This window comes from Amblyomma maculatum, chromosome 11 (genome assembly GCF_055883805.1).
Source record: "Amblyomma maculatum isolate TAMU_Amacu chromosome 11, ASM5588380v1, whole genome shotgun sequence".
In the NCBI taxonomy this organism is placed as follows: Eukaryota; Metazoa; Arthropoda; class Arachnida; order Ixodida; family Ixodidae; genus Amblyomma; species Amblyomma maculatum.
In genome coordinates this window covers 8788989-9068187 of record NC_139354.1, presented here as the reverse complement: position 1 = coordinate 9068187, position 279199 = coordinate 8788989, and the positions used below count along the sequence as shown (strand labels likewise).

Here is a 279199-nt window from a genome sequence, read left to right as displayed (position 1 = left end):
CATGCTATTACTGATAAGATCTGCTGTCACGAGGCATGGTTGTGCAGGCCAGGTATGGGGAGAAGGCAGATCAAGTGCTCATGGTATTTTAAGTAGTTTAGCCAGAAACTTGTTGACTTCCTGCACACATTGGACTTATTAATGGTTCAAAGTCCATTACAAAGCACGGGCTTAGTCCAAGCTGCCCTTTTATTTAGACTGTTCACAATCCATCTTAGTGTGAAAAAGAGGGGCCATAGCGGAGGACTCTGGAGTGATTTCGAGCACCTGGGGATCTTTTAATGTGCACTGATTACACAACACACACGCCTCTTTGTTTTGTCTTCGTTGAAATGCAGTTGCTCGCAATTGGGTTCAAACCCGGGTACTCCGGCTCAATAGTCTGGCATCTTAACCACTGCGCCACCGCGGCGGGGCAGCTCATCTGAACTTGCTTGTAGTAATCCTAACTAGTCGGTTGTTGCATGGTGGGAGTGCTTTGAAGAAACATGCCACTGATTCAGTGGTTGCACATAAGCAAAATAGTGTAGTTAAGTTTTTGTGGAATACTAGTACAACAAATTCCCTTTTGAGGCAAACTTGAAGAGAGAAGAAAATTTGTTTGTCTTGCCATTTAGCTTGACTTCATATAAGTGCCCCTAAAAAGATGCGAGCATGCTACAACACGTCCATGTATATATAACATAAAAGCAATGAATAAAATAGTTTTCAGGAGAGAATAACGGCACTTTTACATGCATGCAGTCAGCCAATGCCTGAGCATGAAACAAGCTTCTATGCTTGCATGTAAGCGGCTTCTAATCTGTGGGCACCAGCACGCAGCACCTGACATGCGTGACGCCAGAGATCTCGCTATGCTAGACCTGGATCTTTGCACAAGCTATAGAGCCCTGCTCTTTCTGCACAAATAGGGATCCTTCGCCCCAAGAATGCTTCTCCGCAGCTTAGTGCAAAGGTGTGCAGAAGCCGTCTTGTGAGGGTGCGCTATCTTGTGTAGAAATATTTCAAGTACATGTTTTCTTTCCTTAGTGCCGCTTGGGTGCCCCGTGAGTGCTGTTATGCAGGGTAGCTGTGCTTAGCGTTCAATAAGTTTGAACCGAAGCACCTGCGGAACAGTTTGTCTCAAGAAAATTTTTTACTTGGCGCTAGGGAAAACTAACTAAATCGTGCGACATCATTCATCTCATCCTAGAATTCTTAACCTGGTTTAATGGGTGTCTACTGTATTGGTAATATTGCCTTTCGTACTGGTGATGAAAAAAAATTTTTCATTTGGCACACCTGTGACCAATCCATGATTGCATCACAAATACTGTCGCGAACTTGCCAGCCCCGCAAGTCAGAACTGACCAATACGAGCAACGCAAATTGATCGGTTTGTGACATAATTGTAGCAGGTTTGTGACCTGATAGTTGCAGGCAGAACAGTGCAAGCTACACAGGTGTCCCGCAAGTCAGAACTGACCAATACGAGCAACGCAAATTGATCGGTTTGTGACATAATTGTAGCAGGTTTGTGACCTGATAGTTGCAGGCAGAACAGTGCAAGCTACACAGGTGTGTTGTTTTTCCTTCCGTTTGAATGTAATATTCTTTATCCCGATAATCACCATCAGACTAATTCTTTTCAAATACCAACAACAAAAACATGAAAAAAAAAAACCGTTTGCCTTGAACTCTTAGACTGTCAGCTCCTTTAAACTATAATAACTAGCCCCTCGTTTCCCTTTCAATTGTCTGCATAACAGGAACAAGAAAGGAAGACGAAACACACACACTTCTTAACATACATCTTCCTTTCTTGTCCCTGTGTAGCTTGCGCTGTTCTGTCTTGAGGTGAACCAACTAGCCTGCGATGTGTTATTCAAGTTCACCTGATAGTTGCATAATGTGGACCGTGCAAGTTTCTAGTGCAAAACCGGTGAAGAGATTTCCAGCACAACAAACGGAACAGTGAATAGTTATTCTTAATTATGCTTAAATGCGAACTTGAAGATTGTAATGAAGATAACTAAAACATCATTGGGCACACTGTAGCAATACAACCAACTGTGCGAAAGGTGGCCTTTAACATGTTCACTATAGTACCACAATTGTTATGGAACATTTTGATCATATGGTAGGCCTCGACCATTTTTCCAATGTGGCAACAATGTAGGTTATGCACTTTCATAGTACCGTAATCTCACCACACTCTGTGACTGCATCCTTACAATTGCTCTGGATGTCGCAATGCTAGTAGTCCTTAGTGCTGTACTAAGAATGATGGCAACCTTCAGACATGCACAAGCACAGCTGCATATCTTAAGGCAACCTTCACAGGACTGATCTGTTTACACACACCTCGTAACATGACGGATGGCTCTTGGTGCATTTGTCTGGCTCGTATATGTGAATTGCGCTACCCAACGTACTCTTCATGCTATCATGGCAGCCTATATGCAAATTCCATCTTCACTGTAGTGTGCCAAAATTTTAGCACACTTTCGCTTGCTGTTTCCGTTCTTGCCCCAAATAATCCTTAATATCCGCTTGCTTTGCTTGGATTCCAGTGGCCTTATCCTGGTTCACTTAGATATTTTACATTAAGACAAAGCGATTCTGAAATGGCATTTTGCACTTTTAACAAATGCTCAAGCATGCAGCTCTGCATTGTTGTCATGTTCCATCCGGAACAGCATGATAGCTGGTGAGAATTTGAGACACTAGGCACATGCGTGGTCAATGCGGAAGGTGGATTCAACCTTCCGTTGCTGGATACAGCGGTCTCCTGGCTCTTGCCTTGTAGAGGTGCAATATCTGGAATGCATAAGCTGAACCAAAATATAAACATTTTACTCACTACTACAAAAAAGAATTAATTTCAATATGTATTTCTTTCATTTTCAATAATTCTCAAGAAATTTTGCCGCGTTACGGTGGTGGTAGAAGAGAGACATCGATCTCTATTTCTCTTCCACTTTCTGTTCTGAACCCATGATAACAACCTCCTGTTGTTGCTTTGGGGCGATCATAGTGTGAAAGCCTAAACAGCAGGTCGGGGCTTTCTTCCGGCTTTGTGCCTTGCTGTGTCACGGTCACACTCGGTCAGTTTTGTACTCGTGGTAAAAAGAATGTGTAGTTACATTAAGGTGCATGATTATGCATACTAATGTGTAATCAATGATCATGTCATGACATAAATCAATAATGAATTTGTTGCTGATGATTGATGCTTATTTGAACATGTCGCTTCCAGTTAAGACCATTTCCGTTAGTCGCTGACTCATGCTATGACATGATCAATAATGACAATGCATCATATAATATGCATAATCATGCACCTTAATGCAACCACACATGCCTTAATTTCTACTATGAAAACAAAAGAGATGAAGTACTGACAGAGTTTGACCGCAACACAACAAAGCAAAATGCAGGGGAAGGCCCTGACGGGCTGCTTAGGCTTTCGCTTCATGATCGTCCCACTGCAGCAACAGGAGGTTGTTGTCTAGGTTCGGAGCAGAAGGCGTACGAGAAATACAGATGTCTCTCCTCCACCATCTCTGTAATGCAGAAAAACTGCTCAAGAAGAACCAGAAACAAAAGGAGTATACATTGAAAATATTTGTCTTTTTATGTAGAAACAAGTAAAATGTCGTTTATATTTATAGTGACGCTTTCGTGTTCAACATATTCCACTCCCACAAGGAAAGTGCCAAGAGAGTGGCAGTCGACGCAAGGTTGACTTCACCGCTACTACTTTTGCACTAATTCATACTGTTTAAGGAAAGGGGCGCTCCAGTGAACGCGGCGGCCATGCTGCGGGATGCTCGCTTTAACGGTGCATATTGTACATAGGCATTTGTGAAAGTGCAAGGCCGAATATAAATATGTATACTGCAGAACCAGACAAAAGTTGGCATACCCTCATGCCCATCCAGTCATCAAACTGAATGTTGGCATTGATAATATCACTATGAGTGAGCAAAATACAAGCAAGTTCTAGACTAGCCACCCTCGCTCAATCTCTTTGACAAATGCTGGCTCAAAACAGCTTTATTTCAGAAGAATAATTGCTCGCTTCACCATCCCTCCCTTTTTATGTATATATGAAAAAAAATAAATAAGTAAGGGACACATCAGAGCTATTCTGCTACGTTAAAAAGAGGTTTGGTGTTTTATTTCAGAGTATGTTAAAATAAAGATGTGATTGATTGAACTTGAATACATATGAATTCGAAAAAATTAGTTGTGGTTTAGCTCTGATTAACCCTAGTTGGATTGTGAAAGCAACGGCGGAAAATTCTTTTGCCTGCTACAATATTCCCCTATGTGCCTGCATGCCGTAGGGGTAACGAGAATGCAAACGGTTCTGGCAGGCTGATTCTGATATCACTTCCCCGTATGAAAGGAGCGACCCGAGTTGGCAGCTCCTGCCCGTGAAATAGGGGTAACGTGAATTCAAACGTCATGAGGGATCACGGACACAGCATACAGCGACGAGCGGTTAGGCCTGGCGTAGTATTGCTTTCGCAATAAAACTTTAAACCTTTGTGGCTGATTGTGATGAGCCATACTCAATCCAAGCACGAGTATAAAAGCAAGGGTAAGAAACACATGAGGCTGATGGTCACATGCAGCCCTTGTCACTAATCTTTTACCAATACTCTAGCTCGATGCAGTCTAGTTCGGCAAAGCATTGTGTCGATTAGCAACAATCTGTAAAAGAGCCATTCGTGTCAACTCCGTGACACTGGAACAGAGACATGACATCACACAACAGGGGTCAACTTTTCAGGCTGTCTTGTGATACAAACTAGCCTTTATTTTACTATGATGGCATCACTAGGAAACAGCACACTACACTCAAATATATGTACAAGGTCGCGACAGAGGTGGAAACAATGTCCGTCGAGTGAACGCTTTCCTAGAGCATGACACTTGATGCACACTGTTTGTCTATATACATGATGGCATTCTGAAACCGGACTCACTCAGTCCAAATGATTTTCTTCTTTCCGCATGCAAGTGCCATCATAAGCATCATATCCTTTCGCATTGCAGTGCCGAATGTGACACGATTAATAAAACATAAAGCTGTCACGCTTATAGTAACGCTTACGGGACACACAACATGGCACATGAAAACTGTTTCTGCGACATGCACATGCGACACACATGGAAAACCAGCGTAGTAGAGTCTTATACTTTTTTTGGCAGAGCAGTCTTTTTCTTTTTGGTGTAGTGACATCTCATGAATAGTGAAGTAGCGGAAGGACTGCATTTTATCTAAATTCTCTGTAGTGCTTACTTTGTCCCTAAGCCTCACATAAAGTAAAAAATAAAGTGAATCCCGAAACAGCTTTCGTAGTGATATGACAAAAAAAGAAGCTGTTTTCCTTCTGACATAAGGTTCAGTTGTTTAAAACCAGTTTCATTAAAAATGCTTCAAAGGATCAAAAAGAACTACGAAGCACTTACTAAAGTATTACAAATTCCTGTATAAGAAATGATATGGTAGAGCTGACAGTAGCTAATCAACTTGCTGGGAACCAAAATTTGTTCAAATTATATGTAGTTAAATTGACAGGAACCTTTCTAAGGCACCTGATGTAGATGTTGATCATCAATGTGAATAATGGAAGTTAAAATTAAGGAAGTTAGGATTTAAAAGAGCTCATGGCATATGAAGAAATCTAAAACCAACTTTAGATAAATAATGGGTTGCACGAAATGAAATTACAATTTGTTCATCAAACTGATCACCGACTGCAAATAAAAGTCGGAAGAGCATAAATTTGTACAGGAACCTTGTGGAAATGCAGAATGCAGATTTCTACAACCACACTACCGCAGCACAGAAAATGCTCAGTACAGAACACACTTTTTGAAATGCAAGTGAAGATGCTGAAAGGCTATATAACAGGTAACACACAACGAAAGGTGAAATGTGTAATACAGGCAGAATAACTTAGAAATGGAGAGCTGGTGCTCAGGTTCTGCATATAAATATAAGGGCCGCAAATAGCGGCAACTAAAAACAAAACAAAACAAAGCAGGAAAAAAAATTTTCTAACAGCCTTTTTTTTTTTTTTCGTAAACAGACAACATAACACAAAGTATCTAAGCAACCAAAACAACATACCCTGGAGGAAGCAGCTCTGTATCCTCGGCTCCCCCCGCCCATTATGAAAAAATACGTACTCTACAAATCTTTGATTTGTGTACGTTGTTCAATGCCTGTGACCTAATTTAACAGTCAGATCTGCATTACTGACTCATCTCTAATCTTAACAGGCTAAATGTGATAAAACCTAAACAACACAAATGACACAGACAAATATCATAACTAACTTAAACCTAAACCTTTCTTGGAAAAAGAGCAGCTTTTCATATTTTGCGCTGAAGAGGCAATGAGTGTGTACTCAGAGCATAGAAAACTCTCGACTCTGGCAATAAACGCCACAGTGCTCTAAAATCACATTAGCCGTGAAACGCTGCTCCACAATCTTGTGGCCTGTTTTCAGAACTGATCGTCATGAATCAGGAAGCTGGAGTATAAGTTTTGCAAAGTAGTGTGATTACAAAGCTCTGTGAACAAAGTAGGCAGCTTTAAATTTTCCATTACACAATAAACAGTGTAAGAGGAAACGACAAAGCCGTGGTTTTTTCAGCGTCTGACAACCACATTACAGCCACGACATGGATGGGATGCAGGCAATGCACTCCAGTCTTTTTTTTTTTTTTTTTTTCGACACAAAACAGTCCATGCATATCATGAAGACTTCACAGATCTTGGCAATTTGCTCTGTCAGCAATGCTGTTTACAAGGCAAGCATATACTAAGGCTGCACTCTGACGAAACGAGGAAGAGATTTTGAACACCGGCATATTTGTTGTTTGTGCATTACCATGCTCTTTTTCTCCCATGGAAGTCACAGGCAAGCATGTTAAATAATATCAACAAGCCTGTCAAAGGCCGAAGAACAAGGAGAGGACCAGAAAAATAAAAAGACCTCCCCATGTCTTTACCAATAACTGTTAGTTTGCTGCTAATTCTTCTGAGAGTGGGCAAATAAAAACTGTGTCAGCAAAAGTGTGCAGACATAAATGCTGCCCTTTTCTTTCAAAAGGTCTGAAAAACCCAAACCTAAAGTCATCTGCCAGCTTACTTCAGTAACTTCTCTCAGCCTTGAGTGTTGCTTAAAAAGGCCCTGACAAGAGATTTTTCAATGTGCTCCTATTTTGAAATGCCACATGCTGTCACTGGCAAAACATGACTAGGGGCATATAGTGTAACGGTGTTCGTGTACCCCGACCAAGGCATGCACAGCCGTCACGATTTTTAATATGGCACAAGCGTCAACCAAACTGCTGGCCAGCGCCTTATAACGGCGATAAGCGTGCAACACAGCTAGAGATAGCATCATCTGCTAAGCTCTTCCGATCACGAGGGCACACACCCTGCCACAATACCTATTCGCGAAAACCCGACGGACAACAGAGCGTATGCGTAAGAATAAGGTGTGACAGATGTGACTTTTCTTTCTTTTTCTGATTACAGCAGGCCATGCTGGCGATTTAGAGTTAAGATAAGAAAAAAATTTAGAAAGCAAATACACCAGCACCCAAAAAACTTTGCCTCGAATGTGAACCTTACGATTTGAGCAGCCCTCTGTTAGGTGGAACATGATAAAAGAGGCAACAAACAACACACGTGCTCTACTGGCCGACATTTCTTTTCTGGTTTTTGGTTGGTTTGTGGGGTTTAACGTCCCAAAGCGACTCAGGCTATGAGAGACGCCGTAGTGGAGGACTCTGGAAATTTCGACCACCTGGGGTTCTTTAACGTGCACTGACATCGCACAGCACACGGGCGCATTGCTTTTCGCCTCCATCGGAAAGCGGCTGCCGAGGCCGGGATTCGATCCCGCGTCCTTGGGAACAGTGGTCAAGCGCCGTAACCACTGCGCCACCCCGGCGGGGTCATTTCGTTTCTGTTCAATTTTTTTGCGAACAGATATTGTGTCAGGGCGTGTCTCCTCGCGATCGGAACAGCCTAGCAGACGACGCTCTACCTTCGTGTGCGTGCACGAACTCTAGCCATGTTGCACGCTTATTGGCATTATAAGGCGCTGACCAGCAGTTTGGCCGACGTTCGAGCTATATTATTAAAAATCAGGACGACTGTACCTCACCTCCACCCAAGTGAGAAATTTTACATGAGAAACCTGTGCTGAATCCATTTTTCTTTTACGAGAAAAGTCCGAGAAATATATGGTTCAAATGGCATTGCCCTCCCCGTCACTGTCCAGACTGAGAAGGTTCAGAAATGGATCGATGAATGTTCCCTTCACTTGATATGGAGAGGTGGTTAGACACATTTTGAGCCATATTGAACCTTTGACCAGTAATGGCACCATTAGAAGTTTTGATAAAACATAAAGGGGGGGAAGATGACATCATCAGCTATGTTTGATTTCAACACAGGATTACAGAGCTCATAGGCCCTCATACGACACGTGAAAGATTGTGTCAAGATTCCTTCAAGCAGTTTTTTGTCAATGCTGAACTGTTATCCTACCCAATTACAAGACAGTCAAAATGTACAGCCGTGGACAAAAGTGGTATACTCCACGCGAACCGCAACGATTGCATTTTTTCAGTATAAAAAAATGTGCCACACAAAATTGCTTGGATAATATGGAAAGTATATCAAGGAGGGTACGTTATGCATATCTCGGAAATAACTGCTTCCCTGTCTGGCGGGCAGATTTCTCGGAAGGCGTGGAGTATACCACTTTTGTCCACGGGGGTACATAATCCTTTCAAAATAAAGCCTAGCCATAATACATGACATAGCATAAAAAAACACCCAGTCTTCATCAGGCACATACCGCAGATACATCCAATTAATGATCTGTCAACAGCACTAAGGAAACAGTTGATTAAGACATGGAGCCAATTCAAAGGAAAATTGAGGACGAACTAAAGCTGGCCTGAATCATTTGACTACAATGCTCTAAAGGAACGGCTACAGTCGCAGCAAAGGCAGCTTTAACCAGCTAGAAAGGAGCAAAAACTGAAATACAGATGTCATCACTCCGGGTTGCTTTCGCAAGCAAGCTGCAATGGTGTTCCAGGTGTTTTTTTTTCTTTTTCTTTGTTTGTTTCTGGACTTCAAAGTGAGACCATCTGAACGTTCACATCTACCCAGCAATAACAAAGTTCCCATGCTTTTGATCTTGCTGTCAGAGTCACAAGTTTGAATTAAGTGATGAGGGATATAAAAATATTCGATTTTCATGTCCGAAATTTTCAATAATAACTATGTTCTCTCTACTGCACCAAGGAAAGGCAAATAACTAAATTTCTTTTTAAGAGCAATAAGTGGAAGCAGCTGCCTTCAGAGCCTTCGATAAAATAATTTCTCCCCTTCTATAGTCGTACTGATGACACACCCTAACCAAAACGAGTAACACATGACAACACATTTCCTTCTAGAGTGAAATATATGTATCTTTCTCAGGTGGCACATGATAAAACAACCTTCTTTTTCTCTTCTATCACCAGACAGGTGGCTTTCTGGGTATGTCAGCTTCAAACCCAGGTGCAAGGTTGAAGTACAAGCGAGGGCCAGTTCAATAGCAACGCGTCGTTTTCCTGTTGTGCTTGAGCAGGATTAAATGATCATTATTAACCGTTCTGCTTTGTGCAGCTATATCAACAGGTCAACATATCCTAGAACGTTTGAAAGTTCAAATCTGTTAAGTGCAACATAAATGTGAGTGGCCAATTTCCTTAGCCCTTTAACCGCCAACCCCGAGCTGTACTCGTCATGGCAGATCGTACCAAAATCGCCAATGACGAGTTACACTCGTCCGGCCCGATATTGTGGTGCTGCCATCTTGAAAGACGAGTTACGGTCGTTAATTGCATTGGTTGCGATTTTGAACACTAGAGGGAGATAGTCGACCATAAAAAACGCATTTTGTGCTTTTGGCACCTAATTGAAGGCTCAAAAGAGTCAGTTCACAACGCGCATGCACTGTGGGAAAGCGACCCTCGTAAACAGCCTTTTGTTTTTAACTTTCAGTGTTAATTTTAACCACAAACCATCAAAGCAATATATTTTCAGAACCATAATTACATGGAGAAAATTATGGTCATTAAAAAAAATTGCCGATTTCGGTACGTTTTTCTAAAAATAAATTGGTGGTTAAAGGGTTAATGTGAAATGAATCAATGCATCAATGCAAATGATTATGCTGCACAGAAGAGCAACGTCAACATGCTGAAGATGCCTATAAAAATCATCCCAGCTGAAATTACACTGCTCTGCTTCTGTTAATTTTCTTGATTCAGCTTTAGTCAAGCTTGACAGGAATGTGGGCTTGACAGGAATGGGGGAGCACTGGGCAAAAACTCCTTTTATTAAAGCAAAGAACACTAACTTCTCCCCTCTCTAAATAAATTTTAACAGCGGTCCCCTTCCTGTAATCGCCCCTCTAAAAGCTGTCCATAAATCTGGCCCTTAAAATAAATATGCTTTCCTCAGCTCCTCGCAGAAATAGCCTAGTTTTATTGCATAGTTTGTGTAAATGTACAGTTACACATGCAAGATTAATATATAACGTATAATTTATGCCACCACTACAACTGGGCTACAAGCAAGTGCCAAAGCCACCTGTCTAGCTACCAATGCTCGCCTTCAAGAGAAGGAAAACCAAAGGAACACAGCAGTATTGCAATTGGCGAAGCAGAGGAACTACAAGCAGAGCAGAACACAGGCTAAGATATCAGCCAACAAAACAAGCCCAACGTTATCTACAGCTATTGCCTGCAAGCACACCTCCTGATAAGAAGCCATCTGAGCAAGTTACTACACACTAGGAGGAACACTCAATTCCAATTTCACATTTAAAGGAAAAAACAAAAGTCCTGCAACACATCACAACTGTCAGATGCTTGGTGCTACATAAGTGGTGGGAAAAAAAAAAAAAGAAAAACGGTTTGGTCAATGCATTTTCAGGTGCCGCCAGAATGTTTGTATAAAAGTATGACATGCATCAGCAAAATTGAGTTATGCTTACGGCTTTGTCAAGGTCTGATTTCATTCTCATTTCCACACATTGCAGTTATATATGATGTGCTGGTCTTGTAACAAAGACATACACAGCCATGCTAAATAGGCAGACAAGGAATGACCTTCTCGTACAGACTGAAAAGGATGAAAAAGTTTCGCTCGTAAAATGGTTCTAGGTGAGAACATCAGCACAAATCAAGCAACACTGAGCTGCCAACAACAGAGCACACTGCAAACAGCCACAATGACAAAGCTATCGGTTCCTGGGTCTCCCAAAAGACTTGGTGTACCCATATGTTCTGCGTGCTCAATCCAAATTGAAACCATGGAAGGCTAGGGACATTCATCATGAATGCAATGTGTTCGACCCCTGTGACTCTTTGCGTCTCAAAACGACAAGCTGCATATACAGTACACTTTCTAAGCTTTCGTCCTTGGCTGAGAGTATTTTCTGACCTGTGTTGTGGGCCAGTCACACGCTGATGAGAGGGCTTTTAGGGGAAAGAAGTGAATTAAAGTTACAACTACACACAGCTGTGTACATGAGCTTTAAAGTGGCGACCATCTGTGCCTGGGAATGCGTAATCTTTTACAGGGAGCCTCTGCAATTTTGGAAATTCCGAACACCCAGGCACACAGCCCACCAACAGACCTGCACGGTAGAGATCCGTGTCCACCATTGTGTGGTTCTTGGGTCGTACCACAATGCATGGGCAAAACCACTTTTCTGTTTTAAGGAAGAAAAAACTGCGTGGAGCTGTCAGATAGGCAAATATTACAGCAGAAGACAGCTTGATGGCAAAGGTGATGAAGAGGAAAGTGTGGATGCTCAAAGACATGCCTCAGTCAATGCGTGCCCCCTGGTGTTGAAGCACTGCATGAAGCTTCTCACTCTTTTGACCTTGACGGAGGTGACGTGCAGACTGATGATATTGCATTTACCATAGTTCAATAGAGCACTGATGCTGTCGCTGCCTTCTTCAAAGTTCAGCGAGGAGGTTTCTTCTTTTTTTTTTTTTTCAATGTACAGGACATGACAACCACTGCATCTGCCCAAAGGAAGCAACAGCTTCATGAAAGCTGCCGTGCAGTTTTAAAAACCATTTGGAACCACACGTCAGTAGACGAGTTGCTTACCACCCCCAACACTTTTGCCGTGCTTGCGTGGAAGCGCAAACTGTTTAGTCCGGCACAAGATCACCTTCGTGTCCTCGGTGTGCATGACGCGCCACTGGACTTTCACGAAATCCGAACACTCACCTTCTTCTTCCTCATTCCAGTCGTAAACATCGAACGAGGACGAACCACCTCCGCCGCTCTTGGCCGCCTTTGGCGTCCGTGGAGTGTGCACCGGGGTTGGAGGACTCATCAGTGAGGAGCTCTGTTTGCGTGCCGGCGTGAACTTCAACTTCAGTCCGACACCTCGCCGCGTCCGCTCTACGGTCCATCGGTTGGGGTTGCTCTCAGACATGCCATTACTGGTTGCATCTTCATCGTCACGGCTATGCCGTCTTCGTGCCGCTGTCTGCTTTGAAGCTGATAACGACGGTGCCTCGGACGGAGTATGTGCAGTCAGCTCAAGTGGCGATGAAGATGAGTTCTCCATGGACGGCTGTTGTTGACACCTCGTGTTTTCTGCTACCATGGATGCTGGTTCCGAGTACGGCCACGCTGGATACTGCTGCTGATGCTGTTCCGGCTGAGGTACTAAGGACGTAGGAGCAGCTGCATTCTCTGCTGCCTTTTCCAAGTTCTCCTTGTGACTTTCAATGCCCCGTGAGCCACCACTTCTTCTCTGGTTGTTCTCATCTTCAGCCTCGTCGCAGATGCTGTGAAGGAGGTTCTGCAAGCCAAACGTGAAGTCTGGCTGTGGGAGCTCACTTGTAAACATGGCGTCCTGCTGTGGGGGGTCAAGAAAACTGAGGTTTTCAAGCGGCAGGTGGTGGGAACTGGACACAGGCACCCCCTGGGAGTGGTGCGACAGGTGTGGTGGGGGAGGAGGCATAGCTGCTGCTTGACCGCCGCTGGGATCCATCTTGGCACCTCCTCCTGCCATCCAGCAAGACTGTGGCTCCTCAGTCTTGTCTGGAAGGTATGGTGGATGGGGAATTAATGGTGGAGGTGGCGGACCCTGATGGTGGTGGTGGACATATTCTCGTGGGAAGCTCTGGCCACAGATCTCTGTCAGCTGGCTTGTTCGTGAAAAGTCCAGAGGAACTGCCGCACTGGCCTCACCAACACCGGAAAGCAGTCCTGAATGATGCACAGTACTTGGTGGTGAGTCGTCTTGTGGTTCCTGCTTTACCATCACTTGAGTGGGGTCAAAGCTTGGCCGTGTTGGGAACGGCACAGGCGGTGGCCGATGGTAGGCAGCAGCGGATGCCTGCATACCTGCTGCATTCAGCATGGCAAAGTGGTATGCTGAAGGATGCATGTCGCTCAATGCCTTGTCCACAGCATGGTCGCCATTGACCACAAAATCGTCCAAGGTTGGGAAACAGTCAATAAGCTCCTTAACACACTCGAAGTTGTCCTCGCGCAGCGCAAACTCGCGATGATGCGCCCCGTCCGGCCCTATGTGCTGCTGGAGGTTGAAGAAGTATGCGTTGCAACACTCACAGTACTGGTGCTTGGCTGGTGGCGCCGCGGCGGCAGGTGTTGTCCCCTGTTGCGGTTTGTCAGCCGCCGGTGCAGTGAGAGCGGGCTCTTTTTCGGAAACTTCCGAATCCGAGGACGAACCTTTGTCGGACTTCTTGAGTTGCACGTACCGCTCCTGGACCGCGGGATCGTCAAACGGGCTCGACGGGTACAGAGGATTGACGTAGAGCGTGGGGTCCGACTTGAACACTTTGTACACGGGTTTGAACTGCTGCTCAACGTCCTCGACCTTGATCAACGGTCGCGGCAGACGCGAAGACTTTCGCTTGCGCGACGACGGGGGCTCCGATGCCGGAGCAGGCTGGATGTTGAGGTGCACTTCAACCCAGCGCAAGAATTGGCTAATGTTCCACAGCCGAATGCGCGCCTCTCTCACCCTGTCGATCACGCAATCTTCGGCGGCTCCGCCTTCAGTGGACTTGTGCGCGCGGCTCAAGATCAGCTGGCCACGGGTCAGCGGCTCGCCGAGGGGCTTGTGCGGTGCCGCTACCTTGGTCGGATCCTGGTCGGTCACCACGAAGCTGACCGCCTCGTCGAGAAACTTGGACACCCGGCCTCCCAGCACCTGAATGTTGCGCAGGAGCTCAGATTCATCAAGTTTGAGCCGCTTGATCCAGATAAAGAGCGTGGAGCCCAGCAACGGCTTCTGCTGGTCCCGGTCCGAGTTGAGCGATCGCCAAGAGGTCCACTGTATGCCGTCCCAGACCCAGCCGTAGTCGCCTACTTTGAACGTCATTTTGCGGATCGCGCCGCAGCTCCGTGCTCCATTGGGACCCGCGGGGGCTCGGTTCGAAGGACGAACCTCTTGGGCGAGCTGCCACGGGCGTGCTTTCTTCACCAGTGCCACAGGCTGAGCCCGCCGAGCATCCCAGGCGACGACGCGCTCCCGCTCGACAGCTCGCGTCGCTGGCGGGCGCACATCACGACCTGCTGCTACTGCCGCTGCAGCGACGTACTGACGGGTGCGATTTTTAAGCTCCGGACGGCCACTCGGGCAGGTTCAAACGGCACTGCTTCATGATCTGGACCAGGTTTTCTCTGATCGAGGCGACGGGACAGGCAAGGAATACCAGCCGAGGGTGCGAATAAATCATTTTTTCGCCTTCCCTTCTTTTTCTTGTTTTGTTGATTATCCCTTTTGGAGCGCTCTCGCTACTACGGACTCTGAAACACAAGCGGGTAGCGGAGAGAGAGCTCAAATGTCTCCCGCCGACGCCAAATAACGCTGCTGGCCTGCGGTGCTGCAGATCGGGCGCATCTGTGGGGTCCGCTGTGAACAGAAAACACTTGCCTCGTCGAAGATATCGCGTCCAGCGACGACGTTTTCACGAAAAATTTTAGCCACCAAGCGATTAATGTAGAGGGGAGGGGAAGGCCTGAGAAGCCCTGATACGAAACCTGACAGATTCTGCGATGTACGAGTAGTAGCGAAGCGCGCTCGGAGAGTTGCGCGCTGCGGTAATTAAAAACGTAATTTAGCGCTCCGACATTTTAGCGGTAACAGCCCATGCAGAGAAAATGTGGGCGACATTTCAAAACATTATGCCAGCGCTGCTGCAAATCGACGGCTGTTTCTTTTGACGCACAGGGCAAGTGATCGCGTCTACTTCCGGCGCTAGCCACACACGCACACACATACACACAGGAGCGTATCGAGGTCTGTGTGTACGGCTGTACTGGCTGTACTGTCGATCATACCGTGTCTTGCAACGGGAAAGTAGTGTCAGCGGTGTCTAGTCTCATTTTATTTCAGCTCAGTATCGTCGACAACGGTGTGTCGAGTATGGCGGATAACGAGCAAAAGGCGATGCAGCTCGTGGCCGACGCTGAAAAGAAGATCAAGTCGGCCCAGGGCTTCCTCGGATCGTTATTCGGGTAAGAGGACGGCGAGAGTTTCGAGCTAGCAAGGGTTAGCTGCCGTCAGGTGTTGCCTATCGCACGATGTTTTGACGGGTTGCTAGCTCGCCCACATTGTGCGAACGAAACTGGCAGCCTGGTCGCCGCATGAGACACCGTTTTTTTTTTCCTGCAGTGGGCCTTTGGCTACCTTCCCAGTGTGGTAATCTTCGAAAGGCCGCTGGTTATTGATGCTTAAGTACTGTATTCAGGCTGCATCTTCAGCTTAAGCTTTGGACATTCCGTAGGAGAGCTATCTTTGCAGGTACGGGCAGATGCTAACGTTAAGGAAAACCCAAATACACTTATCTAAATTGGCAGCAAGTTTCGTTCGTAGCGCATGCGAACACTGCTGCAGTGACATCCGCATTCTCCGTCGCTTGCTTAATCGCAGCATGTATCAGCATTTGGCGCATTGCAGCCCAGAAATAAGGCGCTGTTTGAAAACAAGCAAGTCGAAGTGGTGGCACGACCTTTTGATTTCAAGGAACCAATATTGACGTCTTGGAAGCATAGCTGGACTTATCGCGCGGTGATGAATGTTGAATCGGCGGAGATCATTCCTGATAGTAAGGCGGCGGATATTGGGATTTTGTCTCGTAAGTGTTGTATGTGCCACTGTGCGGCGAGGAACACTACTTGATCATTGTCGGTAATAAGGCTGGAGGCCAAATCGACAGTGCCCACCATCGGATCTGTTGTCTCGTGCGTCGAGAATGTGTCGCCTGATCCATCAGCGGCATTTTGCCGAACAATGCGCGATTGTTTATTGCAGGCGCAAGCCAGTTTTTACCTTTATTTTGTACTTCCAAACCCAAGTAACGCCCCCCTCACGGTGTTAGAAGTAGCCCCCTTATGGCTTGCACGTCACATCGTACGAGAATTGAGTCTGTTATCGTCGGCAAACCGCGCGTACTTTGGGCTGTATCGCAAAATATATCGCATGTCTAGATTGCAGATGATGGCACACTGTTCGGTTAATGTTCTGGAGGGAGTAAGGAAGTTGAAAATATATAACCTTTAGCCTTTTGCTTGTTAATTGTGTCAGCTTTGTTTCACTGATGTGTACTTCTAATGAAAGTAAAAATGATCGCTGCTCACTGTGTAAACGTCATGGCCATGAGCGTTCTTATTCAAGGACATCTATCTGTATTGTAAAACTTCAACCCTTTGCATTAAGGTGCCAGAAGTTTTTATTTTTTATTTCTTTCATTTGTTCTAAATTTTGTGCAGGAGTTCATCAAAGATGGAGGAAGCATGTGAAATGTATGCACGTGCTGCGAACATGTTCAAGATGTCCAAGAAATGGAGCGGTGTGTATAATGCAACTTTCTACTATTTGTGAAATTAATGCATCTTATTTCCTGCATTGGCTCGTGTTTATGAATTGCTGAACCCATGAATTTGCAAGTTTTCTAAATGAACATAAAGCTTTAAAAAAGGAAAGCTAGCATAAAGCTTAGGTTTTTTAACATACACTGACTGCATGCCTGCATGCTGTGCAATGTCAGCTCCTGTTAAAGAACTTTACAGGGCCTAAATTAATCCGGACCATCTGACTGCAGCGTCTTTGTAGCCAATATGTTTGTTGCTTTCGAATGTTGAATCCCATAGCCAGCAGCACATATTTCTCCGCCAGTGTACATCAATGTTACAAACATGGAATATCTTCACATATTATTTTTCTACACTGATAGCTTCTCTGTGAACATGTAACATTTATGTTTAGTTGTGCATGCTCCATTTGTCACTTCTGCGAAATTGCCACTAGCAAGTGCACCACTGGTGTTTGTGGCACCTCAGTGAGTTAAGTTTGAGGCCCTGACCTTTAAAAATCATGTTCTTGAAACATTGTTGCTTATTTTTATTTTTTATTTTTAATGCCTTCACTTGCAAGTGCTTCTACTGCACTTTTAAACAGAAAACTTGCAGGAAGAACAAGTTGCTTTGAATTTGAACACTTTTTCACATACATATTAATCTTTGATGACAAGGAAGGGCTTTTAGTTTGCAGTAACAGCGGTAGTTTTTGTGGAGATGAACAGCCTTCATTTCAGAACGGTTAAGCTGCCAATATTTCTGTGAGGATACGTATGGGGACAGGAACTGCACTTCCTTCAATTTGGCAGTATCTCCTGTTAGTTCATTATATTTGAGGGAATAATTGGGGGGGAAGGAGGTAGATTTAAATACAATTCAGCCAAGCCTGAGCATATTTAGGGAGGGAGTATAGCGGAGGGACAGTCATTGATGGGGGTGTTTGCTCAATAGCTGGCATATTCCAAAGGCATTGCATGAAAAACTGTTTATCGATGCAGCGGCGGGGAGTGCTTTCTGCGAAGCAGCCAGCCTGCATCTCAAGTGTGGCAGTCGTCATGACGCAGCGTCCTGCTTTGTTGACGCTGGCACGTGCTACAAGAAGTCAGACCCTCAAGGTAAAGGAGGGTTCACATGTTTCATGCACAACCTTGCAAAGAAAGCACATTTAGCATGTGGTCACTGCAATATAAGTAATGCCTTTTATGCTTATGTTACGAGAGCACAAAAGAAGAAAACATGAAATGCTAAATGCCCATGTGTGCACTGTTTGTACTTTGCAAGATGTAGCTTTTCATATAATAATACTACTCACTGTGATGACTTAGGATGGCGGGTTATGCTCTTGGAGCATAGAGTTATCCCAGAGAAACAAGGTGTAACAAAATAGTTCAGTAGTGAGAGATGCGAATGGCTGAGGCTGATGAAACTTTATTGTGAATAAGGGTGGAGGATTGAGGGCAGTTAGCTAGCGTGCCGCAGGCCGTGGAGACCTTTGGCGACGCTGGCCCATTCGACAGCCTTGAGCTGAATGTTGGGATCATTGCTGGACGTTAGCTTATCCCAAGCTTCTTTAGAGAGATCGGGCAAGATTTCTGAGGTAGCCTTATGGACTCTGCACGCCCAGATCATATGGTCGAAGTTGTCTTTCTCGCCGCAAAAGCAGCAGAAGGGATTCATATCCTTATTTATGAATTTTGATATGTAGTTTGGGTTGGGGAGGGTTTCCATCTGTAGCCGTCTCCGTATGATTTGCTGGTGTCTGGTCAGTGTTTTATGGGGTGGTGGGAGTGTTCTTCATATTGCTTTGTAATGAACAGTGAGTTTGTGGTGTGATATGACTGGCTCACCGAAGGGTTCCGGTTCCTGATTTTGCACCACCACTCGGCCGGCTAATTCTCGAGCGTGTTTGTCTGCACTGTTAACTTTCCACTGAGGGTCACTGTAAGGGGATGAAGAATCTCAAACTAAGTTTCAGACATTGCAGGCTAACCGTGCTAACATTCGCGTACGCATTCTTGTAGATATGGGTCGCAGGACAGTCCAGACAAGCAGGAGTGGCTTGCATGCCCAGGTTGTGATGTGCCTGAGGGAGCCTTTGAGCCCTTTGCCCTCTGTGCTACCTTAATTTTTATGCAGCCTTTCAATTTAAAGCGCCATCTTAACCATTACACGTTGTCACCTTGCATGTAGAAATCGCAGATCATATGCTTAACCTCGCATTGTTTGTGTCTGAAGAGGTCAGCTAACGAGGAGCCACATTTCAAACAGGTGTTTTTGTTTTCTTTTTTAATTTTTATTGACTTCTCTTCATCCAGAGGCCATCAACTGCCACCTCAAAGCTATTGAGATCTACACAGACATGGTAAGTGTTCTGAAAAGACAGGCAAATGGGATAAGAATAATAATAATAAATAACAAACAAACATTTTGTTGCCCAATGCAAGAGAGGGATGCCTATTGTATTTGTCCGGTGTGGGCTTTGTTCACGCTGTAGATTGATAAATTTGATAATGAACATGGGGACCTACACAGTTGCTACAAATCCTTGCCTTTTTGTGCATGAGCGCATCTTCTACCATTCTTTGTTTCTACTTGTCACATTTTGTTGTAAGCAGCAAATTATTCATGTCAGGTGCTCATTGTTCCTTTCCTCTGTTCAGGAAATTCCACTTTTGATTAAGTTAATTTTTTATTTTTCGTATGGGGCTGCTTGTACAGCGGGGAAACAAATGTTTCCTTATCCTATTGCACGAAAGGGAAAAAGTTATTGTAGCATTGCGTTGTTATGCACTTGGCTGATATTTTCTGTAGCAGCTGGTGCACGCATGTCCCTTTGTACTTCTTGGCTTTTTAATGAGCTGATTTGCTTAACTGTACAAAATAGTTTTTCCTTCTGTGCACCTGCATTCAGTAAATTTTATTCCTGACTGTAAGTGTACAGTTCATTATTTTATGTTTGGATTTTTTGTGTGTGTTTGTGTGTGCTTGAGGTGTAACTGCATGGTAAGTGTATGACACTAAGTACTTTATTAAGATGTGTCGTGCAAACCCGAATCCTAGCAACATTGCAAAAATACACTGGAAATATGCTAGGCATTTAAATAACCATCGCCACTGTTATCTTGTCAATAGCACGCCTTGTTTCTCAAAGGATAAGGCAAAAAGTGCTGATTTTTACATTCTGTTTGCAGGGCCGATTCACCATAGCTGCAAAGCACCATATGACCATAGCCGAAATATACGAGTCAGAGGTAGTCGACATTGAGAAGGTGAGCAGCTTGATAATACTTGCTGGGAGGATAATTGGTGCATGTTCACTTGATGGGGTTGTAGGGCCAAAAAAGACAGCACACAGATAGATAGACAGGACAAGTGCAACAAAGGATGATGTGAATCTAAGGCCAAAGAATCAAGATATAGAGGAAGAACGGAATGATGCACCCGACAGGTAGGTAACCTGATCAGCACACGGAGTCTAGGCACGCACTTGTCTCACTGCGTTTTATCTGAAAAAGCCCTTTCATTACTGTGCATTGCAATAGATGGTGCGCTTACACAATCACTACCTTTTTCATTGATACAGCGTGCCTCAAGCAGTTCCTGGGGATGGTGCACTTACACAATCACTACCTTTTTCATTGATACAGCGTGCCTCAAGCAGTTCCTGGGCTATCTTATCCCTACTCCTGTGTCCTGGATCCCATGGGATCCTGCCTCATTCTTCTAATCGAAGCGCAATTTGAGATCTCATTTAGCGCACCACTGTAAAGCCTGCGGCAGAACAGGTAACTTGTACGAAGCCAGGCTGAAGGAAACAAAAATCTTTAAAATAGTAGTAAATGCATTTTTAGATAAAACGCAGTGAGACAAGTGCATGCCTAGACTTTGTGCGCTGGTCAGATTACCCATTCCTTGCGCACATGTTTTGGTTCTTCCTCTCTTAGTTTTTTACCTTACATACACACCATCCACTATGAATAAACAGTCGCAAGTTGCACCTGTTCTGTCTGTCTGCCTGCGTGCTGTCTGTTTTGATGCTACAACCCTTCAAGTGCAGGTGAGCAGCTCTTGTTCCTGCATCTTGCTCTACAAGGAGATGTGTTCAGGGTCCGTGAGGTACTTCTAGCAGAGTCCACTGGGCGGAACTGAATGTTTTCTTGCATATTCAGTTCAGTTCAGTCGTGTCCGACTCTTCGTGACCCTATGGACCATGTCACGCCACGCTTTCCGGTCTCTCACTATCTTCCTAACATCACATAGCTTCATCTGCAATGCCTCGAGAATGCCATCTAACCATCGCGTTCGCTGCCTACCCTTTCTCCGGCGACTCTCAACCTTTCCCAACATCAAATCTTTCTCCAGCGACTCCTCTCTTCTCATCAGATGACCAAAGTAGCTGAGCTTTAACTTTAGAATTTGACCCTCCAGTGAGCAGTCAGGGTTTATGGTCGACAATATCGGCTGATTTGATCTTCTGGCAGTCCAAGGAACTCTCAAGAGTCTTCGCCTTACCTTCATATTACCTTCGCCTTACCTTCGCCTTCCTTGCATATTAGGCTTGTGTAAAGCTGGCGTAGGCTTGTTTGTTATTTCATGCTTGCCTTGCCACCAGTGTGTAGTTTTACTGTGGACACTGTTGTGTCATTGGATCATTGCCTTCCAAAGTGGAGGCAGCATTTATGTGAAGCATAGAGAGCCTCTTGTAAACTTTTTGACTGGAGCAGCAGAAGCTGCCAGGCGAAGTCAGCTGAGCCACAGCGTCAACTTGCGCCAGTTGAGTAAGAAGTTAGGGCTGAGATGTAGTCTACTCATAACATGAAGTGTCTTGTGAAAACTGAAGAGCTATGCTTGTAATGTTTACAACTCGGTGACTTTAGCGGAGCCGGAACTACATACTGATGTTGGGCAAAAATATTCTTGGAGGTCCTAGTGTTAGTGGTGATTGGGCACTTTTCTAGCGGACTCCTCTTATATAATAGGGGACCTAATGAAAAGGTTATGCGGTTATGCTGTCTGTGTAAGTTTATAATGTATAAAAGAGGCTATACAAGAATGTCACAAAGTATGAATAACCTTGCCTGCAGAAGTAATTTTTGTCGAGGTAAGTTGATTTTCAGTGTAGTCAATCAGAAAAAGAAAATAAATATTTTTATTCTCTTTTTAATGTGTTCGCATACCTTGTAATTTCTGCAGCATTGCACATAGCTGCTCTTATGATATAAGCTGCACATTTCTTGAAACTCAATGCATATGATGTTAATTTTTAACGTTTTGCCATAGTATGTAGTCTTGTTGTGTGCACATTTGCACTTGAAGTGACCGGAGTGCATTAGTGCTGAGGCTGCCATTTGGGGCAGTTGCCTTGAGCATTTTTCTTCTGCTCTTTTCTTTCTTATAGAAAAAAAAAAAAAAAAAACCTTTTTGATGGCTGGCATGCCCAGCAGCTATCTGGGAAACTATTGTTCTAGTATTTGGCAACCACAGCCATTGTGTTTTTAGTTAGACTGATAAGTTTGCTCTTTGTGACTCTGTCTGTGTATTGCTTTAAAAAGTTCACCCTGTTACCAACTTGCATTTGAAAACAGAAAAAGCATTAAAACGGCAGCTTTATTTTGTTTTTAGTAATTAGGTGTGCAGTTATTTGTTGCAGAACAGTGCAAAAATTTTGTGCACAGCTTTGGTCATTTTATCATTGAGGCTTTCCCACTGCATGGTTGGTGTTCCTATCGCTTCTAGTCAAGAGATTGATGAAATGTTACACCAGGCTTGAACATGATTTTTCTCTTTTTTTTTTCCATTTCAGGCTATGTCACACTATGAGCAGGCAGCTGATTATTTCAAGGGTGAAGAGTCCACAAGGTACGTAGCACATCCTTGCCTGAAGTGAATAAAGGGAGATGGGGCCCTGAATGAGTAACGTGAGTAACGTTTAATTTCCTTGGGACCATTTTTTTGCGTTCAAACTTGTTGCAGCTGCTTTTGCAGAACATGCAAACTGTTTTTTTTTTTTTTTTAATAGTATTGCTGCATTAATTTCAATCGCTCTTGCAGCATGTGTGATGAGTGTACGCATCCAAAACAAGGGCGAGAAAGTGAGACCAGATCTCGCTTTGCCACTCAGTGTTAGCCAGCTTGGCTCTCTCTGTGGTCGGTTCTCTTGTCAAAATGCTTGTGAATGGATTCTAGGTTCCCTTTCATCCTTTGTTCATGTTTATCCTTCAAGAGCTGCCTTGATTTCTTTCTTCTGCCAGAAAACTGCATCTGTCGCTTGATTATTATTCAGCTGGAATCCAAGTGCCAGCTTGTATCTTTCCTTTCATTAGATTTCTTTCTCTCTCTCTCTCTCTTTGCTATTAAATCTTAATCTCATGGTTTGTTTTAGCAAACCAGAGATTGTCCCATGCTTCACTGGTCAGCAAAAAAAAAAAAAAAAAAAAGGTTTAAGGCAATGTTGGAAAGATGGAGGGCAGCTTGGTTAGGGTAGGACTGTGTCGTGTAGCGTGCGAAGTGTGTTCAGATAAATGAGGTGGGTGGCCTCGACGGTGACACCTGGCAGCCTTGGCACCTAATGATGTGGCCATTTTTCGAGAAATATTATGTACTCGTATATTATGTCACTTTCTTGGTTTGAGCTGGGCACGTGATATAACATGAAGACTTGGTTTCGGCGACGATGAGGGGTATATAAAGAAAGTAGTAGCACCAGTGAGTTTCAGGTTCTCTTCTCTTGAGTGATTGCTCTCTTAGGGGCGTGTTTGTGAGTGTCCAAGTTATGAGATGGGAAACTTACCTTCTGGGTATGTTATGAAGGGTGCCCTGCTAAACCTTTAGTGTTTCTTATAATCTACATTGAGCATTTCGGTGTCCCATTATATGTGTAACATGGTGAGCGTAACGTCACACCTTTGTTTCTAGTGTTGAGTGGCTGTGGTTTAGGAGTAGAATTTTATTTATTTATTGATACTGTCAGCCACTTAGGTCGTGTGCAGTTTGTCAGGCTGTGTTCTGTCCGTGCAGCTCGGCCAACAAGTGCATGCTGTGCGTTGCCAAGTACGCCGCTCAGCTGGAACAGTATGAGAAAGCGATCGATATCTACGAACAGGTGAGCCTCCATTTCATCACTCAAGGTCACTGAACCTGATCGCGGTCGCAGCATTGTGCTTGGTATGATGCTGAAGGCAAACGCTGCCCCAGTGCTGTGCGGTATGGACGCATGTGTAAGAATTTTGGGAGGTTGAAATACTCTCCAGATTGTTGCCTTGGCACTTGAGAATCAATTTACTGTTTATTGAGGTGCTCGGGTGTCGCCTGTTAAAACTGTTCTTCAGTTGAAGGCTGATCTTTCTCTCCTTGCACGTAGGTGGCAGCATCATCGCTAGACAACCCACTGCTGAAGTACAGCTCGAAAGAGTACTTCTTCCGCGCTGCACTTTGCCACTTGTGTGTCGATGTCCTCAATGCACAGGTGAGTATGAAACCCAGTCGGCAAGTTAAGCAAGCATTGGGAATGGCTGGGGAGATAAAGATAGAAGAAAAATATGTTCAGGAACAAACGCCATCGTAACAGATGTAATTTGTTTTTAAATTTAGTTTCATTACATAGATTGTAACCAAAACTCACCTACTAACTTTTCACTTAACACTTGCCTGTTTGGTGCTAATGGGGAATTCCAAGCCGTGGACAAGACAATGCCATTTAAGTGCATGAGTTTTGCATGAGAAAAAAAAAAAAATTTCTTGTCATGCCTTTTCTGCGCAAAATTGAAACTGAACGCATTGGGCTCGATGATGGAAACAGCGAATCTGCTAGTGTTGTGTTGCAGAGACTATGGCGTCCAGTTATGAACAGCATCTGCTCTTGCTGCATGTCACGCTTAGTGCAATGAAAAGTACAGCGATCGCCAACAATGGTCATTACCTTTGCGAGCAACAGAGTGAAAGAAATTGGGTAGAGCAAGCGAATCAGATTGGGCACCAGTTGCTTCAACGTGTCATCAGCGGACATGCTGTTTCCATTGAGCTTCCTGTGTGCCTATTACACTCGGTTTAAGATTGGATTTCCTCGCGCTGTGGGAGTTGAGTTTTTTTCTTTGTTTCAAAAACTGATGTGTAATTGTGTTGTCCATGGCTTTTAAGTCCCCATTGGCGCTGACCACCCAGTTATGTCCGTGCCAGGGGACCGTGAAAAGATATTTACTGAGGCAGGATTGTATGCTTGAATGATTGATATTCCACCACTCGTCTTTGCAACACAAATCTGTTCGCTATCTTCGCCATCACCTATAACATTGTGCATAAAAAATAATGCTCCCCCCCCCCCCCTCCTCCCTTAACTGAACAGATGCTGGCATGCAAAAACTAAAATAAAGAAACCAAATTGAGATTGCGCTGCACCTCACCCCATTCCACCAGCGTCACTTGAGCCCACTTTACGCCACTGGGAAAGGCCGGTTAAGAACTCGTAGTGACATATCGCCTTAATCGACTGCAAGCATTCGTGAGGAGCAATTTTTAAAAATTACATGTAAATTATGGTGTCCATGCAGTAGTGCTTTTATATTTTACTCGAATATACTCACATAAACCACCTCTACAGGTTTGTTGTGCTAGGATACGACTATATTCAGGGTCCCTTTAACAGAAAGGTTAATCAGCTGGGTAATTAGAATAGCTTGTACAGTTAACGCCTGCCGTCGCTGAGGGTTTTTGTTTGAAAATACTCTTCTAGTTTGAACTGCCTTTTTTGAAAATGTGCACTGAAGTACCTGGTACTACCATGAGAGGGACTAAGGAAGAGGCCATTCTCAATGGCATATTAGGGCTGCAGTGTCCTTTTGGCATTACTTGCCAAACAATATAGGGCTAGATTAACCGTGCAGCAGCTGAACATCGCCATGGAAGAAGTAACGAGAGGCTAATGATAGTGTTTACCTAATTTTCATAAGCTCATAACTTTACGAGTTTTGATGGAAAAAAAAAGGGTGGCAGGGTCTTAGTGCTCCCCTCTCCCCTGTAAGTATGCTAACTTTTGTGTTCTGCAGAGGCTGGAGTGTGGCTGTTCCAGCAAGAACACTATTTGTTTAGTATTAATATTTGTATAATTCTCGTCAATTTTACATCATCAGCCGAGACCCAAACATTTCCCCCCTTTTTTATGTTAACTGGGACCGTTCATGTGACCAACATAAAATCAGTCTTTCAAAATTTGGCAAAAAGAAGCGCCGATGGCTTCTCTGCTTGTGACGGGCCCCAGAAATTTTATGGGGAGAAGAGGGGCTTGAAACTGAAGTAAAAGAACAGGATAGTGTAGAGAAACTTTCAGGAAGCTAGCTGAAGATGGGAATGAAGTCTTGTTCTCAGAGACAGCTGTTGTGCAGTATTTTACCTGGAATGTCAGCATCTGTTTTGGAGAGTTAACTTTAATCCTGACAATTTGTGAGGGTAATTTTTCACATGGTAACTGCCATTCATGGATAACACGAGTTTATAGAGTGTTTGCGCTACTCTCGCTCGTATATCTTACTCTTTCCTCATGCCGTTGTCAATGAGGAGCAAGAAGTTTGCGGAAAAATAGGAAAGTAAAGAAAAGGGACGTATTGATTGTCGTGAGTGCTTCACTTGACTCTGAGAAGATGCTGCAAATAAAGCATTTCATTTATTATGCTTGGTTGAGAAACTTCACAAACCTAAATGTGAAGTCAGTAAACTGCAGGAACCAACACAAAAAAAAGTGGGAGGTTCTTTTAACCTCCAAGCATGCTGGCTCGAATTGGACGTCTGTACTCGCATCATGGACACTGCATTTGAATGCAGCTTTTGGTTCTGGGTTGCGTGTTTATTTATCAAGCTACCTAATTTGTTTTTGTGCAGTTTGTACGGTATACATCTCTTTGTGGATTCATGAATTCACAACAGCATAAGTAAATAGTGTGCACTAAAGGCCCCACTCCATGGGGCTCACGAATGGCACACAAACACGCACAAACGTATGCTGGAGTCGGTCTGCATGCGTGAAGCGCCAGGCGCGAGCTGGGGCGCTCGCTGAGCAGATATCTGTCCACGTCAGATATTTCCGCGGCGCTCGCTGCACGCTCACACTGGCACCGGTAGAGGCTCACTGGTTTTTGCCTGGCGTACAACGATCAGAGGATGCAGTTCTCCTGACTTCCACTCCCTCAAGGTGGAGTAGATTTGCAGTAAGAGAGTAATTACTCATTGTCATCCACCCAAGCACAGCCGTACGGCTACAAAGGAAAGCTACACAGCATTCTCAGGAACTTCGTAGTTAAAGAAAAATTGTCCTGGTCCGGGGATCGAACCTGGGTCCACCGCTTTTCGGGGCAGTCGCTCTACCAACTGAGCTAACCAGGACGCTCAGCAGATCAGATGGTAGGGCGCGGGCGAATTGATCAATAACTCGAAGTGGGAATGTTGTTGGTGAAATATTTAGGGGAATCCCCCAAGGTGGAGTAGATTTGCAATAAGGGAGTAATTACTCATTGTCATGCGGTGTGATGTAACAAAGGTGGTGTCTTTATTTGTTATAGCTTTGTTTAAGGATTTTCATGTGGAGGTTTGTGTGTTTACTGACACTTCTTTTTCAGCATGCCTTGAAAAAGTATGAAGGAATGTGCCCCTCGTTCATGGACTCACGGGAATACAAGCTAGTCAAAGTGAGTGTCCCCTCTGTCCTCACCTGCCAAAACATGGACGTCCGAGTCCACATTTTGCAAGCATGTACTGAGTGAGCACATCCAAATCTGCACGGAAAAGAAGGGGAGAGCAAATTCCACCGCTTTAACTAGCTTTGCAAAACAGCTTTCACTGCATTTCAGTCTTATACAGCTGTCCATTTCTGCTCTCTGTTGCTTGAATACTGAACTGTAAGGGTTGATATTGCAACTTTTGTAATATTCGCTCCATTGCTGTAATTACTGATGCAAGCGTGCAACTTTGAGATGAGATGATGCAGCTGGAAAAGTGAGTTATTAGTTGTCATCACTGAGCCATTGCCTCCACATTTTGAGGTTCTTCCAGTAGGTGTGGACGAATTAAAGCCCCACGTGTTTGGAGACTCATTAATTGGAGCCCTGATTGGATAGAGCTGCAGTAATTCTTTAGGGTTCCTGGTCTCTCTTGGAAATGCTCAAGACAATTGCAGCCTATTGTTTGGAAAAAAAACCTCTTGGTCAGCTTGAGAATTTGCTAACTTTGATTGGTAGTTGTGATTGGAGGTGTATCGTGAACCAGCAAAAGGAAAAGGAACAGATATTTTATTACGCTGAATGTTACTAATTACTAGTAAGGATTTAACCCTTTGTGGTCCCTAACGTTTTCCCGCTTTACGCCCATTCCGGTCTTAAACTATTTTCTCATTTTCGGGGCCCCGGAAGGAAACAAACAAATGGGCAAGAACATTGTCAATGGTTTCTCTTCCTGCCCGAGACTCTCAGCGGTATTTTGGCAAGGTGTGGTATCGCTGGAAGGGTTTTTGATGACACGTTTGGTAGAAGAACACCTTCTCCTTCCTGCCCCCTTTGGCTTTGCAGTCACTGCAAACCGCACAACCTGCGAGCTTGTAGATGAAATGAGGCCCACCATCTAGTCTTTCCTCATCGTCCAAACGAACAGATGGGGCCCGTTTTTTTAGCGCAGGCCCTCATATCGTCGACCAGCTGTTTGATGAGGTTCCGGCGGTACTGAAGATGACACTGCTCCTTTAGGTCCTGTTCGAGCTGCTGCTAGCGCATCAGAATGAAGCTGTTTACGATTGAGATTTCCAGGAGCCAGAAAAACAGCTTCCTCCACCATTTCATGGTCTTGCGGGTAAAGAAATAGCTATAAGCCGCCACTTCTCCTTTCTTCAGTTACGGCGGCATTTTTCTTTCTGTTAGTCATAACAGTGCCAGTTAGCAGTACGCTCTTCTGAAGTAAATCTTCTGCATGAATAGGGGAAGTGTAAAACCTGTCGGTGTAAAGGTGGCAGCCACTTCTCGGCGTAGCTAGCTGCAATTTCTCAAGCAGGTGCAGAACAATCCTACATGTGAATGGGAGCTCTGGACGGCAGAGGCTGTCAGTCGTCATGCTTCCGTAATAAGGCTAATTGCAGAAATATAGCCCGTTTTACAGTCGGCAAGTGCATAAACCTGCATGCCCCATTTCGTTGGCTTGTGTAGATTATAGCACTTGGAACAAAATTCACCCCTTGAAGCCGGCGGTGCTCACATCAATACAAATTTTTGGCCCGGCTCTGAAATGCTCTCTGCATTTTCCATCAATGTAGTTAACAATGTCCCTCACCTTGCTGCCGCAAGTTGGTCGGTCGGGTGAGACATCTGGGCTTGGTGAAACGTGCTGCATCCAAAAAATCTGTAGAAACCACTTGAGTTTGAAAACATGAAGGAAAAAGGGCATCTTCTTGAGCAGGTACTGGCTAAAGTACTCCTTTATTTCGAGCTTTGGATGCAGTGCCATGTTGATTATTACTACAAAAAAGGCTTGAATTTCTCTACGGACACATCTTCCCACTCCTTCCAAATTGAATGTTCCGGAAGAACTTCGGCAGTCGAGATTTTCTCGCATGCATAGCGGTTTGCCTCGCGCACAATGTCCTCAATCAGTTTGTCCGTAAAGAACAACTGAGAGTAGTCCCTCTCACAGGACAGGTTAAAGGTGCTTACTTGAGGTCCCGGGTTCAAGACACTGAACGGAATTGGTGTGAGGTGTGGAGACCTTTCCATGTATGCTTGCCAGACTGCTACACACGGTCTCGTGTCACCAGAACCACCGGCTCCAGCGCAGTCATCGTCATCACCGCTGGAACAGATAAGCTGTCTTCGTCATCTGACAGGAGCACATACTAGTTCTCTTCCTCAGGAAATCATTGTCACTTTGAATGAAAGCTTGACAATTTTTGCCATAGAAAGCACTCAGCGGGAATGCGGCCATGGTATGCTGCCAGCAGCATGTAAACAGAACGACGGAACTCTAGCACACTTGCTTCTGCCAAAGCTCCAAAACACTTAAGTGCAAGCCAAAACTCGTGCAATTCAACTATAGAAAAAGCTTGTCGGGGCCGTGCCCGACAGCAGACCGCTACGGCAGAGTAGTGTTGTCGGGCGGGGCCTGACTGAGGACCACAAAGGGTTAAGTGCTGTGTTAGTGGTAATGCAGTGCTGAGCTAAGTGCTTTGTCAGTGATAATGCATTGCTGTATGATAGCAATCTTAGTAGAAGTTGTTCAGTTGCTTTGTTGTAATCGGAATGCTTTATGTTAAAGAAATGTGATCCTAATAATTTGTCTTATCGCAATCGGCACGCTCTGCAGTAAGGGAAAGTGGGGTTTACTTTGGAAAGTTCACTTGCATTATTATACTCCAAATGCTTCATAGCCGTGGAACATAGAGTAAGTGATCCCCGTAGGAAATTTGATTCTTTCGTGATCAACGGCTAACCTCTAGTTACTGGGTAACAGCTCCTTTTAAACAATTTTGTTGTTGATGGGAAGTGGCTTGCACAAGCAATACTCTGTTCCTTCTCTGCCTCGTATCTTCTCATTTCCTTTTCACTTTTGAAACGCCCTGCTTGCAGGCTTTAATTGCAAAGTTGGAAGACCAGGATGTTGAGGGCTTCACGGACACAGTGAAGGAATACGACTCGATCTCCCGGCTCGACCAGTGGTACACGGTCATCCTGCTGCGCATCAAGAAGTCCTTGCAGGAGACACCAGACCTACGTTAGAAAGAAGAGGGAGTAAAAAAAATTTTCAGAGAGTGTACGAGAGACACCGAAAAGGGTGTCGCGACGCACCCTTTCCAGCTGCCCCATTGTTTCTTGTTTGGCAGTGTGTCACTTTTGTTTGTAAACCACTTGATTTTTGACAAACGAGAAACGGCAACGAAAAATGCTTCTCCTACTTGCTTAGTCCTCATTGGGTGCAGGTGTGAAAGTACTAATGTGCATGTGGTCCGCATTGTTTTTATACCTGTACATGCACGCAGGTGGAATGAAAAAGCTCATTGGCTGTAGCGAAAAAGGAAGAAAGAGCAGTTTGCTACTATCGAAAACCTGCAGAATCAAAAAATTTAAATTTTTTTTAAACATGGCATCATTTGTAAGAAGCAGCAGGGTTGCTAAGAGGCTTGTTATGTGCTTGGTGGACTGTTTGCCAAGTTCAGAGTTCTGAGAGAGCCACCTTGGCAAAGTTATCATCCAAACTGACGTTCCTTGGACTGAATTGTGCTTTGTGCTAGCTCGTCTGACTTTTTCTTTCTTTTTCTTTTTTACCAGCAGGATGTAGAAGAACTGCTCTTAACTTGAGGGCAGAGCCTTGTGGATGTTGGTATTTTTATTGGACTGTTTTCTTGTTCATCCACACTGCGACAGGTTTTAACACTGAAGTGCGACGCTCGGACTATGAATACTGGCCTGTGGGCAAATTGTGTGTTCTGTTTTAAGTTGCAATTTTTCAGATATCCGGTGAAGCTCTTATGTTTGCAGGTCACCTGCTTACAGACCGCATGTGATGATGCTCTGCATCTGATTGACATCAGCAGTAGAGAGGGGCACACTTTTGAAGCCCTTTGTGATGCTTTGTTAATGGGGGGAATAGTGCTGTTTTGTATATTTTCAGTTCCACATTGTAACCTGAGAATCGTTTGGTTTGCTGTGGTTTATTTCCACCAGTGTTCATCCATTTGAGTCTGTAAACTTGCTTACAGTCTCTTTTCAATACTTGGCCTGTTAGGCGAGAAAAAGCAGGCAGGTACCGCCCAAAATAAAGAAACATTCTCTCTTTAAACACGGCACATTTCTTACCTGCCTTGTGTGCATATTTTTTTAACAGAGTCCTTTTGTCGTTGCACTCGTGGCTGTATTTATGGTGGTATTGGCAGTCGTAATTAGGCTGGCACTGTAAATCATCCTTAGTTGTGCAGAGTTTGTTTTCTCGTGATCAGGGTATCATGATATGAAAAAACGAAAAACAGCTTATTCGCACAACTTGGCTTCACGATGATGTACAGTACTCACGGATTGAAATAGGACACTCGGAGCGCGTGGCCGTCGCTGCATGCAGCGCCGCCCGGGGATGCTCATGGAACCAAGGTGCTGCATTGTGGTATAGCTCGAGGGGGAGAACATCTAAGAAGCAGAACTGCTCCTTCCGGTCGCCAAAAAGCCGGCCTGTTTACCACACTGCCTTGCATTCAGCGACGGCCACGCACTCCGAATGTCCTATTTCAATCCGTGAGTACTGTACTTATAACTCAAAAGAAAGAAAAGATGTAACTGAGCATGTTGAGATGCCTAAGAGTGGTATAGTCAAGCATTCTTGCCCTACATTTGTTGTACAGCCTGTGTACAACACTTATATAAATTTTCTCCCATGCAAGATCGGCTGCCACTTTTTAACAAAGAAAACAACTGTTGACACTTTTTGCATTCCAAACGCAAGTGCGGCTGGCTGCTTGGGGAAAAAAATTGTGGACAGAAGTGGTAACAGCATGGCAAACAGTATGTATGCTGTGCTGTGCCAGAGAACAGATAATTTGCCCCCGGTCATTAATAGGTTCAAGTTATAGCTACATCACCTGGAAATGAACAGAATGGGAGAAACATAGTTTTCAAGCTAAGTGGCATCATCCCTTCGGCAGACTAGTTCTCTGCCATACTAGACTTCACTAGTACTGCGAATGACGTGCAGAATGTTTAGTCTGCACACTTGCTATGATTTAAGTTTAGATTTGCCTACAATGTCTGCACAGTAGCTATTAGCAAGTATTAGCAGAAAGTATCAAAGTGCTTGCTTCATGTTTCAAAACAGAAAGCCACTAAAATGAGGGTTAATATAGTTTGTTTGTAGTTTGGGCCCTGCCTGTGTGCATAAGTTACAGTCAACACTTCATGACACCCTTGAGGGAAGGGCAGTGTCTGTCACAAGCTGACCATTTGTTTTTGTGTTGTACAACATGTTAGCGTGACACTTGTAGTGTGTGCCCTTGTGCTGTTCTCAAAGACTGCACAGAACAGCACTTGCTGGCCACATCTACGCTGGTGCTATGGTCAAATTTCTAACTGCAGCTATATAGCATGGTTGAGAGACAGTGGAAAGATGGTCAACTACACCTGTTGTGTTAACAGGAAGAACAGTCAGTCAGTAATGGGAAACTATTGTGCCATTTCTGCGTAATGCATGAACACTGCACATTGATGTCAGACATCGAACCAAGCCGACTGTGTGCTATGGTGCTTGAAAAAGCAAGGGTCTCCACTCCTTCAGCAAACCACACATTTTAGTTGTACACACTGGGATTGCGTCCAAATTGGCGACATTTCCGTACGCAAAATGTTTACCGCTTTACACCTTAATTCCATCCGATTGGCTTCACGGTCATTTGAATGTCAACATGAATGCCGCCAAGCAAGCGGTTTGCTGCACCTACTATTTACGAATGTTGCTCATCACGCTTTTGACAACACGATCTCTTGGGAAGTTTCCTCGTCTTGAAACTTCCAATCTTGTCACCCTGTTCCTCTCTATTACAAATTGTCAAGACGAATTTGTGCTAGATTCACGCAGTCAGCTTTTGCAGGTTGCTTCTCATCTCGTTAGCGCAACCGTGACCATCGACTGTCCTAGAATGCATGGCCACTGTGGATAGTTGGACCAAGAGCGATAAGATTGACTGGGGCTGGTGTGTGCAGATTTTGCATCCAGCCAGCCGCATCATAAAAGAGTCGCACAAAGATAACGAAAACCGTTTTTTGAGAATGTGCGGCAGGTTTTTTAATCTTGCGTCATCTGTGTAGTGCTTAATTAAGACTTCTTTGGTTGCATCCGCTTGTGTATATGCAGAGCTTTAAATTGGATGCACTGCTTGCTCTGGTTGCACGAGACACTGCATGTAATGTCATTGTTGTTCCTAGCTTAGTGAAGCCCGAGCCTTCAGCAGTTTGTCAAGCGACTGGGTGAAGGCTATACCTATTAGATGGAAGCCCGTTTAATCCAAATGTACACAGAGCGAATGCTGTGCTTCACTTTTATCATTCAGCCTCATTGTATTAGGTTCCAACGATGTAAATAATGTACAAAAAGAGCTCTATATGCGCATATGATTAAGCGTTGGTGTGTAATTTTTTCTTCTCCCGTTCCCCCCCCAATTCCCTCTTGGTGTCCGTAATCTCGTAAGGACAATTTGCCAGCATTTTGTTGTACTTTTTCAGTCACTCCGAGTGCTAATTCACCAGTGTTTACTTCCTAGGTGTGTGGCGGCTTCCAAGTTGAGCGTTGTTTTTGTCAAGGTTGTCCAACAGTCCACCTTTTTTCACACATGAAGCACCTCCCTTGAAGAGCTTGCGCAGCATTGAGCTTTTGAAAATATTAACGAGATGAAAAATTTAAAAATTGAACTATCTGATGATCCATACTGTAGCATTGGGAGTAACCATGTGTGCCACCCCGCGTGTTCAACTTGCATGAACCAGTTTCCTTTCCAACCGGCATGGGGAAGGGAAGAGGCATGCATGTACAGTGATGCTGTGTGAAAAAAGGTGGATTTAGTGGCTCAGAACTGCACGCAGGGAAAGGTAATGGAAAACATTAATTTCCCCCAGCTGCATTCCATTTAAGTGTGGTTGCATCGCCAACGCTTCCTTACAGAGGTGTACGCTAGGATTCAATAGGCTGTCCTCTGGAAGTTTGTTGAAAGCCATGAAAAGTGTATTGTCGACTGTAGGTCAACGTTTTTGTAAGGGCTATGCAGGTCAATGAACACCACTCTGCTTTCACAACCCCCCCTCCCCCCTACCTTTCAGATCTGCTTGTTGTGGCTGACTGCTGCTGTTTGATGAAACGCCCAATCTGGCAGCTGTATGCAGCTTTTGACTTTGGGCATGTATCGATATCTATTAAAGAACGTTATCTCAAGAATGGGATCAGCCTGTCTTGCTGCTCCAAAAACATTGGCATCAATGCACTGTGATGTTAAGGCAAAGGCCTTACTTGGCTATATTTGCAAAAATGTGTTCGCAAAACATGAAAGCAAACCAACGTGTGATATGACGTCACATTAAGATGAGACTGGTAGTCGTGAACAGAGGTGGGCGAATGCCCTCATTTTGGCCTTTCCTCCCTCGCCCTCAATTTACAATCGGCAGCCCTCCCTCACCCTCACTTAAAAAAATTATTTGCCCTCCCTCGCCCTCATCCTCACTTAAAAAATATTGCTGGTCCTCACTCACCCTCACCCTCATCTCATTTGCCCTCCCTCAACCTCATGCCCAGCAGTTTGAATATTTTAGTTATTTTTCATTATTTTCGATCTATGACAACGTTACAGCGAGTCAAAGTAGGCGCAAACTATTCTTACCTGCGTCTGTTTTCGGCAGTGTCAAGCCGCGTTGATCATTTAGCAATCCGAAGTTTCGAAGCTAACAATGCACTTAAATAAATGACGGGGCTGCGTTCATGCTGTAGCGTATCACTGGCAAGAGCGATCTGGTACTTGTTCCGACAGTTGCTGAAATTAAGATATGCACTGCACATGGAAACCAGAGGCTGTGAAAAGTGCAAAGAACAATTCTTGCAGTGCCCTAAGCATGCCAATCAAAGGCGAAACTTCGAGGAGGAAGGAAAATAACCACTGCCATAGTTTACCGGGCAAACCTGCCCATCGGTTCACACGCCATGTGTTTGAAGGAGATAGAGTGATCAAATACATTTACACAGCGCATGAGGAAGGAGAAGGTTCTAACTTCTAACCAGCCGCAGACGGAAGGCATGAGGCATATACGGCATATTAGACAACAGAACAATGTAATCTAATTCAAGTAACAGAAAAACGCTATCACACAGGAGCGTAAATTTCGAGGGAGTCAGGGGGTCATGACCCTCGATCGCTTCGCAGAGGGGGTTGGGATGGGGGGACATAGCATGCGAGCCCGGGGCCGTGTGCGATAATTCCAGACATGTACATGTAGTGTCATTTGGGAAACGCCGCGTAAAAATGCGGTTGTTAGGACACGGCACCGTATCGCATCCCACTTTCGTCCAAGAACAAACTGAAAACGCAAAGTGAAACACGTACCTCTGTTGCGCTTCTGGTTTTCACGAACGCCGCCTCAGTATTGCATAAAATCTTTTTTTTTTTTTAATTTCTATTAAAGCTATACGAGAATAGGATCAGACAGCGCCTAACTAGAACAGTACGATGTGCAAAGTGAACAGGCCAGAATTTCATGCATAAGGTTTGATTATGCTTCCTGAATAGTGTGCTTAAATCTACGATCACTTATGAAAAAAGCAGTGCTTATAGAACGGGAACACAAGAGCAACACATATGCGCCAACTAGCCGAAATCAGCACTGTGCATTAATTCGCCTAAGTTCACACCTCCATAGCTGATCTGCTTCATTCCGGACAAACCCGCATATGCAAAAGCCGGAAAACGGATTGTCTGCACTGTGACGGCAAGAGCGGCAAAAAAAAATGAAACTCACCCGGAACCTGCATGACGTCCTACACACCTTTCACTTGGACCGCGCATTTCCCAATAATATCCGAGGACACTGTCACAATGGAAACTTATTCGCGCACATAGTACACAGACGTCCTTGAGCATATAGAATTTGCAACAGCGCACCAAAGTGTTGTTTCAACAAGCGTCAACAACTTGAGCGGTCCGATCGAAAGGACACAGCAACACAAACTGAAGGGCTTCCCCAACCATTCCTGCCGTTCGCTGTTTCTTTTCTTTCTTTTTTGAAGGGGGGGACTGAGCTGAAGGAAGACCCTTTCTTTGGACAGAGCGGGAAAGGACAGCGCTGTGGTGGACGCGTGTGTATCCTTCCGAGAGCAATGCTGCCACGTCCATCCATGTCTCCACCCGGTGCCTCAGGGAGATCTGATAAGACCAGCCACAGCCGCCTTTTGAGCCCAGCCGTGGACCAGCGTGCGTGGTCTGCCCACCGCTCTGATATTTTTTTTTTCTTTTTTTAACAGCTTTCCTAATGACAGCTGCCCTCGCTATGGCAGGGGGGGGGGGAGTCAAGCGCCTGTCGTCGGCGCATTGCCACATGGTGCAAAGCTAGGCGCACACTGATTGTTTTGTGCGTTATCTGTCGCCCTCCCAAGAGGACTTCAAACGAAGCGCCGCTAACCAAAGCTCTCGGGCATGCAGGCTGAGGTGCACCCCGGCTAACAACGTTCCGGCTTACAGCCTTGTGGAATACTGTATACCCCGCCGAATGGAACATCTTCCCGCGGCCTAGTACGAGCAGTGGAGTTCGTTGCTTCGTTCGCACTTCACACTGCTTCGAACCCATTCTCGAACCCGTTCACTGCTTCACACGAGAAGCAATCAACCGCTTGCACAACAACATGGGAAATCCGTGGAAGAGAGGAGGCCTCTTTCCTTCCACAGAAATGGCTAAGCACAATCAGGTGCACAAAAGTTAGGGCTGCCATAGTTTCAGCCTGCCAGCTGGAGATCCTAGGACATACCACGACTACGCGGAATTGGGCTTACTTTTATCTCAGCTGTCTGGTTTATTAATCAGAGAATAAAAACCAGCCAAGGGACGAGGACGAAGAAAGACGATGTACACACGGAAGCTGGAGCGTCTTTCTTCGTCCTCGTCCCTTGGCTGATTTTTATTCTCTGACTATGTACCAACTGACCCAGATTTCAACCCTCCTTCATTGGTTTATTAATATTGACTCAGTCTAAGAGTGAATGTGGGACGCTGAAGATGAGAGGTAGTGTTGAGCGTTCGAGAGCAGGTATCACGCAAACCCTCGAAGCCTTCTTCCCTAAAGTCTTCCTCTTCTTCCGACCTGGTAGACGTTTTAACAGTATGCGAAACAGGTACTCTCTGGTGCGACTTTAGCCTTAGCGGCATGTATCTCAGCTGGTCATCTTTATGTTAAGAAAATGTAGGGACACTTATTAAAACGTTCTCATAAAGTCCGAAGCTTTGGCTTTGAGGCAGTGGGTCTTACTCAAGGTCTAAGCGTCCTGGAGGGCTGGAATTCGACGTCACCCTCTCATCGCATAGGTCAAAAGCACTCAGTGCAGACCTCTATAACCAAATGTGAATTGATGTTTTGTAGCTTTCCTGAAATCTAAAACCCTGCTTTACGTCATTTAAAAATTCCAGTTCAGCAGTTGCCCTATTCTGCAGCATTGAGCCTACATCACTTTTTCGCTTTATATCGTGACGTACCAAGCACAGTAAATCATGCTTTGGATAAGAAGGTGTTGAAAGCCGACATAAACGTGGTCCACCCCTAGAGTGAAGCTGATCTTGGCAAATTAAGTAATGGCAAAGTAAGAACACTGGCACGTTGCCGTACGTGCGACTCCTTAAGTTATCGGATAAGGCGACGGAGGCTTCAATTGCTAACACAAGTGGTGAATTCCATCTTAATGTAGTATGCTTCGTATACTTTTCTGCTTGTTTCGGACGCGAACTTCTTCAAGATTGTCATTTCGCAGAATGGAGGTGCACGTTTTTGGAACAGAACCATGACACTGACGACATAGACGGCCAGTTCCCCACCACCCCGCCAGTGCGTCTAATCCTGCGTGGAGCTCTGAAGTGCGACGTTTCTGCAACATCCAATTTGTTCTGTGTAGCTTCTGACACGGGAGATTGGTATATGGTAAATGACGGCACTCTCCCTCGGCACGAACCTGCCTAAGTGTTTGATACTGCATCCTTAGCTGCTTTCTTTCCTTGCACTATATTGCACAAGCTAGCCAGTTTTTCGTGTACAGTGATGACTACCAATACGTCACCTTTCTGAGCCATGTTTTTTAAGCGGTGGGAAATTTGATAGTTATATGGAATGACAACGGATATTGTACCTTGCGCTTCTTCAGCGCAGCGGCGCTGCTCTACATCCCTAGCATCCCTGGCAAGGTCCTCTAAAACAAAGGTGACCACCTCAGAGGCAAATCTTGCACTGGTCAGTGTTTTCAGCCAGACATCCAAGCTATATGTGCCATTCCCCGTAGGCAGGATTTGTCAAGAGCGGCATACAGGTAGTTTTTAGCAACGCTCTTCTTAGGAACCTTTGAATGAGCTAACTGCTGGCTTAAAATACCTTCTTTTTTTATAGCGAGGCTGATACCTCAAGCATGGTTTGATTTTGCGAACAGCAACACATGTATCTAAGAACTGCAAGCACCCTTGCGCACCCAACCCGAAAGCGCATTCGGCAAAGAATTAAACCTGGTACAGTATTGTCATATCCCCCTCATGCGTGAGTCTATGACAGCATTCAGCCTTACGATCGTCGGGCATTCCGATGCATTAAACTCATTCTGAATACAGAACAGATGCTAAAATCAAAGAGTATTAAAGAACCTTCTCTGGTGCAGGGCTTCAACAGGTTAGCACGAAATGAGAACACTCAATAGACTTTGGATACTGGAAATGAAACAACTCTTTCGCGAAATTGTGCTCAATGCTCACACGCTGTAGTTATTACTTTCAAATCGATGCTATGTTAACACCCATCTCAAGAAAACTGTCTTAAGAAAATAGAAAAAGTAAAACTTAATGCTATTGAAATTGCGGAAAAAACAATGCGCTGTAATTACGAGCCGCACATATTAATGAACGATTTGACAATTTTGATAATTCACAAGGAGAAAATCGATAAAATAAATAAGAAAATATTTCTTGTTCCTGCAAACACATGACAAAGATTGCAATGGATATTGAACTGCGGTTTATTTTATTGCAGCTATTATCAGCACAAATTCAATGCTGTTTGTTTATTTCCGTTGGTTTTGTTGCGAATTGTAATTTACACAACTTATGAAAGTTTTATGTAAAACCTTGCTAACCAAACAGTCAAGTAACACTGTCAAGAAACATTTCGCATGCGTCGGCTACTCATGCAAGCTATCTGGACGAGAAAAAAAACATGTGGCAGGGTCCCAGCAGATAAGATCACCCCACCTCGGTCTTTTGTGTTCAACGTTTCTCTGCACGTCCCCTCTACTTTAGACGCGTTTTTTTTTTTTTTTCTGGGCGTGTTTTTTCCTAAATGGCAAAGAAACGTTAGCAGTTAGAAATGGGGGTCCTGTGTATTTTGCCGGTCCTGTCGTGTTCTGTGAGGCTGGAAAAGGCGACATCGTTCTCGGTGACTTCCTGGAGCTTCCTAGGGTCGTTTTTAGGCTTTTCTTCACCACGAGCGCCGGGGCAATTTTGTGGTTTTCGTTACGGCATCTTCTATAGCTGCAGCGCCTGTGCCCCGTTCCATTACATCTGTTTTCTATACAACACATGCCCAGTGGAGGAGAAGTGTGTTGTCCCTCATGCCTTTCGGGTTGCCGCCTGTTTTTTCTTACTGCAGAAACTACGCCTTTCGTGGAACATTTGCCCTCGCCCCTCAAACTCTGTATCTTTCCCTCCCCTCACCGCCTCTGCCCTCCCTCACCCTCGTCCTCACGAATTTTTCAGCGCCGATCCTCCCTCGCCCTCACCTCACCGAGTCAGATCCTCACGAGGTGAGGGTGAGGACGCCCTCATGAGGGTTCACCCTCGTGAGGATGCCCATGTCTGGTCGTGAATGTGTATGTAATGAAAAGTGGTATATAAATCTCATGTCATGCGAGTCATAGTTTAACCATAAGTCATAGTCACTTGTCATGAGTCGGATCAGAGATCCAATCCGCAAGACTATGGAGTCTACAGCTTGTGTAAGTCACTCACAAAATGGGGCCTCGCAAGGAATAAAAAAAGCCAGTCATGACTATGACTAGTGTCTAAACACTGGGAGCTACTAAAGAGTCGCCAATGCATATGCTTTTACATTTCTCCAATGCAGATCTCTGCAGTGCTCTCAAAAGTTTTTTGTCAAGACTGGAAAGCAATACTAACAGGACCAAGCTTGGTTAACTTGTTTCTCCAGCTGAACGTAACAAGGCTGGAACTGCAAGTTATCGGAAACTTGCAGCAAAATTAACTCTGTAAGCATGCATGCTACATGTGTTTCTGTTTTGAAGCATGTTAGTATACTTGCATAACCAGTAGCTGTTTTAGTTGACACAATGGCAAATACCCAAGCGCAACTTTTCTTGCAGTACAGTCAACTACTCGCGAGCAGAAATTAAAAAAACTGGGTGTGCATTAGTGGAAAGGTCCACTTCTCCTTGGGTGTCACTGGGAGCTGTAGCAGTATGCTCATGGGTTTTAGCTCTCCACTGCAGAATGCCTACAGTATTTCTTGGGCATTAAGAGCACATTCAGCATTCAACAGGCATGAGTGCAGGTTTACGCCATACACTCGTTTCTATCTCAACGGAAATTTACATGTCGCAAAAGTGTTTAGTGAAAATGGCTTGGAACAGTGGATGAAAACTAGATCAATGTGCTTTTCTGGCAGTTGCATCACAAGCAATTGCCAAGACATTTGTGTTCCTAACCGGCTTTCAGACAGGCACACATCAGCATAAACTGGACCCTTCGTTCCGTCGCATTTATTCCTAAATCAAGAGCCGTAAGAACCCAGAAAGGTTGATGCCTTATAAACACAATGTACAGTGGGGAAGACTGTGTTGCCTCTGGTCAGGTCAGGTTCTTGGAGATGGCACTGGCAGTCTGCTTGATGTGTGGACCGTGAATCTCGGGCTCGTACGTCAGCAGCACGATCATGACCCAGAAGTGCATCAGACCCTGCAAAGAGTCGTCACATTGACCGATTGCAACTCTAAGGCTTGACATGCACAAATTAGCTTATTTGGCCAGCATAAGGTGACACCACCACAGCCAAGTAGATGTGGTAGGCACAACTACCATTACTGCGTGGCATGTCCACACGGACATAACATGAAAAAGGCACAGAGTTGCCATTACAGCATAGGTATTAACTTGGAGTAGGGCATCAAACTGGAAAAACCTGGTGGCAGGCATTTGCCGCCGCTACAATGCTTGATAAGCTCCACATAAGACTGGGATCTTACAGTGAGACATTTGCTGACGGAACACTCTGCAATGACAGAGTGGGCACAGCACAATACATTAATGGAATGGACACAGTGCAAAAAAAAAAAAAATAAAGGATTACGACATAAAGCTGCAAAAATAAAATCAGTTCCCAGCCAACACAAGGCTTAACAGACATGCTTTTTTAAACATGGAATATAATGCCATTTGAGCATACGCGTAATTTTAAAGTTTTATCATATGAGCTTACCATGTAGATGAGGATGAATATCCGAGCCAGCGGATAACGCCTCAGAAATAATCCAGCGCGTATGCTGCACAGAAAATGAAGGCCAACTGTGATTTGCTAACACAAACACAAGGTGTTTCGTTTCTTGTTACTCTTGTAATTAAACCCCTACAACTCGACAGCTAACCAATTTGAATGTTATTGTGAATGTTATCCGCAATTATTATCGCCATCATTCATCAGCCTTAAAAAGGAGCAAAGAAAAATCTAAGCCAGCCTGCGTCCATTCTGCACAGTCCTAATTACAAACAAACCACTTGCACTGAAAATGGAGCTTTACAAGTTAGAATAAATAAAGGAACAAAATACGGGTGTCGCTATTACAGCCAGACTTCAAAAGCAAATTGCATGAAGTGATGCTGCTTTTCTTTTCTGCTTACGTGTGGATCCATTCAACATTCACCTGAAAACAGCAGCAACCAATTCTTTTCGGTAACAGATGTCATGAGTTTCAATGCATTTTTCTCGCCAATAAACACACCTTTTGCTGCTGAGAAGATGTCAGCGAAGCCAGAAACTACGCAAGAAACCAGTTTTACTGACAACAATTGTTGGCTGAAGTTGCTCTCAGTGTCACTTTAGAAATCATGAATTGATGCTGCTTTTCTTTTCTGCGTATGTGGACCCCATCATCAACATTCACCTGAAAACAGTGGCAACCCATTCTTTTCGGTAACAGATGTCATGAGTTTAAACACACTTTTTGCTGCTGAGAAGACGTCAGTGAAGCCAGAAACTACGCAAGAAACCAGTTTTACTGACAACAATGGTTGGCTGAAGTTGCTCTCGGTGTAACTTTAGGAATTGCCCATGGGGCCATAGCATTAGGGGCAAAGAAGACCAGCATCGCTCAGTGACCGTGTTCAGTACGCCAAAGGTTGCACTAAATATTAGCAGCTGATAAGTGCAGCATACTAAGAAAGTTATACTCGTGGACAAGTTTTTCTGGCTATGAAGCCAAGGCTACGGGGGCAGAGCTTTAGTCATGATGTTACTACACCATGTAGTTCTGGCATATCTGGCCTCAAGTACGGTTTCGGTTTCAGTTCCTTCTTTGCTTGAAATAATGGCTTCTGAGCCTCCAACTACGCAGAAATGCCTTCCTTTTGACTACTTAAGGTCCAAGCGAACATATATTCGCAATTAATGAATATCACACGCTGCGTATGTTGCCGAAACAAGCGCATTACGAAAGTGCACAGAAACCCGACGGGTAGACGTAGCAGCAGCAGCCGACGCACACTTCGGGAGATTCCCAGCAGATGGCGCGGCCATTCTGTTTGCATGGTGTCCTGTACTGATCTTAAAATGCATTAAAGTTGTACTGGCCTATCTTGTAGTACAATCTTGATGTAATGACAACATAGGCATTTCCGTAATGATATAATATTACAGAGAACAATTCGCGTAATTTATCAAGGGACTATACCCTGCTGCGCAGTGAGCCGATGCGTTTTGGCTCTGTAGCTTTGGCTGCATAGCCAAAAAAACTTGTCCGGGAGTATAGAAAGAACAGGCAAATGGCATTTGCCATTGCTAAGATTTAAAAGGCACGCGTAACGTTTATGGCTTCTTTTTTGTGAATCTAGCCATTCAAAGTGTCTCCACAAGCAAATAACCAAAGCTTAAAGAGACTGTGGGCTTATTCGACGAAGCCCCTGCCGGGTGAGATCACTAGCAGACCACAATGAGCAGCTGCGGTTTAAACAGTCTTAAAGGGATAGAACACTGGAATTTAGGTCTCAAATTTTTTTGCGCTGCAATGTGAAGATTGATGTCTAAAATGCTCGACTCCAAAGCCGTTTTGGTAGAAATGGTATAGAAAATTTTTACCGAGAATTTTTCGATCAGTGCATGCACCCATTTTTATGTAGTCCGATGCTGGAAACCATGAGCAGCGATCGCGACAATGAGTGGTGGTCGACATAAAAGATGTACCGAAAACAAATATAAATTTCTCTCGCCAGGCAGTAGTTCGACATTTTTTGCTTAGAGTAACATCCTTTTCAGTTTCATACTCAAGGCGGTTACGGCACAATAACGCACGCTTCGTTAATGAAAGTTTTAGTGGGCACTAACATTGCTTCATTTACGGAATTCTAAACACTGTGACGACATCTAGTGGCAAAGCCTGAAAGCATTGTCTTGCAGTGTGAAAGGAGGGGTGGTTTTTTTTTACCAGTGCAGTGGAGAGAGCACAAAATGTAATGAATTATGACAAGCATTCCTAGAAGAAAAAGAACAGCGTGCACTTACAAAAATCAACAATATTTTGCTGACATGTCGCGGGGTACTACACTGAAAGTAATAAAGTTTCTCCACTAGATAGCGCCTCAGTTGTTTTATGCGATTTTCAATGGCAAATTAAAATTGCAAAGCCTCTTTTCTTTGATACTGTAGTGCTCAAACTGTACTATATGAGGCAAGGTCTTTTCTTCATCTCCACCATAATCTCAGTGTTCTGTCCCTTTAATGATACATATCCTCCATATGCCAAAATGCAGGTAAAAATCTGAGTAGGTACCTATCTTGCTGCCATCTCTTGGGCCAGTTCATCCTGATACGTTGAAAAAAGATAATAAAAAGAACTGCGGATTCATGCTAGACTTGAGATATACTAACAGCAGACAGCAGTGCTCGTGCTGTCCACTTCTGTGTCCCAAGCCTTGTGTGAATTCTTCGGTTGTTTTCTTCTCAAGAGCTGTTTCGAATGTGGTCCTGAGCTGCCCTCAGCGGTACTCCGGGATAACTATTTTGTAAGCATTTTACACATGCAGACAACTTTACTATACAAAGTTAAGGAAGAGTTTTGATGATCTAAATATGTTCTCTGCCATGTAGGACTGCAGTGCCTCTGGTGGCCACTGTGCAAATCGATGAGCGAGAAGGCGAAAGTGTGACAGCTACTAGTCTTTAATCATGATGAGGCCACATAACATACAAGCTCTATTGGAAGCGCTTAATGCACATTCAGTCAGTATAGCTAGAGATCACTGGTTGAAGTCCAAAGGACTTACTTCAGTACTGCCATGGGCCATCCTGCCTATCGCTTCGGTTTCTCCCAACTTCTTTTTAAGGCAGCTTTGAACAGACCCGGGGTCAAGCTTCACTTACAAGTTGCCTTTCGTTTAATTGAATTCACTCCTCTCATAACCCCCAGAATGCAGCCTTTTAGGTAAACCACCACAAATTAGGTAAACCACAAATTCACGCTTTATCGCAGTCACAATCGCGAAAGTCGAGCCCCTGCCACTTGCCTGAAGGAGTCAATCACACCATACGCCCGCTTGACCTTACGGGTCATGCTGCCATCAAACGGTGATTCGACGAACATTCCCGGAAGGCGGGCCCTTGGATCTGTCATAAAAGGCACGGGGAGATTAAAAAAAAAAAAGGTCGACTATCTACGAGGGGCACGTCTAAAGTGTAGTGGGTGTTTAGGCTTACCCGAGTCCTCGGCTGAAATGACAACAGCAATGGGAGGATACAAGACTTTTGTGAGTTGTCAGAACAATGAGACAAATCTCTAAGTGCAAGCTATTACTGTCGACATTATATGCATTTTTGTTTGTGCAGGTAAGCATAGATTTTAAGTATGGCGTGTTAACGGTTTGGGAACCATGCCATTTAGGTGTTGCGAAAAATAATACATGGCATAACACGTCCATAATATAGTCTGCAATCAAAGCCTGCTCTTTGATTGTTCTCAAGCAAAATAAAACCTTTTTTAACTAAAAAACACATTTGCTACAATTTGCAATATCTGCACTTCGGCTGTAATTATTACTGAATACATGCCACCTACCAAGTTATCTGTAGTTAAAGCCGGTCAAAATGGCAGTGCAGATAAGCGTAGCAGTTAACCCACACTGCACCTCAAATTTTCAGCAATAATTTTGCTCTCATTTTCGAAAGAAAAGTACCAGCAGATTATTTCTGCCTGGTAGCAACAATGTATGCAAGTATCAGGTGGCTTAAAGAATTTTACTAGTCAACTTTTGTTACTAACCTTGCCAGAACAGTACACAGATTTGCATTCTGACTGCCTGCGCAAGAGAAGTTAACTGAAGTGCACTACGCAGCAAGTAAAAACACAGCATTCATATTAACAACTCATTTTTCAGTTTTGGCAAGGCTCTCTTATTAATGTTTTTTTATGCTTGAGGCTACAGGCACACCCACATAGGGCCACTCTGAGCCTTAGGAAGAAACACTGCTCAGCAGAGTAAACAAGTAAACAAGTTGATGAAGCACACGAAACTAACAAAAAAATTGACATGTGCATGGCCAGGTATGAACTGTGGGGCAATACTTACACTCATCCGCCTGTCCAAATCCGGCTATCGCCGTGTGTGGTTTGGAGCTGTGACTCTGAGATTCTTTCAGCTGGCGCTGTGAATGAGGCAATGAAAGGACACACAATGAATACTGCCAACATCATGGATATAAATGTTTTCAGCCTCTATACAATCATTTTTACTCTATATTATAATAGACATCTCTCGTAGCCTGAGTCGCTTTGGAACGTTAAATTTCACAAACAAACATTGTATAATTACTACTGTTAATCTTGGCAGGCTTGGACAGCTCAGAACTGAAATTTTCAGAGTGCTTCTGCTTTGCTGATAATAATAATAATTGCTTCACAAGAAAAGAAAGGCACAGTATCTGTCACACTTGTTCTGTGGACCCCTGAACCCCACCATAAGGGAGGGGAGGAAGGTGGGAGTGAAAGAGGAAAGAGAGAAAGAGGAGCCATAGTGGAAGGCTACAGAGTAATTTCGACCATCTATCGCACAACACAGGTACACCACTTTGTTTCGCCATAAAAATTGCAATACCTGAGTTGGTCCCGGCTATGTTTTCAACACATCTGGAGTAACCCACTTAACATAGAACCAGAAACGAAAACTTTTCGCATTGCTTCTGCTGAAAGCAAGCAACCTACGTAGTCGTTAGAATTAAAGACATACCGGGTACGCTTAAAGGAATACTGTGAAAATAATGCGTGGGCAACTTTGCCAGTGAGCAATCTAAATTCAAATTTTCACCGAACAGGAACAGGGTTAGCTGTCATTTCTATGGAAAAATGACCAAATACCATACATCAATCATGCAGCATTTAATGTGGTTTCGATTATGGCCGATGCAGCAAGGTATTTCCAGATTTCCGCGTGTTGCCCAAATCACAACCTGTTCGCAGAATTTCTGCCACTGTAACAGTTAACAGACTCTCACTCATTCAATGCGGTAGTGACAGAAGGATTGCATCTTCTATGTCTTTACTGATTGCTTTGCCTGAAGCTCTGGAAGATGCTTCGTGTACAAACGGATGCAGAGCAATCTCACAGTTACTGATGCATCAAAATATCAGTCACTTAAATGAAGAAGCCAGTAGATTACAGTTGTACCTCTAATCTCTCCAGCTGGAGAACAAGCGAGTTCTTCTCTGTGCTCAGGGCTTCGACCAGGGTTTGCTTCTGGATCAGGCTTTCCGTTAGGGCGTGAAGCCGGGCTTCGAGTTCTGCTTCACTCGTAGAGCTCATGGACTTGGTCATTATCTGCAAGAGACAGGAGATGGACACACCAGACTAAGAAAATGAACAGAAGGAAGAGGACTCCCTTCAAATATGGGGCACAACCAGATGGGACAAGGAGATAGGAAGGCAGGACGAAAACTAAAAATGAAAGGGGTGGCCATTTACCTGGGCACAGAATGCATGAATGACAAGGTTTTCTCCCCAATGACAAAATCAGACACTGTGCCATTGTGTGAGCAAACAGATTATCTGATGCTCTCCCCATTCACATTATGACCTTTGACTCCTCTTTTTTCTTTGCTGTAATACCTTTAAAGTAAAATAAGAGGCATGTCACCAAACGTAACCAATTAGTACTTGTATCACTCGCCTTTTGGATCTTCTTCTAACAATCACAATGCTGAAGTGACCAGTTTTGTTTGGTCCTCCCATGATGTGTCATACCTGGAATCGACACCCAGGACACTAACCCTTTTGCTTCCCCAGCATTTCAGACATGAGCTCTGTCACTTCCTCTTGGCCAACTGTGGTATGCAGGAAATAATAATAATAATAATAATAATAATAATAATAATAATAATAATAATAATAATAATAATAATAATTGGTTCACAAATGAGAGCTAGAAAATATTTGAAGATTTAGAGATACTGCCAAAAAAAGGTGTGCAAATATGAAATTTTTGATGGCAAAGCAAATACTATAAATAGAGTATAGACTGCTTATAAAGTAGGTCGCAGGGGCCGCAAAAATCCTCACTAATAGCCGCTAATAATAATATAACCAAAGAATATTTTGTCCAGCTCAAAATACATGCCAGAAAGGTAGCTTCCCTTTCAGAAATGATTTGTTTTGTTTTTTTAAATCACTGCAAAAAATGCAACTCACTAAGTTTGGCACATGCTTAGATTAGTTTCAACATAGCAAGTGAAAAAAGCATTACAGGGTCATGGTGAGAAAACATGGTGTGACCCAGACAGGTGGAAAGAAGGAAAATGCAAGAATGGCAAGAGGGAAAAGCATAGGTGTTATAAAATCTTATGTAAGGCAAGAAGGGGGAAGAAACGAAAAGTGCACGCACATGGAGCTGCAATTGTGTCGTGCCCATGCAATGTGATGTGCTGCACCATGCAGGGCTCCGTGCTACGCAGGAAATCACGCCTGCTGTTCCATGATGCCACCGAGCGGACTTAAAAACTGCACTATAACCGGTATTTTACTTTGCACGTACACATAATAAGCAGTACGGCTTTACACTCAGTCCTATGAGAGGCAGATTGGGGCCCAACAAAACCCGCTTCATAATCGGTCCCACTCTATAAGCAGACACACTGTAAGTGGTATCCACTGTAATAAATATTCCCATTCGTTGAACAGCAGTACTAGCATTAGGGGAAGTATAATTGAATTCTCACATGCTGCCATGAAGCAATGTAAAGTGGCCAAATATGTCTCTTCAATGCAGGAACAGTTAATTATCATCCGCAGTTAATTATCGATGGGTCAAGGTTCAAATCACTGTCAGCATAACGCAACAAAATTGCTGGCAAGGTGGACAAACATTTTGCTGCAACCTAAGCTGCAACGTGAGTGGGACAAGTGGGACCATCCTTCCCATGCTTCCTGGCAGTGCCAAACACAAGGCCAAGGCAAAACGCTGGCTGTGGAATACTTCCCCAAATGCAACGTTCATGAGGGCATGTAGCCTATTTAGCCCTTGTGTATCTGTGTGGCCAGGTAGCAAGCACTGCGATGGACCCAAATTTGTCATAAACCAAAGGCATTAAGGTGAAACTATGCTGCTAGATGTCCCTGGGACCAGTGCAACATCTTGCCATTTTAAAATGCCATGATGTTTCACCATGGGTTTAGATGAAAAAGAGGTAAATTCAGAACGTTTAGAAGGTTCAAATAGTGAAAGTGAGAATCACACTGAACAGTAAATATATTTGTAAAGTATTACCAGTTTTGAATATTTTCACACCCTTAGACTCAAGTAAAGCTTTCAGTTCAGTTCAGTTCAGTCGTTCAGTCGTGTCCGACTCTACGTGACCCTATAGACCATATCACGCCACGCTTTCCGGTCTCTCACTATCTTCCTAACATCACATAACTTCATCTGCAGCGCCTCGAGGATGCCATCTAACCACCGCGTTCGCTTTAGTAAAGGTTTAGGCTAGTTTTAATGCGCCATTAAGATACACTATTCACTGAAACCAACGAGGTCAAAATATGTGGTAACGCTATCTGTTAAATACCCACAGAGAGAGCATGAATTCAGTGAATATAAGCATAAAATAAAAGAAAGAGAAGAGAACCAGCCTGCTTCCGCAGCTTCTCCAGTTCACATTCCCGCTCGCTCAACCTCTGCTGCAGGGCTTCCTTGTTGCGCCGCAACTCTTCCTTCAGAAACGTGATTTCCTGCGGGAAAACAAAGACAAACGAAATTAAATTCTGTAAGTGTGAAAAGAAGCGCACTGCATGACAAGCCAGAAATCTCTGCAGTTACACTTTTGCAGCCCAAACCTCAGCACATACAGCAGATGCCTCCAAAGGAGGGCACTGCGAGTGTTGGGAAATGCAGTTGCAGACCGGCTACCACCTCTCTGTCGACACAAAGTATGCGACCACATGCGAGGAGGAACCCGTCCCCTCAGTGCAACTGGCTACTGTGCCCTTCTGAGACTCCTTTGGATGTCCTAACATGTGAAATCGCCAAATAGGCAGAAAGACGCATTAACAGACGTTAATGAATAAACCCAAGAGACCCACATTAATAAACACTAGGTGGTTGAAACTAGAGCTTTAGCCTGGAAATGTGGATGGTGCAGCATAGCTCTCGCCAGCTCTGCAGAATTTCAATTTTTTTTTTTTTTTTTTTTTGCAATCATACTTCAGCTTGCAGTCCCTATTGTACTCCTTAACCCTCACACAGTGGGAACTAATGAAATGAGATGATTCTTTGGCCACCTTAGTGTGAGAGATATACTCGGTTTTGGTTGTTCTTTAAACATGTTGAAAGCCATGCCTCTCACTTCTGCATTCCTGCAAGAGCGAATGTGTCCAGTCCTTGAAACTTCAAAATGTTACGGGGATTGCGAAAATTTGCATCTGTTGCTTGAAAGATTTAATATGCTGTCAAACACAGCTCACAGGCCGGCAGCTTCATTTATACTTTTACTTTCTGTTCCCTGCTCTAATAATCATCAATGAGTTTACAGACAATCATGTATTTGAACCTTACCGGAGCTGTGTCTGCAGTTGTAAGCATGATCTGAACGCCATCAAATTCCTCATATTACGAGGTGCATAGACCTCCAATGCAGACACTATGCAATGCACTGAAACCAGACACATATAAAGTTGTGCGCGTGAAACAAATGTAAATATTAGTTTTTAAAAAAAGGCACCACCACATTTTACACCAGCTCTGAAAATTATTCAGGAAATTCAACTTTCCAGTTGCTTGTTTCGTAAGCACAAGTGCTTTGTATGCATGTGGTTTAGCACAAACAAAAGAAAGGAACACACAGGGCAAAACACAGGTGCTACTTACAACTGATTCGTCAAAGAAAAGTGGAGGGCTCCGGAAATTTCAACCACTTGCGTGTGTTTGTAGTAAATGAGGTCAACATAATGGCTGAAAATTGATCAGTTAACTCTCCGGAAGTGCTTTACAGTGCCACAGCCGCTTGATGGAAGCGCGCTAGGTGCGGCCTGCTGTGTCGCCTGAAGCCGGCAGGAGGCACCTACTTCCCATCACCACTGCCACGGTGCCACTGCTCAGGGAGAGCCGCGTGCGGAAGCTTCACCGCTGCGCTTTGAGTGAGGCGTCGGCATGGTCGGAACATGCTATTTTAAGGATTTAACAGCTCCGTTTCACAAGATTTGGCAACACGAATTCGTATATACTGCCATGTCTACTGTGAGCATGTAAGCAATTAGTGTTCGCTTGGCAAGAATGTATACTGGTGTGTACATAGGAAAACTTAATGTGACGATAGTTCAAGGCCACTCGATTGGAGTGTGCGCATATCGTGATGTGCATTCAGGTCAAGTTGGTTGTCACATGAAAATGTCACCCAGCTGCGAATTCGAAGCTGTTCAGCGGCCACGGTAGCCTAATGCATAATCCTTTAAATCACTACATCGCGAATTCCGTGTGTGTCATTTTTATTCCGTCTGCTCATTCCTGCATACAGCTTGTATACCCAAAATTGATGCAAACCTGTTTGAAGCTTACAGCACTATCCGATAAAAATGTGGCCCTACTGTATACTGTGAGCAACCTCCGCGAAAGTGCAATTTATAGCCAACCTTTTCAAGCCTCTCATTCCCTGAAAAATGTTACGGTGGAAATAGGCAGACTGTCGTTAGGTAAAATCTAGCTGATAACCAGGGATCTTTGACTTTGTTGGAAATCTTAGGCTTTGCTCATCAGAACGATATCCGTGATGGCTGCCCGCAAAGCGTGCTTCCATCGTGCTGGTTGACTCAAGGTACTACGCATATGGGCACAAAGCTTTTTATTCCTATTTTTATTTGCGTCTCGCAAACCCACATCATTTCAATTTCGCTGGTTTGTAATTTTCAATGGAAGAATGCGCATGTGTTCCAGTTCTGAAGCTAACTTACTGCAATCATAAGAATTGCTTAATTTTTCGCTAATATTCAGCAGAATTCGTGGAACATCAAGGATGCAAATTACTATAAGTTAGAAAATATACATTCAATATAGTGAAGCTGTGAAACGTTTCTAAGCGCAACTACAACCAAATATGACCACAAACTGCTTCAGCGAGCAGCTAGGTATGTTTATTTGCACTGTCACACAAGAAAAAGAAAGAAAAAATTCAGACAGAGGACCTTCCTTGAGAGTGGTTTATGCCATAGCCTTAAAAGTCACTCCACTGTTGAGTTGACATTTCCGGCCCAGTTCACTAGCGCAGTCATTGTTTTCATAAATTACCTGCGGGCACTACGTAATGTGCGGACACAATGCTGAAATCAAGTTTACACAGCTTGCTGCTTCGCCGGACCTCTTGAGGTTAATGAAGGTGCAGGTAAGCTGACAAAGCTTGATTACTTTGTTAACCCGTAAACTGGTCCTGCTGGCTCTGGCTCCTGCAACAGGGTCTTGACGACTGGCATGACACATGAAAACTATTACCAGCTATCGCATAAACCAACAACTTGATAGTGGAAAAAAAAACTAAGGGTACTTAACTCCCCTTACGGATCCTCGCTAGCGTACCCTCTCTTTCACCACATCCATTAATTACCACCTCTGTTGCATACTAATTAGATTACAGCCATAAGCAACCACATAATGTGAAATAACACCTGACACAGATAGAAATCCCCTCTTTATCTATGCGTTATGAACGTGCGTGCATGCCTGGCTTGGGATCTAAAGGTCCCGCTAAGGGTCGACGCTGCAGGTCGCAGGGGAACTCTGATGCTTTACAGTGAGGTCCTTTATCACGTTTGTGTCGCAGAGCGGCACACAACCATTGTGTGGTATTACGTCGTATGAGTGAGCCTGGCCATCACACGCGAGCACAGTAAAAAGCCTGACACGAGTACAGCACAAAAAGCAAACACGTCCTGTCTCGACGAAAACGTGCCTGCACACGTGCAAACTATACAGCTTGCGTTGACCATGCAGACACGAAACGAACACATCCCAACAGGAAGCAAACTGCGTGCTCAGAGCCCGCGATCCCAGCGGCGATGGTGGCCTCGAACTGTGGTGCCCTCAACAGAAACAGCAGGTGCAACTGTAAACTCCTCAAGGACGCACATCTATTGACAGCGCCGCAACGCAACAGGCCGCACCTTGTGCGCTTTCATGCGTAAATATGCTAATTTGCTTACATATGACTTCAATCAACAGTAATCAGTCAAAAGGAATACAACTGACACCTTGAAAGAAATTCTGGGTGGCGACATGATTATATATGAGAAGCAGGCAGGGATCGTACAATTAACTGTTCCTGAAAATTTTTATGATGCAGCTCCAAACAAAATCTGAAAACTTTTCCCCTCTTAGGATGAAAATAAGCACCTAGAACGGTTAAAGAAAAGTCAAAACAATAATACCCACCACCAGTTACCCCGCCTACGCAACGTGAGATTAGCAGTTATAAATGTGCCCCCTCTTTCGAACACCCGATTCTCACTGTGGTGCTTAGAGGGCACCATTCACTTGTCTTCGATGTTACTTCGACGACACTGCTGCCCCAGAACTGGGAACCAGGCCTTTGACAGCTATCGCTGTAATAGGAGGAAAAAAAATGGGAAGGGGCCTGCACTGACCTCGGTAGCTTGGCGTGCTTCCAGCTCGGCCTCCTGGCGCTGGTGCCGCTCCTGTTTGACCTCCTTGAGCAGCTCTCGCTGCTGTTCCTGCAGCGACTCCAGCTCCCTTTTTCAAATTAAAAAAAAGAAAGTCCATAAATACAATGCAGAAAGACATAAGCATACCCTGGAGTAAACAATATGTGGACAAAAGCAACAGTGTGTGCACAAACGTGTGTAGCTATCTACTCGTAATCTACCGTCTTCCTCCTTACAGTGCAATGAAATGACACAGATGAACGAAGTACTCATTTTTCGAGTGCCACTGAAAGAAACAAGAGCCAACCAAATTTCCCAGCTGTCAGTTCTGAGTTTATCTCATCCCAGAAAGCAGGCATTAGCATGATAAGCTCAGATGGTTCAGCTTGGCTCTGACTGGTGTAAAAAAAAAATATATATTTAGCCACAATATACTGCATCCCATATCAGTGCTGTACAATTCGGCCTCGGCTTCTACAGCAGCATTTCTCTAAGCTAAAGTCATTTGTAATTCCCAGAATCTCTTTTATGCATGCGTGAAATGGCTGCTCATGACCCTTCCATTTTAATTTGACCTCAATAGTCTCACACAGGAACCGCACTTGAGCTACTAGGTGCACAAAGGCTATTTCAGTTTTGTTAATTTTACTACTTAGAACCTGCAAAACATTCAAGCATAAAATGTAAGAAAACAGTGGTTGTGTAAAAACTAGAGCGTATCATGCAGAAGAGACAAAAAGAGACAAAGAGAGTATTTTGCATCATGGTACATCTATATTTACCTACGATACAGAGAAGTGAAATATACTTTTTCTCAAAAACAGCAGAGCTGACAAAGTTTGTGTAGACTAGGATTTACAGTTGTTGTGTCCGATTACATTTCCTAGTTACACAGTATATTTAAGAGCTCTTCAAGCCAGTAACATGTAGAGCAGGATCTAGATGATATGATCACGAACAATACAAACTTTTTAACACTCCCTTGCCAGACCACGTTGTGCACTATTAAAAGAACTGTTAAAAAATGCGTGCAGAAGTTAAAAGGGCGTTTGCACATCTTAGCTACTGTAATAACGTTATTGCTATAGCACGAACTCAAGAACCACATAAACATACATCTTGAGCACAAGCTTCAAAGTGGAAGGTCTGCAAGAAAAACCTCTTTTGCTCTCATCGCCAGTAAGGCCACTAATTTAACCGTTTGGTTCAGTATACGAGTCTTGACATCCCACACTAACTCGGGCTATGTAAGCGCTGCTGTAGAGGGTTCTAGGCATTTGGCTCCATCAAAATGCGGCCACAATGGCTAGGTCTGAACACAGGTCTTCTGCCTCGATAGTTGAGCATCACAACCATTGAGCGACAAGCCCCAATTACATGAACCCGACAGCAGAGGATCGAGTTGGAGAGTTGAGCTGAGTGGACTCGACCCTACTGGGTTCACATGAACCCGATCCAACAAGCGCAGAAACGGCTCTGGACGAGCGGCAATTACGATGGCATCTCACGTCGAGGTGAAGAACCAGCAGACAGCACCCGATTCCGTTTTTCCCCCCGCGCATCTCTAGCGTTTTACATACTGTTATCCTCTCCCACTGTGCCCTGAATCAACCCGACAGCACTTACGTGCTTACTGCAGCGGGGTCGAGTCCAGTCAACCCACCCCCTGCGCGGGAGTTGACTGGACTCGACCCATCGTCTTCTCAATCCCAACCCAATGGGGTTTACATGAACCCGGTAACCCGTTTTCGACCCGATAACTCAATTCAATGCACTCCTATTGGATCCATGTAAACGCCGCTACTGTGGCGAACTGCCAATTTCAAGATAAACTAGGGCACTGCGATGGCGGTCCCTTTAACCATTAACAAAGCGAAACGAGGCACCTGCGCAGAGAGCTCTCCTGCTCGTGCATCTCGGCCGTGAGGGAGTCTGCGTGGGCCTGCGTCCGCCTCAGTTCGCTGCGCAGGTGTTCGCACTCCTGCATCGCTGATTCCAGTTCAGCCGCAGCGGAGGAGGCGCTGAACCGGCTGCCATCACTGTCCGAGACATCCAGAGGCGATCCATTTGTGCTGGCTGCATCCTTCAAGCTAGCAATGAGCTTATCCTTTGACTGGGGGATTAAAGGGAGAAAAACAAAGAGAAAAAATTAACTCCCAGACTTAGCATTGGTCCCCAGCACAGAGATGGGGCTAAGTTGGCTATTTGGGACAGAGATTAGGCGCCAGTGGTCATTAAGCCTTATAACTTACGTGTTTATGGCGTTTTCTTTCTGTTTGTACAATATTAATGAACAGTGGAGAAGCTTTGCTGCTAAGATTTTTCTGCTAGTTATTATTGTAAAACGGCCTTCATCACGTTCACAAAAGGAAACATCAGGGATACTCAACATCTTTTTCCTTTGAAGTGCTTGTGCAAGACAGCATTTCTTTTCCTCCGCTTGAGCAGCTTCTTTGACAGTTTGGAATTCATCATTTCATGCAACTTGACGGAAACAATGCTGCATCATCAAATTGTTGGATATGCAAGACGGCGTCGTTGCTTACGTCACGAACAATGTTAAAGCGGCCAAAAAAGACATGTTGTACATACATACACCGAGATATCACATGCACACACGCGCACACAAACACACACACACACCTTCGTTGCAATCTGAATCTGCACACGCCTCTGCATCTTGTGGTGAAACGCTAACAAGACATCCCCCCAGGCCAAAAAGGACAACAAAGAGAAAAAGCATGCATTATAGTCCAAGAATTCAAGATTAATAAAGTAGACTTCCATTGAGACAAACTTGGTTAATAGTTGATGGAAGACAATACAACGGCAACACACTCCTGCTCCTGGAACTGAAGAAATAAAAGTGGTCAACTAACTTTTTTGCACAACCACTAAGATCTGAAAAACATAACCATGTTGTACTTGTGGTCAATCTACGCTGATATACCATTATGGCATCATGTATCACATTTCGCTCTGTATAGCCCACAGCAAAAACTGAGGATCCATGACCATAAAAAATGTGGAGGTGCAACTTTTATCTACACAAATTGCAAGAGGGGGAAAGGAAGGTGGAGATGGGTTGGCTTCAAGGTGGCTGATACAGCATCTGAAATCCCCACAGAAAGTGATGCATGTCAAGTCGAGGAGCCACCAGCAAACATCTGTAGGCTGACGGACTTCATGGTTTCGCACCAACTAGATGCTCCGAAGCCTATGCATTGCCAAAGGATCATCAATGCATGGGACAGAATCCCAGCCGACATGGCGTCCAAAAACTACAGTAAATGCGCAATTAGCAAAGCCTGGATGAATTGGGATGGTCTGGATCTGAAGTAGTTGGTTCATGTCAAAAAGGAAACTACACCCGAACGGGAAAACCACAATAGGCAGAACATAATACAAAGGTGACTGCAAACTTTGGATTATGCTCAAGAATGCCTCGAGCCTTTTTTGACAGGTTGACATCACCAAAAACAACCAAAGGACTTTCTGCCACACGCCACCGTCACATTCTCTCTCTCTCTTTCTTGCGGTGTTTTTCACGCCACCGTCACATTCTCTCTCTCTCTTTCTTGCGGTGTTTTTCCGTTCGGCTGTAGTTTCACCTTTGGATGAATTGGAATATGATGCCATTTTCCAGCAGTTGCAGCGATAACAGAAAGTGATGAACTGAACGTTGGAGCAAGCGTCTTGTTTGGGTTAAGGAAAAAGAGAAAGGAGCTGTACAGGGAATTATAAAGGTGCCTAGTTTAGCTAAGTGCACAGGTGGTACAATGTTACATTTGTTTTTATAACACGAGTGTTGAAACTAAGGGTGTGGGTTATGGTAAGTTACCTTTGAAGCCATTCAATGGCAATGAAGCTACAGACAGCTATAATTATAACATCTTACTGAGCTTAGAGAAATATGCTGTTCAAGTTCCACAGTGGCATGGCTTTATGACGACAGGAGGAACACTGTCTCACCCGTTCAAGAGAGTTAAGATAGAGATTAACAGTGCAGCCACCTGGAGAATTCGCTGTGCCTTCTGCTTGTAATCTGCCAGCTCTTGACGGGAGAGCTCCAAGCTGCAGCGATAAGATGAGGCCTGGCTACTAGCTTCCTTCGAAAGTGCTGTTCAGAAAATAGAAAAAAAAAAAAAAAACAAAGAATAAGCACACACCGTAACTGGAACCCCTTACCAGCGAGTTCGACACACAATACAGATCCTGAAACATCTCTGCAGGTGCCTTTTCTTTCGCATTGTTCCACAAAACTGTTACGCTTGATCAAACAAAATAAAAAAGGTTTCAGCAATTTTCCCGTACAAAGCACACAAAAGAAGCAGAGTTATATGCACTAGCAGTTCTATGAGTAAGTGTACTTAAGTTAAAAAAAATATCTGATTTACTCACCCAGAAAAATTATCCATTTGAAAAAACAAAAAAACAACGCTCCAATCAATATAAATCTTTGCATCAGTATCTGTTGCTTGCTGTAACACAAAGTTTGCCAGAAAACGAATTCTTTCTTACCACACCAAGAAATTGAGCGGCCAGAAATAATCACCAATTAGGATAACCGAGAATTAAACTTGCACCCTGACTGTAAAATAAATCAGTGGCACCATTAGTTATCAAATGTCCAGACTGAGAGCCTTGTTTCTGAGCACTGTTTTTATTACTGCCACAAATTTTGATTCTCAATTGCACCTCTGTTTCGTGCTGCGTGTTTTATCTGCTATTAGAAACAAAAATGTTTTCCATGGCCCTTTTGAGCTAAAACAAGAAATACTCCAAGCCTACTCCTCAAAAACAACTTTGTCGTCCTATACAATTGTTTGTCTATTAGCAAACAAACAGATTAATAATAACGGAAATGATTCTTGCAACAACGCTTCGGTCCGCAATACAAGAACACCGCATGGTTTGCAAAAAAAAAAAAAAAAAATGTCTATATGTCTCAGCTTGCACGTCCAGGTAAAAGCTGAAGCTCCAAACCTACTTTTTTGCTCGGCAAGCTGCTTTTGAGTCAATGTCAGACTTTCGGAGAGGCTGGCTACTTCTTCCTCCATCTTGAGTCGACGTTGCATGAATTCAGCCTAAGAAAAAAAAAACGAAAAAAAAAAAAGGCAATCCTAAAATGGCCGTCATGCAATGACACACATAGATGGAATCTAACACAATCCAGTCGAATCCAATCTACCCGAGAGGCCTGCTCATGACACTTTTCAAAGCCCTGCAGTATTTCCAGACTGCCTTCATCAGCTGTGAGTAATTAATTACTCTCTTAGTATAAGTCAACTCCACCTTGGGAGATCCTTCCGAAATGCTTGAAACCGATTGAGATGTGCCAAAGCCCTATTTGACACGGGATGTCATGGTTTTGCTTGGCATTTTAGCATTGACAGTCTTTAGTTAGTTTGGCAAAGAAAAGGCACACTATCTGTCCCATTCCTCGATGCTCACCTGCACTTAGAATAAAAAGCATACAAATGAAGGTACTAAATATGTCGTTGGTCCAAATCCCTATAGGAAGATAGCCACCAACATAACCAGCAGATGAATTATAAATGGGAGGAGAAATGATATGGACACCACCCTGAATGCTGAAAAAAAAATTTGGTCGCGTCAGAATTTTTATACGAAATCATATTATATTTTTGCTGTCATTTCCTGTCCACTCTATCTGTGCACACTTCCCGCTCACGCCACTCATGTCATTCAGCTTTTAAAAATAAAATGTCAGACCTCTTCCCGTCATTATCTACACGATCTCATGCTATGAACCCGGTTGACGCGAATTTCGGGATCACACAAATTCGCAAAATTCTTTGGCCGCAGTGCATTGTGTGTGAAGAGCAGTGTTTTGGATGTTCTAAATGTTCACCCCGCCACTACATATCAACCAAACAAGGGACCCAAAACTGCAACCAAAAGCACACAACCAAAAGCACGAAGCACAGCCCACATGCCTGGGCGGTGGAAATTACCTACACCCACCTCACTACGATGTCCTTCACTGCCTGAGTCGCTTTGGGACGTTAGACCTCAAAATCTTATTCTCATTTTCTTTCAGTTGCTTTCATTAATTGCGTTCCAATCTTGACTTTTGTAAATTCATATTATAGGGGCAAATGAATTGTACAACACATAGTAGTAGCTTTTTTTTTGCATTTGTGTTGAACCTGGGAAGGTGTAGCATAATGGGAAGGGTAATAAAGGAGAGCACAAAAATTATTTCTCACCTGTGCTAGCCGGTGGCTTTCCTGTTCCTTGTGAAGGGCTTCCTCTACTTGGGCCAGCTTATCGCGTAAGGTGTCCACTGTCTTGCCCTGGACTTGAGAAAGGTCAGTCTGGTCCCTCGTCAGCCTGCACCCAAGGCATAATGTCTATGTCACCTCTAAGACTAGATACAAGTGTTAAATGCTCATCCCTTGTCATCACCGTATCATCCGTCGTCAGCCTGCACCCAAGGCATAATGATGTCAGTCTATGTCACCTCTAAGACTAGCTACAAGTGTTAAATGCTTGAAACAATCTCGGCTTAGTGTATTTGCACTGTCTCCTCTCTTTCCCCTTCCATAAACCCATCGTATATCTGCATATTATACGCAAGCTAGCAGCTCAAATTTTGTGGAAATATGCAGTATTTATTAATAGCCATAACAACCTCAAAATGACACGAAATACTCTCAGTGAACTGCTTTTCACCTCTACCATAAAGATGTGCAAAGAAGCTAGCATGCACCATGTTTACCCACTTATAAACAGACCCACAGCACTGACCATAAAAGTATAAATGTTTACAAATACACTACAGAAAACAGAATACATGCCCACAATGCTTTGCAAGAATTTGATCAAGAAAGTGCCTTTATTTCCCTAGTAAATGTGATATTTCACACTGGCACGTGCCCACAGTGAAGACACCACCGTGGGAATCCTTTTTCCTAATCATCCCTCTTTGGTTAGCCATATACTATTCCTACACTAATTAAATTTCTGTCCAATTTCACATCTCTAGCAAGTAATTGAGCAGTACCCAAAGAGCTTGGACAAGGCCCTGGAGAGTACCACATGGCAATAACACCAAAAATGACAAACTCTGTAAAGCATCAAGCCGACATGAATGGACCTGAAATAAGCACAGCCCCACAAGCCATTCTAGTATCTTCTAGTTTCTGGCACCTTTCTTCCTCAACCTTAGTCAAGGCTACATGCACAAACATACTTGTACACATGCACGCACACACACACGCACACACATTTGCACCTCTGGTTCTCCTCTCTGAGGTCTTCTACCAGGTGGCGCTTGGTAGTCAGCTCTTGGTCTGCTTCCTGGAGCCGGACTCGAAGCACGGCCAGCTGCGAGTCCTTGGCCTCCAGAGCCGACGTGAGGTCCCGCTCGCGTGCCTGGAGCTCACGGAAGGCAGAGTCCGTCGCCGACACCTGGGTGCTCCAGTGGTCCAGACGATTCTGAAGGTGCTTCTTCTCTGCACAAGGTCAAATGGATGACTGCCTTCAACCTCCGAATTATCGCCCAACAAGAAAATCTTTAGCATATTTGACAGAAAATAATGACATTTCGATATATTCACACCTTAATTTAATAAAATATAATTTCACAGATCTTACATCACCTATGGGGCCGTTTCAGCCCCATAGGTGAGTACAGGTAAGATGCAACTAATGTATACTTTTCTTTTGAGCGATACCGTGCACATAATAGCTAGCGAATCTGCTGAAATAAAACATGCACCTTGCATAATAGACATGCCCTTTACTCTAGTTGGCAGAAGTTGAAAGACCACTGCATAAATTTCCTTCAATGTAATAAACATGCCTTCCAATGGCACAATTTTTTTCTAATAGTGAATTCACTAAGCGAGTAAATATGGTACACAAAATTGAGTACTTATTGAGCGGAGGGACAGAAACTTCGAGGTAAGCTCACCTGCATCTGCGTTCTTAGCCCTTTGCAAAGCGGATGCTATTTCTTGGTTGAGGGTGGACACTTCCTTCCGCAGCATCCTGTTTTCAGATTCAAGGCCAGTCCCGGCTACTTCAACTGCGTCACTTCTCCCTGGTGGCACAGCTGTCTGAAGCTGCTCGTTTTGAAGCGAGGCTCTTCGTGAGCCTGATCCTGATCCATCCACAGTCACCGAAATGCTTGCTTCAGCTTGACTTGTGTCGACCTCTGGTGTTGGCATCATGCTGCTCTGCACGGGCATTTTCTCATCTGCATTGGAAGGAATCGGGTAAGAAAGGCCGGGAGTTAAGCTTTGTTTACAGGAAAGAACAGGAGAAAGAGATTAAGCCTGAAACACTCATACTTAACAGGAGAAAAGGCTGGATAAGAAGGAAAAGAGAACAATCTACAGAGGACTAGCTAGACCAAAGAAGTGAACGGGGGAGCTTCAACACGGTCAGACACCTTATTGCTTTGTTTTTTATGAAACATTTCCTTGAAGAGCACCACTGAAGTTGTCATGTGGAACCTGACGCAATTCTAAAACTGTCTCACCAACGTGGGAAATGAGAAAGACGAATGTAGCACAAATTCAGAGCACCAATGTCTTAATCACTGAGTCAAGAAACATTGAATTTTTCCGGAACTGTTTTCTTCACAGACAACAAGAGCTCGGTAGAAACTTGAGTGCTACGTACAACACAAAATCCCATTCATAAACTGAAAGCTGTTAAGTATAGCACTATCGATGCATTCCTGGTTCTTACATTTTCATGGCTGCTACTTTGCCCAGGCCCGAAACAAGGTTCACAGACTCTGATATAAAGTATTCTCACAGTACTAAGCCACAATGTTTGCCGTGTATTAAACAGAATTTTGGACAAGGAATTTTATGGCGCATACCAAGTACATAATTTGTAAAGGCAAATTGAGTAATGCATTAATACAACCCAAGCGGGCCCTGGGAAAGCACCTAAAACGTCGCAACCAGCCATAGCGGAATTCAGTGCAGACAATGTGATAGCCAGTCCACCTTGGATTGATGACAATATGGGAATTGTTTTGTTTTGTAGCCTTTAACTATAAGTTCGAAAATATAAACAATGCTTTAGTTAAAGTTACCTGTACTGCCTTCATTCATTATAAAGTTCAGTTAACTCCTGGCTTTTCCTGCCACTCAGGACCTTACACGGCGTGCTGAAAAATTGTGTAGGCAAGGCTCTATAAAGTACAAAGCTTAGATAGCAAGTGAACATGAGTGCCAGTATACCAACCACAGAATGGCCGCTGTGTTTCAAGAGAAGCAAAATGCAAAAAGCGCCCGTGCACTGTGTGATGTGAGCACACGTTAAGGAACACCAGGTGGTCTAAACTGCTGCGGAGCCTTCCACAATGACATCTCTTAAAGCCTGTGTGTTGATTCAGGATGTTACTCTACATTTTACAATATGCACAAAACGTGGCAGCTGGATCTGCAATGGCCAGCCCATCTCTTGAAAACCCCTTTCTCAAAGATAGTACTGCTTAGCTTCACAAAACGTGGCAGCTGGATCTGCAATGGCCAGCCCATCTCTTGAAAACCCCTTTCTCACAGATAGTACTGCTTAGCTTCCTTTCGAGCAACACCAGCACGTGTTCACTTTCTAAAAACTGATTGCTGACAAACCAGACAATAATGCATCCCTTGCACGACAAGAGATGACACTATGGCTATTCTACAGCAAAGCTCTTCATTTCAAGTCTAGCAATGCTGTGGACAGCATTTTCTTTTATTTACATACTTTGAACAAAGCAGAAAAATTACAATACAATGAGGGCTTTAAAAGAAACCTAACACTTAGCATAAGTTCTATGAGAACTATAACTTTGCAAAGCCTTCTCAGCAGTGGCACCGAGACCTTTTTTCTTTAACACTGCAACATTTGGCCAGCGCTCTGCTGAAGACTGCTCACCTTGGTTTGTGGATGAAAAACCTTCATTTGTTCCAGCAGCCTCTCCTGATGAATCGGGGGCAGTTCTCTGCTGTGACGAACTACGTTTTGGAGCCTGCGGTGCTGGTTCTGAGCTGTTTAGAAACTCCAACAGTTTCTCATCACTTGTTCGAGCTTCGGCTTGCTTCGGCTTTGGGCTAGACGAGCTGCTGGCCAGAGACAGGCCTCTAGGTGGCGACTTGGTGCTGGTCGAGAATCCACTAGACAGTGGCGGTGGACCTGCGTTGGGCGTTTCGGGCTGGGTGCTCCGGCCAGGGCTCTTGGTGTATGACATGAAAGTGTTCTTGGCATGGGGCAACAGTGGCTTCTGCAGTGCCGAGGCAGCCGTCTGGTCAACTTTGGTGAGGAAGTCCTCTGCCCGGCCTGCAATGTCGCTGAACCAAGACATCACCTCCTGTTGAAAAAAAACAAAACAATATGTTGTCAGCAAAGGATAGCCAGGACTAGGAACACTGTGGCAATGACACAGCAAGTTGCATTCGGTTGTCCCTGTCGCACACAAATGATTAATGACACTTCTATGCCATATAACAGTAATCGATGTCCAATGAAGAAATTCGGGCAAGTTGGCACGAATTCATAATTTACAAGAACGCAGAAGCACGGACAAGCACAGAGAACAGACAACGGGCTCTCACTTCAATTACTTAAACCCCACGAAGGAATGTACACATTACAAAAATATGCAAATAAAAATAGAAACACAAATATACACACACAGCAAGCAAACATAAAGCATAAAATAAACATATAATAAACACAAGAACCATAAAAATTTTAAAACCCAACAACAAAACCCAGCATACCCTGTGCAAACTGTCACTTATAAGTGTCTAACACAACAATACTCATGTGTCCACCACACAACACATTCTCCACAACAGACAAAAAATCAGTCCACATCTTCACAATATCAGCCGAGATAGGCAGCCTTAAAAAAATTCTAATTTATTCTGTGACACCACCAAAAAGGGGAAACTGACGCAATTCTCTATGTAAACGCTTCTCTATGTAAAGGCTTCTCTATGTAAAACACTTCAATAATTTCTTGTGCTAACTTATCTTTATGGCTCTTCTATTTCGTCTAGTGATCTTGCCAAGCATCGTCATTTGTCTGGTTGTAACCCTGTTTTCTTTAGTATGGTAGTTCTTTTTAGCCAAAAAGCTAACTTAGCATGAAGAATAACGGAAGCGTTTCACAAAGAGAATTCTGTTGATATTTGCATCAGTCACCCGTCTGTGATGGCCTCACAAAATGAGCTACATTTTTTGAAGATTGCCCTTCTCGGCTGATAGTGCAAAGATTTAGACTCAGTTTTTTTCCCGCTGTGCAGAGAGCGTTGTGTGGTAGATACGTTAGTTGAAATGGACACGTGGGTGCTAGTTCTCCCCGTGCATGCCCCACTTTATTTTCGGTTTTCTAGGTTTTTATAATTTTCATGTTTACTTTTGTTTTCATATTTATTCGTGTATGTAAATTCTAGGGTGCAGCTCTTTGGCACCAGTTCCTGCGTTTCGTGGCGTTGCCGTCGGCGTTGTCTCTTGTAACCAGGTTCTGTACTGCGCATGCGCGCGCTGCTGCGGAGGGCTTACTGAGTGGAGCAGAAAAGCATCTACAGGCACCGCAAGCTCCCGGCATAAAAGTGGATTCTGCCAAGAATGCCGACGAACTTTGATGCGTTCAACGGAATGCTGGTTTTGTTCGATGCAACGCTCGGTAACCCGCACCACCCAAGCCGGAATGCATAGCTGCCATCATTCGCAGCACCGCCTGCCTATATAAATAGTTTATTCTCTGCCAGTTCTTTCTGAGCCATGAGCGAGGCAACCAGTGGAAGTCCTTCTTCCGCTGCTGCGTGCACAGTTACTCCACCTAGTGCCACCGCCGCCTTTCCTGTTGTAGCGCAGGCCATGTATGCGTTAATCAAGAACTGTTAGTGGAGCGCTTCTTGAAGAAGGAATGTGTGTGAAAAATAAATAAATTTTCTGTAATTGTACATGCATATCTTGCTCGAATTCCTTGCCTCCATCTATCGAAAAGCTGGAAAAGCTGATGAGCTGCGCTCAAATTTCATATTAGGAAGTAACGCAATCGTCTGCAATTTTTTTGTTTTATTTTTATTTGCATTTTTTTTTTTGTAATGTGCACATTCCTTCCTGAACTAAGTTGAAATGAGCTACTGTTCTGTCCCTTCTCTGTGTCTGTCCATGTTGCTGTGATCTTGTAAGTTATAATCAATGTCCCACTACAAATTCTAATAACATTATGGCATTCATGAATTACGACCACTTCATATACAGGGTGTTTCGTATTTATCTGTCTCTGTTGTCAAGAATTCTCCTGTGCAATATACTGAACTATTCTGGCTTAAACGCCGACTACAAGGTTAACTTGTGATAGTCTATGTTCTTCACTAATGTAATTTAACATCTAAATATACTTGCATTTTCCGGACAGGCGAAAAACTGCAGTCATCTAAAGTGTAACTTTTTTGTGTGATGAACAGATCAGCTGACTCGACAGGCTGTGCTATCTGGCGAACTGCGAGGTCCGCCCCGCCCGTCGCACTGGCTGATCTGCTTGCCACAACGAAAAGTTCCGCCGCAGATGACTGCAGTTTTTTGCTGATTCTGGAACATGCGGGAAGTTAATGACATTATCAAAAAACGTAGACCATCACAAGTTACCCTGTGGTTGGTGTTTCAGCCAGAATAGTCTAGTAGCTTGAGCAGGAGAATTTTCCACAACTCAGACAAATAAATATGAAGCACTCTAATGAACACAATGAATATCACACGGACATCAGAATAACACACACAGGGTACCAGCTTTCAACATTATTTTGGGACAGCCAGGCATCATACTTATATACACACAAGAGCACACAACGATAAATGCAGAATAGACGCAGAAGAGTGTTAAAAAGCAAGATAGACACATGGGGACAGGAGGTGTGATTAATAGCAGCAAAAGACAACTAAGCGCAAAGACATACAAGAAAAAAGTAAAATCATGAAAGGTGAAGATATAAGGTGAAGATATTGGCTTGAGTTTTTCGCCAAGTTGATGCAGGCAAGAACAAAAGTCCAAGAACGAGTGAGGCAAAGAAATCAAATGAGCCTGTGTCAAGTAAGTCAACAAGAAATATGACGAAGAGTGAATAAATAACTTATCGTTGTCTTGACTGTCTTGACATCAGTCCATCATAAACAATCTCTCCATTCTTTTTAAAAGCTTTCCATTTTTATCATAAAAAGACTTTTCTCTACAAATTTATAATCTGTTTTAGCAACTTTACATTTCCATCAACAGCAAGCTTTCTGATGTTTGCAATATTTTTATTCATCATACTTTCCTTTGCAGTCTTCTTTCTGTGTTCACAAACATTGAGAGAACTGCTATTAATCTCAGAACCATAAACTTCAATAGTGGACGATAACTGAACAGCAGTCAGTATTGTAAAACAATCTGCTATCAGTTGCCTGATTATGCATAGTCTTGCATTCTGTAGTGCTTTATGATGGCTGTGGGTACTGTTTTAGTTACGTATTTCTGGTCATTAACTTTTACGATATTGTAAAATGAAACAAATACAGACACTAAATGCAAAAGGTAACGTAACTGAGACTGTCGCGTGCATGACATTTTAATTGAATGCATAATAATGCATACTCATTAACACAATACCCAGACACAAGTTTACATATACAAGAGCTGTCTGCTAACCAGTTCTACATGAAAATTTTACATGTTTCTTAATATATCAAATTCACAGGCAATCGACGAGTCAACCTGAGGGTAATGCATGAGTATAGCTCGCTACCACAGGTTGCCAAGCATGCTTTCCATTCCCATAGGTACCTATGCATGTTCTGGCTGACGGCTTGACTCCCAACCAACACAAGCTGCAACTAGAAATTCTGTGCTAGGTCTCACACAGATTCGAGTGCAACCGGTCCAGCACTTGCCTCGTGGAACATTTCTGATCAGGAACTCTCACCAGGCATGACAGTGGGCCTCCCACTGTCTACCCTTTACACTTGGCTGCGTGCGATTGACAGACGGCTGTCGCTACATTTCTTCCCAATGATCCTTCGAATGATCATGCATTAAAATGCCAATGAACACCAGGAAAATAGTCCACAGGATGAATTGCGCTTAACGACGTGCCGTTATTGGTTTCGGCGAATGCAACGACCGAACGTCCTCGAGGGTTGTCACCCATCACCTATTTACGCGTCAAGGTTTAAGCAAAATCATACTGATCAGAAAAATGAATGGGCGGATCGCCAAGTCCGCACTGCTGCGATGAAAGATTGCCGTTCCGTAACTGCCCTTTTATTTTTCAAGATCGCGGCATACTCCTGCATGTAGAAGAGATCACAAGTGTTTCAGGTGATTGATTAAGCGTGCTGACACACTGAACCGAAACTCCATCCCCGCGCCCCGACATCTGTCGCTACCTAGCTCACAAAATTCCAGCACCGCTCAGGATTCGTAGACAACCGACTTTTTCCTTAATTCAGGTGCGCGCAGTCGACGAGCTGATCATCGCACTGCTGTGCATCGGCGAACACACAACTCGTTTCGGAGACGTACTGACGTTACGATTATCGTCGTATTCATGCTCAACCGCAAAACCGTGGGGTATTGCAGCAGAAACTTCCATGCAGTTGAAATGGCCGACAGAAAGGGAAATGTAGGCGTGAAAACAATGTAAACAAGCAGCGGCAATGCGTCGCATACCCGGTGGGAAAAATCCTCGGAGCTTCTTTATCCTTGACCCGATCTCTTGACACTTGGTACGGATATGTAGAGAAAAATTAGACGTCCCTACCGGGCACTCTGCAGGATGAAATAGTCCAGCGACATTGTTAACTGCAGTAAGATTTCAACAGGAATCAAATAATCCCATGCACGGTGGTTGCACCCAACGCCGAATGAGAAGAAACTTGACGGACATCACATACGTGTCGCCTTGGCGGTTTCGGCAAGGTCTATGGTCCTATGGTTTCGGTCGGCGTTTCGGAGTGCACAATTCGCCGTGAAGCACGAAAAACAAACAAATTACCAAAAATAAAGAATAGTGGTGTCTTTGTAATGATACCGCGCTTTTTTCTTCAATATGTCCAGCAAACGTTATTACTCCCTTTTTATTGTTGAAGCGAACAAGAAAGCGCTAATCTCGTCGCAATCGCAACTTATGTTTGAAACGCTGGCATTGTCGCCATTTTTAAAAGGCGCACGCACGCACGCACACCATGACGCACACTAACTCTATGACACACACACGCTCGCACGCATATGCGCACGCAGTATCAACAGAACACGCGTGTGTTAGTTTCGTTAGCCGGTTAAGCAGATGGTTTCCCTTTTGCGGTTGTGACCTTGCCTGTCCGTACACGTTCGCAATTTCTAGCTAACATTTAACACCGTAACTGTACGGTGAGCGTATCAAGTTTGTCTGTCCGCTGCGTTAGCTGCTGAGGCGCTGGTTCAAAACGTCTTCAGCTTTGAAAAGCATCAGTGACATTCGCCATGAGAGTGTTGGCGTTGGTTAGGTAATTTGCAGCATTATTAACCGTCCTGTTTCATAATATGTCAAGACGAATTCATACCAGGCTAATAACGCTGTTGCGTTTTCATCCTAGTGGCGGCAAAGACAGCTGCTTCAACATGTTGAAATGTGTAGAGCATGGTCACGACATCGTGGCCTTGGCTCATTTGAAACCGAAAGACAAAGGTGAGTACAGCTGATCTCAGGATCTCATAATCTTCGCCAGCTTTTATTGCTGATTGCGGTCCATTATAAACGCTAAGGTCTTTGCCTTTGTCACGTAGTAAAGAAAAGTCCTACTTTTAAATAATAGAGGCCAAAGAATGTGTCACTGTCTCGAGCTTTTTGAATAATAAATACTGTAGATGTGTTGGCCTGCAACGCCTATAAACTGTCGGACGTGACCGTACTAGCGTTAAAAAAGAAAAAAAAAAAAAACGGGATGGTGCAGTAGTAAGACACCCGACTACTGTGCCGGAGTTCCCGGCTTCGAACCCGACCATGGCGGCTGCGTTTCTATAGGAGCGAAACGAAGTGGCGTCCGTGTGCTGTGCGATGTCAGCGCACGTTAAAGATCCCCAGGTGGCCGAAATTATTCCGTAGCCCTCCACTACGGCTCCCCTTTATCTCTTTCCACCTTCACTCCCACCTTCATCCCTTCCCTTATGACGCGGTTCAGGTGTCCACAGAGCAAGTGTGACAGATACTGCGCCTTTCCCTTCCTGTGAACCAATTATTATTATAGAAAACGGCGGTTGCTATTACGCAAACTTAGCGTATTTGCTGTTACTAATTTAGAGTATATAGTGCATGTGGAGGCATTGTGGATTATATAGAAATTATATAGGATAGCAAAAGTTATTGGAGTGTGATTGAAGTAAAGAGTTGCACTATTGTATGACCAGATGACACCGAAGGAAAAAAAAATGAGCAGAATAAGTGATAATCCATGCAACGCTATCACCAGGAATCTTGGTCCTAAAGTCATAATGAATGTAGCAGTAATGAATACAAGAGTATGTGTAATGGCAAACATTACACATACACATTACACATAGTACTGCTGGTTACGGCATCCAAAAGCTATAGACTTTGCTGTTTTCTGTGTACGGCACCTTGCAGACGAGCTCGACAGTTACATGTACCAATCTGTTGGCCACGAAATTGTTGGCCACTATGCGGAAGCCATCGGGTTGCCATTATTCCAGGGTGAGATTGTCGGAAAGCCATGCAACCAAGGAAGCACGTATGAGGTTACAGAAGGGGATGAAGTTGAAGATCTTTTCAAGTTAATGTGCAGAGCTAAAGTAAGTTGAAAGTGGATTGAAGCCCTTTATGTTTTAATACTTGTCTTTCCCTTATATCTAGGAGCTTGCAGGGGGGATACACTCCTTGCACGCATTAGTCACAGCTTGTATGTGTATTGATAATACAGTCGATGTCACCCTTGTGTAGAGCGCTCAAGCAAGACATATCGGGCTACAAAAGCCGAAAATAGACTCCAGCTCCAGACTTCTGGGCTAGGTGCTAGTGTCTACCTTGGCTGCGGCTATCTGTGGCACCACTTTCACTCGAGTGTTGCTGCAAGAACCACCAACTGCGGCGATATCTGGCCGTATTTACAGGGACATGTGTCTCCTGAGTGCTCTACACAAGGGTGATGTCGACTGTACTTACTAGATGTGTGTAACGGCCTGTAATGTGCATTCAAGTGGGCACAGAGGATCAGCCACACTAGCTCCTTAGTTCTTTACTCTCCTCATTCACTGATAACTTTGGTGATTACAACAGAACAATCTGCAGTCATGTAGTACCTGTGTGCAGCCATCATAAAATGCGTGTAGAATGCATCTTTGGCAAGGAAGGCTAGTCTCTTGGTAAGTGGAGAGCATTGCTTGTGACTTGATAGTGCTCAGTGTGGTTATTCTTGTGAGCCTTCATGAGAATTGAAGATCGTATAATCTAGGGATAGCTAAGAAATGGAATACAAGGGCTGCCATTGCTGGCTGTTTTGAAATCAAGCTCTGACGATGATTTCAAGTGCTTTTTTTTTTTCATTTGCTAACCAAGGCTAGACCGCATGGCCGTCCACTTCGAGCCAGTAGTCACAGGGCCCATAATTTTGTCGACGCTTTCATCAACATTGCTAGTTTGTTAGTGGCAGAAAAATTTGGAACCGAGAATTGTCAAGCACTGGATTTGTTCTTCACTGCCGAGAAAATGCCAATTCCAGCATAGCCACAAAAAAGCCAAGGAATTAAATTTTATACTGGTTACAAAAATTTTATGGAGTTTTTTTCTGTGTCCCTTTAATTAACATATTCATCATTCTGCATGCAAAAGTAAAGGACTGTAAAGTAAGCCCTTGACTGGCATATAGATAAAAATTTTCGAACTCCTCACAGTGAACACTCTATGCTGTAGCTCAAATTTCCCTGTTTCAGCCCAAAAATTGTTATTTTGAGCCCTTTTTTTTCGTGCAGCAGCTTGAAAACTCTGCTTATTTGGTAGAAGTTTGTTAACGTTTTCTGAAAGTGAAAATTTCAAGTATTTAGGTGAGATTTCAATCATCAATTTCGCTAAAAAAGAGAAAATTCCCTAAATGAAACATTACTGTGTCCACTCAGGTCTTATAAATGTGTCTGAAATGATTGCTCATGACATATTGCTTTTTTGTTCTTGCCCTTTCCCTTTTCCTTATTGATTGTCTGTTTCACTAGGAGGCGGTAAATTACGAGGCTGTGTCTGTTGGTGCCATTTATTCGGACTACCAGCGTGTGCGTGTCCTTAATGTGTAAGCTCCCTATGTTATTACCATTATTTAATGCTCTGAGTAACTGTAACTGTTTTTTCCTGGCTAATCATCTTGTGTTGATGTGCTGCTATTCAGGTGCACGTGGGAAAACCTTTCCCTGCTCTCACATTCTTTAAGCTTTGACTGCAGAGTCACAAAAGTTAGGTGAGAACTATCATGTCCCCCATGCAGGTTTTGGGCATTTTCCATGACAACTTTTCCCTTTTCTTTAACATGCTTGTCTTAAGTTTGCAGCATGGTAGTCTCTACTCGTTTACGTACATAATGAATGAAATGTAATGAAACTTATTGTAGCATTTGTCAGGGTATAAATTTTTGCTAATATTGTCACGCTAATGACGACGATGAGGGATGGTGATGGTGAGGCAGAAGAAGAAGACGAAGCGTTGGTGCCTGGGGCTAGTAGGCTTCACCTTATCCCACTGCCATATCACTGTAAATAAACACCCCTTTGCTATTTCATCGTAACAACTTGGTGGAAGGTGCTCCGTTCGATCCCCAAGTACGGCGCAGCAAGAACCACTGGAGTTTCGACGTAGTCGCCGCCTTGCTGGACTGCCACCGCTTCCAAACATCATGGACCAGAGCGATTCTAACCGCGCCGGCCGCGACGCTGCAAGCCAGGCTGGTGACAGGCCTGCCCCCTCCAGCTCTATTCCCTGCCAGCCTTACCGGGAACCACGACCTTTTGCAGGAGAGGAAGGTGAGGACGTTGAGAAGTGGCTACTTCATTATGAACGAGTTAGTCGGTACAACCGGTGGGACCCTATCACCATGCTCACAAATGTCGTCTTCTTTCTAACTCACACGGCGATGACATGGTTCGAGAATAACGAGGACAATTTGACAACTTGGGAACGGTTTGCCACCGAGATCAAACAGCGTTTTGGTGACTCTGTACCGAGCAAAAAACGGGCTGAGCAGACCCTTGCCCAAAGAGCTCAGTTGCCGGATGAAACTTGTACCACTTATACAGAAGAGATCCTCCGATTGTGCAGATGTGTCAATTCCAACATGCCCGAAGAAGATAGAGTCGGCCACATTTTGAAGGGTATCGCGGCTGACGTATACAACTTTTTAATCGCCAAAGACAGCCTTGAAACCGTCTCCGATGTCATTAAACACATCCGCGCTTTTCAAGCTCTGAGAACGCGTCGTATTGTGCCAAAATTTGGGCGGCTGGCCAACGTGCCTACCGTGGCCAGCCTTGATGACCACGCCCAACTAGATCTTCCGTCGACGATCCGGCAAATCGTGCGGGAAGAACTCCTGCGGCTCAACCCACTTCCCCTGCACGAATCTGCTGAGGTCTCTGTCCAGAGGGTATCTAGACGGCCGGCTCCACCACCACAAGCGATTACCGTTCAGCCTTTCCCACAAGCTCCTGAAGTTGCAGCTTCCATTGACTATCCTCCTATGCATTTCGCCAACCGGAATGCGTCGGTGCCTGACGCCCCAAGGTATGACGTCGCCTCAAGTGCCCATAGATCTTCCATTCGATCTACCAGGATTCCTGAGCAGTATGAGCATTCAGACAGACCTACGACGCACCCAGCTGTTCCCTGCTCTTATTCGCAACAGCATTTTCTACCTTCTCCGCCGATATGCTACCGCTGCGGCGTCGAAGGTCACATCGCCAGATACTGCCGCAGTAGGTTCCCACCTCGCTATAACCGTCCGGCGCTTCCAACAGTACCCAACAATCGGCAATACAATCCCGTTTTTCAACAATCAAATACTCAGCGTGGGTATTACCGCAACATCCATAACCAGAATATCCGCGACCACTCCCCTGCATCTGATAGAAGTGTTACTCCACCACCCGCCTTCCGTGCGCGTCGTTCTCCATCACCACGACGGCGCCCCATGTCGCCTCAGCATCATCAGCAGGAAAACTAACCAGCGCGACCAATGGGGGTGAGGCCGCTGGAAATGTGCTGTGTGCCAACATCCCTCCAACTATAATGCTCAAAAACAAAATTCGTGTGTTTATTGATGGTGTGTATACATTAGCTTTGGTGGATACGGGTGCGACTGTGTCTGTGATGAGTAATCAGTTTAGGCGCTTGTTGGGACGCAAAGTGATGTTTGAATATGACCGTGCTTCAACGTTTTGTGGTGTGAGTGGAGAGGCGTTGCGGCCACTGGGTGTGTGTAGTGCGCAAGTGTCTGTGGGTGGTGCAATTTTTCAAGCCGAATTCGTAGTCTTACCCCACTCTACGCATGACATCATTTTAGGAATGGACTTCTTGAAGTTTTGTGGCGCTACCGTGGACTGCCGCAGTCAAGAGGTTCATTTTGATGGCTCGCATCTGCCGACACTTTTTGAAAGTGGCCGTGATGAAGAAACAGTTTTTAGTATTACCGAAGACACAGTAGTTCCACCCTTGTCTGCCATGTTCGTCCCCGTGTCCGTTCCACTTCTTGAGAAGGTTTCATTCCAGGCCATGGTGCACCCAGTTCACTCAGCATGCCTGAAGAAAAATGTAATTATCCCTCACTGTATGATATCCGTGCATCATGGTAATGCCTCGTTATGGACCATCAACCCATCGTCCGAGCCCGCAGTTTTACCAACGGGATTGAAGCTTGCCTCTTGTGGACCCGATGCGCCCCACGTCGTTGCTTTGGTCACAGATGCTACGAGTGCCATCGTACCTTTGCCTGCTGATGAAACTTCAATCTCCCGCATGATCAGCGCCGATCTCAGCTCACCTCAACGCCGTACTCTTGTGGATATTCTTCTACCTTTTTCGCCTATGTTTGACTTTTCTGAAACAGATGGACCAACCTCTCGCCCTGCACATCGGACCCATCATAGCATCGACACTGGTTCGGCTCGTCCCATTCGTCAAAAGCCATATCGCGTGTCCCCATCTGAGCGCAAAGTCATTCATGAGCAAGTGGAGGACATGCTACAGAAAAAGGTGATACAGGAGTCATCTAGCCCCTGGGCTGCCCCTGTTATTCTTGTACGCAAGAAAGACGGTTCGTGGCGATTCTGCGTCGATTATCGGCGTTTAAATTCTGTTACGAAAAAGGACGTCTATCCTCTTCCTCGCATAGACGATCCCCTCGACTGCCTCTCTGGTGCGTCCTATTTTTCTTGTCTTGATCTCAGATCTGGCTACTGGCAAATTCCAATGGACCCTGCAGATAAGAAAAAAACAGCCTTCGTAACGCCAGATGGCCTTTATGAGTTTAATGTTATGCCATTCGGGCTGTGTAATGCGCCAGCTACATTCGAACGCTTTATGGACACAGTTTTGCGCGGCTTAAAATGGGACATTTGTCTTTGCTATCTGGACGATGTCGTGATATTTGGGAAATCCTTCCAAGAACACAATGACCGTCTAGTACGTGTCTTGAATTGCCTGCACAACGCCGCCCTAATTCTGAACTCCAAAAAGTGCCGCTTTGGAGAGCGCCAAGCGCTGGTGCTAGGACACCTTGTCAATGGTGATGGTGTAATGCCGGATCCCCAGAAAACTGCCGCTGTTGAGTCTTTTAAACCCCCGCAGACAGTGAAGGAGTTGCGCAGTTTTCTAGGGTTGTGCTCGTATTTTAGACGCTTTATACATCGCTTTGCTGACGTTGCTTACCCATTGACGTGCCTTCTCCACAAAAACTCTACTTTTAACTGGACACCAGACTGCGACGCGTCATTCCGTCAACTGAAGTTTCTTTTAATATCGAAACCCATCTTACGTCACTTCGATCCTACTGCAATGACAGAAGTACACACGGACGCTAGTGGAATCGGTCTTGGTGCAGTCCTTGTCCAACGGCACAATGAACGAGAGCATGTTATCGCGTACGCAAGTCGTACCCTGAGCAAGCCGGAGCGAAACTACACAGTCACCGAACAGGAATGCCTAGCTGTAGTTTTCGCTGTGCAGCGTTTCCGTTCATATTTGTACGGACGTTCGTTTACTATCGTAACTGACCATCATTCACTCTGTTGGTTGCGGAACCTTCGAGACCCATGTGGTCGCCTCGTACGCTGGGCCCTCCGGTTACAGGAATATGACTTTGCCGTGGTTTACAAAAGCGGGAGGCGTCATGCAGACGCAGATTGTCTTTCTAGGATGCCAATGGCCACGACTGGACCTGAAAGCGACGATTTCGACAATTATATATCGACCCTCGAGCCAGCGTTCCCCGACACGAATGTTTTCAAAACGGAACAGCAAAATGATACCAGTCTGCAGCCTCTCTTTGCCCAAGCCAACGTACCTACAAGCCGTTTTTGTGTGCATGATGGCCTCCTATGGAAAAAGAGTTATTCGCCTGTCGGCCAGCGATACCTACTCGTAGTTCCCAAGACGTTGTGCACGGACGTATTGCGTGTTATGCATGATAATCCAACTTCTGGGCATTTGGGATCGGTTAGAACACTCCACCGTGCTCAAGAAAGATTTTACTGGCCCAGAATGCGCTCGGCGGTTGAACAATACGTTGCCAGTTGCAAGCAATGTCAACGCCACAAACGTCCAACTGCAACTCCGTCTGGCTTGCTGCACCCTGTGAAGACCCCGACAGCACCGTTTGATCAAGTAGGCATTGACCTCGTAGGTCCGTTTCCGAAGTCCGTGGATGGAAATCGCTGGATTGTAATCTGCGTGGACTATCTCACACGTTACTGTGAAACCGCCGCTCTTCCATCTGCTACGGCGCATCAGGTGTCGCTTTTCTTGCTGCACTCAGTCATCTTACGACACGGGCCGCCACGAATTGTCATCACTGACCGGGGCCGACAATTCACTGCTGATGTTGTTGAAGAGCTCATGCGTTTATGCGCCGTAACTTTCCGACACTCGACGCCATACCATCCCCAGACAAATGGCTTGACTGAGCGCGTCAACAGAACGCTTATCAACATGCTAGCCATGTATGTGGACGCAGGGCATAAGAACTGGGACACCATACTGCCCTTCATCACGTATGCGTTTAATACCGCCACGCATGAGACGACTGGATACAGTCCATTTTTTCTGCTTTACGCCAGACCGCCACGCTACTCTCTGGATACTATCCTGCCCTTCACAAGCCGTGAAGACCCCTGCCTGGCTGAGACCCTCTGTCTCGCCGAAGAAGCTCGGAGAATCGCCCGATTACGGTCTGGTGCTTCACAAGAACGTTCCAAAGTGCGATACGATTCCAGTCACCGGCGGGTCACGTACTCTGTAGGTGATTTAGTCTGGCTATGGCGTCCAATTCGGCGCCATGGCCTACATCAAAAACTCTTGGCCCATTATGACGGCCCATATGTGGTTATCAAACGCCTTAGTGATTTAACTTATGGGATAGCCCGCCTGACAGCATCGGGTCGCCGGTCTGCCAAAACCGAACTGTGTCATGTTGCCCGCTTGAAGCCGTGTCAGCCTCGCACGACTCACGAACACGCCCAGAGGGCTTCGTCTGAGTAGGGGGGAAATGTCACGCTAATGACGACGATGAGGGATGGTGATGGTGAGGCAGAAGAAGAAGACGAAGCGTTGGTGCCTGGGGCTAGTAGGCTTCACCTTATCCCACTGCCATATCACTGTAAATAAACACCCCTTTGCTATTTCATCGTAACAATATATTACCTTGTGTAATAACTAATAAAGAAACTTACTAATTTTCTTACTTACTTACTAAACTTACTAAACTTACCAGCCCTTATAACCAGCCCTTATACATAGCATACATAGCATTCATTGATTACGAAAAAGCATTTGACTCAGTTGAAACCTCGGCGGTGATGCAGGCATTGCGAAATCAGGGGGTAGACGAGCCGTACGTGAAAGTGCTGGAAGATATATATAGTGGCTGCACAGCAACCATAGTTCTGCATAATGAAAGTACCAAAATTCTCATAAAGAAAGGTGTTAGGCAAGGAAACATAATCTCCCCAGTACTATTCACAGCTTGTTTAGAGGAAGTATTCAGAGTCTTGGAATGGGAGCAGTTAGGGATAAGGGTAGATGGAAAATACCTCAGTAATCTGCGATTTGCTGATGACATTGCCTTGCTAAGCAAGTCGGGGGATGAACTGCAAATAATGATTGATGACCTAGACAGAAAAAGTAGAAAGGTAGGCTTGAAAATCAATATGCAGAAGACTAAGGTAATGTTCAACAGCCTCGGGAAGGAACAGCAGTTTACATTAGGTAGCGAAATACTGGAAGTAGTAGGCGAATATGTCTACTTAGGACAGGTAGTAGCCGCAGATCCGGACCATGAAAAGGAAATAACAAGAAGAATAAGATTGGGATGGAGCGCATTTGGCAAGCACTCGCAGATTATGACTACCAGCTTACCGGTATCGCTCAAGAGGAAAGTATACAACAGTTGCATCTTGCCTGTACTCACCTATGGGGCTGAAACGTGGAGGCTAACCAAGAGAGTTCTACTTAAGTTGAGGACAACCCAGAGGTCTATGGAACGAAAAATGGTAGGGGTAACATTAAGAGATAGAAAGCGTGCAGAGTGGGTCAGAGAAATAACTCAAGTTACCGACATTCTAGTTGAAATTAAGAAGAAGAAATGGACATGGGCAGGACATGTAGTGTGAAGAGAGGATAACCGATCGTCGCTGAGGGTAACAAACTGGATTCCAAGGGAAGGAAAGCGTAGCAGGGGGCGGCAGAAAGTTAGGTGGGCGGATGAGATTAAGAAGTTCGCAGGGGTCAAGTGGATGCAGCTAGCACAGAACCGGGTTAAGTGGAGAAATATGGGAGAGGCCTTCGCCCTGCAGTGGGTATAATCAGGCTGATGATGATGACTAGTTTTCTACAACTGTCTTAGAAACAAAAAATAAATAAAGAGAACTCGCAAAGCGAGTAAACATATGGTATTGCACGTCCCTGCATGATTACTTTTTTGGGCATACATCAACTCATATTCCTCTTTTCTTCACCTTTTTAATCAGCTTTAACTCTCCATAATGGGTAAAGAGAAAAATAATGGTCGCCTGCTATTTTGTATATATCAGAAAACTGCAGCTTTTCTTCTTGTTTTGGCCAGAAGCTCTTTAAATATCGCTTTGCATTCTTTTTTACATGCGAAAAAAACTTAATTTTCAGTGACTAAAAAAGAAAAAGAAAACATCAGCTTTAATATCAGTGCAAATTCCCAATATGTTTATGAGGTCACAGTAGTTAACATTGTTCCTTAAAAATTGCTGCATGTCATTGCTGATCACTCCTTTTCATGCAGATTATTGTGTTGCTGCATTACTCCTTTTTATTCTTATTTTTGCTGCTTCTTTTTATGTGGGGTCTGTGGCTGTGAACGCATCATCATGCTGCACAAGATCGTTCACATGTCATCTGGCATCAGGGCACTCTTCTCATTTGTGCCCTCAAGCGCACGTACAACCTGACGGAACCACCCATTAAGCACTGTTCCTTTCAAACCTTGTATAGATAGCTTTAAATTTTCTTTTTTTCCACTAACTATTGAAATTTGAAATCGATTGGATGGCCCACTTCGCTCATTGCCAATTAAGAAGTTCGTTGTTCAGTTGTCTAACATTTTTAACTGTTGATCTGTTTTGAATACTTCTATGTTATCTATTTCTATGTTACTGATGTTGTTTCTACTACCTATTGTATTTACCCACTCCTTCTATGTCTCCCCTCCGAGACAGCAGTATTTGTAAATAAAAGTGCCAATTCGCCATTTCAGGTGTGACCGTCTGAATGTCACGATGCTTGCTTACCTGTGGCACCGCGACCAGGTTCAACTTCTGAGGGAGATGGTGGACAGTGGCATTCATGCCATCCTTATAAAAGTTGCCGCCTTGGGTGGGTCGAGCCTTCTCAAACCACAGCTGCTTGGATCGAATGCACAGACCCCGCTATGCACGCGGTCTTGGTGGCTGTGCTCAAACATATCTGCTTGTTTTGTCAATGAGGCTGGATGTTTGCTCAGTAACACACAACGTTCAAAAGTCCAGTACCATCTCCTGTTGGACAAAGAACTCCAGCTTTTCTACCTCTTGGAGCTTCTGCATTTATGCTCCGACTCCATGAGTCGTTGGCTTGACACTACTGGTTACAATTTCTTTTTTTTTAGTGATAGCCTTGCTCAACGCAAAAGCAGAGTTTCATGTTGTACTGGGCATTTGACATTCAGTCAACCTCAAGGTCAAACCATCAAAGTTAAACCACAGTGACATCTGTGTTGACCCATTGCCATGACATGTGACTTTGACCTTGACCTTTGACCTTTAAGTGCCAGAGCCACCGCCAGGTCGTAGTTGTCAAACGATAGGGTCGTGCACTGATTAGTAGATGAGTTGTGTGGCATAATGATACTGCATGCTGTCACAAAGTTGGTAGGAGCTGCCAACTAGGGTGCTCGGGCTGTTCATTTTAGATAGGAGGATAGGTTAGGAATCAACATTCCAGGACTCTGGCATGCAGAGTTAGGCATGTTACTCCCAAGCCATGCCGGCATGTTAAGTAGGGCATTGTACCTATGTTGGGTGGTTACTTAGAGTTGGTAGCTTGATAATGTGGTAGTTGGGGACTGTATGCTAGCGCCACAAGATCACAGGAATAGTTTGTGTAGAGAGACTGCCTCACTAGTCATGGATCAGGAGTCAAGCATGTTGGATCATAAAGCTCGCAGTGCTGCTAAACTTCAGTGTCCTTAACTAATACCAGAATCAGATCAACCAGCAGATATAGCTCATTGAGAAAATATTGGTGAAGCAACAATAGCAAAAGCAAGCTAATAGAGACTGCAAAACTCTAGAACAATGAGACACATGATGTGCAATTGACTGGAATTGAACCGATGAATGCGCGTGGAGCACACTGCAGATGCCTTTGCTCAAGCTTGCACCCAGGTATCTGATGTTGCCAATGAATAGAAAACCTAGAGCATAACTACAAAGAGCTATCGCTCGACCTTCCATTCAGTCAAGTTGAACCACTGGTAACTTATTTTGCTGCTGCATACGCAAAACTTTCCTTGTGCTACAATGGACTTTCGTTATTTCAAATTCAGTTGTTTGAAACTTACATTCATCATTTCACATTCAGATGCTTAACACCCTCCCCTCTGCTGGGTTTTAAAGTTTCATGACTGGTGTAAGGAGGTGTTTTGTTCGCTTCTTTTTTCTTTACTTTTATCAATCAATCAGCTTCACTTTTATGGTATAATCAGTTGCGATTTTCGTTCTTTTTATTAGTGCTGTTTCATGCTGCTTTTGTTGTGCGCTGTCTTTTCTTTCCTTTTGTAGATGCATTTCTGTGTTACAGACCTGCAAGCTTTTGGTGTAGTTAGTAGTACTAAAGACCACTGGTTATTGGTAACTGTTGGTGTATTCATTAAGCAACACATGATTTCATGACCTAATTTTGCGGTTTTCAGAGGTGTTTGAAGAACAGAACAAGGTTCTATATCTAAATTGTGCTACTGTCAAAGTTACTTCATAAACAGCTCTTAGATCGATGACCTAGTTATATTAATATTTGGGGTATGATATGTTCGAAAGTGCAGTACTCTGGCTTAAAATTGTGGCACTGAAATTCTTACCTCTAGGGACAGCGTGATGACTGAAATTTCCGGCAATTGCATATTTTAAGGAGAGTGTTCCGCTTTTGCTGGAGCAGTTATCGAGAATTTACCTCTTAGTGCGAGCTCAGTTCAATGCTAAATGCATAGCCTCACCTGCCATTCAGTTAAATTTTGTTGTTGCTTCAGTGACTTCCAAGTGTTTCATTTACTCTTGTAGCCTCTGCTAAGGACACCTATAAACCAGGCTGCATTTTTGAGGAATGTTTCTTAGCCGTCCATTAAGTTTCTTTTTTTTTCGCTCTCTTAGCAAAACCGGCTTTCGGTTTGCAACCTCTTCAGCTGTTGCCTATTATTTGCAATATAAAGAAATACTCTTCTTGAATAGTGTACCCGCACCCCAAGAAGACCAATCACTTACTTTTCCTGTGTAAAATGCCAAGGATTAGTTTTCTGACAAGCGTATGCACAGTTTCTTACCAAGTGCTATGATGGTTGCAAATTGTAACATCAACCCTCACCGCAATGGCTCAGTGGTTAGGGCACTGAGACTCAGGTTTAATTGAGCCCATGGAGGCCGCATTTTGATGAAGGCAAAATGAAAGGTGGCCATGTACTGTGCGTTGTCAATGCAGATTAAAGAATGCCAGGTGGTCAAAATTATTTAAAGCCCTCTGCTACACTGTTCCTCATAGCATGAGTCACTTTGCGGTGTTAAACCCCACACACAATAAGCCATGTAACATCAAAAGGCTATGATTTGTTGAATAAACCCCCAACGACCTTGAGAGCCTTTTTGAAGGTACAAAGGACGCTAGAAATTCAGAAAAATTTTTTTTTTCACTTGGCAAGATTCGTCGGCAAGAAAATGGCGGAGTATATGTTATTAAGCTCACCGTTTAAAAAAGCAATATTTTATGCATTTGTCAAATAGCTTAAAGAAGTAACGTGTTTGTGATATAAAGGATACTAGGTTCACCTGAAACAAAGATGTCAGTACCCTATGTAGCATATGCTCATAAAGATATTGAGATTGCTAGGTGGACAGTTGTGCACTCAGTGCGTTAAAAGCACAAATTCAGATTACTGTTTTGTAAAGTTTTATCCAACATTTGTAATGTTGCACTTGAATACCAGTTTTAAGTAATTTTCAATTTTATGGATGCTATAGCATCTTAATGTATGAAATTTTTCAGGTGAGCTCTACTGAAAGCCCTTTGATGCACTGCTTGCTGCAGATGACCTGCACGCAAAGCTTTTTTTTTAGATGAAGCTTTAGCTTTTAGCAATGTGCTTGGCGTTCTTTCTTCAGCTGTTTCCGGTCATGCATGACTGACTTTCGAAGGCAATAAATTTTGTTGGCTGCCTAAAGTAAACAATATTTCACTTTGTGCAATCTAGGTTTGGAGCCTCACAAACATTTGGGCAAAACCTTGGCTGAAATCTACGACCATATGGTTTTAATGGTAAGTCCACCCATTATTTGGCTGGGTCAGGATAGTGCCATGATTCATAAAAAGCGAAAAGAAAAAAAAAAGTAATTTTTTTTTGTGGACTTTTTTTTACAACCACTGCACAGGACTTTATTTTTAACAGTATCCTCAAGTTTTCTTCTCAAAGGAGGAAAACTGTTGCTTGCTGACATGATGATGCTCCTTTTGTGTCTGTGGTGCCAAATATTTTGTGTCTTTGTTTATCACTTCTTGCCAGGAAAAGAAGTACGGTCTGAACGTCTGTGGAGAAGGTGGTGAATACGAGACTGCCACTCTCGACTGCCCACTCTTCTGCAAGCGGATTGTCATGTACGTTTGAATATTCACATCTGCCCTTAACACTGTTCCCCTACCATAGTTCATATTGTTCAGTACAGTCAACATTTCTGCCCTGTTTCTTTTTCAGAGATGAAAGTGAGGTTGTGATTCATTCCAATGATGCATTTGCACCTGTCGGATATTTGAAGATAAAGAGATTACATCTTGAAGACAAGCCAGGCTGTGTAGAAGGAAAAATTGCAGCAACCTGAAGTGTTGTTGCGAGTTGCAGAGAGTAATGACAAATAGTTACCAATGACATGTTTTCCATCATCCATTGCTGAGAGGGGATGGATGCCGAATGAATCAATGGCCATTACAGATAGACAAACTTGTTTGCACCAAGCCTGTGCACACTTTTTTGTGCCTGTGATAAACCGTTGTAGTTACCGCCAAGAATGATCCTGTTGACGGTGACATGGGAATGATAATTAAAAAAAGAATATTTTTCATAGTACAATCTTCTGCCTTATCTTTTTAATTCAGTGAAAGGTTCTTTAGGGTGAGGTTTTTAGTGTCAAAAAGGTAAGCAAGTCTTCTGCCTTGCTACATGTATATATAGTTCCCATATTGTGGTCTGAATGAAAGGCCTCTTATATTAAGTCACAGAAAAGCATTTTGAAAGACATGTCTTCAAATAAATGTGGCCTACCTACCTTTAAGGTATATATACATCTTCTAATGTGTGGTCTGTAAAAATTCATCACTCAAAAGCAGACCTTGGCAGGTATTGTTGGCATCAGTTCTGTGTCTGAGGTCTCAACTCTAAAATATAGCTCTAGTTGGAACATGTATCAACTAGACCTAAGCAAAGTGTTTTTATCAAGATACTTGTCTTTAAAATTGTCAACGTCTATTATAAATGCTCAATAGAATGTATGATTGGGTGTATGCACCTTAGTGACCTTGATACTGTAAATAGCTTCGAGAAAGGAAATAATGACGGCTCTTTTTTTCATAATGGGTAGGTGTAGTGTTAAAGTGCTTTAAGCCCGAAGTTTTACAGCGTTTTGACAGTGGTGTAAAACTACCCGTTATTAATGTGTCACAGTGACTTTGCAATAGCATAAGATAAGCTGCTACAATGTAGAGTTCTTTGACAAATACACTTATTTTGGCCAATATGGGAAAAAGCCTAGGTGGTAGGCCAAGGCACTGCCATTGGCTGGAGGTGCGCTTATCATTTTAACACTCTATTGAATACTATGAGACTAAAAAATATTACTACCTGTTTCATTATAGAGAATAGATGCATGAAATGGTTATGATCATGGAACCATGGCGTCATCATTGGGAATGGCACGGAAGCCGCTGTTCCATGCAGCACCCTTTTTACCTCAGAGTGGCCTTCTTTTAAAGGCCTCCGACAATCGGTGGATGATAATGAAGTGTACGGTGCCATGTATCCACCATTATTTGTTAACAATGTTATTAGAAATTTTGACATTAAAATTCAACGTACCTTAAATGCACACATTAAGTGCTCGTTCAACGAACAAAGAAGAAATCCGCCTCGAAAAAAAAAGAAAAAGCAGCAGCTTTGCGTGCAGATAACCTGCCACGCACAGTGTCTCAAAAGGATTCACTACAGCTCACCTGAAAAATTTCGTACATTAAGATGTTATAGCATAAATAAAAGGGTAAATTACTCAAAGTTGTATTGAAATGCAACATAACAGATGTCTGATAAAACTTTGCAAAGTACTAATCTGACTGGTTTGGTTTGGTTTATAGGGTTTAACGTCCCAAAGCGACTCAGGTTACGAGACGCTGTAGCGGAGGGCTTTGGAAATTTAGACCACTTGGGGTTTTTAACGGGCGCACAGCACACGGGCGCCTTGCTTTTCGCCTCTATAGAAAAGTGGTCGCGACGGCTGGGATTCGACACCGCATCCTTGGGCACAGAAATCAAGCGCCCTAAACACTGCACCACCACGGCGGGGCAGATTTAAACTCTAAATTATGGCATGCCTGATTGTTGAAAGTGGTTTTATCAGACGAGAAATTCCATTAATCATTTACAAGGAAAACATATACTTCGACATTCTGTGCTTCAAACAAATTTGTGCTCCATAATATAGTGCACAAAGCAAGATGGAACATATCGAGGTGGCAAATGTTAGGACAAGTGAGATAAGGTTACAAAGACCTGAATAACGTGCATCAGTGCCAAGCTGCTTCACCAAGTTCTTAGTGCAATAACATTAGCTCTTGGGCCAGTTGGTGCTGCAGATGCGCATGCGTCGGATGTGTGTTTTTTGCGCAACAATGTTTCTTCAATAAACCACAGTTGATAGCCCAGCGTCTATCAGTGTCTACCTCGTTCTTGTGTACGTGTCTGTGTTTTCGCTGGCATCCCTGTGATTAAGTTCTCAGTGGAACTGTGCTGCTAAAGGCCCCTATTTATCCCTTGCTCCTTGCAGTTCTAAATGTATTTGTTTTATCAACTTGGACACGTCTAATAATTTATATTTCAACTGAAGAGTTGTTTTTTCCAAACAAATGGCAGCGAGGAACCACTGAGAACCACTGAGGCAACTGAGAATGACAGCAATTTTCATCAGACTACAGTACACCATGACAACCGTAACAAGAAAAAAAAAAGGAGCACTATTTATTTGGAAGAGGTCACATAAAAGCACAATTTACAGCGCGAACAGGGGAAGTTGCAGCCTCGGAACACACACTTAGTCACTGTCACTTCCACTGCCAAAGATCTCTTCTTCGTCACGACGTTTCTTCTCATCTTCCTCTTCTTCCTCCTCTTCACTTGACGAAGAACCGGAGGCGGACGATGAGGATGATGATGCTGCTGACTTTTTCGCAGCTGATCCGGCTGGGCTCTGTTCTTCGTTCTCGGCGCCACTCTCCTCGGCCTCTGACTTTTCTTCGGCCTCGGCCTCTGATTCTGCCTCTGCCTCCGACTCTGCTGCGAATGGTGGCACGATAAGCACTGCCATGAAGCACAATTTGCGACAAACACTCATCACATATACTCGAATGTAGTGTGTTCTCTCTTTTGTTTTTCCTCATTACGAGAGGGAAAACCATTCCTTGACTTATAAATTCTTACTATTAAATAACTAAATTACTTTTTCTTCTTTTGCACAGACAAAAGTGATCCGCGCATTGCAACGTTGTGCTACATTAACTGAGGGATTAGAAATGGATTTTAAAAAATGGATTAGAGGGGAAAAAAAACTAAAAAAAAACTGTGAGATTTATTGAGAAAAGATTTTTAGAGAATAACTAAATTTAGACAATTCTGATCATTTCTGGGTGCTTGAGGATGATAGAAAACGAATCTGGTCACAAACATGCATGTGCATGGAGTAAATAATAATAATAAAAAAAAAAAAACAAAGCACTCCATCAGCTGCTAATGCAACATTATGACCACAGAAATCTCGAGGTGTTTTGAAGCTAGAGTTAGGTTTCACATGGATTTAAATTTCAGCAAGGTTATTGCATCTCTCGCATCTGATACCTTGAACTTGCTTTGGTAAACTTGAAGGAGAAGGCCATTCAAGATCTACAAGCATGTTAGCAATGTTTCGCAAACAAACGTGAAAAGTATCCACATTTTTACAGTCCATACCACAGGAGATATGAGGGTCTGTACAGGGCTAAGGCAAAGATCGGTCCATTGTTGGCCCCTTAAAATAGCCTCAAAGCTAGCACAAGTGCTTCAATACCACGTTTCAGTGATTTAAAAAAGTGTGCTGCTAGGCTATGACCGTAATAGAATATGTTCAAAATGCAAAAACAACAGGTGCCCACAGATGTGCAGACTCAATCCCTTCACAAAAAAAGATAACTGGGTCAGGCTGTTGCCCAGCCTTAACTGACAGAAACTGGGCAGCCTAATAAGCAACCATCACATTGTTAATGGCTTGCCTCTTGATCACATCCTTATCTATAAATCTTTGCCAGTTGTGCCTTGATTACATACCAACATGAATCTCACAGTAATAAAAGGCGTTTGCAGAATTGACCTCCAGGCAGCATTTTGACAGGTTATAAAGCTGCCAATCCACTTTCGCTCCAAAATTATATAGGCTTGTGATGCTTCTCTTTAAATTCACCATCAGGTTCAGATAACTGTGCTCCTCGCATCTCAGGTGGTACTTTTTTTTTATTGAAAAGTTACTCAAAAAGTTCAACCATTAGCTCAACATCTTAAATGATGGGCCCAAGGGTTGTTTGAGGTACAACATGAAAAAATGAATACATAGACACATAACCCTACTGGTCCCTACAAGATTTACAAGAGCAGAGGACTAAAGCCTGTTGACAAAAAACACCACTGAGCACGGCCCCAAACTGACCTTTGTTTTCGGCTGCTTCCTCTTCCTCCTTCTCTTCCTCCTCTGCCTCCTCCTCTTCTTCCTCTTCCTCCACCTCTTCCTCCTCCTCTTCTTCCTGTGGCTGGTCCAGTTGGGTCAACCTGGCTTGCTGCAATGGGCACGGAAAAAATTGGGGGACACATATGGCTCCCGTCTATGGCTAGCATTGTGAATTCTTGCTACTTGCTTAGTCATAATCACTAACCACTTAAACTCAGTCTCTGCTCTTCACTAGGCAGTCAAGGCTAGCCATGGCTCTCCTTCCCAGAAACAGGCATCTCCTAATTCAAATCAATTAAACTGCACCTCTAATAATAACCTTGCACATACCAGCACACAGTTGCAAGCTACCACTCGTGTTCAACATCACCTGACACGGATAACGGATACGAATCCCCGCTTCAACCAAGCCATATGAATGTGTCTGCATGGCATAGTGATAGCATATCTCAGGATCTAAAGGTTTCGGGGTTTCGGGCTCGATTTCCATCTCAAAGAAGCCAAGGGCTGGCAGCTCTTGTCAACTCAACAATGTCATATGGTCTTGTGACGTCACACAACCAATTAGTGCCTGGCCATGTCACCTGCCAGAGACATGCTTGCAACTTTTTTGGTCGCAACGCTAATAACGCTAATGCCACTAGATTTTCTGGAGAACAGAGCATTTAATGCTACCCCGTTCAAAAAAAAACAAAACACCGGAGCAACCCACCTGTGTCTTGTGTTCGTTTTCGTTGAGTGGCCGGTGCCGTACCACTAGCTTCGAGTTGTTTGGCTGAACTCCGGGCTTGAGTCGGCGTTTTGTCAGCCGCACCCTGAAAGAGGCATATTGTCCTCAAATTGCCGGAGGTTACTAAGCCAGTAACACCGTTAAGCTGACACCACTAAATACATTCTGGAAGCACAGCATAACTGGTGCTAGAGCGCAATGCCATTAATTTCTTACCACATAGTATGCCCCTCCCTTATTCTACTTAACTACGAAAAACTCTAGAAAGCGTCACCCTAATGGGTATCACCAATCAGCTGCTACTTATTGAGGTTTTCCCTCCAACCTTTAAAATCACAATGGTTTTACACAATGGTTAATGGCAGGGAGTTTCCACATACCTCTGTTCAAAGTTGTTGGGCTGTGACTTAATGTAACAGCTGCATTACTCTGTATGTCATACATCCAAATGCTTTAAGACTAAAAGCTTGCAATTCGAATGAAAAATTTGCTATCTGTAGCAATGCTTTATAATCTTTGGCTTTACACAAAGTGGCAAGAATGCTCAATCTATTGTTTCAACTTTTTAAGCCATATGTTTACACTAATCCAGCACCAGGTTGCGTTAGTGAGAGAATGTACATGGACCAAAATGCATTTCTAAATATGTTAATGGCAAAACATAACAATGAACTCGGCACACACTTAAGCAAGCTAGGTAATACTAACTTAATAAAGATCTTAGGTTAAGTTTTTCACAAATTACTGCAGGGCATGAACAAGTTGCACATCAGTTTGAATGAAGCTAAGCTGTTAAGTCCATTTCCATTGCTTAGCTGCAACTGAGGAACTTGCTCTAGGAACTGAGTGCTTGATGAGAAAAACAACAATACCTCGTTTCAAGCTCATTGTAGTAGACTCCATCCTCTCGGAAGACAAAAAAATAATTCTCCTCGTAGCCTTTCGACGCCTTGTTCTTGACATTCCAGTTGTACTCACGGGCCATGCGATATTCATACCTGCAGGTGAATAATCATAAACAGTGTTTACTAAAAGGACACAGAAGAGAAATGGCAGGTCAGGTTGGACTTATAGATTAGCGGCACACGATAGGAAATATGCAGAAAATTGAAGGGGAAATAAGGGGCTCGCTATGATACATGAAGGAAACAAGCCAACAGTTGGCGAGGCCAAGGAAAGTGTAAGGGATTTTTTTAATTTTATTTTTGCTACTGACCTGAATTAGTACTGCAGTCAATTTAGGATGAAAGATAATTAAATACACAGAAGAAGGAAAAACAATGTGCCGATGGTGGAAAATGAACCCAAGACTTCCGAATATCACGTCAGTGCTCTTACCAACTGAGTTATACATTGACTCTGGGGGAGTATTAAGTGTATTAATTCGGTATTAATCCCGGAGAGTATTATATCCATCTTGCGTATTTATATATTATTCTCTTTAGTGTCCCTTTAATGGAACATTGTGGGCAAATAGAAGTTGGCCTAGACCTGAGACCTCCTAGTTTCCTGCGAAAGTATGAAAAAATATGGGTTGAAGTATTTTTCACACACCTGTACGTTAGCAGCCACAGTATATTTTCTAATGCCATTGTTGTTACAGGGATCAGCAGTTACGACAGTATGAAGGAAAAATTACTACTTGCCTTACTTGCATGAATATAGCATAAAGGGGGAGTCCATGAACTCGGGAGAATATGCAAATAAATACGACTACAAAACAATCTCTAAGCTGCTCAGGCTGCCCGCTGCTGCTGAGGGCACCTCTCCCTTTGTCACTGCGTGCACATCACAGTTCACTGAAATGAAGTCTTTGGCACTGTGATGCATGCAGCCTCCCAAACAGTCATCGTTGGCACCGATGTGCTGCCGTTACTCGGTGTTTCGAGGTGCTCAGCTTTGCATCCATTTGCCTTTCTTCCCTAGCCATACTCTGCTCAACTCTTTCCGTGCGTTCTCTTCCTCAAAATAACCTGTACCACTTCTTTTTTTCCATATCACCAGCATCCTTCTTCTTTGAACTTGCATACTGTGTGCTTTGCCGCAAGTTCATTAAAAAACTGGCCTTTCCTATTGGCTCTCTAGGCTGGTGGTGAAGGTCAATTTAGTTTACCTTACATTTCTTTTGCACCATCATGGTGGTGTAGCGGCTAGGGTGCTCGACTTCTGTGATTGCAAATGTGAAATCGAATCATGGTTGCGGCGGTCACTTTTCAATGGAGCCGAAAAGCAAGGTGCCCGTGTGGTGTGCGATGTCAGTGCACGTTAAATAACCCCAGGTGGTCTAAATTTCCGGAGCCCTCCACAACGGCGTCTCTCATAGCCTGAGTCGCTTTGGGACGTTAAACCTCATAAACCAAACCTTTATCTTTTATTGATGGTGGTTTGGGGGAGTGTAGGAGGTAGGAGGAAATTGAGGAAATAATTCACACTATATATTTGTACTTTGGTTCTGCTGCATATAAAGACAGCTGCATTCTACAGATGGCTTGTTCTCTATTAGCAGAATTTAAAATTTTTTGCTGAAAGTGAAGGGCCTTTTCTAGATCGATCGATCTACACATTCTAGTGAAAAACACTGACAATGAGGCTCGTAAAAATCTAGAAACAGAAAAAAAAAGTAATATGCACATCACCATCGCACTGCATGAGCAAACACCAATGATGTCAAGTAATTTTTTGTTAGTAGATATTTGAAGCTAAGCCACATCAGCATCCACTCAGCAATAATAAGTACTTTTCCTTGGCAGATCTCAGAGACTAAGCCATGCCAGCATCCATTTCCAGATAGTGATCACAGAGTCCTTTATCCTGAACCTTTACACTAAACCGAGTGGCAGGAGAAATATACCTTCAACTACGAACTTCCTACCAATAAATGGAGCCACAAAATGTCATGTAATAGAACGCTACTTAGCGCAAAAACAGAATGAAGTTGTCCTCAATGTCACTGCTACAATTATGAGAAGTGTTTCTCAGTTAACAAAGTTTATATCAAGGTTCATAATATACCAAAATGCATTTCGAGTTATAACTATCATATCAGTACTGTGGTATGACAAAAACAGAGCCTGCACACAGCAAACACAACAAGAAGATTCCATCATGAGCACTTTGTTGCATTTCAGGTAGACCAATCCTGCAAAAAACTCAAAGCCAACTTTAGAGGACTCACTCGTCCTCGTCCATGTAATCCACGCCTTCTTCAGCATCTCGTTTCCGCTTCTTGATGGTGTCCTCTGTCGGCAAGAAGTAGGCGACAAACTGCTCGCCGCTTTCGTCCATCACACCCCTGTGTTGCAGAAAGGCACATCAAGTAAGGTCAGTGCACGCAAATAACAGGGTGCGAAACTATGTTCATGCAAAAATGTGCCGCAATCTGCTGTAAACAACTGCATAACTTTGTCTGTCTCTCGCATGGGCTTATCGTAGAGCTGTTTTCTGAGTCAATAATTTGTGCAGATATCACTTACTGGAGAATATTTGTACATAACAATTTGTTTTACCTTATATATTGGCATGAAATGCCAATCAGAAGGGACCCATGCTACTGCATATAACCTTTATCCAACCAACAGGAGCGTACTTTAACATACTGAACATCGGTCAATCATGCCTTGTTATACGACCACTCCAGATTTAAATACGCCACAGCCCCTAAATTTATAAAAACTGTCGAATGTGTAATTACAGCAACCCCAAGACATGCATGTCATGATGAAGCTGGCTTCAATGGCTTCAAAGACTACTAAATCCAAATGAAAATCCACACAACAGTGTGGCAGGACGTGCTAGCTCACCTGATCATGGCTTGTGACATCTCTTCCAGCTGCGTGATCGGCGCAGGGTCCGAGTCAAACATGACTTGAGCAAAGGGGTACTTCCATAACTGCACAAAGGAAGCAAACAGCACACCTGCGTATCAGCAACTCAATCTCTGCCATGTAGTCATCTGTCACTTACCCCCCAGATCTTAGCTGTAAACGGTGTCAAATGGGAACCATGCCTTTTGAACCTACCCCTTTAATATCCCTGTCACACGGCCGACTCGGAACTACCTTGAACTTCCTTGGTCTAAAGGAGCGCAAGGGAGTCGCAGGGAGTTTCACCTTAAAGGAGTTGTCCCCGTGTCACACGGCTTGCAACGAGCTTCTCAGAGCAGCCAACAGGGGGCCATTAGGCGCTGTTTATTTTGCACAAAGATATAAAAAATAATGTCCAAAACAAACTGAAATATTTTTTATACTACTATTTTCCTCGCAAAATGCAATTAGCTTTAGTCATATCAATATAAAAGAACACACATTTGCTGAAAACAACGACCATGCTCTAAACATAGCCATTTTTTCCGCTCTGCTGGACACCATGCGCGGCGTTGTGCAATACGTGGTGCAGTCGCGACAATTAAACGCAACTAACCAAGTTAGAATACAATTTTATGCAATAAAAACTAATATATTTAGGAGTAAAAATTACATTATTGAAGAAATATGTTATTTAATGACTCGGAAGCAAAGCACATTGGAAACGAGAGTACTCCCTTCGCCCATCAATGGAGATTGTCGATCTCCTTTGCTTCAAAACTCCATTTAACTTCCTTCCATAATAGACTGCCGTGTGACACGGCACGTATCTCCCTCGAGGTAATGGCTACCTTGGTTGAAGGGAGTTGAAAGGAGTTCAGCCGTGTCCGTGTGACAGAGGTATAACACAACTTTGCCGCAACCAACAGGTGCATGTTAAACAGAACAGATTCAAGAACAGTGACAGCAAATGCACAACCCCTGTGCTCATACAAAACAACTTGTGTTATCCAAGTTGCAAGCTTGATAGATCAGATACAGTTTCAGACTCCTCCATAGCTGCCCAAATGGATTAAAACATAATGAATGCATTAGAAAGAACGAAATTACGCTTTCTGTGGCGCAGAGTTTGCAGAATGGCCCAGACACACTAGCAAGACAACATGAGCTCACCTCAGAGTCTGGGAAAAGCGGAAGAACCTCCACTGCCTTAACATTGGGCTTGCTGTAATGGGCTTCGATCTAGTTGGGACAAGAGGAGGCAGGGTTAGCTCACAGTGCACTGATGCAAAGGTAGCGGCAGTTCTAAAAATGTTACTATATTGTTGGAAAAAGTTTGCTGGATATTGGATTTCGAAAAAAAAAATACTGCTAGCGACCCAGCCAGCCTGTACTGCTTACCATTAGAGAGAGCATGCACGTCCCCTCATACCTTCAGATATTTTAGATGATCGGCTTGTGTGACTGTGCTGGAATAAAGTTTCTTGGACACAACAGCACGTCAAATGTTTGAGGCCGATGGTACAGTACACACATGCATGTATGGAAATAACGAGAAGCTCTTTCTTTTAAATTGTGGTCAATACTACTACCAAGACCCCCCCCCCCCCCCAAAAAAAAAGAAATACTTTTTTTTAATATATTTTTTAATGCCATATAAAGCACTTTAATAAGCTTATGCCAAATACTGCTGAATAAAATGAGGTGATACCGACACCTTAACTAATGCAATTTCATTACTCTAACTAAGGAACTAAGGACAATGGCATGAAATACAAGAAAGCAAAGTGAAACTAAAATGTACAACAGTAACTAGCAAAGATACACCATATAAGAGAAAAAAGAACAAAACAAAAATATAAAAAATAAATGTGAGCCTTATAATCGGTACAGGTCCTGCCACAAATTCTGTAATACAGCCATACAACAACAACAAAATAAACGGGCCAGTGGCAGTAAATAGGCAGGGTGTGGTCAACCAAGTGAAAAGGATGTGATAATGTATGGAAAAAACGAAAAAGAGACAAACCGGCTTCTGAGCTTCTTCAAAGGTCTTGTTGATGGCATTTATTTGACTCTCCCGGTCCATATACAGGTCCTCCTCCTTAAAGAGCTTCTTAACGTTGTAGCCAACCCTGTAGGAGAGAGAGAGAGAGCACATCATAGTTTTTGCAGGCAGACACCACTATCTTGGATGCTGGGCTATATACACTAGACATCCTTTCACCGCTGCATTCACTGCATCAAACATGGTGGGCAAAAGACACAGATGATATGCAATGTGCAGAAATGGGCTGGTAACTGCCGACATTCTATAAAAGGAGTTTCATAATAAGTGCCGGTATTTTATTTAAGCTGGCAACACTGGGGAGTCTGTTTATAATGACCATCATCATCCCCCAGTTATGTCCATGGTAAGACAAAACATCTCCAAGTAGACATTTAGAAAGGCAGCCTTAAAAGGCCAGTTAAAACTGCAAACATCCAGGCCTCATCCACATATCAGGCTTTGTGCCACCCCTTGGTATATTTGCCTTCCCTTGAAATTCACTCCAGTGACTTAAGAAACCATCATTTATCTCGCCTCTGTATTGTATGCCCCTTTCTCCAGTTGATGTATACCTGCACAACACAGCAAAATTCACAACGAAGACAAGTAGGCATACAGACACTGAAGTGTCTACGTCCCTAAGCTTAGCAAGTCTAAGCTAGAAGAGTCAGAGATTGTCTGTCCGCTAGCCTTCTTTGTCTCGTTTGCTGTGTTGCACTGGTAAAGTACATCATGGAACACCAACAAGCTCGCTTCAACATTTTTTGGAACTACTGGAAGGTTCACACAAACATTCTGGACTATACACCGCAGTCAGTCACCTGTGCCTCGCGTAATAGTACGGAGTGCCACTCACTTTGTCTCAGTGTTGACGCCAGTCTGACCATATCGACTGAACTCGGTGGCAATGTACTCAGTCTTCTTCAGCCAGGGCACAACCAAGTTGTGATGCCTCGACCTGTAGCCAGAAGCAGAAGAATTGAAAAAAAAAAAAAAAGAAAGGCAGTCACAACACGTATAAAATTCTATTCTTCAACAGATACTGGCTGCATTTAAACAAAAATATGAAGCCCTGATACCATCAATAACTTGCTGCAGTTGCATCAACAAAAATTTGTGCTAGGGGCAATAGTACTGTGCAAATCGTTTTTTTCTTCCAGCTTTATTTTTTTTTTACCAACGTGCAACTGCTTAGCTGCATCAATGGAGACAGCAGGCGGCAGTAGCTAGACATCAGGCACAACTCTTGGCTAGATGAGCTGCAAATGAAAAACATCGTACCACTATCATGATTACCTATCATGATCATGACCACTATAATGATGAGAGCAACAGTTCATGCATATTGCAGCATGTTTGTGACAGCCCGATATCTACTGGAGCTCTTCCTCACTGAACTTTCTCACAGAGAAAGCAATTAAAAGGTGCTATTAAAAAGAAATAAAAGACAACGCATGAAGTGATATTTTTTGTCTTTTTTTTTTTTTTTCCTTTCTACAAAAGTTTTTGTGTCAGGTCTGATGACCCAGTATTCCATATACAAATGACAGCAGTACCGTTTGGAGTCTTGAGGTGTGAGGGAGTCTTCTTCAAGAAGTTTCTCATCGTCCGGATGCAATACAGCTGCAGGCAAAATCAGGGGATAAAAAATGTTGATACTACGAAAAAAAGCGAAAAAGGATGTTGGTAAAATTCCCTCTTTGAGAAGAAGCGGAATACTGGACGTGGTGACCATGCATAACAGTAGGCTCAGTGCATTTTGTGGAGTTCAATGTGTGTAGCTTGCGATATCGTGCAATGGAAGTACTGTGCATTGTATGACAAAAGCATACAAATGTGCTGGTCTGTCGCCTCAAGCTTACCTAATGTTCTCCTGCACAGGCTTTTCTTTTTTTTTTTTACTGTGGCTTGAAAAGTAAAATTATCTTTAGCACTTCTTTGTCAACAAAATAAATATATTATGATGGCATCATTGTTTAACACACTAGGCTTCAGTAGTGACCATTCCGATTCACAATCCCCTGCATAATCACAAGTAATCATAGAATGAACTGTTTGAAAGTGTCCGCTTTTGTGCTTGTACTTCAGTTCTATGCTGCATACTTAAGCAAAATGTTTGGCAGACTAAGCTTAGCTTTCGATGGCCCTCAATTTCACTTTCAAAACATTCACACAAAAAATTGATTCCAGTTGCACATCCATTTTTTAACAAGAAGTAGGATGGACAGTTGGGCGAGTTGGTAAAATTGCCGCTTATGCTTCTTGTGTCTGTGCTGTGCTGCTTGTGTCTGTTGTGCTTCTCTTCTTGTGTGTTTTGTGTCTTTGCACTGTTCCAACCACTATGCAATTGTAACAAGAAGCCCCAAACAGATTTTTATTGCATTGCTAATACTCTTTAATCAATTTCTCCACAGACATACTTTTTACATTTTCCACGAACGACCAGGACCTTGCGAAAATTTGGTCCTACAAATAATTTAGCAAAGGGGAACTCTGAAGAGGAGCTCTCATCTATGTTTCATATCATTCAGCGCCCATAATATATACCGAACCTACAACATTACCTGAATTTATAAAATACTGAGCTCACATAGGGCAAGTTGTTTGCAGTACTTCCTGCTACTCCTGTGTTCCAGAATTCAGCAGGAACTGGTCTTGGGTCTAAAGTTGGAATTGATACTTTCCCTCCAGCTTTCAATCGCAGTAAAACTGAGGAAACTTACCATTAGGGTCAATCTCGTACGTTTTGGGATCAATGAGGTCAATTGTGACACCAAGGTCGTGCTCGGTAAGCAAGTCATGCTTGTAGTTCCGCTCAAGCGAGGTTGCTTTGTAGGACACAAACCTGGTGGAGAGGAAAATGTAGCAAAAATGTAGGCAGGATGGTGACTGTAATGTTGTGAGTAAGTGTTTGGCACTGAATAAGCTTGACAGACCAAACTAGAATTTTTCCACCTTGGCGAATCAGTGTTTGCAAGTCTATATCCCTCACGGAAAATGTCTGGCCTTTGCACTCCAAAACTCACCTGTAAGTTAACATATATAACTCTACCTGTGGTGGATGATGCAGAAGGCTAACTTATAACAAGAATTTGGTATTGAACTTGCAAGCTCATTTTGTACTTACATTTCAATATATAGCCCATGTAACTTATATCACTGCAAGTAAAAGAACTCAGCTGTTAGGTGCTTGTTTTCTACAATACCGATATTTCATACCTTGCAGCATAACATAGGTTCACTGAACAACGCACTAAATTTGAAAAGGACACTAAAAAGGCTTTTAAACGCAGCACACATGCATTTCGCAGTCGTAAGAAGCTGCGAAAACAATTGTAAATCTTTGAGCCAGTAAAAAATTCTACCTCTAAACCACAACACCCGAAGGCTGTACTTACCTGTTCGGCTCGAAGGGATATGAGATGAACTTGGGATCGAATGGTATGTCGGGCAATGTATTGCAGTATTTGACTCGACAGACGAGCTCCGACCTTGGAAAGGCAAGGCATACACGGAAAGAAAATACAGTGATTATACATCGACGTACTTCTTTCGAAATAAATAACTAAATAATGAAACGGAGACCAACACGATGCGTATTTCGGACGAAGACAATTTTTGAGCAAAACATGTTCATTCCGCCAGCATGCCCAAAGCAAGAATGGCGAGATGCCTTGAAGCAAGCGAAAGCATGGATATTGCGCACACACTGCGTGCAGATTTGGCAAGCTTAATACTATGTGCATGACGTACAAATCTGCTCATCTAGTGAAGTACGAGGCTGACTAAAGCAGTGCCGGTACATGTTTCGCACAAACCGTTCCTTCCGCAACTTCACGACGGCAGATGCATGCTGCGACACACGTCTCGTTGCACTACTCACCGGCGCTCGCCGGGCTTCTTGCGGTCTCTTTCTACTGCCGACGTACCGGTCTGTATCGTGGGAGCCATGGTAACTACGCTTTGTGACTGTGGTTACGTTGACTGCAATCGTTTTTCCTCAAGTTGTGCGCGAGTAACGGCAACAAACCTTCTATAACGCCATGGCCACAAAGGAGCCATGACGGAGCTGCCATGTCGATGCCTTATTTCCTGATATGCGAGGGTTTAGTTTCGATTTTTAACAAGTGTTTATAAAATATTGAAAATTTTATTTTGCGTGTCAGATCCAGGTACTTAATTGGCTCAAGTCGGTGAGCTAAGGCTGCATTTGAGTTGAGGCTGCGGTGATAGTACACAACACTTAGTTAATGTGGCAATGTGGGCGTGTTGGTACTACATAGTTCTCAGTCCCAGTCTTTTTTTTTTTTTGCGCTGCTATTTTCTGAGTACACAACACGTGCGCGAAGACTTCCATGAACAGACGGCGAGAGATAATATGCACGGCGTGGTTACATCTAAAGACCGCTAATTCCAGCCAACCTCTAGGTTCTTTGCACCTTGCCGACGTCAGCATTGACCTTCACGTCAGTTCAAAAAGGTAACGTCGGCCTTTTATATTATATCTGAAGTACAGAACATTAGAACACTGTATCTGAACGGCACATTGGGTAGTCCGCCATGTTGTCGTTGGCAGCAGACGGCGTGCAGCGCAGTCAGGCTCCAGTTAATTGATCGAGTGTCTTGATGCTTTCGACGGTCTACCAAGCAAACACGCGGTTTCCCGCGGGTTGCCCCAACGGTGATAGTATGGTGGCTAGATGGGGAGGTGAGCGCATCGCGCCGACCCAAAAGGCGGCTGAGTATGCTGCCCAGCTCACCGACTCTAATTGGGTGGATCGCTGTAACTCTGCTGCTAGACGAATGTCTAGTCGCAATAAATGGAGGCTATTCCGCAGCCTCATAGATCCCGCTCAGACCCGCACAGAAACACAAACATCTGAACAAGCAATTCATAATTTCAAGGGCAATATATGGACAAACTTGCACAGACTCTACGGAATCAGTATCTGTTTCAAGTAGACAGAAATATCTCTATGCAGGCCAAGATAATCCGAATATGGATCTTCCGTTGCAGCTCCGTGATCTGCGGGCAGCTCTTGCTAAAATAAGACGGGGTACCGCTTCCGACAGGGACAATTGTTACGGTCAAGCTTTTGGCCAACCTTCCTTATCCGACGTATGAGTCCCTGCTAAAATATATTAACGGAATCTGGAAAGAACAAACCCATCCCTCTAGAATTAACAGCGCAATACCGATCACCTCCGACCTATTTCCCTAACGTCTTGCGCGGCCAAGCTCATGGAAGTCATGGTTCGAGATCGCCTCTCTGAATATCTGGAGGCACGCAATACTTTCGCAGACACGATTTTCGGATTCCGACCTCATAAAGCACAGGACATTCTGCTTTAACTCAGCCACGAGGAACGCCTGTCGAGCACCCTCACAATGATAAGGTGGTTCTCGCCTTGAATTTGAAGGGCGCCTTCGACAACGCGAAACACAGTGTCATCCTCGCTCACCTCAGCGAGACACAATGCGGACACAACACGTTTAATTACATAAAACAGTTCTTAACGGACCGTGAAGCGTTTATCCGCATTCAAGACAAGGAGCACGGTCCTTATAATATGGGTACGTGGGGCACGCCACAAGGCGCAGTGGTGTCCCCACTACTCTTTAATTTAGCAATGCTTCATCTCCCTGCTCAACTGGATGAGGTTCAAGGCACGGTGGGTTCAAGTTATACAGCATGCACTGTATGCCAAAGACATCACCATTTGCGCTACAGCGGGCAACATTGGTCAACTGGAGGATCGCCTGCAAACAGCGGCGAGCATAGTGAATCGCTATGCTACGTACTGTGGTCTCCAGTGCTCTCCTAAAAAATCAGAATTCGTGCATCTTCGCCCCTCGCCGAGATGCAAGACACCAATACTTCTCTCTCTGGCTAGTGGACCCATGCGCGAAGCCACAAAGATTAGAGCATCGGACTCTTTATTCACCAAAATCGTCGCGCTGACACAACACTAGCAAAGCTTCGCAAGGTTGGCGACCAAGTGGGCCGCATGGTCCGCCGCGTCTCCAACAAGCGTGGGGGCCTTAGAAGCAGGGATGCGATGCGACTCGCCCATGCTTTTGTGACGAGTCGAATTCTTAATTCGACTCCGTACCTGCACTTGCGTAAGCATGAGGAAGACATCTTCCTTCTTCCTTCCTTGTCCTTCGTCTCCGCGCTGTTATTCCTTAAACATGTACCAACTAGCTCAACTCTCCGTTTTAATGAAGAAATCCTGGAGGTTACGCTCCGCAAGATGATCAAGAGGGCGCTCGACCTCCCGATCTCTACCTCCAATGCGAGGCTTCTTGCATTGGGAGTGGTGAACACCTATCGGGAGCTACGCGAGGCGCACCTCACTAATCAATACACGCGTCTTGCCCACACCGTGTCCGGTCGTCGCCTTTTGGGCCGGCTACATATAAAACACAACCATCACATTGAAGAAAGGGTACGAGTGTCAGAGCTATGTAGAGGAGCCCTCCGTGTTCGACCCCTTCCTACCAAAATGGGCAGAGAAGACCACAATGGACGGCGTCAGGCGCGGGCGAGTCCCCTGCACCGCCATTATGGCTCCAAACACAATGTTTTCTATGTGGATGTTGCGGGCCCGCACCATTCTAGGGGAGGACGGTACACGGCTGCAGTCGTTCACCAGGAAAGATAGGTGGACGGCCTCACGTTTAAGGCCCCCAACACAACCCACACAGAGGAGGTAGCAATCGCCATGGCTGCCTCCCACCCTCAATCTAAATTCATCCTATCCGACTCGCGAGGGGCCTGTCGGAATTATGAGCTGGGCTGGATAACGTCTACAGCACAAAGAATACTTCGGAGAGCAGCTCGGAATCAGGATCCCCAGACCCGATTTCTCATTTGGACTACAGGACCAGGGCTTATCAGGGAATGAGGTCGAGCCCGCGCACTCACTAACCGGGCCCCCGGCGTAGACCCTACCGATCTTGACCAGGACACTCATCCTCTCTTAACTTTTCAAGAAATATCTGCCTATTACCGGGACTCGCACCCTCTGTACTCGGTTCCTCTCAAGAGGCTAGGGAAATCGGGCGAAGGAATACTTCTTAGACTTTTTACTAATACTCTACTGTGCCCGGCAGTACTCAAACATTTCGACCCTTCCTTTTCTGACCTCTGCCCTTTCTGTGGAGAGGTGGCTAACACCTTTCAAATGGATGGGTATGGTCCCTGGAAAGACTGTCTGGGCATACCCGCTAAATCCTTCTCTTTTACCCATAACCCCTTCCCCTACCCGAGAGGACTGGGAGGCGGCCCTGCTCGACTGCCTGGATCTATGGGCACAACAAGCGCTGGTCCAGCGAGCTTGTGTGGCGGCCCAGACCAACGGAGTCCCGGAATAAGGTACTCCACCTAGTATCAAAAGTTTGAGAAACACTTATTACCAATTATTTATTAGAACCCGAAGTTTCGGGACCAACTCGGTCCCTTCCTCAGGGGCGACTAAAGTTCGAGGCCCACAGTAGCAGGCAGCAGCCTACGCTTCCTGGTCCTTTCTCAACACGCGGCGAAGTCCGTCAGCCGGATGAACCACGTCTCGACGTGACGTCTTTTTGAAAGGGTTGGTCTCCACATCAAGTACACTGATCACCTCCTCAAAGGCGATTTTGTGGTCGGCGCATTCGCAGTGCTCGGCGAGGGGGCTGCTTTCCGAGTTCAATTGCGGGACTTCATTTTTGTGCTGTAAGGGCCGCCGACGGAGATTATTCGTTTCGCCGATATATGAGGCCGGGCACTCGTAGCACGGGATTTTATCAATAACACCTGGTTGTTTTTCTCTGGGGATACGGTCTTTTGGTAGTGGTAGAAAGCGGCCGACTGTTGAGGCAGGTTTTTGCGACACATAGACGTGTTTGCGCAGGATGCGTGCAAGCGCCTCACTGGTGCCCGCCACGTATGGGAGCACAATGCGAGGGCGCTTCGTCGTTTCTGTGCTGACCGACCCTCTTGTCCTGCTAGATCGACGGCGGGAAGCACGTTGAATAAAGGCGCATGTGTAGCAATTCTTCTTCAGATGGGCGAAAACGGTGGCCTCTTCCGCTTTTCTCTCCGCCTCGGAGGAGCAAATGTACTCAGCTCTCCTCAGAAGAGAGGAGACGACGGAGGTCTTATGCGCAGCGGGGTGGTTTGAATTAAAATTTAAGTAGCGGCTGGTATGAGTGGGCTTCCTGTACACACTCAAGTTTAGGTCTCCCCCTTGTCTTGAAATTAGGACGTCAAGGAATGGTAACTGATTGTCCTTTTCCCGTTCCAAAGTGAACTGGATAGAGGGCTCAACCATGTTCATGTGCGCAAGGAAGTTTTCAACTTCTGATTTTTTTGTGATGCAAAAGCAGTCGTCGACGTACCGAATGAAAACTTTTGGCTTTCCTTGGAAAGATTGGAGAGCTTTCTCTTCAATGGCCCCCATTGTTAAGTTGGAAGCAGTGACTGAGATCGCGGCACCCATAGCCATTGTAAAATTCCCCTTTGAAAGAAAAAGGCCGTGAAAACTCCAAGAGCTGGCAAAGTTCTTCAGAGTTCAAGTTTGTCCTGACACCGAGGTCCGCGTCCGCTTCGAGGGCTTGTTCCGCTGCGGAGACGGCACAGGGCAAAGGAACGCCGGTAAAGAGCGAGACCACGTCGAAAGAAACCATGCACTCATCTGCTTCCGGTTGTACGTGGGAAAGAAGTTCGACGAGGTGGAGGGAGTTGCGTACGTGCGTCGACGTTCTGCCTGTCAGGGGGGAAAGGATTCGATGGAGATAGTTCGAGAGGGCTCGGAGCGGAGAAGAGGTGAAGTCAACGATGGGGCGAAGCGGAACTCCAGGTTTATGAATTTTGGGGAGTCCGTAGCTAATTCATTCTGGTCTGAAGTAGAGTAGTAGGATCCTAACTTAACTTTTAGTAAGCTGGGCTGTCGAGGAGTAACCCAACTTTTTGCTCGTAATCCTGCCGGTCGAGGAGCCGTTGAATTTCTTTTGTCTGCCGGCAGAATGACAAGGTTCTTGTCCCCGCGGAGTTCTCTTCCCTAGTTACACGGCCGGCTTAACCACGGTTAAGCTTAACCGAGGTTACCGAACTTAACCACGTTTAACTGCTAATCGCGGTTCGCTGTTGTTACACAGCCCAGTCGAAAAAAACTACAGAACTTTGTCAAAAATACGACAAAATGTCCTGTAGTTCTGTCGTAGCCATCAGATTTTTCTGTAGTTCTGTAGTACTTTTCTGTAGTTCTGTAGTTTTTCTGTAGTATATTTCTGTTGTCTGTAGTTCTGTAGCACTTTTCTGTTGGAACTACAGAAATTTCTGATGTTACGACAGAATGTTCTGTTGTCACAACAGGTTTCCCGTCAAAAACCGCACAGAAATTCTGTCGTAACATCAGAACATTTTCTGTAGTTTTTTTCGACTGGGAGGTAGGCGCCGTTCTCGTTTACAGCGGCCATTGCCCATTATAGTACAACAATAGACGCGAAGCGGTGATCGGCGAAACGAAGTTGCATTTACAAATATCCTATGGTTTCTGGAGTCAACGTTACTAGATCCCGGAGTGTCGTCCGACGAAGCGTCAACAGCGCGGTCAAGCACCGCACGATGGCAGCACCGCCGATGTCAGAAATAAAGCGAGCTAAAATTTGATGGTGTCTGGAATACTGAGCAGAATATCAAGAATGAATCACTCTTGAGAATCGCTGAACAGCGGTAAATTGCTGGTAAGAGCGATAACCGCGACACAAGCAAGTTTCTGCTCAAGCCAGCTGCCGCCGGTGCATTGGGCTCAACCGCTCTGCTTGTACTCGCTCTACGATTAACGCTTCGCCAAAGTTAACCATATCATTCTTTTACTATGTCAGATTAGGATTCACAATAAGGTAGTTTATGTTCCTCTCAGCGACAAGTCCCGCAAACGACTCTGCACAGGACGGAACTTCAGCACGCAGTCGATGCGCTGTCGGCCTTAACCGAAGACGTCGGGTGGCACAGTAAGCACGACTATTCTATACGTCGGTCTTTAAACGTGATATCGTAGGCATATGAGTACATTGTTGAAGCACAGCCGCTCGTACACTTCGCACAATCGGGCGCCGACAAGCAGCCTCCGTCAACAAACGCTGCCATAACCTCGGTTAACGACGCAAACCGAGGTCGCCAAGCTCGGTTTGCGATAACCGCGGTTAATGGTGTAACCACGGTTTGGTCCACAGTTATCTCCTCGGGAGATGTTCGCCGGTTCGCGGCCGGGTAGCTTGGACAGGACCCCGATCACCTTTTGCCGGACCTCTTCACGGGTGGCAGGCTCAACGTGCCTCATACCATCGATCCGCGGCAGCAACTAGTTTTGGGAGTGGCGGCGCCATTGAAGTGTTGAACCTGTGGCCTTTCGCCAAAGCAAAAGTTTCGATTGAAGATAGTGGTCTCGAAGAAGGATTTGTGCCAAAGTTCGAAACATCACCAGGTGGCCTACTTGCCTTGTCTTTTTCCTGTCGCAACCTGGAGAGTTTCACTGCGTGGGAAGATGCCTCTTTTTCGGCGTATGAGGAGGAGACACTTATCGGCGAACGATTTAAGTGAGTCGAACACACCCGGTACTCGATGTTCAAGCTGCCGACGCAAGAATAACAGGTCTAGCTCTTTCTGCCTCAGGATGTCATGGCTCTCATGTATCCTTGCATGTATCCTGTATCTTTGCGTGCACCAGTCGTCGTTCAGCTTTGGAGATTATCCTCCTGCCTTCCGGTGTGTGGACTAGGTGCTTCAATCCGAGGCATTGTGGAACCAGTTGCATATCACGGCAGGTATTGGTAAAGTCCAGGTGGGTCTTGTGAGCGGCCACGCTGCGAAAACGAAGCGTTTGGCCAGCTGTGCAGTTTGCTGGTTGAAGTCAAGGCGCAATGACTTGAACGAGAACATCTTGGGCGGAACTCCGCCTGGTTGGGTACTTGAGACAAAAGTTTGAGAACACTTATCACCAACCAAGTTATTTGTGATATTTGTGGTGCTGCGTCGTCTGCTGACAACGAAGACAACATGGTGAATTACTCAGCATGCATCGCTTCATGCAAGCTCTCTATATATATTATCGCATGGGTCCGTGTCCTGATCGCTTTAGATACTGTACCCTATGCCAATATGATACTTTTTTCTCAACGACAATAAAGTCTGTCCTCCTCCTGAATAAATTTGGATACCGCGCTCAGGTTAGGCCTGGGCCACCATCTGAAAAGTTATAAAATTGGTCGGCGACGCTCTCACGTGAATATCCTCTTCACGTTCGTTATTTAGCAAAAGAAGCAAGGGGCAACGGGATGGGATATATATATATATATATATATATATATATATATATATATATATATATATATATATATATATATATATATATATATATATATATATATATATATATATATATGTATGTATATTATTACGAATTGGCCATTGGGAAAACTAATTTATTTACAGGGTTTCGGAACGTCGCGGAACGGTCATCTTCTCAATCCGCTTGCCTCCACTATTCTTCCTCTTCATCCCAGTGCTTGTGAATGCTACGTATCACTTCCCCCGTTTCAGTGAAAGCTCGTCCGCGAACAACTACATTATTCATCAGTCCGACGGCAAGGTTTTAGGCGGGCGATGTGGGCTACCTGGGTCTTGTGACACCGGCAATTACTCGAAGTAGCTTAGGAAAGGACGTCACTGAGGCGCTAGAGAATAACGAGGAGTCCGGAGTACGCGCAGAAAAATTTCTGGTAGTGGCCTCGCCGGCGCAGAGGGGTCCAGAGCCAAAATTAGTCACCGGGAGCATACGTGACTGCGATGCGGCCATCATATAAGGGCGTAGCGAATGGAAAAATTAAAATACATGCCGTGACCAGGATTCGAACCTGGGTTATTGCGGCCACAACGCAAGGTACTAACCACTATACGATCACGGCTGTCCACGAGGAACGAGACGCAGAGAGAAAAACGCCGGCGCCAAGGTTATCTTCTCAATCCGCTTGCCTCCACTCTTCCTCTTCATCCCAGTGCTTGTGAACGCCGCGTATCACTTCCCCCGTTTCAGTGAAAGCTCGTGCGCGAACAACTACATTAATCATCAGTCCGACGGCAAGGTTTTAGGCGGGCGATGTAGGCTACCTGGGGCTTTGTGGCACCGGCAATTACTCGAAGTAGCTTAAGAAATGACGTAATTGACGTCACGGAGGCGCTAGAGAATCCGGAGTACGTGCAGAAAAATTTCTGGTGTGGCCTCGCCGGCGCAGAGGAATCCAGAGCCAAACGTACGTAGTCACCGGGAGCATACGTGACTGCGATGCGGCCATCATATAAGGGGCGTAGCGATTCCGAATGGAAAAGTTAAAATACTTGCCGTGACCAGGATTCGAACCTGGGTTATTGCGGCCACAACGCAAGGTACTAACCGCTATACGATCACGGCTGTCCACGAGGAACGAGACGCAGTGAGAAAAACGCCGGCGCCAAGGCCAACCAGTTCCAAAGAATCGCGGAGGACGAAGATGGAGAGCTCAGATGTATAAGGGGCGTAGCGAATGGCAAAAATAAAATATTTGCCGTGACCAGGATTCGAACCTGGGTTGTTGCGGCTCCACAACTCTACGGCGCCGGTGGAGGCGCCTGGCGGGAGCACGGTTGCAGAAACCTAGAAGTCAGCTTCTCTGCAGAGCAAAACCCCTTCACCATGGCGGCCAAACCTGTTTTGGGGGCAGAAATTAGGTGCAGTGCAGGATACGTCTATTGTGGCAATAATGGCCACGTCCATTTCCTGCACCCCTCTTCTTGTTGTCGCAATTATGGGATTAAGAACCACTCCGTTTGTGAGTGCTATTCATAACACCTCCCCCGCCCCTACCTCCTCCAGGCTCAGGAATTCTGCTCAACAGGTTTGTGCATGGCATCAGGCTGGACATAGAAGTATTGTGCGCTGCACCCAACTTCTGCCCCCAAAACAGGTTTGGCTGCCATGGTGAAGGGGGTTTTCTCTGCAGAGAAGCTGACTTCTAGGTTTTTGCAGTCCACCGAGTCGGGTTTCCAGATATGTTTGAAGAGTGGTGATAGGGCAAATAAAAGCTGTCCGCCGCACACTTATGGTGAGAAGAATGTTCTCTCTTGCTCTCTGTTTCCAGCACCACCTCGGACAAGGCGAACAGCTCCTTGCGTGCTCGTTGTACTTGTTTGTACTCGTTGCTTCTTCTATTCAGTGCGTGTTCGATCATGACTTCAAGATGGGCGAAGTACCGTGCTGTGAAAAAAGAATATGAAAAAATTCTGAAAGAAGCTGGTTTTCCGGTGCCAACTGCCAGGAAAAGGCCAAGAGCCAGTGAAACTCACCAGGATAACGTCTGCAAGCTCCCAGTTCAGCACCAGGATCCAGGATGCAGCAAACAGACAAGAAATTCGACTCCGGAGAGTGGACCTTCTGATTTTTCAGCGTTAGCTGATACCAGCTACGGACTCGTGCCGGCTGCGGGCACAGAAAATTTCCCAGGTGTGAACGACGACATGCCCAGGTCTCCAATCAGCTCAAGCAGCGAAATCTCAAGTGATAGCGAAGACGACGATAATTCCGCGACATCAGCTACTACTTCGCTTCGGAACGTGGTGCCAGCTCACGATGAAGGAACTGTACTCAGCGAACATCACCAAGGACTTTCGATGGAAGAAGAGCTCGCCTTAATTGCCAGCAAACACAACTTGACTCAGGCGGCTATAAACGATCTGTTGGATTTCTGCAAAGAACATGCTCCGCTTGACTTGCTAAAAGACACGCGCAATGAATGCCAGGACCGAAACAAATCCGTCAGCCAATGCAAGTGAGACGTGGTCCTTGTGAACTTAATCTGCGCCGAAACATTGGTGGAATCTCACTTTACAGGAGTCGTATTTTTTTTTTTAATATGTCATTGTTTTGTTTTCTTTTCTGCGCCCTGTGAACTCTCAAGTTATTAAATCTGGTAGGAAAGAGTGACTCAAATGTGAACACGTGTGGCAAGAAGCAGTACAACACTTGGATGAGAACAAGCGTGCTGCTTGCGCAACAGGGGTCATCTGCAAAGTTTCCCTCAAATGCGGGCTTTTTAGATTGGACAAACCAGGAGGTACCGAAGCGATCGTTTGAGAAAGGACGCGCTTACTTGGGAGGAGCCGGGGGGTTCAAATCTGCCTGTTCACTGTTGCACTTATCGCGGTGTCTCTAATTCAGCCAGAGGAAGAAGGAAAGGGCAACTTGAAAGAGATTGTAGAGGCCTTCCATTTCCATCCTCCAAAAAGGATTGGATATTCTTGTGACGTGACATCTGAGCACTTTGTTCATTTTCTTTTCATGTGTTTTGGATCCTTTCTACTGTAATTTTTTAATGTATTCCTTTTGATAGCTTCCACGTGTGCATGATTGTCTTATGGTTTGACAAAGGTCTGGTTTGGGTTCCTGGTTCATCATCTTATCTTACCTGACTGTAAGGCCACATGTGCTACCTGTTTATAAAAACCATCGATGTTTTCAATAAAATTTCACTTGCAAGTACCGTCCTATGCCATCGCCTCCCTCATTCCTGTTTGCTGCGGTTTTTAATTTCCCAAGTCAAGTTTACATCCATGTTTCAGCTAGGTGAAAGAACTGGCGTCAAATGGCACGATTATTAAAGGTAACTATGTTGGTGTGCACCTAACGGCACTGAAATAGCATTTGAGAGATGTCATAAATTTACATGCTTCCTTTTATGTTAAAAAGTCTAAAAGCTCAGGTGTGCTTTGGAATGTACGTAGTTAGCCCCCACGGTAATAGTCTGATTCAGGTCTTTCCGGCGAGGCAGACTTAGCGTAGCTCTTTTTTGTTCTGTAAAAATAGAAACCCGAGAAGTACAAGTAACAATACCATGTGGCAGCGGGCTCCATTCACCGGAATGCACCGTGAGAGCACTCTCGACAGCCACTTGGTAAAAAGCTGCCACATTCGCGAATTCCCGCTGATGCCCACGCTTTTTCATATTGCTTTTTCATTTGATATGCGTGCTAACGGCTTCATTATTAATTTAAACAGCGCGAACACGAAGACAAAGGACAAGATAAAAGAAAGCCACAGTACAAGCGCTGACACACAAGTGCACAACTATGCCTAAGCCCTTTACTCCAAGGCCCAGAAAAAACAAACATGAAGAAAACGAAACAATCACGTGAAACAACCCCTGGGTTCACCTGCTGCACAAAAAGTCACTAAAAAAAGACACCTCTTTGCTTGAAAGAGAAAGAGAAGTCTTGCTGATACACTTATTGTCCGTTGAAATTGAATTGCTCTTTCAAGCAAAGAGGTGTAATTTTTAAGTGACTATTTGTGCAGCAGGTGAACCCAGGGGTTGTTTCACGTGATTGTTTCGTTTTCTTCATGTTTGTTTTTTCTGGGCCTTGGAGTAAAGGGGTTAGGCATAGTTGTGAGTCAGCGTTTTTACTGTGGCTTTCTTTTATCTTGTCCTTTGTCTTCGTGTTCGCGCTGTTTAATAATGAATAAGTACCAACTTGCCCAACAAAGTATCTTGGTGTTAACGGCTGCTGACTGCGGGCTTTCCGGTGTGCTTACCGCAACTGCTGCCACTTACTTCGGAACCAGCTAGAATGACAAGCAGAAACGTGTTTTCTAAATATTTTCAAATCTTTGGCGCGTACGTAGAGTGCTCAAATATTTCAGACTTTTCCAAAAGCCCCTGGCTGTGACGCGCTTTAAGGTAGGATAGCGGCAACAACACAACTCCTCACTGCCACTTGTGTCCTAGCACCAGAGCCGACTTTACTCACGTCTTCCTGAACTGCCCGAACAAACCCAAGCCTCAGTGGCAAGGGCCAAGACATCAGGAGCGATGGGAGGCTGCTCTGCGCAGCTCGCTGCCGGAGGTACAGCTTCTGACAGTGAGCTGGGCCCGAGGGGTCGCCGAAGCTCAAAAGTGTCCGGCCATCTAGAGCGGCCTGAGGGCCCATCGTCGTCCTGCTCCCTCACTTCACTTTACCCCCCCCCCCCCCCCTTCCCCCCTCACCTGGTTCTTTTTTGAATCATTAAAGTTGCTACCTACCTACCTCTCCCGTTCGCCTAATTTCAAGGTGACAGTCATGTATATGTAGATGTATTCTAGTTTCAGGCTCGTATCAAGTCCAGACATTTTGTCATTCATTTATGCGAACACTGCTTACAAATTTGCTGAACACTGCGTTTTACTGATTTAGGGTGTTGCAGTCGCCGTCTCATTTTAAACTCATGCTATACATTGGAGGGACGGAGCTTGTTTAGCACTTTGTCAAAAAAAAAAGAAAAAAAAAAAGGCAGCGGCTAACTAACATTCCTTCTTGTAAATGCGTAGCACCGGAAGCAACCTTAGGCGAATGCCCGCAGCAGCCCCGTCACATGTGTTTGCTTGTCTTATGGGCATCGATGGGGGACAGTGGGAAAGCATGCATGCGCTATGGCGTGCGTGCATTGTTTGTTTCCTCCTTGTTGTTTCCAAGAAGTCGCGACCGGGCGAATAGTGGTGAGCCGAGCCGAGTCGAGTCAGCCCGATCCGACCATTGGCCCGACTCGTCCGGATTTACATGAACGCAACTTAAGTCGGGCTCGGGCTGAGATCGTCGCTCACCTTGCGTCGAGCCTGCGGGTTCACAAATGATTTTTATTACTTTCCCGAATTTATTTTTTCGTATTTATTGGTCTCGCTATCAAAGGCCACATGTTGTTAATAGATGGGTGTTGTCTTTCACAAGCTTCTAATATTTCAAGCGAAACAGCGATGGCACACAGACATACAGACGACTGGAGATGCGCTACTTGCAACAATTTATTGAAGCAGATAAACAGCTGCCTATTAGCCATCAACGGGCGGGGAGGGGGGGGGGGGGGGGGGTTGTGATATAAAGGGAACTAAAGATGTTTGACACGCGCGATCACAAAGACACAAGAAGGGACATGGGTGATACAAAACATACCTAAAAACTTGCATTCAGCAGACGATTCTGGTTTCTTGAAGCCTATGTTCGCAAGTCATTTCTTTTTATTTCCCGCACTGATGCCTATATAAGCAGCTGTTTGTATGCTTCAAAAAATTGTTGCAAGTAGCGCATCTCCAGTCGTCTCTCTGTGTGCTGTCGCTTTTGGGCTTGAAATACATTAAAAGGAATGCAGCAACATGTCCTGCAAAATATTTTACTGAGTGTATTTCACAAGCCTGTCTCAATTTAACTTGGTCTATGATGACATTTACCCGAACCAGGACAATTATTTACCAGTGTTAGTTACCATTTTCGATGCTCACTGCTCAGCGTGAGGGAAAAGGGGGGTTGGCATTTTTATTCTCATTCCGCCTACCTGATTACACCCCCATTTTTTATTGTATTGGCCGTCCGGAGAGTTTAACAGCACTGCAACGTATTGTAGTGACGGGCGCCCTTTCAGTTTGTACCCTTTTGACGTTTGGTTTGGTTTGTGGGGTTTAACGTCCCAAAGCGACTAAGGCTATGAGAGACGCCGTAGTGGAGGACTCCGGAAATTTCGGCTACCTGGGGTTCTTTAATATGCACTGACATCGTACAGCACACGGACGCCACTCCGTTTCGCCTCCATCGAAACGCAGCCGCCGAAGTCGGGTTCGAACCCGGGTACTCCGGCACAGTGGTCGGGCGTCTTACCACTGCACCACCCGGCGGGGCTCTTTTGACGTCTATTGCATTTACTTTATGTTGACCGTTCCATGATCTCGCGCCATCTCATATCCGTGAAATTAGGCTTGTGTAAGTTCCCTGGTTATTGTGGAATTTCAGTGAGTGAGAGTGCAGACTTTCCTGCGTCAGCTTCCTTGAATGGGCCTATCCGTCCGTTACTCCCCTACTTGCCTTATATGGATAGCTGCAATATTAAAAATATATATATATGAAATGCTCCAATTCGCCCTTCTTATCTTTTTAACGACGCCGGAAATTTCAGTATAAATAGAATCCGGGTCAGTGCCTTTCACGTCAATGCGATGTCTCTGACGGGTGTAGGTAAAAACGTCCCAAGATGAAACGGCCCCTGAAGAAGCAGCAACTAGGAAAAAAACGTCCCCAAGGCAAAAACTGGAAGAAAAAAGAATGATTTCTTCGGGAACTCACATGAAAAATAAAAGTACACATTTTATGCCATTCTTTTTTGGCTTTGAGGTAAACGTAATCATCATTTGGAACCTGTGTTCTCTGGGCGTCCGAGATGTTTACAAGAACTGTGTAAAAGCATGGTGAAAGAGCCATCTGGCTCTTTACACGTTGCGTGGTTCTGAGTTCCGCAGCTCGTTATGCAATCATTAAGCCAGGTCTAATGAGCTTGGTAATACTGCCCACTGAGAAACGTACAACCGGATCGGCGCGTGGTAGTTTCGGGGAACCGCCCAAAGCAGAAGACGTCACCAGATTTACCTTCCAGGCCATCTGGTGACGAGGTTCAACCGTTCCTCTGATGATGGTGTAGAATGGTGATAAGGATGATGATGGTGTAAGCAGAGCAAGGATTAACCGGTCGTGCACCATGGCCACCCTAAAGCATCGCTCCAAGCTTCTGGTCCGGTAGAGCAGGTGGTCAGCTCGCCTTTACCCCGCAAACAAAGCGAAGACGAGGCGCCGTCACCGTATTACCGCTGCCATCATTTTTCTTTTTCTTTTTTTGTTATGGATGCCCGCATCAGTCGATGTTCGCAGTTCTCTCCAAGCCGACAGGTGAAACCATTGTAATAAAGTTAACATACATTATTAATCATTGCAGCTCGCCACGGGGAAACGCAGGTTAGGGGACATTTTTTTCCTACTTCGCAAAAAGGGACATTTTTTCCGGGGACGTTTTTACCGGATCCCGTCTCTGACAAATATCAGATGTAGAATTCCTCACCTTAACTTTCGTCTTCACAGATCTGGCTGCTAATCCTCCCCCAGCTATGAGTTGATATTGCAATGAACGTGACACGTTGGATCAATTTTTCTTGTCCTGTCGTAGTTTCACCAGCCTCTGAAAACTTTTTCTTGAAATTCCTTGTAAAAATGTATATCTTTGACTATTCCAAGTGTACCCTCGTTTGGCGTTACTCAACTGGGCTTCCGCAGCTGGACGGTTCGCTCGGCTGTACAGAAATGTATTAACGTCTTTGGCAGGATATCCTGCCAGATACGCCGATTTCGTTGTCTCTCACTTCCGGTCTCTTATTGAGTCGAAATTAATCGTTTTGTTTTTATCAGTAGGGCCTTTTTGTCCATCTTATTGGATATATACTTATATCTATATTAAACCTTGGTTCAAGTTAGCTGGGACAGTAGGTATATATATATATATATATATATATATATATATATATATATATATATATATATATATATATATATATATATATATATATATATATATATATATGTAACTGCACTTAGCCCATCTGGCCCTGATGTCTTTTTCTAAATTCTAATTTTCTACCTCGATTTCAACCTCTGATGCACTTATTAGGAGCTCCAGTCTTCGATTTTATTTGTCATTTAATTGCGGCAACGTTCTGAGAAAATTTTTCTTAAATTCATTCGCATTAACGTCGTGTAATGCAAACAACGCCTGGTAATACTCGAAAAAAGAAAAAAAGCCCGCTGAATATGGTCGCATTCTCCCGGTAACACACCGTTCCATTCAATCATTTTAATCTGATATCGCTGAGCGCGGGCCTTTCCATTGCCCTCGTTTTGACGGTTTTTCACCTTCATCCAGTTCTTTTTCTTTTCTTTTTTTTTTTCCTTATTGCGTGCGAAAACTTCCGAGGAATAGAAAATAAAACATCTCGTGCCTCAAAATCACGGGGCTGCATACACATGGCAAAATTCAGGGAGGCACACACAAGCATCTAGCTGTGATAGCCAACTAGGCGACTTTTCCAGAGCCGACCCGTCATTAGAATGTAATCACTTAAGGCTCCCAAATATAAAGTTTTTCACCACCACCTTCCAAGGCAGCTATACGCTCCCCGCACCAAAGTGCATTTATCTCAGAATAAATACTTCGACCGCATGGCAGGGACGGGTGGCATTGGGAAAAAGCCAGCGCCTAGGCCAACTATCTGAAGAAGCGCGGGAGAGGAGGGACTTCAATGAGAAAAAAAATACATGCCGTGACGAGGATTCGAACCTGGGTTATTGCGGCCACAACGCAAGGTACTAACCACTATACGATCACGGCTGTCCACGAGGAACGAGACGCAGAGAGAAAAACGCCGGCGCCAAGGCCAACCAGTTCCAAAGAGTCGCGGAGGACGAAGATGGAGAGCTGAGATGTATAAGGGTATAGCGAATGGTAAAATTAAAATACTTGCCGTGACCAGGATTCGAACCTGGGTTATTGCGGCCACAACGCAAGGTACTAACCACTATACGATCACGGCTGTCCACGAGGAACGAGACGCAGAGAGAAAAACGCCGGCGCCAAGGCCAACCAGTTCCAAAGAGTTGCGGAGGACGAAGATGGAGAGCTGACATATATAAGGGGCGTAGCGAATGGTAAAATTAAAATACTTGCCGTGACCAGGATTCGAACCTGGGTTATTGCGGCCACAACGCAAGGTACTAACCACTATACGATCACGGCTGTCCACGAGGAACGAGACGCAGAGAGAAAAACGCCGGCGCCAAAGCCAACCAGTTCCAAAGAGTCGCGGAGGACGAAGATGGAGAGCTGAGATGTATAAGGGTATAGCGAAGCGAATGGTAAAATTAAAATACTTGCCGTGACCAGGATTCGAACCTGGGTTATTGCGGCCACAACGCAAGGTACTAACCACTATACGATCACGGCTGTCCACGAGAAACGAGACGCAGAGAGAAAAACGCCGGCGCCAAGGCCAACCAGTTCCAAAGAGTCGCGGAGGACGAAGATGGAGAGCTGAGATGTATAAGGGTATAGCGAATGGTAAAATTAAAATACTTGCCGTGACCAGGATTCGAACCTGGGTTATTGCGGCCACAACGCAAGGTACTAACCACTATACGATCACGGCTGTCCACGAGGAACGAGACGCAGAGAGAAAAACGCCGGCGCCAAGGCCAACCAGTTCCAAAGAGTTGCGGAGGACGAAGATGGAGAGCTGAGATGTATAAGGGTATAGCGAATGGTAAAATTAAAATACTTGCCGTGACCAGGATTCAAACCTGGGTTATTGCGGCCACAACGCAAGGTACTAACCACTATACGATCACGGCTGTCCACGAGGAACGAGACGCAGAGAGAAAAACGCCGGCGCCGAGGCCAACCAGTTCCAAAGAGTCGCGGAGGACGAAGATGGAGAGCTGAGATGTATAAGGGTATAGCGAATGGTAAAATTAAAATACTTGCCGTGACCAGGATTCAAACCTGGGTTATTGCGGCCACAACGCAAGGTACTAACCACTATACGATCACGGCTGTCCACGAGGAACGAGACGCAGAGAGAAAAACGCCGGCGCCGAGGCCAACCAGTTCCAAAGAGTCGCGGAGGACGAAGATGGAGAGCTGAGATGTATAAGGGTATAGCGAATGGTAAAATTAAAATACTTGCCGTGACCAGGATTCGAACCTGGGTTATTGCGGCCACAAAGCAAGGTACTAAGCACTATACGATCACGGCTGTCCACGAGGAACGAGACGCAGAGAGAAAAACGCCGGCGCCAAGGCCAACCAGTTCCAAAGAGTCGCGAAGGACGAAGATGGAGAGCTGAGATGTATAAGGGTATAGCGAATGGTAAAATTAAAATACTTGCCGTGACCAGGATTCGAACCTGGGTTATTGCGGCCACAACGCAAGGTACTAACCACTATACGATCACGGCTGTCCACGAGGAACGAGACGCAGGGAGAAAACCGCCGGCGCCGAGGCCAACCAGTTCCAAAGAGTCGCGGAGGACGAAGATGGAAAGCTGAGATGTATAAGGGTATAGCGAATGGTAAAATTAAAATACTTGCCGTGACCAGGATTCGAACCTGGGTTATTGCGGCCACAACGCAAGGTACTAACCACTATACGATCACGGCTGTCCACGAGGAACGAGACGCAGGGAGAAAAACGCCGGCGCCAAGGCCAACCAGTTCCAAAGAGTTGCGGAGGACGAAGATGGAGAGCTGACATATATAAGGGGCGTAGCGAATGGTAAAATTAAAATACTTGCCGTGACCAGGATTCGAACCTGGGTTATTTCGGCCACAACGCAAGGTACTAACCACTATACGATCACGGCTGTCCACGAGGAACGAGACGCAGAGAGAAAAACGCCGGCGCCAAAGCCAACCAGTTCCAAAGAGTCGCGGAGGACGAAGATGGAGAGCTGAGATGTATAAGGGTATAGCGAATGGTAAAATTAAAATACTTGCCGTGACCAGGATTCGAACCTGGGTTATTGCGGCCACAACGCAAGGTACTAACCACTATACGATCACGGCTGTCCACGAGGAACGAGACGCAGGGAGAAAACCGCCGGCGCCGAGGCCAACCAGTTCCAAAGAGTCGCGGAGGACGAAGATGGAGAGCTGAGATGTATAAGGGTATAGCGAATGGTAAAATTAAAATACTTGCCGTGACCAGGATTCGAACCTGGGTTATTGCGGCCACAACGCAAGGTACTAACCACTATACGATCACGGCTGTCCACGAGGAACGAGACGCAGAGAGAAAAACGCCGGCGCCAAGGCCAACCAGTTCCAAAGAGTTGCGGAGGACGAAGATGGAGAGCTGACATATATAAGGGGCGTAGCGAATGGTAAAATTAAAACACTTGCCGTGACCAGGATTCGAACCTGGGTTATTTCGGCCACAACGCAAGGTACTAACCACTATACGATCACGGCTGTCCACGAGGAACGAGACGCAGAGAGAAAAACGCCGGCGCCAAAGCCAACCAGTTCCAAAGAGTCGCGGAGGACGAAGATGGAGAGCTGAGATGTATAAGGGTATAGCGAATGGTAAAATTAAAATACTTGCCGTGACCAGGATTCGAACCTGGGTTATTGCGGCCACAACGCAAGGTACTAGCCACTATACGATCACGGCTGTCCACGAGGAACGAGACGCAGAGAGAAAAACGCCGGCGCCAAAGCCAACCAGTTCCAAAGAGTCGCGGAGGACGAAGATGGAGAGCTGAGATGTATAAGGGTATAGCGAAGCGAATGGTAAAATTAAAATACTTGCCGTGACCAGGATTCGAACCTGGGTTATTGCGGCCACAACGCAAGGTACTAACCACTATACGATCACGGCTGTCCACGAGGAACGAGACGCAGAGAGAAAAACGCCGGCGCCGAGGCCAACCAGTAACAAAGAGTCGCGGAGGACGAAGATGGAGAGCTGAGGTGTATAAGGGTATAGCGAATGGTAAAATTAAAATACTTGCCGTGACCAGGATTCGAACCTGGGTTATTGCGGCCACAACGCAAGGTACTAACCACTATACGATCACGGCTGTCCACGAGGAACGAGACGCAGAGAGAAAAACGCCGGCGCCAAGGCCAACCAGTTCCAAAGAGTTGCGGAGGACGAAGATGGAGAGCTGAGATGTATAAGGGTATAGCGAATGGTAAAATTAAAATACTTGCCGTGACCAGGATTCGAACCTGGGTTATTGCGGCCACAACGCAAGGTACTAACCACTATACGATCACGGCTGTCCACGAGGAACGAGACGCAGAGAGAAAAACGCCGGCGCCGAGGCCAACCAGTTCCAAAGAGTCGCGGAGGACGAAGATGGAGAGCTGAGATGTATAAGGGTATAGCGAATGGTAAAATTAAAATACTTGCCGTGACCAGGATTCGAACCTGGGTTATTGCGGCCACAACGCAAGGTACTAACCACTATACGATCACGGCTGTCCACGAGGAACGAGACGCAGAGAGAAAAACGCCGGCGCCAAGGCCAACCAGTTCCAAAGAGTCGCGGAGGACGAAGATGGAGAGCTGAGATGTATAAGGGTATAGCGAATGGTAAAATTAAAATACTTGCCGTGACCAGGATTCGAACCTGGGTTATTGCGGCCACAACGCAAGGTACTAACCACTATACGATCACGGCTGTCCACGAGGAACGAGACGCAGAGAGAAAAACGCCGGCGCCAAGGCCAACCAGTTCCAAAGAGTTGCGGAGGACGAAGATGGAGAGCTGAGATGTATAAGGGTATAGCGAATGGTAAAATTAAAATACTTGCCGTGACCAGGATTCGAACCTGGGTTATTGCGGCCACAACGCAAGGTACTAACCACTATACGATCACGGCTGTCCACGAGGAACGAGACGCAGGGAGAAAAACGCCGGCGCCAAGGCCAACCAGTTCCAAAGAGTTGCGGAGGACGAAGATGGAGAGCTGACATATATAAGGGGCGTAGCGAATGGTAAAATTAAAATACTTGCCGTGACCAGGATTCGAACCTGGGTTATTTCGGCCACAACGCAAGGTACTAACCACTATACGATCACGGCTGTCCACGAGGAACGAGACGCAGAGAGAAAAACGCCGGCGCCAAAGCCAACCAGTTCCAAAGAGTCGCGGAGGACGAAGATGGAGAGCTGAGATGTATAAGGGTATAGCGAATGGTAAAATTAAAATACTTGCCGTGACCAGGATTCGAACCTGGGTTATTGCGGCCACAACGCAAGGTACTAACCACTATACGATCACGGCTGTCCACGAGGAACGAGACGCAGGGAGAAAACCGCCGGCGCCGAGGCCAACCAGTTCCAAAGAGTCGCGGAGGACGAAGATGGAGAGCTGAGATGTATAAGGGTATAGCGAATGGTAAAATTAAAATACTTGCCGTGACCAGGATTCGAACCTGGGTTATTGCGGCCACAACGCAAGGTACTAACCACTATACGATCACGGCTGTCCACGAGGAACGAGACGCAGAGAGAAAAACGCCGGCGCCAAGGCCAACCAGTTCCAAAGAGTTGCGGAGGACGAAGATGGAGAGCTGACATATATAAGGGGCGTAGCGAATGGTAAAATTAAAACACTTGCCGTGACCAGGATTCGAACCTGGGTTATTTCGGCCACAACGCAAGGTACTAACCACTATACGATCACGGCTGTCCACGAGGAACGAGACGCAGAGAGAAAAACGCCGGCGCCAAAGCCAACCAGTTCCAAAGAGTCGCGGAGGACGAAGATGGAGAGCTGAGATGTATAAGGGTATAGCGAATGGTAAAATTAAAATACTTGCCGTGACCAGGATTCGAACCTGGGTTATTGCGGCCACAACGCAAGGTACTAACCACTATACGATCACGGCTGTCCACGAGTTTTTTTTTTTTTTTTTTTTTTTTTTTTTTTTTTTTTTTTTAATACCTTTTTATTGAGACAAGCACGATACATTGTTAAAAGCACCCCGGCTGCTTCAGCCGGTCAAAAGTTAAAATGACTTGATTTGAACTAAATCGTCAAGCACACACATCCACGCTGGTGGGTCTTTCTGCACTCGGTACACATCACGTATATAACATACACTTTCCACAAAGTTTTCCTTTGTAGTTCGGACGTTTACATCTGCATTGCGCACCGCCATTCGAGTTTTCCATAAACTATGGAGGCCGAGGAGCATAATCATGTCATAAGGGACACCTGTGTCATCTGTGTCTGTTGGTAAGTAGCGGATTCCAATCGGTGTTAAAGGTAGTTCCTTTTTTAGTGTACGTTGCAGGACATCCCAATAGAAGATCGCGTCCCAACATTCAATGAACACATGTGCGACGGTTTCTGGCTTTTTGCACAGCAAGCAGTTCGTTGTCCAGGGTACAAAAATGCCTTTGTCAGATAGCCATGTCTTAACCGGCAAGGTTCCCGTGTGCAGTTTGAAAAAGAATGTTTTTGCACTTGCTTTAACTGGCATCCTTTTAATTCTTTTAAGAACATCTTGACCTAGGCCTCCAGAGTTTATTATACGGTACAGAGGCACTGGCATGATTAGATCTATAAGATCTTTGTACAGTCTTTTCCTCTTTACTGTGCTGAGATACTCTTGTGAAAACCGAACCTTGAGAAATTGCACAGAGTCAACAACTTCTTTCAAATAACCTCTAGCGCCACAAGTTGACAATCTCACAGTGGACACTATAAAATCAGGAAGAGTTCTGCTCAGACGCACCTGCATCATTGAGCGCAGGAAGGGGTCTTTCTGATTCCTCATAAACATAAAACGAGACACAACCTGGCGAACAAACAAATGTGCGAGACCCAGACCACCATCTTGAACTGTTCGAAACAAATTGGTTCTTCTGACCCTCTCCCAACTTGAATTCCAGATAAACACAGCAAATACCCTATGCATTTTTTGCACATTTACACGCGACATAGCCAGAAACTGCAAAACATACCACACTTTGGCAATTAAAAAAATGTTGCATACTGTTGCTCTCGCAAACATCGACAAGTCTCGTCCTTGCCATGCCCTTGCTTTCTCGCTCACTTTTGACGTCGCCTCGTTCCAGTAATCTGCGCTCTTGTTATAGTGCTCAAGAGGCACACCCAAGTAGTTCAACGGCATGTTTGTCCACTGCAGATTCGCGAACAACGGTGGTGTAATTCCCCAGCTTCCGTGCCAAAAGCCCACACTCTTTTCCCAATTGATCTCAGCACCAGTTTGCTGGCAAAACCGCTTGGCGACGTCAACACTTTCTTGTACACTCTCGCGGTCACTGCAGAATACAGCAATGTCGTCCGCATACGCAAGAATTTTAACATTAGATGACTGAAACCTGAAGCCATTTATTCGGTCGTTGTTAATAAGACTTAAACAGAAGGGTTCAAGGTAAAGTGCAAAAAGCAATGGTGAAAGCGGACATCCCTGCCGTACGGAGGACCGCACAGGGATGGGTTCACACAGGTTCTTATTGACAATTATTTGAACTGTACAGCTGCTATAAACCATTTTAAGCCCGTCTTGTATTATGCTGCCCACATTTACATGTTCCAAAACTGAGTACAAGACATCGTGCGCCACGCGATCAAACGCCTTCGACAGGTCTAGCTGTACCATTGCAACTCGGCCACCGAACACATCACAGCACTCAAGGATACTTCGAGCGATGTGCACATTTGTGCAGATGGTACGCCCTTTCACTCCGCACGTTTGGTGCGGTCCAACTAGGTCCGTGATGACACTCTGTAAACGTTTGCCAAGAATCTTCATATAGATCTTGTAGTCGACATTTGTGAGGGTTATCGGGCGATAAGCCCCCACAGATAGCATTTTTTCTCGGTCACATGTTTTGGGGCTAAGCACAATGTGGGCAGTAGAGAAGGAAGGTGGCATTTGTTTTACATTGTATGCTTCTGCAATCATATCATATAGCAGCGGGCTGACTTCTTCTCTGAATGTTTTATAGAAAGCAGCGCCTAACCCATCCGGTCCTGGTGTTTTCCCAAGTGGCAGGTCCTCAATAGCCTTCTGAACTTCCTCTAAGTTAATAGGCTGTTCTAAGCGCGCACGTTTCTCTTCGTCTAATCGAGGCATGAGGTGCAAAAATTCGTCCCACAGACTGCCCTTTGCGCTTCTGTCATTCCCTATCAGTCCTTTGTAATGCTCAACAAACACTCGCTCGATTTCTTCGCGGTCGGTCGTTATTCTGTTGCGGTAGCGGATCTGTTGAATTTCATTTTGTGCTGCATATCTTCTTTCATCACACAATGCACGCTTATTCGGCACTTCACCAGCCCACAACTTTTCGGCGCGCGCCCTTATCCCAGCAGCTCGGTACTTATCTGCCTCCAGAGCTTCTAGCTGGCTTTTGACTTCTCGGATTTCTTTTATGTACAAACCGGGCACTGCTGTTTCCATACTTGTCAAAAAGTCTAATTTGCACTCCAATTCTTTGACTCGTTTCTTTTCGCTTTGATGAAGGATAGTTCCTCGTTCTATCGCTTTCATCTTGACTGTGTTCTTAAAATTTTCCCACTTATCTGCGCAGCTTGCTGATTTGACGCAAGGCATTTTGATTAAGTCTATAATTTGTTTAACAAAGGTTTCATCCTCCAGCAGTTTAACATTAAATTTCCAAAGTTTCCAGTTGAAACGAGTCCTACTATGTTTCTTCCCAAAGCTTACAATAACAAGGCTGTGATCGCTGAAAGAAACATGTTTCACTTCATGGTTGGAACACATTGTCACAAATCCTATGCTTGCGTATACTCTATCTAGTCTTGCATTGCTACCGCGTTGGAAGTGCGTAAAACATGGCTGCGAGCCTTGAAGCAACACCCAGCCCAGATCTTCCATGTCGTGTTCTTGAATTATTGCATCGAGATACTGCGCACTCTGATCACGCACAGGGGTGATCGGCACTCGATCCTCTGGCATGCAGACACAGTTAAAATCACCCATCAAAACAACGCTTCTCTCGCATTTCAAAAACACTTTGACCTTTTCAAAAAAACTAACACGTTCCTTGTAATTGTTAGGGGCATACACACAAATCACTCTCCATGAGCATCCAGAAAGGGTGAAATCGACAACCAGTAATCGACCCTCTTCGGATGTGACAATGGTTTCATTCCCAATTCCAAGATTATTTCTCAAAAATAACGCGCAACCTCCGGACTTTCCAACCGCGTGACATACGCAGACATTGTATCGGGACCGAAAAATTTCAACCATGCGATCTGTGTGCTCCTCGCTCTCAATCTTAGTTTCTTGTAATGCGATTACATCCAATTCATTTTCTAAAAAGAGGCGGTTGACCTGACACTGGCGCTTCCTCGCCGCCAGTCCACGCACGTTCAGTGTGGCTACGCGTAGTGGCAGTTGAATCTTTTGTTCATTTTTAAAGGCACCCACTGCTCGCGCAGTGCTCACCTCAGGGTACCGTGGCGCTGAAGGGGATTCCGTGTGCTGGAGCTCCACAAAGTGCACCGCCTCGCAACGATCACACGCACTTTCACAGTCCATGGCCAAAGTTTGACGGTCAAGCTCACAGTTCCCTTCCATGGTATATCGTCTCCACCATGGCACGCTGATCCGGAAAGCGACGGCAGCACATTACAGCTGTAGAAGCGCTATTCAGGCGCCTCTACCGCAGGTCGTATGTCTGGTGGAATATTTGGTCTTGGCCTGTAGGGAGACCGTCGCGTCATTACCGCCTTGGTGGGCGGCTCCTCCGCGGGTGCTCCATCAGTTTGTCGGTCATCTTTCACAGTTTCGAGGTAAGCGCGTTTTGTGGCCGTGACAGCAGCTTCCTCCAATGAGACCTCATTATGGGGGTGTTCGACGTGCGGTTCGTCAAGTGTTCTAGCAGGGGCTCTGAGAGTAGGCGGCTGCTTTTCTTGGCTCGTCTTTTCCTCCGAGACGCGTTGCGGTACTGAAGGTGCCTCGGCCGGACTTGTGGCACTAGGCCCAACACTTGAAGGCTGCGTGCTCTTCTCGACGGTTGCTGTTTTGCCTCCAGCTGCCCTTGATGCTTCCTCAGCCTCCACCTCGTCCATAACGTGTTCAGTCACATCGACGTTCCTTCCTGGTCCGGTCTTGCTTGCGTACGTAGGTACACACTCGCTTTCGTCGTGACCAAACCGGCGACAGCGCGAGCACCGAGGTACCCGACAGTCGCGGCGAATGTGGCCTTTCCCTTGGCAGCGGAGGCAGAGCGGAGGCCTCCCAGCTACAACCAAAAGTGCAGGTTCACCGGCTATTCGCAGTTGATGAGGTATGTCTTCAACTGTCACATTGGATTTCAGCTTCAGGCTTAGTACACGGGTCGTTGACCCTTTTTCTGTGACGCCGTGCACACGCCAGCGCTCCTTCGAACACTCGGTCACCTCGCCGTACGGAAGGAAGGCCGCACGCACTTCTTCATCAGTCACGTTGTGAAGGACCCAGTGCACTTTAATGCGAACCTCTTGCTTGTTGGGGTCAATCACAAGACACCGGTGCTCCTTCACAGTCATGCTCCCGGCAGCAAGCACTTTCTTAACGGCTTCCGTGTTCTTAAACGTGACTGCCCACACATGATTCATTTGGAATGCTCCCAAGGCCACAACATCGGGAAGCAATTCCAAACGGGCAAGGGCATCCCTGTAGTCCTCGACCCTATACGGCCGCGCTCGAACGTCGCCGTGCAAAAATACGGTATTAAAAACAATACGACCTGTTGGGAGGTGGGGCAGCATAACTTCGTAGCCTGTGTCGTTATCTTCAGCAGCAAACCTGTTTCCGCGGCTCGGCTGAGCCGCTAACACCGCTCCGACGGAGCTCATGATAACGCGTCCGTTCACAGTGGTGGCCGGAAGTGGAATCCCTCACGGCTGTCCACGAGGAACGAGACGAAGAGAGAAAAACGCCGGCGCCAAAGCCAACCAGTTCCAAAGAGTCGCGGAGGACGAAGATGGAGAGCTGAGATGTATAAGGGTATAGCGAAGCGAATGGTAAAATTAAAATACTTGCCGTGACCAGGATTCGAACCTGGGTTATTGCGGCCACAACGCAAGGTACTAACCACTATACGATCACGGCTGTCCACGAGGAACGAGACGCAGAGAAAAACGCCGGCGCCGAGGCCAACCAGTTCCAAAGAGTCGCGGAGGACGAAGATGGAGAGCTGAGGTGTATAAGGGTATAGCGAATGGTAAAATTAAAATACTTGCCGTGACCAGGATTCGAACCTGGGTTATTGCGGCCACAACGCAAGGTACTAACCACTATACGATCACGGCTGTCCACGAGGAACGAGACGCAGAGAGAAAAACGCCGGCGCCAAGGCCAACCAGTTCCAAAGAGTTGCGGAGGACGAAGATGGAGAGCTGAGATGTATAAGGGTATAGCGAATGGTAAAATTAAAATACTTGCCGTGACCAGGATTCGAACCTGGGTTATTGCGGCCACAACGCAAGGTACTAACCACTATACGATCACGGCTGTCCACGAGGAACGAGACGCAGAGAGAAAAACGCCGGCGCCGAGGCCAACCAGTTCCAAAGAGTCGCGGAGGACGAAGATGGAGAGCTGAGATGTATAAGGATATAGCGAATGGTAAAATTAAAATACTTGCCGTGACCAGGATTCGAACCTGGGTTATTGCGGCCACAACGCAAGGTACTAACCACTATACGATCACGGCTGTCCACGAGGAACGAGACGCAGAGAGAAAAACGCCGGCGCCAAGGCCAACCAGTTCCAAAGAGTTGCGGAGGACGAAGATGGAGAGCTGAGATGTATAAGGGTATAGCGAATGGTAAAATTAAAATACTTGCCGTGACCAGGATTCGAACCTGGGTTATTGCGGCCACAACGCAAGGTACTAACCGCTATACGATCACGGCTGTCCACGAGGAACGAGACGCAGAGAGAAAAACGCCGGCGCCAAGGCGAACCAGTTCCAAAGAGTCGCGGAGGACGAAGATGGAGAGCTGAGATGTATAAGGGTATAGCGAATGGTAAAATTAAAACACTTGCCGTGACCAGGATTCGAACCTGGGTTATTGCGGCCACAACGCAAGGTACTAACCACTATACGATCACGGCTGTCCTTTTTTTTTTTTTTTTTCTTTATTGCCGGGCTCCGACAACCAATTCAGTACATCACGATACACTATATACAAACACAGGCAAGACGTGGAACAAAAAAGGAAACGCTGTCAGTTTTGTACTGACATTGTCACTTAAAATTCCCTTAGGCCTGCCAAGGCTTCCAGCCTTGGCAGCCACTGCGGCACACATTCAAGTGTCTTCTGCACCTCAACGAAGCGGGAAATGCTCTCCCGAAAATACAACCGTGCCGGCCTCGCATCAGGATCACAATAGAAGCCGGCCATGCGCGAGCGCCATACAGAGTGGAGGCCAGCCAACATTACGAGATCGAAAGGAAAACCATCTTCGTTATCTGTCGCCAAATATCTGATCCCGTGTGGATCTAGAGGGAAATCCTTTTTCACTGTTCTCTGCAGAACATCCCAGAAATACACTCCTTCCCAGCAGTGAAGAAAAACATGATCTATAGTTTCGGGTATCTTGCAGATTAGACAGTTAGTTCCCCATGGCAAGAAAAAACCTCGTTGTTCAAGGAATGTTTTGACTGGAAGTGTTTCAGTATGAAGTTTAAAAAAAAAGGACTTCATGCCTGGTGTCACCTGCATTTTCTTCACCCGTTTTAACACATTCTGGCCCGGCTCTCCACTGTGCATGGCTCTGTACATCGGTACAGGAAGTATGCTGTCGCACACATCTTTGTACAGTGTTTTCCTTTTCACCGCAGACAAATAATCGTTGGAAAATCGTACTGTCAAGAAACATACGCTCATCACCACCTCCTTGAAAAAGCCCTTAATTGGCCCTGGCATTTCATTCGTGCCGATCACAAAGTTTGGCAACGCCCGTCTTAATCTCATTTGGCACACCGTTCGTAAGAAAGAGTCTTTTGTGTCCCGGAAAAACAGAAACCTGTTAATAAGCTGTCGCACAAAGAGGTGCGCCAGACCAAGACCGCCGTCCTCCACCTTTCTGAACAAATTTGTTCGGCTGCACCTTTCCCACTGCGATGCCCAAATAAAGGTGGCAAACACTCTGTGCAGCTTTTGCACATTTAGCCGCGAGCAATGCAAAACCTGCATTAGATACCATAATTTGCTTATAAAAAAAAGATTACACACAGTTGCCTTGGCAAAAAACGAGAGAGGAACCCCCTTCCATCTGTCTGCTTTCTCACGTATTTCATGCGCCTGGCTTCTCCAGAGGCCATCATTGCTTTCGTAGAATTGCAGAGGGACACCCAGGTACTTCACTGGGGTCTTCACCCACGTTACGCCTGCAAACGTGTCTGGGGTTGACGCCCATTCTCCATGCCAAAATCCCAGGCATTTTTCCCAATTGATCAAACTCCCTGTGATGTCCCGAAAACATTTTACCTCTTCGACCACTGCTATAATACTTTCTCTATCAATACAACACACTGCGACGTCGTCGGCATATGCTAAGAGCTTCACTTCGGCAGCTTGGAGTCGAAAACCGTGAACAGAATCATTTTTAATAATAGTCAAGCATAGTGATTCGATGTACAGACAAAATAAAAGTGGGCTGATGGGGCAGCCTTGGCGTACCGCACGCTGCATGGCAATGGGGGCCCCCAGTGACTTGTTTACAATAAGCCGCGTTGAGCAACTCCTGTACGCCATGACCACACCCTCTCTGATAACCGAACCGACATTAATATGGTCAAGAATGGCGAACAGGATAACATGTGATACACAGTCAAAGGCCTTCTCTAGGTCGAGCTGCAAAACCGCGACGCCAGATTGCATGACATCACAGCACTCAAGCACGCACCGCATCTTGTGTATGTTGCTTACTATAGACCTTCCCTTGATTCCACATGTCTGGTGGCACCCTACTATGTCCTTAATCACTGTCTGGAGCCTAGCTGCTAAGACTTTCATGAATATTTTATAGTCAACATTGGTTAAAGAGATGGGCCTGTAACTCGTTACAAGGCGAAGTCTTTCTGTATCGTCAGTTTTTGGTATGAGAACAGTATGTGATGTACTATATGACGGTGGTAATTCTTTCAGTTGGTATGCCTCATTCAATACAGCTGTAAGCACTGCAGACAACTTATCTTTGAAAAACTTGTAGAACGCGGCACTCAAGCCATCGGGCCCAGGCGACTTTCCGTCGTTCAAGTTTTCAATTGCTCGGCACACTTCTCTTTCGGTTATTGGCCGCTCCAAAACTTCTTTTACCTCGTCGGCCAGTCGCGGCATCTGACCCAGAAACATCTTTTTGAAACCGTCCAAGTCAGCTTCATGAAACGCGAATAACGCCTGATAATGCTCAAAGAACTCTCGCCCAATGCCGTCGTTATCTGACACCACAACGCCGTTCCGCTCTATCTCGCATACGTGGTTTCGTTGGCCGTTCGTTTTTTCCAAACCTAAAGCCCGCTTCGTAGGTACTTCGCCCGCTTTTAGTGCATTTGTTCTAGCTCGCTCCAGCGCGCCCCGATAACGCTCCTCTTCGATCAGCTGTAATTGCTGTTTTATAATCCTCACGTCATCTTTGAAAACGCCTGGCTTTTTGCATTCCTCTGTTATTAACATCTTTAGTGTTTTCTGCAGTTCGTTTTCTTTAATTTTTTCGTGAAATCGAATCGAACTGGCCCTATCAATCGCTGTGATTTTGATTTGCTCTTTGCATAGTTCCCACTGTTGTCCCACCTTACAGTAATCGTTCATATTTATTCTGTTGGTTTCTTCTGTCACTTTTGCTACAAAATATTCGTCGTTGAGAAGCTTAACGTTCATTTTCCACATATCCCAAGCAAACTTCCTAACTTCTTTCTTTGTTCCTATTACGCACTTAACCAGACAGTGGTCAGTAAAACACAGCGGTAGCACGGTGTAAGTGCGGCATTTTGAGATCAAGTCGAGTGCTACATAAACCCGGCCTAGGCGTGCGTGGCTTGTCCCCTGGAAATGAGTGTACTTCACTGCCTGTCCACTCTCTAGGACTTCGGCCACGTCGATTAACTCGGCTGCGGTAACAATATCGGCTAATAAATCTGTGCTCTTATCTCGGAAAGCCGTGCCGCTGGTTTTGTCTCTAGAATTCAGTACACAGTTATAGTCCCCCAACATAATGAGGCATTTTTCAGGGTCCACATATTGCTGAACCATAGCGAAAAAATTATATCTCTCATCCACTGCATTTGGTGCGTATATGCAAATAACCCGATATTCTCTTTGGCAATAACTAAAATCACAAATAACGAGTCTTCCAGAGGACCCTGATGTGATGCTCTGCACAGTAAGACCCGGTAACTTTTTGACAAAGAGTACGCATCCTGCCGACAACCCAACAGCGTGGCTAACCAGAGCGTAGTACCTTGAGGTAAAACGCAGCACCATGCTCCCAGTCTCCTCTTTTCCCTCGACTTTTGTCTCCTGAACAGCTAGTACGTCAATGTCATTATCTGTTATCAGCCGATACAATTGACTTTGTTTTCTTTTGCTCGCTAGTCCTCTGACATTCAACGTGGCTACACTTAGAGACGGTTCAGGTGCCATTGTTGCTCTAATCATGAGGTAGGCCCAGGAGCATGGTGCTTACCTTTAACGTCTAGCAAGCCGCTAGACGCCTCCGGAGCCGCCCGGCTGGCCGGTCTCGCTTTTCGGCGGGGGTGGCTTGTCGACAGGTTTTCGTTCCGCTGCGATGTTAGGTCGCGGCTTGAAGGACGACCGCCGTCCCTGCACCGCTTTCACAGGCGGCTCGTCAACACTGCTTGTATACGGCATGTCGTCGAGATCGCCGGCTGCGTCGTGGGGGCGTTTAATTGCAGTTCCGGCACCCACTGAACTTACATTGCCATTGCCTGGGGGCTCCTGACCCTTCACTGCTGCTGGCTGCTGCGTTTGACTGGATCCATCTTCGTTGATGTCCGACGCTGCCGATGATGGGTTTTCCACCATTTCACTTGCCCTGTCCGTGCTTTTATCCTGGGCTCCTTCGCTAAGGAGAGGCATTTCTGCTCCCGAAGCAGTCGCTATCTCACCAGTCCCCTCCGCAGCGTCCTCCGCCTCAACCTCGTCCATGAGGTGCTCGGTGTCATCACTCGCCGCCGTTCTCGTTGCCGCGGCGTAGGTACGGACGCACTGCGAGTCCTCATGCCCAAATCGCCTGCAGATCGAGCAACGCGGCACCTTGCACTCTCTTCTCACGTGGCCCGAGCCATGGCATCGCAGGCACTGCATCGGGCGACCAGGTGCGACAACTAGTGCCAGTTCACCACCGACCCGTAACTGGTGCGGCAGGTCTTCTATTTTCATGCCGTTCTTCAGCTTCAAAAGCACCGACCTTGTTGTGGAGCCCTTGTCACTCACACCCTGCACTCGCCAGCGCTCTCGTCTGACATCCATTACAGTCCCAAAGGCCGCGAGTGCGGACCGGACGTCCTCGTCCGCCACTCCATGCAATAGCCAGTGAAGCTTCAGCTTCACCTGCTGTTCCTGCGGGTCGATGATAACACAGCGTCGCCTCTTCACCATTAGCTCCTTCACACCAAGCAGCCGTTTTGTAGCCTCGGAACCTTTAAGGGTGACTGCCCAAACGTGGTTAACCTGGTAGGCTCCCAGGGCCACCACATCCGGCAGTAAGCCTGTAGGCAAGAGCGCATCTCGTAAATCTTCAACCCTGTAGGGCCTTGCTCGCACGTCGCCGTGCAAAAACACGGTGTTCTGAACGATGCGTCCGGTTGGCAGCTGAGGCAGAATAAGCTGATAATCGCTGTCCTCGCTATCTGAGATCCTGTTTCCGCGGCCGGTAAAAGCCGCAATCGCCGCTCCGTCGGAGCACATGATTCCGCGTCCGTACACGGTGGTGGCCGGAAGTAGAATATGATCACGGCTGTCCACGAGGAACGAGACGCAGGGAGAAAACCGCCGGCGCCGAGGCCAACCAGTTCCAAAGAGTCGCGGAGGACGAAGATGGAGAGCTGAGATGTATAAGGGTATAGCGAATGGTAAAATTAAAATACTTGCCGTGACCAGGATTCGAACCTGGGTTATTGCGGCCACAACGCAAGGTACTAACCACTATACGATCACGGCTGTCCACGAGGAACGACACGCAGGGAGAAAACCGCCGGCGCCGAGGCCAACCAGTTCCAAAGAGTCGCGGAGGACGAAGATGGAGAGCTGAGATGTATAAGGGTATAGCGAACGGTAAAATTAAAATACTTGCCGTGACCAGGATTCGAACCTGGGTTATTGCGGCCACAACGCAAGGTACTAACCACTATACGATCACGGCTGTCCACGAGGAACGAGACGCAGAGAGAAAAACGCCGGCGCCAAAGCCAACCAGTTCCAAAGAGTCGTGGAGGACGAAGATGGAGAGCTGAGATGTATAAGGGTATAGCGAACGGTAAAATTAAAATACTTGCCGTGACCAGGATTCGAACCTGGGTTATTGCGGCCACAACGCAAGGTACTAACCACTATACGATCACGGCTGTCCACGAGGAACGAGACGCAGAGAGAAAAACGCCGGCGCCAAAGCCAACCAGTTCCAAAGAGTCGTGGAGGACGAAGATGGAGAGCTGAGATGTATAAGGGTATAGCGAATGGTAAAATTAAAATACTTGCCGTGACCAGGATTCGAACCTGGGTTATTGCGGCCACAACGCAAGGTACTAACCACTATACGATCACGGCTGTCCACGAGGAACGAGACGCAGAGAGAAAAACGCCGGCGCCAAGGCCAACCAGTTCCAAAGAGTTGCGGAGGACGAAGATGGAGAGCTGAGATGTATAAGGGTATAGCGAATGGTAAAATTAAAATACTTGCCGTGACCAGGATTCGAACCTGGGTTATTGCGGCCACAACGCAAGGTACTAACCACTATACGATCACGGCTGTCCACGAGGAACGAGACGCAGAGAGAAAAACGCCGGCGCCAAAGCCAACCAGTTCCAAAGAGTCGTGGAGGACGAAGATGGAGAGCTGAGATGTATAAGGGTATAGCGAATGGTAAAATTAAAATACTTGCCGTGACCAGGATTCGAACCTGGGTTATTGCGGCCACAACGCAAGGTACTAACCACTATACGATCACGGCTGTCCACGAGGAACGAGACGCAGAGAGAAAAACGCCGGCGCCAAGGCCAACCAGTTCCAAAGAGTCGCGGAGGACGAAGATGGAGAGCTGAGATGTATAAGGGTATAGCGAATGGTAAAATTAAAATACTTGCCGTGACCAGGATTCGAACCTGGGTTATTGCGGCCACAACGCAAGGTACTAACCACTATACGATCACGGCTGTCCACGAGGAACGAGACGCAGAGAGAAAAACGCCGGCGCCAAAGCCAACCAGTTCCAAAGAGTCGCGGAGGACGAAGATGGAGAGCTGAGATGTATAAGGGTATAGCGAAGCGAATGGTAAAATTAAAATACTTGCCGTGACCAGGATTCGAACCTGGGTTATTGCGGCCACAACGCAAGGTACTAACCACTATACGATCACGGCTGTCCACGAGGAACGAGACGCAGAGAGAAAAACGCCGGCGCCGAGGCCAACCAGTTCCAAAGAGTCGCGGAGGACGAAGATGGAGAGCTGAGGTGTATAAGGGTATAGCGAATGGTAAAATTAAAATACTTGCCGTGACCAGGATTCGAACCTGGGTTATTGCGGCCACAACGCAAGGTACTAACCACTATACGATCACGGCTGTCCACGAGGAACGAGACGCAGAGAGAAAACCGCCGGCGCCAAGGCCAACCAGTTCCAAAGAGTTGCGGAGGACGAAGATGGAGAGCTGAGATGTATAAGGGTATAGCGAATGGTAAAATTAAAATACTTGCCGTGACCAGGATTCGAACCTGGGTTATTGCGGCCACAACGCAAGGTACTAACCACTATACGATCACGGCTGTCCACGAGGAACGAGACGCAGAGAGAAAAACGCCGGCGCCGAGGCCAACCAGTTCCAAAGAGTCGCGGAGGACGAAGATGGAGAGCTGAGATGTATAAGGGTATAGCGAATGGTAAAATTAAAATACTTGCCGTGACCAGGATTCGAACCTGGGTTATTGCGGCCACAACGCAAGGTACTAACCACTATACGATCACGGCTGTCCACGAGGAACGAGACGCAGAGAGAAAAACGCCGGCGCCAAGGCCAACCAGTTCCAAAGAGTTGCGGAGGACGAAGATGGAGAGCTGAGATGTATAAGGGGCGTAGCGAATGGTAAAATTAAAATACTTGCCGTGACCAGGATTCGAACCTGGGTTATTGCGGCCACAACGCAAGGTACTAACCACTATACGATCACGGCTGTCCACGAGGAACGAGACGCAGAGAGAAAAACGCCGGCGCCAAGGCCAACCAGTTCCAAAGAGTTGCGGAGGACGAAGATGGAGAGCTGAGATGTATAAGGGGCGTATTCTGCTTCCGGCCACGCCAGTGAACGGACGCAGGATGCAGGGCTCCTCAGGAGCGGCTTCAGCGGCTATGTCAGGCCGCGGTAACAGGATTCTGAAAAGGACAACACTTACCAGGTCGTTTTGCCTGCACTTCCAACAGGTCGGTTTGTTTTGAATACCGTTTTTTTGCACGCCGATATCAGGGCCCGCCCGTACCGGGTGGAAGATTTCCGGGATGCTTTAGCACAACACTCGCTAATCCCCGATGTTATCGCTATGGGGGCGTATCGGATGAGCCACGTCTGGGCCGTCACTCTCAAGGATACTGAAGCCGTCAACAAGATTGTCAGTGTAGGTGAGCTGTCTGTGAAAAACGGTCGCTGCTTGGTGATTGACCCGGCGAACCAGGACGTGCGACTCAAGCTTCACTGGCTACTTCACAACGTGCCAGATGAAGATGTTCGTGCTGCATTTGCGCCGTACGGAAAGGTGTTAGACGTTTCCCGGGAGCGCTGGCGTGTTAAAGGTATGCTGGAAAAGGGCTCTACAACTAGACTCGTCACGCTGAAGCTGAAAGCTGGCATGAAGCTCGACGACCTGCCGCATCAGCTCAATGTTAGCGGTGAGCTCGCGCTCGTCATTGTGCCAGGCAGACCCCCGTTGTGCCTACGCTGCCGGAGTACGGGTCACATCCGCAAAGAGTGCCGGGTTCCTCGCTGCGGAACCTGCCGACGGTTCGGGCATGAAGACAACCAGTGTGCACGAACCTACGCTAGCATTGCCGGACCTGGGACCAGCGAAGACTCGTCCGAGTTAATTATGGACGAGGCGGATGCGGAGGAGGCTGCTGACATTAGAGGTCAGTCAACGAAACAGGACGCGCCTTCCATGACGGTTTTAACAAAGGGTAAGGTGATGGTCTCAAATGAAAAGAATGAACCTCGGCATGTCTTGAACGTTCCATCCCAGGACCATGAAAGCGAGTCAAAGGAAGGGTCAGAAGACTTAACCAAATTTTCTGACGCTGAGGATCATCTCAGTACTGAGCCTTCCTGTACTGATGCCATGGAGGTTGGGCCGGAGACAGCAGCCTTAATTGCCGCGAAACGTCCGCATGAGGAAAGCGTCGAGGAGACTCAGCTGCCAGGCGGTGTTTGTGGTGAGCCGCCGCCGAAAACTTCTGGCATCCGAAGAGCCACGTTAAGACCGAAGCCGAACTTCTCGGCTGACACGCGGCAGGCGGGGAAACCGCCTCCGTAGTTTTTGTGGAGACCTGAACGATTTGTGGGTCGGCTGCCTACCGACCAGCGTCACGAACCTTCTACAACCAAGTGGTGCGTGTGTTAGCAAAAATGAAACAATGGGCTTGGACTTCGTTTGAATGCATCCCGACATTCTGCTGGCAGGACATTACATGCATGCATACGCCGCTGTTTGTCAGAAGCGGAGGCCACGCAACCATGAAGGTAGGCACCATGCCGGTACTGGCGTCTCTCTCTAGTACATGACTCTCAAGCTTAATTCGCCGTTACACGTAGCTACTTTGAATGTTAGAGGACTGGGAGCGAGAAGGCGACAATGCCAGCTCAGTCGCCTCCTTGTGGATAATGATATAGATATAGCAGCTGTGCAAGAGTCAAAGATTGAGAGCCAAGAAAGCACTGACCGTATGGTGGCTTCTTTTCAAACAAACTTTTATGTGTGTGTATGCCATTCTGTTGGTGTATCGGGTGGGTGCCTTTTATTTATACGTAACACGCTGGGAGTAAGCGTAGAGTCCGTTTTTGCCTGTCCAAGTGGTCGGCTTTTGGTTACCGATTTTACCTACTCTAATTTATGCTGGCGTGTTGTGTGTGTGTATGCTCCCAATTCAGGGCGTGAGCGTGAATTGTTTTTTCAGTCTATTGAGTTGTGGTTGAAGGTCGACAAAATCTTGCTTGTACTTGGTGACTACAACTGTGTGTGCGCAGCTGTGGACCGAGCGGCCAAGTGTAAACCTCGAAGAGACAGGAGCTCCGAGCTGTTGAATGCACTTGTACATGAGTATAGCCTTGAGGATGTTGGTAGTGTGTTCTCCACTGGAAACCAGCCAGAGTTCACGCACTTTCAGCGAGATAGCCATGCCAGATTGGACAGGGTGTATGCCTCGGTAGATCTTGTTTCCCTATGTACTGCATATGATGTCAAACCTGTGTCTTTCAGCGATCATTGTCTCGTGAGTGCAGTGTTTGGTCGCAAAGGAAAGAAATCGCGATTTAACTGGTACCTATGGAAACTGAATGCCAAACTTCTTGCCGATGAAGAGTTCCTTACTGAAGTTAAGACAGAGTTTGAAAATCGTCTTGCTATGCGACCAGTAAGTTTTGCAGCGGAATGGGACAGCTTCAAAGAGTGGGTCAAATTGAAAGCAATAGAAAAGAGTAGTAAGCTGCGATACAAAGAGAAAGAAAAAGAAAAAGAACTGAATGAACAACTTGCTCTTTTTTTGAGCATGGAAAGTACTGTGCCAGGGCATTTCGCCAGTAAAATACGAGAGCTTAAAAGTGAGCTGGAAACAATCGACAGCGAAAGATACACAGCGGCTGTCATACGTGCAAGGGCTGAAAAACTTTGGGCTGGAGAAGTGCCGACAAAACGAGCCCTAGCAGACGAGAAAAGATACGCCTGCCAGAAAGAAATTAGGAGTATAAGGTATGGCGGCCATATCACAGAAGATGCTAAAGATATTCAGCATGCGGTAGCAGAGCACTTCGAAGAACTGCTTAGCGCTAAGCTTGAGACTGTAGGCGGCTTTCAAACAGACTTTCTAAGACTGATGCCTGCACTGGATGACGAAAGTAAAGCGCGCCTAGAAACACCGATAACGTTGCAGGAGATAGAATCTGCAATAGATGACCTGACACCTGGGAAGGCCCCTGGGCCGGATGGTCTAAGCGCTGCCTTCTTTAAAACTTTTCAGCAGTATGCGGCTCAGTTTATGCTCGATGTAATCACTGAAGCTTATGAACGTAATACTGTTCCATTGTCTTTCGCTACATCGCACATTGTGCTAATACCCAAGACAGATGATCCGGAAAAACGACTGTTGGTGGGGTCATATCGACCGATTAGCCTCACCAATGTTGACTACAAGGTGTATATGAAGGTTTTAGCAAAAAGACTGCAAAGCGTAATAAAAAAACTGGTTGGATCTCATCAAACGTGCGGCATCAAGGGTCGATCCATTGCCACGAATATACATGTCGCAAGAACCGTACTAGAATGTGTTGATGCACTCGGTGGTCAGATAGCCATGATGCAGTTAGATTTGGCGAAAGCCTTTGACCGTGTTTCTCACGAAATTCTTTTTTTCCATTTTGGAGCATTCTAACCTTGGAAAAGTCATAGTGGAGGGTGTTAAAATGGCTTACGCGAACTGCACGACCCGTATTATAGTGAATGGTGAACTGACTGACAGCATCGCAGTACGTTCATCGGTAAGGCAGGGCTGCCCACTCTCACCCCTGCTTTTTGCACTGTATTTAGAGCCACTTTGCTTGGCTATCATTGATAGCGATCGCATTTTAGGGTTCAAGCTGCAATCAGCACACGTGAAAATGCTGGCATATGCTGATGACATAGCAGTGTTTTGTGCAACTAGAAAGAGCATCTGTGAAGTTACGGGTGTCGTCCAAACATTTTGTGATCAAACCGGATGTAAGATCAATTGGGAGAAAAGCTCTGGGTTTTGGCACGGTGATTGGGACGTGACACCTGATTTCTTCTGTAAGCTGCGATGGTCTGCTCTCCCAACGCGATATCTAGGCGTGCCTTTAGATTGTTATCGAGATGCCAACATGCACTGGATGGAAGAAACATCCAGAGCGAAAGAAAAAGCGGATGCGTGGCAAGGAAGGCAACTCTCAATGTTTTCGCGCGCTTCCATTTGCAATGTTTTTCTTATTTCAAGGCTGTGGTACCTCATGAATGTGTTGTGTGTCTCACGAACCTCAATTCAGAAAATGCACCGCGTTTTTGCTGTTTTTATTTGGGCATCCACATGGGAAAAAACCGCCCGGACGAACTTGTTTATTTCTGTTAAAAGGGGCGGGCTTGGCCTTGCTCATTTGTTCTTGCGACAAGTGGTTTCGCGATTTATATTCCTGCGTGATCAAAAAGATACCTTTCTAAGAACTGTGATGCAAGTGCGATTGCAGAGGCTGCTCCCTGAATGGATTGTGTCATGTGAAAGCATGCCTGGTACTGTGACTGGCTACCTGCGCGAAGTTGTTTTTTCGTGCAAGTTGCTGGAAGTGCGGTTTTCTTTTGATTACCTTTTCAATGTTCCCAGAAAAAAACTGTATAAAGATCTCATTGACGTGATGCTGCCGGTGCCTTTTTACAGGGAAATACACTGTGGAGGCCCAGGGCAGGATGTTTTGAAAAGAGTAAAGAAGATGCCCGTGAGGCCATCTGCTAAAACGTTCCTTTTCAAACTTCACTCTAATACGCTCCCTGTTAAAACCTGGCTGAATGAAAAAGGTATCTTCGTCCCATGGACAACAAATTGCCTGTTGTGCAAAAAAACGCAGACAATTGAACACGTCTTCTTACAGTGTTGGGATGCTGTTTTTCTGTGGGACGTCCTCCAAAGGACAATTAAAAAGGAACTTCCCCTAACTCCGTACGGAATCAGATTCCTACCAGTGCAGAACGATGATGCACCTTATGATTTAATTATGCTTCTTGGTCTCCATAGTTTGTGGAAAACACGAATGCAGGTGCGTCACGCAGATATAAATACACGATCTGCGCGTGAAAACTTCATTGAAAGTGCGGTGTATATACGCGAAACTTTCAGGATGCAGCAGGATCCACCACATTGGCAATGTCTATTTGATGAGTTGGTGAACCTGAAAAGATTTTAGCCGCGTACGCGTTAGCTCAAGTGTAGTTGACGCGTTTTATCATGTGTATTTTTGTTTTCTGTTTCACGGCAATAAAGAAAAAAAAAAGTATAAGGGGCGTAGCGAATGGTAAAATTAAAATACTTGCCGTGACCAGGATTCGAACCTGGGTTATTGCGGCCACAACGCAAGGTACTAACCACTATACGATCACGGCTGTCCACGAGGAACGAGACGCAGAGAGAAAAGCGCCGGCGCCAAGGCCAGCCAGTTCCAAAGAGTTGCGGAGGACGAAGATGGAGAGCTGAGATGTATAAGGGTATAGCGAATGGTAAAATTAAAATACTTGCCGTGACCAGGATTCGAACCTGGGTTATTGCGGCCACAACGCAAGTTACTAACCACTATACGATCACGGCTGTCCACGAGGAACCAGACGCAGAGAGAAAAACGCCGGCGCCAAGGCCAGCCAGTTCCAAAGAGTCGCGGAGGACAAATATGGAGAGCTGAGATGTATAAGGGTATAGCAAATGGTAAAAATAAAATACTTGCCGTGACCAGGATTCGAACCTGGGTTATTGCGGCCACAACGCAAGGTACTAACCACTATACGATCACGGCTGTCCACGAGGAACGAGACGCAGAGAGAAAAACGCCGGCGCCAAGGCCAGCCAGTTCCAAAGAGTCGCGGAGGACAAAGATGGAGAGCTGAGATGTATAAGGGGCGTAGCGAATGGTAAAATTAAAATACTTGCCGTGACCAGGATTCGAACCTGGGTTATTGCGGCCACAACGCAAGGTACTAACCACTATACGATCACGGCTGTCCACGAGGAACGAAACGCAGAGAAAAAAAGGCCGGCGCCAAGGCCAACCAGTTCCAAAGAGTCGCGGAGGACGAAGATGGAGAGCTGACATGTATAAGGGGCGTAGCGAATGGTAAAATTAAAATACTTGCCGTGACCAGGATTCGAACCTGGTTATTGCGTCCACAACGCTTTTTTTTTTCTTTATTGCCTAATTTATTATCAGATTTTGCGCACACACACACACACACACACACACACACACACACACACACACACACACACACACACACACACACACACACACACACACACACACACACACACACACACACGCACACGCACACGCACACGCACACACGCGCGCGCGCGCGCGCGCACGCACGCACGCACACACAACACTATTTGGCTTAATGACTTGCAATGTAATGTACCCATGTTCTTCTGTCTTCCTTTTTTTTATTTATGTCCAGTCCCAGTCCTTTCTACGTTGCCAACTGGGCCTAAATAATAATTGAGATAAAAAAGTTTCCAAAGTGAAGTTGAGCTGTCTTGTATTACGTTCATGCACTGCTGATTGCAACGCAGTCGACCGAAGCTAGCATGTCTGCGGCGGGCGAGGGTGACCAAACTGTCGATAAAAAGTTTGTTTCAGTGGTTTAATTGTTACTCCTTTGAAATTCGTTCATATGGATCAACAGTTAATCTTGAGGCAGTAATATTTGCCCTCTCAAGGATCATTTATGAGGATAAACAGTTATACCGAGGGAGCAATATTTGCACTCCCAAAGATCATTTTCGATTATCAACTATTAGTCCTTAAGGGAGTAACATGTGCTCTTAGTATCACTTTCGAGGACCAACTGTTAGTCTTTTTAGGAGCATCTGTGCAACCGTTCCTCGTCCTACAGTTTGTCCTTTGGAGACGAAATGTTTATCCCCCTACATTTGGTCCCCAAAAGGATTAATGGTTGTGGACCTTTTTTTCTGAGAGTGATATCGTTTATTGCAAGATTATCTAAATGCTCTGGAAGTCTGGCTGGACATCCCGAGGTTAGCTTTATTTAAATGCCAACAAATGCGCCGTCCTCGTTTTCCCATAGGAAACTCCTGTTAACATTTCTTTATCATATCATTATATCCTAATCAAGCAGGTTGGTTCTATTAAATGTTTGGTTATAATATACGACCAGCAGTTTGACTGGAGGCCCCAAATTAGAAGTCTTGTACTTAAAGGTGAACGTGCCCTTGGCCGGTTGGTGAGAATCGGCAACAAAAAATACGGTATGCGTCGGGACAGTCTGTTCTTCCTTTATAGATCTACGCACGGCCAATACTTGAATTCGGTTCCGTTCTCTTTTCTGGGTGCCCAAGGTGCAAGCCTGAAACCCTGTTTGTTTTGAAGCGACCAGCTCTGCGCCTTTGCTTAGGTCTGGCCAAATCTGTGTATAATGATGTGCTCTATACTTGCTGTGCTGTGCTATAAGTTCGGGTGCGTAATCTAAATTCGCAGTTTCAGCTTCTCACTGCGCAAATGTTTTTAGGCTCTTTGGAGCCTTTCCCAGGGTTTGCTAACCACATATTTACTTCGAACCCATCATACTTATTTGATAATTTTTGGCCTAGATATAAGCTCCCTCAGGTTGTGGTTACTAATTGGCTACTGTCGAAACTTTCCGTATCAATAAATTTCTTAGTACAATTAAATTAATCACCAGCGACCTGATACTGTATTTTCATTTGATGACACCCTCCCAGAAGAATTGACGCGTTTGAATTGTGGTGCTGGCGAAGACTCTTAAGAGTTCCTTGGACTGCCAGAAGATCAAATCAGTCGATATTGTCGACCATATAAACCCTGACTGCTCATTGGAGGGTCAAATTCTAAAGTTAAAGTTCAGCTACTTTGGTCATCTGATGAGAAGAGAGGAGTCGCTGGAGAAAGATTTGATGTTGGGAAAGGTTGAGGGTCGCCGGAGAAGGGGTAGGCAGCGAACGCGATGGTTAGATGGCATTCTCGAGGCATTGCAGAGGAAGCTATGTGATGTTAAGAAGATAGTGAGAGACCGGAAAGCGTGGCGTGACATGGTCCATAGGGTCACGAACAGTCGGACACGACTGAACGCCTGAACTGAACTGAACTCCCAGGGAATGCTAAAAATGTGTCTGCCAATGTATTAAATGGCCTCATAGAGAAGTATCTACACAATCTTCCGAGCCATATTGCCATTTTCACATATGCCTTCCAGCGTATGTACTCCCGGGCTCTTGACTAGAGTTAATTATTACGCCTATTTTTGTTGCTGAGTTTCTGGCCTTTTTGTTGGCCTTAATAAAGATTCTTTGTAATATCTCTAAAGTTGTTTTGCTCTTCGCCAGTCTTTCTGTCTTGACAGCGCTCGAAAATTTGATGGACACTCTGCTTTGCTGTTTCCTCTTTTTATTCCTCCTCATATTACAGATGTACGCTTTCATTGGGTCCCTGGCCACTGTGGTATTACATCTAGTGACAAGGCAAAATTTTTAGCAAAGCCCGTCATTGGTGTAATGTCCCCTACGTCCCAAATACCGTCTACTTAACTATAGCACGCTTTTAATATTTCCGACGCCTCCATTACCTAAGTTATGAGCCTCTCTTTGCTGCAGCGGACTTCCGACACCTGAAATAGCCTTGGCGTGTGCGCATATATAGTTCAGGCAATGTGAGGTGTCCATGGCTCTCTTGCGCTGCAGAATACCGCAACTAAATCTGTATTTATGTCGTCTGGGTCTATCCTTGGCCAACGTTTGAGTTCTGTGGAGAAATTGAATCCATAGATAATTTTTTCTTCTGCTGGTGGTTTGCATCTCTCCGTAAAATTTACTTAGAAACTTCCCTTGCTAGATAAGGGCTTCCTCTAACCATCCCGGTTCTCCTCTCCTTCGAGGCAAGCGTCAAGGGATATGCCTTGAAACCAATGTGCGATTCTAGCTGTTCATTATTATACTTCATCAGGCAGATTCCTATGCTGTGTGAGACTTCATTGCGCCTCTTTTTTTTTTCCTTTTTTATTTTTTGTTCAAATTCTAGTTTACTCATAGTTATCTAAGTACTCCACACCTTATCCACATATATTTAGTATCTGCAATGTACCCTAGCCAATGCCCCGCCGTGGGTATATGTGCCATTTTGAGAGAGGACATCATCATCATCATCATCATCATCATCATCAATGCAATACCTACACCCAAAAAATCTTGGTATTTCGACGCTTTACTTTGCAATAGCTATGATGCTCACCATTGTGTACGTGCCAATAAAGGATAAGTATAGTTCACTGCGTCGATATGCAACGGCTGAAAGGTGGCCTGCCAGCCGAAGCAGCAATTCGCTTATGAATGCACATATGAGAAAGCGCGTTTACAATTCGTCGCGCTGAAGACACGGGACTGGAAGCGCACCCGCGGAGGCAGCGACATAGTTCGCGACTTTCAGCCAGCTCTGCATGCAATATCAGCAGGAGTGCATTCGTACGACGTGTATTGCGGGATCAAGGCACATTGTAAGTACAGCGCATCTTACAACATGCTCTGAGGCAAGTGAAACCCACCCAGGCACGTCCTGATCGGAATACGGGTACGTCTAAACTTTGTTTCCCCCTTCACCTCTTCGCTCAGGGCGAAGATCAGGTGTCCGTCCAGGTGACAATTCCTGCGCAGTGATAATTTCTTCACAATTTACTTACCATCTGAATTGTGTGTTTGTCCCATTGGCGCCATGAAATGAAAGGGGCTGGTTCACCTCACCAGCTTTCACAGACTCGCAAGGGGTGTGCCGTAACTACGAGGCCGGCTGGGCCACACCTCTTGCAGAAATAATGTTGCTTTGGAGCATGAAAGAATGAGATCACCCGACAAACATCCTTGAGGAGCGCCCGATATTAGTGAACAAAGATTGGAGTTATGGTCATTAGCTGTCCCATATTGGGTGCGACCCTTCATAAAAAGTTCAATCCAATTTAATACTAAGTTTCAGGAGTATACAAGAGGATGAGACACGGTGTCAATGGCCTTAGCGAAACCTATGAAAATGCAATCAACAACCGATGAATGGCCTAAAGCTGTAAATAAAGGTAAGTAGTAAAGGCGATTGTGTTTCACAAGAGTGGTTACGCCGAAAACCATTCTGATTGGCTGTAAAAAAAGGAATTGGACTCAAGATGATACACAAGGGCAGAATAGATAACACGTTCAAGCATTTGCATAGTATAGATGTTTTCGAAATTGGTCTGTAACTTAAGTGGCAGTGAGCATCACTTTGATCTCTTGATGTACATGAATGGCTTACGGCGCAGATGGCAGACTTATTAATTCGTTAATTCCAACATTTAATTAAGACTGACGATTGGCACCGTCTAAATCGGGTGCATTCAAACGGCTTCCACCAATTCAACCTCTATCGATTCGAACAAGCTTTTGGTCCTCTTGATGATGGTTGGTTCACAGGAAGGGAAAGGCACAGTATCTGTCACACTTGCTCTGTGGACACCTGAACCGCGCCATAAGGGAAGGGAGGAAGGTGGGAATGAAGGTGGAAAGAGAGAAAGGGGAGCCGTAGTGGAGGGCTACGGAGTAATTTCGACCACCTGGGGATCTTTAACGTGCGCTGACATCGCACAGCACACGGACGCCACTTCGTTTCGCCTCTTGGCGTAATTGAGAGTCGACTTATTTCGGCAAGGCGAGAGTAAAACGGCGTATTCCCACTTCGCGCCCCGCCGGGGTGGTGCAGTGGTAAGACGCCCGACTACTGTGCCGGAGTACCCGGTTTCGAACCCGACCTCGGCGGCTGCGTTTCGATGGAGGCGAAACGAAGAGGCGTCCGTGTGCTGTGCGATGTCAGTGCACGCTAAAGATCCCCGGGTGGTCGAAATTACTCCGTAGCCCTCCACTACGGCTCCCCTTTCTCTCTTTCCACTTTCACTCCCAACCAACCAACCAACCAACCAACCAACCAACCAACCAACCAACCAACCAACCAACCAACCAACCAACCAACCAACCAACCAACCAACCAACCAACCAACCAACCAACCAACCAACCAACCAACCAACCAACCAACCAACCAACCAACCAACCAACCAACCAACCAACCAACCAACCAACCAACCAACCAACCAACCAACCAACCAACCAACCAACCAACCAACCAACCAACCAACCAACCAACCAACCAACCAACCAACCAACCAACCAACCAACCAACCAACCAACCAACCAACCAACCAACCAACCAACCAACCAACCAACCAACCAACCAACCAACCAACCAACCAACCAACCAACCAACCAACCAACCAACCAACCAACCAACCAACCAACCAACCAACCAACCAACCAACCAACCAACCAACCAACCAACCAACCAACCAACCAACCAACCAACCAACCAACCAACCAACCAACCAACCAACCAACCAACCAACCAACCAACCAACCAACCAACCAACCAACCAACCAACCAACCAACCAACCAACCAACCAACCAACCAACCAACCAACCAACCAACCAACCAACCAACCAACCAACCAACCAACCAACCAACCAACCAACCAACCAACCAACCAACCAACCAACCAACCAACCAACCAACCAACCAACCAACCAACCAACCAACCAACCAACCAACCAACCAACCAACCAACCAACCAACCAACCAACCAACCAACCAACCAACCAACCAACCAACCAACCAACCAACCAACCAACCAACCAACCAACCAACCAACCAACCAACCAACCAACCAACCAACCAACCAACCAACCAACCAACCAACCAACCAACCAACCAACCAACCAACCAACCAACCAACCAACCAACCAACCAACCAACCAACCAACCAACCAACCAACCAACCAACCAACCAACCAACCAACCAACCAACCAACCAACCAACCAACCAACCAACCAACCAACCAACCAACCAACCAACCAACCAACCAACCAACCAACCAACCAACCAACCAACCAACCAACCAACCAACCAACCAACCAACCAACCAACCAACCAACCAACCAACCAACCAACCAACCAACCAACCAACCAACCAACCAACCAACCAACCAACCAACCAACCAACCAACCAACCAACCAACCAACCAACCAACCAACCAACCAACCAACCAACCAACCAACCAACCAACCAACCAACCAACCAACCAACCAACCAACCAACCAACCAACCAACCAACCAACCAACCAACCAACCAACCAACCAACCAACCAACCAACCAACCAACCAACCAACCAACCAACCAACCAACCAACCAACCAACCAACCAACCAACCAACCAACCAACCAACCAACCAACCAACCAACCAACCAACCAACCAACCAACCAACCAACCAACCAACCAACCAACCAACCAACCAACCAACCAACCAACCAACCAACCAACCAACCAACCAACCAACCAACCAACCAACCAACCAACCAACCAACCAACCAACCAACCAACCAACCAACCAACCAACCAACCAACCAACCAACCAACCAACCAACCAACCAACCAACCAACCAACCAACCAACCAACCAACCAACCAACCAACCAACCAACCAACCAACCAACCAACCAACCAACCAACCAACCAACCAACCAACCAACCAACCAACCAACCAACCAACCAACCAACCAACCAACCAACCAACCAACCAACCAACCAACCAACCAACCAACCAACCAACCAACCAACCAACCAACCAACCAACCAACCAACCAACCAACCAACCAACCAACCAACCAACCAACCAACCAACCAACCAACCAACCAACCAACCAACCAACCAACCAACCAACCAACCAACCAACCAACCAACCAACCAACCAACCAACCAACCAACCAACCAACCAACCAACCAACCAACCAACCAACCAACCAACCAACCAACCAACCAACCAACCAACCAACCAACCAACCAACCAACCAACCAACCAACCAACCAACCAACCAACCAACCAACCAACCAACCAACCAACCAACCAACCAACCAACCAACCAACCAACCAACCAACCAACCAACCAACCAACCAACCAACCAACCAACCAACCAACCAACCAACCAACCAACCAACCAACCAACCAACCAACCAACCAACCAACCAACCAACCAACCAACCAACCAACCAACCAACCAACCAACCAACCAACCAACCAACCAACCAACCAACCAACCAACCAACCAACCAACCAACCAACCAACCAACCAACCAACCAACCAACCAACCAACCAACCAACCAACCAACCAACCAACCAACCAACCAACCAACCAACCAACCAACCAACCAACCAACCAACCAACCAACCAACCAACCAACCAACCAACCAACCAACCAACCAACCAACCAACCAACCAACCAACCAACCAACCAACCAACCAACCAACCAACCAACCAACCAACCAACCAACCAACCAACCAACCAACCAACCAACCAACCAACCAACCAACCAACCAACCAACCAACCAACCAACCAACCAACCAACCAACCAACCAACCAACCAACCAACCAACCAACCAACCAACCAACCAACCAACCAACCAACCAACCAACCAACCAACCAACCAACCAACCAACCAACCAACCAACCAACCAACCAACCAACCAACCAACCAACCAACCAACCAACCAACCAACCAACCAACCACAACCACTTCGCACGGTTCCTCCCTTCCAAAGGAGAGTGCGCACCACATGACTGACGCGTCACGCCTTCGTGAGACGTTATGTCACGCCCTTATTTTGACGTATGAGCAGCGTTCTATTGGCCAGTTTTGCCACTTTGCGGAACACTCATTAGTACATGCGTATTCACTCGTTGTGTATTGCACTCATTGTACTTGTGTACTGCGGGACACTCATTGGGTCATCGGCTGCTCCAGCACGCTGTTCGTGTGGAAGCAGTGACGTCACTATCAGGTCCTCGCCGTCCTTTTGAATGCGGCGCTGAGAAATCAATTAGTTCTACCGAACGGTGACGTAAGACGCACTTACTCGTCAGGCTGCGCGTGCAAATGCCACTTAATGTATGGGCATGTGTTCTGCGCTTAATTGTCCAAAAATGTCCAAACGTATACATGATCAGCGAGCTCTAAACACCAGCCCCGCCATAGCCACGCCACCGGAGAGGGTCGGAGCAAGCAACATGACTGCCAACGACAATCTAAAGAAAAGATAACCAAAGGCAGAGGACGCAAAAAGAAAACACGTTTACTGTACTGCGCAAAGGGTCCGGGAAGCACAGTCGCGACGACATCGTCAGCGAGCCGATGGTGTAGCGCACTTGCTGGAGACGTTGCTGGTGCCGCTGGGGTGGCTTTCGGCGAGAAGCACGCGGATGGCGCACGATATCCAGATCTCAACCGCGCGGGCTCCGGGATCCGGATTCCTCAGCGCCTCCGGGTTTACGTAAGAGGCGCGGCCGGCCTTGGCTCGCATGGTGCGCGTAGCTGTCGTGGCAACGGACACAGTCTCCAGCGCCGCGGCCAGCAAACTCGGCAGCATCTCGGGCCGGTATTCGGCAGCGCCCTTCTGAAGCACCGCCAACACGGCGTCCATAGGGTCCAGCTGCAATTTTTATTTGCAAATACTGCAAGCCAATTTGGACCAAGCGGGAGTGGCACAATATCACAAGAGCTACAGCTGCCACTTGATACACGAGACAATTGCCAAAGACTAAAACACACAAACAGAAAAAAACTTGCAAAAAGCCATGGCAAAGGATACACAGAGTATACAAACTAGGAAAGATATATAAAGTTACGCATAACTTAAGTCCCTCCTTGAACAGAAGCAACGACCTAGGACGTCCGCCTTCTAAACGATACGAAAGCTGCACAACGTCTTATAAGTCTTTCTAGCCAAAGCTTGTTCAACCAAGTAAATTCAGGAACCTAGAGGCTGCTTCAACTGCACGCTGATACGGTGCACCCGGTAAGATGCGAGACATGACTCATATTGTCTGACAAGAAGGCTGACTTAGACTAATTGCGTTATAACTCGGCAGGCGAGCGGGGGCCTGTTATTTAAAACATACCATGGTACGGTCTCCGACGTGCGCCATGCCGTACTTGCAGACCAGCTGCATTCCCAGGTCGAGCGCGGTCACCCAAGCATGGAAGCCGCTTTGTAGCTGAAAGGCACGAGATGCACCCAAGAGTAGGAGGCTGTAGAGGGCGCCCGAAGTGCCGCCCATGCTACTGCTCACGGTATGGGACAGCTGGCGGAACACCAGTCCTGGGTGGTCCAGCGGGGGCCGCGTGCGCAGGTAGGCAAGGCCGGCTGCGCAAGCGAATGCAGCATGCCACATGGAAAGGTCGCTGAGCACATATCCTAAAGACTACCAAGTGGTTATACACCAGCAACGTCATCATCGATACTACAAGCAGCTATTACAGTAGAATTTTCGTATTCCACACGAGATCTCAAATCCAACTTGTAACGTCATAGGCCTCTCGCCTGGCTGCTGAAACCGAAACTATACAAGTAAGTCGAAGGAGGCACTTAGCCAATTATTTAGGCAGGACAGCTGAATTGCATGGTATGATTTAAGCTCACCAACATTTATTGCACACATCTGCAAAAGAATTAAAGAAAAAGCGCAAGAAAACTTGCTGTTCCTAGTCATTTAACACATCAAGTTCCTCTGTCGTAACACAAATGTAGTGAAAATGACACGGCCTCACCACGTGCGCCGGCAGCCAACGTGGTTCCGCAGTCACCGTCCCCGCATTCGCTGTCCAGCTTGTCGAGTTCCTTCTCGTGAGCGAGTAGGGACTCAAACGCCGCCTGCAGGCAGGCCCGGAATACATCGCGCTCCGCTGCAAATGATGCCATGCGTGTGTAGCGGCATCGTCATAGCATTTGAAGACCTTAGGCATCGATCGCCGATGCTACAAGCGGTGGGTTATCAACATGCATAGTAAGAATACACTCTTGATGTTCATTAAGACCGAATAACCGGTTAGTTGGTTCTTATTATAAATTAACTTGCTAAGTACCGCACCTGCACATGTCACTAACTGCTTTCACAGCTCTCCGTGCACGTATCGCTAACGGCGTGAAAGATAACGGGTATATTGAAAGATAACGGGTATATTAAAGAAGCACATTAGGAGCGTGGCTCAGTGTTGTTGAAAAATTGGTGGTGGCTTAGATTGGTTAAGCCTGGATATCCGAAGCGAAAAGCTTCGGCGATGCCATGGCTTTGCTTGTGGTTCCTTGGCGATAGGCTTATCTTGTTGTTCACGGTTGCACCTTATTCCATGACTTATCATCACGGTGAAACATTGATTACAGCTGTACATCACATAAGATTAAACTTTATTCTGATTCCACATCATCATCACCGTTACACTTCTGTATAGACATAAACACAGCCCGGTGCCGCGCGCTTTCACCGGGTTGTGTTTGTGTCTATATATCACACCACCACTCCCCCCACTTGCAGTGCCTGTAGTCAGGCTGGCGATGTTTGTAGTCATCCCCACCATCATTATTATTCTATAGATGACGAAGTGTGACTGGCATCTCACCGGCGTTTAGAATGCACAGCTCGCCTTCTGCCGAGTGCAGCTTTTCCTCCGGGTGATGCTTGGATGCCGCAGGTTCTACTTCTGCAGGCGTCGAACGTGGTAGCGGCACGCAGTATGGCTTCGTCCAGGCAGGGGCCGCCGTGGGTGCGTCTGCGCATGCGTGTTGGCGATAAAATTAGCACACTGTATGAGGGTGAAAGCTGCGCTCATGCGCATCATTTAACCTTGCTAACATCCAGTATGCTAACGCCTCCTGAGAGCCATTCGCCTTCACTCTGCGCACCAAATGCGTGACATGTTAGCTGGCCATGACGACCTCTACTACCTTAGTGAAATCACCTTAGAAACAACATTCCTGCAACACAATTTTTTTAAAATAGAAGTGTTTATAAATACAAAACTACTCTATCCAAACAAACAGATGCCAACACTTATTTAGCTTTCTTTTTTTTTTCACCTGTCGTAAATTTACGAATGCATTTTTTTTTTCTCAACTGTATACATTCTTGGTATTCTTCGCGTATGTGCACTGTTGTATGACTATCCCTTTTCGTTCAAACGATCTGTAACTATGCACTTTAGGTATCTAGTTGTGCGAGCATTCTAGAAAAATACCGCTGTGGCTACGCGTCAGCGCAACCAACTCTCCGTGCTCTAGCCCTGGCATGTGACGGCACAGTAAGGGCCGAGTCGGTCCTTGCGTGTCACAATTTCTCGCATGTCAGTAAGTCTACGTGCTGAACAGTTCGCCTGTGGCATTCGGCCAGCCAAGTAGCCACTTAACGTGGGCCTTCAGTCAACTATAATCGAAGCCATAAAACTGTTTATTTTACGCGAGGGCACGTTCGGGCAAAAAGGAGTCTCCGTACTCCATTTTCGACTGAGGTTTTGTCAGCATATGACGGAAGTGTTCAGAACATGCTAGGAAAAATGTAGGCCTGTAGTTGAGGCGATGACCCTTCTCTTACGGCACGGGCCAGATGTTCACCAAGAAGTGAGATATACACGGCGCCTTTTGCTTTCCAATAAACCAGTTTTACAAAAGGGGAGCCAGATACTGCGCCTTTATTTCTCCAAAAACCTCCTTGAACAAAAGCAAAAAATTGCGAAATGAAAAGGCGGTGTTCAAGGCGCTATTGCGTTTACTCTTAAGCTGAAGCTTGGTCGTCTACCTAATTTTAAATTATTGACTGAAACAGTCAAAGTGGAAAGAAAGCAGAGGGAGTTTAGTACATTTCAAAATCTAGTGAAAACTAAACTCTCGATATGAATACGGTTGGTACGAATTCCAGGATCATAGGAATTTGCGAAATTCTGCGACCTGAATGCATTTGTAACAAAACGCAGAATATCGGATGTCCCGAACATCCTGAAGCGTCACTGCGGATGACACGAATGCGCGAGAGGCAACCGCAACATCATGCACTAAGCGTAGCCTGCACATCGACGATGTCCCGATCATCTGTCGAGCTAGTCGCATGCACAAGTAGCGAAATGTGGCCGCGCGGCTGAAAAATATATCCCGTTACCGGTAAACAGATCTGTGTGAATGCATTTCCTCTGATTGTTCGTTTTGGAATATACGAAATTCAAGTGATGCGAATTTTTCGCAACCCTTTAAGATTTGTACCAATGAGACTCTGCTGCATTGGAGATGCCTTGAAAAAAAAAATGCAATATACACCGAAATATGCATTATATACGAAGCATGTGCTCTTATAGTGTTTATAAAAAGGCAACTACGATGTATAGCGGAATAAAAGCGGAATAAATGCTGTCTTTGTCGCTGACCAAGGCATCTACAGAACTGAGCAGGCGTACCAGTGTTATCCTAGGGTTCGCAGACTTTGATCTCAAAATAAATGCTCGCTATAACTCCTATAATTTGCACTATTGTCGTAACAGTATAGTTGTGCACAGCCAACCGAGTTAAGTATTAAGTCCCGCTTGAACCGAGCCGAATGAATGTGCCTGCGTTGTGTATAGTGTGCTTAACGGGCATTCAAACGTCCCGGGGGTATGGATTAAAATTTCAAGCTCCCCATCTTGAAAGTGAAGCCTGAGTTGGCAGTGCCTACCAAGTCGGCCATGTCATATGCTCTCGTGACGTCACACAACCCGCCCACCAATCAGTGGCAGCCAATCGATACCTGACCTGCCTGCCAAAGGCATGCTCGTAATTCTTCACTCACAACGCCGACGACGGATTGTCAAGAGAATGGGACATTTAACTCGCATTAAATTGTGTCCAGAGTGAGTGAGTAATAAGTTTATTTGGTGTCCGGCAGAGTTTAACGTGACTGGGCCGAGCTATCCCACGTGGGAACAGCGAGGTCTCGTCGCCTCCTCGAGGGCCTGCTGGACGGCTGCAGAGTTGATCGTTGAAGCTGGAGCTCCGCACAGAGCGGCGGACCACCTCGACGAGAGGGTTTCGCAATTAACACCGGTCAGTTATAACTTACACTCTCAGAATATGTGTTTAAGTGTGTCTATATTTGTCTTGCAGACCTTGCATGTGTTGTTGTTATATATTTCGAGGTTTATGTTGCTCTACTGCAACGGGTTCGGGTATGTGTTTGTGTGTAATTGCCTCCACGCGACTGCCTGAGCTCTGCATAGTTTGCTGCTAGGAAGAGGGAAGGTCCGGCGGGCCAAGTAAAAGGATTTGGTTAAGTCATTGAAACTCGTCAGCCTCTACCCCCTTTCTTCGCCATGACTCTGTCCGGCACGGTTTGCGAGACCTTGTGCGACGGCGTGAGCGACTTCGCTGAGGTTGGCGAGACGCGGAGAGACGTCCTCCATGTGTGCGGGGAACCTAACTAGCTCGTTGTGCGGTGAGCGTTTCAGGCCATCGCACTTGCCAACCGAATTGTGTCGAAACATTGAAACATATAACCTTCCAAATCACGCCGAGCACATAGCTGCACGACTTTCGACACTCTGCTTAATACGCAAGCCAAGCTGATCGCCATTTAGAGGTGGACTGTCGGACTATATATATATATATATATATATATATATATATATATATATATATATATATATAGGGAGGGGGTTGAAGCTCGAATGGGTCCGGTAGGGCATAAACTTAAAGTAGGTGACACACGGTGGAAAAAACAACACTTTATTCCGACGTTTCGGGCCGGGGTCCTGCCTTTGTCCTACATTCCTTACATTCCTTGACAAAGGCCGGACCCCGGCCGAAACGTCGGAATAAAGTGTTGTTTTTTGCACCGTGTGTCACCTACTTGAAGTTTACATATATATACTACTCAGTGAGCCCATGGTGCTTAATTTTACTTGAATATCTGGGTAGCACTGCGAAAAGCACCGAGTTTGGCGGTGTAACTGTGAACTGTAACTCAAATGGAAGGCAACAGCGCTCTCCTCTTTGGAGGAGCAAAATTAAACTCACCGAGGTAGCCGAGGACGTCGCTGTCGACCTTGAGCAAGCATATTGAGATGCCTGCGCTGTCCAGTGACGTCACGTACAGGCCCGAGTAAGCACGCACCACGTGAATGCCAAGGCTCTCTGCGTCGCAATACGGAGAGGAAAGGTCAGACGCGTGAGTTAAGTTAGGGATTGCGTTTACAGCATTTGGGTCTCACGCGAAGCATTTTTCGCGGTACCATTTAGTGTTTGTAATCGCATCCCGGCCTCGGCGGTAGCTTTTCGATGACGGCGAAAAGCAAGGTGCCCGTGTGCTGTGCGATGTCAGTGCACGTTAAAGAACCCCCAGGTGGTCGAAATTTCCGGAGTCCTCCACTACGGCGTCTCTCATAGCCTGAGTCGCTTTGGTACGTTAAACCCCACAAACCAACCATTTAGTGTTTGTACGCTTACTTTAAAGGGACTTCAAGATCACTTGGATATCAGTGGCTATGATTATGACGGTGATGAGGAACAAGGTATTTTCGCTATATACGCAAGTTGAGGGGCAAGTATCCATTTTTTTTTTTAAACATTTCGCTCTGCAAAATCCGAGCATTGTGCCATGCAAAAGTTGTTTCCAGGTTTTGTGGCCTTTGGGCACCTAACGGCACTAGGAATCGAACCAAGAACCTCTCGCAATCGTGCCTTGATTACATTGTATGCATTATTACATAGGGTTCTTCGTTGACGAGTAAAACCTAGTCTCACCTGCATGATTTAAACACCTGACAGTGAAACAAGTTTACGGCACCTGCTCGTTCGTTATAAGCAATTGGTGACTGCAAAAAGGTTGTTTATTTTATGTGCGTGAGGCACAGTGTCACAGTCCTATAGATTTCCCCAGTAGCTCTATCCTCGTTCGTAATGAGCGAGCGTTCGCTATAACTGCGGTCTTTATAAGCGAGCTCGGCCGTATACAAAATGGCACTCAATAACGACTCATGCATACGCGCGGAGTGGGGACAAAACGGAAACTGTATGCGCGGGCCCCCGTGCGTCAAGCGCCAGCTCGCTTCAGGCGTCGAAGAATCTGGTGCGGGCGTGCACTGACTCACCGATATATGAGATGACCTCCTTGGCGAGAATGTTCATCTCCAGGGTTGTGAGGCTGCCCAAGTTGTTCAGCATCAGGGCCACATTCTCGCCTGAGGATAAACACAGAAATATGAATGCTAGGAAGCAAAAAAAAAAAAATGTTGCATGGTTGTCGTTTGCTATACGGTAGCAACATAGCAAGCAAATCGGATCAAATAACATCAAAACTTCATTTGCTTACGGATACCATATATGTATTGACGTACCTTTCTTCAAGTGCAGCGAATTCTTAGACTGCTCGTTTCTAAGGTGATTGATCATAGTCGCGGCGGTCTCGGCGGCGGAAAGTACCTGCGGACGAAGCATACATTCCAATCAAGGAGCTCAGCTCAGTGGCATTCATGATGAACGGTGAAGGACGAAAAAAAAAAAAAAATAAACGTTGCAAACCAAACGACAGATGACATGGCCTCTCGAATCCGACACGGGAGCCTCGTTTACTGACGGAGAATAAGGCTCCCACGCGGGAGCCTAAGCATCGTTTCATACTTAATTATTTATGGTCCGCTCCGTGTCTTTTCATTGCGTCTCATATACCGAACACACAAGCTTCTGCCAAACTCTGATTCAAAAGGCGGAATGTCAGTAACTCAAATTGGAACAGGACTGCAACTTTCTTCGAATTAAGCAGAGGCATGACCGATGCACGTAAGGTTGACAAGATCAAGCTTCACTTCAAGCAGCGTAAAAAAAAAAAAAAAGAAAGAAATGCAGCTAGCTACAACTAACTGAGATGAGGCGCGGCACAGGGCTCACGTCGGGTTTGTTCCTTATGTGTTGTCCCTAGTTAGCTGTAGTTTTTTGCTAAATTTCTTCTGCAGTTCATACACACCGGTAGTTCGAATTACCTAATATGAAATTAACGAGATTTCACTGTCGAAATTATAACGAAGATTTACCAGCCACTACTTCAAGGAAGAAGTTAAACAGTTCGTATGTAAAAACGCAGCTGTTAGGGCTATACAGGTATGTAGACGTTTCATAGCGGATGCATATTTACTGCTTGTGTCAGACAGAACGCCTACTGATCATATATTATAGGACTTAGAACATTTTTTTTCTTGTAAGTCCGACATTTGCCGGAACTCTGCGGAAATATAGCTTCCCTTCAGTCAGTACATCCGGCGTGCTCAAGGGGCATCGACAAATATAATATTTTTTTTTATTATACTTTCCATTTGGGGGAGGAGGAAGGGACTGCGAATCCATTCTGTCAAAGACTGCATTAGCCGATCCGACTCACTTCGTGTTCTTATTTGGCCAGTATGGCGGGATACCGAAAGTGAAGACGGTTTGACACCTCCTCGAATTAGCCTTTCTTTTTATTATCTTGGCACACATTTCTTGAAAGAGGAGAGCGGGCTGTGTTTCGTCAGTTAACGCGGTTGAGTTGCCAATGAGTAGAATGAAGAGAAGGTTTGACTTACTGGAACCCTTGAGGTCCCAGCTTCTCCGTGAATTCCTGGAAGAATAAAATTAGCAGAGTAAGAGCCGATCATCTCGAGTGGCTCATCCTTAATGCAATTATGCAAGCTAGTTTGTAAAAAAAGAAAAGAATAACACAGAGTAGTTTTCGCTCCTGAAGCGAGCAGTGTTGCGTAATACAAGAAGTTTGCTTACATTTTTCGTCTACTATGGGAAACATTTGAAACTCGCATACATTGCGCGGCGATCCCATGTTTATGCCAATGTGCTGTCCAGCAGCCCAACACCGCAGTCTCCACCGCGCACCGGCACTTGACGGCAGCTTAAAGGGCAACTCCGGTGGTTTTTTCATCATTTTTTTTTTTGGTTGAATTACATTCCTCGGTACGTCCTGACTCCAACATTAAAAAACCGTTTTTCGAAATTCCAATTAGAAGTAGTTTTAAAAAGGAAAAACAGCAAATCGAAACCGAGACTGTTTTCACAGCCAGAAATGACGTCCCAGTTGCCGAATTGGTGACGTCACAGTCAGTATTAGAAAAACACTCGTACGTGCGTTGGATGGTGAAAATAAAGTGTGGAAATCATGACGCACTGCATAAAATGTCTGAGGTAGTTCAATATAAGCCTCACAATTTCATAATTCAAGGAAGTGGACAGTAACGCCCGTATGCTGTTTGTGACGTCAGAAGCTCAGTGTTGTCCGCAGAAATACTCAATTTAAGCCACGAAAACGGCATATTTTAAAGTCGTGTTGCGCGTGAACAGATTACCGTATGGCGCCCAAATTTCGTATAATGCGTCAGGACGGAGAGGAGAACCTACAGTAAAATGTTTACAAGAATATTCGAATGTCAAAAAACCTCCGGAGTTGCCCTTTAAGCTGGACTCTCATGTGATCAGAAATCTTCAAGGAAAGGCGTTCTCATTTGTAGCCGTGCGTAGTGAGAAGAACGAATGTTACTATCAGTGTATGAATTCCTACTAGTCTGCCTCTATACGTAGCACACCCGATGATCATAAAGTTCACAGGGGTCGGGCAAGGTACAAGCTTACTTTCTCTGAGGAGATTTTTGGCTTCTGCGCTGCAAGAACCCAGATGCATGACCCTAAGGCAAACACTGCAGCCTAAACACTTTTAGCAGCGTAAAGTTTAAAAAGAAATATATCGACGAAAAAAAAAAAGACTTCACCTCCTCACACAGCCCGAAATGATATCGGTGACCAGCCAATACGATGCGTGAACACTGCGCGTCATTTAAAATTGGCTTCCTATATACGCCGTAAAATTGGCTCCCGTTTTAACTCTTGTTCAAACGCAATTAGAATACATATGCGTAATTTAGCACCCCCATCCCTTCTAACACTCTTGAATCGATACAGAGCCTAGTTTCGCAATTTGTTTACTCCAACTGTAACTGTACTACACTAGTGTATCTAACCTGAACTTTCAAGCTAATTTTTATGCTCTCTTCCTTCGTCGTAAAATTGCAAGAACTAGTCTGTCAAACAAATTCTATCACTCACAACTATCGGGTTCCATCGCCTTTCCCTTCTACCACACTTTGCGACGAATCAACCAGAGAAAAAGTGTTTACCCGCCGCCTCTCCAGATTGCCAAGCATATCTCCGTGGAATACACCATCCCTCACCTCACACCCTATGCCTGATCCTTTGCATGTATTCTATAATAATAATAATAATAATAATAATAATAATAATAATAATAATAATAATAATAATAATAATAATAATAATAATAATAATAATAATAATAATAATAAATAAAAAGAAGAGTGAACGTTTCAAGTATAGGCCCTCCTAAATGGCTAAACAAATTACGGTTTTTCATTGATGCTGTGCCCCCTTTAGGACAGTCCAAGGGAGTAGGCGGACATGTTTTTCTTTTCTTGCATGGTATATGTATCCTCGCATGAGCATGTCTTCGAATGCATTAAAATCGCTGGCATACCCATGCCGAGCTCCATTTTGTCTGATGGCAAGTTGAATAGCAACTCGTCTTTTCCCGGCAAGCTGCAGGGCGTCAACCCCACTGTGACGGTGCCTGGAAAAGAAAGACGAGCATGTCTGCGCATTACAAGACAAATACAAGACGTTGAGAATGGACGGTCCACTGCTAACGGTACATTACTGTCATAGTGCTTCAATAGCGCTTAAAGGACTCTGGCAATGCCCAGAAATCTCGGTCAAGGTGAAGGGCTTTCCAACCAAAACTGCGAGAACATTCTCACACATAAAACGAGAATGGACTGCCCAATCAATGGCTCATCATTGAAAGCATGGAGGAAGGAAATAATTAAGGAATTGCTGTTAAGCCATTTTTCGAAGTCGCACGTGATGGCTCCCCTCGCCCTCTTGGTCACGCCGTTTCAGCACGTTCGCGCATGCGCAGATAAAGCCTCGAAGCATTTGACGATCTCTCGTTGCACAGTGCCGCCAGCTGCCGCGGGCTTCCAAAACCGCTTACGGCGATATGATGAATGAACTAAACGCGCAACAGTGAAGTACAACGCTAATTGCAGGCATTCAAAACCTTGAGTCATTCATGAAACGCAAATATTGAAGAAAAATGCGAATTCCCAACTCTACCCGGCCGGTTCTGTCAACAACATAGTCAATAAGGGGGACGAATATGACACGCGAGACGAAACATGACCAAGAAATCCCAGTAGCCCTTGCGAAAGTACATGACGTCTGCCACATTTGTTATGCAGCTCGGATAGCGAATGCCTCTGCTACGCCTTCCTTCCTCTGCGATTGGTATAGAGGACTATAGGAGCCTATAGGAGTTTATAGGAATATATAGGAGTCTAAAGTTAGCAGCGACATCTGTGAGCCAAATAAATTACGAAAGACTTTAGCGACTAAAGTAGTGAAAGGCGAAATCCTTAGTATTCAGATATGTGGCGCAAATAAACACAAACACAGGAGAAGGAACACAGCACACGAGCACACTACCAACTGTAAGAAGAACCGGAAAACACTTCCTCTTCTACACTCAGGCACGTCTCAACTTCCTCTTCTTCTCATTTTCCTCTTCTTTGCCCAGGGGGAAAAATGACACTCACTTCCTCGCAGACCTTAACCTTGTCCAAACATGGCGGTGACCAATCTCTTCTTCCTCTTCTTCTATTCTTCCTCTTCTTTCCCAAGGGAATATTGACACTTTCTTCCTCTCAGCCCGAAAACATCAACCAATCATGACAGTCACAAAATCTATACCGTCTTGTAAATCCACACCTCTACTTTGCCCAGCAGCTCCTACCACGCTGGACAGGCAAATATCACCACAAAGACACAAGTCATTCACTAAAAACACCACCACACATATACAGTAGGATATGTCCATCTCCACCCCATAAACTTAAGTAGTCCCTATATAATGAGCAACTTAATCTTGCCAACATCTAAGAAGCCACGAGGCCCATGTACTTGAGGGGAAAAATTCAGTAAACTCCCATGGCCCCAAAACGTAAGATGAGTCCAAGAATACCAACTTTAGGCCAAGAATAGCAGCTAGAGGCCCGATAATAATCTCATTCTTTGCATAACTCAGGAGGATTGCTCAATAAAATTAAATTCTTTTCTACGTAAACTCAACGAAGCTTCACTAATGCATCTCTCATCTTTCTTCTGTATCCAATACGCCTCTAAAATTTCGCGTGCCATCTTATCCCGACTCTTGCCTAATATGTTTAGCCTGCTGAACAACGGCTCACACTTACACTTTTGGCAGTGCAAGGCTAAATTTGACCCTTTGCCATTTTCTATGGACTTCTCATGTTCCCTCATTCTATCATTAATGCATCTTCCTGTTTGCCCAATATATAGATTACCGCACGTCAGAGGAACCTCATAAATCACCCCCACCCGACATCCAATAAAACTCTTAACATGCTTCTTATCGCATTGCCCTTTGTTTTTTCTTCCTATTATTGCACATAACCCACCCAGTTTATTGGGTGCAGAAAACACAACTGGCACCTCAAACCTACTAGCCACCTTTTTCAGGCCGTGTGCAACTCTATGTATATAGGGGATCACTTGCGGTCGTTTATTCCTCAACCTATCTGGCGATCTTTTTTTCCCTTTCATTTTTTGAAGCAAAGACTCTGCCACCCCACATATAATCATACCCGGGAAACCAGCCGCATCAAGTCTTTGTAATTGACTATTAAAGCTTTCCTCTGCCATATGTATACATGATTTTAACAAGGCCGACTCCAAACAAAGGGAAGCTATCCCTCTTTTTATAGTCTTTGAATGGGCTGATCCATATGGAAGTAGCTCTTTTTTAGCCCTGGGAAAATACTTCCAACACACTTCCCCATTACAAATTTTCATATTTAAATCAAGAAACTGCAATTTGTAGGGTCAAATTTAGCCTTGCACTGCCAAAAGTGTAAGTGTGAGCCGTTGTTCAGCAGGCTAAACATATTAGGCAAGAGTCGGGATAAGATGGCACGCGAAATTTTAGAGGCGTATTGGATACAGAAGAAAGATGAGAGATGCATTAGTGAAGCTTCGTTGAGTTTACGTAGAAAAGAATTTAATTTTATTGAGCAATCCTCCTGAGTTATGCAAAGAATGAGATTATTATCGGGCCTCTAGCTGCTATTCTTGGCCTAAAGTTGGTATTCTTGGACTCATCTTACGTTTTGGGGCCATGGGAGTTTACTGAATTTTTCCCCTCAAGTACATGGGCCTCGTGGCTTCTTAGATGTTGGCAAGATTAAGTTGCTCATTATATAGGGACTACTTAAGTTTATGGGGTGGAGATGGACATATCCTACTGTATATGTGTGGTGGTGTTTTTAGTGAATGACTTGTGTCTTTGTGGTGATATTTGCCTGTCCAGCGTGGTAGGAGCTGCTGGGCAAAGTAGAGGTGTGGATTTACAAGACGGTATAGATTTTGTGACTGTCATGATTGGTTGATGTTTTCGGGCTGAGAGGAAGAAAGTGTCAATATTCCCTTGGGAAAGAAGAGGAAGAATAGAAGAAGAGGAAGAAGAGATTGGTCACCGCCATGTTTGGACAAGGTTAAGGTCTGCGAGGAAGTGAGTGTCATTTTTCCCCCTGGGCAAAGAAGAGGAAAATGAGAAGAAGAGGAAGTTGAGACGTGCCTGAGTGTAGAAGAGGAAGTGTTTTCCGGTTCTTCTTACAGTTGGTAGTGTGCGCGTGTGCTGTGGTCCTTCTCCTGTGTTTGTGTTTATTTGCGCCACATATCTGAATACGATGATGCACCAACTTGCCCCTCAAGCCGTTATTTTGAAATCCTTAGTGCGGCATTCTGCTACGCAACTGGCACAAAACAGTAATTAATAATTAACTAATTAGTAATTAAGGTAAATAATCGTTAATTGGTTATTAATGAACTGTTTCATTAGTCATCAATTTATTTATTCACGCATACTGTGGTGGTTCTCTGTGATTGGTGGAGACCTCTATGACGTCATCCTGCCTCAGCCAATCAGAACGCCGCAAGAGCGGGATACATTTTGTTGTGTAGAACAGGGCGAAAAAAAACGACAGGGACGAAGGAAGACAACAAGACAGCGCTCGTCCTGTTGTCTTCCTTCGTCCCTGTCGTTTTTTTTTTTTTTTTCGCACTGTTCTACACAATGGATTACCAACATGCCCAAGCTTCTGTTTTAACGTAATACATTTTGTCCACGACAGCATGAACCATTAAAGGCTTTGCCTTAAAACTTGGTGCTTCTAAGCGTGGCAACATGGCGACATATTGCAACCGCGCGAAGAGACAGGGACGAAGAGAAGAAAGCACAGTACTCTTCGTCCCTGTCGCTTTGCGCGGTTGCATTATGCATTCCATAGTCAACCAAGGAATATCCCGCCTTCGCCTGTAACATGGCAACACCCAGCGTCGGCTCGTTCTCGCAGACCAGCTATGCAAACATACGAGTATTTCATAACTACGTATGATTAAAGGCTACCTTCTTCAAGTCGGGTTACAGAACATTGAGCATATGGCACCCGGTGCTGTGACCGGTAAGGTCTCGGCGTGCGTCAGCGCCCAATGGGCACAAAGCACGTACGTGCGGATCTACGCACGTTCCGCTGTCTCTAAAGCTCGGCGTACATCGCATCGCCTTATAGAGAAAAGCGTGTACGCACGCACTTACCCATGTGCTGTTTCTTGGCTTCGATAAACGCCTTTATCTCTCCGAGATTCTTCTTATCTTCTGCCATGGCACCGGCAATCTGCGAAATAATGTATGGTTCCTAAAGGGCCGCAGCTCATTGAAAAAAGTAGCGCTATGGAGACTGTTTCCAGCTAGCTGCCATTCGGAAAAGTAACGGTTTCTCGGCGAGCTTGAGAAGCCCATACTATAGGGTTGCGGTAGTATTTAATCAAATCTTGTACCTTTTCGACAGGACATATGCTTAAATATATCTTGAAGATGGTAGCGAAGAGAATTTTAAGATTAAAAGTTGAGGAATGCTGGAAAAGGCTCCTTTCTTAATTAATTCATGCGCAGTCAAAAGTCATGCTGGGAACAACACAACTAGAATAAATTAAAGACCAAAGAAAATGATGGAAGTACATAAAAGAAGTTTCGAAAGCACTGCAAAACTTTCAGTGGAAAAATGAAAAAAGAAACGAAATCCTGAACGTTGCTGCTGCACCGCGGTACATCGCGCGACCCTTGTCGAACACAAGCGTTCCATTGGACGCATCAAGGAGGAGTATAAACTTTTATTAGCTGAGGAAGTGTTAGGCAGGGGCTTTCGCGCTAGGTGGCCAGGAGTTCTTGAACTCTGGCAACCTGGGTTTCACGCTCGATGGCCCGCATTTGGAATAGCGCCCTCGCACTGCTCGCAGTTGGAGAGCTGCGGATCCCGCGGGGGGGTGGAGGGATGTGTTGTGGCGTAAATTGGCCTTCTGGTGGCATAAGTTACAGTAAGGGAGTGTATAATGCATGATATGCATGGGCGTAGGTGACTGGATTTATAAACGAGTGTGGCTGTAATTTTCGTCAGATGATCTCCTGTGCCTTTGTGAGAGATTTGTGTACCGGAGGGTATAGTACATGCGTTTGACGATGTGCACGTAGCGGGATTTCTTGATAGGAAACCATACGGTTCCTCGCCGACCTCATGACGGGTTGTCCCGTCGCCCTGCTGACGAGTCTTCGGGCGAAATTGTGGGCAGCCTCATTACCCGGGAAGGGAGGAATGTGCTGGTGTCCAGTCGTAGAGAGGCAAGCAGCCTATTGAGTGCTATAAGGGATATCCTGCCTTCGCTGTAATCCCTTATAGCAGTTTTCGAGTCGCTAATTATATGAAGAGCTGAGGTTGACCTTATCGCGAGGGCGATCACAGCCTCCTACGCTTCCCCCAGCTCGAATAACCGAACCGGCCGTGAGCTGTTGACCCTGATCATTTACAATCGTGAAGGCATTTCGATCCGCGTGCTCGGCTACATCGACACAGAACGAGTCTTACTTGGACTGGTATTGCTTGTGCAGGGCTTCGGCTCTTTCTACTCGCCTGTCTGAATGACATTCAGGGTGCACATTCTTCGGGAGAGCCAGGATTTTAGAGTGAGTTCGCAGGCTCGGGGGAAGTGACACTTTGTCCTGCCTTGTTGCGGGGTAACCAATTGAGAAATTTCACTGGCGTTCTATAATTGGTTTACAGGAAAAGAAAGGCGCAGTGTTTGTTACTCGCGGAATCTCGCTAACACATCTCGCCGACGCGAGATTTTCACCATGAGCGTAGAAAAGCTTTCGCCTTAATAATTGGTTCACTGTAAGGGAAAAACGCGATATCTGTCACATTTGTTTCTGTGGAAACGTGGTCTTTTGGGGGTACCTTGGAATCCACACGCAATCGACCGGATTTTCGCGTAATGGGGATAGTAAAGCTTCCGCTTGAAAAAAAAAAAAAAAGAAAAAAAAAAAAAAACGAACGAGGGAGTAGGGAGGTAAGCAATCTTCTGGGTGGTGTTGCACGAACGCGGTCTAACGTGGCTTTTGGCAAAGGAGAGACGTACTAACGTACATGTATGCCGGTTTATTGAACCCCCCTGCGCAGCCGCAATGACCGCGAGTAACGCATGCGATAAACTGCTCACTGTGAGCAAACATAAAGGCCTAATTCTACTACTGAAATAAGGAACTGGCCAAAAAATAGCTGATATAGGTGTAATGCTTGAATAATTTTTTTGTTTTTCAAAATGCAGTGATAATAAGCCGTGTTTCCCCGGTCGGTTTTTTTAGCCATGATCTTTTATATACGCAGAAAATAAAAGGACTCCGAAGTTTCGAGAGCTAAATGAAAAGGTTATATGCACGCGTGATAAACTACTTTCTATTGCTACAAGACGTTTATTCGGTTATATTTTACTGCCCATTATGTCGAAATTTTAAAGTGTCCTCGTAGCTAATGAATACGATTACACTGGTTGGATTCATGGCCGCACTGGTAGCCTTTCAATAGAAACGAAAAGCAAAATGACTCGGCACGTTTCAAGGAAAACCAGGCTATCAGGGACGCGTAAATGCATCAGGGACGCAGTTGTAGAGGGCTTCGGATCACTTTGACCTCCTGTAAAGCCTTTAACGAGCATTGGCACCACACAATACACGGATGCCATGCTCTCCGCATCGATCGTAACGCAACCGCCGCGGCCATGATCAACCCAGGTTACCCCGATTCACTAGACGAGCACCTTAACCACTGGACTACTACGGCTGGGAAAACGTAAATAAAGAGGTAAAAAAAATTCACACCACACATTGTAGCTCTATATCGTTATTTCATCCGTGTCGCTTCTGTAACGTCATAAATGTACTTCACTCAACAATAGTCAATTAAAAGCCGGACACTGAAACTCGCCCCCGACCTCGGCCCCCCAACTTCAGGCCCGGGCCCGGCTCAGGCCCGCGGAAACATCAAATTTCTGGGCCCGATCCGGCAAGCAGACAGGGCGGAGACCGGGCCTTCGGGCCAGCCCGAACCCATGCAGTGCTCTAGTTGTGCTCTCAGAGTTGGACATGCAATACAGCGTATACATATGTCCTCAATACTACAGTGATCAACCCATTTTGACAAACTGACATATTTTGTAGTTCTTTCGCTATCAACATTGAAAATAACCTTTGCCCCCCCCCCCCCCCCCCCCTCGCCTCCTCGTGTCTCTGTGTGCCTCATTTGTTAGGGCCCTGGACAACTAAGCTAGGTAAACCGAATTAGATACCATTCAAGGCAGCCGTGTTTCGATGGAGGCGACTCAAGGCGTTCGCGTACTCTGCAATATGTCAATGCAAGTCAAAGAATCCAGATGCCCTAAATTACTCGGAACCCTCCACTACGGTTTCCCTCATGGCCTAAATAGGTTTGGGACGTTAAACACCATAAATAGCTTGAACGGGACTATCGAGTAAGACACGCCAAGGGTAAAATTAGCCTCAATACGGGAAAACAACAAGTGTTTGTCACGCATAGTTATGCAGTAATCATTATTATAACTACTAAAGGAGGAGGAGGAGAAAAGGAGGGCGGAAGGCAGGGATATGTTAACCGGAAATAATGAATTCCGGTTGGCTATCCTGCACTGAGGAAGGGGAATGGGGATTAAAGGGGTAGGGTAGAAGAGGATAGGAGGTGAGAAAGTCACAGTCTGTCAATCAGGCTAGTCTCCCTTAAAAAGCGAAGAAGTGCCTTGTATGCTTTGAGCGCAGATGAATTTTGTGGCCATGGTCCCAAGATCTTCCCTTCCTTTTAGGGGTGAGCGTCCAGACGATCCAATGCAGTACGCAGCGTATGTCGTTCAGGGCCCTAGCAGGGCAATCACAAAGCAGGTGCTCAATCGTTTCATCAACGCCACATCGTTCACAAGCTGGGCTGTCAGCCATCCCGATCAGAAAGGCGCATTTGTTTGCGAATGCAACGACAAGCCATAGGCGGCACAGTAACGTTGTTTCACGACATGTGGTGGGGAACACGCAGGCGTAGTCCGAGGTCCAATGCCTTGAGGCGACGGTTGGAGAACTTTCTTCCCTAGCTCCGACATTGAAGAGAGGAGAAAAAAAACAACAACTTATGAGCGTGCATAAAGGTCTATATTAGCACCGAAACTAGACCTTCCACAGTATCTCACGGATTCTGTCAAAGCTTTCCTTGTGCTTCTATTCATCGCACATTTCTTCTTCTTCAGTGTTATAACGGCTCCCGTCTGCGGAACCTTGGGAATCCTCGTTCGCATACATTAACCTTACTACAGCCCTAAATCAGTTTCTTCTGTTATCATGTACATACTTAGCATACAACCATCGGCTACAAGATTATCTGAAAGGCCAACAGGCAGAGCCCCACTGCAGTGGTTATGGACGCTCGATTACTGCGCCCAAGGATGCGAGATCAAATCCCGGCCGCGATGTCCGCTTTTCCATGGAGGCGAAAAACAAGGCGCCCGTATGCTGTGCGATGTCAGTGTACGTTAAAGAACCCCAGGTGGTCGAAATTTTCGGAGCTCTCCACTACGGCGTATCTCATAGGTAGTCGCTTAGGGACGTTACACCCCACTAACCAAACCAAACCAAACTTTAAGCAAAAGCTGTGTTCACGTGCCACTGTGGCCTTGGGGTATGTCTGACTCGTGATCCAAGGGTACCGGTTCGATTCAACTCTCCAGCAGCCTCCTGCAAACTAGGTCATGTTATGCGGTCCCGTGACGTCACATAACCCAACGACCAATCAGCGCCCGGCCAAACATATTCGTGATTTTCGCTCACAACGCCGATTGCTACAATGTGGACGCCGAGCTTTCCCTGAACAGGGCTCCTTATAACGCTATCGCGGTAATGGCATATAATACTCAGCCCAGAATCACAGTCCGTGTGGTTTTTGCATTTCTTTCTACAAAAAGTGCCCTGCCGCGGTGGCGCAGTGGTTAAGATGCCCGACTACTGTTCCTGAGCACGCGCTTTTGATCCCGACCGCCGGCAGCTGCGTTTCGATGGAGGCGAAACAAAGAGGCGTCCGTGTATTGTGCGATGTCAGCGCACGTTAAATATCATCCGGTGGTCGAAATTACTCGTAGCCATCCACTATGGCACCTCTTTCTCTCTTTCCGCTTTCTCTCCCACCTTCTTCATTTCCCTTACGGCGTGGTTCAGGTGTCCACAGAAAACGTGTGATAGATACTGCGCCTTTCCTTTCCTGCCAACCAATTATTATCATTATTTTTACAATAGCCGCTCTTTCTCGATCCTCCGGCGTAAAGAAAGCCCTCTAATTTACATAATAAACGCTTCAGGTTCATCGAACATTAGAACAAGGGACCGAGCAAACAGCGTATCTCTCTCGCCTTCATCAAGAAGATGGCTCCACACAGGCCTCGACGGCCGGTGGACGCATGCGGGTGGGCGAGTGCCGTGTCCTCAGCGACGAGCACCATGTCGGCGCGGATGCCCTCTGCGGCGGCCTTCTCCAGGGCGATGCCGAACGTCAGCCGATCCCCCGTATAGTTCAGCACGAAGACCAGCACGCCGGCTGCGCAGGATGTGGACGAGAACGACACCACGCTCAAACAGACCGATTTCGTAATCGTGATGTCGGTTGTCGAAATTACTCCGTAACCCTCCACTACGGCTCCCCTTTCTCTCTTTCCACTTTCACTCCCACCTTCATCCCTTCCCTTACGGCGCGGTTTCTGTGGACACCGCAACCGCGCCGTAAGGGAAGGGAGGAAGATGGGAGTGAAAGTGGAAAGAGAGAAAGAGGAGCCGTAGTGGAGGTTAAGGTTAAATTGGTTCACAGGAAGGGAAACGCGCAGTAACTGTCACGCTTGCTCTGTGGACACCCGAACCGCGCCGTAAGGGAAGGGAGGAAGGTGGGAATGAAAGTGGAAAGAGAGAAAGAGGAGCCGTAGTGGAGGGCTACGGAGTAATTTCGACCACCTGGGAATCTTTAACGTGCGCTGACATCGCACAGCACACGGACGCCTCTTCGTTCGTGTGCTGTGCGATGTCAGCGCCCGTTAAAGATCCCCAGGTGGTCGAAATTACTCCGTAGCCCTCCACTACGGCTCCTCTTTCTCTCTTTCCACTTTCATTCCCATCTTCCTCCCTTCCCTTACGGCGCGGTTGCGGTGTCCACAGAAAACAAGTGAGACAGTTACCGCGCCTTTCCCTTCCTATAAATAAATCAGTTAAATATAAATAAATCAGGTGCCCACATAGCAAGTGTGACAGATAGTGCGCCTTTCCTTTCCTGAAAACAATTTAATTTAAAGCGATCTCGGCTTCACATCAATACAGTACGCCCTATACTAATGGTGGAATTGAGCAAACATTTAAACTGTATAATACATCCATACAGTTCTTGCGCTTTATGCAACGGTGCGTGTTGACGTGAATCCCCTCACAGCATTGCATACACGTGTGAAGCACTTACGAAGAATTTCAACTCTTTATCGTTTGCTTTGTTAGTCACCATGTGCGCCATGATATGGACAACTTGCAACTTGGAAAAGTCAAATTTAAGCATTACGAAGGGGCCTACTAACAAGAAATGCACTATAAAACACCGAGTACTTAAAGGGTGCACTTAAAGCGGCGTTTAAGATATCTGTGTTCGACCTGTGTCGATAAATTTACCAGTTTGTAGAGCCGAACAGGCTGTTCGATATATAAGGATGATGTTATAGGCTAGGAGAGGTAGATAAAATAGATATACATACTTTGTCTCATAAGCTGTCTGCAGCACTGCGAAAGGTAAGAGAGATCTGGCCCAATCAGGTTCATGCGCATTGAAAAGGGTAATTGTGCTCCTGTACCTACCTCTCACCTCTGCGAACTACGATAGATGAGTGTGTTCTCACTGTCGCGTAGGAGCAATATTATAGTGCGCAGGATCCTGGATTGGCCGGGGCGCCCTTGCATTGCGCAGCGCTGCGAACATCTTGTGTTGTTGTTGTTGTTGTTGAAAACTTTTATTGTCCAACAGCGAAGGACCACACCGCCTGGGCCGCTCTGTCTCACCCCCCCTTTAAGGGGGAGGGGACTTAGCAGCCCAGCCGCACGGGATGGTCGCATTAGATGCTGGCCGGTTTGGTTTCGCCGGCGGCCTCTGCTGCCAGTTGGACGGCGGTGAGTTGGAGCTCAGGGTCCGAGCTTCGCAATAAGGTTTCCCAGGCTTCCCTACTACTAACGTTTTGCGCCCTGCCTGGGGAGTAAGCGCACTCCCAAATTATATGGTCGAGGGTTCCTCTCGCCCCACACTTTTTACATTTATCGTCCTCGCAGTCCGATCGGATATGTTTATTTAGTACTGGGTTTGGGTATACTCCAGTCTGCAGGCGTCTCCACGCCAATGCCTGACCTCTATTTAACGCCGTGTTTGGTGGGGGGAAACGCCTCCGGCATTGCCTGTAGTGTTCTGTAATGTCTTGATACGAGATTAATCGCCCTTCTCTATTATGTTCTGCCTGAGCCGAGCCATCCTGTACAGCTCGGAGGTAGAGATCTCGAGCTGCACTGTGGGCCGCCTCGTTACCGCTGACAGATTCATGCGCCGGGGTCCAGATGATGTTGATCGTCCTATCAATCACTCCTTGTGTTAAAATTTTGGTGGTGAGGGGGTTTACCCTCCCCTTACTGAAATTTTGGATTGCAGTTTTACTGTCGCTAATAATATATCTAGCTTTGGTGCCAACGCAAGCGATCGCTATCGCAGCTTCCTCCGCTATCTCGGTTTCTTTCCCTAGTATGGTAGCCACCGTGATGAGGGTGCCTCCCCCATCTACCGCCGCTATGGTCATGTATCGACTGTGTCTGTTTCCTGCCGCATCTACGTAGGCAACTTCATTTGAGGGTTTGCTCCGATATATTGTTTCTATCGCTTCCGCCCTTTTCTGTCGCCTTTCCTTATTAAACTCAGGGTGCACGTTTTTGGGTAGGGGAGGGATTCTTAGGTGCGCCCTGATTTTCCTGTCAATGTCAACCCTTTCCTTTTGCCCCCTGTCTGTGGCTATTCCAAGGTTACTTAGCGTAGCTCTTCCCACTCGCGTCGTACTGAGTCTTTCAAGTTGCGAGGTTTTAACCGCTTCCGTGATTTCTGAAATCGTATCGTGCAGTCCTAGGGGCTGCTCCGTCGATGTACATGTTGGGAGGCCTAGGGCCTTTTTAACGCATTTTCTGATGAGCGCGTCTATCTTTCTCCTCTCATCTGCCTTTAGGTTCAGATATGGCGTGGCGTAGCCCACTCTGCTAATGATGAAGGCTTGTACCAATCTCAGGAGGTTTTTTTCCTTGAGGCCTTTTTTTCCTTGTGAAACAGACTTCAATGACGTCAATGCTTTTTTTTTTTTCTTTCAAGCGAGGACCTCCGAAGCCAGGCCATACCGCCACTAACTTGTAACCGTTGGAAGTGAGTAATTTTCAGTCACTGACTGAATGACGGAGGGAGAAAAATCTTCGCTTCTTAAATCTGATTTTCTCAACGAAAACAATAATGTTTCACCTGTCGAACAAGTAACAATACTGTCACAAGGGTCCAAACTATCCATATTTAGCGAGAAAAAATTTGAATGGAATGGTCATGGAACACAATAGACGGTCCCACAGCAATAAACGGCCCACAGATTCGAGCAAATGAAAAACTCCACGAGTCATCGTCTAGAGGCCAGATGCGTATAGACAGATAATTATCCAGAGACCACATACAGTCATATAGATGCACAGCTAACGTGTACCAAGCTACGCCCGGCTGTTCAGGGTCGTCCGCTTCTAGCAGAAACACGATCGCTATCTTCAAAGCGTTATTTCATCCGACCTGGCGGCGCAGTAAAGTGCAGGAGGCTACGCAAAGCACCACCGCCAGGTGGGTCTGCGTGTGCATCACTTTGCTTCCTTATGCGGCCGCGTCGGATGCAACGGCGCTTTGAAGACAGTGAGCGTGTTTCATTTACAAGTGGGTGACACTATACATATATTCGAAAAATCTTTGTGCGCGCTCTCGGATACGCATAAACAACAACAGAATGTCTCCTCATCCGGCATGCATTTTTATATGCGGCTTCCTCTGTCCGTCCGTCATAACTTTATAAAATGCGAAATCCCTGTGGGGAAAAGAAATGAAATGCAAGGTCGTTCAGATTTTCAAGGATCCTGTGCATATGCGTCCGACTTTCGGGCGACGATAATGCATCATTTTCTTTATATGTCGCGTAGTTTTATATGGCCTGCAGATGCGAGCTAGAACAAACAGCTCGTAGCCAGGCTGAGATGTTGCAAAGCACTCACCCTTGTTCTTGCTGCCTACGGTCCTGAGGGTAGACAGGATGTGTTCCGAGAACGGAGACGTGTACACGGGTCCTGCCACAGCAGCCGTCAACATGCCGGGCCCGATGAACCCTGCGACAAGACGAGCGCGCATGCAGACATGGTTCTTTGCAGAGACCTTCGCACCTTCGCAACGAAGGATTCGCAAACTCTGCTGGAGTGACTCATTGCCGCTCTTTCGAAATATACTGACAGGAAGATGTTACCAGTGACGGAAAGACGTAGAAGATTGCCTCCTACCATAAAGGTGCACCTCAATGAAAACGACACAGAGGAGTTAGGGTAATTCATTTTGGTTTATGGGGTTTTAACCTCCAAAGCGACCCCGCTATGAGGGCCCCATGATGGAGGATCCCGGATAACCAAGTCCACTTTGTTTAAAATTCAGGTTGGTTCTCATTTGCATTGCGTAAACCAAGGAAAAGCAAGTAAAAGGTGGTCACAGCCGTCACAGCCGGAATAGGATCCGGGTCAGCCGACTCTGTAGTTGCGAGCCCAAACCAGTGGGGCCATGGCGGCGGGAGAAATAGAAATTAAAAACAAATGCTATCGCCAGTACGATGCAAGTGCATGCGAGGTTACACCATAGCTGCCTCCGTCACGTGGATGCCTACAAGTTACGTAACGAAAACATTAAAGAGCACTGCAGAATCTGCATTGGAGTAATGCGAAAGCACGGATGCTGCTGTTTGTTGCTTCTGGTTGCTTCTAGTTGCTTAATTCACTTCTTGTTTGCCCATTTTAGTCTTTGGTACTTTCACATTGCGCGTCAATCCCTTCCTATGGCCAGAAATCTGGATGAAGTGGATCTGACGACCGCAGGATTTGCTTGGAAGTGGCAGGACCCACTCCGGGCGAAACCCGCGCGTATATGATTTTTGCAGCAGCGACCAGCAGCAACCATGACTGCGAGCGCGTGAGTATTGTTTTGCTCGTTTTCTCATTTGTTTATATCCCCAAATGCACGATCTCGGCACCACCATCATGGGCGCGCCTTCAGACCTCGGGAGAAACACTTGCGAGCACATTTAATAACCTGGCCCTACGGGGCTGGGACGGTAGGTCAACGCCGCTTGCGGCGGGGGCTAGCCAGCCATCGAATTTTTATCTGTTCTAGGCCGTCATTGCACCTGCCACCGCTTAGGTGGTGGACGACGGCTGTTGTTGCGGCGCGCGTCTTTCTCTGCCTCTTCTTTTTCTTTCTTCTCTATTTTCTCTTCTGTCCGCACGAGGCAGTGGAGGCGTTTCGATGGAGGCGAAACGAAGTGGCGTCCGTGTGCTGTGCGATGTCAGCGCACGTTAAAGATCCCCAGGTGGTCGAAATTTACTCCGTAGCCCTCCACTACGGCTCCTCTTTCTCTCTTTCTACTTTCACTCCCACCTTCCTCCCTTCCCTTACGGCGCGGTTGAGGTGTCCACAAAACAAGTGAGACAGTTACCGCGCTTTTCCCTTCCTATAAATCAATCAGTTTTTATAAATCAATCAGGCAGCGGAGGTGGCTCAGCTACAGAGCCTGTAGCAGGCCCGTGCATTTTCTTTTCCATCTTCCTACAGCTACAACAACAACAAAATAGCCACCGGTGGTGGCCTGCACTTGAGGGAGCCACGACATACCACTGGCAGCGGCTTCCGCCAGTTGGAGCAGCTCCTTATACCAAACATGGCGCGGCCATCATCATGTCGTTTTGAGCAACTTTTAAGTACTTACCGGCAAATCCCGGCTCGTGTCCCGAGCCCCCTCCAGACAGCACAGCCACGGTGCCACGGGCGGCGAGCTGCTCGTAGTCGTGCCGCACCACAGCGTTGCAGCCCTTGAGTATGCGCGCGCCTGTGTTGACGGCCACAAACCCGGCCAGGTTGTCGGCCACGCAGTTCTCCGGGGCATTGATGAACTTGTGCCGCACTGTAGCCCGGCTCCCGACATCACCCTTCCGGGACATGTCGCCGATGCTTTTCGCGCTCTACGCTGCACAAAAAGGCGTATGGTCGACCTGACTTCACGCTGGAAGAGAGAGCGAAAACGGATTATCTGTGTTGCGCCTGTGCGTCATGAATAACTGTTATGATGCTTCGTCTTCTTCTTCGACACTTGAAGGCGCTCTCACTCGTGACCTCAAATCGTAGATGGCGCATATTGCGGGTGAAAGACTACTCGAGCGTTTGAATACATGTTTGTGCCGGAATATGACAGTGTGCAGAGTTCTTCCCTGCAAATGTGTGCGGTGAGCGTGTAATAAAGACAGCTGGTGTGTGTGTGCGGAAGACGTGTGCTGCATGTTGACTCTGCGCGAAACGAGTGCGACTTCGTGTGTGCGTGGTGTTCTTTATGCCTCGAACAATCACAACGAATTCACTGTACTAAGGCATCATTACCCGCAAGCCATTCACGCAACTCTTCGTTTACTAACCGTTTCACGCTTCACCATTGGGAAGTGGCAGGCCAGGGTCACCTTACCGCCGGCCAAGCTCTGCGGTTTTCCTCTCATTAAATTATATTCTCTCTCCCTCACTGGTCATTACTCGCATGGTGGTGTCCTTTTTGTTGCAGTGGTCTAATGAGACTTGCAGTGTACGAGACTCAATAAGCACCGCATTGATTTCTGGCTCATTGATGGACAACAGGGATTCATGGGTAGCAAAGTAAAAAATTAGAGATTCAATTAGTCTGCTCAGGCGCAGTAATGCGAAAGCATTGTCAGTTTTGTCACGTCGCCTGGTGGATTCGCCCTACACCACGCTAGCGGACCTCGGCCGCAGTCGGCCAGATGGAACTTCAAAGACGATGTTCACTGCATTGCGCGAGTTTGCTGCAGTTGTAACTTATGAAGACGACGATGTTTACTACACACAGCGCGAGAGTAGGTTGCAAAGTTGCACGAGGCGTGATCGCCCACGCATTGTAATGAACAGCATTGCTTAGTGTTCAACAGTGGCGCAGTAGTTACGGCGCTCGACTACTGTTCCCAAGGACGCGGGATCGAATCACAGCCTCGGCGGCAGCTTTTCCATGGAGGCGAAAAGCAAGGCGCCCGTGTGTTGTGCGATGTCAGTGCACGTTAAAGAACACCAGGGCCCGCTTGCACAAAACAATCTTAAGACTGTCTTAGCTAAGTCCAGACTTAACTGGAGTCTAAAGAATAGGCCACTAGCATGGCTGCTTAAGACTGGAGTCAAGACTGGGCAACAGTCCTGACTTGAATAAGTCGCTTGTATGATTACGACTCTAGTGCTGTTTTGGTTAAGACACAAGGACGCCGGGTTTTTTAAGTAGAGAAATGAGGGAAATGCAGGGATGCGCTGGCACTGTCCCTGCTGTAAGATGTACACATTCCGTCAATTTTGCGTTGTGTAAAATCCGTGCCATTGCTTTTTGCGGCTTAGGATTGTGTTACGAGGAAAAATGCCCCAAGTGGTTGCTGAGGCCGTTCTGAGAAGCCACTCTGGTCAACATGAACCCGAAGTGTTCGACGTTCGGAACACGAGCCGTCTTAAATAAGCTTGGTCTTTCTAAAGACACCATTTAAGTCTGGACTTAGCTCGGACTTTATCGTGCAAGCCGGCCCAGGTGGTCGAAATTTCCGGAGTACTCCACAACGGCGTCTGTCATAGCCTGAGTTGCTTTGGGATGTTAAACCCCACAAACCAAACCAAACCAGTTTTGTTTTATATTCTATTGTTATAAATTATTATCTCGCCTTGAATGCTATAGAGGTTAAATAAGAGCGATGATAGTGGAGTGTTCACGTGCCTGAGCCAGGGAAGCTGATCTTTTCGTTCTGGCGCGGTTTGAAACCCAGTTTCGGCAATATTTTTTTCTCCATTAACAGTTCGCGCGGACACGCTCTGACCATAATTCATGTCCACAGTTCCTGTCCACGCCACTAATGAGCCGAGAAATACCTTTAGTGCGTAGCACTACTAGTCGCAATCACGGATTTCGCCGATGTCTGTCCGAAGCCGCTCACTCTCTCTCTCTCTCTCTCTCTTCGTGAACTTGAAGGAGACCACTGCACCACCCCGGCGGGGCACCTTCTCTTGAAGCGGAGCAAGAGAAGGTGCCCCGCCGGGGTGGTGCAGTGGTAAGACGCCCGACTACTGAGCCGGAGTGCCCGGGTTCGAACCCGACCACGGCGGCTGCGTTTCGATGGAGGCGAAACGAAAAGGCGTCCGTGTGCAGTGCGATGTCAGCGCACGTTAAAGATCCCCAGGTGGTCGAAATTACTCCGCAGCCCTCCACTACGGCTCCTCTTTCTCTCTTTCAACTTTCACTCCCACCTTCTTCCCTTCCCTTACGGCGCGGTTGAGGTGTCCACAGAAAGATGTCCACGATGATATGCAAATGACAGGAGAGAAGGGTAGGCTTTCGCCAGTCTCCTCGTAAGAGATATATGAGATACCCTCTATTTTTTTTTCCTCCATGCTCGCAACACATCAACTGGAAACTGCACCAACCCTACTAACGTCGCCAACCGCGCTAACTAAAAATAACAGCTTGAGAGGCAAGTTGATGCTGCATAGTACCCAGAAATGTGGCGCAACATTTCTGGATACTACGCGCTAACTAAAGCAAGGGAAGGGCCGTTTGAGGGATGCATTTTTACGATCCAGCTGAGAAGTCTGATCGATCGAGTTACTCTCTAAAATCTTGCCTTCAGCGGCCATACTCAGCTAAACTCGCAAAAAGTTGTCTTTGAAACAGAAATCGCGGGGCGCCGCAGGCGTTCCTGCCAACCGGTCTTTACAAACGCGTACTCCTGAGGCAAATTCAATATAGCGGATGCTTTTTCACCTGCAAGAAGACGCACTTCCGCACACACATAGCACATTTTACTACCGAAAAAAAAAAAGTGAAACAACGAAATAAGTGCACATTTTCAACACGTTCTTTAGCTGTTCTTCGCAGTTCACTTGAACGCCGCAAGTGGCGTGAGCAGCGTGACCGTCGTGGTCAGCTTCTCATTGGACCAGCACCCGGATTTATGTACCAATCGGGAGTGCCAGAATGTTTTCACCGTTGCAGGCGCATCTGCGCTGCGCCGCTGCGCTGCTCGCACTTCGTTTCGAGTTCTCAGTCTAGCTGGAGATACTGTTTGCGTGACACGTGTGAGTTGAGTGATCGTTTGCCACGTACAATAACGTGCAAATTGAGCTCGGTATGGCTGCTGAAGGCAAGCATTTCGAGGGTAACTCGAACGGTCAGGATAATTCTGAGCTGGATCGTGCAAATGCTTCGCTCATCAAACGACCGTTGAAGCACCCCTTGGAGCATCGCTGGAGCCTCTGGTTCTACAGAAACGAGAAGAGCCGCAGCTGGGAAGAAAACCTTCTGGAGATCTCTTCGTTTGACACGGTCGAGGACTTCTGGGCTCTCTACAACCACGTTGAGCTGCCCAGCAAACTGCCCTCCGGGTGCGACTACTCGCTTTTCAAGTTCGGCATCAAGCCCATGTGGGAAGACTCTCGCAACAAGCAAGGCGGTCGCTGGCTCTTCAACCTGAGCAAGAGCCAAGGGTCATCAGACTTGGACGACTGCTGGCTCGAAGTTCTGCTGTGCCTAATTGGAGAAGGCTTTGAAGAGTTCAGCGATGATGTGTGTGGAGCGGTCGTCCAGATCCGGAACAAGGTTGACAAGATTTCTGTGTGGACTGCCGATGTTCGCCGAGTAGACGGAAACGTGAAGATTGGGAAGACCCTCAAAGAAAGAATGAACCTGCACCCACGAAATATCATTCCGTATCACGCCCATGCTGACACTCAGTCCAAGTATGGCTCCACGGCACGGGTTAGGTATGAAGTTTGACTTAACTCACGCAGCTGAACTGGCACCAACCCATGGCGGTATTTGAACGCCAATGAGCTTGTATGTATCGGCAGTTTTGTTACACAGAAAAGGTGAAGAGGCTGTCAAGAAAGTTGACCGTGCTCTGTGTGTGTTCCTTTTTGTGTGTGTGTGAGTGTTTGTCTTTGCTGTTAATTGGGCTTATAATAAATCACTTTGCTGAATTGTTCGTGCATTTACTTCGCAGTGAGATTTTTTTAGTGCGGTGGCCGATAGCGCGTGCTGACGCTGTTCATTTCGGCTCCGTTTTTTTTTTTTTTTTCGAACTGTGTAGACGGCTTTTAGACACGAGATGGCCCAATTCCAATTTTCGAAACGGTCAGTGAAGGTGTTCGATACCTGTTAGCAACATTTCTTGGCTCGCTGTTCTATTCCAAGCTTCTCAAGTATCAAGCGCTTCTGACGGACTAAGCCTAATTGACGCTCTCAAGGCCTATACACGACCACGGCTGCTCCCGGGCCAACGCCGGGCGGCGCTGCAATCACAGCGAGTTTTCATGACTACACTAATCACTTTAAACTAGAAAGGCGGATATATCCTCCACCAGACAAGAAACTTTACAAAAGGCAAGAAGTAACCTGGCGTCGGCTCCAGACGCGTGCCTTATTCAGCCCATCTAAATTATCACACATGTACCCAGCACAATACAATCCAAATTGTAAACACTGCGGCGAAATAGCCGGGTACGATCATATATTATGGAGCTGCAAAAAAGCGCCGCCACCGGCGGACCTACTACCAGTCCCTTCTCTAGCGCGGCTGGCCATCTCAGACCCGTTGACGCAAGTTCAGGCTACTGAGTGGGCTCATAAGATTGCTGAGAGCAACGGACTTGAGGCTATATAAGTGTAGTGCCCACAAATTGCTCATTGCTGACAATATTTTCCAATCCGAAAAAATCGGAAGATGTAACCTTCAAGGTTTTACATCCGGCGAAGTTCACTTCGGGCCAAACGCTGACTACGACCCCACAGACAAGTTACATAGTGTTCCGATTATCCGCCCTTACCGGCGGTGTACGAGCTGATGGACGCTGCGCCGTATCACTTCCAGCCGAACGCCGACTCCGACGCCACAAACGGCACAGACTACCGTGCGCTTTGATTACCCGCCATAGACGACGGTGCCCGAGGAAATGAACGCTTCCTCTCTCTCTGCAAGCACTCCTGCCTAGGTTAAGATAGCTACAGAATGCAGCATAATTTCGACGTATCGCAAGCATCAGGTGACACCGCCACGCCTGCACACAGGCCGGGCGTCATCCTCATTTCACGGGACTCTGATAAGGCAGCTTAAAGTTCATTTCACAAGCATCCCGAAACACACTACAACCGACTAAGTGCTCTGTCTCGGTACTTCACCGATATGGCCATGCTCAGCTTTGATTCTGCTGCTAACTGCACTCGCATCACCGTCAAGGATGCTGACATTTCAAGAAGCTATGCACATTGACCCGCTTAGCCGCGCAAACGCGGGATTCCGTCCAAGCGTTCGATGGGGACACGTCCACACTGAAGCAGCCTGCGGTTGGCAGCACGCGCGAGGTGTATGCAGAACTAGAGAACGCCTCACGATGGACTATATCATGGTGCATCTGCGCTGTGAGACAGCTGAAATCACAGACATACGCACGCTCGGCTAGACAAATTTGCCACTTCTGATCTTTGTATCAGGCAGATTAACTTCTCGCCTAGTATTCGACTACGAGATTACACGAGTCAGTGAAAAGCACCCGCGCCTAGTCGCATGCTATAATTGTCACCGCATCGACCATGTAGCCAAATACTGCTCGTTTCCCGTCTGTCGGGATTGCGGTAAGAAACCGCTCCTTCAGGGCGTACACTTACCCCGGCTGCGAACAGTTCGTTCATTCCGTAGCCTGCGGGGTTTACAAGCGTATATAGCCCTGAGTGCCCAGTGCCCGGCTCGTATACTTATGCAAAGCCTGTCGGCAAATCGGCACCTATGGAGTCGGATGATTCGAAAATACATCGGTGACATCCTCACACGCTGCAACCAAATATGTATCTTTTGCTGAAAAGATCTCTTCTCCAGGTTCAGCCCAGGTCATTGAGAGCATCAGAGCAGAGATACCTGAACCACGCCGCGAAAATCAGCGTTTCCGGGAGATAACTAAGGGCAAGATAACCAAGGACACCAGAGCCAACGCCTTCAAGGGCGCATCACAATTCACGCTGTGCGATGTCAGCGCACGTTAAAGATCCCCAGGTGGTCGAAATTTCCGGAGTCCTTCACTATGGCGTCTCTCATAGTCTCAGTCGCTTTGGGACGTTAAACCCCACAAACCAAACCAAGAAGCGGCGTCCGAACGACTGAGGTCAAGCGTCCTCCTAATTTTTTTCCCTCTTGCTACACACTGCTAGCTTGTCCAGACAGCCACTTCTGCACGTGCTGTTTTTTCCACGCGCGTTCTGCGGCATGCTGGCTTCGGCATGCGAAACAATTGTGTTTGGTTTGGTTTGTTTGTGGGGTTTTAACGTCCCAAAGCGACTCAGGTTATGAGAGACGCCGTAGTGGAGGACTCCGGCAATTTCGACCACCTGGGGTTCTTTAACGTGCACTGATGTAGCACAGCATACGGGCACCTTGCTTTTCGCCTCTATCGAAAAGCGGCCGCCGAGGCCGGGACTCGATCCCGCGTCCTTAGGAACAGTAGTCGAGCGCCTTAACCACTGCGCCACCCCGGCGGGATGAAACAACTGTGTGTCTGTGTTTTCAAGCAACTATAAGACGCGGAACAAGTGAAGTGTTTTAGTTCCCAAAGGATGAGGAGCTCTACACACAATTGCTTTGTGTGATTCCCCGGAAGAGTTTTGTGCCTACTGCCACGAACAAGACGAATAAATTTTCTCTGCTTTTGCCACAAATGCACGGTAAGGGAACAATAATAAAAATTAATTTCTGTGTTGGTAATATAGTGCATCGTAGTTTTGCTATTGTAATGCCGATGTGCGCTTTATTCTGCCATGCATCTCGAGTTTACCTACCTCATCATACGCCGATTTCCGCCGCACAAGAAAATTGCCCCAAAGTCCCACTAAAAGTGCCGTGTCCACGTCTCAAATCAGTGCCACCACAATTCCCTGACTGCACCTTGGGTCTCTCAAAACAAGATGCCCTGCCAGCGATGGACTTCCCAGATAGAAAAATTTTCCGACGATTACGTTACTTCGTAATGCGAAATTTGAGCGCAGCTCATCACTTGTTTCACCTTTTCGATATATTGAGCCTGAGGTAAAGATTTCGTGACATTAATTTTTCACGTATATTCCTTCAAGAACCACTCCACTAACAGTTCTTGACTGTCATGAAGGAAGCTTTGTGGTTGTCCGAAGCCTTCCGCTACGGCACTTATTTCTCTCTTTTTTTTTCACTGCCACCTTTCTCCTTTTCTTTACAGCTCGGTTAAGGTGTCCGCGCAGAATTGTGACAGATACTGCGCCTTTTCTTTGATGCTAGGCAATTTTAAACGCCGATGCCTGCTGTACTGCGTCTATTTTATGTGCTCTGTGGTGCGGCGTTCGAGGAAGAGGCACATAGGGGCAGATGAGTAGTGTGCTGATTGATTAATTTGTAGGAAGGGAAAGGCGAGGTAACTGTCTCACTTGATTTATGTGGACACCGCAACCGCGCCGTAAGGGAAGGGAGGAAGATGGGAGTGAAAGTGGAAAGAGAGAAAGAGGAGCCGTAGTGGAGGGCTACGGAGTAATTTGGACCACCTGGGTATCTTTAACGTGCGCTGACATCGCACAGCACACGGACGCCTCTTCGTTTCGCCTCCATCGAAACGCAGCCGCCGAGGTCGGGTTCGAACCCGGGTACTCCGGCACAGTAGTCGGGCGTCTTACCACTGCACCACCCCGGCGGGGCTCTGTAGCTGAGCCACATCCGCTGCCTCGTGCAGACAGAAGAGAAAATAGAGAAGAAAGAAAAGGAAGAGAAAGACGCGCGCCGCAACAACGGCCGTTGTCCACCACCACCGAAGCGGTGGCGGTTTCAATGACGGCCTACAACAGTTAAAAATTCGGTGGCTGGCTAGCCCCCGCCGCAAGCGGCATTGACCTACCGTCCCAACCCCGTAGAGCCAGGAACTGTCACCCTTCCCTACAAAAGAATCCTATTTTCGCGGTAGTTGGGCCTTCCCGGTAATGAGGACGCTCGCTGCCTGGCCCGAGGTCTCACTTTCCAGGCTGGGGAGGTACGGCTATCCTCAGATGCCGGGGACTTCCTGCTGTCCTTTCATGACATCCTTTACTACTATTTTCGCGGTAGTAGTAAAGGATGTTCGAAAGAAAGGACCGAATGACCATTAAGAAGAAGTGACTAAGATTTAAGCGAAAAAAAAATTGGCTGTGGTTTAGCTTCGGTTAAAACTAGCGTGGAGCGATAGTTGAGGCTGCCATCTGTGCTTCTCCTCACTCACGCCTTTCAGCATATTCAGCCTCATCGGGGCGGCGTTTCGCAAGACGCTCCTCACGTTTCTTCTGGCGTTTCCGCCGCAAGTTTGGCTTTAGCCCCTTTTATTCTCCTTCGCAAACTTCCAGCTTGCAAGGCAATGCCCTCCGGATCATCAGGTGCAGCATCCAACCGAGGATTGCTCAATTGCATGTTCTTCCTTCGAGTCCATGACGCGGCTCCGGCCGAGGCGCGCGGCACCTCTATGTATGTACATATACTCGAAATTGACGTCATCGATCATGTATCTCGGCACGCAGCTGCTCGCGCGTTAAGTTGCTTCCGACGTCAGTTGACCTTTGTCGTGACCTTTGTCGTGATCTACCCAAAGTGGTTGTGGCTTACGTTCCAACTTGACCTCGAAACAGTTTGAAGGTCATCGGAAGCACACGGTGACCTTGGCTTTACCTCGCATAGTGAAGCTATCACTTCAAAAAAGAAAAACAAAACTACTCACACATGAAACGGAATGGCTAATCCATTTCGGCGCGTTGTTTTGCATACGATGGTGGCGTTGTGCTGAAACTCGCGGTAGATCGCATGGTGCGGATAGAACTACAGCGCGCTTCGTGCTTACTGCGCCTACTGAGCAAAACAACTGCCAGGATGCTTTGTGAAAGTGGACGATTGCGATGGTTGTGTTGGTTGTGTTCATTAGCTTTCGATCGAAGGTAAGCCCGCTGCCGCACGGCCCGCTCAAGAACGTTGGCTTCTTTGGAGGCTTCGGATGTCCGCTTGGGCTTCGGGAACGGGCCGGGCCGCTAAACCACCGACGGCTCCGAGAATCCAGTTTTTCGCCAGCGATCGACCGACGCGCGCACAAGAGATACTATCAACCATCTTGTGCACAGGAAACGTGCAGCAAAACATGGTACGTACAGCAGACGAAACGATACGAATCTATCCGAAACTATTGCAAGTAAATTATTATCAGCCTTTATATCACTCAAATTTTACAACCGTAAAAAATGCATTGTCAAAGCATTTTTTTTTTCTGATATTTAATGTCGTATAAATTTACTGCTAGGACCTTTTATGTGAGTACCATGATGGTGCTACACGACTGTAGAGCAAACCCCTCACCGCGCTTCACCCCTCTGGTACAGTACTCTAGAATCTCAAGATTCTCATATTAGAGAATCTTGAGATCATCCCACCTAAGATCAGAAGTGCTAACGACGCCCAAGTATTTGTAGCTATCAAATACTGATAGGGGATAACCGCCCGGAGAATACATAGAATTTAATCTTTTTACTTTTCGGGTTACTGCCATAGAGACCTTTTTTTATGCATATATAATATGATTCACACCATTCTGCTGTAATCCGCTAGTTTCGACAGCGATTTTTAGGACTTGGTCATTGGGGTTACCTATTTCTTGATACAGCAGGCAGTCGCCGGCAAAAACTCCTATTTTACCGACACTATCACTAATTAAAACAAAACAGAATATTGGTCCCACCATCCACCATTGTAGAATTCCGCATTTCACAGGCGCAAAATTTGGGCGCGTATCCTTTGATAACTTTGATAACGAAAACAGAGGTAGGCTTCCATCCAAGCCAGCAATAATGGACCATTGTTTAATATGAACCATAATTTTAGTAAGACCTTTGGGTGAGATACACAATCGAAAGTTTTTGGAAGTGTGCGTCAATGGCTGTTGTGAAATCATGAATTGTTTCTAAAGAGCTTTCACTGCCGAGGGCCCCTTGCGAAAGCCATGCTGTTTATGGTCGGTTAGGTTATGTTCTTCTAGAAACTCAGAGACGTGTTTAAAAATAGTATGCTTAAGAATTTTAGAACAAGTGCATAACGATACTATCGGTCTGTAAGACTCTAGAAGGGAAGAGTTATCGTCGTTGGATATTGGAATAATTTTGCTGTAGTTCCAATAAGGAGGCATCTTTGTTGGTGATATATCTTTATTAAATGTGAGGTATATATATTTGTGAAAAGAACCCGGGAAGCGGGATAGACAGTATTTTATTTAAAGACAAAAAGTATTTCGTAATCAATTTTGATATGCAAGGTTGCTGTATATAGCACGGCGAAAGGAGGACCGGATGATAAAACTACAAGCTCCAGCGATCTGTGTTTATGCTTGAAAGCTGGCATCCACGGCGCGACTAACAAAGAAAAAAAAAATATTTGTGTCTTTGAAACAAGCCAGTTGTAAAGAGCGGTGAAATAGAATATGCTAGCGCGAAACCGTTACCAATTGGCTGCGATCGGGTGGATGACAATGAGTAATTACTCCCTTATTAGAAACCGTTACTGATGCCGCACGAATGTCGCTTCACCGCTTTACCCACATTCATGTATAAAAAAAAAAAGGACAGAATGAAAAATGATCACTCACTAGCACGCGGTACGTCTGGGGCGCCCTCTCGTATTGTGTGCGCCGCAGACCGCAGATATGTAGTACAACACACGGGACGCACTCATTTTTCTAGCCTCCAAGCGCTGCATTCAGCTTCGGGGCTGCCGGACGTCAGTGACACTGTTTTTTCCTGCAGAGCTTAAATTATTCGCATCACATTACTGACGTAGTTCTGACAGGCAACACGGAAATCGAAAGTTGCAATGGGACTCACTGGTTGGTCTGTTTACGATGGCGGTAAAGGTGTAATCCACAACACGAGACGGAAGATTTCGACGCGCCGACTCTAGGAACGAACCCGTCGGCGACGGTCGAGTTATCTGAATGGGTCACGTGACGCCCAGCAGCAAGGTCGCGCGATGCGGGTAGAGAGGCAGGGGAGAGAAAACCGCCGTTGGCTACGTTTGCCTCCTTTTAAAGCTGTTCTCCGTGATCAAAGCAGATAGCTCCGCGATCGACATGTCGTCGCTTTCGTCATTTCTTCAACACCTCCCCCCCCCCTTACCATATTATATATGTTATTCCTAACGATATAATCACTTATTGCAGGCCAACTGCGTTGGTCGCAGTAAGCAGGGCTGCCAATTCCGGAAATAAAAAGAGGAGCCGCAAAAACTGCAAAAGTAGTCAACCTGCTGCCGAAGTGAACAAAGTAGTAAAAAAAAGCGCCGAGGGGCCACAAAGGCATTATCAAAAGCCGCAATATCGCGAGAAAATTTGAATTCATTTTGGATGCAGGGAAATAGCGGCTCTAACATGAGATGGATAGGTACATGGTGTGTGTGTGTGTGTGTGTGTGTGTGTGTGTGTGTGTGTGTGTGTGTGTGTGTGTGTGTGTGTGTGTGTGTGTGTGTGTGTGTGTGTGTGTGTGTGTGTGTGTGTGTGTGTGTGTGTGTGTGTGTGTGTGTGTGTGTGTGTGTGTGTGTGTGTGTGTGTGTGTGTGTGTGTGTGTGTGTGTGTGTGTGTGTGTGTGTGTGTGTGTGTGTGTGTGTGTGTGTGTGTGTGTGTGTGTGTGTGTGTGTGTGTGTGTGTGTGTGTGTGTGTGTGTGTGTGTGTGTGTGTGTGTGTGTGTGTGTGTGTGTGTGTGTGTGTGTGTGTGTGTGTGTGTGTGTGTGTGTGTGTGTGTGTGTGTGTGTGTGTGTGTGTGTGTGTGTGTGTGTGTGTGTGTGTGTGTGTGTGTGTGTGTGTGTGTGTGTGTGTGTGTGTGTGTGTGTGTGTGTGTGTGTGTGTGTGTGTGTGTGTGTGTGTGTGTGTGTGTGTGTGTGTGTGTGTGTGTGTGTGTGTGTGTGTGTGTGTGTGTGTGTGTGTGTGTGTGTGTGTGTGTGTGTGTGTGTGTGTGTGTGTGTGTGTGTGTGTGTGTGTGTGTGTGTGTGTGTGTGTGTGTGTGTGTGTGTGTGTGTGTGTGTGTGTGTGTGTGTGTGTGTGTGTGTGTGTGTGTGTGTGTGTGTGTGTGTGTGTGTGTGTGTGTGTGTGTGTGTGTGTGTGTGTGTGTGTGTGTGTGTGTGTGTGTGTGTGTGTGTGTGTGTGTGTGTGTGTGTGTGTGTGTGTGTGTGTGTGTGTGTGTGTGTGTGTGTGTGTGTGTGTGTGTGTGTGTGTGTTAGGCCCGCTCGACAAAAGCGCGGAAACACACAAGGCCTGATGAGCTTCTTTTGTCCTCTCTAGCGGAGTAACACTGTTCAATGGTCTCATTTTAATTCTCGAATAGAATGTTGCATTCGTGGCGCAATTTTTTTTTTTCATGGCATTTGTTCATTGCTCCGTAAACAAGTGCATTATTTGATTCGCAATTTCTGATCCTTTTTCTTCTTCATGTGTTTTTTTTTTCATATTTCGTTTAAAAAATGTTTCACGAAGTGCAATTACAGATAATAAATAAATAGGGAGTACAGCTTTTGGTGAGACCTTCAGGTCGCATTATTTATTTTCAATGTGTACAGCAGCCTGAAGTTATATTCATCCATACAGGATGCTGACAGCATTCATTTTCACGTTTCAAAACTTTTTGGAATATTCAATGCTCTCAGTGCAACACTAAACCACTAAAAATCTACATAACGTAAAAATATTTTACCTCGGTTGCAGTTATCAGCATTACATAAATGATCCCTCTGGGTGTCATGCGCCACTTTTTCACTTCGATAACTTACAGCATTTGAGTGAATGGCGATGAGACGTGTATGTTTTAGTGCTGGTTGTAAAATGTTGCATAGCATCATTGCGTAGCGGAGTGTAGCATTTCGAAGTATTGCTTGAGAGAAAAAGTCCAGGGATATTAGGTGAACACTGCATCCGAAAGGATTTTGGCTTGCAAGTTTAGAACAAAATGACACCTGATTTTCGAAAGCAGGCCTGACATAATCGAATAGCGATGCGAAAACCGCATTCTGGCATGCTCAAGCAAAAGTGCAGTCCAACTTTTGTAGAGCACGAGGCCTTTTATCTGATAAAAAAAGTGGATAAGGTGCCAAGATCAAACTCTAATCGCGAAGAGATCCCAAAAGTGGCAAGTTTGGTGCAAAGTAGTCAAACGTGCAACCCTGGCAGCAAGTTCATATCGCCAGCAATGAATGTTGTCCTTTCGAAGTAAGTTTTGAGCTGGCCAGCAGCGACGTGAGAGAGGATAACACTGAGTATAGTAATAGGATGCGGAGTCGCGATTTCTATGGCTGGCGAAACGAGTTGAAGGGGCGCATGTGGAACGCCTTGTTCCTCCATTGGGAATGTTCCGGGCCAGTTAGACTAGGGTGTGCGCGGACCCGCTTGATCAGGGCTGCCAAAAGGTTGTTCTTAGTCGGTACCTACGTGGGGCGGCACCTGTTACTACGTAGCCAGGGAGGTTAGCCAAGCTCCTGCGTAGCTAAATGTCATAATGAGTATGCATACAGCTGGAGGTGCTGTATTAGGATGGCCCACTGAAAAGTCGCAAGCTACGGCAGCACCGTGCACCGCCAGGCTAAAAAAAGATGCTAAGAGTGAATATGCGCCAGGCGCATATTCACTCTTAGCATCATAGTGTGACAGGTTCCTGCGGATAACATTTCATCAGCCGTTACTTTTCGCACATCACGTGACGTTCCGGCACGATGTAGTTCGCACTCTCCCGGTGGAGTGGTCACCAGGGCCTTTCTATATTCCTCCCGCCCCATATACCACCCACATCTGCGATTCGCAGAAGGCCTGTCGGCACATCTTTTACAAAGAAGCTTCCTACCGCGCCGGCTAAGATTTCAACACTGAGCAGGTTGACCTGTATTCATAGGGCACCGTGTTGTAATTTCGAAGAGGACAATCTGAGTGAAACCAAAGCTTTCATATTTGCAATACAGTGTATCTCCCACAAGCACATACTACGGTATGAAAAAGAACTGAACAAGGGTAGTGATGATCGCTATGCCCAGACGAAGACAAGTCCACTTGTCGAAACGTTGGCTCATCTGCGAACTGAGGCGTACCCCATTTAACCTTGTTCAGTTCTTTGTGCAAGCCATCTTCTTCCTTTCGTTTTACCTGAAGCACACACTACGACGTTCAGCAGTCATTTTTCCTGGGGTCTTATCACCCGATAAGCCTCACCAACGTCGACTACAAAATTTTCATGCAGGTGCTGGCGAAAAGATTGCAGGGTGTTACAACATCGCTCGTAGGTACGCACCAAACATGCGTCGAAATTTCCGGAGTCCTCCAGTACGGCGTCTCTCATATCCCTGAGCCGCTTTGGGACGTTAAACCCCACAAACCAACCAACCAACCAACCAAACATGCGGCATAAAAGGGCGAAATATTGCCACTAACATACACGTGGCACGATCCATACTAGAATGGTGCGACTCATTTAATGACCGAGTGGCAGTGATACAACTAGACCTGGCGAAAGCTTTTACCGCGTTTCTCACGGTGTCTTGTTTGCCGTATTAGATCATGCAAATGTTGGTCGAATAATAATAGAGGCTGTTAGAATTGCATACGAAAACTGTACCACTCGGACTGTCTAATGAAGAACTCACAGACAGCCTCCAAGTGCGATCTTCTGTGAGGCAGGGTTGTCCACTGTCGCCATTGCTATTCGCAGCCTACCTTAAACCGCTTTGCTCGGCCATCCGGAATACTGAATGCATAACGGGCTTCACGCTACAATCAGTGCATGAGAAACTACTGGCTTATGCCGACGACATGGCTGCCTTTTGAGCAAATAGAGAAAGTATTTGTGAGGTGACGAATGTAGTACAGAAATTTTGCAGCCGCACAGGTGCCCAGATAAACTGGGAATAAAGCTGCGCGTTCTGACATGGTAGCTGGGAGGTCACGCCTGAACACTATTCTCGGATGCGCTGGTCAACCACTCCAGCATTGTATCTTGGAGTGCCCCTTGATTCTTACCTGGGCCCAGTCCGTACTGACATGACCAAGCATCGAGGGCCAAGGAAAAAAATGAGAAGAGTTCAACGCTGCTGAACCGAATATTAAGCGAAAACAATAGCTGCGGGTGACCGAGCATTCCTCTTCTTCTTCTTCTTCTTCTTCTTCTTCTTCTTCCCCAGCCCACACATAAAGGCCCCCTTTAACCAAGCCGTATGAATGTGCCTTAGTGGCCTATAGGGGTAACGAAATGCCAAGGTCCTGGCAGGCTGATTCTAACATAAGCGTCCCATGTGAAACGAGAGACCCAAGTTGGCAGTTCCTGCCAGCCCACATATAAAGCCCCTCTTTAACCAAGCCGTATGAACGTGCCTTATTGGGCTATAGGAGAAACGTGAATGCCAGGGTCCTGGCAGGCTGATTCTGACATATAACCGTCCCATGTGAAACCAGAGACCCAAGTTGGCAGCTCCTGCCAGCCCGTGTGTCACACGGGGTGTGACGTCACAGCGTCATGTGGGTAAGACGTAACTGCGGCCGGGTCACGCGAAGGCTTGAAAGTGCGAGTAGTATTGCTTTCGCAATGAAAAGTGATGCTTGGCAGGCAAGGCAGTTATCTATGTTCTCGCGTGGCACTATGTGTAATATCTTCCTTACTGCTAAAGTGGGTACGTGATGAATGTGCTGAGTGCTTCCCGGACAAACATTCTTCACCATGTTTTTGCCGTTTTCATTTGGGCGTCGACCTGGGAGAGTACGACCCGAACAAATTTGTTTCTTTCTGTTCAGAAAGGGGGGCTTGGTCTGGCGCATTTGTTTTTGCGGCAAGTTGCCTCGCGTTTCATGTATCTTCGTGACCAAAATGATGTCTTCCTCAGAACAGTAATACAAATTCGGCTTGGTTGACTCCATCCTAATTTTCTTGTCAATTCTGATCTAAATGTAGCTGGTACAGTAAGGGTACTTGCGAAATGTGGTGCTCGCTTACAGATTGCTGCATATGCGGTTTTCCATGGAGTATTTGTGCGATGTTAAGCAGAAAAAAATTGTATAGGACCTAGTGGACACAATGCTTCCTGTACTGATATACCGTTTGTCGCACTGTCCAAGCCCAAGAGATGATGTACTTAAGAGAGTTAAGAAGATGCCAATATTATCACCAGTCAAATCATTTTTCTTTAAACTCCGCACTAGCACATTATCAGTAAAGACATGGATGCACGATAAAGGCATTTTCGTCCCTTGGTCAACGAGCTGTTTCTTGTGTAACAAACTTTAGACGATAGAACGCTTTTTTTTTCCTTTGGACTTTTGGGATGCCATTTTTTTCGAGGATGTGCTCCAGAGTACTATAAAAAAAGAAATACCACTAGATGCATATGGCATACGATTTTTACCTTTTCACACTACAGAAGACTTTCCAGTTGACGCAACCATGCTCCTGGACCTTCATAGTCTGTGGAAAACCATAATGCAGTTTAATAATGCAGATGTACAAGTCAATCCTGTACGAGAACATTCCATTCAGTGTTGTGCGCTTCAGGAAAGTGCACATGACACTCCCTGAGCAGCCACAATGGATTAATGTGCTTGACAGTTCGTAAAACTGAAGAAGTTTTAACCTGCCGTGTCATGCGAAAATGTGTCGACATGTTATATTGCTCGTTTCTGTTTTGAATATCGAAGTCGACAATAAAGAAAGAAGGAAAACAAAAACGCGTGATCGTATAGTGGTTATAGTACCTCGTGTTGTGGCCGCAGTAACCCAGGTTCGAATCCATGGTCAGAGCAAGTGCTTTTTTTTATTTTCCCACTCTCCGCGCCCCTTCTCCCCCCTCCTGGTCCGCCTTGGCGCCGGCACTTTCCCTCTGCTACCCATCCCTCCCCGGGTTAGTACCTCGTTTTGTGGCCGCAGTAACCCAGGTTCGAATCCTGGTCATGGCTGGTGCTTTTTATTTTCCAACTCCCCGCGCCCCTTCTCCCCCCTCCGTCATCCGCGCTCGTATAGACTGGTCCGCCTTGGCACCGGCGCTTTCCCTCTGCTACCCATCCCTCCCCGGGTGGCCGTGATCGTATAGTGGTTAGTACCTTGCGTTGTGGCCGCAATAACCCAGGTTCGAATCCTGGTCACGGCAGTTTCTTTTTATTTTCCCACCCTCCGCGCCCCTTCTCCCCCCTCCATCCTCTGCTACCCATCCCTCTCGGGCGGCCGTGGACTTCCGGCCACCGAGCGTGACGGACGGACATATCATGAGCTCTCAAGGAGCGGTTTCAGTGGCCTAATCAGGCCGCGGTACCAGGGCTGAAGTTACTCAAGATTACGTCGTTCTTTTGCCTCCGCTGCCAACTGGGTACGTTATCGAGAATACTGTTTTCTTGCATGTTGATGTTTCCGGGCGCTCATATCGCGTCGAAGATTTTAGAGAGCCGCTTTTCCAATGGGTACCGCCCACCGAAGTATTTGCGCTCGGCTCGTATCAAATGAATCGCGTGTGGGCAGTAACCTGCAAAAGCTCCGAAGGCGTTAAGAAGCTGCTTGCAAAACCGATGTTGACAGTCAAGGGGCTTAAATGTTTGACAATCGATCCAAACCAACAAGATGTGAGAGTCAAGCTACATTGGCTGCTGTCTCATGTGCGTGAAGATGATGTGCGTGAAGCCCTAGCGCCTTGTGGACGGGTGGTTGAGATGGGAATGGACAAGTGACGAGTTGACGGCTACAGTCAGCAAAACATCATGACTCGTACCGTGGTGTTTATGATAAAAACAGGGGTATCCCGTGATGACATCCCTCATCAAATACAAGTAGGGGGTGAACAAGCGCTTGTTGTGGTTCCTGGTCGAGCACCTCTGTGTCTTCGATGTCAACAACTTGGTCATATTAGACGTGAGTGCCATGCCCCAAAGTATGATGTGTGCAAACGTTTTGGACACGCGACTGAACGCTGCACCAAAACTTATGCTGGTGTTGCAACAATTACAAGTGAAAAAAACTGAACCATGGACGAGGCAGAAGCGGAGGAAAGCATAGCATCTGCGAGAAATGCGGAACGCTCATCAGGCGAACGCAAGGGCTGAAGAGGCTCCAACAAAGGGGGGAACAGCATCACATGCGGCGCCGACTGAGAGTACAAGTGCACTAAAGGGGACTACTGAACCGCTTGAAGTCAGCATCCCAGGCATTGCAAAACAAGCCCGACAAGAAGAAACGTGGAAAAGACTGCACGGAGATATCGATCTGCAACCAAGAAGCCAGGAGCATCCTTCAAAAGCACAACACTACAGAAGAGGAAGACTCTCCGTGACGCCTAACGTTGGGGAGGTTTAAAGAGGACGGGTGATCCGCCCACTTGACACCACCAGCAGGAACCGGCTTTTGTCCCTGGACTGCGATAGGCTACACGCCGACAGCCCCGTTAACGACACGTCTTGGTGAGATCAGCAGACTATTATTCACAGCTTTAAAATAGGTCAACAAACAGCAATCCGTTTTGCCACGATTAATGTGCGTGACCTTACCTCTAGGCGAAGGCAGTACCAGCTAAACAGACTGTTCGATGAGCGGGAGTTAGATATCATTGCTGTTCAGGAAATCAAAGACAGTAAAAAGTGAAGAATTGGCACTGACAGAATGGTGATGCCTTTTTGCTCATTGTTTAATGCATGTGTATAACATTCAGTTGGTTTGTCGGGTGGTTGTGCACTCTTTATCAGAAAGGCATTGAACGCGGTTGTACATGAAGTGAGCAGTAGTCCTTCTGGTCAGTTTGTGGTGTGTGATATGTCACTCATGAATACTGAATGGCGGATAATTAACTTGTACGCTCCGAACCGTGCAAGGGAACGGAAAACGTTATTCGAAGTGAGAGGCACCCTTATCAAATGTAACAAACTTATTGTTTTACTGGGCGATTTCAACAGTGTGTGTGCCGCGGAAGATAGGTTACTATCAATATGACCAAAGTGCTGCACTTTTTAGTGAACTTGCCATCGAAAACGGGTTGGAAGATGATACCATCAGTGTGTCAAATGGAAGCGTGCAGTCCACGCACTTTCAGGGACACAGTCATGCGCGACTGGATAGAGCTTATATTTTTTTTGGAAATGCTCGCGTCTTGTGTCGATTACTGATTACATCCAATTAGATTCAGTAACCATATCCTGGTCACTTTCACTAGTTCACTGTACTTTCACATTCGCTACTAAGAAAAGAAAGCAGAAATTTAACTGGTATCTGTGGAAACTAAACAGCAGTCTCCTTAAAGCATGCAGTATCCCATGTGCCCCGGTATCCACATCATTTTGTGCGTGGTCTCGTTTTCTTCGTGGGTTTTAATTTTGTCGCTCGCTTGCACCGTGTTTACAAAGGGGGCGCCGCAGCCGACTGGGGGTGAAAAATAGGGTTGGCGTCCATAGGAATACATGGAATCGAAATATTCCAAAGTAGCTTTTTCATTTCATTGGGCACCTGTGATGTCGTTATTCGGTACAAAGTAACTATGAACATCCTAGAACAGATCGTCAAAATATGAAATCTCATTACCGAGACGAAGTATTTTTAAAATACCGCGAAACATGTTGGGGTGCGAGTTGGGAGGGCGACCCGTATACATGTAAACACAACTTAACGGAACATTTTTCTCATTTCGCAGAGCATCAGAAGTGGTGGCCGGTCGTTAAACGTTGACCAGCGCTTTGAAGAAGTGTGTGATAAAGTATGGTGCGTCATTGCGGAAGCAGTCTATTTTTAAAAACTCCCCGAATAACATGTGTTGTGCATCCAGACACCACCAAAATGCAAGCTGGGTGTAGCGAATCGCGCAGTTTTGCTTACAGTCTGATATGCTGCTGCATATAGGGTAAATAAGCTTTATAATACTGTCGCTCCAGCGATACGTCCTAGACAGAATTACACTTAAAAAGAAGTTGTCAAACGCCATACGACAATATGGCGTTTGACATCCAGTGCAGACGGCTCGGGCTTTTGCCCACTTTGCCTACACCACGAAAGTCACTGCTGTCGCCAGCGCCGCCGCATCTCCACTGACGTCACGGGCTGACGCTTGCAGTTGCAGCATTCCGTCTGGACCATGGCGGAAGTCTGGATAAAGCCGGTCGTACAGTGCCTGACCACGGTCTGGACGGAACTCCGTTGATCGGTCGTGCCTAAACGGCATCTTTGTTCGCGATACATCCTGATGTCACCACGTGAAGATCAGAAAACGAATAAGCGTACGTCGAAGCAGTTCTGTAGCGCTCCATTTTGTAGGCCGTCACGCTGGAAAGACCGCACACTGTCATTTCATACTTTTCCAAAAGAAGCAGACGACGCTGTCCGAAGAGCGTTATGGATAAAAAACTTAGATTGCAAAAGAAGTTACCGCGACAATGGTCGCTTGTTCGAAGCATTTCACTTGGGATGATTATTTCTTTCCCGGTAAGCATCAGCTTTCCTCGTAAACGCTAATTTACGCATTGTTGTAAAGGCATTTGACAAAACGAGCTGCTTTGCTGTAATTTGTGTTTACCGCCCACAAGGCATAATATTTCAACGCGCACGAGCAGCTGACCATGTTTTTTCTACACGGTAGAACGTCGAAACGTCAGGCAGATTTGACAAGTGTGATCGAGTGCATAACATTTAGCGAGCTTTGCCTTTCGCTGCTTTTACGGCGAGGGCAAGCGTTCTAGCTCTTGTTTTTCTATTCAGCAAAAACTCGCGTACTACAGCTCGGTGGCATGTTTCCTGGATGTTTATATCCGAGTCCATTTTGTAAAGGGTGCAGCGCGGGCCACGCACGCATGCATTAATCTCCCATCACTGCCGTGGTGTCCTTCTAGCTCATTGCGGAATTTATTGGGAGGCAAAGGTTTGGTACGGTAGATGCGCCGGCTGACGGGCACAAAGAAAACTTGCCGCACGCGCCGCGTAATTGAACTAATTGCCTATACCATCATTTCATGAAAGTCCAAGCATATGTAGTATTTTATTTGAAGAAAAAATGTTATTTTCGGATGTGCAACTGCATACTTTGCGTGAACTTAAATTGCATTGATACATGGGCTTCAATTTGAATTTTGCAATCCTTTACTGACTGCCAGAAAGGCAATGTTGTGACAAACTGATTGTGACACATTGGCTAATTATAGACGTACCAAGCATGAGGAGACGACTAAACCGGACTGCTGTGCCAAGCCGCAACCTACCACAGTCACCTGCACATCACCCAGGGAAAGCTGTCCACCTTGTAGACCTCGGTGCTGCGCGGCTCAAAGGAAGGATCCAACAATCGGCTAAAGTAATCAACTGGAGCTACGGCGACTCACTAACAAACTTAACTTCATTTGACAACCACACGCATAAGCTGCCTTTCTGCACTTTATTTTTGTAATCACGTCAATAAATAGATAATTGGTTCACAGGAAGGGAAAGGCGCAGTATCTGTCACACTTGTTATGTGGACACCTGAACCGCGCCGTAAGGGAAGGGATGAAGGTGGGAGTGAAAGTGGATAGAGAGAAGGAGGAGCCGTAGTGGAGGGCTACGGAGTAATTTCGACCACCTGGGGATCTTTAACGTGCGCTGACATTGCACAGCACACGACGCCTCTTCGTTTCGCCTCCATCGAAACGCAGCCGCCGAGGTCGGGTTCGAACCCGGGTACTCCGGCACAGTAGTCGGGCGTCTTACCACTGCGCCACCCCGGCGGGGTGATAATCAGGTCAAGGAGACAGCAAATTTGGATACCAACATATCTTGCAGCCAGGGTGACCCTGCTAATACACTACGACTCTGCAGTGTGAGCACCTTTTCCACACAGGTGACAAAATAACGTTCAGTAACAGCCTCATGAAAACGTGCCCTGGTTATTTATTTCGATCTCAACAATGTGTTTTATTTTTTTCAGGCTGCAGAAACAATGCAGCACCCTTTTCTACTTTCTTGCGTTGCGGGCCAGTCTTCTGATCATTCAGCAACGTCTGGGGTAACCTCACTCAAAGACATGGCTGCAGCTCCTGACCTGCTTTTCCATATATGTTGTTGTCCTTGAACAATCGTAAGGTTGCATACAGATCATTGTGAATATCAGCTTGCTACCTCTGTATGACCACTTGTCACTAACACTTGTAACGCTTGTCAGATATATATATATATATGCCACGTATATGGCTTTCAGGTGTAGTGTCATTTTAGTGGGGAAAACACAGGGCTGTTGAATATTGCTCCTAAATGAGCATAAAAAGAGCATGTTGTGAATGCTCTCTCTGAGATGGCCTTTGGCTATATACTACAGTAAATGAGAGTGTAGCAAGTAGGGGCAGGAGTGCATTCTAGCTCAAGTTTATGAACATATTTAATGATGAAAATGTGCAGTCTTTCAGAGGATTGCCATCCATGGCAAAAGTCTCTGATGAGCGGATCGTGCTCACACAGCTAAGGTTGAAGCGCAGCATTGCAAGTACATTCCTTGAGGACATGTTTGCTTCCTCTTTGACAACTTCTGCTGAGGTAATTCTATAAGAACTGTGATTCTCTCCAAACTACTGCCATCTAGTTTTTTCTGCTGTCAGAAAAAGGTATTGAGAAACATGCCAATGCATTTTTGCCAGTTAACCACCCTTTGTGTTTGTTGACTGCACAGAGACTTCATTGTCACTGCACTACAATGTCATTTTGTCCTCGATTTGGCTGCTCTTTCTGCACCAGTTCAGTCAATGCGGCACTTTTGTACTTGGTTTGTCAGTGCAGCTAGAGTCACCTGCACTTCGGCACCCAGTTTGGAGTCCTATATGTAACCATGCTGTTTGTTTGCCAGCCTATCGTACAATATCAAATCACTTTAGGATACCCAGTTATCGCGAACTGGTGCCTGCAGTAGACTGGATATAGACATTGCAAGTGCATCTGAACCTTTCTGTAGTTCATTGTGTTCTTCAGTACTCATCAGCAGTGACTCATGGCTAAGCCTTAGCTCGCAAACATGACACGGGTTTTTTTCATGATATCTCTAAAGAGTGCACGCATTCATGCTGTGATGGCAGCTTACAATCATGGTGGCCTGCAAACCTTAGTAATAGGTAGCAATGTTATAAAGGAATTGTCTTGGTAGCTATCAACACTTGGTTTAGACTTATACCAAATGTGCCTTCCGACATTGCAGATTCTGTAATGTGTAACAAGAGGTAGCCAAAGCCACTAGCTACTCCTAAATTCAATGTAATTTTCTTCATTTTGTACCTGTACACTGTGGTTGCATCTTATGTTAAGAAATTGTCAAGCTTTTCATTACTAGTCAGTGCTGTGTATTGCATATTTATTAAAACGAAATTCCTTGCTCATAATCGATTCATTGCTGCCTTCACTATCACAGTGTTAATTGCATTGACAAGGCACTGAACAACTCTGGCCTATGTATATAGTGAAGGATTTCTCATATTAACAAAAAAAAAAAGCTTTATTTCAGAGTGAAATTATAAATCTGTGCACCGTGAGTGCAGCCTGTAGGGCTGCCACTGAAATCCCTCTTGCAGCAAGCACTGAAGACCACGCCATGGTCCTCTGGCCACATTGCCCAGCGTTTGCCCTTCACGCTGTTGCCTTGTCACGGCCTCTATAATTGTGCACTTGGCAGCTGGGGTTTACTGTTTTTCTTTGAATAATATTTCTGTGGCTGTAAAGGTAAGAGGTAGAGATAGACTTGCGCTGTAGAAGAGTGGTTGCATCTGTGTCATCCCCGCAGCGTGCACATATGCTCTTGCTGCTTGTGACAACAGCAGAGTCGACGGCGAAGTACAGTTTATTCTAATTGCTTCTTGAACTTCACTGCAGCACGTGCGCTGTACGTCCTATGAAGCACCAACACACCAAACCAGTGTCTAAAGCTTGTCTGTCGTCTGACCCAACAACTGCTCCAAGGGACATCGCTGTACATACAGCGACATGTCGCAATTCTGGTATCGGTTAAAAGCTTTGTCATTAAGTTGAAGTTCAAGTTTATTTGCATCAAGTACCAGATACACTATTCAGGAAACACGAGGAAAAAGCTGTCACAAGAGACAGCTTGACGGAGCCTCATGCCACCCAATTGGCATGTTAGCAAATTCAAGCACAAATATCGGCTATACACTCTGTACAGCACATAAAATAAGCATAAAACTTTGATAAGAGGAAGTATTGACGAGTTTAAGCCATAAATATAAGTCGCATTACAAAACGCAGAAAAACATTCATACGCTTTAGTTACTGAAATAGCATGTGTACATCAATAGAAAGAAAAAAATGGGGGAGTTGTTTAACTTACCTTGTAGAGTTGAACTGTAAATAGTGACATATTTGTTTGAGGGTGATTCTGCCAAACTTAATATTAAGGCTGTCAAACCAGTTTAGCATTCTAGGTAATTTATTTTACATCATATGTTGTCCATATGTGGCTCTATATGTTTTTACATCCCGGGGCTCTCTTCTAGGTTTGTGTATACCGGAGCATTCTTTTCTAGATTGCTTAACTCCTTGAGAAAACTAGAACCATTTTTGTTCTCCTGCTTATGTGCTTTGCATTGTCGATAGCGGCATAGTGCACTGACTAGCAGAATATTGTACTTCGGAATAGCTGTTGTGAATGAAAACAGGGCGGTACGTTTTCAAATGATTCGAAGGAATCTTTTTTGCAAAGTATGGATTCTTGCTATATTCCTTTGACATGTAGGTGCCCGGATTAAATGACAGTAGCTTAGCCTAGAAAGAAACAGAGTGTTATATATATGGATCATACTTTTTTTGTCAGTATGTGATGATTTCTGTAAAGTGTGCCTATAATTTCTGATAGTTTTAGTGCAATTTCAGCTACATGCAAATTCCACGACAAGATTTCTTGGAACACAACACCTAGTGTTTTAAAACTCGGCACGACCTCAATGCAAACGGAATTAAGCAAAATTGGCTGTTTGAGTGTGATGTGTCTATTTGTAGTTCGAATTATAATGGCTTTAGTTTTATGTTCGTTTATTTGTAGGCCATTCTGTTGTGCCCCCAAAAACAGTCTTTGTAGCACGTGCATGATTAATTAAATCGTTCACCTTGTTTTCAGTGAAAAATATGCTGGTGTTGTCAGCGTGATAAATAATTAACGTTGCATTGGAGCTATGTTAACAAGGTCATTAATTTACATGTTACTCAGAAATGGTCCCAGAATGCTTCCTTGCAGTACTGCACAAGAAACCGGCAATGGATCGGAAAACAAGTGCTCAATTTTTACTATTTGCATGAGGTGCTGCAAGTACGATTTAACTAGATCAGCAGCTTTTCCTCAAAAACCATAACATTCCAGTTTTTTAGTGAGAGTTTTGTGATTTGTGTAGTCGAATGCTTTAGTGAAGTCGACAAATATTCGCCAAAACCAGTTTCTCTCCCTCCAGAGCCTCCAGGATTGATTCCTTTTGTGTGAACGAAGCGTACACAGTACCTAGCCCCTTGTGAAAGCTGAATTGCGCCTACACGCACATAATCACACACAGATGAGTTTTAAAGGGTATTAATCAACCCTGTGTCCTTCAGAAAAGTTAGTAAGGCCTTGGTAGCTCGCGCAGCAGACGATCCGTCGCACCAAGGACCCAGGACATGTTCAAGGCGCAAGGTTGTTTCTTTAGGTAAGCTTAAATTATTGCGCAGTGTCCTGCGATGTGCAGTAAACCGTTGACAGGAGGTTACCAAATGTTCAAAATTTTCACACACATCACATGTAGAGCACAGAGGCCTGCTCGCTATGCCTATTTTATGTAGGAAGTAGTTTGTTATGTCTGGATCAACAGTTGCTTCTGCTGCAATGCTGCTGAAGTGCAAGTTAACAGCGTCCGCAAGTTTCTTGCCTGATATTTCGCAACTGTTTAGTTCGATTTTTTTCAACTTTACCGGTTGAGGCTTGAGTCAGCACCGACGTCAACCTTTTCCATAGGACATCAGGAAAACCCGCTGCTGAGCTAAAAGTGTTAGTGAAGTATTCGTGGCTTGCTTTATTTAGATCTTTATCTAGATGATTTCGGTAAGCTTTGAATTCCCAGAATATATCTGGGCTTTCAGTGGTGAAAAACTTGTGGTGCAATTCATTCCTTTTATATATTCTTTTTGGAAGCTCAGTACTAACCCAGGGCTTGCGAGTTCTCCTATTGTGCTTTACGCACTGATAAGGAAAACTAGATGCATACAGTAGTTTCAGTTTTGCCATGAACTCTTGATACGCATCATTTGCATCTTGCTTATTGAGCACGGTATTCTTCGAAGTCTGCGAAACTTTTTTTGAGGAAGATGAATAAATTCTGTTCTGTGATTTTTTGCACTGAAAAACTAGCTGGACATAACTTATGGCGAATGTGACCCTTAGAACGAATGAAAATAGGAAGAATCACTGACAGCAGCAGTTAAAATGCTTGTATTAAGTTTTTCTGAACTTACGTTGGTAATGAAAACGTCGATTAGCGATGATGACTGTTCTGTCACTCTAGTTTATAAGGTAATTACATTTTCTAAGCCATGTACTTTGAAACAAACACCTAAATTCAGTTTTGCAGGATCATTTCCTGGCATATCAATGTTCATATCGCCATCTGAAATAAATTTCAGTTCATTGTCAGCAACAAACCTAAAAGGTGTTTCTAAATGGCTCAAGAATGCAGTTATCGAGTCATTTGGAGACTAATAGCAAATTTAAATAATTGCAAGTTGCAAATGAATAGTCAAAAGCTCGCAATCATCAGAAATAAAGGAGAGATCGGGTAGTAGTTCGCAAGTAAATTCATTCTGCACCAAAATGCATACTCCACCACCACGAGTTTTTCAACTTAAGTAGAACATGTTATAATCTTGAAGTCAGAATATATCCCTGTCACCTGTTGACCATGTTTCCATAAGCATTATTACCTCAAAAAGCAGCCCTATTCAGTCAAATATTTAGGGTAATTTCCAAGGGGGAGTAGATTTCTAATAAGGGAGCAATTACTCATTGACATCCATCCAAGCCCAGCCATACGGCTACAAAGGAAAGCTATACAGCTTTCTCAGAACTTCATAGTTAAAGGAAAAATCGTCCTGGTCCAGGGATGTGAATGAGGTGGGTAAATTTCAATGAGTAATTACTCCCTTATTAGAAATCTACTCCACCTTGGGGGATTCACCTAAATATTTGATCAACAACATTCCCACTTTGAGTTATATATCAATTCGCTCTTGCTCTACCATCTGATCTACTGAGCGTCCTGGTTAGCTCAGTCGGTAGAGCGACTGCACCAGATAAGTGGTGGTGCCAGGTTCGATCCCTGGACTAGGACGAATTTTTCTTTAACTACGAAGTTCTGAGAAAGCTGTGTAGCTGTCCTTTGTAGCTGTACGGCTGCGCTTGGGTAGATATCAATAAGTAATTACTCCCTCATTAGCAGCCCTATTTGTTGTAGGACTGCGCAGAGGTTAGGTTTCTTACTTTAATCGATCACACATTCAAGTGTAGTGATTGGAATGACCTAAAAAAATACTTTCCAATATGCTTTCCGAACTCATGCGGCAGAATGTATGACATTTGATGCACACTGGTCATAACCTAGACAAAACAATCCTCCATGTTGGCAGGGAACGTTGAAAAAAGTTACGGAACTCTTTCCAGATCGTCTTCGTCATAGATGCGAAGTGTGCCTTTCTCGGGTACACATTCCCTTTTTGCCATGCGAACTCAGTTTTATTTTGGCTGCTTTTGTGGGTGCTAGCCAAAAAAGCAGTCTGTTCATAGCTATTAGGTTATTAAACAGGTCAATGCTGGCTTGTTTCATGTCCTGCAAGGGAGAGCAAGCATCCATCCATTTTCTTCTCAGCACATATGATGAGAACGCTGCAATTACAATGGGCATCTTATTGCGCCTGGAAGGAAGTCGATGCAGTCCGTCAATGTTAGAAAGGGTAGGTTCAGGAAGATCTGTGTGGACAGGTCTTTGATTCTCTCTAGAAGATTTTTCTTGGGGCTCTAGTTTTAATCCGTGCATCTCGAAGTTTTGACGACAGCTGTATTGCTCCATTCCATTAATCTGCATTTTCATCTGTTCAATGGCTGGGCGAAGTAGTGCTTTCAATGTCATCTGCTCTTTTCTTCAGATAAAAAATGTTGGAACTTTTTTTCTTGACTTGAGAGAGCACAGTGTCATATTGGTCTGATAGATGTTGGATTGATTTTTCAATCTCGGGGATTTTTCTTATCAGTCGGGAGAGAGCGTCAACCTTTGCCACAAGTGGAAGCAATAGAGAAATCTTGTCATTCAGTTTGTTTGGTCTATCAGCAATGCTACGCTCCTGTGGCCCCTTGGCCGCAACGTCTTTCGTTCCTTCACAAGTGAACAATTCCAGGCCGCCCTAAAGGCTTCGCCTTTGTTCCAAAAGGTGGTAGCAGAAACACCAGAGCACTTTTTGAGGTGGTACGAGTTCTTGCACTCTTTGCATGTTAAAAATAAGCTAGCATCCGATATGTTCTCATGGCATGCAAAGCACTTACTCATTTTCATAAAATCCAACAGCGGCTTCAGAAATGGTTGTCAGCCACAATGACAGCAGAGGCAGCAGCAGCGGCAAAAGAAAACTGATTATATCAAAAATACAAGAATATGCTGCCAACCTGCAGATTCAAAAAGAAAGCTGTGTATAGTACTTGCGTGTTTGCCGCTGCAGCTGCCGTGTGCCAAATGCCGTAGAAGCCGTGTGGTGACATCTGTTTTCTGTAGTGAGGTTCGCTCCGTTGACTCAGGCGCAGATGATTCGAAGTCTCATCATGCTGGCAGGCGTTCCAGGGAAGTCGATGTTCACCAGCGGTAAAAGAAGTTGCCAAGCCAGTGCAGAAACTGCAGTTTTAGGTGCAGTTCATCAAAAGTTTTGATAGGATGGTCTGATGCTCAATGAAATATTTTTGGGGACTGCCACAACCCTGGTATCAGTGACGCCTGAGAAAAATGAACAAAGTGGGGTAGAGTAAAACTATCACTTTCAAAGCAATTATAAATACAGCACCAATAACTTGCTTGCTTTTAAGGCGCTGTAATATGGCACCAGCGCTAAACATATCTGTGAGCTTAATTATCATGTACTTTGAAATGTCGCTGCTTATTGCTTTCACTTGGTTGCCATGCTAGCAGTCAGATACTATATTGCAAAATAATCATTAAAGTTCTTGAAATACACAGTTTTAGATGTTACCATTTAGAACTAATACTGCATCTTGTAGGTAACATCATTATCCATGTAACATTTCCTGTAGCCTTTGCCACAATTTTTAGTTGCAAAAAAAAAATAATAATAATAATAAAGGTGGCAGCTGCACTGAGTAGTTGCTGCTGCTTGTTTGTGATTTCTCTTTTTATTTCACACTTGACTACTGTAACCATTAAAAAAAAAAAACAATTTTGCAGCAGTGGCCTGGTGTTTTTAGCTTTTAGAATGGCTACCGACCCCAAAATTGTGGGGTGAAACCCTGACTGAGGTGACCTCATTTCGACAGAAGGGAGATGTAGAAGCATTCCTGCCCTGTGCACTGCCGATGCACATCAAAATAAACTCAGGTAGTCAAACTTAATCACATACCATTGGTCCCAGCTACTAAACTGGAAAAAAATTAAGACTGATATACCAGATCAAAATCAGCTGGCATCTCATCTTTGAGTTATTGCACTGGTTGGGTAAGAGGGTGGGGCATCACATAGTCTGCATGTTCACATCAGCAATGGAATTGCCACTCGGTGGTTGCAGTTTCCAGAACATGATGTATTTGCTTTGTGCACGCACACAGACCTACTTAACCAACTAACTGCTTTAAGTTGGTGATGATAGTGAACAAACTACTTAACAGGCAATGAGGAAGTGCGCTTCCCAGTCTGCAGAGGTGTAGGGGCCAGCGAAGCAGTACCTTGGATCGCACAACTGTGCTGCTTATCTAACTATACCAGCCCTGCATCACGCTACTTGATCCCATAATTAATTAATTTTTCAGCTTTTACTTGTGGGAAGTTATGCTCAACGGCTACCTAGCTTTGCATCGCATGCCAGAATACTGAAGTTTTTCGGTCAAGACCAGTTTTAAGAATGAATTCAGCACACTTGCTTCTTTCAGTCTTTATTAACTTAAGCAAAAAATTCCAACCGCTATATCAGTAGAACCTCCTACATTATCCGAGCAATTGATTTTACTGAAAAGCAGCACATCCCCTTACGTTTTTACCTTGCAGCTTTTTTGCTTCTTCGAAAGCTCCAAGTGAGGTGGTGAGAAACGATGGTCATCTGTATACACAACATCCAGAATGTGCGTTATGTTAAAGGCTGCTGTTATTTCGACTTAATTACGTGGAATCTGAGAGATCCTGTTGTTTCTTTCAACCTTAAGAAAGGCAACCCCAACATGGTAGTCTTTGCAATTACCATTGCACGACGCCTTCATTACCGAAGTTTTTGGACTGGCTGTTAATGCAGCAAGCTGACCATGGCTACAAATTACTTCACTGCAGCCAAAACTGTTAAATATGCTAGCCAACCCAACTATCAATAGATATTAATGCAGGAGAAGGCTTTTGAGAGCATATTAATGTGATATAGTGGGGCCAGTAACTTGTGAAAAAGCAAAGGAGTTGATAATGTTACATAGTGGCGTGGCATGAAACAGTGACACAACAGAAATATAGTGACCTGATGACGTGAAGATGAGATATGCTTTAACAGGAGCCCTCCACCCCGCACCACTACCCGCTTCATCGTCTTCGTAGCAATATTAATGCTGTGTTGTACGCCTGCATGTTCGCTTGTGAAAATCAAAACTCTGTGCACTGTGCTTTTGAGGCAGTCAGTCCAAATGGATAACGTCTAGCCATTTTCTGCATAGAAGCACATTCCTTCAGTGAATAGTACACACTATATATATTTGAGCCTTGCAGTCTACATGTTGCGCATTGTGGTGCTGCCGCTTCAACTACTGCATCTTCATTCAGCGGCATTGAGGACAACTGCTTTAATTCATGTTCATGCCTTTTTGCCTTTGAGCGGGCATCATTATCCTTTCTTGCTAATTTCTTTTTCCTTCTGCACACAAACATTTATGTGCTTGTGGAAGGGTATAGATGCACTGAGCAACAAAGCTGTACTTTACACTGCATTAAAATGAAATGGCTGGTTCAGAAGCATCAACAAGCTTATAGCCTGACCTAAGACACATACCCTAGCAAAAATGTGTAAAAAGTAATATTGGTCTGCAGGAATTGGTTCTATGAAGGCCTGTTGGATTATGGGAATCTTGGTGCAGGAACTGTCTTGGGCCACACATCCAAAGCAAAAACAAAGGCAGGAATTTCAAACCATGAATCACACTTTATCGTTTTCCACGCCTGCATAAATTCTGCTATCTGCATGGCTACACTTTAGCCTCTTGCTGCAGGTGTGCCCCAGCTTTGTATCAGATGGTGCCATGAGAGTTAGCTTCATCAAAAAGACTTGTTCAGAAAAACATGCTAACAATACCATGCTACTGTACATTAGAGGGACCATCTAGCAAGCCTGCACAAACAATTTGTATTCCATCAGTTCTCCGCAAGACAAAGCGTGTTAGGCAAACACTTCACTAATATTGAAGATATTGGCAATAGAAAATAATGCTAGATTGGTAGAAAACTGCCACTGCCTGTTCTGACCATATCACTTGGGATCGCTAAATGATCCAGACTGCGGCACATAAAAATTTCATCCAGGTTGCGGAGCATATAGAAATGGAGATTTTGTCAAGCCCTGGTGTCGAACTGGTGCAGAGAGTCAAAAGCTAGGGCCGCTGTTACTGTATGCACGCTTATTGTTTCCTTTTGTCCATACCTAGCAGTGTATACGGGCTGCGGCAGCCTGATCGGCTGCGGAGGGAGCTCTCAAAAATTTGTTTGCTTCAGTGCACAACGCTTTAGATCACTACTCAATCGCCCTCTTTTGTACCTTAAGTTTACGCCCGTTATGTGAAACAATATATAGTGAAGGAAAATTCTTCTTCCATGAGCTAAACAACATCTTGTATAATTTTCCAGCTTAATTCCAAACGTCAACGTTTACGCGCCCTTTAGAAGGTGCTCTAAGACTTGACATTTATTTCTCTTACGCCACTACAAAACTGCATGTGTATGGGCACGTGTGTACATGATAGCTGCGCCGGGGGTCAATATATTTGTAGCCCCACGTACGGTCAGTACTTTTGCGATTTCCGGATATGGAGGAAGTGGCGATATAGCCCTAGTCGCAACGCACTCCACATCGAAATACGTAGTTACAGAGGCAGCTTATAGAAACTATATGCGTGGCAGAATCACGCCGCTAGCCTGCAAAATTCTGAGTCGTGTAGGACTTCAGCTGCACAGAAGGAGCTAATATGGGCACCAGCTAGGTCACCATGCATAGTTGGAAGAAAACGAGGACGCACACGCTTCGACCCGAGCCTTTCTTCCCCGCGGAATCCTTCTACGTCCTCCCTCTCTGATTTAGGCTCCCCCTCTCCATTAACAACATATTCAGAAATATTACAGCATTTGCGCCTTGAAAGGCAGACATTCCCGAAGCTCGCTAAGGATAGTAAATCAAAAGAGGGTCACCTTCGAAGTTTGCAAACTGTCATTTAATAATCCACTTCCCGCCATTGAGCCCGAGAACTCGGGCAAGAAGGAATTTGCAAGAATTTTGCCTGAGTGCAAATTTTGTGGCCAGAAGGCAAACTTATACCATATCATGAATATGGACTTGTCAACAAAATACCAGTATTGACATAATAAATCAGCCAACGTGGGAAGGCTGGGAGGTGGCCCTGTCCAGCTCGGACCTCAAGGAACAACGAGCCCTCGTCGAAAGAGCACGGGCAGCGGCTTTTACCAATAATGGTGTCCTGGATTAGGGACCCGATCAGCCTTCTCTTAATCTAATGGGCTTTCAATGTGGCTTTCAATGTTTTCATCACCATCATCATTACAAATAATAAGGAAAGCAAACGCACGATCCCTACGCTCTGCGGAGAAGACTCGCGACGACTCCCTACATCACCTCGCATACCATACACTGTGTGTGTGTGTGTGTGTGTGTGTGTGTGTGTGTGTGTGTGTGTGTGTGTGTGTGTGTGTGTGTGTGTGTGCGTGTGCGTGCGTGCGTGCGCGCGCGCGCGCGCGCGTAAGCCAGCTCGCCAAACCACCGGAAAGAAAAGAACGAAAGCAAAAAAATTGCGAACGTACGGAATAGGCGCTCACACTACATTCCCGCGCAGCTGGCCTTTTGACTGAGCTACGAGCCTCTCTCTAAGAAAAAAACAAGGTAAAAAACCACGAAACACTGGCCTACAGAAATATTCTCCCAACTAGCGGCCACATAGCACACGTATAGTTATCACAAGTGGCTGAGACGGGCAACTGGTATGATCAGAGCTAGAAGCCAATCTGGTTAGGCATGAAAGACTGCCCTCTTTTCAGGAGAAAAATGGGCAACATATACCATACGACCACCTCCGAGGGCGATGCTCCGAGCTATCTATCGAGTCTTAGGAATTCCTCCCTTACACATGTGATTACAGATACTGATCGAAAATAGACGTGTTCCTCCTCCTACATAAGAAAATAAAAAAAACTGCCGTGACCAGGATTCGAACCTGGGTTATTGCGGCCACAACGCAAGGTACTAACCACTATACGATCACGGCTGTCCACGAGGAACGAGGTGTTGTCGGAAAGAGACGGCACCAAAGAATAAAAACTGGTTGTTGCAAAGTTACATAGCACGGAAGACCAATGCTTGTGTGGCACGTCAGGAGCTTACCGCTCGACGACCGAGTAGCTCGATCCGTTAGCGTGCGTGAGATTCGTCCTTTACTCGCATGAATGTTTACTCGAAACTACATTCGAGCCTTCGCGCTAAGAGGCCAGCAAAAAGAGATAGGCTAGATTCTATATCTGACGCACCACAGACAATTTTTTATTTTGTAATTAACAATTTAGTAATGTAGATATTTTTCTTATATACTTATTTGCAAAGTTGGAGAGCACCTTCTGAAAAACCCCCATTATATTTATTTCCGATAAAGAAAGCCTGTGAATCGTTTTTCCAAGCTCAAAATAAAGCCCGCGAAATATAAATATATATATATATATATATATATATATATATATATATATCGGCGCAGGAAAGCCGGCAAGGAGACCCTCCCCCTGGCTGAGCCCCTGCCCCGAGGTCCATGTCGGTGGAAATAATGCCTTCTCACTCACTCACACTAACGCATTCGCAACGATTGTGGTGCTCTCAATCGTGGTTTGAGTGACCGAAATTAGCTGCGGCCTTGACTCGACAGCCCAGTCTCAGGGTAGGCTGGTATGTTGGCGGTGGTTGCAGCCAGAGCGGTGAGTACTTGCACCGTCACGTGCGCCGTCTGCTTGAAGCCAAAACGTTGCTTGAAGCGGACGAGGAAACCACCGCAGACATCGGCCTGCCGCTTGCTGCAAGGGGGTAGTGGAGCCAAAGCCACCAAAGCTGCAGCTGATTTCGTTCACTGAAACCTAGGATGAGAGCAGTACAATTGTGGTGCACGAATGCGTCAGCCAAGTGATATTTTTTTATTTTGTACTTTGTGGGCTTTCTTTAGAGCTTGGGAAAATGATTCACGTACTGGAGACTTTCCTTATAGGAAATAAATAGAAGAGGGGATTTGGAAGGTGCTCTCCAATTTTGCAAATCCATTTACTGTCTAAAGGCAATAGTTAAACATTAGAAAAATCATCCTAATTACTAATTAATTAATTGCAAAATAAATAAACCTGTGGTGCGCCAGATAGCTGGCAGCTGTACACAAATGGTTTCTCTGGCCTACCTTAAATGTTTCATTTTTTAACCCTTGGCTAAAGTTAGTTTGGACACCCTGTATATATGCTTATCAATAATAATTAGGGCAGCCTCATACGTGTCCGCATTAATTATGCATTATAAGGTTCCGTTCACATCGCATCTTCGTCCAGACAATTCACCACGAACGAGAGAGAACACCACAAAATCGTGAACACCCACACTCAATTAGGTCAAGGCCATTTGAAGGGCAAATTCAGTGTCACACGAAGACCTGCTATACATAGCGTAGTGAAGGTTTTGTTTCCATCGTAAATTGGTTTGTAAGAAAAGAAAGGCGCAGTATCTGTCAAGGTCACTTGAAAGGGAAAATTGTGCATACCCGACGGCTCGAACAACCTGGCGTAGTGAAACTTTCGCTTCAAAAAAATTGGCTTAGCTCGGCTATGCCCTAGCCTCCACGCGCGTGCGCTTCGTTTTATTAATCTGACTCGCCACCTGAACACTTTTCTTCTTATTATTATTATTAATTAGTTCACAGGAAGGGAAAGGCGCAGTATCTGTCGCACTTGCTCTGTGGACACCTGAACCGCGCCGTAAGGGAAGAGATGAAGGTAATGGAGGGCTACGGAGTAATTTCGACCACCTGGGGATCTTTAACGTGCGCTGACATCGCACAGGATACGGACGCCACTTCGTTTCGCCGCCATTCTCATGTTTGGCGGCGACGTTCTGTCGGCGAAGGTCAACGTTGGACTACTTGGGGAATCATTTGGTTCAAAAATGGTCTATATTCGCTGGACACTCCAGGTTCAGACCGATGTTAGGCTATTGTACGCAAAATTAATAGTCTAGTCGAGTTTTAAAATGTGTGAGGGAGCCATACCGACCACCTCCTCTGGTCATTGAAACCGTAACTATAAGGGTGTTACTTCCGGGGGCTCGCGGCGGTAAATTGTTAAATTGGTTTAGAGGAAAGGAATTAGGCGCATGTGTGTATCTGTCACATTTCTCGGTGGGTACCTGAACCGCGCCGTAAGGGAAGGGAGGGAGCTGGGAGTCAAATAAGAGAAAGAGTTAGAGCATTGAAGGGGGGGGGGGGGGGCTGCAGAATTTCAACAACCTGGGGATCTTTGTGTGTGTGTGTGTGTGTGTGTGTGTGTGTGTGTGTGTGTGTGTGTATGTGTGTGTGTGTGTGTGTGTGTGTGTGTGTGTGTGTGTGTGTGTGTGTGTGTGTGTGTGTGTGTGCGCGTGCGTGCGTGCGTGCGTGCGTGCCTGCGTGCGTGCCTGCGTGCGTGCGCTGTGGAGCTAGCGGACGCCATTTACTTTTCGCCTCCATCGAAACGCGGCCGCCGCGGTCGTGATCGCACCCGGGTACTCCAATTTAGTCGAGCGTATTAACCACTGAGCCATCGTTGATGGCGCGGGCAGACTTCTTCGGAGAATCCGACCTCCGTGTGCCTACGACCCAGTGAAGAACTACTTTAAACTTTATGTTTTCGAATATTAAAGTAGACAAAATTTACACAATCGCAAACTATTTCACCGACCACCACACAGTGTTTGCAATTGTCAAAAGGTGTGAATTGTTGATGAAGATGTTGATATCGTCGAAGAAAGTGATGAGTGATGTTTGAGCAAAAAAAAAGAAAAGTTGTTATCGAATCTTTATTGATGAAAAATGTTACGTTCGAAGAAGATGTATGAGTTTGTTTAAACATCATATGCCCAGCTTTTTGGGACATGTACTACTCACGCCATCTACCGGCAGGTGGCGGCGACAGGGCGCGTTACTTAATGGGAACGGGTACAAAAAAATACGTAAAACGTGAACAAAAGCACGTACGCAAAATGATTCCGGGATTTATATAATATAGAGTTAGCCGAAGATTGTGCCGAAGTTTCAGCTCTGTGCTCTTATTACACGAGCTTCCCAGCGCGTCTGAATATTATGCATTGCTTCCTATGGCAAGGCACCAAAATTTCCCTCTTTTTCAGACTTTGAAACTGTATAGCGTCGTAACGCGGATAGATATCGAAAATGATTCCCGGTTTTAGGTACCCTAACATATGCTGATTAAAATGGTTTGCGTCGATCTGGCATAGATTTAATCATGCAGCTTCCTGGGGCAGTTTTATGTGCAACCTGATGTCGCCTCGCATATGAAACACGGCGCCTGCAGTGGGCAGTTACACAGAAGAGATGGTTGGGTGATTCCACATCAGATGGATCAAAGCGTGGCTTGTCGAAATTTTTATGTGGTGTTTCCTGATGTTTAAATAAAAAAATATCTGCAACTGGTTTTAATCCATTTTTGTTTTCTATAAGCACCGGGTATAATTAATGGCCAAGAGGTCTAGCGCCGCGATTAAATGCTCTGCTGTTTGGCTGTTTTTATGAATGACATAAAATGTTGAAGTTATGTAAATAAAATCGTTTGAGTTATGTAAATAAAATCGTTTGACTACATATCAAAATGTTTTGATTTCCGCTCAATTATTTTTATTTTTGTTTTTTATAGCGAAATTTTTAACGAAACGTCAACCCAAGGAAACGACTTTTTTTTGCTATTTTGCGTATCTAAAAAAAGGTTACTACAAAGCAACAGAAATGCGCATTATGTTTCATGTTAACTTATCTATCAAACTGCCAGCGCTCCTATCTAACGTTTCCGATTAAGCGTTATGATCGGGCTAACTTCAAGAAACGCTGCGCAATGGTAAATTCGGACAACAATGAAAATACTTTGTATTTCTTAAAATTAGTCCACATATTATCCTCTACATCAACTTTTATAATCACTAAAAACTTATTGCGTAATTTTATTGCACTAATAGTTACGGCTTCTTTAATGAGGTCCCTTCGCAAGGCTCAGCGCGCAATGCGGATTGTAGAGTCTACGGGGTCATTCCAAGCCAAGGCATCCAGACTTTGCACTCGACCATCTTCGATTTCTTTTTAAAAAATTATGGCCTGTTGTATTACTGTGATGAATATTATCCTGGCCTTGTTTTAGTGGAAAAAGTTTTTCCAACGTGGCCGCCGTTTGCAAACGGAGCGAAACCTAGCCGCACAATCAAATTTGTAAAAATTAAAATTCTTGACGCACAACTTTTAAACTTTTTCATGCAAACAAAACAAACATGTTTAAAATGAGTGCACATATAGATTATTTATTGTAAATAAAACGCGCATAATTATGATTTACAAACATTTCAAGCTCTGAAAGTTACATTTCGTTCTACTGTATACCCTTTAGAGGAGGCACTCGAAGCAGTGGAATAGGTCTCTGTCCATGCCGTCGCAGTCAACCGCATCGCCCCTGTTACGCTAGATACTAGCTTTACTAAAAAAAGGCAGTTCGTTTTGAAAAGGGCAATATAGTGCGAACATAAAATATTTTAATACACACTGTCCTACACAACAATTCGAAACAAAATTTGTGCAGTCAGAATCACTGCGTCATTACAATGTATTGCTGTTACATATACAACCTAAACAGTCCACTACAGATGTCGCTATAATATGAATGTAGCTATAAACATTTCACAACAGACAGGACACATAAAAGAAGCAATGCTTTAAGAAAAATAAGGAAGGCAAACTTCTCGTCGGTTAGCAAGGAATATCAGTCAGCAAAAGTTGACGTAATTTGAATATAAATATGCTCACGGTTTATACAGATGCAGCTTATGTCGGACAATGTAGCAATATCCTTGAGAGTTTCAAATGTTGTGGCTCGAGCTCCCCAGATGGTGCAGAAACAACGGCACAGAACGGCAGACTATCACATGCAGGAATAAGCGGACAAAGGAGTCAGGCCCTCTTAAATAACCTCGGGCGTAGTTTTGGCGCCTTTTTTGCCTGACAGGAGTGCTTTCTTCTATATATCTTCAGTCCTGCTGTACCTGATTGGTGTATTTTCCCTCGCCGGAGACGTCTCCGCAGTCTCACTGACTTTAGATATTTAGCTTTCGGCATCGCAAGTGTGTGTGTGTGTGTGTGTGTGTGTGTGTGTGTGTGTGTGTGTGTGTGTGTGTGTGTGTGTGCGTGTGTGTGTGTGTGTGTGTGTGTGTGTGTGTGTGTGTGTGTGTGTGTGTGTGTGTGTGTGTGTGTGTGTGTGTGTGTGTGTGTGTGTGTGTGTGTGTGTGTGTGTGTGTGTGTGTGTGTGTGTGTGTGTGTGTGTGTGTGTGTGTGTGTGTGTGTGTGTGTGTGTGTGTGTGTGTGTGTGTGTGTGTGTGTGTGTGTGTGTGTGTGTGTGTGTGTGTGTGTGTGTGTGTGTGTGTGTGTGTGTGTGTGTGTGTGTGTGTGTGTGTGTGTGTGTGTGTGTGTGTGTGTGTGTGTGTGTGTGTGTGTGTGTGTGTGTGTGTGTGTGTGTGTGTGTGTGTGTGTGTGTGTGTGTGTGTGTGTGTGTGTGTGTGTGTGTGTGTGTGTGTGTGTGTGTGTGTGTGTGTGTGTGTGTGTGTGTGTGTGTGTGTGTGTGTGTGTGTGTGTGTGTGTGTGTGTGTGTGTGTGTGTGAGAGTTTTCTTCTTGGTCTCAAATTTAGTGCGCCTCCTGTGCTACGCTATGAGCAAGGAGGGCAGGCGTGTGTAGCTTAGAATGCTTCTTTAGAGGATCTAAATATACATACTGCACGTTCGCTACTCCCAAAAGCACGATTCAGCCCCATGTCCCATTTCGTTTCTCCGTATGTGTACATGAAGCGCCCCTCTCCACCCATAAAAACTGGGCAGTAAATCGTGCCTACTTAAAGCACTCGAACGCTGCACTCTTCGTTCTCTTCGCGCATTTGTCCTGACTCTTGGTGTCATACATCAATATGTCATCGGGAAGGCAAAGTCAGGCAGCCATGTCAGTCACATAGAACTGACAAAACGAATGGCGATGCAGGGAAGAAAAAAGGGACAGTATGGTGCTCTTTGTTCTGGTGCCTGTGACGGGCGTAGCCGGGTTTTAAAGCGAAAAAAAAAAAAGAATAAACCAAGACCCGAGGATAAGCCCCTTTACCATGCGTTCAGCAGGGAATCTCACAATGTGCGAATACACGCTTCCAAGAAAAAAGCAATTCCCCTGCCCGCAGTGGCCCAAGTGTCCGAACCCCACTTTGCGGAGACAGACATTTCCGTTTTTTTGTGTCTTTTTTTAATATAGCCTTCGTAAACTTAAGGAAATGCAGGCGACCTCTTCCTGCAGCTCGTCGCGTGCTCGAATTCTTGGTAGCTGCAAGGAGGAAGTTTGTACACCAGTTCTGTAGCTTCAGGTCAAGCGCAGATGTTTCGGCCCCACATTCTTTACTTGGGCTTCCGATGTTTCCGACTCGTCAGGCGAGCAATAAGCTGGGCTTTAAATCAAGAGATGTCAGTTTTATTGCCTGTCTCGGCTGCAAGTGCTTTCTTCCTTTGTAGGACACACGAGGGGCGCAGGCCAGCGGAAAGGAGTCAGTGGCGAAAGCTTGGTTCCGCACAGAGCCAACGGGCACAAAAAATACAGGCAGCGAAGCTTCTTTAGTAAGAAGACTCCCCATTTCTTCCTCTTTCTGTCCCCCTCTTCGCACTAAGCGGGCGACGGGGGTCTGGGGTCCCACAAGAGCAAAAAATAGTCAGGCAGAAAGAGGGTGCGACCGTTTGGAGAGAGCGGCCGGCCTGCATGAACAATGGGAGATTGTGTTTGTTCAGTAGCAGTCGCGACAACCCAAAGAGGACCGGTCCGAACGTTCGCTTTTTACAAGCGGAAAGCGGAGTACATTTTCAGTGGAAAGCTTTGTTTAGAACAGGAGCTTAATTGGTGACTGACAGTCATTGCACCGGCAATTCACTCACGGCATTGAAAGCCTCAGGAACCGCTACAGGTTCTGAAGCGGCTGTTACACAGAAGGATAAACACGAAAAAAAAAATGTGTTTGTTGACCGTAGAAGCTGCTGTTTTACTCCGCAAACACCTGAGCTGCGGTCAATGGTAAATAAAAGAGACTGAAGAGGTTAGTAGGGGAATAACACGGAGAAAAGCAAGCGCAGAACTATATATGCACTAATTACGTTATTCAAAACTATGTGCAAGAAACAAGAACAAGCGAAGAATGCCACCCGCACACTGTGTTTCCATCCCTGTTCCACGAGGATGGGGGGTTTCGAGCTCTGCACATGCTCGGACTTACCCGAAAGCCAGAGCCCGCCAGGAACGTATCTTCAGGTAACAGCGCAAAAAACATGGATGGAACACAAGAGCAAGAACACACAGCAGATCTCGTTGTGTGTTCTTGCTCTTGTGTCCCGTCTATGTTTTTTTTTTTTTTTTTTTTTTTTTTTTTTTTTTTGCGCTGTTACCTGATTCTATAGCAAGTACAAAACTTTTTTTGGCGTAAGAACTTTCGCCTTGAGTGGAGCGCGTGAATGTTGTTGGACGCCATCAGAGCAGATATGGAATCTGTACGACGGTATACAGAGTGCATAAATGTTGATTTTCCAAAAATTCGATAATTTCTGCCTCGAACGTGATATTCAGAGCTCACTCAGAGCTCATTCATACTCTTAAATAATGAGCTTAAGCGTCCCCAATAATGTAGCACCTTACACTTAAAGATCGTGATAGGCAAATAATGTAGAAAGAAGCTTCCGCCGTTGCTTTCGCAATTCAACTAGGGTTAACTAGAGATAAACCGCAATTTTTTTTTTTTATTGGAGCTGCCTATTAGGATGTACTGTAGATGTTGTGTCCGCTAGATAGAAGAACAAATACAGCGGGAATGAAATACGTTGCATTTCAGTATAAACTATAATCTATCCGGTAAATGCGAAGAAAGCGATCAGCTGGTGCTGCTGACTTAAACAAACCATTGGTCTAGAAAGCAAGAAATAGCAAAGCCAAGACCAAAACAAACAACATATCAGAAGTGGTTCTGTTCTAGCCAAGACAAATAAACTTCTCTGATTGCTATACAAACATGGTTTGAACTTCACTCAGAAATGCCCTGTTGGCGTTTTATTTATTTTTCGTCTCAGTAGCGACATTCACAAGTTTGTCACTCAAAGCCGATGTTACCTTTTGACAAAAATGCAAAACTTTCCGAGTGATATTTCTTCTGGTGATGTTTTATAGTTCCGGCTGCTTCTAGCACCTTGGTGGTAAGCTGGCTACATTCACAATATCGTGGCGCTTCTTTTTTACTTGAGTTCGTGTAGTGTTACGAGACACATAGCTTTTCCGTAGTTAGGAATCGCTAGCTGCGGTGCCACGTCACATCGCGATGGCACTTTGCAATCGCTGCAAACGCAGTTCGCAAATATATAAGAAAGTTGCGAAGTGTGTTCAGTGTGCGGTGGTCCATTAAGGAAATGCAGTATCTGAATGAAAGCGATAATAACGCTTATGCTAAAGGATATACATTTCATTTTTGCGCATTTTACCCGTAGGATGCCTAGGTCGAAATAAGGTCTGGTTAGAAAATGGGACTGTATATTCTGACCCTCTGATATTGGAGATAAAAAACCTGCTCCCCAGTGCACGTATCTTATAAATGGGTTCAACTGTAGTTGTAAGATTTGCAAAAGGAGTCTCCAAGACGTTGAGAAGTGATGCACCCCGGGAAAGAAGGGCGCAGTGACACACAGTGTGACATGTCTCTCCACGTAGGGCTGTATATTTTCGTTGCGTAATACCAACTAGCCCAAAGCGCCACCTTAGTAAACTCAGATTTACACCCCTGATCAGAAGCCAAATTAAAGTTTATTAAAAGATTTACGCAATCAATGATGCTGAAAGCAGGGATACCGGGTGTTTGGAGAAGCATCTTTTCGTGAAGGCAATTAAAGCGTCTAACGGACCAATGTCAAAAATCATTCAGGGGAGCTGCAGGCTGCCGTTAAGATTTTATAATTGCTTTCGCCTCCCTTTGCTGCGGCTGAGTGACCCAGCTGTTTCATCGACGTAATGCTAGTGCGGGTTTCGTGTCTGGAACTTATCTGATATGAACCAACCATGACGGATAGCTGCGCTCTTCACGAATTTTGTGACGGGAGTGAGACACTCCGGTACAAGCTGAGGAAACAACGTTTTGTTAAACGACGTCTCTCGTTTCGTGCTCGCTGAGCGTTCGTGAAATGAGCGGCCAGCAGTGACAAAAAACACTCTCGAAGTTTTTCGTGAACATTGGCTTTAGCGGACTGTGGTAGAAACTCTATCTTTAAGTTTAAGAACTCAGGTTGCGGAATTACCGACAGACCAGAGTAAGGATAATCCCCCCATAGACACCACCACCACTGCTCTCGCAAAAAGCTACACACAGCACGAGTAGGATTATTCCTTAGTTCTTCTACATAGTTTCAAACAGATGCATGTACCCTTGCTTGCGTTCAATTGTTCAATTTTAATTTAACGGCTCCAATGACAACATAAGCATTCAGTTTTCCCTTACGACATTACGTAATTACTATGCTCCGCTGAATCAAAGCATGTCGCTTGTATAAATGTAGGCTGCACTTTTCATGACTCCAGTGGTATGTAGTCCTAAATTTACAATACAAGGTTACAGTGAAGTTAATGCCAAAGCTGCGTGAGGCTAAAGAAGTAATTTTCCCTCTCTTCAAGTGTCGTCCGGGGGTGCCTTGTTTCTGAGAAAAGTAGGGGGAGTGTTGCGTTGGTACTGCTCCTCTCGGCCAGTCTCTGCTTGGGTGACCACCGCCCAATATTGAAGTGCATGCAGCCCGACGTCTGACTCGGCTTTTCGTTCACGGCGAGATCTCGTAAGTATGGCTCTAGAAGCCGTATACTTTCATTGTTGCTGTTCACTGACAAGCAAACAATCTTTGGGCTTTTGCAGACCGCCGCTACATGTCCGGGCTTTTGGCAATTATAGCATACCAATGGCCGTCTCTTTTCAAAAGCATTCTTTTGGCGGTCTTCTGCTTCGGGTGCTTCTCTTACAATCGCCTTTTTTTCTGCGACATCTGCGCCTCGTGCTTGCTGTTTCTCTTTTAAAGGTTGCCCTCTCCATCCAGCTGCTTTCCTATTCTGGTATTTAGGGCTTTCCGTCCTGTCCAGCGCACGGCGCGAGACGAACTCTTCTGCCAGTTCTGCTGCCTTCGAAACCGTCGTAACTTCCGGCCTGTCTTGCACCCAATGCCTTACATCATCAGGCAAGCAAGAGTAGAACTGCTCGAGTCCGAAGCACTGCAACATTCTTTGGCTTTCGTCATAAGCTCTAGCTTCTTTGAGCCATTCCCCCAGGTTAGCCATGAGCTTATACGCGAACTCCGGGTACGACTCGTCATTCTTCTTCTGAGCTTTGCGAAATTTTTGCCGGAAAGCTTCCGCTGACATTCTATACTTTTTGAGCAGACTAGATTTAACCTTATCGTAATCATCTGCATCTTCTTTAGTCAAGCGGGCTATCACATCTGCCGCCTCACAAGGCAACAGTGTCAGCAAGCACTGTGGCCAAGTTGCTTTGCTAAACCCTGCCTTCTCGCACGTGCGCTCAAAGTTTACCAAGAACAGACCTATGTCCTCTCCTTTCCTATAAGGTTGCATAAGGTCTTTCATACGGAACGATTTGCGTTCTACTGTGCCCGATGCTACGCTCTCATCACTTTCATTTCGAGCTTTTAGCACCTGCAGTTCGAGACGCTTCAGCTCAAGTTCCTGCTCTAAGCGCTTACTCTCTTCAGCCATGCGTTTCTCATTTTTTTTCTTCTGCTTCCCTCTTTGATTTCTCTCTCTCAGCAATCAGCTCCAGGCATTCCGAGAGCTCATCGTCGTCTGCCTCAAGTGCCTCAATAGCCTCAATGATATCTGGCTTTCTCGTTTGGTCCTGAAGATCCAAACCCAGACTTTTGGCCAACTCCAGCAAAAGTGGCTTTTTCAACACTTTCAAATTCATGGTTATCCCGAGTGCTGCAATTTCTTCCTTTTAGAAATCTCTTATCGTCACGTACTTTCAAGTCCCGTGCTAACGATAAACAATTCCCCACCACCTTTGTAAACTTACTTACTACAAAGCCTGGTAAAACCTCAGTGAAGAAAAGCCAAGCACTCACCGAACCTTGCAACCATGATTCCAGCGGAGTCCATCCCGACGCTGCCAACCAGCTTTTGCGTTGGTACTGCTCCGGTAGCGGACCAACGGGTAGCGAAAAGCCAACCCAATATTGAAGTGCATGCAGCCCGACGTCTGACTCGGCTTTTCGCTACCCGTTGGTCCGCTACCGGAGCAGTACCAACGCAACAGGAGCTACTGGGGTCGGAGTACGAAGCCCTTTTCTTCCGAGCGCGCTGTCATTCTTGGCTTGCTAGCGCCTTGTTCCTGCCGGGTCGGTCTACAGATGCTCAGGCTTTGTGCGCGAGAGGCATCCCCAGAGGGGGCGAAAAAAAAAGAGAGGGATACCTGCGAGCAGCGGTTCGGAATATGCGCATGTTGGGAAGGGCACGTTTTCAAGCGAATCCTACAGTTGGGCGTAAACTTGTTGGGCGAGGGTCGGTGTTTTCGTTATTTTACTTTTGTTCTTTTTTGTAGAGTCTTGCTCTTCAGTAAGCGCACAGTAGGCGTTCAGTTGGCTGCTACTTTCAATATCTAGAGTACTGTTCGAATTTTGTTTGTGATGGCTGTCGCTGGTCTCACCTTCTTGCCCCAGGGCTTGCGCACGTGCTACTTGCATGGTGTGCAGTGCGTGCTGGACGAGGTTGGTGCAATGGCTGTACTGCGTGGCTGAGAACGATTCCATCATATATATAACGTAGCCCCGACGGACTTTTCTTGAAGTTTGACGCTGGTCACCTTTCATGAGCTTCTGGTCTTGCGCGAGTCCGACACTGTCAAAGCTTGACTTCGGCTTTGCATATACAGTTAGAATGTTTAGTTCTCGTTTTCGATCCACGCGGTTCTATTTTGAATAATCATCTCATGTTATCAACATGTTGGCAGTGCTTTAAGGCCTGAGGTGCTGGTTACGTAGAGTTTTGTAAATGCTAGCACTAAGTCGAAATAAGTGCCAAAAGGGTGTGATTGAGAACGGGTAACAGGCTAGGCGGCAAGACTCATTGCTGCATCCATGTGCAGCGAGTGCAGCGACTGTCGTGCTCTCTTTAATGACCGTTGCTGTGATTGCTAACTCGCAGATAAATTAAAACATGGAGCATGCGGACATTGTCCGCTTGATTGAGAGCGTAAGTGCGTGGACAATTCTGACTGTGTGCCTTGGGCAAGCTCCACCCCGAACCTGCGCTGCGTGAGTAAAAACCACTTACACCTGCGAGGCGCTCATAATCAACATCAAGACGGTGTATTCTCAATATAATAGTATCTTGTTCTTGACCAGTGAGGTTCATGCAGTAAGGAAGTGTCCGATGGCCGTGCTACTTTTCTAGCAAGAAACGGAAAAAATAATGGCGAAAAAAGAAAGAAGCGAACTTTCCTAGTACATTGTGGTTGGCAGTCGGGCCGCACAGAAGAGGTGAACTGAGGACTGCATGCCGACCTATCTTTGGTATCCAAGTGGATGTTGGCTGTCCACATGGATTTGTTGGCGCGGCGCCCAGAGACATCTTCAGCGGGAAGCTTTGTTGCATTTTTTTCGTCATTGTTACTCACAGCCTACCCTGCGTGACTCGCTTAAACGGTGGTCCCAGCGCGTCATTTCTACAGTTGTCTTTCGTGACAATTACCACAATGAAAAACCACGCCATTTTCAAGCGTAAGCAACGTAAGCTGAAAACAAATGCCTTCATAATACAACTCATCAGAGTGCTATTGTTATTTACTGAGCTCTACCGATCTATACAATCTAGAAAGCATCACCAATGACGCATCACGGAGAAATGGACGCTTAATTGAAATGAATGCAAATATGTTCCACTGACTAAAAAACGTAATCCAAGAAGCTCGGCATACTGTTTAAATTCCAATGTTTTGGAAAAATCTTCCGGATTTAAATGCCCTAGAGTGTATATTAGAGAGTACATTTCATGGAGAACTCATATAGAATATGCAACTAGCAAAGCACACATGGTATTGAATACCTTAATGAAAATTTCACACCGCCTTACATATAAAATATCGGCTGCACCTCACACATATATTACATCGATTGTTGAATATGTCAGCGCCGTGTGGGATTCATGTATGGCTACATTACCAGATATCTTAGAACGCGTAAACCGCGTAACCCGCTTTGTTCTACAATTTTCAGCAAAGCATTTCAGAAGTTTGGCTGGGAGTTTAATTCTTGGTAGATCTAGTAGCAGCCTACACAGCATTATCAATCCCAGTTTTATCAAAACACAACAAATCCGCCTGCTAATAGCAGTGCTATAAAATTCCCAGCCAAAAGATTCCATCACTGCTGAAACGTTGTGTTGAAAATTGCAGCCATTAACAAAAAAAAAAAAAAAAAAAAAAAAAAAACGGCTACACGGTTCTGTGTGCGTTCTGAGAGTCTGATAATGTTACCGTACGCGGATGTTACACTGTGCTGACACTATTAAGAATTGGTGTAATAAGTGGGAGGTACAGCAGCTCTTTTACAGCTCAGGCTGTGTGAAATTTTTTGCCGAGAAATTCAATATCCTGTATGCTTTGCTAGTTAAATATTCGACATTAGTTCTTCATGAAATGTCATAATTCAGTATGCGCGCCCATTAATTTAGATTCGGAAGCTTTTTCCAGAGGATTGGAATTTAAACCGTATGTTGAGCTTCTTGATATACGTTTTCTAGTCAATTGAGTATATTTGCATTTATTTCAATTGGATGTCCATTTCCCCATAACGCGTCAATTGGTGGAAGCTTTCTAGATCGTTTACTGTATGCCGCAAATGTTTTTTTCGTTGAGTGTCGGGCTGCACATGGTGCAGTCTTGTGCGTACAAGCGAATTTTGCGTGAAACTTTATGAACAATAGTGTTGCTATGTATTAATAAAAATAAAGATGCCAGAAAAGACCCCTGAGGCCGACTGTATGTAGCATCTTTTAAGGCGTAATGAGATCTACTAGACCGGTAGAGCTCACTAAGTAATAACAGCACTCTGACGAGCTGTATTATGGAGGTATTTGCGTTCAGATTACGGTGCTTACGCTTGAAAATGGCTGGTTTTTCGCCGTGGTATTTGTCAGGAAAGACAGCCCTGAAAAATTACGCGCGATAACCATCGTATAAGGGAGTCTGTCAGGGCAGGCTGTAACGAATAATGAACAGAATGGAAGAAAGCTTCCCGCTGAAGCCGTCCCTGAGCGCCACACCGAAAAATCCACGTAGACGGCCAACATCCACTTGGCGGCCAAAAATAGGCCGGCAGTCCTCAGTTTGCCTTTCCTGTGCCTGCCGAGCTCACAGCACCGCACTAGAAAGATTTACTTTTTCCTTTTTCACTATTATTTTTTCCGTTTGATTCTCGGAAAGCAGCATGGGCATCCGTCACTTTGCGACTACATGAATCTCGTTGGTCAGGAATAAGACCCCTTTAGATTGGGAATGCACCGGCCTGATGGCAATGAGCGCGCACGCAGGTGTAAGTGCTTTTTACCCACACCGCGAGAGTTGAGGGCGGAGAGCAAGCCCAAGGCACACATTTAGAATTCACCACGCACTTACGCTATCAATCAAGCAGAATATGATCTCATGCTCCACTTCCTAAATTATTCGTGTGTTAATAAGCACAGCAACGGTCGTTAAAGACCAGCACAACACTCACTGCACTAGATGCAGCAATGAGCCTTGCCGCCTTGCCTCCGTTCTCAATGACACTCGCATGACAGTTACTTCGACTAACATTCACAAAACGCTATGCAACCATCACTTCAAGCTGTACAACATTGTCAACATAACGATAACATGACAGGAATGACTCAAAATAGGACCATGTGCAACTGAACATTCCAACTCGTGCACGCAAAGCCGAATTCAAGATTGTATACTGTTAGACTCGCGCAAAACCAGAAACTCATGTAAGGTGACTAACGTCAAAGCTCAAGAAATGTTCGTCAGGGCTACGTTATCTATCTGACGGAATCGTTCTCGGCCACGCAGTACAGCCATTGCACCAACCTCGTCCAGAACGCAATACATACCCCGGAGACCGTGCGCAAAGCCTGAAGCAAACGGGCACTGAGACCAGCGACAGCCATAACAAATAATATTCGAACAAGATTCTAAATATTGAAAATAGAAGTCAATTCACCGCCCACTGCGAACCCGCTGAAATGTGAGACTCCACTTTACAAAAACGGACGAAAATAAAACTACGAAAACACTAACCCTCCTCCCACCAGGCTTACGCCCAACAGTTAGGATCCGCGAGAAAACAAACTAGCACTTGCCAGCGAGCGTACATTCCGAAACACTGCTACCAGGTTTCCGTCTATGTGTTTTGTTTTTTTTTTTTCTGTTCGCCCCCTTTGTTGGATGCTTCTCGCGCTCAAGGCCGGAACATCTGCAGACCGACTCGACAGGGATGAGGCGCTCATAAACACAGAGAAGGGGAAGAAAGACGGCGCGCGCGGAAGGAAAGACATTTGTACCCCGACGCCAGAAGTTTCCCCTCCTTTTCCCTCAAGCGAGGGATCCGCGGACGCCACTTGGCGACACAGTGCCAAAATTACTTCTAGCACCACGCAGCATTGCGGTTAACTTCAGAAAAACATTGTATTGTAAATTTAAGACTACACAGAACTGGAGTTATGAAAAGTGCAGCTTATATTTTAAACAGACGACATGTTTTGTTTCAGCGGAACAGAGTAATGACGTAATGTCTGTCGTACGGGAATAGTGAATTACGTTTACATGCTTATGTTGTCGTTGGAGCAATTAAATTAAAATTGATCAATCGAACTCAAGCAATGTTACGTGTATCTGTTTGACAACTATGTAAAAGAACCAAGAAATAATCCTACTCGTGCTGTGTGTAGCTTTTTGCGAGAGCAGTGGTGGTGGTGTCTATGGGGGGATTATCCTTACTCTGGTCTGTCGGTAATTCCGCAACCTGAGTTCTTAAACTTAAAGATAGAGTTTCTACCACAGTCCGCTAAAGCCAATGTTCACGAAAAACTTCGAGAGTGTTTTTTGTCACTGCTGGCCGCTCATTTCACGAACTCTCAGCGAGCACGAAACGAGAGACGTCGTTTAACAAAACGTTGTTTCCTCAGCTTGTACCGGAGTGTCTCACTCCCGTCACAAAATTCGTGAAGAGCGCAGCTATCCGTCATGGTTGGTTCATATCAGATAAGTTCCAGACACGAAACCCGCACTAGCATTACGTCGATGAAACAGCTGGGTCACTCAGCCGCAGCAAAGGGAGGCGAAAGCAATTATAAAATCTTAACGGCAGCCTGCAGCTCCCCTGAATGATTTTTGACATTGGTCCGTTAGACGCTTTAATTGCCTTCACGAAAAGATGCTTTTCCAAACACCCGGTATCCCTGCTTTCAGCATCATTGATTGCGTAAATCTTTTAATAAACTTTAATTTGGCTTCTGATCAGGGGTGTAAATCTGAGTTTACTAAGGTGGCGCTTTGGGCTAGTTGGTATTACGCAACGAAAATATACAGCCCTACGTGGAGAGACATGTCACACTGTGTGTCACTGCGCCCTTCTTTCCCGGGGTGCATCACTTCTCAACGTCTTGGAGACTCCTTTTGCAAATCTTACAACTACAGTTGAACCCATTTATAAGATACGTGCACTGGGGAGCAGTTTTTTTATCTCCAATATCAGAGGTCCCTTATAAGCAGGGTATACAATCCCATTTTCTAACCAGACCTTATTTCGACCTAGGCATCCTACGGGTAAAATGGCAAAAAGGAAATATATATCCTTTAGCATAAGCGTTATTATCGCTTTCATTTACATACTGCATTTCCCTGATGGACCACCACACACTGAATACACCTCGCAACTTTCTTGTATTATTTGCGAACGGCGTTTGCAGCGATTGCAAAGTGCCATCACGATGTGACGTGGCACCGCAGCTAGCGATTCCCAACTCTGGAAAAAGTTCTGTGTCTCGTAACACTACACGAACTCAAGTAAAAAAAAAAAAAGCGCCACGTTATTGTGAATGTAGCCAGCTTACCACCAAGGTGCTAGAAGTAGCCAGAACTATAAAACATCACCAGCAGAAATATCACTCGGAAAGTTTTGCTTGTTTGTCAACGGGTAACATCGGCTGTGAGTAACAAACTTATGAATGTCGCTACTGAGATGAAAAATAAATAAAAAGCTAACAGGACATTTCTGAGTGAAGTTGAAACCATGGTGGAATAGTAACCAGAGCAGTTTATTTGTCTTGTTTATTTATTTATTGTTTATTTGGCTTGGCTATGTCTTGCTTTCTAGTCACAGTGGTGTGTCTACGTCAGCAGCACCAGCTGATCGCTTTCTTCGCATTTACCGGATAGATTGTTCATATTGGAAAGGTACATCGCAAAAAGACACAAGCCTCAGCTGTGTAAAAGATGAAAAGAGCAAGAAAACAAAAAACTGCCACACTAAGATTTTATTTCGACACCGAGATAAAACAACGAGAGAGCTGATGGAAGCCTACTTGATCCGAAAAAGACAGTCGCAATGTTTAAGCCAGCCTTCGGTTATATTAGTAGATAAGGAGGAGTCTTTTCTGGATAATTCATAATCTTGGCTTCAGTTTTCACGGGAGATGGGAGGAAAACATTCCCCAAAAATCTATCATCCGGTGTTTATGACGTATGATATGTTTTGACCCCTTGCAATGGGCTTCGCGCAAGTGCTATAGGCTTCTTGTAATCGCTTGAAAGACTTATAAAATGTGTTTCTTTCCAAGAAATTTAGTTGCGAGTCAGCGTACGTCTATCCGTCTTCTTTACGCCTTGTGTCTTTTTGCGCTGCATATTTCCAATGTGAACCAATACCCAATTGTCTATCCTTCTTCGGATAGATTGTTGTTTATACTGAAAGTCAACGTAATTGACAATTCCCGCTGTATTCTTCTAACTAGCGGACACAACATCTACGGTATATCCCTGATAGGAAGCTCCAATAATTGGAGAACCCAACGGCACTCCCGGTAAGCTCGCGCAGAAGCTCGCATGTGCAGTCGCGCTGGTGCTCCTCGCGGCAAGCTTGAGGAGCTCATCTACGTTGCATTCCCACTGCAGGTGCTTCCTTTAGTCATTTGATAGGCGACTGACTTGCTTTTTTTTTTTTACTGAAGTTGTAATTAATTGTCATGACGTAAGCGTGTCTCTCTTTTTTTGTTTTCACTATAGCTGTAACTGAACCTGGCGATCGATGGTTCCGCACCTAACGTAAAAATGTCTGTTACAAGCGAGACTGAGCATACCAAAATTCAAGGCTAACTTGTCCTCTATAGCCGACTGTCTTCTACATCGAATGTCTAATAAAGCAAAGATCAAATTAATAAATTTCATATGGGTGCCATTCATTTGGGTGAACGGTGTTTCTTATATCCGACTACCTGTTATATCCATGCCTTTTATGACGGGGTTCGACTTTGTAAAATCAACATTATGTGAACGATGACGTCAACAATTATCTGCCTCTCCCATAATCGACAGTAAATGTAAGCATGAAATGGTTAGGGGCTCCGGGATGGGCTCGGTGCCTTCTTGAGACTATCAGTTTGGGCTTGCGTTTAATATATGACATGGAATCATAAGCGCACATCCAGGTGAGGACCAGGAAGGACAGGATACACCCGAGCGCTAACTCGCCACAATTTGTTTCAGGTCACAGAGGCATATAGCATACCGATATATTGTGGAAAAAGTGTGTAGAGCAAATTGAAAGGTGTCCTAATGATCGCCTCTATGAACACCGCAGGAATGTGTGTGCACACACATCCGCCGTGCGCCCTTCGTGTGTTGATGGCCGCCCAAACAGCTTCGTTTCTTCTGTACTTTTTCTTTTTTTTTCCCACGCGCACTCCGCGTGCATGGCGTCCGCTTCTCTTCCTTGCTTAATTGTTCGTTTTTCGTTTGTTTGCTTACGTTCTCTACCCCCCCCCCCCCCCCCCCCCCCCCCCTCCCGCCCCTTTTCGCCTTGCGGTTATCTTCGCGGGGCGCACTGACAAGGAGTTCTGCGTACGCGACTCAACTTGTTTCATTTGTATGTTGGTTCGCTAGGTTGTGCTCCAAACAGGCACCCTATGTGCTCGGCCTGGTCCGCAGCACTCTAGGCCTATTGCTCAAAGTTGGCAAAAAAAAAAAAAAAGTAGTGCGCAGCGCTCAGATACCAGCGGTTCACGATAAAGGGCAGCAAAATTAAACGAGAACCTACTGCTCATATAGTATCCCAACAAAAAGTGTCATGGCAGTTCGGTTCCAGGTGGAGCTCCAGACAGAGCCGGTTGGTTTGTATGCAATGGTGCGCCGATGAAAATTAAAGCACAATGAGGGGCTCGCAATGAGATACATAAAAGAGGAGACAACAGCCACTACCCACACAAATGAAAACAAGTGGTGTGCGTGTGTGGGGGGGGGGGGGGGGGGTGAGTTCATCAAAGCGAAATAAATAATGCAGCGTCATTGGAAAACTTACTATAAATAAGAAGAAAAAAAAACGTATGGAAGCTCTGGAATTCGAAACAGTGAGCTCTAAATTTCAAGCTAGAAGTAGAAATTAGACGAATTCTTGGGACATCGAGCGGCATTATTGAATTGGCATTACATTTTTAATATTGCGGCGCAGTATGGATTCGGCGGCTCGTTGCCGTTACGGAAAATATCTTGCTGCAGTTTTACACACCTCACGCACGTTTTAAAAGCCTCTACTGTGCTTTTCTTAAATAAAGTGGTAATAAATGCGATTTGGAGAGTGGTTGTAGTTTTGTTCACTTAGTTTTCGTTTTGGTTTTTTATGTATAACTGGAACGTAATCTTAGACTAAATGAATTACATATCGGAAGTAATTGTAATTTAATGTGAATAATTTTCGGAGTCGTAATTGGTATTTTTTTTTTATTCCTCTTTAAACGCAATTTTTCCGTGTATGCATCGGGGGCATGTACTAACATATGCAATTGTATACCTCCTAATATTCGCTAGGTTACGCGTGGCGAGAGTTTTTATCACCGAGGCATGCTCCATATTATTATGGCTAGGACTGTACATACAACGCGCAAGTGCAGCGCTGATGTGATCGTCGTTGTGCCAGCCTTCTTGCAGACTCGACTTCCTCGCGGCTCCGCTCGGACAGTGGAGACTGCTGCGGCGAGCAAGCGCGCGACGATGCCAGTGGCGAGAAAGCGAGGGACTGGTGCCCGCGCGTGAGCTTCGTCTCCCCGTGCCACCACCCCCTGTGGTGTCGGTGGTCGGTGGTCGAGCGTCCAAAGAAAAAAAAAAAGGGGGCGCGAAAAAAAAAAATAAGTGCGTGGTGCAGTCTCCTTCTATTCTCCACACCCTCCCGTTTGCGAAGCGACGTAAAAAAGCCCCACCGCTGAGCCCGGCAGCTCTGGCCGCTACTCGTGTCCTTCCTTAGGCGAGGGAGGGAAGGGCAGAAGAAAATGGAAAGGAGGAGTTCACGGTGGTACACCGCGTGGTGCCAGTTTTCCGAACTAAAGACCCGTGTCCCGGAAAGCTGGGCATAGGCTAGATTCTATATCTGACGCACCACAGACAATTTTTTATTTTGTAATTAACAATTTAGTAATGTAGATATTTTTCTTATATACTTATTTGCAAAGTTGGAGAGCACCTTCTGAAAAACCCCCATTATATTTATTTCCGATAAAGAAAGCCTGTGAATCGTTTTTCCAAGCTCAAAATAAAGCCCGCGAAATATAAATATATATATATATATATATATCGGCGCAGGAAAGCCGGCAAGGAGACCCTCCCCCTGGCTGAGCCCCTGCCCCGAGGTCCATGTCGGTGGAAATAATGCCTTCTCACTCACTCACACTAACGCATTCGCAACGATTGTGGTGCTCTCAATCGTGGTTTGAGTGACCGAAATTAGCTGCGGCCTTGACTCGACAGCCCAGTCTCAGGGTAGGCTGGTATGTTGGCGGTGGTTGCAGCCAGAGCGGTGAGTACTTGCACCGTCACGTGCGCCGTCTGCTTGAAGCCAAAACGTTGCTTGAAGCGGACGAGGAAACCACCGCAGACATCGGCCTGCCGCTTGCTGCAAGGGGGTAGTGGAGCCAAAGCCACCAAAGCTGCAGCTGATTTCGTTCACTGAAACCTAGGATGAGAGCAGTACAATTGTGGTGCACGAATGCGTCAGCCAAGTGATATTTTTTTATTTTGTACTTTGTGGGCTTTCTTTAGAGCTTGGGAAAATGATTCACGTACTGGAGACTTTCCTTATAGGAAATAAATAGAAGAGGGGATTTGGAAGGTGCTCTCCAATTTTGCAAATCCATTTACTGTCTAAAGGCAATAGTTAAACATTAGAAAAATCATCCTAATTACTAATTAATTAATTGCAAAATAAATAAACCTGTGGTGCGCCAGATAGCTGGCAGCTGTACACAAATGGTTTCTCTGGCCTACCTTAAATGTTTCATTTTTTAACCCTTGGCTAAAGTTAGTTTGGACACCCTGTATATATGCTTATCAATAATAATTAGGGCAGCCTCATACGTGTCCGCATTAATTATGCATTATAAGGTTCCGTTCACATCGCATCTTCGTCCAGACAATTCACCACAACGAGAGAGAACACCACAAAAGGCCATTTGAAGGGCAAATTCAGTGTCACACGAAGACCTGCTATACATAGCGTAGTGAAGGTTTTGTTTCCATCGTAAATTGGTTTGTAAGAAAAGAAAGGCGCAGTATCTGTCAAGGTCACTTGAAAGGGAAAATTGTGCATACCCGACGGCTCGAACAACCTGGCGTAGTGAAACTTTCGCTTCAAAAAAATTGGCTTAGCTCGGCTATGCCCTAGCCTCCACGCGCGTGCGCTTCGTTTTATTAATCTGACTCGCCACCTGAACACTTTTCTTCTTATTATTATTATTAATTAGTTCACAGGAAGGGAAAGGCGCAGTATCTGTCGCACTTGCTCTGTGGACACCTAAACCGCGCCGTAAGGGAAGAGATGAAGGTAATGGAGGGCTACGGAGTAATTTCGACCACCTGGGGATCTTTAACGTGCGCTGACATCGCACAGGATACGGACGCCACTTCGTTTCGCCGCCATTCTCATGTTTGGCGGCGACGTTCTGTCGGCGAAGGTCAACGTTGGACTACTTGGGGAATCATTTGGTTCAAAAATGTAGTCTATATTCGCTGGACACTCCAGGTTCAGACCGATGTTAGGCTATTGTACGCAAAATTAATAGTCTAGTCGAGTTTTAAAATGTGTGAGGGAGCCATACCGACCACCTCCTCTGGTCATTGAAACCGTAACTATAAGGGTGTTACTTCCGGGGGCTCGCGGCGGTAAATTGTTAAATTGGTTTAGAGGAAAGGAATTAGGCGCATGTGTGTATCTGTCACATTTCTCGGTGGGTACCTGAACCGCGCCGTAAGGGAAGGGAGGGAGCTGGGAGTCAAATAAGAGAAAGAGTTAGAGCATTGAAGGGGGGGGGGGGGGGGGGCTGCAGAATTTCAACAACCTGGGGATCTTTGTGTGTGTGTGTGTGTGTGTGTGTGTGTGTGTGTGTGTGTGTGTGTGTGTGTGTGTGTGTGTGTGTGTGTGTGTGTGTGTGTGTGTGTGTGTGTGTGTGTGTGTGTGTGTGTGTGTGTGTGTGTGTGTGCGTGTGTGCGTGTGTGCGTGTGTGTGTGTGTGTGTGTGTGTGTGTGTGTGTGTGTGTGTGTGTGCGTGTGCGTGCGTGCGTGCGTGCGTGCGTGCCTGCGTGCGTGCGTGCCTGCGTGCGCTGTGGAGCTAGCGGACGCCATTTACTTTTCGCCTCCATCGAAACGCGGCCGCCGCGGTCGTGATCGCACCCGGGTACTCCAATTTAGTCGAGCGTATTAACCACTGAGCCATCGTTGATGGCGCGGGCAGACTTCTTCGGAGAATCCGACCTCCGTGTGCCTACGACCCAGTGAAGAACTACTTTAAACTTTATGTTTTCGAATATTAAAGTAGACAAAATTTACACAATCGCAAACTATTTCACCGACCACCACACAGTGTTTGCAATTGTCAAAAGGTGTGAATTGTTGATGAAGATGTTGATATCGTCGAAGAAAGTGATGAGTGATGTTTGAGCAAAAAAAAAAGAAAAGTTGTTATCGAATCTTTATTGATGAAGAATGTTACGTTCGAAGAAGATGTATGAGTTTGTTTAAACATGATGCAAAAAATGAATAAGGAATGTGACAAAACATGCACGGTGTCATATTTATTAAACATATATGCTTCAATCATTTGAACATGACAGCTTGCGCTCTTGCATTCCAACGCCTGTTGGTGGTGGCTGCATTTTTTTAATGGAAGACGAGAAACAGAAAAATAACGCCAATAGCGTATGATTGTATGATTGGTTCACAGGAAGGGAAAGGCGCAGTATCTGTCACACTTGTAGCTGTGGGCTCCTGAACCGCGCCGTAAGGGAAGGGAGAAAGGTGGGAGAGAAAGTGGATAGAGAGAAAGAGGAGCCGTAGTGGAGGGCTACGGAGTAATTTGGACCACCTGGGGATCTTTAACGTGCACTGACATCGCACAGCACACGACGCCTCTTCGTTTCGCCTCCATCGAAACGCAGCCGCCGAGGTCGGGTTCGAACCCGGGTACTCCGGCACAGTAGTCAGGCGTCTTACCACTGCACCATCCCGGCGGGGCACCAATAGCGTAAATTTCAAAATTTCGGAGATCATTCAGAACACTCTAAAAATGCACTGAAGCAAGGCTGAATGGTGGGCCTGTTGGTAATTAATGTTGAAAGTGTAAACCAGCCAAAAAAAGACGCAAACACGAGAGAGAACTTTCGTGTCCTGTGAAGTTCTCTCACGTGTTTGCGTAGACACCCTAGGGCGGCTTGAGTAGAAGCGTCCTCTCACGAAGCGTCCTCTCTCCTCGTCCGCACGTTATCAAGACCACGAGGAGCGCTCGGAGCATTTCTAACTACCATCACTCAGGACATAGCCTCCTTTATGCTATGCTCAGGATAAGCTGAGATTTCGGTTTTACAGACCGATAACTTCCCTAACTGAGTTATGCACTCCATCTCTGAAAGTGCACAATTCGATTGTACCAGAATGTAGGCAAAGAATTTGACAAGTCAGTAAAGATTAGGAACGCGTTTAAAAGAGTAGAGGCGTGGGCGATATGAGAGGATATCGATTCAAGAATAAATTCAGGTGGCACTTTGGCTCCCTAATAGGCTTCGGAGCCTTCCCTGGCGCACTGTTAGGCACATACTGCGAGACTGTGATTGACTAGTGACTTATTTGGCTGTATATAAGCGCACGTATTTACAGGCAACCCAAAGTCCCAGTTCTGTAAGCGTAAACTTTCACTAATTGCCTATAACCAATTGCGTAATTAGCACAAGCATACTAATGAACTAATTAGTGTATTGTGCTTCAGTCAATTACCAGTGCAAGGTATGCTTATCAGTAAACCTTTGTTCCTGTTCAGCAAGCGCAAACTTTAGCTGATTTCATAATTAGCACTACTATGATAATTAGCTGATTAGTGTAATTGACTATCACTTAGTTCAATTGTAAGTACACCCTCGCTTGACTACGTCCACATACAGGAAACTAATTAATAATTATTTACCTGTGTTAATTAGGCTAATTTGTTAAATACCTAAACTGTCCTACTTGTAGCATCACTATACAATCTCTTTAATTGATTGCATGGTTACTAGCCAAAGTACAATTGGCCCAGTTTGAAAATTACGCACAGTGACATCACGACCATTTAGACCAATTGAAAAGCGGGACATTTCTGTCGACAACTGCTTTGTGGGCCTTGAGTGAAGGATTACACGGATGACGAGTCGTTCCGTGAAAAAAAAAAAAAAAAGTTAGAAACCTTTTGGGCTGGCGGTTTGGGTAATTCGAGCGGCATCTGTGCTGCCATGGTCAATAAAAATGAGATAGCGTCGTCAATTGCGTTCACGGGAAAGAATCCAGGGTATAGTCTTCGCACATATAAGCGACCAGTTTACTCAGGACGCCGGTTGGGACGGCGGCAAACGAGGATCCTACAAAGTTCGCTATATTAAATAAAATAAAAAGAAAAAGAAAATAAGCGCGCCGTTATATTTGACCATGGTCGTTTCGTTCTTATCTTTTAATGCGTCTGCGTAGAGGACTGGGAAGGAAAGGGAGAGAAACATGCATCGCGCTCATGAAAAACAAACGAAAATGCTGCACAGCACGGCTGCGCGCCGCGCACACGCACTTCAAACTCTGGCCGCGATCTCCACGGAGGGCATTGGCGCAAGTTTCAGGTGTCTAGTTTGAGGGGTTACGTAGCTGCAGTGCCCTCGGGCTCTGTGCACCAGCTGACACACCCAAGCCAGTCTACCAACTTCTTTCCCTGGGCCACGTGGTCAGGTTTGAGACCGATAAAACAAGAAACACGTGTGGACATGGCGTGTATGCATGTACACATGTACTCCACCGACGTACGTTTACGTGGCGCGTTTGCTCGAAGCGCAGCTGAAGGAAAGCAGACATGCCTCCCTCTCCTCGAGCTGCGCAAGAAAGGGGAAACAGACGCCAGACTGCGCGGCTTGATTGAACCACTGGAAAAAGAAGACATCCGCCATAAAGAGGAGCACGGAAATCAAATTTCTCAAACCACAGAGCAACGTCTCAACGTCGTGTAGCGAACTGAGGTTGGCCCACACGTTCATTCCTTCAAGAAGACTCAAAGTGTTGCTACCGCCACTGCGTTATACCGCTGAATGTAGAATACGCGTGTGTGCGCGCAACATATTTCACGGCAGAGAGCATTTTCGGCACCGCGTCTGAAAGTTGATAGACAAGTATACGGCAGATCGACTATGCAGATGTCTGAAAGAAATGAAGATGAAATAAATAAATATAAGTAAATAAAAAAATTTGACGCCCCCGGGAGGGCTCGAACCTCCAACCTTTCGGTTAACAGCCGAACGCGCTAGCCGATTGCGCCACGGAGGCGGGACGACCTAGCACTCCTAAAATGGCTTATTTATCGCTAGGCTTAGCATTTTACCCACTCGGTAAGAGAGCATACTTTATTTGCATTCAGTGCACCTTTAACAATTTATTTTGACTATGTAAACGATTATTAGTTGTTTAAAATAGCACTTCAAGACTAATTAGCCGTATGAATTTAATTTTTGAAGGGCAAAGCATTTGATGGACATAAAAATGTTAATTTCGGAACAGTTTTTCCACCTTTAATGTGCACCAAGTACGTGGCCAAAGGGAATGGCTTGAGATCGTGAGGAGTGTTTCAATAAGATCATTCTTCATAGGATCATTTCTATAGGATGATCGCCGATTCGCAAGTCGCGATTTCGGAACACACTCATCCACGATGAGGAGTTGAGGGTCTTCGCCTGAGCGCGAAGCCGGCTGTGGAACTTGGGTTCCTCAACCCGGTTCCTGCCATTGATGACCGTTCCCTCAGGCTTAACAGCCTGGAGGGAGGGCGAAGACCCAGTCTGAGTGGTTGAGTGTTAATTTTTTAAGGAATCTAAAAGCAGAATCTAGCGCTCTCCAGAATACTTGGAGCATTACGCTCCTGTCCGCGGTGCTCCTGTCACCCATCTGGGCCGTTGCCCAGTCTAGAAATGCAGGTGCGGGGAAGCGTATTCGCTGCGCAAGGCTCGACCAATTCACTGCAGCCTTGCCAAGCTGCTATTGTGTTTCTAGCGACAACTTGACGGACTTCGTTCAAACTTTCCTCTATTCAATCTGTCCATGCGTCGGTAGCCCGGCGAACTGCGATCATTTGCTTTGCCGGGTAGGAATTTAGTAGGATATGGGTCAGTGTCGCTTTAGGGGCTTGGCAAATGGGTTGGCAGGCTGGCGGGATTGATTGATAATGAGATAATAGGGAGCTCAGCGAAAGACATGCAGTGGGCATCCATGCGCTCCTTCGAGGTAGCGGCGGTTTGATGAGAGATTCCCTGATGTGGGATGGAATTAGCGTGCTTAGTTTTGGGTCGTTGGCAGGGATCCGGATGTTTTAAGTTTTTGCAATATTTTGGCGACCTGTGGGTGTGGCAGCAAGGCGTATGTATGCAAGGCATGAAAAGAGCAATGATGCAGAACGATATCAGCCGTCTCTCTCGTATGTGCACATTTTTGTTCTCATGAGGATGTATGCATGCATACGTGCGCCCGGCATGTACATTGTTTCAAGTACGGCATCTGCTGCGCTGCTGGTAGCACAGAATCGTTCAGAACACGCTGGTACTTTCTGAGATGGGCTACGTACGTAGCTTATGTGCATCACGTTCTCGATCGCTTCCACCTTTTATTTTCGTCCGGCGCCCCCGATGCTTCCGGGTACCAGTCGAATTTTGGTACTGCAAACTAGAACCAGATGAATAGACATTTTCTTACAAAGCTATCGCTATGCCGAATGCTACGGACTGAATAGTATCGTCCAATGAAATACTACGGCTAAGCGTCCACGAAGCGCAGCAAATAATGAATGGATTGGTTTATAGGGTTTAACGTCCCAAAGCGACTCTGGGTAGGCGCCGTATTGGAGGGGTGCCAAAATTTCGATCTGGTGTTAACATGCACCACACATCGTACAGCACACGAGAGATTTCGATTCCGCATAATTGGACACAGTAGTAGACCGCCCAATCACTGCACTACCGTGGCGGGCATTGAATAACGTACCTTATACTGACGCTCCGAATCCCTGCCTAGGAACTAAACACAACACACACATCTTCAAATGCAGTACCATTATTAATCCTGGCACATAAAAGGAACGTTGCTGTACTATGAGATCACCCACTATTCCTACCCTAACGCTTTTTTTTTTTTTCCCATTGCCTAGTCTAGAGTAGCAGGCCGGGGTCAAAAACCAGCAGAACTCCTTTCATTAAACAGCGCAAACAGCTAGCATGGTTCATTCCGTTCGAGCGCGAAGATGTCTGGTGCCTCGGTTGCGGACCCTCGTATGAGCGACGTTGTCCCAGATTCTGTTGGGTCCTCAAGTGAAATTTCGGGTGCATCTGGTAGCAGTGACTCCGAGGATTAATGGAGTTCATCAGACACACACACACACACACACTGCAAAGCAACAGTCTTTTAATATGTCAAAAAACGACAGAAAAATAATAAAAAGAAACGAAACACGAAGTGAGACATGTGTGTGAATTGTACAGAAAAAAAAGGGAAAAAGAAAGGCACACAAGATTGCAACTCGTGTAAGAAAAAAGTGGCCTCCAGTGACGTTAGGGGCGATGTCAGAGTCTCAACAAGACTGAGCGGCATTTTTTTCTCAATGTCCTATCTTGCGGCAATATGGAGGCAGTGTTGTTCCTTGCTTCACATGACTCCTCCGATGGCCCCATCAGCGGATGGCAATAAGCCCCGACTCCAAAAGTTTCTGGATCTTGGCTGCAATGTCTGGGTTCTTCAAATGCCTAAGATGAAAAAATAAAAATAAAACCACAAAGTCAATGTCACAACATTTGCACAACGCACACTGAGTGTTAAAGCACTACATGATTGTGCAATTTACTGGAGAGGGACAGAACTTCCTTGTGCACATAAGCTTGCGCATGAATTTCTTCAAGAAGCTTTGGAATAGCTTAAGTCTATAACTGCCTGTATTTGGCAAAGCACAAAATACTATTACTTCCTTTCTTTCCAGTGGGCTTTCAGAATGAAAGCTGTCAGGACTGAAAATTCCTTCAAGGGCAGCACCATGATGACCCTAGAGAAACAATCCTCAATACATAAGACCGAGGTCAATTTTCAGTCCTAATTAATCTTAGATTAAATGGCACATTTCTCTGCAATAAGTTGGGTGCTCACTGAAGTCCAGCATAAAAATTTAGCTGCATTTATTCAAGCAATTTCAAAAACGGGGTTTATAAATGATTTACAGGGCCCAGAGTGGCCCGGGGTATGAAGATGCCGTAGTGGAAACCGTAGGAAATTTCACCATTGGAGTCTTTAAAGCGCACTGAGATTGCATGCTTCTTGCCTCCACTGAAAGGCAGCCTAATAGGCTAAAAAACGTTTGGTGTCAAGTGCTGTAATGTGGTGGGTCATTGCAACACATGTACAGAGTACGTAATGAGATTAACTGATGCTATTGCAGTACAGTCTGAATACAATGCTAGCAAATAAATTTTGGTTGCAGTGCATTGCATACAACACTGCCCAGAACTTGGGGTGTTGTCAACACCCTGCAGTACTGCAATTGACACCCACTTCAGACGACAAGTGTGGGGAGCCATGACCACAGCCACCATTGTTAACCCCCTCTGTCTAGGATTCCGGCTACACTTGAAATCCTACCTGGACAGAATGCCAAGGCCATTTTGGCTTTAGAAGAGAATTGATTACTTTTTCAATAAGCAAACAAAAGATGGACATTACGAAAATTCTTTTTATTGCGAAAGCAATACTACGCCAGGTCTAACCGCTCGTCGCTGTGTGCCGTGTCCGTGGTCCCCTTGGCAGGAGCTGCCAACTTGGGTCCCCCGTTTCACATGGGACAGTTATGTCAGAATCAGCCTGCCAGGACCCTGGCATTCACATTACCCCTATAGGCCACTAAGGCACGTTCATACAGCTGGGTTAAAGCGGGGCTTTATATGTGGGCTGGGAAAGATGAAGGAGAAGGAGGAGGAAAAGAAGAAGGCTCGGTCACCCGCAGCTAATGCTTTCGCTCCATATCCGGTTCAGCAGCGTTGAAGAGGGGAAAAAAAAATTCTCTCGTGTTATGGAATATTTTATTCAAGGGCATTGTAGCTGCACTTTCATTGTAGAAACAGCTTTAAACGAGAAACTAATTATTGGGCTGAATATGTGTTTTTAACAGGAGAACACGACCATAATTCAGCGAGCGTGCAAGTGAGCGGCATGTGTTTTTCTCAAGTTCTGGAGCCATACCAGTCATTTTTATGAAAAATGAGGGTTCCAAACACATGCACAAATTTTCGAGTTTTTCGTAATAGGAGAAAATTATGTGCACCTGAATGGGCTAGGGAAGACGCACATAGAGAAACGAAGATTATCATTAAAAAAATTTCAGTTTTAAACTGACTGCTCAAGGAACCCTGACCCCCCCTTCATAAATAAAAAATTAAGAGCCTGAAATAAAACTTGGTTAAAGCATTTCCGGCAGCTACAAAAGGCACAGATCCGACCCATCTTCAAGAGCTAAGAGTCAAATTGTGTAACTGTCGACCATTGGGCTCACGCGTGCCAGCAGGCCTATGCCTCTTTGGTGCAGTAGCTCTAATACCTGCGCCCTGAGAAAAAGTGCACATAGAATAATAAGAAAATTCACTGCAAGCGGATTTCGAACACAGGCCGAGGCAGAGAGATCAGCTACTGCGTAACACCACTACTCCACCTCGGTAGCTGGTTTCATCATGTGCTAAGCTGTCAGTCTTTTACATCGTGCTTTGGATGTTGTCTTCGTTTCCATCTCCTTTGAAAAGGTTATGCTAAACACTAGATTGGTTCGGCTTGGTTTATGTTAGTGTCCCAAAGCAACACAGGCTATGAGAGACACCATATTGCAGGGCTCCAGAAATTTTGATCATCCGGTGTTCTTTAATGTGCACTGACATTGCACAGCACATTGGCTCCTTGCCTTTCGCCTCCATCGAAAAGCAGCTGCCGAGGCCGGTATTCGATCCCGCATCCTTGGGCACAGTAGTCGAGCGCACTGCACCACCATGGTGGGCTTAAACACTGGAATGGGTGGTATTCATTGTGAATGTGTCTGTATTCTGACACCTTGCCCACTGGTGGCTCATGATGACGAAGATGTTGGCATCGCCTATGTGCGTTTACGTCTGTTTTCTTGCCCTATTGATAGCCGTTTCAGACAAACCCACGTCAACACAGCATACATGTGCCTGAACAGGCTGTGCCTGCTTTCTCGGCTTTGCATGGTGTGAGAGATCTCGGATTGTGGAGGGCGGATGTGGTAAGAAAATGTGAGAGTGCTCACTCTTGCAACGCCTTGGGGTCGCTCTGCATCTGTTCCAGGATGATCCGCATTGCTGGGTCGCCCAGGATTTTTTGCACCTCAGGGTCTGCCATAGCGCGCTTCCGCACCTCCTCTGGATCCGCATCGGACGCCATCAGGCACCGCTTGTACCCGTCCACAGCATCCTAGAGAAAAGACAGCACCAAGAACGGGTTAGCAGGAAAGCCGGGGCATCATAGACCCAGAACAACAACTCCACTACAGTTTTGTCTTACCTGGACACCTTTTTACACTTTCGACATTCATGCCTGAGCAAAAAGCACATTTAAGTCTAAAAATTTGAATACGAATACCATAACATATATTAAAAAAAAAAAAAAAAGTTCTCCCCAGAACGTCTTCAGCATTTAGGAGAAAGAAAATAGAAGGGTCAAATGGCAAGCAAGCGAACACTGTCTACACACCTGGTTGTTGGGATCAATCTCTATGGCTTTCTGGAATGCTGTCAGTGCTTTGGAGTGCTCCTTCATGGCCATGAGAGCCATTCCTTTCCGCACGTATCCTTTCACTGCACCGCACACAGAGGAAGAAAGGAAAAGAACACATTTAGCACAACAGGGATGCGCCGCTTAGTGTCAACTATGGAGATATCAATAAAGACTTGGTGCTTCCAGCCCTTTCGTGACTACAAAAGCACAGTTCAGTTCAGTCGTGTCCGACTCTTCGTGACCCTATGGACCATATCACGCCACGCTTTCCGGCCTCTCACTATCTTCCTAACATCACATAACTTCATCTGCAGTGCCTAGAGGATGCCATCTAACCATCGCGTTCGCTGCCTACCCCTTCTCCAGTGACCCTCAACCTTTCCCAACATCAAATCTTTCCTCTCTTCTCATCAGATGACCAAAGTAGCTGAACTTTAACTTTAGAATATGACCCTCCAACGAGCAGCCAGGGTTCGTGGTCGACAATATCGACTGATTTGATCTTCTGGCAGTCCAAGGAACTCTCAAGAGTCTCCGCAGTTTACAATAAAAGCAGATGGTCATCGAGCAATGCAGGTGAATGTAAAGTTCTTCAAGGGTCCCTAACAGCCCCAAAAGGCGGCCTGCTGCAGCCCATTCATGAAAAATAGACTTTGTGATGAGCGATGCTATTGACCTGAGAATCCTTGGAGCGCCTTTGTCAGTGCAAGCATACACATTACACAAGTGATCCAGTGAACATACAGCAGACTCCCTTTAAGGTGAACTCTGTCAAGATAAATTCTTGCTTAAGACCTTGCATGCAGCAATCAATAACTTTCATGGGAGACTACGCCTCATCTGTAAAATGTTAGCACAGCACTTTCGAGCTACAATGATTTCAAGTTGAATCACATTTTATTGACTTGACCTTTTCCTACAATGGTTTCAAGTTTATTCATGCTTCTTCCATATTTCAGACGCATATTTGTAGTCTTTTTCATATTTTTTTCACTTTCTGGCCTTTTTCTGCATCATTTTTGCACTCATCTATTTCATCCGGTATCTCTCCTTCAGTAGGAGTGAACACGAGCCAATGTACCCTTGTTTTGCAACCATTCCTTGGATTGCGCAGGCAATGACTAAGTTTTTGATGTGTTATCTTTTATTTCAAGAGCCCTTTACTTTATCATGTAGTCCAGTCTGCGTGGTATTTATCATGCTTGATTTAAAAAAAAAAAAAAAAAAAACAGTTGGTAGCCAGCACCAGTCCTGTGTTTGCATATATTCTTTCATTGCCATCTTTTCCGCACTTTTTTTTTACTACTTAACCACAAACCAACTAGCCCAGGCAAAGCCTTGATACTTCCGAGGAAAGAAAGCAAAACATGACAAAAATGGTGTGTACTGTTCCGTTTTCACACATGCTGTGCCCTCCATATTATGATTATGGTCAGTCGGCTAACGACTTGAAGAAAGCTTTGAGAGAAGGCTGACGTGCTGACCAAAGTGCGGGCCGGCCAGCATTCAAAAACAAACGACTCTCAAGTTTGCCAATGCAAAAAGTGACCTGGCAGCTACTGTTCGAAACAGTGCCGATTACTGATAGGTTACAGAACATGACCAGTTTGAAAAGCAGCTAAAGATTGCCTGGACACTTTAGTGCAGTGACAGACTGGGCAAGAGGTGCAAGTGCATGATGTTTTGCTGGTGCGAAGAGTACTATATCATTCATAGTGCAATTGAAAGTCTAAATTGCAGTATTTTTTTTTTCCTACAAAGCCATTTCATTCATTTATTATTTAGGAAGTATTTTGACACATCCTGCATGTTCACACTTTATTTTTGGAAGCACTTCTGGCAAGATGAACAATTTTCATCGTCCCTTGGAGCTTGTCTTATTGGAGTCTACTGATAAGTGTACATATTAATATAGATTCAGAGACCCACTGGGAAGAAAAGCCAGAACATATGCCTATAGCCCTTGGCTGTAGGTTTTTTCTGAAATCCTACACAAAGTCATACGTCTTTTATTTATTTATTATTATTTTTTTTTTTTTTAAGAAATAACCACCTGAAATCAGGGGCTAAATCTGACTAAGAATTTTTGCAGTTATGTGCTATCCTCTACTTCGCGCCAAGAAAAAATGCAAAACGAAGCACCAATGCTGCGTGCATGTGTTCACACAATGCTCATTTTTTGCCTGCCCTTCACATCTGGGGACTATCGTGCTTTGTCCTAATAGCAGTCTTCTCCTTGAAAGCCCGTGAGAGCTTAGCAGTGACCTGTGTCCCCACACATGCATCCTCGCGCCAAACTTGCCAACGCGCTTCAATCCAATTACCAGCCTTTGCCAACACTTGCACAGCACTGAAACGCATCAGAATGGGCAGACATACGAAAGTCTGGGTCCAGCCGGATGCATGCCTCGCAGTCCTTGAGGGCCAGCTGGAATTCGGCCAGCTTCTGGTAGCAGGCTGCCCGGTTGCTGTACAGCCGGGCATCATCCGGGTTGCGCTTGATCGCCTCTGTGTAGTGTCGCACTGCCGCAGGGTAGTCGCCTGCGCACAACGCCGGGGCTTAGTCACCACGACTGTCCCTGTCACTGCCTTACACTGTGGTAGGGCAGGCAAGAAATCCAAGAGGAGTCTCTCTCACATGTTCTCCTGCCTGAGGACAAGCTAGGGTACCTCAGTCGTAGACCAGTTCATTTTAGCCAGGCATACAAGATGAGCTGCTACCACGTCAGAACTAAACAGGGGCAAAAGACCTTAGGTCCGGAGTTCACAAACTAGGCTTTGTGGAACAGTTCCTAGAAATGCTTTTCGTATTCTTCGGCCTCCACTTTCCCTTTAACTCATTATATTTGGGAAACGAACCACGGTGCAGTGGCTTACAGCAGCCCATCTCAGTAGACACCCGATCATAATTAATCTGGACATTTTTTTGTTCCAGGTCTTCCATACCTTTTTCTGCCTGCATGTCAGGCAAGAACTAGATGGAAGCAAAGACACAGTGATGAGTCTGTATCTTCTGAAAGCCACTGGAGTTCCCTCCATCCCAGAGCCAGGAAGGTTACAGGGCTCGATTTCTAAACAAGGATTTCCTCGTTTAGGACTTGAGCCCAACGGACTCGATCCCAACAAGTTTAGGACTCTAGCTCAATGGAAAAAGCCTTCCTTGCACTGAGCAGAAAGACAAATTAAACAACGCAGAATTACACCAGAATCCTTGCCTGTACGTTTTTGCTGGAATGGTTGCGACTGACTGACATGCTCCGGACAACGTCCATGAGACGTGACTTGCTAGGCCCTCCATTTTTTGAGGAGGTGAGCTTGCCCTGCCACATCTGAAGGGGCAGAAGATGAGTTGGGTAGTCTTCTCACCTGACAATTTGGCAGCAGCCTGCCTTTTCTACCTGGTGTTGTGCACAAAACCACACAGGCGGCAAAAAACCACAAACTGCATTACCATGCAAAAAACAAAAAACACGATTCGCATCATATCTACAGCTATAAACTTAAAAAGCGCACCTATAACAGGCATTAATACTCATCTCTCATGTACACCCCCTTCACAATAAGCATTAGATATGAAACCAAAATAAAAATTTACAGTTTTAAGAATTAATTCTTTTCACTGTCCTGATTCCCTAAGCGGATCACTGCAACGGTGGCATCTGAATCCTCAAACTCTGCTAAAATGTGCGCGAAGGCTGGCACAAGAGCCACTTCAGTTGCAGCCCAAAACTGCCTCACATCTACGGTTGGCTGCAAAGCAAGCAGCCAAACTAAAGCAAACCGATGCCACCAACACAAGCTCAGAAAAAGCCAGCATCTTGAGCTTCCCGAACCAGACCTCCCGCCATGACCCCCCGTGACCCCCGAGAACCAAGGGCACAGGAAAAGCGAGGAGGAACTGGTAGCCAGGGAGCCAGTCAGATGACGCGCATGGTTTTCATCACGGCTGAGGGTGGCATGATGGACTACTATTGTTTCATTCCCAAGACAATAAAATATGTCTGGAAGAGGGCCATGAAAATTACATCAGCAGCGCACTGGGTATTAAATAAAAAAAATGACCATATTTCTAGTAGTGCCCCTCTACTTGTTCCTGCTTGGTCCTTCGGCTAAGAGGAAACAAGAGATCAACAGAAATAAAAAAAAAAAAGTTAAAAAAAATGGACCGCTGTCCAAGGATAGGAGCAGCTGTGGCTGAATGGAATAGCTGGCATGGAGGTAAGAACGGCAAAACAGTGCAGTCTTCTAAGTGCATTCCCCATTGTGTGCTACCTTTTCCTCTGCTCAAGGTGACCTTCACCATCAAGAATCCCTGCTGCAACAATAAGGCATTGTCCTCTTTCAGCCTATCACATTCAAGTCACTCGGAATTTACAATGCAGCCCAGGATATGTCACTGCAAATTCTGGGCACTCCAGTGTTTGCCCTGGCTCTCATTGCAGTGATCAGAAAACCTTTGAACTGTGACCAGGTGGTTCAGCCCCTTCCTGTTAACAAAATAATGATTCATATGAATAAATGCATATAGCTATTCCAGGACACATAATTATGGCTCCACTGCAGCTGGAAAACTTTAAAGTGAACATAGCAACCCATTGGAAAATATGAAAAAAAAAAAAAAAAAATGCTGCCCTTACATAAGCAGGTATGATAGATGGCTTCCTTGAGGTGTCAAATGACTGTTTAGGCAGAAGAAAAGAAAATTTTTCTAACATGTGCACGGTGCATGGAATGCATGGAACAGCCAGCTGTACTGCTCCCCGAGGGCCATCTTGGATAGAAAACCACAGCTATGCAATGTTGAGACCTAATACCTTACACAAAGCCAGATATGTCACTTTGCTGAGTCCCTTCTGTCTCCCCTTAGGACGGCAGTGAAAATGAACCCGCGAAGTGAACAACCAACCAGAAGCACAACCCCAGCTTTCTTTGTTGACAGCACCTAAAAGAAAATTTCCAATTGCTTTTGCGACTGACCTTTCTGGAAACAAGCATTGCCCAGGTTCTTCTCTTCTAGGGAGATCTCTGGGTTGATGTACGCTTTCCTCTCCTGCTCCTTTATGATTTTCTCTACCTGCAAAGTAAAGAAAACGATTTTTCTCTCTGGCGTCCATAACTCTATGCTTTATCCTGTCAACAAGACTGCCAATCATCCCATCAGCAGGTAAAAGTCAATCTCAATTCTTTCAAACCATTTACTCCTACCTTTTGTCAACTGTGGCAGCCTGGAGCAACTACACAGTATCACAGTTTACGGCACTACATACAAACCTGAGGCGAACAAGCAACACACTGAATGATAACAGCCCACTAAATCTGCAATACTACTATATATGCGCAATTGTTGAAGGCACAGTTTACAGCTAGTGCAGCCAATGAAGGTTGTAATCACCAATTGGTAGCTTTTCACAACATATTTTGTGTGAACCATATACACTAACTGAACCGTGACTCAGTTCACACACAATAGTAAACAACTGTAGAATAGGGCGACACTCTGAACTGTGTGCCAACCTCATTAGTAACAGAGGCTTCCCTATGCAACACACCAGGATAAGAACACTGTAAAAAAAAGAAAATCCTTGTTCAACAACTACTACTTCTCTATGGCACACAGTGCAAGAGTGGAAACACAAGTAAACATTTTCTTCAAGTAAGCCCTTTACCATGGGTGCCTTAAACCTTGTCTGGATTGCCAAAATTGTGATAGCAGTGAAGGGTCCTTTATAAATACTTCATTTAAATTATGCTGCAACTAGTAGAAGCTGCAGGCTTAGTCAACAAGATAAAGGAGCTTAATCTATTCCACTGATTTAGTGCAAAGTAAAATAATAAAAGGCATCAGTCCGGTGCCATTTTAACCAGAGTTTTTTATCATACAGTCGAGCCACTTATAATGGATGCAGTTATAACGAACGCTTGCTTATTACGAACGAGGGTCAAACTACCCTAAAAAAATGCATTAGACGTATGGCATTGTACCTCAGATAACACAAACAACTGTGGCAGCCCCAATTAGTTACAAGTGGGGAAATCCGGTGGCTCGCCACGTTACTACAGTCTAAAGACGTGCCCTTCCCACCTACTGGGAGAACTCCTTCCCTCAATGCGTGCATTACCGGCAGAGTTAGATCCACGGCTTCTGCGTTTCTGCTTAATAGAGGCACTTACACATATCCTGCGCTTACATGCATTATGGTAGCTTCGGTGCTGCTATCTTCTGGACAACCAAAGAGATGGGTGGTAATATACCACAAGATGCCGTGAACGCCTCGTATGCTATGCTATTATTTCATTCATAAAGCAACTGGTCAGCAGATTGTGCCTCGGCCATGAGTATATGATCACAATGGAGAGCTTATAAAGCAGTTTGATAGTGTCCGCTTTTCAGTAACAAACGTCTACAAGCAACTCTTTGAAAAATAAGTGCCACTGTTGCTGAAGTTTGCTTTATTTGGCTGAAATAAGGGAACTGCACTTATTACAAACTCCGGATATAAAGAACAAAATCTGTGTGGCCGTCAAGTTCGCAAGTAAGTGAGCTTGACTCAGTGGTGAAACTGGCAACTGGCTTCTTGTAGCAGCTTTTGCAGCAGAAGAAATCAGTTCGTAGCAGAAATTTCAGGTATTGTAGCAGGAAAAATGGCAATTTGTAGCAAATATTAGAGCATTTGTAGCAGAAAAAAAAAAAAAAGTTTTTGTAGCGAAATTTCAAATCTTGAGACGTTTAAATAAAGAAGGCTTGTTTTATTTCTGGAATCCAATCGCTCAGGTGTTTATAACTACCGTAGCCATGCAAAAACAAGCTTTCTTAAAAAGCCCCAAATTAAACAAACAGAAAGTTTGCTTAAACAAAGCAGTTTTTAATCAGAAGGAAGGCATAACTAGATATGTAACTACACTACAAACACAGTAGCCTAGGAAATAAGGTAGTTAGCTGTCTTAATATAAAAACTCTCTGTAGAAATTCAGAACTGTCGCTTTTTAAATCTGCAACTTTAAGACTATTTCTTCTCTTTGCCTTGATGACTCCAGCTTGGACAGTGCCACTGCGAGCCTTTCCTGCCCATTCCTCAGAAGGGCTTGTCCACTCTCAACGTCTGCAAATGTTTTAGACTTGACCTTTTTGAGAAAAGCAGCCCAGCATTTGTGCTCATATTCCTGGTCAGCCTGATCCCTTCCTGTATCTTCTGATCTGACCTCTTTTCTGGGTGTCCTTATTCTGTACATCAGAGTAACGAGGTGCCTTTTTCCTTCAAGACCCGTGCTCATTGGAGGGAAAGGGGTATTTTTGCAAGTCCTGGGTGGAGATTATTTCGTTTTTTTTTTCCCCCCGGTGGTTTAATCAAATAGATGCAAGGACTCTGAGTTGTTAGTCTGCTTCTTCGCAGCACACTGCAGGGATTGTGCATATGCTTTCCTCATTGTAATGGAAATGTCCAAGGGTACTTACTGACCGTATGCGGGGCTGCAAATATATAGAGTACCTCCGCAAGAATTATTTGCACACGCACCCGCCCACACACATGCGGTTTCGTAGTGGCGGAAAAGAAATAACTGCCAAGACTGAGATAATCTTCTAAAGGGCGTGTAAACGTTGACATCTGGAATTAAGCCGTGAAATTATACAAGATGTTCCACATAAGGGGTTCAACTTAAGATACAAAAGCTGCCAACAGAGTCCAATGCGCGCGCTCAGAAGCAGTCAAATCCTTAGCACTCACTCCACTGCTACTCAGGCCATACGAAAAAAGAAAAGGAAGCAAGTGTATATACTGCTCCAGCTGTGCTTTGCTGAGGGCAGTTCCAAACAGTCACTCATTTGAAACCGCATCTGCGTTGGCCAGCCTGCTCGCACATCCTTTGCACATACACACCTGCACGCACACACACAAATTAAGCGAGCGCCCAAGGCAGCTCGAAGCTGTCACTCGTTTCAACGTACTTCAACCCTTCGACGGCCAGACCGCCAGCCCCTCCTTTCACCCTCTCCGCTCATTGGACTTGAGAGATATCTTGCAGCACCCTCTCACTCCCTCCCAGTATATCGAAAAAAAGAAAGAAAAACACCGACAGGTAACGCAGAAGTGACGCAGACAAACGTCAATTTTGTGTCACGTGATTGTCCGTCCAGGACCTGCATAAATATTCTTCGGCCTTGCACAGTGTTACCAGCAGATGTCTGTTTTGGTTTCGCTGTCGGCAGAGTTATTCAGCGACTTTTAGCGCAGGCGTGGCGCAGAAGTAGGAAAAAAAAAGAAAAAAGATTTTGTAGCAGCATGTAGCAGGATTTCTGAATTGGCACAGTTTAGTGCAGCAGTTCCACCACTGGCTTGACTGCAACAGTTGGTAAACTCCACTTCAAAAGATTTAGCATGCATTTTTGGGGTGGTTATGGATAGCGACACCATCCAGAAGCTGCCAATAAAAGCTATCTACTTTTGCTGTCATTGCCTTCAGTAAACTGTTTTTTTACTTCCCCCTTAATTATCTCTACAGCTGTCGCGTCTAACAATTTTTGCTACTGCATATCTTCAATTAAACTTATTTTATTTGCCAGGAGGATGTGCGTTTATCAATAATATGAAATTTTTTAACTTAGACACGGCTTACGGTTTAGACCGAAGAAGCCACCACTATTTGTAATCATCCAAAATCTGACCAAACAGAACCGTTGTTTTCTGAAACATGGACTCCATGGGAAGATTTGCAATTAAAGGGCTCAGATTTTAATGGCAATGCTGTAGAGTGTTCACTAGGATTTGTGCCGCCTTAAATTGGCACTCAACCTCAAAGTGTCTGGTGTTTTGGGACTAAAAGATTGTGGTGTAGACTAACCCCTTCCTGCAAGGCAAGAAAAAGAACAGCATGCAGTGCCACCAACACAAGCTCAGAAAAAGCCAACATCTTGAGCTCCCCGAACCAGACCTCCCGCCATGACCCCCGTGACCCCCGAGAACCGAGGGCACGGAAAAAGCGAGGAGGAAGTGGCAGCCAGGGAGCCAGTCAGATGACGCGCATGGTTTTCATCACAGCCAAGGGTGGCAGCTTTAGGCAAGAGGCAAGTGAAGAGAGAGAGACGGCACGACACGGCTCTGGTCCAAGCTGTGGGCCCACAATGTTACTTATGAGTGTGGAACTGAGAAGGCAGCCACCTGATTAAGGGGGCACGAGGGCGTCAAGTCGCAAAAAGTCAAATTTTAGAAAAGATCAGATTTGGACTCTACAAGGCCTTTCAATCGCATCGCAAAAAAAATTCCGCCGGAAACAGCCTCAAAGTGAGCCTAAAAATAGTTTTTGTGATTACTGGTATAGCAAAAAGTTGGCTGAAACGTCCCGTGAAAATGAGAAACTTCCGAATGCCAATAACTCCGCGCGCATTCTCCAATTGCAGAAAATCTGGTACCACTGGAAAGGTTGTTTCATCGAGTACTCCTCATCGGAACCATGCGTCTACGATAAACACCAAACGCACAAACGTTGAACAATGTGAAGGCTTCTGCAGGGCCACTACCAGGTGCTTATTGGTCGCGCTGGTATCGTGGTGCTCAGCGCACCTTGTGAGTGGCAGCTCGAAAGCGAGTCATTTTATTGCGTTGTCTGCTCCCGCTTCATTCTCGTGCGCTTTTGTCAACTGCTTGGCAGTTTGCAGATCCGCGGCTGCTGTTGTGCATTTTTCATCAACCCCTCTTATGTGCGAGGTGTTTGTGTGCCAGCGATGCAGCGTCACTGCAGAAGTATACAACGAAGTATGCATGCTGTAAACGCAAATGCAAGCCTCTCATCCCGAAAAAGAAGTGGTCGGCAGCAAACGAATTGGACGAACCGAGAACTGGATTCGCATAAACGCCTTTCAAGAAGTATCAGCGCACCATGCGGTCCATCCAAAAGACAAAGAAATGAAAACAGTGAAGAAAGCGACAAGGATACGACATTCTGTTCCGACGCGGTAAGCACCAGTGAACAGAAGTGTCCACGTGCACAGAAAACCTGCCCACTAATGCAATCGCGCGGCTGCACAGACGTGCAGGTGCACTCGGTGAAGATCATGGAGATGTGTCGCGAAAGGCCAACCTGCACTCGGCACCAATGACAGGAAGTGAACCCGAAGACCCGGCGTTGTCAATTAACATTCACGTTCGTGCTGCTATGCCAGCTTAGGGAAAGCTCCGTTTTCGCAACGATGGGTGATGCTGCTGCAGTGCCACCTCCTCAGCACAACTGCGAACGTTTGTGTAACTGGAATTCCACCACTACGTGGCACCTGTGCCCAGAATAGATTCCCAGCAGTGAATATCAACTAGCCGCGACATCGCGATGCGAAAACGGAACTTCCCGCGAAGGGGGAAGTTCCGTTTTCACGATGGCGGGTGATGCGTTGCCAGGTTTCCAGCGAACGTTTTTGCAACCAGGTTCGCACAATTCAGGTGCACCTGGAATCTTGCTCTGCGCCCTTATAAACAGCCCATAAGAAAGTGTGTAATGTCCACGATACAGTACTACAACACCGAGGCACTTTAATGGACATAAAGTAGCTGATCAACTTTAGTGTCAGTTTTTTTTCAGAAGTGCTTTTTCAACCAACTGTCCTGCTTGCAGAAAGCGTAGCATGACTATGGCTTGGATTTTCATGAGGGTTGTTGCACTGTATTCCTTGCTAAATTATGTATGCAGTCGTATATACATTTTTGAAATGTCATCTATTTTCTATATTTAACTATTTTATTGTGGTAAAAATGAGTGCATTATGAAAGCACGGATGTAATGTTCTCTAAGAAAAAAAGTCAGGCTGATAAAAAGATTTGAGCAATGTAAATGCATACACTATTCTTATGGCTAACCTTAAAAGCAACTGCAGGCTCCTACCCTGTTTGGTCCTGCCAGGCTTTCTGCAAGTTTGGTATAACGATGATGCATATAAGAATTTGTGATGTCACAACTTGAGTTATGTTAGTGAAACTGTATTTATTCATTCAGTGCAGTTACCAGTAAGTGCGCCAAATTTCATTGCTGTACTCCAACAACTAAAGAATTTCACCTTCCAGCCCCACGTCCCCCAATTGAAGGGAAGGGTCCAGTTCTTTGTAATGGCACTGGGAAGGCATGTTACCAACTGCATCATTCTACTTCTCCCATTACAGTCGAACCAAAATATAATAAACTCGGATAAAGCAAATTATCATCAAAATCATCAGCCTGACAATACCCACTGCAGGGTGAAGACCTCTCCCATATTCCTCCAATTGACCCGGTCCTGTGCTACTGCATCTACTTGACCCATAAAAACATCTTAACCTCATCCGCCCGCCTAACTTTCTTCTGCCCCCTGCTACGCTTTCCTTCCCTTGGAATCCACTTTGTTACCCTAAGCGACCATCGGTTATCCTCTCTTCGCACTACATGCCCTGCCCATGCCCATTTCTTCTTGATTTCCACTAGAATGTCAGTAACTTGAGCTATTTCTCTGACCCACTCTGCACGCTTCCTATCTCTTAACGTTACCCCTAACATTTTTCGTTCCACAGCCCTCTGAATTGCCCTCAACTTAAGTAGAACCTTCTTTGTTAGCCTCCACGGTTTAGCCGCATAGATGAGGACAGGTAAGATGCAACTGTTATACACTTTCCTCTTAAGCGATACCGGTAAGCTGCTAGTCATAATCTGAGAGTGCTTGCCAAATGCGCTCCATCCCAATCTTATTCTTCTTATTTCCTTTTCATGGTCCGGATCTGCGGTTACTACCTGTCCTATGTAGACATATTCGCCTACTACTTCCAGTACTTCGCTACTTAATGTAAACTGCTGTTCCTTCCCGAGACTGTTGAACATTACCTTAGTCTTCTGCATATTAATTTTCAAGCTTACGTTTATACTTTTCCTGTCTAGGTCATCAATCATTCTCAGCAGTTCATCCTAAGAGTTACTTAGCAAGGCAATGTCATCAGTAAATTGCAAATTACTGAGGTATTCTCCATCTACCATTATCCCTAACTGCCCCCATTCTAAGTTTATGAATACTTCCTTTAAGCAAGCTGTGAATAGTACTGGGGAGATCGTGCGCTACGCAATGCAATGCACTGCTGTGATAATGGGAGATCCTACAGTGCAGCGCCATAGTAGCGCAGCTTAAAAAAAACTGATGACAAAGGTCTTATTGCAGCCAGCTGCACAAAGCCAGGCGACAGAAGAGCAAAATCTTTTAACACCAATTTAACACAATATATTAGAATTTTGGCCGAAATTCTCAGCCTTTTCTTTTGAGAAATGATCCTCGACCATAACAATGCTCTATTTCATTAAGTGATGATGTCAGCACTAGTATTTGTGTCTTTTAAACAATTTCAAATTTTTCTTTCCGTTTACACCTCCTTGGTTCCCTGTTCCAAGGCAACTATTTCATCTCTTGAGAGATTCGTGCACAGTCTTTGCCAAAAACTACCAGTCTGCATGGTCTGCCCGGCAGTGGAGCCCTGAAGGCAGAAAGCAACTGGAAAGCTAAGTACTTCTTGCCACAGAAGTGATTTAATGCGCAGGGAGAGACAAGTGCTCTAACACATGGAAACCAAGCAGCTTGGTTGCCACTGAGAAAGACTGCGTCTACACTCTTTCCTTCACCACACATGCACAATTATTGCATGCACGCAAAACATGCATCTCCAAGTAATTTCCCAGCTCGCAATAATTTTACATCCAACTACAATGGGTGGCTTGAAAGCAAACAGCAACGTTTCCAATAAACGCCTTCATTCCAGTGTCTTTCCCTGAAGTGCCGACTCCACCCTCTGAAACCAATTGTATTGGGTCTCATACAGCAAGCGTTTCAACATAAAAAAAACAAAACAGGAACGACCAGCAGTCACCACAGTTCATTCAGCCTACCTCGCTGAGCTTGGTGAGTGTGTCCGGTATCCGGTGCTCGGTGAGCGACTTCTGATAGTAGGTCCTAGCATTGACATAGTCCTCTAACTTGACGTATGCACCGGCCATTCGAGCGTACGCCCTGCAAAAGGCAAAAGCAGTGCACAGCTAAGTCAGACAGTGAGAAATGTCTACTGCCCAGTTCCACCAAAACCACTTCAACGGGTTTGGCGGGGGATTGCGCCACAAAATTGTTCCATTTCCCAACAAAGGCTTTGTTCTGTCACCTCATCAGCCTCAATCAAGGAATTAGAACCAAGGTGTCAAGAACAGCTACTTTGGCTTAAAGTCACACCCTCTCATTATACGGACAGTTTCGAACAACAATTGAGTTCAGAGCTTTTGACAGCTCCACGTTTCTCGCGACACGGCTCGACCAGCCCCTCCACTGCTAGTCCTTCAAAATACTCTCATGAGAAGCAAGATGTCGAACTACACCTGCAGTGCCACCAACAAGCTCAGATAAAGTCAGCATCTCGAGCTCCCTGAACCAGACCTTCCGCAGTGACACCCGTGAGCCCATCGAGAACCGAGGGGCACAGAAAAGGCGAGGAGGAAGTGGCAACCAGGGAGCCAGTCAGATGACGCGCATGGTTTTCATCATGGTTGAGGGTGGCATGACATGGAAGAAAATGTGCTCGTGCCCCCCAGAGGTTGCAGAGCATGCATCACAAAAGCTACAGTGGAATTGGAACAGAGCCATTACATTTCATAAGCTCCCGTCTTCACTATGGGCTGGTGAAAGAGAACCCTGGCAACACTCACTTGGCGATAAGTTTGAAGTCTGCCCGGTTCTCACGGCCCACTTCGATGGCTTGGTTGCACTCTTCGATGCACTTCTGGTAGTCCTTCTGCTCAAAGTGGACGGCTGCAGAGACAAACACCACCATAATCGACAGGGCTGGGCAAGATACTTCAAAAAAGTATCTTTGATACCGATACTCGATACCTTGAAAAATCCTATTTCCGATACTTATACAAGATACTGAACCGAAATCATTTCCGATAAGGATACTCGATACTGTATCTTTGATACACCTCTGCAATCCCAATGTGATAAAGGCGGTAATATTATTAGCAAAGCTGGAAAATGTTACCATGTTTTCTAGACCTTTCAGTGGTACCATATCGCAGTTTTTGTTTCTCTGAAAGGGCTTAAGTTCGGCAGCACAGATTTATTGAAGCTCCGCTGTTTGGGCAGCTGGTTTTGTCAGAACTTCACATTGAATTGAAGCCATGGTTACAAAGCTTCCACAAGCAGCCTAGCTAACAATCTTTAAGCTAGTGTTCTTCATACGAACCACCCTGTGAGCACTTGGGTACATACAATTGAATCTGGAATTTCTTTTATGGCTTTCCATTTCGTATACTACACGGTAGTTACCCGATGGCCCCCTCCGCTTTCTCTTTGCTATAAGGCTCAGTGCTGCGTGTGCTTGGGGAACTGAGCAGGTATTTTGATATTAGTGCGATAGCAGACTTTTGAAGCTTTGTGAAGCTTTTGAATATGCATGGCAATACGAATCTGGACATCCTTATGGCAATTCTATGACTCAAATCAAACCTATGGATCCAAAAAAATATGCAGCTTTAACCATTTCAATTCTGCTCTGGCAAGAATATATCTGTTTTAGGTAAGTTGTGTGGATGTGCATTTTAATGGTTTGTCGGCAATGCACCCACGACCTGAAGACTAAGAGAAACAGCCAAACTTTGGCAACCCTGAGCCAGCTAGATATCGGCATGCAGTAAGTTGCAAAGCAGTGCTAGGTGGGTACAAAACGATTGTTTCTTTTAACAGTGTGTTAAAGATTTGGCAATTAACCATGAAATGTGTATAAGACCGTTTTCTGCTAAATGTGACTCGTTCAAATTCTAATTTTTTCCCCGTTCCATAGAAACATGGAACAACCTGCCCCACCAGTTTATGAATAATGTGTCGCTTGATGCCTTTTCTGCCAGCGTTGAATCTTTTTTTCAAGAAATGTCAGTCGTAGAGTTGTTGTTTCACTGCCCTCCTTGTTGTTCACGAGTCTTAACGTAGCTTTTAAATATCCGCAACCTTGATGTGTTATTCATGGTGTACTCTGTATGCTTTCCCTGCTGCCTTGGAACACTATGCCTGCTGTTTATATTTTTTTTTCCACTCCTGTCAGAGTCTGAGAAAGGCTCACAGTATTGTAAAATAAATAAATCAATAAATCACATTTTAACGACGTTTTAACGAAGCTTCCATCAAAGCATTTCCCCGGCACAACACCAGGGCTCTCGCACTACCTCTAAGAGAAGGATATCCCAGGCCATCCCAAGAACAGCAGAGAATAGCTCATTACTTCCATAGAGGGACGACTTCTGCTTAAAAGGCAACCAGCCAGCACAGAATGGTTCCAAACTAGTGCACCCACACTTCCAACACTTTTTGACCAGCGTCTCTTTCGAGCGTTTGTCATATAAATTTCTTTTGCTGTTCAGCTGTTGTAAATATATTTCTCTCATCTCACTGAAAAACTAACTTCCAAATTGTAGTCATTCACTTTATTCCTTTTAGTACTTTTACATTCTATTTATTTTTCTTTGCTTTCAACTGCCTAACGAAATGCCACGCTTTGATCACTGCTTCACTTTTAAGGCACTGAAGGAGTAATTCCTGGTATCTCGTGAGCCAATCACAAAAGAATAAAAGAAAAAACAAGGAATACACGAAAAGTGAAATTCCTAACAACAAGCCAGCCACGGTGCTGTTGGAGTTCCTTTCCTTTGTCCCTGCCTTACGCCTTATTACACAAATCAACCTTACCAAGTTAAATAGGGTGTTAGTGCACCGCCCTTAGTTCTTCATTGCATAGAAAGACCGCAGCTATTACACCAGCGTGAGTTAATAATCTCAAAATGTTTCACATGATACGATAATATAATCAGTACAGAATCCCAGCTGAGTGGGCAATCACCCATCCACAGCAAATGGCGAAAATCAAAGACTAAACGTACCAGCCTTGTTGGTCCTAAACGACATGTCCGTAGGGTCCAACTCGATTGCCTTGTCATAGTGCTTGAGTGCCTCTTCGAAGTCTCTCTTGCGATATGCAGCATTCCCAGCTTCCTTAGCTGCGACTGCCTGCATTGCACGGAGCAGATGAAAAATACAATATGAGTTAAATATGCACTTTTGCCAGCACACATTACGAAACACACCACTCCACAATTCCACAAGCATCAGCAACATTGCAAAACAAACCCAACAAAGGAAGCCTCCCCAATGCTTCTTTGGTGGTGGATTGTAAGGCAAACTTTAGCTCTCGTTCGGCCGTTCTCTTCACACCTTTAGCAGAGGTGAGTCAACTGCCTTTTCTTTTTTCGTTACTGCTTTCTCGGTGCAGTTTGAGCAGCATGCAGCTATCACCTCCATGAAAGTCTGAAACTAAATTACAAAATGTTGCCCCTGGAACTGATTTTATTTTGCTCGCCTTCACACTTCCGTTTTAGATTTTGTCCCTCGCAAAAAGCTCACAGCACTCACAAAGAAAATATTTTGGAGCAAACTTCCCAAATACAAAGGACCCAAGTTAAAGCTGGATTCCCAACCAATCAGAAAGAAAGGCAGCATCAAATCTGGCCGCCATACCATTTACGCTGCCGAAAATACTGCTGTGTTCTAACACTGAGCCTGTCTGGAGAAGATTTAAATATCAAGGTTTTGACAATCTCTTCAGATGCTCGAGCACCAAAATGGCCCATCTATGTACAAAGAATAGAGACCATATCCTTGTGTAATGTTGCAACCACTCAGTAGAGGCAATTAACCTTATGCTAGGAACCCATGCATGCCAGCCCTGCGTTATAGTAAGCGGTTGGCACAGAATGTTTGGTAACAAGGATGTGCTGCATTTAATGAAGCTACCTGCTCAACCAGACCTTGAAGCTTAGGGATGTAAAATACTAAATGTTTTGAATGCTGGAAGAAAAAAAAAAAAAAAAAAGCAAAAACAAAAAGATTTTTTTTTTTTTTTTCCTGCAGATATTGCAAACAATAAAGATGCTCAATACAAGGATATGTAGGTATGCCTCAAGCTTAGATAATAAAATGACTTATTCAAGGATTCTTATTCATATGAATGCATTATGCCTGGTGCTTCAGCTCCCCATATCTGCAGTTTGCTGGCATGCGATATAACTCAGACACGGTGCGGCAAAGAAGGTGCATATGGAGCAACACTCAACAATGCGGGAAATGGTGGCCATTAAAGGGTGGCTACTATTTTTCTCCAAAATCTCGTCTCAGCCTCTCCAGAAGCCAAATCTAATGAACCTGCAAGGTCTAGGAGTACACAGTAAAAAGACGGCAGCATCAAAGGACAGAAGCTGAAAGGCAATCCAATCAGTATGCTATTTAGAAACATTTTTAAATGAATTACACGAGAGGGCCAGAACAATTTGATCACCTGCTGCCATGAACACACACTTGATGGATAGCTGTGTTATATTAGAGTTTTGTCAATTTCACACACTAGCAAGCGGCATATCTTGACAGTTGAATATGACAAGGTAATGAGGCAAATGGTAGAAACAAAGACTGTAAAAAAATGTCGAGTGCTCACGCAGTGACCGAAAATTCTTTAAAGTAAGAGATCACGATCTAATTGCAGTTTGTTTATCATCATCAAACTTGGCACTCAAGGGGTTACAATTTCTTATAATTAAAACTGGCAACTGCTGCAAAGTTGCCAAATACCGTAGACTATACTATCTCTTTCTTCTTAAGGAAGTCAATTTGTTAGGCACAGATCTGTAGGCATCAAGCAAATAGGAGTAAATTAAAAATCCAGTTTAACAATTTTCACTGACATGCAGCTGCATACTCATGCAGAAAAAAAATAAATAAATAAAGAACACTTCCAACACTTCTTATTTAGGCCTTTCCTATAAAATGACAGGCAAGCAAGATGCAATCTCTAAACACCAAATTAGCACTTGACTTTTTTTTTTTGGGTGTACAGAAGCATCCATCCCATTCCCAATGCCTTTTTATTTAACTCACTCACACGCCCCTCAGCTCATGTACGGTTTTTGAAAACCATTTTACGTTCCCCAGAGAAATATTTCCAGCGAAAACAGTTTCCTTTAAAAATTCACTTTTTTTCGAGTGCTCCCATTACTACTTTAAGTAAGAGCATACACACACTGTCAAAGCCTATACTTCATCTCACAAGATATCTGTAGCACTGCGAAAGGCAGAGGCAACTGTGCTCCTACGCGCCTCTCGCCCCCCCAAATTGGCGGGGTGACAGTAGGAGCACGACTGTAAGTGCTCTTCTGCCTTTCGCAGTGCTGCAGATACCTTGTGAAGTGAAGTATAGACTCGGAAATTTGCCTCTGCATCTAAGTATGCTGAGCGCACTAAAATATAGAACACTATCAGTAACACATGCGCCTGTCACTGATCAGAAAGTCATCATTTTTGCCATGACCAAAGTGGCTCACAGCAGACGTTTTGGGGCAACTGAGGCCTTCAATGACAGCAGCTTTAGGCATAGTCTTGGAGAGTGCAACCCAGGAGACAAGAGACGTACACATGCACAAGAACGAAACTTCAAGCTATTATGTAATACAGATTGAGCCGCTGCTTTCTTTAGACCATGATGCACCTCCCAAGTGTTGATGGCAAGCACAATGATGCGTGTACAATTTGAGAAGACATGCTGAACATCTCTCAAGTCTGAACTTTGTCCAAGACTGACAGTAGGATTCTTCAGCAAACCACAGTCTGTTATCACACAGCATATGCAGAGTTTTGACACCTGGAAATTCCTACTAACTACTTTTTTGTAATAACATACTCTCCAACAGCAATGTGTCCTTTAAACCAGGAGTCCTGATACTGCTGAGTGCAGTCAGAAAGTTACAGGTTACAGTACATTATTGAAGGACATGTCATTGTTGTTGGGGCGTATTAAATCCTTATAAAAAAAAAACTGCTAGTAGAATGCTTTTGCCCCACTTCCCTCTATATAGCAGCATCTGTGGCATGTCCAAACCCACACTCCTCCACTAACTGTGGGAATGCCTTCACCAAATGCAGTCTGAGCCAGGGGTGAAAGCAGGCTCGAGCATTCTGGAGCAGCTTTGGGTGCAGTAATAAAGCCATTTTTGGAGCAGTTTTGGAGCAACGAAACGAGTTTTGGAGCATTTGAATTATGTTTCGGAGTATGTTTCTCAGGTCAAACGCCTTTGATAATTGCGTTTTTCTTTTTCTGAACTACAAAATCTACAATCTGATTCCTTTTTTGCACTTTCAACGGCTTTCCAACTTCACGCTTATCTCTGACAAGACAAACAGCCAAAGCATGTAAAGATATACCTATATATAACACAGGCTGACCTTAGGAACCACTTGGAACAGACCAGCAGCAAACGGAACGCTTGCTAGTGCACTTCATAACTGAACATCTAGTCTGGCCTAATGCATTTACCTATTTTTACTTGATGGATTCAAATGTCGAGTCTACCACTTTGATGCGCTTGAGCCGAGATACTAATTTGGAGTCCAGATGAATGGGCATACATTTCTGCTCCCTATCTTGCGCATATCTACCTATTTATTTAGAGTACAGCTCAAACCCCCTAAATATGGGGTATTACATAATCCTTTTTGATCCTATGTCTCGGCTTATCTGATAAATTCCTGAAAATTGCTTACTTTGTCTGCCAAAAAAGGTGCCTTCAGACCACAAGAATGCACCTTGATAAGCTTGGCGCATAGTGCCGCTCCTGCACTTTTTGCCTACCGTGGGATCACAGACTGCTGCAGCGCCACCTCCATCGCCTTGTTTCTTTGTAAACATGGAGGAGGTCAGCAGGGGTGGAAGTGGCTCGAGCATTTTGGAGTAGCTTTGGAACAGACAGATAGCATTAAAGGGTATATCATTCAGCTTTACTTCACTGCCTCCTGCCAATAGTTCATCATTCTTTGCTTGAGCAACGCTCGGGCTCATTTTTAATATCTTGGCAGTAGGCCATATGCCTTTCCAACACTCTTGAGAAGTTTCCTTGTGACTGACAGCTTTGGCGACCTAACCCACAACGCTTCAAGTATGATTTTGTCTGACGTATGCCTGAAGTGCTTCTCAGGGACAAAGGAGCTCCATGTTGAAGGCTTGCTTTCATAGTAAAAGCACTACAAAGGCGTGTATTTTTTTCAGCTGAACAAGTTTCCTAATGGCTCGCAGTAGTTTACACTATCTGTTTTGTTTGCTACTCTCTACACTGGCGATTCAAAAGGCTGAAAGGAGGTACTACGTCACATGCACAGTGCATTTTTTTGCAATTAAGAACTCCAATCACATGTGGCTCATACTGAATTCACTTGTGAACAAATGTTTATTATGCTCCATGCTCCCTTTCCTTACAAAAATTTAATCTGTATTAAGGCCAGTGCAAGATACATTATATCCGTGCCCCTGGCACTGTGCCATTGTTCCCATGCTCTGCTAAATTTGATGGAACATCAAGGCAGCCAGTTTGGAGCAGTTTTGGTGCAGGATGGAGCAGGGAAAGCAGTTTGGAGCAGAATGGAGCAATTGGTGCAGCGCTCCCCCCAAACCACTCTTTCATCCCGAGAAGATGCTTTGTGGACCATTCAACCTGCTGGCCAGGAATGGCTAGTTGACAACACCTTGCATGATGCTCAGACCTATGTACCAATGTACCATTAGAAAACCAACCAGGCGGCTTTATTTGCTTGTTCCTAATGCAGTTGCTTCCATGCATCGACAGCAAACATATCTGCTTTCAAAATGATGACGCTGCGAATCTGCATGCTCGAAAAATTGGGGGTTTATTGCAAACGCGAAAAGAGAACACTTTATAAAGCTTGTGAAGCTACAGAGTTGCTAAATAATGAGCTGTTGACGTCATGTCCATCTCGCCTACTTATGAGGACGGCAGCGCAAATGGCAGCGTTCTCACTTGTTAATGAGTTTTTCACGTTGTTTTTGCCATTTGTAAAACCGCAGACCCTAAGAAGCGATGCGCAATACAATGTTGAACTGCCGCTCGATGCAGGGGACAATAACCTCCTACAACTGGAACTCGTCCAGGCAATCACGCCGCCATCGTATGTATACATACTACATACACCGGCGAAAATGCCGTTGATTGTGCGGTTGCATATATTTTGCAGCGTCAACGGATCTCGCTCGTGCGCGTGAGTTGTATAAAGCACTTTATATAAAGCAGCCTTTTCTCGCAGGCGAAAAAAAATAAAAAATAAAAACGAAGCTTGCGCTACTGCACCACTCATATAGTAAGCTAGGTAACTCGTAAACCGCGAAAATGCCTCGCCACGTTATATTCACTACACGTAAACACATGACCCAGTGATGAAAAAAACCCCTTTATGACCTCACGTTGAGCGAGGCACTCCACCGCCCACAGGAGTGATTGCCGGTTTCCTTGCACAACAAAAACGAATACGGGCTAATAGTTTGTGCCCACGGGATGCTTATAATAAAATCAGCTCACCACCCGAGCCAAGTACGCGCGTAGGACTCCTCTCCAACGGCAACAGTCAGAACCGTGCTAGAAGACTGGTCCATGCACACAATTATAAGCCTAACGAATACACAACGCGACGGCGTGCGCGGCGAAATGTAGACTTGACGGAGTGAGAGCAGAGCGCATTTTGCGCTTCGCGTCTGCCGACGGTAACGAACGCAACCGTTCGTTGAAGTAGACGTGACTATCGTCACGAGCGATGAACGAGTTACGATGGTGAACAGCACACGGATGACCAATGATAAACTGGCGTTTAAGAGATCGCCGGCTTTGTGCGCGTGGTGAACCAACGTTTCGACTGGTTGCACTGTTTGTTGCATTCCTACATCTAAGATGCTACAGAATTTGAGGAAGCTCAGCACTTACCTCGTCGCGCTTGATGTCACCAGACATGGTTGCAGAAGACTGTAAACGCAGCTCGTCCAGTCACCGCTGCGAACAACCGGCTTCCTAATGCAGCACGCAGCTCAAAGGCGCCTTCTTCGTCGGCTTGCTTTGCTTCAACGAAAGTTCGAGAAGAATCCAGCGATCCTTGCGCTCCCTAGCGCAAACGTTTTAAAACGTATTTGGTTTTGGTTTCGAGAAGCTACAGTGCAATTTACAAAGACATTAATTTCTGTCATGAGAGAAAATGTTCTAAAATTGTGGACGTAGATCAAACGCATCGAGCAGCTTTTCATCGCGACAACGTTCGTCAGCTGCTCATTGACGGTTAGAGCGGTTTGACGCTTGACACCACCGTGCTTGGTGCTTGACACGCATATTGTGATGTGCTTTCTCCACAGCGGCAGTCGTGCTCCGATTGAAGCGAAACGCAAAATGCTGCCGATGTTTGGCATGTTACCATGTTACATTGTTCCAGAGCCACCCCCCCCCCTCCCCTACCCCCCATCAATTTCCGCTTCCCTTTCTTCATTTGATCTCTCACCTATATTTCCGATCCAAATGGCTGTCCTCACGGCGTGGTAGAGGTGTCCACCAAGGAATGAGACGAATGCAGTTACCGCACCTTTAGTTAATATGCCAGGTCCTTTTTTCTCTTCAAATTTCATTTATCTCCCGAACATGGGCCACTCTAATTACAGAATGCAGAATTTATTTACAGCTATGCACAATTATTGCGGCACAACTTAATTCTTTGTCAAGGTGCGACCTCTCTTCTCGGCACCAAAATCCAGTCTCTTCTTGCCGCATCGATCAGACAGTCGGATTCCTTGGAGCCTATTCTCTCTCTCCCGGTCCTCTTGTCCCGCCGTCTTTCCGCCGTCGTTAGCCGTAAGCGCCCGAAAAATAATTCCTAAAAATACACTCGCTGGCCTGGCTAGGGATGGTAGATGACGGTTTGGGTATCCTTTCGGGAGCAACAGTTTTCTGCGGCTGAACTCGTTACTCTTTCGCTGGCCGTCTGCGCGACGCCAGCCCGCTGACCTTCTCCCAAGTTGGAACCGTTAGAGGGAGGAGGCGTCGCCATGGCTGCTCCGTTTGCACGCGCACACAAATGCAAACGAACGTACACACACAGTCCTTCCGCCCGCTTGTTTTGTCCGTGGTCAGGGCAATGCAACCGCTTGCTCTTAACATCTCCACCGCCATTGCGTGGAGGTGTTAAGGTGAGGGGCCACTTTTAAAGGAGAATGACTTTCTCTTTGCCGCTGTCCTAACTCCTGCAGCGTAAATATATGTGCCCGATGATGATGATGATGATGATTATGATGATGATAAGAACTTTGGGATATTATTGGGGAGGAGATACTGGACGCGGGTTATACCGGCCTGAGTCGTGGCGGCACTCTTGGCGTCCAGGGGGAGGGGAGATGGGAAGTGATAAGGGGGCGTGCTCATCATGGTGCCGCTCTCGCCGTCATCTGCTTCATATCTCCAGCGCCATGGTCCGCAAGTGCGATGGAAACTAGAGTTGAGCAGCCAGACCAGTCTCCTCCAGGAAGGCCAGCAGGAGCCGGTGGGCTGCCAGGAGGCTCCTGGCCGGAAAGAGAGCAGCCGCGCCGTAAGGGAAGGGAGGAAGGTGGGAGTGAAAGAGGAAAGAGAGGAAGAGGAGCCGTAGTGGAGAGCTACGGAGTAATTTCGACCACCTGTGGATCTTTAACGAGCGCTGACATCGCACAGCACACGGACGCCTCTTCGTTTCGCCTCCATCGAAACGCAGCCGCCGAGGTCGGGTTCGAGCCCGGGTGCTCCGGCACAGTAGTCGGGCGTCTTACCACTGCACCACCCCGGCGGGGCTTTCTGCGGACTTACGCTGATTTATTTATAGGAAGGGAAAGGCGCGGTAACTGTCTCACTTGTTTTCTGTGGACACCGCAATCGCGCCGTAAGGGAAGGAAGGAAGATGGGAGTGAAAGTGGAAAGAGAGAAAGAGGAGCCGTAGTGGAGGGCTACGGAGTGCTTTCGACCACCTGGGGATCTTTAACGTGCGCTGACATCGCACAGCACGCGGACGCCTCTTCGTTTCGCCTCCATCGAAACGCAGCCGCCGAGGTCGGGTTCGAACCCGGGAACTCCGGCACAGTAGTCGGGCGTGTTACCACTGCACCACCCCGGCGGGGGACTGATTTATTTTTTTTATAGGAAGGGAAAGGCGCGGTAACTGTCTCACTTGTTCTCTGTGGACACCGCAACCACGACGTAAGGGAAGGGAGGAAGGTGGGAGTGAAAGAGGAAAGAGAGAAAGAGGAGACGCAGTGGAGGGCTACGGAGTAATTTTGACCACCTGGGGATCTTTAACGTGCGCTGACATCGCACAGCACACGGACGCCACGTGCGCTGACATCGCACAGCACACGGCGGGGGACACCTAAACCGCACCGTAATGGAAGAGGAAGGCAGGAGTGAAAGTGGAAAGAGAGAAAGAGGAGCCGTAGTGGAGGGCTTCGGAGCAATTTCGACCACTTGGGGACCTTCAATGTGCGCTGGCATCGCATAGCACACGGAAGCCTCTAGAGTCATTTCGCTCCCACCGAAACGCAGCCACCGGCGGTCGAGATCGAAGCAGGGTAACTCCGGCACAGTAGTGCATTTCACCATCATCGAACCGCGGTCCTTGAAGTCAGGTCTTGGGCTAATAGAAGAGTGCCTTAATCGCTCAAGCCTTGTTCACATGAGCCCAGTAATGGCACTGACACCTCACGTGCAGTGGCATCTCGCAGCGGTGTCTATCAACTGCTTGTGTGCTGTGCGGTATCAGATCCTCAGTTGATAGAAATTATTCCAAGAGCCCTTTCATCTCGTTGTCGTCCTATCGCTTGCAGCGCGGTGGAGATGTCAAGTCAACCAACTTCAAGTACCGAGCTGTGCGACGTCAGAGGGTTACCATACACGGAGGGATAAAAGCCCGTGTTCGGCGCCGGAGGGACTATTTCCTTAATAAAAGGAGAGTAGCGTTGTCCAAATTAAGTAGTCGAGTCAGTAATGACTCTGGAGTCACGGAGCGGGTCACTAAATCTGTATATTTGAGAAGACAGTATAGATCCTGTGGAACTCAATACATAAAGACTGCGGGATACGTGCCGCGAGGTGGTGGATGGTCCTGATATATTCCTGGGCTGCGGCTGACACGCCGAAGCAACCGAACTGCATGTTTGCAGGGCGTCAGTCAGTACGGATGAGAACGTGGGCCGCAGGTCGAGGCATAATTTTGGCGGTCATGGAGCGGGGTGCCTCCTGAATTGCAACGATATCAGCGCAAAATGATGTAGGTCGTTCCGTTAGTTGAAACGTGGAGGTCTGATTAAGTCCAAGGCCCGTATTTCGAGTTTGCGTCGTTATCGTGAATGTCGCTACCTCTCCGACCTCGAGTCACCTGATTGGTGGAAAGGCTGGAAAATGATGTTGCCACCTCTTCCGAGTCCGTAGTGGGTCACGTGAGATAGCTATACTTCGATAGCGACGCAGACTCGGAATACGGACCCATGCAGGTCTGCACGGACAGTCGACAATTGTCTTTGCTTCACAATCTTGGATGCTCGCATCCACGTATGCAACGATGGACCCTTGAGACAGGCGAGTCTCTTGCTCTTCCATCCTCTGTCGAAGCGACGATGCCGATTTGATAGACTTTGGCCTGCGATTATCTACTGGCTTGTTTTCGCTTCGCTGCACAAACTTCCAGGAATGAAGAACTGGCGCTTGCGGCCGAAGAATGGGTGCGTATTCGCATAAGCCATCGGTCTTGCGTGGCGTGCGAATGATTGGCCTTAATGCATCAGCCCATCGATACTCATGAGCTGTGCATTTGTAAAGCCACCACCGGTGTGATGTGTGGAAGGCATGTAATGGCTCTCATAGCCTCTCGGTTCACTGCCTCAAGGCGATCTCATTGTGCTCTTGTAATGTGTTGAAACTGGCGGGCCTTATAAATAATACGTGCCTGCAGAATTGCCGTTACCAACTGGCGTGAAATAGACGAATCAGCACCACCCGATGTTGGAGAAATTCTAATCAAGCCCGAAGTCTGAGTAGCTTGCTTTTTTTTTTTACTGAGGAAGCCAAGCAGTCGCTGACCCCTGAATGGTGAATCGTCAAACCCAGAATTTTACACTCGGACTTTCTTCTACTGGTGTGTCTGATAGACAGAGACGCATTGGACTTGTTGCAAATGTACGATGTCCCAAATGGTTGGCGACCGACGTGTATGCAGTTTTGCTCATCGAAAGGTGAAGGGCAATTGCTGAAGCGTAACTAGAGGTGTTCAAGGCTGATTGCAGAGTAGCCTCCTGAATTAAAAGAATTTCTTAAGTGTTCCAGACCATGATATCAACCGCGTGTAGTAAAAACTTTGTCAGGGATTCGATGTAAGCGCCACGCAGTCTTTCTTCATACGGACAGCAAACGATTAGAATGGCATTCCCAACATCGCTGTAACCATTGAATATCTCACTAAATTCAAAGACACGTACGCTGAAATCTATTTACGCACCTCAGTTTCTGGTATTCATCTGCTGAAGCATAGTTCTATTGTACTTTGCTTCTATAGTTTCCAGTTTTTCCTTATTTTCCAATGCGTGACCCAGATTTCCATCTACTGTTCGTCGCTTGTTTATCTTTTTCTGTTATTGCTTTTGAATCCGTTGTAGCTGGGTACCTATATCATTTATCTATTTAGACCCTCTGTATAGACCTTTTCAAAATTGCCCAAAGGGCGCTGCCATACTAGAGACTGGGCTGTGCTCATAACACAGGAAAAAGCTGCGGATCCCCCCCCCCCCCTCCCTCCAAACCCCCCAGTCAAACCGGTCTCTCCCAGGGTCGTGAAAAGGTATATAGGCATTGTGCAGAATATGTACCGCGTTTTGTTGTTGTTTTAGTTGTGAATGCCCACCCCTCATGTAGTGCTCCTTCTGGGGTCTTTGAGTTTACAAACTAAACAAATAAACGGAATGAAAGCGATATTAAATAATATCGATGACAATACCAATTCCTGTGGCACGCCACATAGCGAAACAAATGGTCTAACCGCTTCACCAATGAGGTGTATTGATATATTTTTCCCTTTCAGAAATGATTCAACAAAACTACGCTTTCTCAGAGGGAGCTAGTTGGAGAACGTCAGTCGAATTCAGGATAGCAGTATGAGTGATGTTGTCGCATGCCTTTTCAATGTGTATTCTTGTACGGTACGCAAATTGCGGCTACCGGTTGTTGGCAGAACTGCTGATGAAAGCCAACCCGCCCTCTGTACATATATGTGAGAGCCAATATGAGCGGGTTGATAGAAGCCGCGCTGCTCAAGCCATCACGACAGTCGTGTAGCTAATATTTTCTCTGCCAGCTTGCACATTGTTGGTGCTAAGGAGATAGGTCGTAAGTTGGTCAAATTCGTTGGAGTCGATTTCCAGTTCTTCAGGTTATTTACTGGTGTTCTCCGAGACAAACGTAGTCTAAGGCCGCATAATCTTGGCTACCGTAAGAGGACGAGGATCCAAGCGGTGGAGCGCGGCAGTCAAATCAATACGCTCACGCTCCGAAAATCGAATACATTCGCAAAGTAAGTGTTCATAATCGTCTCCCTTTGTGATTTCACCATTGCACAGGCGATCGATGTAAAGGCTGCAGCTGAGACATTTGCTCTCAAAAAAGTGTCTATAATGTTCGAACGCCATTTATATTCTCTCCTTCCGTTGACTTTTTAATGTTCGTGTTTGAATTGTCTGCGCACTTTTAATTTGTTCTCAAAAGCACGTCCTTGCCCATGGCCCGCGAAGGAAGAGTAAAGAAGAGGATGAAGAAGACGTGGTTCGAGTCTTGCACGCTGTCTCAGAGAGGATTGTTTGCTCCTAGTTTGTCTCCATCTTACAGGTGAAAATCCCCTCTTCGTTATCTCGCTGTTGGCACCGTATTTTACGCACGATTCTGCAAGCTTGAATCTTTCTACCTTCGTTTTACGTTAACGCTATCTGGCTATTATTTATCGAACACAGGCTCTATGGAGCAGCGAAGGAGACGACGACGACGAAGGGCGATCAGATCTCGGCGCTCAGGAGTCTGCGCTGCCTCTGCTGGCGCCGCGAACATCGACTGTGGGCTGAACGGCGATGCTTCGCGCCAAAGCTTCAGCGGTACAGGGCCTTGCGAGGAAGAGAAGCACACAGTCGCCGCTGCAGCCGAGGCGAGGCTCCAGTTTTTTCGGCACCCTCCTCCTCCTTGCTCTCGCTCTGGTTCCACCAGTAGCCCTAGAAGCGGAGGGCAGCTACGAGCTCCTAATGGCTGCTGCCGGCCATGGCTCTTCACCCATCAAGCACACCAGGGCCGCCGACATGGACGGAAGCTACCGGGCGTGTGAGTGTGAAGAGTAGCTGGTGCGAAGCGTTGGTGACGATGAAACTGACGCGTTAATGGAGGAAATTTGCAGGGACAAGGTAACCGCTGTCACAGGAAGGTGTTATTTGGAGGTATATGGGAGAGTCGTTTTCCCTGCAGTTGGCGTAGTTGGGCTGATGACGATGAGGGTGGCGGTATGATATGTATATGGCCATTGGGAATAGCATGTATATTCTTTGATGACATGAACACTCTGACATACCCTTCTTATTAACTAGATGAAGCTTCTTAGCCACTGAGCCACCGTGGCGGGTGCTTTCGCTCGTTATAACCAGGTTTAAGTAGGGTTAACATTCACAAATTGACGCGGTGGCTCCCAGGTGGCGCCGCAAACCCACGGTCTGTAAAACCCCTTGATACTTTGAAAGTTACGCCAACGATCGAACTTTGCCGCCGCCGCGCCACCTCCTCGCCTCCTCCTCGCCTCCTCCTCGCCCCTTGCGCGCCCCTTCGCTGAAGGCCGGCTCTCCGCCCGATTTCCTGAGCGACGATTGGTCTCCTTGCCGTTGCCCTTGGAAACCGACGCGCGTCCGGCGTTTTCCTTGTGTTTTCTGTTTCCTTTGCACCATTTTTCTCCTAGTCTCGGCGAGCGAATATTGCGCGCTGTGCTTTTATTGCAGCGTACAAGCTCCATGCCATGCTGTTGCGCGTACAACTGCAGCAAGCGGCCTGAAGATGGTTATGCGGTATTCATGATATCTCAAGGAAAGCGTGACGGCTTGCGCACGAGTCAATGGGTTCACAAAATTAGTCGAAAGAAAATTATTCCTAGAAAGAACAGAGTTGTTTGCGACGTAAGGTGCCTTTTTCACTCCCCGTAATAACGCGTCACCTGACGCTGCGTTTTTTATTCCTGCTTGCTCCTCAATATTTTTGCGGCGGCAACATGTTCATTGTATAAAAATAAGGTTGTCCTCTGCAGCCTGCTGAATTTTCTGCGAGGCTCCAAGGCTTCATCATTTAACACGCTTCGACTTTTGTACAGTCAGAAATAGGGCGCTATAATCTACTTTTTGCTGTCAGAGATAACTGGAAAATTACAGTCTCTCGATTGCATTTGTCGCGATTATGCTAGGATCCCTGGCCTCCTTCACTAAAAATCAAAATTCGGGCTTGTAGAGGAGCTAGCCTTTCCAGCTTGTACTTGTAGTGTGCGTCGGTTACTCGGGAGCAATGAATGCTGGCCCTGAAAAACTCTTTGGCAACTAAACCCTAAGTATTGCGGGTAATCTGCACTAGTTAGGTCGTACGGCATTTTTTTTTCAATTCTTGAATGTGTCTTGCTATGCTTCGACTCACGCGTGGGTTAAAAAGTATGCGTTCGTTTTATCAAGGTTACGGCCAATGTGCAGGAGGTGTTCACATGATCACACACGCTTCACTTTGACCATGACTACTAGGCGTTGGCAGGTTACCTTCGCTTTGAAAGCTGGAGCTCTAAAACCGCGATTCCGCATATTCATTTACTGCGAGAAAAGTTTTCACATCGATGTCAAATCAGCCGGAATCATTGCATCAATTTTCTGTATTTACGAAACTTAAACAATCAATAATGACTATAGTTATGATGTAAAAATAGGGGAACATTTTGCGAGCAACAATTCTAGCACTGTAACATATTACTCATTTCAATTGTATGCAAGAAGATTTTTTTTTCACCTAGCCTGAGTGATTAACTCATCGCTCTATGTTCTAGCTACATTTCACTGAAGACCAGTTTGAGCCGCCAATGTTACACGAGCTCGAAAAAAAAAAAACCAGGTCCAACGCAGTTCCATCAATTTTCTCTCACCGACCTGTACTGAAGTAAAGGAAGCCTCTTCGACAGAGACATGAACCTCGCGCTGATAGTAGTCAGTTTTTTCTGTGGCTTGCTCTTTTTCCCCCTCCATTTAAGAGAAAACAAGAAAGTATAACAATTAAAAGTCAATGTATAGTTGTCTCGTCAGATATTATGAGATAATTGAGATATGACTGACAACGTAAGTCAATGCAAATTGAAGTATATCAATGGGTCATGGGACGGCATCAGATTAAATAGTGATGGTTATGAATAGTGATAGGTAATGATGGTGACTGTTACGGATAATAATAGTAAATGATAGTAATAGGCCCGGATACGGATAATAATAGTAAATGATTGTAATAGGCCCGGATAGTCAGGTGATAGTGTTCGTTGCGGATAGTAACAGTTGCGATAGGTCTGTGGCATTAGTAGATATAGTGATAGATAGGATAGCGATAGTTAATGAATTGGCAGTTATATGCTTTCTCATTTCCGCACGTTGAAGACCTATGTGCACACTGTATTTTTTTTATTGTTGCGTTCAATGAAATCACGCTCTTTTACATAGCGCATGAGACCACAGCATGCTTGCCCCTGACCTTCAGTGTGTCGGCAATAGGGCCCACCACTTCTCCCAGCGTACCCTGCTGTCTTTTAACGACACGCGAAGTCAGTGAGTGGCCGCGTACTCATAAAATTATTTAATTCCTCCATCAGCATCATATCAAGACTGCCGTGGCAAACCTGTTCCTTGCCTCGAAGCGGCAAGGAACAGCTCAAAATTTGGTTTTATACAAAATTAAGTAATTAACGCAGATTATCGCGGATTGCTAACTAGCACAGTGCCATTACACTTGGCCTAAGCTTTCCATCGGTATACGGTTCGATGTTGCAGCTAAAATTTAGATTTTAATTGCAATTTACTAAATATTAATTATTTTGGCCCAGTAATTGATCAAAATACATCTACAATTAAACAATAATCCAATCTCATGGTTGATCACGTGACATATACTATGCTTAGAGAGATAGCTTGACAGTAGCGAAATAGACGAAGTCCTGCTTTGACCTTCTCTGATCTTGAAGTTCAAAGCATCAGCCTGGATCCTTTTCCGAAGTTTTACCGCGGTGACAGATTTCACGCTCTAAAAAACAAACAAACACAAAGTCAGAGGCAGTACTAGATTAGGTGCACAAAGTAAAACTTAAAAAGTGTCTGCAGCACAGAACTCGCCTGAAAGCTTTGTTTATCAGTATTCCCCATTCAAACAGTTGTAAGAAGAAACCAATCAATTCATGAACTTTACTTTCGGCATTCTCAATGCTTTTCTCGCAATTTTTCAAAACTTTTGTGCACTCCTGGAGCGCAGACCTGGCCCAAAAGCTCGCGCTTCACTCACTGCTGCGGCCGGCCGGCGGGCGTCAAGGAGAAAAAGCGTGTCGTGCGCAGCGCTCGCCGCCGCCGCGCGAGGAGAATCGAGGAGGAAAGCGCGGCGCGGAGGAGAGTGTCGCTTTAACGGTCTGTAGAGTTATTATATAGGCAAAGCCTATTAACTCTAGCGGCCTCCGATATCAAAGGTGCCCTTGCACTCAAGGAGGTTATATAGAACGACAAGATGAATTAAGATTTTCTGAGATGTACACGCGCGCAAGTGCTTGCGAATCTCGTGGCTGGCCGGCGCCGCGTGCTTTTTGCCCCTTGCAACATAGCCGCTATTGGCTCAGCCGGCTTCACCTGCCCCTTGGCGTCCATAGGGGACCTCCAATCCAGAAGTTCTATATAACCTCCTGGGTTGCACGGTTGCACTATTCTAGGCACTATAGCTGCACCATAGTATAGTGCCTATAACCATAGCTGATCGCGGAAAGCGCAGGAACCTCCGCCATTTGACGTGATGAATCCCAGATGGCGCCACATGCACAGATGCAACTGCAGCTTCCCGTGCTTTCGCACCGTAATTGGTTGAATAGAAATAAAGTGCCCCGCCGTTTCTTTTTCTATTTAGGAGGCATATATTCGGAACATATTTATTACCTTAAGTTGTGTTGGCGTCGTGATATGAGTGCCGTATATGCAGACTACATGACGGACTTCTGCAACGCGGGCCAGAAGGCACTGCCCGTGCACCTGTCGCTGCACAGCGACCAGGCGGGCGTGGTACTCTACTCGCACCGGCGCAACTCGACGCCCCGCGCCAGCATCTGCCACCTGCCTTTCCAGGTGGAGGCCGCGGCCAAGTTCGTGCTGTCGTTCCGCTTTTTCGACACCGTCTCGGACTCGTTCATCTGCTTCATGTACCTCGAGCTGGTGTCCACCACCGAGACAACGGACCTGCTCTGCGGCAAGGACTACACGGGCACCAAGAGCATGGTGAAGGCAAGCTCGTCCCTCACGCTGCGCTGGACGGTGTCCGCCCGAGAGATGCTCAAGCGGTTGGGCGGCTTCGAGATCATCATCACAGGATTCCAGCAGCCCGGTAGGCATTATGCTATTGATGAATTCATTGTCGTCATCATCATCATCAACACCACAATCACTGTCAGTTATATAAGTATACGTCCAATTTGAAACAGGCTGTGTGTATTAGCGCTGTTTCCAATTTTCTTATAGTCAAAATGAACCAACTCGCCCAAAAAGAACTGTTGTCCACTGCAGAAGCAGAAAATATATCACTCTCACTTATTCCTCCAATTACCGGCTCCTATGCCGATTCAATGGAAAATAAATGATGCTAATCCGAGATGAATGAGTGAGCCCAAATAAATTACTGAGTCCAGATGTGTCGTGAGATGAAATGAGGGAGTGAGCCAAGATGAATCGTGAATCTCAGCGAGTGGCCGATTCCGTATGTGCCGTGAGTCTGAGTGAGTTCGAGGGATTTGGGTCGTTAAATCAGTCTGAGTGCGTGAGTGCGGAGAGTCTGAGCGTGTCTGATTTTGAGTGTGGGAGTGCGCAGGTCGACAAAACGTTTGTGAGTGAGCCAGAGTGAGAATTCGTGATTTTTGCGAGGTACGACCATTTCGAACGCTTATACCTCTTCACGTCTTAGAATCGAGCGGCTGTGCGTCGGGAATGACAAGGTGCTCCAACGACCGCTGCGTCTGGAGCGGTTTTAAGTGCGACGGCAAGGACAACTGCGGGGACTTCAGCGACGAACGCCTTTGCTGTGAGTTATTCGTTAAGAAGGGAGTAATTAATCATTATATATCGGACGCCCCGCTTGACTGAGTACGTGTGTGCGTGCGTACGTGTGAGTGTGCGTGGTTCGACCAGTTCTTTAACGTGCACTGACATTGCGCAGCCCAAGGGTGCCTTGTTTTTCGCCTCCATTGTGCTTTTCGCGTCTTTTTGTGCGTCTGTGTGGAAACGGGGAGGGAGAAGGCGATGCTCGCAGCGCCACTCTCACGTCAGCGGTTGGGAGAGCAAAACAAAACAAGAAAAAAAGGAGCTGAAACAAATCATAAAACTGAAACTTTTAAAGTCTTATAAGAATCTTCAAGAACTGGTTCAATTGCGCCTGCTCCTCATCGGAGTTTGCTGCAAGCACTGGATAGCATATTTGCTAATAAGGATGTAACGCACAAAGTCAATGCATGCTTGGATTTTCTTTCTCATCTCTTTTTGGGCGGAGAATGAAAAAATAAATTGCTGCTTTGCAACGCCACTGTGATTGTGCGGATAGTGACAATTAGGTAAGCTTATATAGTGCTTGCAAGACCGTGAAGAATAGAAGCTATACCTGTGGCTTCAGGGAAGCCAGTCACCACTTAAAAAATAAGATTGTTAAAATAAAATGGTGACTTTCGAGGCGAAACAATACCAGTGTTGGCGGATATCATAAACAAACATTAATCGCGTCAACAAGTGAATTGCTTGACCAAATTTTAATAGCTTTTTTTGCTATTACAGATACAGTCATGATTGCAGTTTGATTGCCATCAAGCGCCTAACTGAAATAGATAAAAAGTTTAATAGAATTTAGTTAGCCCGCTTACCGTTCACTTTTTCTTTTCTGGTGCCTGGAAACACTGGCGTTATTTTGGCAAGAAAAAAAAAACGCTTTGTACCTCGAAAAGACTATTCTAAAGAATGGTTGCGGGCTACCCTGAAATACCTGGTATACATAGTCTGTGCGGACTCGATATAGACTGTCTAAAGAATGCTTCTCACCACTGACCTAAACCATCTTGTCGATAATGGACAATAGAATGTAGAGGAGTAGACAGTTTACAGACTGTTATATACAGGTTATGTAAATAGATTTTTGTGGACTTTTTCTTTCCTTCAGCACCTGTTCTCCGGCCTCTTCTGTATCTGTAAGCTCTTCATACTACACGAGGCCTTGTACTTGGTAGGCGAAGCTGACGGCCCTTCCATCGTGCCTTCATATTGTTACAGGGCGGCAAGCCGATGAACAAAAATAACAGAGAACAGAAATATGATGTCCGATGACCGTGAGATAATTTAATGAACCACAGAGGGCCTAGCACGAGCGCTCCTGCCCGTTTCTTACTTGTCCGTAACATTACTGGGGCCACCGAGCGATCGTCCCGATCCTGGATGAGGAAGTTTGTCGATGTCGATGAGATCCATGGCATGACGATGAGCGTGACTGGATGGTTGAAGATACAAGAGGAAGAAGGAAGAAGACAGCGGCTTGCCGCCACGATGATTCTAGGATGAAGCCTGGTCCAGGACGCTTTCTGGCAGGTCACCAAGATCCGATGGTCGATACCCAGGTTCGCATCACATGGCATGGGCAGGGGAATTGTACGTGTTCATGTTTGGCGTTGGGGTCTTTAGTGGCCAAATCGAGTCAGTAGGGTCACATGGTCATTCGGCTCTCTTGTTGTGTCTTGTGGTCGTGTGGGCGTTGTCTCGGGTCAGTCTCTCCATTGTCGTGTCTTGTGGTTGGGACGGGACGGTGGAACAGAGAGGTCGCGTCGGGTCCGGAAGGCTGGGGACCAGCCATGCGATGCCTCCTAGACCTTCTGCCGACGGCGCAAGAGCGTGCGGGGAAGCTCCGGGCCAGGATGAGGAGTGATGATATGAACATGCCTAGCACTTCCATCCAAAATGTTACGGGGCTGCAAGCCGATGAACACAAATAACAGAAAACAGAAAGATGTCCGATGAGCGTGAGATGATTTAATGAATCACGGCGGGCCTAGCGCGAGTGCTCCTTCCCGCGCCACTTCCCGCTTCTTTCTCGTCCGTAACAATATTAACATGGCATCGCTAAAGCCCCGTTATGCAGAACATTCGGGATCGGCGTTGACCGTGCGGTGAGCGAAAAATTACGAACTTGGATCTGGCAAGTGCCATACCTGGACGGTAAAATGGCCGGGGCACTGATTGACTGATAAATCGGCGGATTGTATCACGCCACGAGACCAGGCGACGTGACTGAACTGGGAGCTGCGAACAAAGGTGTTCCTTTTGGGACGGGAATTGAACCCGAGACCCTTCGATTCCGAGTCGGATAAGCTAATTTTAGGCCGCGAAGGCGCGTTCGCGGCTTAATTGAAGCGGGGCTTTATATGCCTGTATCGAGTGGTCTTCCATATGATATGGTAGCTTACATTTGCATGCGAGTGAGTATTAAATAAAAGAGGCACAAGTTAAAGGATTAGTGATTAGACGAGTAGTAAAGTGCATGCACGTGAAGTAGGGTTAATCGCTTTGTTCCCCTTCCCCTTCCTTTTTTTATAGCGTTCACGTGTACTCGACGTCTCAAGCGCTCTTACATATGCCCACCTCACCGCTTCCTCTTTCTCTTCCGCGCAGTTGCTGGCAAGCAGGACTTCACCCTATACCTGATTGCGCTCTTCGTCATCTCGCTCATGCTGCTGGCCATAGGCGTCGTCTTCAAGATCATGTACAACAAATACCCTGTTGTGGTGAGTGCGACTCCCCTGAGGAAAGCGCGCATGCGCGCTCGGGCCTAACCGGTACTGTCGTAGGCAGAAATGTGAGTGCTTCTTCATTTAAAACACACACACACACACACACACACACACACACACACACACACGCACACACGCACACTCACACGCACACGCACACGCACACACACACACACACACACACACACACACACACACACACACACACACACACACACACACTGGCCTCGAGATCGAGCAGAGTCGCCACCTAGCGGCATAGCGGCGAACCCTACTCAGTGTGGATGCGTGTTCGCATTATTTGACACGATAGAATCATGTGTCACAGAGAGTGTAAGACTAGGCAAAAGCCTGAAATGTATAACACTAAGCTTCTCAATGCATTCATTTTGAAAGTAGTGCAAAAAACGAGGATCAAGGAGTAGAAGGACACATCACTATACTCCTTGGTCCTCGTTTTTTGCACTACCTTCAAAATGAACAAGATTCAACTCGCCCAACTTTCAACCTTACTTCTCGATACATGTCATTCTTTGCACTTGTTGCGAAATGCGGCGCGATGTTGCTTGAGTTGAATGAAGCACAGAACGTTTTATCGCAACACACAGAAGAAATAGTGAACCTAAAGGGAGAGGTTGCTTCACTCAGATATTGTGAACACTCAGCAAAGAAGCTCATTTATCTTGAAGACAGAAGTCGCCGCCGGAATCTTGTGATGATTGGGTTGAAATAACACCTGATGAAAGCCCTAGTCACCTAAAAGAAAACATATTAAATAAAATCTTCCTTGAAAAATTAAATCCATCTATTAAAACAGTTGAAAGGGTGCACAGAACAGGGAAACGAAAACAGGTAAGACAAGGCTTTGAACTTCTTTGACTACAATGAAAAAATAGACGCCATGAGAAACTGCTCAAACCTGAAGTGTTCGGGGATTTTTATCAGCCACGATGACAGCAAGGCATCTTTAAGTAAACTATGGCGGTATGGCAAGCAGTTCAAAGATGAAGGTCAAAAAGTCTCTTTGTGGGTGATGCTATCTATGTTTGGGACGAAACAACTTCCAGGCCGACAAAGCTGCCACAGGTTGACGAAGCCCAGCCCTGTGATGTTGGCCAGCCATCTTGCTGACAACACACTGAAACGTTTGAGTTTGCCTTGCTAAATGCCAGATTTAACCAATTGGAAGATTTGCTTGTTTTACATGACCCCCATATATTAACAGTCATTAAGACATGGCTATTGCCAAACGTTACGGACACAGAAATAACTCCCCCATCATATAAATGCATAGGCGAGACCGCAGTGAAAGGGATGGCGGTGTCGCACTAATAGCTAAAAACGAGGTCACCTGCGTTCGGCTTCACGATATTCCTGACCACGAGAGCCTTTGGTGCAAAATTTACTACATAAATGTTTCCGCTATCGTTGGTGTCGTTTGCAGGCCTCCAAAGAGCCCCCATCCTATATCCAATCCATGATTGATCGCATTCCAAAAATAGTCAGTTCAAAACGAAAAATAATCTTAAGCGTAGATTTCAAATTACCGTGCATAGACTGGAACAGGGCCTGCGTATCAGGGCCTCAAGATACCGATAGTGCGCGGCTGCTTTTAAATTTGACCTTTTTTCACAACTTAACCCAGGTGGTCTCTGTGCCAATCCGGGTCACTAGCACATCTGAATCTATCCTTGACTTCATTTTTGTAAATTTTCCGGAAGAACGTGAAACAGATATAACGGATGGGATTTCAGACCATAGTCTAGTCAATATAGCTGTAAATATTAAAATGGAAATGACAGCTCTAAAAATAAGAAATTTTCTCGACCTTTAATGGGCCAACGATGAGTCAATTTTAGATAACTTGCACTTGCACCTGGAGGAATTCGAGAAAGGCGGTGATGTTTTTCTACTCCAGTAGCGTTTTAAGTTTTTGATAACGAGTTGCATAGATAAGTTTGTCCCCATCCGTCGAAAAAGGTTACATCGCACAAACTCATGAGTCACTCGAGAAATTCATTCAGCTTAAACGGCGACTTGCTCGAAAACGTAAGGCGGGCACAAGAAACCTAGCCGAGACTTCCGCCCTCGAAAACAAATTGGTTGAGAAGTTAAGACAAGCAAGGACACATTTTTATGGAAACATGCTCCAAAATTTCCTCGGAGAATCCCCTCGGAAGTTCTGGCAGTATTTGTCTGACAAAAAACGTTCCGTCAACCACCTTAAAATAAATGGCACAATGTCCTCAAATATGAGAGAGATCGTAGATGAATTCAACTATACATCCTAGAAAGCCTTTACAAGCTCTGATACACGACCCGCGCATACTGTTAAACGAAACCTGTCTTTTGATGTACACAAGATGTCGGACATCGTTTTTTCACGTGAGGGCATATTTTCACTGCTCTTGAACCTTTACATAAGCAACCTTGCGATAATATACCCACTGGATTTCTTCATCAATACGACGAAATGGTTTCTTTTTACCATTTCTACATTTTAAACAGTTCTCTTGAGCAAAGTGCAGTACCAAATTATGGTTAATTGCGATGGTAGTGCAGGTCTGCAAATCAGATAAGTTTGAAGCTTCAAATTATGGATCAATTTCACTCATCAGCACGTTCTGCAATGTTCTGGAAGATATTATTGCCAGCCACATAACCACTTTTCATGAAGCGAATAACATTTTTGTTGATTACCAGCATGGGCTCCGTAAAAATGTTTCCACAATTGCGCAGCTCGTCGCTGTTCATGATTTTGTTTCCGCTGTCGGCAAACAGCTTCAGATTGATGCTGTTTTTTTAGATCTGTCAAAGACATTTGACCTTGTCCCGCACAGCGTGCTTGTAGAAAGACTAAACGAAATAGGACTTCCTGACTCACTCGTTAGCTGGATAACTGCATATCTGCATAACCGCTCACAGTTTGTTCAAATTGAAGAGATCAAGTCAAACAAATCAGATGTCTTGTCGGGGTACCGCAAGTTTCCGTACTGGGTCCATTACTGTTTCTGATTTATGTTAATGATATTGCGAAAAGTATCGATGTCTGTATAAATGTGAAATTGTTTGCTGATGACTGCGTTATTTATTGAGTTATAAACGATCTATCTTCCCAATCATTGTTCAATGCAAATCTTTGCAAACTCGGGGATTGGTGCGAACGCAAAGGAATGCAAATTAATTTTACCAAAATGTCCATTACTACAAGAAAAAGCCCCTTAATTCTGTTTGCTTAATCAATGGTCCTGCTTTATTAACAAAACTATCTCAGTTAAATATTTGGGCTTGACCATTACCAGCAAAATAAACTGGGAAGTGCATATACAGAGCATATGCGCAAAAACAGTAAGTTATGCTTTGCGCAGTGGACTAAAATATGCCCCTTCCATCGTTAAGATTGAGACTTGTCGTACCTTGGTTCGCCCCGTCCTCGAATACGCGGCAATCGTGTGGGACCCATGTTATGCGAAAGATACTGCCGTGCTGGAGCTGATACAGCGACTCGCCGCCAGATTTATTTTGTCGGACTACAACATACGTCATCAGTGACTGCCATGCTGAAGCGGCTTGAGCTGCAACCATTCCAAGCAAGATGAGCTACAGCCAAAATAAAATTCTTGTACTTACTCTACCATGAAAAAATAGGTTTACCAGAAGATAAATATTTGCTGCCCTCCAAAAAAAAAAAAAAAAAAAAAAGATCGTCCCGCCTAAATCATTTTAAAGCCTTACGCCCGTTTCTTACAAGAAATAAACTCTTTCAAGAATGCTTTTTTTCCACACATCATAGAGCAGTGGAACTGTCTGCCATCGTCTGTTGTAGAATGTGGTGATATTGTTATGTTCGAGCGCTCTGTGAAGACGCTCTTTCTGTAATCTCTCCTGCTTGGGCCACGCTGTCTGTATTATAGGAAAATTAAATGAATAGGTATACAAATAAATAAACGTCTCGGTGGTTAAGGCGTTAAAGCAAAGAGCACCCTTGTGTTGTGCTATGTTAGCGCGGGTTAAAGAAATCCAGGAGGTGTAACTTGTCCGTAGTCTTCGATTGCGACATTACGTCGCAGTCAATGTGTGCAACCTGGGGACGGTAAACCTCACGATTGATTTAAATTACCGGTGCACTCTCAACCGTGGTGTTGCGGGTGCGCAGATCGCCGGTGGCCCACAGCCTGCGCTGTCATCCGACGTACCTCGTGAAGGCATGGTGCAGACCGTGCTGCTGCCGGGACCGCCGCCTGCCATGGTGGTCCGACGCAAGTCCTCCAACCCGGACGGGAACAGGCCGGGCTCCAGAGCCAGCAGCGTCGTCAAATGAGCGCCTCAACATTATTACGACAGCTGATGAAATAAATTCCAACAAATTTTATGCGTATACCACAAACCACGCATATAATAATTGTGCGATCGTTGTCGACACTGAACTCTTCCGGTGCAGTACTCCATCGTTCAAAACGCCGGTGGTGCGTTCGATCTTTACGCGCCAACAAAATCTGAGCCGAATGTTAAAATATATCTTAAGAATTTTCATGGAATAAAGGTCAACCGTGCAGGTTCTGTGAAAATGCTGTATATCAATGCACGATCTCGAGAGATTTGCCAAATGCTTCATCACAAGTTCACGAGACATACCATCAGACTATCTCCAGGTGCCACCATTGGTATGCTCCTA

The 279199-nt window shown here is 45.6% G+C and overlaps 10 protein-coding genes, 1 long non-coding RNA gene, 45 other non-coding genes and 2 pseudogenes across 59 annotated transcripts; 8 read left to right on the top strand and 50 right to left on the bottom strand.

The window, feature by feature from the left end:
- Positions 1-10972: 10972 nt before the first annotated feature.
- On the bottom strand, positions 10973-15304 carry LOC146172806 (uncharacterized). Its single transcript, XM_084584975.1, has one exon. It carries the CDS (start codon positions 14460-14462, stop codon positions 12186-12188), a length of 2277 nt encoding a protein of 758 aa, XP_084441101.1. The 5' UTR covers positions 14463-15304; the 3' UTR covers positions 10973-12185.
- A 49-nt stretch (positions 15305-15353) lies between these two features.
- Positions 15354-34870, top strand: alphaSnap (Alpha-soluble NSF attachment protein). Its single transcript, XM_084584976.1, has 10 exons — positions 15354-15601; positions 16856-16935; positions 17941-18057; positions 19258-19304; positions 20134-20211; positions 22746-22801; positions 23960-24044; positions 24303-24407; positions 27547-27615; positions 30532-34870. The coding sequence occupies exons 1-10, from the start codon at positions 15510-15512 to the stop codon at positions 30679-30681; spliced, it is 879 nt and encodes a 292-aa protein (XP_084441102.1). The 5' UTR covers positions 15354-15509; the 3' UTR covers positions 30682-34870.
- Positions 34871-41407: 6537 nt separating this feature from the next.
- LOC146172804 (golgin subfamily A member 5-like) lies at positions 41408-69010 on the bottom strand. The gene is made up of 15 exons (XM_084584194.1): positions 68759-69010; positions 63973-64405; positions 62006-62290; positions 61325-61544; positions 60297-60420; positions 59054-59150; positions 58077-58183; positions 55950-56176; positions 54046-54151; positions 50050-50148; positions 47599-47748; positions 46504-46579; positions 45445-45544; positions 42149-42212; positions 41408-41628 (listed from the first exon to the last, which is right to left on the bottom strand). Exons 2-15 carry the CDS (start codon positions 64397-64399, stop codon positions 41521-41523), a joined length of 2190 nt encoding a protein of 729 aa, XP_084440320.1. The 5' UTR covers positions 64400-64405; positions 68759-69010; the 3' UTR covers positions 41408-41520.
- Positions 69011-69271: 261 nt separating this feature from the next.
- On the top strand, positions 69272-86019 carry LOC146172803 (diphthine--ammonia ligase). Of its 2 annotated transcripts, XM_084583990.1 has the most exons (8): positions 69272-69573; positions 69664-69755; positions 70692-70876; positions 72290-72363; positions 80059-80177; positions 83299-83363; positions 83608-83699; positions 83797-86019. In XM_084583990.1, exons 1-8 carry the CDS (start codon positions 69551-69553, stop codon positions 83918-83920), a joined length of 774 nt encoding a protein of 257 aa, XP_084440116.1. In that variant the 5' UTR covers positions 69272-69550; the 3' UTR covers positions 83921-86019. The 2 variants fall into 2 exon arrangements, with proteins under 2 accessions (XP_084440116.1, XP_084440115.1); XM_084583989.1 differs by having other exon boundaries at positions 69272-69755.
- Positions 86020-86305: 286 nt separating this feature from the next.
- atms (RNA polymerase II-associated factor 1-like protein antimeros) lies at positions 86306-98732 on the bottom strand. Of its 2 annotated transcripts, none has more exons than XM_084583987.1 (13): positions 98521-98732; positions 98036-98128; positions 97361-97482; positions 96194-96260; positions 95494-95595; positions 94617-94722; positions 93761-93829; positions 92585-92673; positions 91960-92076; positions 89657-89782; positions 88767-88869; positions 88037-88163; positions 86306-86637 (listed from the first exon to the last, which is right to left on the bottom strand). In XM_084583987.1, exons 1-13 carry the CDS (start codon positions 98586-98588, stop codon positions 86396-86398), a joined length of 1431 nt encoding a protein of 476 aa, XP_084440113.1. In that variant the 5' UTR covers positions 98589-98732; the 3' UTR covers positions 86306-86395. The 2 variants fall into 2 exon arrangements, with proteins under 2 accessions (XP_084440113.1, XP_084440114.1); XM_084583988.1 differs by having other exon boundaries at positions 86306-86634.
- Positions 98733-106518: 7786 nt separating this feature from the next.
- On the bottom strand, positions 106519-106590 carry TRNAH-GUG (transfer RNA histidin (anticodon GUG)). The gene has a single exon. It is a non-coding gene; the product is annotated as a tRNA-His (tRNA).
- A 431-nt stretch (positions 106591-107021) lies between these two features.
- On the bottom strand, positions 107022-107093 carry TRNAH-GUG (transfer RNA histidin (anticodon GUG)). The gene has a single exon. It is a non-coding gene; the product is annotated as a tRNA-His (tRNA).
- A 7921-nt stretch (positions 107094-115014) lies between these two features.
- Positions 115015-115086, bottom strand: TRNAH-GUG (transfer RNA histidin (anticodon GUG)). The gene has a single exon. It is a non-coding gene; the product is annotated as a tRNA-His (tRNA).
- Positions 115087-115217: 131 nt separating this feature from the next.
- Positions 115218-115289, bottom strand: TRNAH-GUG (transfer RNA histidin (anticodon GUG)). Its single transcript has one exon. It is a non-coding gene; the product is annotated as a tRNA-His (tRNA).
- A 135-nt stretch (positions 115290-115424) lies between these two features.
- On the bottom strand, positions 115425-115496 carry TRNAH-GUG (transfer RNA histidin (anticodon GUG)). The gene has a single exon. It is a non-coding gene; the product is annotated as a tRNA-His (tRNA).
- A 130-nt stretch (positions 115497-115626) lies between these two features.
- TRNAH-GUG (transfer RNA histidin (anticodon GUG)) lies at positions 115627-115698 on the bottom strand. Its single transcript has one exon. It is a non-coding gene; the product is annotated as a tRNA-His (tRNA).
- Positions 115699-116434: 736 nt separating this feature from the next.
- Positions 116435-116506, bottom strand: TRNAH-GUG (transfer RNA histidin (anticodon GUG)). The gene has a single exon. It is a non-coding gene; the product is annotated as a tRNA-His (tRNA).
- Positions 116507-116636: 130 nt separating this feature from the next.
- TRNAH-GUG (transfer RNA histidin (anticodon GUG)) lies at positions 116637-116708 on the bottom strand. Its single transcript has one exon. It is a non-coding gene; the product is annotated as a tRNA-His (tRNA).
- Positions 116709-117041: 333 nt separating this feature from the next.
- TRNAH-GUG (transfer RNA histidin (anticodon GUG)) lies at positions 117042-117113 on the bottom strand. Its single transcript has one exon. It is a non-coding gene; the product is annotated as a tRNA-His (tRNA).
- Positions 117114-117243: 130 nt separating this feature from the next.
- On the bottom strand, positions 117244-117315 carry TRNAH-GUG (transfer RNA histidin (anticodon GUG)). The gene has a single exon. It is a non-coding gene; the product is annotated as a tRNA-His (tRNA).
- A 333-nt stretch (positions 117316-117648) lies between these two features.
- On the bottom strand, positions 117649-117720 carry TRNAH-GUG (transfer RNA histidin (anticodon GUG)). Its single transcript has one exon. It is a non-coding gene; the product is annotated as a tRNA-His (tRNA).
- A 135-nt stretch (positions 117721-117855) lies between these two features.
- Positions 117856-117927, bottom strand: TRNAH-GUG (transfer RNA histidin (anticodon GUG)). Its single transcript has one exon. It is a non-coding gene; the product is annotated as a tRNA-His (tRNA).
- Positions 117928-118057: 130 nt separating this feature from the next.
- On the bottom strand, positions 118058-118129 carry TRNAH-GUG (transfer RNA histidin (anticodon GUG)). Its single transcript has one exon. It is a non-coding gene; the product is annotated as a tRNA-His (tRNA).
- Positions 118130-118259: 130 nt separating this feature from the next.
- TRNAH-GUG (transfer RNA histidin (anticodon GUG)) lies at positions 118260-118331 on the bottom strand. Its single transcript has one exon. It is a non-coding gene; the product is annotated as a tRNA-His (tRNA).
- Positions 118332-118461: 130 nt separating this feature from the next.
- Positions 118462-118533, bottom strand: TRNAH-GUG (transfer RNA histidin (anticodon GUG)). The gene has a single exon. It is a non-coding gene; the product is annotated as a tRNA-His (tRNA).
- A 130-nt stretch (positions 118534-118663) lies between these two features.
- TRNAH-GUG (transfer RNA histidin (anticodon GUG)) lies at positions 118664-118735 on the bottom strand. Its single transcript has one exon. It is a non-coding gene; the product is annotated as a tRNA-His (tRNA).
- Positions 118736-118865: 130 nt separating this feature from the next.
- On the bottom strand, positions 118866-118937 carry TRNAH-GUG (transfer RNA histidin (anticodon GUG)). Its single transcript has one exon. It is a non-coding gene; the product is annotated as a tRNA-His (tRNA).
- A 333-nt stretch (positions 118938-119270) lies between these two features.
- TRNAH-GUG (transfer RNA histidin (anticodon GUG)) lies at positions 119271-119342 on the bottom strand. The gene has a single exon. It is a non-coding gene; the product is annotated as a tRNA-His (tRNA).
- A 130-nt stretch (positions 119343-119472) lies between these two features.
- Positions 119473-119544, bottom strand: TRNAH-GUG (transfer RNA histidin (anticodon GUG)). Its single transcript has one exon. It is a non-coding gene; the product is annotated as a tRNA-His (tRNA).
- Positions 119545-119877: 333 nt separating this feature from the next.
- TRNAH-GUG (transfer RNA histidin (anticodon GUG)) lies at positions 119878-119949 on the bottom strand. The gene has a single exon. It is a non-coding gene; the product is annotated as a tRNA-His (tRNA).
- Positions 119950-123707: 3758 nt separating this feature from the next.
- Positions 123708-124936, bottom strand: LOC146172781 (uncharacterized). The gene has a single exon (XM_084584963.1). It carries the CDS (start codon positions 124899-124901, stop codon positions 123708-123710), a length of 1194 nt encoding a protein of 397 aa, XP_084441089.1. The 5' UTR covers positions 124902-124936.
- Positions 124937-125085: 149 nt separating this feature from the next.
- On the bottom strand, positions 125086-125157 carry TRNAH-GUG (transfer RNA histidin (anticodon GUG)). Its single transcript has one exon. It is a non-coding gene; the product is annotated as a tRNA-His (tRNA).
- Positions 125158-125285: 128 nt separating this feature from the next.
- TRNAH-GUG (transfer RNA histidin (anticodon GUG)) lies at positions 125286-125357 on the bottom strand. Its single transcript has one exon. It is a non-coding gene; the product is annotated as a tRNA-His (tRNA).
- A 130-nt stretch (positions 125358-125487) lies between these two features.
- TRNAH-GUG (transfer RNA histidin (anticodon GUG)) lies at positions 125488-125559 on the bottom strand. Its single transcript has one exon. It is a non-coding gene; the product is annotated as a tRNA-His (tRNA).
- A 130-nt stretch (positions 125560-125689) lies between these two features.
- Positions 125690-125761, bottom strand: TRNAH-GUG (transfer RNA histidin (anticodon GUG)). The gene has a single exon. It is a non-coding gene; the product is annotated as a tRNA-His (tRNA).
- Positions 125762-125891: 130 nt separating this feature from the next.
- Positions 125892-125963, bottom strand: TRNAH-GUG (transfer RNA histidin (anticodon GUG)). The gene has a single exon. It is a non-coding gene; the product is annotated as a tRNA-His (tRNA).
- Positions 125964-126093: 130 nt separating this feature from the next.
- On the bottom strand, positions 126094-126165 carry TRNAH-GUG (transfer RNA histidin (anticodon GUG)). The gene has a single exon. It is a non-coding gene; the product is annotated as a tRNA-His (tRNA).
- A 3399-nt stretch (positions 126166-129564) lies between these two features.
- Positions 129565-130985, bottom strand: LOC146172774 (uncharacterized). The gene has a single exon (XM_084583122.1). It carries the CDS (start codon positions 130983-130985, stop codon positions 129762-129764), a length of 1224 nt encoding a protein of 407 aa, XP_084439248.1. The 3' UTR covers positions 129565-129761.
- Positions 130986-131165: 180 nt separating this feature from the next.
- Positions 131166-131237, bottom strand: TRNAH-GUG (transfer RNA histidin (anticodon GUG)). The gene has a single exon. It is a non-coding gene; the product is annotated as a tRNA-His (tRNA).
- A 130-nt stretch (positions 131238-131367) lies between these two features.
- TRNAH-GUG (transfer RNA histidin (anticodon GUG)) lies at positions 131368-131439 on the bottom strand. Its single transcript has one exon. It is a non-coding gene; the product is annotated as a tRNA-His (tRNA).
- A 130-nt stretch (positions 131440-131569) lies between these two features.
- On the bottom strand, positions 131570-131641 carry TRNAH-GUG (transfer RNA histidin (anticodon GUG)). Its single transcript has one exon. It is a non-coding gene; the product is annotated as a tRNA-His (tRNA).
- Positions 131642-131771: 130 nt separating this feature from the next.
- TRNAH-GUG (transfer RNA histidin (anticodon GUG)) lies at positions 131772-131843 on the bottom strand. The gene has a single exon. It is a non-coding gene; the product is annotated as a tRNA-His (tRNA).
- A 130-nt stretch (positions 131844-131973) lies between these two features.
- On the bottom strand, positions 131974-132045 carry TRNAH-GUG (transfer RNA histidin (anticodon GUG)). Its single transcript has one exon. It is a non-coding gene; the product is annotated as a tRNA-His (tRNA).
- A 130-nt stretch (positions 132046-132175) lies between these two features.
- TRNAH-GUG (transfer RNA histidin (anticodon GUG)) lies at positions 132176-132247 on the bottom strand. Its single transcript has one exon. It is a non-coding gene; the product is annotated as a tRNA-His (tRNA).
- A 130-nt stretch (positions 132248-132377) lies between these two features.
- On the bottom strand, positions 132378-132449 carry TRNAH-GUG (transfer RNA histidin (anticodon GUG)). Its single transcript has one exon. It is a non-coding gene; the product is annotated as a tRNA-His (tRNA).
- A 135-nt stretch (positions 132450-132584) lies between these two features.
- Positions 132585-132656, bottom strand: TRNAH-GUG (transfer RNA histidin (anticodon GUG)). Its single transcript has one exon. It is a non-coding gene; the product is annotated as a tRNA-His (tRNA).
- A 130-nt stretch (positions 132657-132786) lies between these two features.
- Positions 132787-132858, bottom strand: TRNAH-GUG (transfer RNA histidin (anticodon GUG)). The gene has a single exon. It is a non-coding gene; the product is annotated as a tRNA-His (tRNA).
- A 130-nt stretch (positions 132859-132988) lies between these two features.
- TRNAH-GUG (transfer RNA histidin (anticodon GUG)) lies at positions 132989-133060 on the bottom strand. The gene has a single exon. It is a non-coding gene; the product is annotated as a tRNA-His (tRNA).
- A 130-nt stretch (positions 133061-133190) lies between these two features.
- Positions 133191-133262, bottom strand: TRNAH-GUG (transfer RNA histidin (anticodon GUG)). The gene has a single exon. It is a non-coding gene; the product is annotated as a tRNA-His (tRNA).
- Positions 133263-133393: 131 nt separating this feature from the next.
- Positions 133394-133465, bottom strand: TRNAH-GUG (transfer RNA histidin (anticodon GUG)). Its single transcript has one exon. It is a non-coding gene; the product is annotated as a tRNA-His (tRNA).
- A 5119-nt stretch (positions 133466-138584) lies between these two features.
- On the bottom strand, positions 138585-138656 carry TRNAH-GUG (transfer RNA histidin (anticodon GUG)). The gene has a single exon. It is a non-coding gene; the product is annotated as a tRNA-His (tRNA).
- Positions 138657-138988: 332 nt separating this feature from the next.
- TRNAH-GUG (transfer RNA histidin (anticodon GUG)) lies at positions 138989-139060 on the bottom strand. The gene has a single exon. It is a non-coding gene; the product is annotated as a tRNA-His (tRNA).
- Positions 139061-139191: 131 nt separating this feature from the next.
- Positions 139192-139263, bottom strand: TRNAH-GUG (transfer RNA histidin (anticodon GUG)). The gene has a single exon. It is a non-coding gene; the product is annotated as a tRNA-His (tRNA).
- Positions 139264-147475: 8212 nt separating this feature from the next.
- LOC146172757 (triokinase/FMN cyclase-like) lies at positions 147476-173241 on the bottom strand. Of its 2 annotated transcripts, none has more exons than XM_084583542.1 (13): positions 172821-173241; positions 171073-171183; positions 167136-167320; positions 161944-162022; positions 157750-157842; positions 155780-155814; positions 154559-154643; positions 154313-154402; positions 153240-153356; positions 149825-149974; positions 148979-149110; positions 148327-148571; positions 147476-147857 (listed from the first exon to the last, which is right to left on the bottom strand). In XM_084583542.1, exons 1-13 carry the CDS (start codon positions 173050-173052, stop codon positions 147549-147551), a joined length of 1863 nt encoding a protein of 620 aa, XP_084439668.1. In that variant the 5' UTR covers positions 173053-173241; the 3' UTR covers positions 147476-147548. The 2 variants fall into 2 exon arrangements, with proteins under 2 accessions (XP_084439668.1, XP_084439667.1); XM_084583541.1 differs by having other exon boundaries at positions 148976-149110; positions 172821-173216.
- On the top strand, positions 152201-172686 carry LOC146172758 (uncharacterized). The gene is made up of 3 exons (XR_014701803.1): positions 152201-152270; positions 171902-172027; positions 172667-172686. It is a non-coding gene; the product is annotated as an uncharacterized LOC146172758 (long non-coding RNA).
- Positions 173242-176267: 3026 nt separating the features above from the next.
- Positions 176268-176950, top strand: LOC146172756 (eukaryotic translation initiation factor 4E-1A pseudogene; annotated as a pseudogene).
- Positions 176951-190230: 13280 nt separating this feature from the next.
- TRNAH-GUG (transfer RNA histidin (anticodon GUG)) lies at positions 190231-190302 on the top strand. Its single transcript has one exon. It is a non-coding gene; the product is annotated as a tRNA-His (tRNA).
- A 115-nt stretch (positions 190303-190417) lies between these two features.
- On the top strand, positions 190418-191792 carry LOC146172754 (uncharacterized; annotated as a pseudogene).
- A 15022-nt stretch (positions 191793-206814) lies between these two features.
- Positions 206815-206886, bottom strand: TRNAH-GUG (transfer RNA histidin (anticodon GUG)). Its single transcript has one exon. It is a non-coding gene; the product is annotated as a tRNA-His (tRNA).
- A 26091-nt stretch (positions 206887-232977) lies between these two features.
- Positions 232978-233051, bottom strand: TRNAN-GUU (transfer RNA asparagine (anticodon GUU)). Its single transcript has one exon. It is a non-coding gene; the product is annotated as a tRNA-Asn (tRNA).
- Positions 233052-233354: 303 nt separating this feature from the next.
- Positions 233355-233569, top strand: LOC146172751 (small nucleolar RNA U3). Its single transcript, XR_014702412.1, has one exon. It is a non-coding gene; the product is annotated as a small nucleolar RNA U3 (small nucleolar RNA).
- Positions 233570-235155: 1586 nt separating this feature from the next.
- On the bottom strand, positions 235156-260499 carry Stip1 (Stress-induced phosphoprotein 1). Its single transcript, XM_084584501.1, has 9 exons — positions 260364-260499; positions 254436-254562; positions 252213-252315; positions 251409-251529; positions 243507-243603; positions 240909-241070; positions 238506-238609; positions 238063-238226; positions 235156-235510 (listed from the first exon to the last, which is right to left on the bottom strand). Exons 1-9 carry the CDS (start codon positions 260388-260390, stop codon positions 235438-235440), a joined length of 978 nt encoding a protein of 325 aa, XP_084440627.1. The 5' UTR covers positions 260391-260499; the 3' UTR covers positions 235156-235437.
- A 6046-nt stretch (positions 260500-266545) lies between these two features.
- Positions 266546-278856, top strand: LOC146172749 (uncharacterized). The gene is made up of 5 exons (XM_084584398.1): positions 266546-266789; positions 270696-271094; positions 271668-271784; positions 274406-274518; positions 278681-278856. Exons 1-5 carry the CDS (start codon positions 266546-266548, stop codon positions 278843-278845), a joined length of 1038 nt encoding a protein of 345 aa, XP_084440524.1. The 3' UTR covers positions 278846-278856.
- The last annotated feature ends 343 nt before the right edge of the window (positions 278857-279199 follow it).

Bases quoted from the DNA above. Each gene is read 5' to 3' on its own strand.
- LOC146172806 (XM_084584975.1), bottom strand. From the start codon at position 14,462: ATGACGTTCAAAGTAGGCGACTACGGCTGGGTCTGGGACGGCATACAG.
- alphaSnap (XM_084584976.1), top strand. From the start codon at position 15,510: ATGGCGGATAACGAGCAAAAGGCGATGCAGCTCGTGGCCGACGCTGAA. The intron at 15,602-16,855 runs GTAAGAGGACGG...AATTTTGTGCAG, and splicing joins TTCCTCGGATCGTTATTCGG to GAGTTCATCAAAGATGGAGG. The intron at 27,616-30,531 runs GTGAGTGTCCCC...CCCTGCTTGCAG, and splicing joins GGGAATACAAGCTAGTCAAA to GCTTTAATTGCAAAGTTGGA.
- LOC146172804 (XM_084584194.1), bottom strand. From the start codon at position 64,399: ATGTCTTGGTTCAGCGACATTGCAGGCCGGGCAGAGGACTTCCTCACC. The intron at 62,291-63,972 runs GTGAGCAGTCTT...CTTCCAATGCAG, and splicing joins TTTTTCATCCACAAACCAAG to ATGAGAAAATGCCCGTGCAG. The intron at 54,152-55,949 runs GTGCCTCGTTTC...AATTTGAAAAAG, and splicing joins CAGGAGAGCTCTCTGCGCAG to GGAGCTGGAGTCGCTGCAGG.
- LOC146172803 (XM_084583989.1), top strand. From the start codon at position 69,611: ATGTCAAGACGAATTCATACCAGGCTAATAACGCTGTTGCGTTTTCAT. The intron at 69,756-70,691 runs GTGAGTACAGCT...GGCACCTTGCAG, and splicing joins TTTGAAACCGAAAGACAAAG to ACGAGCTCGACAGTTACATG. The intron at 83,700-83,796 runs GTACGTTTGAAT...TTTCTTTTTCAG, and splicing joins TTCTGCAAGCGGATTGTCAT to AGATGAAAGTGAGGTTGTGA.
- atms (XM_084583987.1), bottom strand. From the start codon at position 98,588: ATGGCTCCCACGATACAGACCGGTACGTCGGCAGTAGAAAGAGACCGC. The intron at 89,783-91,959 runs GTGAGTCCTCTA...ATTCACCTGCAG, and splicing joins GATTACATGGACGAGGACGA to GTATGAATATCGCATGGCCC. The intron at 88,164-88,766 runs GTGGGTTGCTCC...TGCCCATTGCAG, and splicing joins AAAACGAACACAAGACACAG to CAAGCCAGGTTGACCCAACT.
- LOC146172781 (XM_084584963.1), bottom strand. From the start codon at position 124,901: ATGAGCTCCGTCGGAGCGGTGTTAGCGGCTCAGCCGAGCCGCGGAAAC.
- LOC146172774 (XM_084583122.1), bottom strand. From the start codon at position 130,985: ATGTGCTCCGACGGAGCGGCGATTGCGGCTTTTACCGGCCGCGGAAAC.
- LOC146172757 (XM_084583541.1), bottom strand. From the start codon at position 173,052: ATGTCCCGGAAGGGTGATGTCGGGAGCCGGGCTACAGTGCGGCACAAG. The intron at 149,111-149,824 runs GTGAGATGCCAG...CATCATTTGCAG, and splicing joins GCTGTGCATTCTAAACGCCG to CGGAGCGCGATGTATTCCGG. The intron at 147,858-148,326 runs GTATGTTTTAAA...TAAAAATTGCAG, and splicing joins ACGTCGGAGACCGTACCATG to CTGGACCCTATGGACGCCGT.
- Stip1 (XM_084584501.1), bottom strand. From the start codon at position 260,390: ATGTCTGGTGACATCAAGCGCGACGAG. The intron at 251,530-252,212 runs GTGAGTGTTGCC...TGCCTTTTGCAG, and splicing joins GACTTCAAACTTATCGCCAA to GGCGTACGCTCGAATGGCCG. The intron at 235,511-238,062 runs GTGAGCACTCTC...TTTTCATCTTAG, and splicing joins GACCCCAAGGCGTTGCAAGA to GCATTTGAAGAACCCAGACA.
- LOC146172749 (XM_084584398.1), top strand. From the start codon at position 266,546: ATGCTTCGCGCCAAAGCTTCAGCGGTACAGGGCCTTGCGAGGAAGAGA. The intron at 266,790-270,695 runs GTGAGTGTGAAG...CCGTATATGCAG, and splicing joins GGACGGAAGCTACCGGGCGT to ACTACATGACGGACTTCTGC. The intron at 271,785-274,405 runs GTGAGTTATTCG...TCTTCCGCGCAG, and splicing joins CAGCGACGAACGCCTTTGCT to TTGCTGGCAAGCAGGACTTC.